Source organism: Heloderma suspectum, chromosome 6, assembly GCF_057233095.1.
Source record: "Heloderma suspectum isolate Gila_16-S chromosome 6, 16-S_ref, whole genome shotgun sequence".
Taxonomy (NCBI): domain Eukaryota; kingdom Metazoa; phylum Chordata; class Lepidosauria; order Squamata; family Helodermatidae; genus Heloderma; species Heloderma suspectum.
In genome coordinates, this window is record NC_139463.1 from 104,824,566 (window position 1) to 105,029,581 (window position 205,016).

The window sequence follows — 205,016 nt, forward strand, 5'->3', positions numbered from 1 at the left end:
CCTCCCTCTGGCTGGAGGGGAAGAATCAGGATAAATCTTCTCCTAGGTCCCCTGGGCCATTCCTGACAGAAAATGTGCCTGGCAACTATGCCATTGTGATGTGGTGTCATTCTGGCTCCCTTAACACTTTGCTGTCCAACCCCTCCCCCCAAACCCACAAAATTATTCTGCATCCCTGGGGAGTCCGTCCCCCCCGCATCATACAGAAGCCCTGCCTTGTCTTTGAGTGACCCCATTTCACTCTCCGACTGCTTGACCTGGGCCTTGAAGTGTACTATTAAGGCGACAGGCAAGAAGGGTTTGGGGGATAAACCACTGGGAGCCCCATACAAGCTGAGAGAAAGCTGGCCGCCAAGATTAAGCTCAAGATTAGCTCTCTAAAACAGGCTCGTGATTTTGAATGAAACCGTTTTGGCAACGCTTTTCTTTTAACTGCACTCCATTGCTGCAGTCCAAGGCCCACATTTCTCCACACACCGGTGGAGCTGAGCACATCTTGTACTAAGGTCCTCCTTTCTTCCACGGGACCCTCGCGGGAAATACACAAGTCACGGCTCGGCCCTCCTTTCCCTGGCCTTGGGTGCAGCTGTGTGAGGTGGGAGTTTGGGCCTCAGGAAACTTTTCCCTCACGGTCCCGGTGGCCGAGCTCCTTTTCTGCTACCTCCCTCTTGCATTTCTTTGGCTGGTGCAGAGCCATGAGCCGTGCAGAGCCCTGATGACCGTCCCCATCTCCTGGCCACTTCCTTCCTGGGATGCAGGGGAAGGAGAGACTCGACTCTCTTCTGCCCTGCTCTCCTTCCTCAGCTCCCTCTTCTCTCCAGCTGACCACAGGCTCTCCGCACCCAGGTTTGGGCTTGCCATCCCCCCTCCCTGGTTCTCCCATTTCCCTCCCCTCCCATTTGCGCACCTGGGCCTCTCCATCTCTTGGGGCCCCTTGAATGGCCCAGCACCAGCCACCCCACCTCAAGTAGGGGTAGCTGCTGCTGTTGCCCAGCGGTGACAGGCAAAGTCGCGAACGTGCGGCAGCCCTGTCCTGCGACATCTCCAAGTGCTTCCACTCGCCTGTCCTATTTCCCGGCCCTGAGCAGGTGCCAGTCCTGGCAGTTCTTCCCAGCATGCGCAGACAGCATGTGCAGAGTGGGGATTTGAACCTGGGTGCCCCTGGACCTTCTTTCCCTTGAGGCAAAAACCTGGGATGCAAAATGCTGGGACAGGACTGTAGTGTCTGTAAGCACCAAAGAAGGAGTTTTAGGAAATATGAAGACTACTGAAGTGGGACAATGTGTAATAACCAACTAGGAGAGAAGCCGGGATGCAACAGAGCGTAATCTGAAACTAAGAAAGTGATGTGATGATGGTCACACAATGAAAATAGATGCAGTAATGTGGTTGTTTTACCTTCATTATTATTATTTTTTTAAGATACATTATTATTCCTATTTTTTCTGGAGCGCTTCGAACTCGGAAAAGTTAAATTAAGAAAGCAGACTTTGGGCATGTGAGAAGTGTACATCCGTATAATGAGATCACTGGGGTTCCAGTAAACGCATTTTTAATAAACAACATTTCTAAAACGAAAAATGTTCTGCCTCATAAATGAAGCCATTGATAGATATAAGGTGCAGGGAAAACATCTTTCTAATTAGGGCTTATTTCAGCCAAATCATGGCAGCAGGGGTAGGGAAAGGAGAGAGCTGGAGGAAGCCTCTTTTTCCCAGATACTCAACATTGTAACAAAGATTTTGGGTGACCTGAAAACATAAAGAAAAGTGTTCTTCACACTTCCAGATGATTTGATCTGGTCCTAATAATCTGGATGCACCAATGCCCCCATCCCAGAGAATGTGGGTCAAAGGGAAGTTCTCTCACCCCCACCCCACTCCAACCCACCCAGAATCAGCAACAGGAGAGGCACAGTAGTACCGCAAGTGAAGGCAGAAGTGAACCCTGAAACAGCTGCACACTTCCAGTAAACTCCCATCACTGAAATACCCAAATGTAGAAATAGGCCTCCCATGAGAAAACAGTAAAAGTTCATGGCAGCCCTACCCAACTTCCTCTTTGTGATGAGTCACTGGGACAAGATATCGTGTATTTATCCACGGGGGGGTGGGGGGTGTTTGTTTCAGGATTGCAGAACTCTGCACTTATAATAGACTTAAGAGTTTTGCAGCATGTGAGTCACAGAGGTGTAGAGAGAAGGTGGGTTTTAAAAAGTATCTGGAAACAGTTTTTAAGGGAAGGGATCTGAGAGGCATCTATTCCCATGGCGTAGAAACTTATGTTTCCTTTATGCCAAAATGTTCCTTCCATGACACCTGGGCAATGAAATTCTTCTCTCATGAGGCTGTTGTCCAAGCAACATCCCATACACCCTTTGAATTCCCATCCCATATACCCTTTGAAGCCACAAGAGTTTATAGACCCCAAAGTATCATATTTCTGTCCCCCTCCTGTAGGGGTGCAGAACCCTTGACCTGTGGACCCTTGGAACCTCTCAGTGATGAATGCAGTGTGGTGTATGGGGGTCTGCCCTTGAAGAGGACGTAAGACATTTGGCTGGCGCAAACGCTGCTGCCCCCTCTTTGGGGAATGTACAGAGAGAGGAGCAACACACCAGCAATTCTGCAGCTTTTGCATCAGGTCCTGATGGCCTCTGGGCTCAAGTCAAGGCTGTGGTTGTAACCTTCATGGGCTGGGACGTCCCTCCCTTTAAGACCATCTGTTCCCATATACGGCCCCAATACCAGTTTAGCTCTGCCTTAGGTGCCTCTCTTCAAGCCACGGGCGCAACTGGGAGCCTGGCTCTGAGGCCAGCTGACTGAGGTTCAATGGTCCAGAGGCAGACAATGTGGTCTGACAGGCAGGTCAGGTTGTGGAGCAGGCAGGGGCAGAAGAGACAAAGATGGGCTGGGGCGTGGTCAGGTTCCGAATCAAGGAGAGGCAAGGGTGGCTCAGGGGGACACGTTGCTCAGACTACGGAGCCAAGCTTCGAATAAGAGTTGTACAGAGCCAGCCAGGTCCCTCTTGATGCCTCAGGGCACCTGGTCCAGCTGGACTGATGAGCAGCAGTGTTTCTCTGGCCATTTTATGGGTGGTGCTACAGCACAGAAAATACCGTTTGACCAGTAAATCCTTTGGCTGGCAAACTGCCCTGGAAGCACAGGGAACAAGGCACTCGGGCCCTGTTGCCTGCATCCCCAGGTTCAAGTCCCCTGGCACTTTACATTGTGGAAGGTTAGACCTGGGGATGTCTCAAACGTTCAACCAGTGTTCTTGCAGAAGTGAGTGTCTTGTGAGCAATGACTCTGTGAGTGTCGCTGGTTCCCCTTTTAGGCCCAGGACATTACCTGGGGCAGGCCAGGGCAAGGTGGTGGCAGCAGCAAGAGCCCGAGTGTCCTTCCAGCCAAGGATGGAGCCGGGACTACCAGGAGGAAAGGATGCTCCACTGGGCCCTGGAGGAGCCTGTTGCCTTCCCCTGCCCTACCTCAGGTGAGTTACTAGGACTTCAGAGGGAGAATTCTGGGTGGGCATGTGGATAGGGGTGATCCAGTAGGCATTGTTTACTTGGACTTTCCAAAGGCTTTGAACAAGCCTTCGTCACGCAGCTTTGGCAATGTCCCTCGTCCAAGACTCTTTAAGCAAACTTAGCAGTCATGGGATAAGAGGGGAGTGCCTCTTATGGATCAGTAACTGGCTAAAGAAGCGAGAGCAGAGAGTAGGAACAGACAGTTCTCGCAGTGGAGGGATGGAAACAGGGGGGACCCCAAGGCTGCTAGGCCTGATGGCGGAATATTACCTCCAGGAGCAGAGGCAGAATGCTTCTAAGTAGTGCTTGCTGGGGAACATGAGCAGGGGGGTGCTGCTCCTGCACTCATGTCCTGCCTGTGGGCTTCCCATAGGCCTGAGTAGGAACGGAATGCGGGGCTAGCGTGGTCCTTCTGATGTTCTCAGAACAGGGTGGGCTACTTGTGGCTCGCCAGACGGTGCTAGGCTGCGATTCCCATCATCCCTCTCCCTTAGCTACGCTGGCTAGGGCTGATGGGAGTGGCAGTCCAACGTCATCCGGAGCGCCACAAGTTGCTCACTGCTGTCTTAGAAGGTCATTTGGGAGCTGAGGTCTCAGTGACTGAATGGTTCGTTGGATGTGTGTTACTGTGTTTTTAAAGGTCTCTTTAATTTTCTGTTAGATACTGCCTCTGTTTTAATCTATGAGCCACCTCCTCGGATGAGACAGCCTATGCATATCTTAAATAAATTGATTTACCCTATTTACCAACATTATTTCATCATAAGCCAATGCGTTAGACCACCCTTCCCCAACCTGGTGCCCGCCTGATGCACTGGACTGAAACCCCCAGAGAGCTTCGGCTATTGGGTGGTATAGAAATGTAATCAAGAAATAAATAAACTCCCATAATTCCCAGCCAGCATGGCCAATAGACATGCTGCCTGGGAATTATGGGGGTTCCAGTCCAACACATCCGGAAGGCACCAGGTTGGGGGAAGGCTGCAGAAGACAGTAAACAATGCAAGCTCATAATCTGAGGTGTCTTCGGACCATTTTTTTATTATCTTCAGAAATGCTTCAGAGAAACTGGGACAGCAGATGAGACAGAAAAACATACACAAATCATAGCAATGCACATTCCTACTATTCCTAAAGGCCAAACTGTACAAATGCAATTCTTTCATTGGTTTGGTACATACCTCAGTACTTAAAAATCTACTCAAAAATGTATCACCACTATTATTTTGATTTACATCCCATCTTTTCTCCAAGGATGGGGCTACCTCTTTTATCCTTGCAACAACCATGTGAGGTAGGTTAGGCCAAGAGAAAGTGAATAGGCCAAGGCTTTCATGGCCTCAGTAGGCTTTGAACCCAGGTCTCCTCAGTCCAAGGGCGTCTCTACACTAGGCTTTTTATCCCACAACTTTACTGGGGCTTCCGCTTCCAGATCCTTTCAGGATTAAGATTGGCCCTTTAAAAGCACTTTCCCCTTTTTTCCCTGAGATTTCCTTTATCTGCTGCCAGGTTCTATATTTCATTACCAGCCACTAGATGATGCTGTGGTATAGCTACTGGTATAGCATAACTCTATAATCACACATTGAGATGAGATGAGATTCAAATCACCATTTTTAAATAGCTCATTATCCCTGTTACAAATGAAGCTGTAGAAATGGTCACAAAGCACAGAAGAGACCTTGGAGGTTGATGACATCATGTAAAGGACCCACAAACGTCTGTGAGTAACCAATCTCAATTGCAAGATAAAAGCCTCGTGTAGAGAAGCCCCAACACTCAACACTACACCACTTAGGTCGTCAGTCATTCTTTCTTTATAAATGAGATAATGATAAACATTGAGGGAGAGAAAAAAAAGGGGCTACAGTGCAAAGAACCCTATTCTGAGTGCACCTTTCACAAGCTGCTTTTGAAATCCAAACTTTAAGCAGCAGCTTGCAATATGATGCAGGGAGAGAAGGAATTTATTCATTCATTCATTCATTCATTTCTATACCTCCCAATAGCCGAAACTCTCTGGGTGGTTCACAAAAATAAGGAAGATCTTTAGAACAGAGAGAGAGAGAGAGAGAGAGAGAGAGAGAGAAGGAAAAGAAGAAGGGGTTCACATTCAGTTGAAGAGGATGGGGAAGGGGATATACTGCTCAGTGTCTGAAAATGTTACTATAAATGGTTTTGACCTCAGCTGCTTGAAGGCACAGCAAAATTTGAAACATCCAGACAGGGACTGAGAGGGAGCAAATGGACCTGTATGTAAATGAACATTTTTCAATGATTAGGGGCCCTTCAAAGGAATCGATTTCAAGAGATTTTTCCCCTGAGTTATCCAAGAAAGGGGTATATACATTGTGAAATATTTAATTTTTACCTTGGAGAAGGAAGGTCCATGTCCCCTCCCCCCTTCAAGCACCCAAGTCCCGCAGGTGTCAGGGGTGTTTCTGAGTGCAGGCAGTGGGATAGTAGTTCAGATTCTGAAGAAGAACCGCCAGACATGGGGGAGGTATTTTCCCAGGCTAGTCCAGACATGACTAGGCAGGCTCCTCAGGTTACAAAGGTCCAGCTAGCGGAGGATGAGGGTCCCTCTTCACACACCCCCCATGAGAGATGGCAAACAGGGGGAGGTGGGGTTTGGGGAGTCTGATTTAATAGATGCCAGGCGCAGACGCAGAGCAAAGAGATAGGAGGCCAGGGTGGAACTTAGACGGTCTACCTGATTGGCCTTGCGTGAAAAGCTGAGCTTAGAAGCCTCACGAGAGAGAGAGACCTCCCCCCACCCCTTAAGTTAGGTTACTGAGACTGCCTTCCTCTTCAAATGGCGGGCAACTTTCATAACTACCTTCTGAACCCCCGGAAGGTATTTCCTTGTAGACTGAGAGTCACTGAGAATTTGCATCTGTATGGCTCTGTGAAGTATGGAATAAAGTGTAGACTGAAGCTTGTTGTCTGTGTTTGTTTCAGCATCTGAAGTTAGTGGGGGCAAAAGGAATCCTGACAGCAGGTACCTTACCAAGGCAGCAATGTGGATGGTCTTCATTGTTTCCCCATTCACTTTTTTCTCAGAGCACATTTGCCAGATGGTTAAATAGTTCCAGAGAATTGGGAGTGAACATTGTAATTGATGATGATACCACTAATGTAATATAAATCATTTTCAGTTTATAAAGTCTTCATTGCTTTTTGTACCTCAATATACTACAACTTGGCCCTAACATGGAACCATATCCTGTTAAGTAAACATGGATAACACCTGGAATTTTCATACAGTAGTCATATACATCTAAGAAGATTGCATGTTTTTCATGAATGCCAAGCTGTGTTTGAAACCTCCATCATTTACTGTCCCTGTTCAAGGCACACAGACTTACTCCATATTATAAGTTTCCTTCAAGGACTCTAGTGCCTTTTCTTTAGTTATATTTTCCCAGTCTTCTGGCAGATCTGCTGGCTTAGCATTATACTGTCTGGCAAAATCATGATTGAACTCTTTAAAAACAAACTTCCAATAATTAGAAGCATTGATACTGGGATCAGGTTGGATGCTCCAGTCAGGGTAGCAGGCACGGTAATCCTTGTACGGATGCCATTCCTGTTTGGTGTCATCGTTTTTGAAATGCAGGCTGGAAGCCACATCAGATGAGCAAATAGAACAACGAAGCACTTGTGTTTCTTCCCATCTGACTCTTCCCAGTCCTTGAGGCCGATGGACTGCTGCAAAATGCTCCTGATGGTCGCTCCCTCCAGCTTCACAGGGGACTTTGCAGAAGGGACACTGCTTCCCACAGCCAAACACCCGCTTGAAGATCTCATCCTGGGGCTTCACGGACAGACGGGAAAGTTTGTATTCAAAATCCAGAGCATCAAACTCAGATAGTATTTGCTTATGCAAATGTGGAAGGAAGTTCTCAACGAAAGTAGAAAACTGGCTAGGATTGGATGCATTCTTAAACCGTATCCCCAATAAACTGTCCTTAGAAATTACCAGCTCTTTCTGCATTTCTCTGCAAAAATTGTCCAAATGTTCAGATATCGTTTCAACATCTTTATGCTTCAAGTTTTGCAGTGTTTCTCTAATTTTCTTTAGCACAGCAGAGATAATGTCTTTCTCCACATTCTTCAGATCCCCACTTTTTGTATAGCGATCACATATTTGTCTCCTGATCCAGCTCTTCACAAACCCTTCATAGGTTGTCATGTATTTTACATAATTATCAAAATTCCAGTCTTCCAACAACTCCTTCTGGATGGTAAACTGGAAGAAGCTCCGACTCACATATGTCCTGGACTGGGCACTGTTGAGAATGTCGTCCACTATTTCTATCCCAAGTCTCTTGTAAATATAATCTACTAGGGCAGGATGGAGACACTGATCACAGAAATCCTTAGCCCTGTTTTGCTGGGCATCTTTTTCCTGATAAAGATCTCTGAATGTGGAGAAAAACTGAGGTTTCAGTTTCTCCAGGCGAACATGGGGATCGTTTTCCTTAATGAATTCTTCATGCATCTGAAGAAACATGTGAGCTGCTTCCCCCAAAATGTGAAGCTTTAGTTCCACTTCAAAACATGCTGTTGTATGAAGGCTTTCAGCTTCTTGAAGTGTCTCGTTGATCATATGCAAAAGTTCCCCACAATAGGTTTCATCATAATCTCCTTTGGAATTGACTTTTTGGCGAATGTAAAACATGCATTTGTCCATTAAGGATGTAACAAGTTCTTCTGCTTTATACATATATTCCTTTTTAGAGAATCTTTCTGTCAGACGTTGCCATACAGATGGGTGTATATACTTATCTTTCATGTGGAAGGTGTTTATCCTGTAGCTTTTGGGATCTTTTCTTTCTCCTACTTCTGTGATGACTGGTCTTCCTCGACGGCTCAAGTCCTTTCTCAGGTACGACTGCACCTCTCCATCTATTTCACGTTTCTCTAAGCGACGGAGTGATATTTCTGACAACGTTTCTCTCCACATCCTTTCAAATTCTCTTTTCAATTCTTCATCTCTTAATCTGCACTCTTTCTTCTTACATTCTTCAAGAAGCCCATCAACCTTTCTTTCAATTATTTTCAAATATTCCGCCTGGAGAGTATCAATCTTGTGCCAACCCTTTTTAATATGAATGGCTTCCTTACATTTGGTAGAAGAATAATGTTCAAGTTCTTTCTTAAGGCTGTTCGCACTCCTGACAAAATCTTCTCTGTACCTTTCTACCAGATGCAGATTTGCTGCTCCACTTTCAAAGTAGTGCTTCAAACTCTGCAATACTGTTTCTTCTCCAACCAATAGTTTTTGTTGAAGCTCATTTTGCAAGCTGCATAGATCAAGTCCCTCAGGAGAAACATTTTGTATTGCAGCTTCCTGCTCAGATACCCAGACATGCATCTCTCGGCGGAAACCCCAATCCCATTCAGAATATTTCATGGAAAGGTGATTATAGGCTTCTGCTGTGAGGCTGTTCCGAAAGCTGAAGATGAAGTTCTCATGTTTTACGGCATTCCACAGACTCTTCACCCACTCAGTGAACTCAGGGATGTCCTTGGGAGCCCTCACAATTGAATGGTCCCTTATGAATTCAAAGAGGTACTTCTTTAACTCAAAGACCTTTTCACTGTACCCCCTGTTGACTGGAGCCATGGGTGGGACTCCTTGCCAGAGACCTGGGATGTACCAATTGTGCATTTCTGGGTCATAGTCCATGATGTCTGAAAACTTGATATCTCTGTCCAGTTTTTCCATTTTTGCTGCAGCCCGGGTCATTACATTAAATTGTTCCAAAAGATGTTTCCTGTCCCTCATATTTTGATCATGTGCAGACACGTCACTGACATTCTGATGAACAAACTGGCAGTTGGGTTTCTGCCCAATCCTCTCCATCCTGAGGAAAGCATGGGTCACGATTTGCAGGATGTCCTTCATTTCAGTGGCATTCTCCATGGACATGTTCACTATTGTGATGTCACTCAGCCCAATCACTAGAGTGGCCAACTCATTGTCGTGTTGATAGCTGTCTTCCAGTTTCGTCAGTTCGGGGGCTTTCAAGCCTTCTGTGTCTATCACCAGGACAAAATCACAGCCAAGCTCCTTAGTCAAGTTTTCTCTGACTTTAAGAAGTGTCATGAAGGCACCTCGTGTACATCGGCCACTGCTGACAGCAAACTGCAGCCCAAACATGGTGTTGAGAAGGGTGGACTTCCCAGTGCTCTGCACCCCTAGCACAGTTATCACCATCATTTTGGATTGACCTCCTAGTTTGCTGTTGAGATTGGTCAGAACATCAGTGATCCACTGCAGGGGGATGTTAGAAGCATCCCCATCAATCAGTTCTAGAGGAAACCCTTCTAGCATCAGATCAGCTGCAATGCTTGGAAAATGGAGGAATTGCCTTTTGTGTTTTGCTATTCTGCCTTCTTTAACCATCAAATATTCCGCCTCATAAAATTGCCCCAACTCACGTATGAAATGCTCAACTCCCAGAGAAGAGCAAGATATCTCTTTATCTATTTTGCTGAGAATCTCACCATTGTCCCCTAAAGTCTTGCATTTCTCTTTGTACTCTGCCCGTAACTTAGCAAGATTCTTTCTCGAAATATGATCCAGGTTGTACTTCATCCATTTTAAGAAGTAGTGCTTCTCTGCGGAATTCAAGTGTTTTACGCCAGCAATGAAATTAGTCACACCAATGGTAAGATCACACTCATTCTGCTGTTTGCGCAGCTTCAAGAATTTGCCTTTCAGTTCAGATCTGTATTTTTCTGAAGGCGTGTTCCCTTGTCTTTCCATTCTGCACAGTTCTTTTTCCACTTTTGCCAGGTCTTTCCAGAGATCACCTTGGAGCTTCAGTGTTTCTTTCTTGTAACTCACTACATCTTTTATTTCTTGTGTGATTTGTTCTGCCCATCTGAGAGCATCCTGACATTCTTGGCAGTCCTCATCCACCTGGATAGAAAGCTCACGCGCCACATCAGCCATCTTTCCTATACTCATACTCTTGGGAGAAGAGTTTATTATTCTTCCAACAGTAGATCGTAGCTTTCCCACAAACTCTGCTTTATTTGTTGTGGCAGCTTTCGGTAGTATGTGTGAATTGTTGAGTTTAAGCACTGGAGCCAATTTTTTTAAGAAAGCCAACGTGTCATTGGATTTTCTACCTTGACATTCCAGGATGAAGTAGTACTGAGTTGATGTTTCCTTCAGTGATGACAACAAGGCATATTCTGTCTCACCGATGTGTTCAGCAAATATAAATATGGCCGAAGAGACCTCGGTTAAAAAGCTAAACTGTACCCAGTGTGATTCAATGTCTCCACGGAGATTTGCAACTGCAACCGGATCTGGGAAGAGATCTGAGCTCTTCTGCCGTCCTGGGAAATACCAGGCAACCTCTACCAGCCCATCAGCAATTTCTAGAGGGAGGTTTCCACACTCCATGTCTCGGTGTATGAAGAAATCATGGTGCTGCTGGGAGGAACTGAGAAACTCATTGAGGAGTTTGGATTTGGAAAAGGTCGAGGACCCCATCCCCACAAAGGAGATGGTTGGCATAGATACAAGTACCAGGCTCTCCTCCCTAAAGCCCTTGCTTTCAGCCATTGAATGGGGACTCCATTTTTTCACAATGTCCCGCATGGCCCAGAGCATCAGGGTGCACTTGGAGGTCTCTAAGGGAGGCAGAAGCAAAGGCAGGGCAAACTGGCACAGGGACATTTTGGAGAGGATCTCCTGTTGGAGGAAACTGTCTGAGGAAAGCAGAACAGCACAAAGGACATCAAGGGGGTTCACAGACACTTTCAGAGGCCTCTCAGAAGTGAAGAAAATAGCATCAGCAATCCCCTTTTCGTCCTCCTTTCCTCTCAACCCTTCATCATCAGGTGCATCCTGCTCAAGGCTTGTGCTCCTGGCAGTCACATTCAGAGCCAGGACCTTTGTCAGAAAATGCCACGGCAAGTCTTCGCATGTATGAGGAATCCATTTGTTTTGACTTTCTGAGCTGATTTCAAGGACGTCTTGCAGGGAGAATTTCCTGTTTTCCTTGAACAGTTTTAATTTTGAGAAAATGTCTTTAAGTGCTTCACTTCTCTCTGTAGAAAGATTTAAATTATTATTATTATTATTATTATTATTGACATCAGTAGAAGCTGTACACCTTCTGAGCCTATCCAACTAGATTGCAACACCTCTGCATCTTCTCTCACCCTCTGCCACCAACATACTCCTGCATCTTTCTCTGCTGTGTACGTAGAGTTGCATGCCTACGAAATATGATGCAGCACACTGGAGCATCAGCACTTAGGGATGGTGGAGAATTCTGCCATGGACTCCAATGAGGCTGGATTCTTTAGAATCCAGCCCCCCAGAGTCCGTGGCGGAACGGACTACTCCCCTACCCCACCCTGCGAAATTTCCCCGGACAGACCCTACCTCCAACCAGCTGGTCCTGTACATCCGCTGCCGTCCACTGCCCTAGTATGTGGCCACAAATGGTATCTGGCGTAGCGGAAGCCATTTGCATCCCTGCTTTAGCCGTGATAAGCTACGTAAATATTTACATAGCCTATCACGGCAAAGAGCAGGGACGCAAATGGTGTCCGCTACACCATTTGCGCGCTACTCTTTTCATGATAGGCTATGTAAATATTTACATAGCCTATCACGACTACAGCAGGGATGCAAATGGCGTCCACTACACCGGATGCCATTTGCAGCGGACAGACGTTCTGGCTGTGGATGGGCCTGGCTGGCGGCTCCATGGAGTCACCGCGGAGTGAAGCCGTCCGAGGAGGATTCTGGGGGAAGGGACAGATTGCCTACCCACACCGCGAACACCCTGAACTGGAATGGTGAGTGGAGTTCGTACACCCCTAATCAGCATGCACTTGGAGTACTAAGTACACTAGAATAATGACAGTCAGCAAGTAGAGCTGGCCTGCCTAACAAGGCGCTAACACTGGCTTAGGCCCAGTATGACCTAAGGGGTGGGTGGCGACTAAGAACAGGGCCTTCTCCATTGTGGTACCCCAGTTGTGGAATGAGCTTCTGGACAGATTTCCCTGGCACCCACATTGTGCTTGTTTCAGCATCAGGTGAAGTCTTTCTATTCTCCCAGGCATTTCAGTTTTTCAGATTGTTTTATATCTGGTACTGTATTTTAAAGTTTGGCGCAGCTACAAGCTTCTGTTTGGTTATTTTTGTTTTTCTATTTTAGTTTTAAATTTGTAAATGTTTATATTGTATTTTACCATCTGTATTTTATTGTCTTGTATTTTATGGTTTGAATAGTTTTAACCACCCAGACAGCTTCGGCTATTGGGCGGTGTAAATAAATAAAGATAAATTTAGTAGCCAAAGCTGTGTATCCTCTGCCACAAATGTCATATTCCACAAACACAGATATCCGTGTTAGCAATCATAATAAAGAACAAAAATTAAGAATATTTCTGAAAACTTAAGCTTGGTTTTTGCATAAATTATTTTGCTCCCCCAATTCAATCATATTGAATGATTCTCAATCATATTGAGTCAATCATATTGGCATTCTCAAGATGACATATTTAAAGTGACCTGTTTTAATGGAATAATAGTTTTCTACTAAATCAGTTTATGCAGTGGGTGTGTTCGCACAACATGCTAACCCATGGCGGGAGAGAATCTATGTACTGGGGGTTGTTTTGCAAACAACCCCCAGTGTGAGGTTGGTGCGCTTGACAGATGATCAGGCGTACCACCCATAGTGGGTAGCTTGTCTCCCCCACTTCCCCTTCAGTCCTCTAGCCAGCTCTGTGTGGCATCCCAGGGGACTTGGTGCCAGAACCTGTCTTGTGTGTCATCAAGACCCCCATCCCCACTTCTATCACGGTAAGAGCCCTCTTTTTTTGGCGCCCCTTTCCCCGTGCCAGCCTTGCACAGTTAACAGGTGCGGAAATCGGTTGTAAGTCACCCCTCTAGCAAGGGTGTCCCCAGGGTTCAATGCATTGCCCTGAGCTTTGGGAGTGCCCTGCTAGGAATCCCCAATTACCCAAGTCCCCTGCACCCGTTTTTAAGGCTGCCCAAGGGCCCTCCCTTTTGACAGCTGTCAGAATTAAACTCAAACTCAAGCTTGGCTAGGGGAAAGGCCAGGGGGGGGGGAATGGGGGGAACGACCGGATCTGCTAGGAAAAGTCTCCCTTTGTCATAGAGAGCCTTTTCAAAGCAGATCCAGTTGTTCCCCCATTCACCCCCGCCTTCCGCCAGTCGAGCTTGAGTCTGATGGCTCGGCTCCTCTGACAGCTGTCAAAATCCCCCCCAGCTAATTAAAAAAAAAAGGTGGAAAAGGGGTGGGATACGCTTTTCTCTGAAAATGGGCTCATGCTGAGTTCAGGTGGGGTGGATTAGAAGGGGGCACTGCCAAGGATAGGGGAGACACTTTAAAAGCTGGGGATCACTCGCTTAGGTGGGTTTAAATCCTGGGGATCTTGAGCACTTTCCCCAGGGTTTAAAGGATTTAAACCAACTTTACCAAGCTACTCCTGTGATTTAAAGTGCTCCCCTTGACGTTTGGGGACACCCTCCTTCTAGTGCACCCCTCCCTGAGTCCTCAGCACCCCATGTTCATATTAAAAAGTGTGCATCACCTCATTTCTCTACCCCAAAGACAGTAACTGCTTCTGCTTTGACAGCTGTCAAAATAGAAGCAGTTACAGCCACCTGGATGGGAAGAGGGGATGGCACCTCGGGCACCCTTAAAAACAGGTGCAGGGGACTTGGGCAAGTGGGGATTCCTATCAGGGCACCTCCAAGGATCAGGGCAATGCATTGAACCCTGGGGACAACCTTGCTAGCAGGGTGATCTGGGCCCCTTTTCCCCACCTCTCAACTGTGGAAGGCTGTCAAAACAGTCTGGCAACAATGTTTCTTTGAACATTCCCTTGTGCGTTTGTTAGACAAGGGAACAGCCAAGGCAAGCCCTGATATTTTGGAATACCTGCCATTGCGAATGTGCGCAACTGCAAACAACCTAAATTAAAGTAAATCGAAAAGTAAAAGGCCCATTTGTGCACATTAAACAGGGCTGGGGAAATGTGAAAAAAATTCTCATCCCCATTTTTGCTCAATTTTTTTTAAGGGCTCTGACCACAGGGATCACGGTCAGGTGGGGATGGGGGCAGCAGACGTGGCATCATGGGCACTTTGGAGGGGCTGCTGCTGGCGAGGTGACAGGGGCACTGGCTTGGCCATAACCATGAAAAGCGATTCCAGCCACGCTCAGGAAGAGCAGCAGGGGTTTCTGCCACTCCTGCGAAGCAGCTTGCTGCCGATGATCTTTACCCATGATGGGTTGGCATCTCCAGGGTCAGATGACACACCAACCCACTGTAGGTAAAACAACCCCCAAAACAGCCCATGGGTTATCAAGGTGGGTTCTTTCTGAAAAACAACCCACCCTGATGGAAGCCATCTGGGTTCGGATGACAGGCTAACCCACTGTGGGCTGTTTCCCACCACAAGCCATCATGGGTTGGTTTGTCATGCAGACCTGGTCAATGCTTCTTTTACATTGTGCTCTCTTGGTTGGTTAGCATACTTTAACGACATCACTCAAATGTGAAATGACTCATTCTCTAGGTAATTAAACTGAACTGAACAAACACACAAACCAAAGCTGATGAGTTGAAGGAAAATGATGTTGTTCCTAAAAGAAGCTACACAGGTCCTAGCAAATACCTGGATGAGAGATTATTTGGGGATGCCGCTCTGAGCAATTTGTAGAAGTGATGGGAAACAACGTTAAGGGAAGCTTTAGATGGGTAACGAAGATATACCTTTTGCAGGGTGTCTTGTTTCTTGCTTTGGTTCTTGCTGAGTTTCATCGTCTTGCTCCTGACCTGAAAAACCTAGAAAGAGAGGCCCCCGTTTAACAGCTAAGAAGCTGCCTCACACCAGGCCATACTATTCATCCATCTTGCCCAATATTGCTGAGCCTGTCTGGCAGTGGCTCTCTAGGGTGTCATGCAAAGGCATTTCACCCGCTACTTGATCCTTTAACTCCCAGGTGGGCCACATGTGGGCCACATGCTGCTCTCGGATGCTGCCCGGGGAGCCTGCACACTCCCATCCCCGGTCATCCTGATGCAGCCAAAATGCTGATGCAGCCAAGGCTTTAACCTCCAGCCCCACTGATGCTGATTGCTGGGGGAGGTTGGTGTGTGTTGTGTGTGAATGGATGTGTGTGTATCAGTGTGTGTTTTTATCTGTGTGTGGGGAAAGGAAGTGTGTGTGTGTGTGTGTGTTTGAGAATGTGTCTGTATCTGAAGGGTGCCTGTGCAAGAAAGGTGGCAGGGGGGCATGTGTGTGTTTGTGTCCCCACCTGGCCTGATCTGTTCCACTGTCAACCCACCTACTCGTGGAGCCCATGAACATGCGCCCCCCACCCCTGAAAAAGGTCACCCACCCCTGCTTTAACTGGTGGCTTCGGTTTGAACTTGGAACTTTTTTTATGCAAAGCATATGCACCACCACTGAGCTCGGGTCCCTCATGGTCTCTGTAGAAAAGCACAGAAGTTTAGGCACTCCTGAAATTTTACTCTTATATTGCAGATTCTTTTTTTAAGGACTTGCATGTTTATTCCAGCAGCTTTCAAAGGGACTAGATAATAGGAAGAGGTTTTAAAACTGTCAGAAATATTTCTTGGAAGTCCTTTATGGATATATCCCAGAGATGCCTGGGTGCTGGCTGGGATAAGAAAAACTGATCCACTTGAAACAGAACAAAAATGAGCAACTATTAGAAGATATTAGCCCAAGAGATCTCCTGCCATTTTTTTTTAGCAGGAGTAGAATTAGCAGGATGCTGGGGGGATGCAAGGATCTCACCATTGCTATTCACATTTTATAAGGAAGAAGTACCAGGAGGCAGGATTTGGGATGTCCCTTTGTGGCTCAGGCTTCCAGAGCTGCCAATCTCTCTTCTTCTCCTCCACAACCCCTCCCATCAAATTTGAGCTTCTTAAACAGTTTAGAAGAAAGGAGCAGACACAGAAACTGGAGCATGGTCACAAGATGTGCAGTCTTCCTTTTACTGTAATGGTCTGGGCCCAATCTACATGTCTGATTTAGTGTAGAGAGAGAGGACATCAGGGTTGTTCATGACAGATGATGCTGTCACTAATTCACAGCAACAACCCAGCTTCCCTCTGGAAAAGGTGCATTTTCAGAAAGTCCTTCTAGTGCATCTTTTTTCCTTAAATGTGGGCTTGCACACAGTTCCGCTGCAGCGTCCTGTCCCCCCACATTAAATCCTGGGTGTGCCTCTGTGACCTGGCTGTAACCTGGCAGTGGTGGTCAAGGGATGGGGCCACCACTTCTTTCTGCTCCATTCCCTGTTTTTCTTCCCCATTCACAATAAGGTCTTTTGGACACAGGCTTTCTTTCCCAGTTAGCATGGCTTTGCGCTGTTTCATCCCTTCACTATATCGCAGTAGTGCTGTTTTTCCATTCATAATATGTAGCCTAGCCTAGTAGCTGCATTACCCATTCACAGTATGCAGCCTGTTTTTCCCGTTCAGTATTGTGCAGTAGGGTAGTTTCAGGCATTCATAATAGTGAAGTAGCTGCTTTATCCATTCACACTTTGTAGCCTGTTTTTCCCATTCAGAATAGCGCAGTATCTTTTAACCTTTCACAATATCTCAATGGTGGATGAGAGGGAAGAGGTGTGAAGTAAACGACAGGCGCTTAATTCAGTGCCTCCAGTAAACTTCCCGGAGCAGGGGAGCATGGACAGGGGCAGGGTTGATGACTCTCTCATTTGCTGAGCAGCACCTACAGGGCTGATGACTCTCAGTTCTACTCCACCCACCCAACCCCTAAGTATGGGGGTTTCAAGTGCTGTGTGACCCATGAAAGTAGGGTTTTAGGTAGTGTTTTCTCTACTTTTCTTCCTTCGCGTGTCCCTGACGGACCAAAGTGATTTCATGAAAATCCAGACACAACCAAAAAGTGCTTCTCATTCCATTTCCATGTAGATGGAGCCCTGGTCTCTCTGTTCTCCCCAACTTCCTTCCAGAGAAGGTAGATAGGAAGGGGATTGAGACCAGGACCCAATATACATGGAAACGGTATGAGAAATGCTTTCTAGTTATATCTGGATTTTCATGAAATCGCTTTGGTCCACCAACGGCACACAAAGCAAGAAAAGTGGAGTACACGTTACATAAAAACCCACTCTCACAGGTCAAACTGCACTTGAAACTGCCTTACTTTGGGGTTGGATGGGCAGAGTCCTGCTAGTAGAATTGATTGTCATCAACTGGGTAGATGCTGCTCAGCGAATGGGAGAGGTTTGTTCCCCACCCCTGTCCATGCTCCCCTGCTCAGTAAGTTTAATGGAAGACATGAATTATGTCCCTTAGTTTACCCCACATCTCTCCCCTCATATCCACCAGTTGTCTTCACAAGTGTGCTCCGCTTCTGGAATGGTTACATGGATAGGAAGCTGTGTGCTGCATAGTACAAAGTAAAAATAAACAGCAGTGGAGTACTGCCCTATATCAAAAGCACACCACTGCGAAGTAGTGAGAGAGTGAAACTGCACTACTGCAAAATAGCGCTACTGCAAAGTAACACACAGTAAAAATAAACAGCTGAGAAGGGAGCTGCAGGAGAAAGCACCACATGGCCTATATCCAAAGCATACCACTGCAGAGTAGTGACAGAGTGAAAACGCTACTGCAACATAGTGCACAATAGAAATAAACAGAGGAGCACCAGTGGTAAAAGAGTGAAATAGTGCTATTGCAAAATAGCGCTACTGAGATTTAGTGCTAACTGGTGGGAAAAGAACCTCGTGTCCCAAAAGGACGCTACTGAGAGCCAGTGTGGTGTAGTGGTGAGAATGTTGGACTGGGAGTCAGGAGATCTGAGTTCTAGTCCCCACTTGGCCATGGAAGCTCACTGGGTGACTTTGGGCCAGTCACAGACTCGCACAGCCCAATCTACCTCACAGGGTTGTTATTGTGAGGATCAAATGGAGAGGAGGAGGATAATGTAAGCCGCCTTGGGTTCCTTGCAAGAGGAAGAAAGGTGAGATATAAAAGCAAGAAAGAAAGAAATAATACTGCCAATGGCAGAAAAAAAAGGAATGGGGGGGAGGGGATTCCCCCCCCCCTTGTCCAGGTCACAGACACACCACTAGGCATGGCAGACATGCAGGATTTAATTTGGGGAAATGGGGCACACTGCAGCAGAATCACGCAGGACCTGGTTTAAAGAAAAAAGACACAGTAAAACAACTTTCCCAAAATGCACCGTTTTCAGGGGGAAACTGCAGGGGGGCTGCGGAGTGGTGACAATGTCATGTGTCACAAATGACCCTGACGAGCTCTTGCTCCTCACTAAATCACCCATGTAGTTTGGGCCCATACTGCCCTTGGGATCTTCCTCCACTTAGGGAAGCCCAAACTGTCCCTTCATGCCTAACCTGCTTCTTGGGAAACAAGCAAGGAAAGGAGAACAAGATCATATTTTAAAGATACTAGTGACATAACAAAATTTGTGGCATCGTGGTTACGAAAGGAAAGATCCTTTGGAAAGATCTTCCTTTGCCTCCTCCAATGCACTTGAGCTCTCCGTTTTCTCTTCTGGAAGCAAACATTTTAGGGAGAAAAATATAAGGAAGTGGGTAAAAGAAGTCATTTGCAAGAATTCAAACGCAAGTTGAAAAAGTCATTTGTTAATGTGGGGATGTGGTAGAAGTAGAATTGTAGTCGCTGTTGGAATGCAAGAATTCTCTGTATGACAGTGTGACAACTGGTAGCCATCGTTGGTCAGTTTGCAGGAGTCTGAATCAGGCTTCATCCATTTTATGGAAGGAGCCATCTTATGACAAGGCTCATGGGTCCAGAGATGGAACTGCACAGGAATCGATTACATAATATGGGTATATTAAGATAAAGCTGGATCTCAACAGCATAATCCTAAACATATCTACTCAAAAGTAAGTCTCACTGAGTTCATTGGCACTTACTCCCAGGAAAATGGTTACATGATTGCAGCCTAAATCACTATCTTACTGAAACTAAAACGTTTCATGAAACCTTTCCTTGGGATATGATTGGTTAATGGCTGTAGGTGGGCAGGAGAAATATCTTAAGAAGTAGTGATTCCCAGTAATGAAGGGCATGCATATAGAAGAGTCCAACCTGGCATGCTCTGGATGTGTTGGACTACAACTTCCATCATCCCCAGGAAGTATGGAGAACTGTGTGAAAGGGAAAATCTGTCACAAACTGTCTTTGTAAAAATGGAGATTTATGGCATGAAAACCCAGGAATGATGTAGATCGGAGGTTACACCATGTGTCATGCCCCTGTGTGAGACACACTAACACCAGAGTAAATCCTCTGGGTAGATCCGGCCAGTGTAAAGTATCCCATACATTCGGATTTATTGCTTATCAGTGAGAACTGTGTCCATAATGGATGATTTAGGTAACACAGTTTGGGTAAAATAGGGTGAAGACTAAAGGCCCTTGTCCCTGGGATGGTGGGATGGGAACTAACCCACACACGGTTGACTCATTCCTTAAGGAAAAGCATTCTTCCAGGAAGCACTGGTGGTTCTGGCCCGAAGGAGGGGGAACTGAAGCAATTATATGGGGTGGAAAAAATTTCCACTGTATTTTTTCACAGAACATTTTCCATTTCCAAAAGTGCATTATTCCACAATGTTATGAAAAGTGCATTGTTTCATAAAGTTAACTAGTAACATAGCATTGAATGTGAAGTTAGCAGGATGGCTTAGTCTGGATCCAACCCTCTATAAATGGATACAGTACTGGTGAACTTGGACAGTTTCACAATTATAATTAACTCTTTTCAGGTGACTGTCCCCTGGAAGTGTGTGTGTGTATGTGTGTGCGTGTGCGCACGCGCATGAACATACACAATATAATCGACTGCTCTTCCGGCACGCAAAAAAAAAAAATATGTTAACAGTTTTCAGAGCCTTCATTTTTTTCTGAAAATTTAAGCAATGTAAGAGAAACGTCTGTCCTGGAGGAGAAGGCTATCAATGGCTGGTAGTCCTGATGGCTCTATGCTACCTCCAGTATCAGAGGCAGAAGTGGCTGAAAGCTTCCATAGGATCAGTAAGGTCACTGTGAGAAAGAATAAGGGTTATGTTAACTGTCCTTGAGGCTTAGGAAGAATGCCAAGACTCACCATGCGTTGAATATCGCAGAACTTGTCTTGAACCTGGATATGCCATTTCTAACCGTTCCAGGAACCGGCAACAGGCCCTTTCCCCCTTTTTCTGTATCACGATCAGCAGTTTTCGGCTTTTCGTCTTGGAATCCTCCTCTGCTTTGTCCAAAGCCTCATGTTCTTCCTCAGTGATGACAGTCTGGGAGACTAAGTCATCTAAGACATCCTCTAGGTCCTTCTCAAGGATTCCAATTAACCGTTTTCTTTGCTTGCATATAATATCACCAGCAGACATCACTGAATCCAATGACCTGTAGCAGATTTTTTTAGGGGAGTTGGGGGAGAAAATTAATAGCTGGTTAGGATATAAGAAACCGTTCTATCCTGAATCAGGCTAACAGTCCATTAATGCTGTACTGCCTACTCCACTGGTGTTGAATGTGTGGGTCAGCATCCCCAACTGGATCCAGCCCTAGCCCAATGTGAGTCACATGAGCAACTCCCAACCACGTCCTTTATTTCACCATCACCCCACCCCATTCTTTTTCCTGGAAAAATATAACGAAAAAGTGGGGAAAGGAGAAGAGAAATACACACATATATGGTAAAACAATTACATGCGTGTCCCATCATTGACGATGGGGCTAAAGGTGGATCCCAGGCCTTAAATGTATTCAAGATTAATCTAAATGATAACTGCTTTTCCAGAATCAAGGCAGAGGCCTTCTTCATACCTGCAACTAGGGGTGTACGGATTACTCACCCCATTCTGGTCCGGGGCGTCCATGGTGGGGGGGAGGCGATCCGTCCATCCCCCAGGAATCCTCCCTGGCCGGCTCCGCTGCGTGGCGAGTCCGTGGAGCCGCTGGCTGGGGCCACCCGCAGCCAGACCTCCATCCGCTGCCAGGCTGTGGCTGCAAATGGTGGCTGCTGTAGCGGCCGCCATTTGCGTCCCTGAATTAGCCATGATAGGCTACATATATATTTACGTAGCCTATCACGAGAAGAGCAGGGACGCAAATGTCGTAGTGGCCGCCATTTGCGTCCCTGCTCTTTGCCGTGATAGGCTATGTAAATACTTACGTAGCCTATCATGGCTAACGTGGGGAGGGAAATGGTGGCAGCCATTCGCAGCTGCAGACCAGGGCAGTGGACAGACTGGACGGCTGACAACAGGTAGGATCCGTCCCAGGGAAGTTTCGCAGGGTGGTGGTGGGGATTGCTCCGTTCCGCCACGGCCTCCTTTAGAATCCGGCCTCACTGGAGTCCGTGGCGGAATTCTCTAACATCCCTACCTGCAACCCAAGATCATTTATCTCAAGAATCTGGGATTGAACTTGCCACTTTCTACACACAAAGGATGTGCTCTAAGCTTCTATAATCATAAGCTGCTTGGCCTTGCAATTGTCTAGAAACATTTCACCCTTAAATAGAATTTTTGTTACACTCCTGTACTGGAACGTTCTACCCATATCCTGCAATTATCTGCCCTATTTATCTACACTCAGGTGTAAACCCTACATGCTCAAATTAATTAGTGGCATATTCAAAGATACTTGAATACACAATCCAAATGTTTAGAAGCTTACCTTTAGCATAAAATCATTACCTTCTACCCCCAATCCCATTCCTCCCACTTCCTTATACATCCTTCTTTGCTCCTGGCTGTAGTCCAACTCCAATCAAAGATCAAGCTCTCACTCTCCTTCACTGTGCCAGTGCTGCTAACCTGTGTTCCATTCTTCCATATTTTACCAAAGATTGCTGCAGCTCCCCGTACTGGATGGGAGGACTAGAGATTTCATGAGCCAGTGGGGGCTTGTAATGTGGAATTGTAGCTTCAGTTGCATAGACTCCATGTGTCCATTCCAGCAAACAGACAAATCCAGGACTTAGGTCCACCACTCTGCCACTGACAACCATTCAGGTTCAAGGTACTGGTGAAGCTACAAGTAACCACAGCATAGGATACCATATCCATATGCATATTGCCTAAATAACACATCTGTTCTGGGCACAGCCCTTAACAGCTATAATTTCCCAGCATTTTGGAGCTTCAGTGAACATGGAAAGCTCTGAACACAAGATGTTAAACTGAATGGTTTTTTGGTTATTGAATTTTACGAAAGACGGCTGCACTCCCCCTACCTAGAATGGGAGGTCTAGAGATCTCACGAGACTCCAGTTAGAGCAGAAATAGGTAACTGGGGTTCAGAGGCACAAGAGCAGGCCAGGCCTTTTTTCTGATCACTTGGCATCCCTCCGGAAACAGTTTGTTCAAGCCTTGTGTGTAGGTTCCCAACACTGCTGTGTCTGTACCGGCAAGCTTTGGCATGCAGTTTAAGCACAGAAGAGACCTTTGGGTAGCTGTTCCTGATGAAGCTCCGGCCTCTGGATCCTCTTTTTTCCCCTCTGAATGGGAAGTTTTTCCAGCTGATGTCGCCCCAGGTATGGTTCTAATGTCCTGAACCTCAGCCAGACCCTTTGTGTCCCTTAAGGAAGATGGCTCTGTTAGAAGAAATGGAAGAAGTGGGTAGAGATAAGTAGCTTTACTTTGTCAAATTGATAGCCTGTCTGTAGACTGATGATGCCAGGGCTGTGTGATGCCTGCACAAAAATAAAAACTAAAATTCAATTTTGCAACGAAGCAATCAAAATTCCATAGTCACAATAAGTTGTGCCAATTAAGCACATACACATAATTCATTGTGTTTCTAAAACTAAAGTGTGTGTGTGTGTGTGTATCCTTGATTCTGTGCTTAAACGTAACACATCCCCCTAAAGAGATTTGCAACCACATGAAATTGCCCACAAAATAATCATGCAGAGTAAATAAAGTAGCAATGCTGTGCTCAAATTTTACACTCCTTTTTTTAAGAGAGGAAAAGTAATGTGCATTCACATTGAGGTGAAAGAAAAAGAGTAAAAAAAGTAAAATTTCTGTCTGTTAAGTAGTTCTTAAAAGCACAGGAATGCTGACAAAGAAAAGAAGTCAAGAACTCTATTTTCTAGGAGCATTGCTAGCTCACCACTTCAGGGGAGGCTGCCAGACGCAACGCGGAACTGCATGGGACTGCGCAGTTCCGCTACCCACCCCCCTCCACGGTTACCTGCTGGGCTTGGGAATGTTGGTCAGCCATATCCCGGCATCCCCGCAGCTGATTTGGGCTGCTGGTGGCCAGTCCATTGCAAATCATGGGTGAGTGACCATAGAGATGGTCCGTGGCAGATACAGCATTACCCCATGGGACAGCTGCCCTAGCCCACGAGCTCTATGGTTTGGGCACAGGACTCCTCCTGGGCTTTGCTTTTGGCCTATGGAGCCCGTCAAACACAACGGTAAGCCACACTAGGGGCCCTTAACCCTAGTGCACCACATGGGTAGTGGACGTGGGTAGTGCAGGGTTAACTGCCACTGCTGCCTGGGGCAAACACTGTCCAGATGCAATGCTAAGCCACTGGGGGTACCCCCCCCACACACACACAGTGGCTTAGCACTGCGTCTGAACAGGCCCAGTATGTGAACCCAGCCATTAGAAAAGGCAAGGATACCCCCCACACACACACACACACACACACACACCTCAATAGTTTTAGAAAACAGAACTCACCAACTTCTAAATATTCAGAAATGGACTGCAGGTTTGGGAAGTTGTGCTTCAAATTTTCCAGGCAGTCTAGGAATTGTTCATGTGTGGAGTCCCCTTTTGTCAACACGGTGTCAATCAAGTTTTCTACGATCTCTTGCGGATCCTTTATTTCACTGAGGGAGAAGAACTCTCCCTGCGAGAGGAGCAGGTGGCTGTCTGCAGCATCTAAAATCAGCTCCCGGTCTATCTGAAGAAGGGCTTCTGTTAACTTCCTTCTGGCCTGCCGTATAATGTCAGAGGGTTTTTCACTAGAAGCCACGACTCTGAAATCGGCAGAGCTGAAAATTTTTTAAAATATAAAAGAATAAACTTTTTTCTCTCTCTTTTAAATGGGTTGCTTGAAAGAGAACACATTGTGCAGTTGTGGTCACAAATACAAAATAAATGAACAATGACTATGTATAAACTTACTCAGCAAGTGCAACAAGCAAGGAATCCTAACTAAGAAATCTATTATGGCACGATGGTTTCCATGGTATTCCATTTCCTATGTTGAAGTGCTTCAGGCTTTCGATCAAGTTCCAACCAAGTACAGTTCCCTATATTTTTTTCTGACTAATGCACACGTACACACAAACTACATACTCACAAATGCTCCTTTTATGTGCTGTATAAATTATATTTTTACTCTTTCCTTGGTTATTGGGCTCCTATGTAGGCCATTTTATTGCAGATGTTCCATAAGCATGTCAGTTATAGACTAAGAATTATAATTAGTGAATTCCTTTGTTTCTTCAGTGATCTTGACTAATTACTATGTATGTTCTTTTTCTTTGTGTTACCTTTATTTTGCTACCTTTATTTCAAAATGAAATAAAAGTTCATGAATAAAATAAAGGAACAGTTCCTCTTGTTGCAAAGAGGAACGTTAGGGAAGTTCAGTAGGAAACAGTAGAGAGCCTGCCGCTATAGGACAGGTAATTACAACCTAGGATGGTGGTCTCTGTGACCCCATAAGGAGCTTCTCTACTCTAGAAAGGGTGAGAGATGCACAGCCAAAGAGAGGCCCAGAGAAACTGTTCTGTGTGACAACAGTGCTGATCTTCTTCCCCAGATATAAGGAAGATTTCCACCTTTTCTTTTAGATCTGTAAACTGTCCCTTCAGGACCATCTAAATGGGAATGGCAGCAAGATACATAACATACACCCTGCACACGGAATCCTTGAGGCTGCAATCCGATACCCACTTACCTCAAAGTAAGCTCCATTGAATTCAAAGGAACCTACGTCTGTGCAGGCATGCATGGGATTGCACTGTTAGACTATTTACAGAAAGACCACCCTACATGCTGCCCTTCAGACCCACCTGGTGATGGGAAAATCCACGTCCACTAGTTAAGGACAGGAACCCTATCTCCACTTCTCAAGGGCTGCTTGGTTTGCCACACTCCCCCCCCCACCCTGATCAGCGTCCAAGATTCAAAACGGGACACCTTCTCCCTGAAAGGTTACCAGCTGCTTTGGAATTCAAGACTTCTTTTCATAACATAGTGTTCTTGTTATGTGTACCCCAGTCCTCTGAGTGGTGAGGTTTCGGGCTTCCAGTGCTTACTCAGGATTCCATTTCCTTGGAATGAAGTTACCAGAGACTGACGGGTGTTTTGCAGCATTTGCATTTATTTACAAATATAAAAGCATAAGGTGGAGGTTCACATCATTAATTCCAACAGATGTTCCAATGTCCACTGCTTCCCCATTAGGAGGAGGTCACAGCTAACCCAAAATGCTATTAGCTTCCAGAGTCTAGGAGCTTTTCTACACAAGGCTGTTAACCCCCATCTACTTTTGGTTTCATCGCAAAATTGAGAACTGAGCACTACACAAAGTGTTTCCTTTCCTGCTTTGCAGCTACATAATCTCTGGGTGGCACTGTGGAACAGCACAAATGCACACCTGAAAAAACGGTTTCTTAAACTCCCACAATTAAAGGATGAAACCAGAACAATTTAGCAGCACAGCTGCATGGAAACCTCCTTGTTATCCAAAAGGACAGGCTGTTTCCTTGCTGCTGCTACTAGAGGAGGGAATTCGGTGGTGGCAAAGGTTGGAGCGCCTAAGCGGGGTGCAGTTCAGGCCTTGGGATGCCGCATGCAATCCCCAGGCCACAGGTACACTTCTGGTCTTGGCTAATGCTGGGTTAAAATGGGTATGCCACTTTTGTGGTCCCATTCATAAGCACAATTTTCTCCCATAATGCCAATTGGAACATCAAGACATAGCTACATTATAACATTCTCGGGCATTCTGCGAAAGAAAACAATGTCAGCCATCAGTTAATAGGAGCCAGGACTTCCAGACACCTCCACCGAGCCCAACCACCTCACTCCTGAATTTCACCTCTACCGTGGAACATGCAAAAGAGACAAAGAAGGAGAAAGGGTGCGATGAACATGTAACACATAAACAGCAAGACCGGGTACCTTGCAACCAGCTAGAACCTCTGAATACCTCTGCCCCATTCAGGAGTGCTTGGTGGGCCTAAGCAGCCATTATGAAAGACCACTCTGTCGTACTTCCCCCCCATCGAAAAGATGGTCTTCATGTCAGTTCTCTGGAACATTCGGGCCAAACTAGATGTGATGGTAAATGTGTCATTACTGCATTTTAACCTGTGCATTTCAAAAATGTAAATACTCAACATGGGTCCCAGTGCTGTTCTGTGGCCTTGTGGTGGCTATTTACATTAAAATGTGCACATTAAATACAATAACGTATTTACATCATATTTAGCTGGCCTTTATTATTTGTTATATTTCATGATTTATTCATTAAATTTTCATTTGCCCAATAACAAACGTTCTGTGGGCAGATTACAAACAGCTAAAATAGTGGAATATAAACAGTTAAAAGAATCAAATACAAAAGAACAACAAGAACCACCACCACCACAGCTAAATAGTTAAATATAAAGATAATATAAAAACAGCCATTAAATCTAAAAGCTACATTTGTAAAACGCCTGGAAGAAAATAAAGGCTTTCACCTGCTGGGAGAAAGATACCACTGTAGGTGCCAGGCAAAGGGCCTCATAGCAGCCCTATCTGGGGCCAATATCCAGCCGAGTGAGGTGGCCGCTCCCCCTCACAGCTTACAGAACGGCTCCAGACAGAGCCACAACTTGCTGCTGTTGCTGCTGCTGCAGGAGTTCATCTCAGTTTCTACTTATATGGACGGCTTCCAGGCGGGCAGCTCCCAGCAGTCTTCATCATTGCTGTCCTACTGTCAGCTACATGCAGAATTGCAATGGATTTTCCACACTGCCGGGGCATTGGGCTCTTTGTGTGTGAACATCCAGCTTCAGGGCAGCAGGCCCTACCATTGGGCAAAGTGAGAGGGGCACTTGAGGCGGCAGATGCTGGGGGGCAGCCGCAAGGGGTCGGAGGAGAGAACTGCTCCTCCTTCAATAGGGCCTCAGAGAAGTTTCCATCCCAGCCAAATCAATAACTATCATGAGATCGTATCCTGCCCTGAGATCTTAATGATATAGGGCAGAATACAAATGTTATAAATAAATAAATAAATAAATAAATATCCCATTTCACAGAATTTGGACAGAAAACAGGGGGGAAAGGCAAGCTAGCTTCAGTTTGGGCTCAGTTTAGGCTCAGGTTTCAGACCTGATAGAGCAGTTCATTAGGTAAACCTCAGAAAAAGATTCATCTCAACTTTGAAACTTCAGCTCTTGTCTAAATACAAAATCGCCATTCCCAGGGGGCCAACTTGACTTACATTCCCACCCACTGAAACCTAGTGTGGACCAGTAACTCACATGCAGCCTCCCTTGCTTTTTAAATGAGGCCCTCCAATTACATTGGCTGCGGTACCAGTTGGGTCTATCTATATTAGGAGGCAGGTTTGTGAGGGAGCCAGCTCTCTGACGGCAAAGAGCCCCAGTGACAAAGCATCTCAGCCCCAGTGACAAAGCGTCTGCAAACAAGTGAGTTAAGCACCTGTGTGAGTTTAGCAACAAGGCAAGGGAGCCAGGGCAGTTGACTTTCCCCTCCCTACTCATAGTAGGTAACTGTAAATAAATAAATATAAATGAATTTATATAATTTCTTGTAGTAACAACTAAACTTTACAGGTAAAATGCATCCCCCCCCCAAAAAAAAACTAATTATGAAGGTAGAAAGCCAGTAGGGGTGTGGGGGCTATCCAGTGTATTCCACTGAGTGCCACAGGCATGACTATCTGCCTTCTGGACAGAAGTCGTGGGTGGGTGCTCGGTGTAATGAGCTCCTGGCTCTCAGGGAACAAGTTTGTTCCTTTGAAGTCAAGGTTGGTGATGTGAAGAAGCTAAGAGAGGCAGAGAGGTTGGTGGATGAGACCTTCAGGGACCTAATAGTGGTGTCCCACTCCATGGGTGACAGCTCCCATGGAGTCATGGGCCAAGGAGGGTGTCATCCTGAGGAAGTGAGGAATGATCCCTTAGAAGGAACCCATTCCTTGGAAGATGAGAATATATCCTCTCAAACTGGGGATGTGCCTCCAGGGAGAAGGGAGCTTGTGGTAGTGGGAGATTCAGTCATTAGACACATAGACAGCTGGGTTTGTGATGGGCGTATGGACCGCATGGTGAAATCCCTACCTGGTGTGAAGGTTGCGAATATCCCTCGCCATCTAGATAGCCTAGTAGATAGTGCCTGGATGGAGTCAGTGGTCATGATCCATGTTGGTGCCAACAATGTGGGGAACTGCGGTTGTGAGGTCCTGGAAGGCAAATTTAGGTTGCTAGGTAGGAAGTTGAAATCCAGGACCACCAAGGTGGCTTTCTGTGAAATCCTACCAATTCCACACACAGGGCCAGATAGACAGGTAAAGCTGAGGAGTCTCAATGCATGGATGAGACAGTGGTGCGGGGAGGAGGTGTTCATATTTGTTAGGCACTGGGCAACATTTTGGGACAAGCCAGGCCTGTACAAGAGGGATGGGCTCCACTTGAACCAAAATGGAACCAGACCGCTGGAGCTAAACATAAAAATCTGGCAGAGTAACTTTTAAACTAAACCCTGGGGAAAAGCCAACAGGAGGTAGAAAGCATGTGGTTTGGGTTAAATCATCCCAAGGGGATGAAGATGAAAATGTTTTCAATTGCCCAAATGGAGAAATAGACCATGAGTATATGATAGAACATGATAGCCAATCAAAGAGTCCTAAGTGCCATAGCAAAACATGCACATGCCAGGGACATCTGGGGAGCGACACTGTGGGTAGGTGTTTCTAGGTAAATGCTAGAAGCCTCCAAGCCAAAATGGGAGAGTTCGAGTGCTTGGTTTTAAAGGAGAACCTAGATATAGCAGGCATTATGGAAACCTGGGGAAACAAAGAGAAACGTGGAATACGGTCATATAAACTCTACAGGAAGGACAGGGAAGGGCGTACTGGGAGACATGTTGCTTTGTACATCTCAGAGGGCATAGTGTTGATCAGACTAAAAGGGGTGGACTCTTCCACAGAAGCTCTGTGGATGACAATACTGGGCTACAAAACTAATCTAATGTTAGGAACGTGCTGTCATCCCCAGAACAGAATGCTCAAGGTGATCTTGAGATGGAAAACGAAATCAGGGAGGCCTCCAAACAAGGAAGTGTTGTAATAATAATGGGTGACTTTGATTACTCCCACATTGACTGGATGAATGCATATTCCAGTCACAACAAAGAGGATAAATTTCTTGATGACCAAATTACTGTGCCCTGGAACAGTTGGTCATGGACCAGACCAGAGGGGAGCAACCCTGTATTTAATCCTAAGTGGTATCACCCAGGGCCTAGTAGGAGATGCAAATGTTGTTGAACCAAATGGAAACAGTGACTACAATGCTGTCAGATTTAATATATATATTTCAGTAGAAAATTGCCCAGAAAGTCCAACACAGTCACATTTGATTTCAAAAGAAGAAAACACTCTAAAAGGGGGGTGCAAAGGAAGTTGAAGCAGGGAGTCAAGAGGGTGAAATCCTTCCAAAATGCTTGGAGGTTACTCAAAACCACTATAATAGAAGTCCACTAAAATATATCCCATAGGTAAGGAAAGGTTGCACCAAGTCAAAGGAGTCACCGGCATGGTTACTGAGCAGTGTCAAGGGAGCTATTAGAGAAAAGAGGGCTTCCTTCAGAAAATAGAAGTCTTGCCCAAGGGAGGAAAACAAAAGGGAGCACAAGCTTGCATAAAGGAGATGCAAGCAGACAATAAGGGATACAAAAAGTGATTTGAAGAGCATATATACCAAGGCCAACAGTAAAGAATTCTTTAAACATATCAGAAGCAGGAAACAAGCGAGGGAGGCAGTTGGACTCTTAGATGACAATGGAGTTGAAGGTGTACTAAGGAAGGACAAGGAGATTGCAGAGAAGCTAAATGAATTCTTTTCATCGGTCTTCACTGCAGAAGATACATAGGACAGAGACCTGTGCCTAAACTGATGCTTTCAGGAAGTGAGTCTGAGGAACTGAAGCAGAGTGGTGACAAAAGATGAAGTTCTCAACCTTATCGACCAATTCAAAGTAAATAAATGACCAGGCCCAGACATTATCCACCCCAGTGTTCTCAAAAAACTCAAATATGAATATGCAACATGTCCCTAAGATTAGAGAGGCTAATCTTAGGGACATGTTGCATATTCATATTTGACCGGGCCCAGACATTATCCACCCCAGTGTTCTCAAAAAACTCAAATATGAATATGCAACATGTCCCTAAGATTATCCTCTCTACCAGAGGACTGGAAGATGGCCAATGTAACACCACGTTTTTAAAAAGGATCTGGGAAATTACAGGACCATTAGTTTAACGTCTGTTCAGGGTAAATTGGTTGAAAGCATTATTAAAGATAAAATTAGTAAGCATATAGATGGACAAGTTCTGCTGAAAAAGAATCAACATGGCTTTCATAAAGGTAAGTCCTGTCTCACTAACCTTTTAGAGGTCATTGAGAGTGTCAATAAACATATAGACAGGGGTGATCCGGTAGACATGGTTTACTTGGACTTCCAAAAGGCTTTTGACAAAGTCCCTCATCAAGGACTCCTGAGCAAACTTAGCAGTCACGGAATAAGAGGAGAGGTCCTCTTATGGAACAGTAACTGCTTAAAGAACAGAAAGCAGAGAGTAGGAATAAATGGTAAATTCTCCCAATGCAGAGAAGTCAATAGTGGGGTCCCAAAGGGATCTGTATTGGGACCAATGCTTTTCAACTTGTTCATGAATGATTTGGAATTAGGAGCAGTGAAGTGGCCAGGTTTGTCAATGACACCAAATTATTTAGGGTGGTTAAAACAAAAAAGGAGCACGAGGAGCTCCAAAAGGATCTCTTCAAACTTTGGAGAATGGGCATCCAAATGGCAAAGGTGGTTCAATGTAAGCAATTGAAAAATGATGCACGTTGGGGCAAAAACTCCCAACTTCAAGTATAACCTGATGGGATCTGAGCTAGTGGTGACCAACCAAGAAAGAGGTCTTGGGGTTGTGGTGGATGGCTTGATGAAAATTAGGGCTGCGCACAGACCCCTGCTTTTCTTCAGATGCTGATTTGGACCTTCCCAAGCAGCCCTGCTTCGCCTTGGACTGATTCGGACCCCACCCGCTTCGGATTCGGATCAGAAGTGAGTTTCGGATATCTGAATTATTCAGATTTGACTTTTCCCATTGACTTGCATTGGAAAACAGAAACGGCCATAACTTTTCAGTTTTCATGATAGATACATGGTATTTGGGGGCCTATTAATCCCCTTGAAGGTGATCCCACCTGCCAAGTTTCAGATGGTTTGTCTCAGTAGTTTTGGTGCTAGGCACAGAGAAAATATGCTGTTCTCAGAAACTCAAACCAAAGGTCATAAAGGGATAATCACAGAAGTTAGGTATTTAAGCAGTGATTAGGAGGAGGTCACTATCCCTAATCTCCGCTGTAGGTTTCTTTGAAGTGCAAATAACCCCTCTCCTCTAGTTGTTGTTCAGTCGTTCAGTCGTGTCCGACTCTTCGTGACCCCATGGACCATAGCACGCCAGGCCTTCCTGTCCTGCGCTCTCTCCCGGAGCGTGCTCAAGTTCATATTCATTGCATCCGTGATGCTATCTAGCCATCTCATCCTCTGCCGTCCCCTTCTCCTTTTGCCTTCAGTCTTTCCCAGCATCAGGGTCTTTTCCAGGGAGTTTTCTCTTCGCATTAGGTGGCCAAAATATTGGAGCTTCAGCTTCATTATCTGTCCTTCCAATGAGCACTCAGGGTTGATTTCCTTTAGGATGGACTGATTGGACCTCCTTGCAGTCCAGGGCACTCGTAAGAGTATTCTCCAGCACCACAGTTCGAAAGCATCAATTCTTCGGCGCTCAGCCTTCCTTATAGTCCAGCTCTCACAGCCATACATTACTACTGGGAAAACCATAGCTTTGATTAGAAGGACCTTTGTCGGCAAGGTGATGTCTCTGCTTCTTACTATGCTGTCTAGGTTTGCCATAGCTTTCCTCCCAAGGAGCAAGCGTCTTTTAATTTCATGGCTACAGTCACCGTCTGCGGTGATCTTGGAGCCCAAGAAAGTAAAATCTGTCACTGCTTCCATTTCTTCCCCTTCTATATGCCAGGAAGTGATGGGGCCAGATGCCATGATCTTCGTTTTTTTAATGTTGAGTTTCAAACCAGCTTTTGCACTCTCCTCTTTCACCCTCAACAAGAGGCTCTTGAGATCCTCTTCGCTTTCTGCCATTAGGGTGGTATCGTCTGCATATCGGAGGTTGTTGATAATTCTCCCAGCAATCTTAATTCCAACCTCTGATTCATCCAACCCGGCATTTCTCATGATGTACTCTGCATATAAGTTAAATAAGCAGGGTGACAATATGCAGCCTTGTCGTACTCCTTTCCCAATTTTGAACCAATCGGTTGTTCCATGTCTGGTTCTTACTGTTGCTTCTTGACCCTCGTACAGGTTTCTCAGGAGACAGGTAAGGTGGTCTGGTACTCCCATCACTTTCAGAATTTGCCACAGTTTGTTGTGATCCACACAATCAAAGGCTTTAGCGTAGTCAATGAAGCAGAAATAGACGTTTTTCTGGAATTCTCTTGCTTTCTCCATGATGCAGCGAATGTTGGCGATTTGATCTCTAGTTCCTCTGCCTCTTCGAAACCCAGCTTGTACTTCCGGTAGTTCTCGGTTCGCATACTGCTGAAGCCTAGCTTGTAGGATTTTGAGCATCACCTTGCTGGCATGTGAAATGAGCGCAATTGTGCGGTACTTTGAACACTCTTTGGCGTTGCCCTTCTTTGGAATTGGAATGTAAACTGACCTTTTCCAGTCTTGTGGCCACTGTTGAGTGTTCCAGATTTGTTAGCATATTGAATGCAGCACTTTAACAGCATCATCTTTTAGGATTTTAAATAGCTCGGCTGGAATACTGTCATCTCCGCTAGCTTTGTTGTTACTAATGCTTCCTAAGGCCCACTTGACTTCACTCTCTAGGATGTCCGGCTCAAGTTCAGTGACCGCACTATCATGGCTATCAGGGACATTCAGATCTTTCCTGTATAGTTCTTCTGTGTATTCTTGCCACCTCTTCTTAATCTCATCTGCTTCTGTTAGGTCCCTGCCTTCTTTGTCCTTTATCATGCCCGTCTTTGCACAAAACGTTCCCTTGAGATCTCCAATTTTCTTGAAGAGATCTCTAGTCTTTCCCATTCTGTTGTTTTCCTCGATTTCTTTGCATTGTTCATTTAAGAAGGCCTTCTTGTCTCTCCTTGCTATTCTCTGGAACTCTGCATTCAGTTGGGTATATCTTCCCCTTTCTCCCTTGCTTTTTGCTTCCCTTCTTTCGTGAGCTACTTGTAAAGCCTCATCAGACAGCCACTTGGCTTTCTTGCATTTCTTTTTCTTTGGGATGGATTTCGTTGCTGCCTCCTGAACAATGTTACGGATCTCCGTCCATAGTTCCTCAGGCACTCTGTCTATCAGGTCTAATCCCTGAAATCTATTCCTCACCTCCACTGTATATTCATCAGGGATATGATTTAGGTCATACCTGAACGGTTTAGTGGTTTTCCCGACGTTCTTCAATTTAAGCCGAAATTTTGCAAGAAGCAGCTCATGATCTGAGCCACAGTCAGCTCCAGGTCTTGTTTTTACTGACTGTATGGAGCTTCTCCATCTTTGGTTGCAAAGGACATAATCAATCTGATTTCGATATTGACCATCTGGTGACGTCCATGTGTAGAGTCGCCTCTTGTGCTGTTGGAAAAGAGTGTTTGCTATGATCAGCATGTTCTCTTGGCAAAACTCTATTAGCTTTTGTCCTGCTTCATTTTGTACACCAAGGCCATGCCTGCCTGTTATCCCGGTGATTTCTTGACTTCCTACTTTAGCATTCCAATCCCCTATGATGAAGAGGACATCTTTTTTTGGTGTTAGTTCTAGAAGGTGTTGTAGGTCTTCATAGAACCGATCAACCTCAGCTTCTTCGGCCTCAGTGGTTGGGGCATAGACTTGAATTACTGTGATGTTGAATGGTTTGCCTTGGATTCGTACTGAGATCATTCTATCATTTTTAAGATTGTACCCCAGTACTGCTTTTCCCACCCTTTTGTTGACTATGAGTGCTACTCCATTTCTTCTAAGGGATTCTTGCCCATAATAGTAGATATGATGGTCACCTGAATTAAATTCGCCCATGCCTGTCCATTTTAGTTCGCTGATTCCCAAGATGTCGATGTTCAATCTTGCCATCTCATGTTTGACCACCTCCAGCTTACCTTGATTCATTGATCTGACATTCCAGGTTCCTAAACAATATTGTTCTTTACAGCATCGGATTTTCTTTTCACCACTAGACACATCCACAGCTGAGTGTCCTTTCGGGTTTGGCCCAGCCGCTTCACTCTTTCTGGCGCTACTTGGAAATACCCTCTGCTCTTCCCCAGTAGCATATTGGACACCTTCCGACCTGAGGGGCTCATCTTCCGGCGTCATCTCTTTTAGCCTTGTGATACGTTCCATGGGGTTTTCTTGGCAAGAATACTGGAGTGGGTTGCCATTTCCTTCTCCAGTGGACCACATTTTTTCAGAACTCTCTGCCATGACCTGTCCGTCTTGGGTGGCCCTGCACGGCATAGCTTATGGCTTCACTGAGTTACGCAAGCCCCTTCGCCACAACAAGGCAGTGATCCATGAAGGGGTCTCCTCTAGTACTACTTTCCTATTCAGCTTCACAGTGGATGACCTCAGGCTCTCTTTGGCTGAATGGAATACATATGACCTGGGAAAACAGGCTGGCAGGCAGGCTGGTGCTTTTTTCAGCAAAAGCTCTCAAAGCAAAGAGCTATAACTTTTCATTGGTTGCACAAAGGTGCATGAAATGTGGACACCTGGCAGCCTCAATGAGGGTCATTCAAGCTGCCAAACCTCAGACAGTCTGGCCCAGTAGTTTTTGTGCTAGTCCCAATGTGCTGTTCTCAGCTCAAACCAAACGTAATAAACTAAAGGGATCAGAGGAGTTAGGTGATTAAGAGGTGATTAGGAGGAGGTCACTATCGCTAATATCTGGTATTGGTAGTATAATATAATATAACCCCTCTCCCCTAGTACTACAGCTTCACCTGGATGACCTCAGGCTGTCCTTGACTGAATGGGAAAACAGGCTGGCAGAGGAGGCAGAGAGGCAGCTATGGGTGCAGCGGGGAGCAAACATGCAATAGGCCCATGCATCAAAGTCACCAAGCCCAGCTATTTCATCCAGGCCTGGGTTATGGGGCAGACAGGGGCAGGCAGAGTCTTGCGGAGAGAGAGACACCCATGGGCGCAGCAGGCTGCAAATATGCAATAGTGGTCCGGACTGAAGTGAGGACGACAATTAAAAAAACAGGCCTGCAAAGTGGGCACATTGATTGAAATACAGACAATGGCGAGTTCTCAGTTGGTCTGGACCGGAGTGAGGGCTGAGACAAACAAACAAGCCCGCTAAGGGCATATTCATTGAAATACGGAAGAGCCTGATTTCTGAGTTGGACTGGGCCAGAAACAAACAACACAAGCCCACACTCTGCTGCCCTACACCAGGACACACTATCCAGACTTGGGAAGAGCCAGCTTGGCTACCAGTGCTGCTATTCCCAGCAGCACCTCGCCCACCTCTGCCCCTGCCAAGACCCCGAAGATGCCTCATATTAGGCTTGCTTTGCCACACAGTGTGTTGTTGTTGCTGTTCAGTCGTTCAGTCGTGTCCGACTCTTCGTGACCCCATGGACCAGAGCACTCCAGGCCTTCCTGTCCTGCGCTCTCTCCCGGCGTGTGCTCAAGTCCATATTCATTGCATCGGTGATGCCATCTAGCCATCTCATCCTCTGCCGTCCCCTTCTCCTTTTGCCTTCAATCTTTCCCAGCATCAGGGTCTTTTCCAGTGACTTTTCTCTTCACAGCCACACAGTGTAGTATTATTTAAATAATAGATGTTATGTGTGAAGTGCTTTGCCACACACTGTTTGCTTGACCACAACACAAGCACACACACACACACACACAAATGAGCAGAAGAAAAGCAACCACAGAACTACAAAGAAAAAGGGTTTTTATTTATTTTTTAGAGAAAAGATATAGAGTTCAAAAGTCTGAAGGGAAGGAATACATGAATTGAGAAGGGGCTGGGGGGCAGGGAGCCAACAACAAGGAAGGGAAAGTATGTATATGTATGTATGTGTGTGTGTGTGTATGTATATGTATGTATATGTATGTATATGTATATATATATATACACATACATACATACATACACACACACATACATACACACATACATACACACACACACACACACACACACACACACATATATAGTCAGGGCCAGAAATACTGGAACAAGGATAACTGTTTTGGCAGTTGGCCTCCGTACACCACCACATTGAAGTTGAAAGGAAACACACCCAGATGGGAGCGAAGTCAGGACTTCCAGCTGTAATTCAAGGGGTTTGACAAAAGTGGGGCACTAACCATTCAGGAAGGACAGCCAGTAGCATACACACATGCCCATCATTGGTGGTTCATAAGTAATGGAACAAACCATCATCATTTCAAACTTAAGGATCACCTTTAATACTTGGATGAAAATCCTTTGCAGTCAATGACTGCCTGAAGTCTGGAACCCATGGACATGACCCAATGCTGAGTTTCCTCCCTCGAGATGCTTCGCCAGGCCTTTACTGCAGCTGCCTTCAGCTGCTGCTTGTTTGTGGGTCTTTCTGCCTTCAGTCTTGTCTTCAGGAAGTGAAAAGCATGCTCTATTGGGTTGAGATCAGGTGACTGACTTGGCCATTGAAGAACATCCCACTTCTTTGCCTTGAGAAACTCTTGGGTAGCTTTTGCTGTATGTTTTAGGTCATTATCCATCTGCAGTATGAAGCGGCATCCTATCAGTTTGACAGCATTCGGCTGAATCTGAGCAGAAAGTATAGCCCTATACACTTCAGAATTCATCCTGCTGCTTTTATCAGCAGTCAGGTCATCAATAAACACCAGTGACCCAGTTCCATTGGCAGCCATACATGCCCATGCCATAACACTGCCTCCACCAAGTTTGACAGATGATGTGGTATGCTTTGGATCATGGGCTGTTCCTTTCCTTCTCCATACACTTCTCTTCTCATCATTCTGGCACAAGTTAATCTTGGTTTCATCAGTCCAAAGAGTCTTATTCCAGAACTGGGCAGGCTTTTTTAGGTGTTTGCTGGCAAAGGCTAATCTGGCCTGTCTGTTCTTGAGCGTTACCAGTGGTTTGCGCCGTGTTGTGAGGCTTCTGTATTTACATTCATAAAGCTGTCTCTTGACTGTAGATGTTGACAATGACATGCCTACCTCCGCAAGAGTGTTCTTGACCTGGCTAGATGGTGTGAAAGGGTTCCTCTTCACCATGAGCAGAAATCTGCGGTCATCCACTTTAGTGGTCTTCCGTGGTCTTCCAGGCCTTTTGCTGTTGCTGAGCTTGCCAGTTAATTGCTTCTTTTTCAGGATGTTCCAAACTGTTGTGTTGGCCACTCCCACTGTTTTTGCTATCTCTCTGATGGATTTATTTTGTTTCCTTGGCCTAATGATGGCCTCCTTCACTCTCATGGACACCTCTTTGGACCTCATGTTGGGAGTCCAAGCGAACAGCTACCAAATGCAAATGTAACATGCAGAACCACCTCCAGGCCTTTTATCTGCTTGATTGGTCATGGGGTACCCAGGAAACAGGCCACACCTGGCCATGCAGCTGCTTGTCAGCCATTTGTTCCATTACTTATGAGCCACCAACGATGGGCGTGTGTGTATGCCACTGGCTGTCCTTCCGGAATGGTTAGTGCCCCACTTTTATCAAACCCCTTGAATTACAGCTGAAAGTCCTGACTTCACTCCAATCTGGGTGTGTTTCCTTTCAACTTCAACGTGGTGGTGTATAGAGGCCAACTGCCAAAACAGTTATCCTTGTTCCAATATTTCTGACCCTGACTGTATGTATGTGTGTATGTATATGTGTGTGTGTGTGTGTGTGTGTGTATGTATATATATATATATATATATATATAGAGAGAGAGAGAGAGAGAGAGAGAGAGAGTTGGGTTTTTTAAAGGATATAGCAAGAAAGACAGGGAAAACTACAAAGAAAGAATTGAATTCAGAACGGGGGGGTAATGAGCGAAAGAACAAGGAAAGGCATTGAAACTAAACTACTTTTTAAATTTTTCTTGGATTTTTAGAAAGAAAGAGAGAGAGAGAGAGAGAGAGAGAGAGAGAAAGAAAGAAAGAAAGAAAGAAAGAAAGAAGGGGAGAACTAATAAAAATGGTTGAATAATTCAAAATGGCAGGGTGGGAGCAAGCCAAAGAACAACACAAGGAAAGGAGGAAACTAAAGTACTTTTTAAATGTTTTTGGTTGTTTACATAAATAATCTAGAAAAGAAAGAATGGGAATAGTTGAATTGAGAAGGGCTGGGTCAGAAAGAAGAATAAGCTGCAGTACAACACTCACACCACTGATCGAGCCTAACAGACTCTAAGCTCTCTAACCAGCACTCTCTCTAGCAATGAAACAAATGCAGGCTTTTCTCCATTATATACAGTATCCGCCCTGCCCCCGCTGCTGCCCTCCTCCACCACTGTCACTGATTGGAGACTGCTGGGTTAAATTCAGCCCTAATTTAGCAACTAGAGTTGCCATTTGCCAAAGCTCCCTCCCTCCTCCTCTCCTCTTCCCCCCTACGTCCCCCTCCTCTACCCCTCCCTGATCTTTCAGAAGTTGTTACATTTAGAGAGGAGCTGTCAGAGCTTCCAAATGTATCAGAATAGCTCCGAGGCAGAACAAAACGCTTCAGTGGTGACCCACTTCACTTCAGACCACCTCGGTGCTGATCTGATTTGCTTTGTATCTCAATAAGGCACCATCAAAGAACCCCGATTCACTTCGGTATTTGGATTCAGCACCGAAGCGATGCACAGCCCAAAAGGAAATGTCCGCCCAGTGTGCAGCCACTGTAAGGAAGGTAGACTTCATGTTAGGCATAATTACAAAAGGAATTCAGAATAGAACTGCCAGTATCATACTGCCTTTATACAAATCTCTGCTGCGACCACACTTAGAATACTCTGTACAGTTGTGGTCCCCACACCTAAAGAAAGATATTGTAGAGCCTGAAAAAGTGCAGAAAACGGCAACTAAGATGAACAAGGGGCTGGAGCATCTCCCCTATGGGGGAAAGTTATAGCAGCTGGGCTTGTTTAGCTTGGGAAAAAGGAGGGTATGGGGAGACATGACAGAGGTCTACAAAATGATGCATGGTGTGGAGAATGTGGACAGGGAGACATTTTTCTCCCTCTCTCATGTTACTAGAACTTGGGGTCATCCCATGAAGCTGATTGGTGGGAGATTCAGGACAGATAAAGTGCGGCCACTTTCCAGTATCAGAGGCAGGATGCCTGTGTGCCCCAGTCGCTGGGGAACACGGGCAGGGGAGTGCTGTCGCACTCGTGTCCTGCTTGTGGGTTCCCAGTCAACAGCTGGTTGACCACTGTCTGAACAGAATGCTGGACTGGATGGGCCCTTGGTCTGATCGAGCAGGGCTCTTCTTCCGTTCTTATGGACTGTGACCCTTTCGTGGCTGACAGCTTTGCACCCTGAGTAAGTGGAATGTCTGGCGCCGTCAGACCAGCTCAAGTAGTGTCTGATGCTTCACTGCCACAAGCGCAGTACAGTGTGGATACTCGGCAATTCCATAGCATTTTCTGAGTTTCCAAGGCCTTTTGCAGCTATTTTCTCAACCATCCTTGCAACAACCCTGTAAGGTAGGTCAAAACTATTATATCGTGCTTGCATGTACGCTCCAAACCTCCTTGTGCGTTAATGAAAAGGTGAGATTTGAACTGGGGAGAGACTTCCTCTTTCACAACTCTGCATTTTAGCTACTATGGTACATCAGGGCCAGCTATAATGATAACGGCCTTGATCCTGCAATATTATAGCAACCAGCTGTCTTTAAAGGGGTAGGGAAGGCAGGGAGATACAACTTTGAAGTATTAACAAACTATAGAGGAGCCTTCCCCAACATGGTGACCTACAGATGTTTTGGACTAAAAGTCCCATCATCCCTGATCATTGGTTATGCTGGCTGGGACTGATGGAAATTCTAGTTCAAAACAACTGGAGGCCATCAGGTTGGAGAAGGCTGTGTGGAGTCAGAAAGGATCCTGGGGTCACATGCTTTGAATATCAGTAGCTGCTGGTATATTCAAGTACATTCCAAAGCTTGAACATGTGTCGGAAACAATTACTAGTCCACTAAAGATAACCTGGAAGCCCACACTTATAGTAAAGCCATTTCACTCCATCAAACAACCCCCAGGAATACACGTAACATGCTTTCTTGCACATCCTTCCTTCTAATTTCTGCCTTACTGCCATTATTGTCCCCCTGCACAAACCTGCATTCCAGTGCTTATTGCGTCACTATGGGTTGCTGCACTGCCCCCTATTGGATAGGCGGTCTAAACTCCACACTTTACAGACCTTTAAAGCAACAAGGAACTGGATTTCTTGTATCGAGCTTTTCTTTATGAGGCTGTTAATCCGCTGTATCTACTTTCAATTTCATCACAGAATTGAGATCCAAGCACTACACTAGGAGACATTCCTTTCCTGCTTTTCCACTACATTACTTCTAGGTGGCACTGTGGTATAGCAGAATAGTGCAAATACATAAGTAAAACAAACATTTTCTTCCACTTTTACAATTAAATGTGGAACTTTCCTTACTCTAAAATAACTTGCGGAAAGTGCTCTTTAGACACAGAAGCGAAACAACAGGGTCACAATATTGTCTAAAGAACCCATAAACAACTGTGAATAGGGAATGACGAGCGCTAAATATATGCCTTGTGTAAAAAAGCACTTACACTAGATGCCCCCCCCGAGCCCTCCAACTCTATGATTCTAACATAGCGCCAAGAAAGATAACTGAGGAAGAAGCCCCATTTAAGCACAGAAATTACCCTGTGGTGGATATTCCTGATGAAAGGTCTTCCTCTGGATCCTCTTTTGTGTCCCCTAAAAGGGACAGATCTCCAGGTAGTGGTTGTCTAGGTATGTTTGTCGTGCTCTCAGTCTTGGCAGAGGACGATGATTCTGTTGCTAAAATGTGAGCACAGATAAACAAATTTCCTTAGTTAAACAAACTTAGTTGTACCCTAGTAATAACGAGGCCTGTGTGTATTTTGCAACAAAGGAGTCCAAATGCTATGAGGAGAAGAAAATTATGGATAATAACCCATATTCTGGCCTCAAAACCACAGTTTTCAAAGGGAGCGGTACTAGTGTGTTTCTCCCACCCCAGACATCTGTGTTAAAAACTACCGTACAAAATACAGTAGGTCCAATTTAAATGTGATTGCAACCAACCCATTTAATTTGGATCTCATGCGTGCGTGTGCCAAACTCAGGGTGATGTCATTAGTGTGATCTTTCATGTAAATAGCAGGCACAGGGCACCTGATCCAGATTGGGACGCTGGTGGAACAATTGGGGGGCTTTAACCCTTTGCCTCCCACTACAACGCTGATCCAGATTCTGGGGGGGGGGGCACACCTGCTATTTGCATTGGGAAGGAAAGCTTCCATTGATGCAAGTTTGTGTGTGTATGAAAAATTAAATGAAATTCAGCATTCTGGTTGCGAATCTCCTCAGGGTCAAACTACACTTGATGGCTGGAGACCCAGGTCTTTAAACCAGGGATTGTCTCTCCGTCTTTTTCATATGTGCACATGTGTGTGCCTAAAAATCCAGCACTTCCCAAGGGATCTTTCCAAAGGTCGAGACTTCCTTGCCTTTCTGCAATTTTTTTACCGTGCCCCCTATCCCAGTTGCATTGTGGAAGGAAAGAACAGTGGGAACGTCTGTATCCCACCAGTTTCGCAAGTACAAACATAGAAAAACCTCTTTATCAACGTTTTCATTGTTTCACTAAGACTGAGTGAATTAAAACACACATTAAAAAAAGCAACAAGGACTCAGGAAACAAACAACTAAAGACTGATGGATAGAAGGAAACAAATTCAGGAAACAATTAAAGGCCTGGTTTGAACAACACCAAGAGTAGCAGGCAGGAAAGCTTGGCTGAGGGAAGGCTGCAATGCTGAGCACACTTCCTAGGGAGGACGTCCCACTGAACCGAGTGTTTTCTTTTGAGGAAACTGACGTCGGATCCTACTGGCGGGCAGCAGGTCAGCAATGCGGTGCCCGTCGCTGCCTTTGCCGTGGGGTCGGGCACTGCCAGCCTGCAGTGGGGACGGAGCACTACGCAAGTTCCGCACGTGACCGGGTACAGGGGCCGTGAGGGGTCCCCTTTGACAGAGGACAGTCCTCTCTGTGAAGGGCTCTCCAGTCCGATTCCGCTTTAAAGGAAAAGAGCCATAAGAACTGTTGCCCATCCACAGGTAGCACCTGGACAGCAGGCAGAACAGGGAGACACACAGGGCACCTGGGGTCATCGACATGAACAGGGAAGGAGAAACGCTTTGGGGTATTCTCCAGAGCATCAAGCCGATGAGAGAGGCTTGCTCCCGCCCCTCTGCATGCTCCCCTGCCCAGGGACGTTTCATGGAGGAGGTGAGAAACGTCCACGAGTTCACCCGACACCTCTCCCCCGCTTGTACATTTGAAAATAAGTTTCAATTACAGAAGCGGCCCTCTCCATGCACCCCCCTCGCGCCCACCGACTGAAGCAGCAGTACCGAAGCCCCGGGACAGACGACGGGCAGGCAGGCAGGAGGCGCCCAGGTCCTGCACGGAGGCAAAGGGCTGGGATTGCCTCCCTCTGCGAGAGCTCTGGAGCCAGAGGCGGCGGTGGCTGCCCGGGCTTCCCCGGCCCCGAACTAAGCCTCCTCCTTCCCCACACATAGGCAGGAAATCTCGCACTGCAGTGGGCACACTGCAGCGGAACCACTGGGGAGCCGCTTTAAGGAAGAAAGACGCACTGAAAGGACTTTCCAAAAATGCACCTTTTCCCAAGGGAAGCTGCAGGATTGCTCCAGATTGGCGCCAATGTGATGTGCTGCAAACGACCCTGAAGTGCCCTCCCTCCACACTAAATCACCCGCGGAGATTGGGCCCTGGTCAATTTTCCACAGTATGGTGAAATGGGCTATATTTTTCTTTAAATTATAGCAATTGTTTCTAAATTTGCATCTTTGCATATAATTTGGCACATGCAAATTTTATGCCAATTGCTGCCCTCTCTTTGGCGATGCATTCCCTCCTTTGGGGCGATTCACAGGGGCCATCCTCGCTAAAGGGCTCCGGTGCAGAAACAGCCTCGGAGGGAATTCAGTGCTGCTGCTGCTCCCTGTGCGACGCTCCCCTCAGACAAACCCCGCCCCCGGCCCCCGAGCTCCGGAAAGCATAACTCACCACCACCTTCTAAGTACTCGGCAATGGGCCGCAGGCTCGGGAAAACTTGGTTTTCCAGACACTGTAGGAACTGCTCGTGTGCCGATTCTCCTTTTCCCAGCACTGTGTCGATCAAGCTTTCCACCAGCTGCGGTGGGTCCTTTATCCGAGTCAGGGAGGAGGCCTCGGCCCGCGTGAGGATCTGGTGGAACTTGGCCACGTTCAAGACCACTTCTGGGGCGGTTAGAAGCGTTTCCGCTAACTTCCCTCTGGCCACCCGCATAACATCGGAGGGTTTCTTCGCAGCAGCCATGGCTTCCGAGGTGGCGCAGCTGAAGACAAGCAAACAATTGGTTCATTTGAAAGACAGCAGCTCTAAGGGCCAAACATAAGGTGACATTATTCACAGAGTTTGGCCTTGTACGGTTAGATTTTTAATTCTTTTTATTTTTTATAAAAAGAACTTATAAGTGGAGGTGGGGAAGATTGTGAGCCGGATCAGGACCATGGCATAGGGCAGTGGTGGGCAACAGGGTGCCCTCCAGACATTTTGGACTACAGTTCCCATTATTCCTGACCCCTGGCCATGCTGGCTGGGGCTTCTGAGAGTTATAGTCCAAAACCTCTGGAGGGCACAGGGTTGCCTGCCTCTTCTATAGGGGAGGGGGCTTTAATCCTTTCCCCCTGCCCCAGTCCCAGTCAGAATCCCCCCCTCCCCTGCACATGCTGTTTCAATAGGAGGAAAGTGCCAATTGGCAAGGATGGGTGCTTTCTTCCCATTGCAAATAACAGGTGCAAGGAGCCAGTATGGATCGGGACTGCAGTGGAGGCAAAGGCGTAAATTTATTTATTTATTTAAAATATTTATTGGCCACCTTTCAGAGCAGAAGCCCTCCCAAGGCGACTTACAGCAATAAAATACATAAAAACAGTTAAGATATTAAAAGTGATAAAAAGGTAAAAACAATAAAAGCAACAATAAATGCCAACAATAAAACCAGCAACAATATTAACAGCACTACCAGCAACAATAGCGGTCATATCTAGGGATGTACAAAAGTTTCGCCACGAATCTCGGGGAGGCTGAATGCCAGCGCATTCGGCCCCCTGAAATCGGTGGCAAAACGGCCCATCCCCCGGGACGGGACTTACCTTGGGAGGATCTTCCTGGCGGCAGCGGCAGCTCTGGAGGAGGTTCGGCGGTGGCGGCGGCCGGTCTTCCGACCAACTGCCACCACCGCCATTTCCAGTTAAAAAAAAAAGGGGGGGGGATAGGCTACGTAAAGATTTATGTAGCCTATCACAACTAGATTTTTTAAAAAGCACCGTGATAGGCTACGTAAATTTTTACGTAGCCTATCACGGCTGATTTTAAATATATATATATATGCGCGTACACAAGTGGTGGTGCCCATGGGCGCCGCCATTTGCATTCCTTATTTTGGCACGTCTTAGTCTACGTAAACATTTACGTAGACTAAGACGGCGAAAATAAGGGGAACGCAAATAGCGTAGACGCTATGCTATTTGCATTCCCCTTATTTTCGCCATCTTAGTCTACATAAATGTTTACGTAGACTAAGACGTGCCAAAATAAGGAACGCAAATGGCGGCGCCCATGGGCGCTGCCACTTGCGTACGCACATATATATATATATTTTAAATCAGCCGTGATAGGCTACGTAAACATTTATGTAGCCTATCACGGCTGACTGCAGGGACGCAAACGGCGGCAGCCACGGCCGCCGCCATTTGCGTCCCTGCTAGCCAGCGGCCGGATGTCCGGCCGCTGGCGGAGCTGGCCGGCAGCTCTGCAGAATCCCTGCGGAGTGGAGCCGGCCGGCCTGCCAAGATTCCGGGGGGGGGGAGGAACGGAGCGCCTCCCCCCCCGGCGAGGATTCCGGGGGGAGGGACGGAACGCCTCCCCCCCAACCATTAGCATAATCCCCAAAAGGTAAGTGATTTTCGTACATCCCTAGTCATATCAAGAGAAGACCAAGGTAAAATCGTACGTTATTTTGAAGCCTCCTCCCCCACAGGCCACAGTCCCAATCTGGCTCGAGGGGGAAAGTGCATGAGGAGCAGTTGTATTTCTATCTGTGGCCTCGTCCTCTCCCGCCCCCCGCCCCCCAAGACACTGCTTGTTCTGGGAATGTTGCAACCTTGTCTGCAAATGTCCTGGAAAGGGGCAGTGTTGCAGTTACTTAATTCGTGGGAATTTTGACCATAGCTAGCCTTAGCATCTCTATCACCTACAATGAGGTTTCCTGTGATTTCTTCCTTTTGCTCCTCCCCTTCCTCCCCCGCCCTCTGACTTACACCATGGCTGGGAGCACATGCGTTTGCTCTTTTGCTCCTGCTGGTGTAATAGAACACAAAATGGACTGAACAAACCCTTTTGAAACTCTGCGCTGTACCTGCATTGTATATGCAAGAATCTTTGTGAGTAAAAGTGTTTTTCTTTCTTTTATTGAAGAAAGGCGTGGTCTCCTTTATTGTTCTAAGATAGTCTGTGGGACTGGTACATGCTCGTTCTGTTTGGCCTTTTGTTTTTTCTCTGCTACTTGCCTTTCTAACAGGAGGCAACATTACGGAACGACCCCACCATCTGGCACCCCAAAAGGGTCTTAATCTTTTGCCAACTTGTGGGCCATCATGCCCTGAGGCTTCATTCACACAAACAGCAGAAAGAGGTGGGAAGCCTCTTTTTGGACTGCATCGCTTCAGACCATAGGTGACCGCTCCCTAGGCTAGAACTCTTCTCCCTGATACTTAGTTTTCTCTGTGCAGAGAATGTTTTTGTATAGAGGGGCATTCCATCACATGACACACATACCCCGGTAGTCTGAAGCCAGACATAGATCTACCACTTTGTCTGCTGTATGTGTGAACCAGACTTGATACCTGTTGACAACATGACAAAGACCTACTGCCACTACAGTATGTTTCTTGCAAACTATGTGCCCCGGTTGATATTGTTTTGTCCTGACAAATGCTCTGGGTTTTTAACATCTGCAGTATAGGAAGAAATTCAACAGGTGTCCCATCCCCCATCATGACCTCCCCAGGCTGGAAAAAACATTAAGCCCCTCAGTATCCTACACAGCAATTTCAGATCGCAGAACAAGTGAAAGAAAACAAAATACAACACTGTCCATTATGTTTCCAAAAGAAACTTGTTCGTATTTTCTTTTTTGCAGTATACTTACTCTTGCTTTTTGATGCCTGCGGAAGCCTCTTATTCCTGAAACATACAGATCTGAAACCAAAGGCAGCTGAGCTAGACTCTAGTATCGCCTTCATAGAAAACATCCACAGCAAGTTGAAGTTTCCTACTTGTAATAAAGGAGAAGTTGTTTCCTGCTAGCAGGCACATTTGAGCCTTTCCAGTAAGAGCTCTGAGAGACTTTCTACACAAGGCTCCTATTGTACCCTCATGACTGCACACTCACGGTAGTTTGCCGGGCCCCAGTGCCAGCTAGTGGCTGTTTAATGGAATATATGGAAAGGCAGAGAAAGAAAATCCTTGGGGCGGGGGGGGGGGGAGGGAAACACATGTAAAGGAACCCATCTTAATCCTGCAAAGAATCAGGAAGTGGATGTCAGGGTGGAAACTGAGCCCATAGAGCCCCAGAGCAGTTCTGGTTCTGAGGAAGAACAGCAATCCGTGGGAGAGGAGCTTGCTCATCTCTCACAAGCACAGCAGCTGGCAGAGATTCCTCCTGCCAGCATTCCTGGGAGAGACAGTGACCCTGGCAGCGAGAGAGCGCCGGAGGGGGGCTTGCTGGACGCTCGGCGCAGATGCGGGGAGTGATGACAGATGGAGGGTGCTGAAAGGAGGCGCTCTGCTCGTTTGGCGCTAAAACAACAGTCGCGTCCCGAGGACCCAAGGGAAAGAGGGAGGATCTCTCCATAGCCCATAGGTTCAGAGTCTTCCCGCGGTTCTCCTTCAAAGGAGGACCAACTGCCTTACCTGGAGCTTAGGCTACTCTGCTATCTTTCCCCAGTGTTGTTCCTTGCTTAGTCGCTAGTGATTAGTATCTGAAAGAGTCATAAAGGAATACAGGAATAAAGCCTTGGAAAGAATCCTTGTTGTCTGTGTCCTGAACTGGCTATCGGAGGGGACTGCAAGAGGCAGCTAGGGCGCTCCTGACAGCGGGTGCCTTGGTAAAGGTGCGGGTTAAAAGCCTCATGTAGAAAAGCCCTGAGGCAAGGTAGGAATGCAGAAGTGAAAGTAGAAGAGACTTTCAGGAGGAAGTTGGTTCACAGGTTGCATAACCAGTTCCTCACCAAAAGTTCCGCAGCAATCCTAAGCAGAGTTCAGTGGTGTGGGTGATTTTAGACCTTGGATATAATGGTCTCATGGGGGGGGAGGTGTGTTACTAGACAACCTTGTGTATTACTTCCTTTGTGGAGCGCACTGCTAACATTTCTCTATCCAACACACACACGCGCACACACGCACACACCATCCCATGCTTTACAACTGCTTCTGCATCCTCGATATGTCAGAATGTTTGCCAAGCTTGATAAGAGAAATACTCTAAGCATGCGTCGTTTTGCATCTCAAGCTCACTGAAATCATAGCACCGTCACAAATACAGGAATGAAATGGAGTTTGCTTCTGCTGCCCAGATGCCTGCTTCATCTGCTGTTCTCTGGCTGGGCATTTGGGGCCCCATGGGCTACGGGGCCATGGCACATGGCCCCAGGGTCAAACCCTAGCTGCGTACCACTGGTAGAACTGGAGGATGGACAGTCCTTCCCTTCCAAAGCCTTCCCAGCTCACTCTGGTCTGGCCAGGATGGAAGGTTGGGGCAGTTTTACTGCCTTAAATCCTCTGGAGTTTTTTTTTTTTATATACCAATTGTTGATACCAATTGTGGGGGGGATTAACCACACTACCTGTAGGCTGATGAAGTAAATGGGCCCTATCCCAGACCAACATCCCTCCCAGATTGCCTTGTTTCAGGGTGGCATTTGCACTCATGGAATTTTCTGTGGACAGATTTTCCAGGACTGATGCTTTGCTCAGCCAGAGGAATTCTGTGTGCATGAGGGACTGGTAAATGCTCCTTCTGTTTTGCCTTCTGTTCTTTCTTTGCTAACTGCCTTTCTAACAGGAGGAGCCATTACTGAATAATGCCATCATCTGGCACCCCACCTAAAGATTACCCCCAAAGGGGTCTTAATCTTCTGACAACTCCTGGGACAGCTTGCTGCATGGCCTGAGGCTACGTTCACACAAACAGCAGAAAGAGGTATTTTATGGACCAGGGGCCGATTAAAGAACAGGAAACGGAGGGGAGGGGTAACAGACAATGGAGTGGAGGAAGCAGCAAGGGCCAGGAAACATTTGTATCCTACGGACTGGTGTCATTTAACTCGTTTGTAGATGATGTGGGGTCAAGGGTGAGCAGTGAAGTGGCTGAATTTGTGGATGGCACCAAATTATTTAAGGTGGTGAAAAAGCTGATTGGAAAGAGCTCTCAAAATGATCTCTCCTAAGAGTGAATGGGCAACAAAATGGCAATTTACTTATTTATTTATTTTATTTATTTATATCCCACCTATCCACCAAAAACGGCTCTCAAGGTAGCTAACAATAATAAAATACAGATTAAAATGACATCTTAATTGAAGCATGACATGAAAATGGATCCATTAAAACACAATTCAGGGTGCAATCCTATGGCTGCTAGACAGCATCTAGATGGCGATAAGTTTTTTTGGTTTATGGGAAAGGAGCTTGGAGCCAGTGCTCTGAGCTCAGTTCCCAGAAACCTGACTCCCCGCCATCTCCCCCAGCACCTCAGAGGTGGCGCAGTTCGTCCCCGGCTCCACGCTCAGATGAGCAGCGTGGATCAGGCAAAAAGGCGTTCCTGGGGGTAGGGAGGGGACCACAGAAGTGCCATTACGATGCTTCTTATGCATCGGCTGGCCTCCCTGCACTGAGGCAGATGGCTAGACAGCTGAAATTGGCTGTCTAGCCACACATGCAGGGCAGTTGGAGTGCATGGGAGAAGGCCCCTTCTGTGCTCCGCCCATCCTGCATTGAAAAGTCGGTTGCCTCTGAATTCCAAGGCAGCCTACTATCCCCATAGGATTGTGCACTAAAAAGACAACGAAAGAAACAGACTGCACCTCTTAAACTCCCCTTATGCAAACATGCCAAAGGCCGACCTCAATAAAAATGTAATTGCCTGCTGGCGGAATGACAGCAGACAGAGAGCCAACCTAGCCTCACTCAGTTAGGAGTTCCACAGTTTGGGAGCAGCCACCAAGAAAGCCCGGTATCTCCACCAGAAATGTCTCAACTACTGGCAGGCTGCAGGAGTAAGAGCAGGGCTGCCCCAAAGTTCTTAAAACCTGAACAGGCTCATATGGGAAAAGTAGGTCTTTCAGGTAGCCCAGTACCCAATCATATAGGGCTTTATAGGTCATAACCAGGAATTTAAATTGAAATACATCTCAACAGAAGTGTAAGATCCTAGCTTCACACTGAACAAGTGGTGCTTAGATGCAACTGAGATAATCAGGGCCCCTGTACCTTTATTTTAGGCCTATGCACGGACTCCCCATCCCACTTCAGCAGCCGATTTTGGCTGCTGAATTCACGCTGACTGGCTTTGCCTGATTAGGACCTGGTCCAACACACTTCAGACTCCAGATCCGAAGCCAGGTTCAGACATCCTAATCCATCCTTCTCCCCCACCCCCCACTCCCATCTGTTTTACAGTCAGGGCCAGAAATAATGGAACAAGGATAACTGTTTTGGCAGTTGGCCTCTGTATACCACCTCACTGAAGTTGAAAGGAAACGCACCCAGATGGGAGCGAAGTCAGGACTTTCAGCTGTCATTCAAGAGGTTTGACAAAAGTGGGGCACTAACCATTCAGGAAGGACAGCCAGTGGCAGGCACACACACCCATCGTTGGTGGCTCATAAGTAATGAAACAAACTATCATCATTTCAAACTTAAAGATCGCCTTTAATACCTGGATGAAAATTCTTTGCAGTCAATGACTGCCTGAAGTCTGGAACCCATGGACATGACCCAATGCTGAGTGTCCTCCCTCGAGATGCTTTGTTAGGCCTTTACTGCAGCTGCCTTCAGCTGCTGCTTGTTTGTGGGTCTTTCTGCCTTCAGTCTTGTCTTCAGGAAGTGAGAAGCATGCTCTATTGGGTGGAGATCAGGTGACTGACTTGGCCATTGAAGAACATCCCACTTCTTTGCCTAGAGAAACTCTTGGGTAGCTTTTGCTGTACGTTTTGGGTCATTATCCATCTGCAATATGAAGTGGCGTCCTATCAGTTTGGCAGCATTCGGCTGAATCTGAGCAGAAAGTATAGCCCTATACACTTCAGAATTCATCCTGCTACTTTTATCAGCAGTCAGGTCATCAATAAACACCAGTGACCCAGTTCCATTGGCAGCTATACATGCCCATGCCATAATACTGCCTCCACTAAGTTTGACAGATGATGTGGTATGCTTTGGATCATGGGCTGTTCCTTTCCTTCTCCATACACTTCTCTTCCCATCATTCTGGTACAAGTTAATCTTGGTTTCATCAGTCCAAAGAATCTTATTCCAGAACTGGGCAGGCTTTTGTAGGTGTTTGCTGGCAAAGGCTAATCTGGCCTTTCTCTTCTTGAGCGTTACCAGTGGTTTGCACCTTGTTGTGAAGCCTCTGTATTTACATTCATAAAGCCGTCTCTTGACTGTAGATGTTGACAATGACATGCCTGCCTCTGCAAGAGCGTTCTTGACCTGGCTAGATGTTATGAAAGGGTTCCTCTTCACCATGAGCAGAATTCCGCGGTCATCCACTTTAGTTGTCTTCCGTGGTCTTCCAGGCCTTTTGCTGCTACTGAGCTTGCCAGTTAATTGCTTCTTTTTCAGGATGTTCCAAACTGTTGTGCTGGCCACTCCCACTGTTTTAGCAATCTCTCTGATGGGTTTATTTTGTTTCCTCAGCCTCATGATGGCCTCCTTCACTCTCATGGACACCTCTTTGGACCTCATGTTGGGAGTCCCAGTGAACAGCTACCAAATGCAAATGTAACACTCAGAACCACCTCCAGGCCTTTTATCTGCTTGATTGGTCATGGGGTACTCAGGAAACAGGCCACACCTGGCTAGGGATGGCGGAGAATTCTGCCACGGATTTCAATGAGGCTGAATGCACTGGCATTCGGGCCCCCCGAAATCCGTGGCAGAACAGCCTGCCACCCCCCTGCCACCCCCTGCGGATCCCCCCCGGGACGGGACTTACCTGGGGCGGATGTTACGGACGGTGGCGGCTCCAGCGGCAGCGACGGCTAGTCTTCTGACCAGCTGCCGTGGCCGCCATTTGCAGTCTGGTCTTTTTTTTTTTTTTTTTTACCCCGACGTGATAGGTTACGTAAAGACTTACACAGCCTATCACATCTGAGTAAAAAAAAAAAAAAAAAAAACGGCGTACGCAAATGGTGGCGGCTACAGCGGCCGCCATTTGCGTTCCTTATTTTTCGCCGTTTTAGTCTACATAAATATTTACGTAGGCTAAAATGGCGAATAAAGAAGGAACGCAAATAGTGCCCACTACGCTATTTGCGTTCCCCTTTTTTTTCGCTGTAATAGTCTACGTAAATATTTACATAGACTAAAATGGCGAAAAATAAGGAACACAAATGGCGGCCGCCGTAGCCACCGCCATTTGCGTACGCATTTTTTTTTTTACTTTGCCGTGATAGGCTACGTAAATATTTATGTAGCCTATCACGGTTAAATAAAGGGACGCAAACGGCGGTGGCTACAGCAGCTGACATTTGCGTCCCTGCTGCCCAGCGGTCGGATGTCCAGCTGCAGGCGGAGCCGGCCGGCAGTTCCGTGGAATCCCCGCGGAGTGGAGCCAGCTGGACAGGACTCCGGGGGGAGGGACGGAGCACCTCCCCGCCCGTTGAGGATTCCAGGGGAAGGGACGGAGTGCCTCCCCCCCACACCGCAAAGCAGATCCGCGAAATGGTAAGTGACTTTTGTACGTCCTTACACCTGGCCATGCAGCTGCTTGTCAGCCATTCGTTCCATTACTTGTGAGCCACCAACGATGGGTGTAGTGTGTATGCCACTGGCTGTCCTTCCTGAATGGTTAGTGCCCCACTTTTGCCAAACCCCTTGAATTACAGCTGAAAGTCCTGACTTCGCTCCCATCTAGGTGTGTTTCCTTTCAACTTCAATGTGGTGATGTACAGAGGCCAACTGCCAAAACAGTTATTCTTGTTCCAATATTTCTGGCCCTGACTGTATGTGCTATCTGTATGTCCTTACCTGAATAGTTTTATGCTTTATATAATGTGTTTTAATTGTTTTTAATTTTTGTGAACAGCCCAGAGAACTTCAGCTATGGGGAGGTATAGAAATATAAGAAATGAAATGAAATGTGTCTTTAAGGTGCCACGAGGCATTGTGGCTGATAGACAATTTTGGACTCCGAATGTGTTCATGGGGAAGAAGCAGGTTTGTAGTATGGCAAATGAGGGCAACTGGGGCAGCTCTAAAGATTTGGGGCACTGCTGAAAAAAGAACTGGGGCCCAAGCCCAGATGGGCCTGTCTTAACACTGCCCATGTGCATGTTCAGAAGCATTTTGCCACTCAGTGCCACTTCCTGGGCCTATTGCCCTCAAGCCCTGCTTGTGAACTTCCTGGAAGTGTCTGCTTGGCCAATGTGTGAAACAGGCGCTGGGCTAAACCAAGGGTGCAAAAACCTTTTTTGGCCTTTAGGACAAGATTGCTACCACCTGGGAAACGTCCTAGGGGATGCCTGCTAGCAGTGGGCATGGCCATCTCACGCTCGCTCTCTCTCTCTCTCTCTCTCTCTCTCTCTCTCTCTCTCTCACACACACACACACACACACACACACACAGTATAGCTCCCTTTTCAGTGCTGCTTCCTTATACTGCAGTCCCCTCTTGTGGCCAATAGTGATTATTCAAGCCTCCCGGTGTCTTTCTCCTTTCATTAGGCTGGTCTCACTTGTGTAAATAAAGGGGACACGGAGCGAGGACTCTCACTTTCCGTGGAGCCCTGGGAATGCTAGTCCTGTGAGGAGACTAGGGCTCTCCAGCAGAAGCCCAATTTCCAGGATGCTTTGGAGGAAGCCATGACAGCTGAAGTGCTAATAAAATTGGTTTCTCCTGGAGATATGCTTATCCTTCTTGCCCTCAAAGGGGGGGGGGGGACTGGGACAGATGGACGTGGGTCTGATGCATCTGTATCCTGAGATAAAGATTGTAAGGCGTCATTGACTTCAAAAGTTCATAATGAACAAGAAAAATATTTTTTCATCAAGGTAAGCAGGGAAACCTAAGCTTTCTAATATAGATGCAGGAAGCTAAAACCTGCTGGCCAAATAACACTTTCCCCACAGGCTCAACTGCCCCGGTGTTGTAAATTGTTGAGAGATATTCTCATTTCCCAGGAAGAAACTGACAGGGGGAAATGTTGACACCTGTTTGCTGCTTTTAAGAGGCTGTAAAATTTCAGTTCAGTTTGGGCAAGGCAGGGATGTTTCTAGATACCTAACAGATCCACGGCTCAGGCCCATAGGTCAAAAAATTGCACAAATTTGCATGTCCTAATTTGCATATTCCATCCTAAAGGAAATCAACCCTGACTGCTCATTGGAAGGACAGACACTGAAGCTGAAGCTCAAATATTTTGGCCACCTAATGCGAAGAGAAAAGTCACTGATGCTGGGAAAGATTGAAGGCAAAAGGAGAAGGGGACGGCAGAGGATGAGATGGCTAAATAGCATCACCGATGCAATGAATATAAACTTGAGCACACTCCGGGAGAGAGCGGAGGACAGGAAGGCCTGGCATGCTATGGTCCATGGGGTCACGAAGAGTCGGACACAACTTAACGACTGAACAACAACAACAATTTGCATATGCAAATACGTGCATAATTAGAAGTTATTACTAAAATTTAAAGGAGGCAAGCTAATTACCCTCTTGCCTGCTTTCAAGACAGAACTGAGCAATGTCCCAAATTGTGCTTGCTTAAAACGTACCCTTGATGTACCCACAATTTTTCCCATAGTTTAAACAACCCAGCATAGCGATGCCATGTCATAGTTGCTTTTTGCTGCTGACAGCAGCATTCCCAACACCCCAGAAATACACATTGACCTTCTTTTTAAAAGATACGTGCTCTTGCTTTTTGCTGCCCCCAGGACCCCCTTCTTTAAAAAAGAAACACATCACTTGGAAATTGAAGGCAGGACTGATCCAGCCTCATAGTTCTGACATCATCCAAAGTATGCGCAAACTCTGCCCATAATGAGTGTTCCTACAATGAGGACAGAGTGCCAGATATGAACAATCCGCAATGATGATGCATGGTCAGCAATCCTAGACTGAATTCAGTGTTAACGTAATGTACACATATATGATACATATCTCAGGTATTAAGGGGTAGATCCTACCTGGCATTCTCCAGTAGGTCAACTGAGGATCCTTTTAGCTTCCGTTAACCAGACATCTGTCTCTGTAAGTCACTTAGGCCCAAGGATAAGTGAGTATCTTGGCTAGGAGGCTGGCTGGCTGAAGACAGAAAGTTGGAGGCCAAAGCCGGGAGGGTGGAGGCCTGTGGCACAGAGAGAGAACCGGCAACAGACTGGAGGAAGGCTCGGGCTCTGGGAGCATTATATCAGCCAATGGCATCAGATAGCCCCTTTTCCACCTCCAAAGGGCAGAGTTCCTGAAGTATGAGCCATATATAAAAATGATAAATGGCTGTAAATCCTATGTTAAATTAAATATTAACATTGGAGAGAACTTTCAGCTCCTGATAAGAACATTCCCGTAAAGGCTGACGGACTAGAGCAAAGGGCATGGAAACCCAAACACTTCCTTGAAGACTCCTTGGCAAACGTGCTGAAGATGGGAGATGGTTTCAGATACAGGTTGGCTTAAACTGCCCTCTTCCCAAACTGATAATCTGTTAAAGGGGTGCTGGAGTGCCCCTTCAGTTAAGGAGAGTCACACACAAAAGGTTCTGCCATTATAAGCCTCAAAATTCTGTTTCTTATAAAAATGGCACCTGTTGAGCTAACAACTTGAGACCTGGTATCCACGATCTAACGGATGAAGTCTACAATTGTGCAGAATATCAGACTGATCCAATACAAATAGCTGTACATAGGTACAGCAAGTCTAAAAGTGCTGAAAATTGACCCATTTGTCCTTTTCACTCCAAGCTGCAATTGGGCATATTTATTTCTTTCAAGTTGTGGAGAAAGCTGCTGATGTGCATTATTCGTGCTTGTGGAGGAAGTGTGCCTTTCAGTGGTTTGGTGACATTCTGAACAGCAGTTCACAAGTTATTAAGGTTTCTTTGCTCCACAAAAGCCTGTGGTGGTGGCACCTGCTGGCTATGGCAGACATGCTTAGTTTCACTTTGAAGCTAGAATGCTGCTAGTACTAGGGATGGCAGAGAAATCTGCCACAGACTCCATTGAGGATGGATTCTTTAGAATCCGGCTCCCCCAGAGTCCGTGGCGGCATGGACTACTCCCCTCCCCCAAATCCTCCCCGGACAGACCCTACCTGCTGCTGGCCTGTTGGGGTCCGTCCACTGCTGCCATCCGTCTGCTGCCCCGGACTGCAGCCGCAAATGGCGTCCGGTGTAGGGGATGCCATTTGCGTCCCTGCTCTTTTCAGTGCATAAATATTTACGTAGCCTATCACCGAAAAGAGCAGGGACGCAAATGGCATCCCCTGTGCCAGATACCATTTGTGGCCACAGACCAGCAGTGGATGGAAGTCTGGCTGCAGATGGGCCCGGCCGGTGGCTCTGTGGACTTGCCATGGAGCGGAGCCAGCCAGGCAGGATTCCAGGGGGAGGGACGGATCGCCTCCCCCCACCCCGCGGATGCCCGGACTGGAACGGGAAGTGGGTTCATACACCCCTAGCCAGTACTGCAGTGTTTTCAGAAGAATTCTATTACAGAGGGCTTCTACATGCAATGCCTTTACCTTTAGTTATGGAATGCGACCTCACAAGGTGAGATTGTGTGTTACTGCACAGATTGGAATCCAAGCATCGGGGGGAGGAGTGTGTGGAAGATATTAAACCTCCCTGACCCCTGCTGTAGTCCCGATCTGGATCCGGCCTATCGTGACTCCAATGTTTATTACCAAAATGGCATCCAGTTTTAAAGCCCCCTACCCACCATTCTACAGGCCTGATTCATATGAGGTCCCATGAGCTTACTTTTGAGTAAAACAAACCAAACAATCATTGCCTAGCTACATCTTTAAAGTAGCATTCAGTTTGATGCTCAGAGAATTTGGGAGTGGTGGGGATGGAATGCACTGATGGGGAGAGCAGAAGGATCAGGACCTCACAACACCTTTCTGAAAGCAGATGTGCAGCACACGGGCCCCAATTCTTGCTCTTACTTTCTATGTGGTGGGAAAAACACATGCAAGGACCATGTCTCACACTAGGTGTATATTCATAAGTTATACTGACTGTGTGTACACACTCTATTATGATCATTGAGATGGTTGTGAGAAACTAGCCCTGTTAAGTCATTAATGTGACACAGTGGTATTTTATTCTATTGTTTAGCTGCATATTTGAATATTTATTCGAATACTCAATGAACTTTGACATATCATTTCTCCTAAAGGCAATGCTATGTTGGAGAGGGGGAGGGGGAGTTAGAAAGTTTAGTTTTGAATGGTTTCTCCTGATTGGTTTAGATTAGACTATTTTTTGATCTCTACATGGTTAGTATGTCAAATTAAAGATTGCAAGATTGACACATTGGTAGTGGCAGATCATGCCTCAGTATGTTTTGAACTGCAATTTTCTGCCACTCCTAGGTCCCCAGTCTTTGGCACTTTAATATTTTTCTTCTCAGTGATGAGAAGTTTAAAATCCAGATGTTAGCTGAACGAACAGAGTATTTTAATACTAATGAGAATATGGCAGGTTCATGTGCCATTGAGTGGGAGGCCAGTAAAGCTTTTATAAGGGGCCAAATTATTTCTTATGCTTATTAAAAAAAAACTTTTGAAAACTCAACAGACTTTTAAAACAAGAAGCTGAAATCTCGTATAACTCAGTTTGCCATTTCCCCCACTGCAGAATGCTGAATATGAGCTGAATAATATTCTTTCACAGCAGACAGAATTTGCTCTGACTTGTCTATGACAGAAATATTGGGGAAATGGTGAACGTCCTAGTAAGATCCTTGGACATCATCTTAAACAGCATCAACATCAAAATGTCATTTCAGCTATTAAGGATGAGAGTGGCCAAGTATATACTTCTCCTATAGATACAAACTCACGATTTTTAAAGTTTTATTCTGATTTTTACAAGATATGGATGCTTTTTTTTCTCAGACCAATCTTCCATGTTTAGATTTTTCACAACAGCTCCTTTTAGCTGATCTGTATTTAGAGGAAATTATTAATGCAATTATGAAAATGAACACTGGGAAATCACCCAGACCAGATGGATTCCCAACTGAGTGGTATAAAACATTCTCCAGTTTTTTTAGTTCCAAAGCTGTACTGCCTCTATAACCATATTTTTGAGGCGGGCTCCCTCTCTTCATCATTAAATGACGCTTATATTACTGTGATTCCTAAGCCTGTCAAGGATCATACCTATTGTGCTATCGACCTATATCATTAGTTAATGTAGATATCAAAATATTAACAGCAATCTTGGCAGATAAATTGCAACAAGTTATGGCCGCATTGGTTAGACTGGACCAGGTGGGATTTATTAAAAATAGACAGAGGGCTGATAATCTTAGATTATTCGTTGAACTAGTCACTTTAAACTCTGAAAGAACTGACCAGGCGGCCATCATTTCCCAGTATGCAGAAAAGGCCTTTGACAAAATTCATTGGAAATTTATTTTTACCACATTGACTAATTTTGGTTTTCCTATAGAACTTTTAAAATGGGTTAACATGTTATATTCAGCTCCAAGAGCAAGAACTAATGGTTCATTTTCAGCTTTTCTTTTCTTTTTTACTTGGGTGGGGCACTAGACAAGGTTGCCCACTTTCCCCATTGATATTCAACTTATGTTTGGAACCCCTTGTCTGTTTGATTAGACAAAATAATAGTATTCATGGATTTGTCAATTTTGGTTTAGAATTTAAAATTAGCCTTTATGCTGAGGATCTTTTGTTGTTTATCTTGAAACTCCAATCATCAGTTCCAGCTTTGATGAAATTAATCCTTTTGGTGAATTGTCTGGCTATTCACCTAATTGATCAAAGTTGGAAATGATGCCAATTGGAGGTAGGGTATATTCTTGTGTACTAGCCAATTGGCAATTTCAACGTTGCCCAGAATCTTATGACTTATTTGGGAATTATCTCTGGAGATATATCTCAAATGATTAGGTGAAATTTAAGTAAGTTGATTAATGATATTTCACAAGATATAGATAGATGGGCATCTTTAAAGTTGAGTTTATGGGCTAAGGTTAATACACTTAAGATGAATACTGTATTGAGAATTATTTATGTTATAGGTGGGATCCCCATACAATATTTTCAAAAACTTAATGCTTTGTTTCAAAAAAATTTATGGGGTTCCTTTCTACCAAGAATATTGTTGAAAAGGATGCAACTTCCAATTAATGAAGGTGGGTTCGGTTTTCCAGATCTTGCTACATATCATTGGGCTTACTTGCGGACCTCTACTAAATTTTGGTCTTTTCCACTCAGATTTGATTTTCTACCTTAGTCAATGTTGGAATCTCCTTGTCTGGTGCCTCTCTCTAAATGTATGGCATTAGGTTTTAGGCATATTAAGGCAGATAGTGCTCCTCCCACAATCATGGCAGTTAGAGATGTGTGGCCTATAATGTCACGCCAATGACAGTTTGACCCATTTTCCCATGCTAAATTGACTTTATGGGGAAATCCAGATTTAAGAATTGGGAAGAAAATGTTTTTGTGGCAGACCTGGACAGATAAAAGGATTTTTACCCTGGATCACTTATTGGGTGTTGATGATGAGTTTTTGTTATTTTCAACTTTGCGAGATAAATTTGATTTGCCTGCTACAGTGGAATGGCAGTATTTGTAATTGAAACATTTGTTAGGATCTAGATTCGGTCCTGCTGCTTTTACTGCCTTGGAGTCTCCTTTGCTATTGGAAACACTTATTGAAGCTGACGAGATATAACGACCGACAATTCATGTTTACAACTATTTATTATGAATAAATATGATACACGTGGTCTACAGCAGGAATGCAACAGGGAATTTGAATGTCCTATTTTGTCTAATCAATGGACCGCCATTTTGGCGTCTGTATTGGATATCTCTATGGATCTTTGGTTACGCCTTATTCAGCAAAAATGTTTGTTTCAGGTCTACTGGACACCACGACGTCTAATATAGGTTTGTCAAACTCAGCTAATTGTTGGAGGTGTAATTCAGTTATCGCTTCTCTTATTCATATGTTTTGGAAATGCCCAATAGTTGCCTCCTTTTGGGAGGAAGTTATTATATGGATAAATTTCGTATTGGAAAGCTCTTTAATATTTACTAATGTAAATGTTCTTTTAAATTACTTACCCACGTTTTGGAATTTAACACATGGTCAGCGTAAATGGATCTTCTGCGCCCTTGTGGTTGTTAAAAGACTGATACTACCCTTCCTTTAGCACAAATGGAAGTTCTTTTTGAACTTTAATTGCCACACTGGGGGCAGGGTTTTTGGGGGGTGGGCTGCAGTTGTACTATGCAAGGAGGGAAGGATTAACCCTTCCCCGCCAGCTTCAAACTCCCCCTAAAAATAACCCACACACACACACAGTAATTAAGTTTAGAAAAAAAAATACCAACTTGCTCTAAGAAGACCATTGGGACATTTGGGCCTCTGGGAAATAGATTCAGGGGTTGAGCTCCGGATCCAGGCTTAGAAACACCCCTGGGCAGCAGGCTTATTGGCCCCACCCTGCTTATGGCTCTGCTGACTTGGTAGTGCACAGGATGTAGAGCCAAAAATGAATGTTTGTGTATTGTGAATCTAAAAAAGGTGTTTTTCAGATTTAAAAAGCCTGCTTCATTCTGGCTTTTAGTGAAGGAACCAATATAGATATTGCTGCACCAGCTGAGATTGGTTGTATATGTTAGGCTGAGTATGTGTTGACTGGAGAGTGTGCCTAAACACTGGCAATTGTACAAAATTCACAGGAAGACACAGAGAATGTTCACACATTCACTGGATTGCTTGTGTTAACATGAAAATAAATTCTTTGGGGTCTTTCACCTAGAGCAGCTGCTATGAACAGCTGATTTTCAAATGAATTTAACCAGCTGTTTTAACAGTTCATATTTATTTTTATTTTATTACATTTTTATACTATCGCATAGCTGAAGGTCTCTGGGCTGTTTACAAAGATTAAAAACATTAAAAATACAATATGCAAAATGTAAAAACATAAAAAACATACAACAGACAGTATACACAGAGACAACATATATCTAAAACAAATTTGACCAATCAGCCAAACCATAAAATGAATCCAGGATCGATTAAAACTCATCACATGCTGCCAAATGCCTAGGAAAAAAGAAAAGCCTTGACCTGGTGCTAAAAATTTATTATTTATTTAATATTTCGTATTTCCTTCATACATCCCATTTGTTTTACACTGCTTCCCCTCTTCTGCTGTTAATATGTTGCACACATACATGTCATGGATGTCCTCTCTTCTTTGCTTTTAGCATTTCCCCACTTCATTTATAATTCTGCTTCTTGGTTATAAGCAATCTATTGGGCTACTGTTAAGGCCTAGCATCTTAACCTGAAGTAAATAGTGTCCGCGCCCCCTTTGCTCTCAGATTCCGTAATATTTTGATCATGAAAACAATGTTGCTTATGCTACATTGGACTGATTATAAATATTTCCCACCTTTTTTAAAAAAAGGGTATATTTATACCCTGTAAAAAACTTCTACATTGATGTTTTTTCCATTTCTAACTGCCTGTGCCTTATTCTATTCCCTTTCTTCTTTCCTTAAACATATTTTCATCAGAAATGTCTTTTGTAATTTTGTTCTCTCCCCTTTTTCTCCATTTATATGATTTTTCATGTTTCCCTCAGGAGTATTGCCTGTCATATCATTTCATTGCTATATCCCCCTGCCCTTCCCAGAAACTGGTCTGAGGTTTTGTCTGTCACAAAATCTACCACACCACAGAACAGTTTAGCACAGTTTCTCAGGTCAACTGTCACCAACCGTCTTCCAACTGCCAACTTCCCCACCACCACCACCACCCTCTTTCATCCCTCTCAGGCCTTCTAACGGTGTCTGATGTTCTCTTCGAAAGAGAACTTTCAGGGGAGATCCTTTTTTCTTCTTCAACATTTTAAAGGAAGGTTGTTCCGCTCTCTGCACTTCTCCAGTAAGACCTTCCAGGGACAAACCCAAGTTTGGTTTCCACTGGAAGCAAATCATTGAAAACTTACAGTATTGTGTAAATTTTGTTTAATATTTACAAATATAAAGTTTGTACATAGGTGGAGGTACAGTTCAACATTCCAGTAGAGAGTCAGATCCCCACATCAGACCTCCAGAGTCCCTCAAGCAACAGGCACTTCCCAGAGGCCTCTTTGCTTCACACACTAAAACAACAAAAAAAGGCAGGTCTGTCTTCCAACACACTTCTATTGTTGCCACCCAGGCAGAGCTTGCCCCCTCCCTCTGGCTGGAGGGGAAGGATCAGGGTAAATCTTCTCCTAGGTCCCCTGCGCCATTCCTGACAGAAAATGTGCCTGGAGACGTTGCCATTATTAAGGACGATGTGGTGTCATTCTGGCTCCCTTAACTCTCTGCTGTCCAACCCCTCCCCCCAAACCCACATTATTCTGCATTCCATACCAATATTATTCTGCATCCCTGGAGAGTCCCCACACACACATTATGCAGAAGCCCTGCCTTGTCTTTGAGTGACCCCGTTTCACTTGACTGCTTGGCCTGGGGCTTGAAGTGTACTATTAAGGAGACAGGCAAGAAGGGTTTGGGGGATAAACCACTGAGAGCCCCATACAAGCAGAGAGAAGGCTGGGCCACCAAGCCTTGAACGAAACCACTTCTGCACCCCTGCCCAAGTGAGGGAAAGCCAGAGAGGAGAGAGGATAAACTGTTGCTACCCAAAAGCTCCAAATCCCTCCAGGTACTTCCAGGAATTTGGACCTCTCTCTTCCTTTACCACAAAACCATACTACACAGGTGTAGTTTGGGACCATGTGAATACTTGGCCCCATATCAGAGCAGAGCCCACCTGTCTGGGCTGCAGCCCACAGTGGATCTAGTGCTCCTGGCGGGCGCCACTGGGCTGCACACTGACCTGGCAGGAATCAAGGCTGAAGGGCCTCAGTGCAGTGGCAAGGAATGTGGGGAGTGGCCGCCAGGGCTATCCAGGGTACATGGGGGCACATACAGAAAAGGCATTTGGGACCCAATGGGAGGAGAAAAACTGGCAAACCGCCCAGAAGAGGTGTGGGCCTCTAGGGTTAACTTCCCAGCCTCAGAGGGGAAACCAGGAGTCAGCCGCCCAAACTAAACAATGGGCTTGATCAAACTTCCTCCTTCGATGAGGAACTGCGTGCTCTCCTCCTCCTCATAGGTTCTACCTGGGAGAGCTGGAAGGACCAGGAGCTGGGCATTGAGGTTTTCCCCTTGACGGTTCACTGCCTCAGTTTCTCTACAATACCTCACCTGATCAAGGCATACTGAGCACAGCAGTTTTACTGCTTCCCATCAGAATAGTCTGTGCATCCACAGAAGAATCCACAGAGAATTGTTGGATATGTTACCGCATTTTTAAAGGTTTCTTTAATTTTCTGTTAGATACTGCCGCTGCTTCAATCTATGAGCCACCTCTTCAGATGAGGCAGCCTATGAATATCTTAAATAAATCAATTTACTCTATTTACCAACATTATTTCATCGTAAGCCAATGCGTTAGACCACCCTTCCCCAACCTGGTGCCCACCTGATGCACTGGACTGAAACCCCCAGAGAGCTTCAGCTATTGGGCGGTATAGAAATGTAATCAAGAAATAAATAAAATCCCATAACTCCCAGCCAGCATGGCCAATAGACATGCTGGCTGAGAATTATGGGAGTTGCAGACTGACACATCCGGAGGGTACCAGGTTGGGGGAAGGCTACAGAAGACAGTAAGCAATGCAAGCTCATAATCTCAAGTGTCTTCTGTCCATTCTTTTATTATCTTCAGAAATGCTTTAGAGAAATTGAGACAGCAGATGAGACAAAAAAACATACACAAATCATATCAATGCACATTCCTACCATTCCTAAAAGCCAGACTGTACAAATGCAATTCTTTCATCGCTCTTGTAAATCTACCAGTACTTAAAAATCTACTCAAAACTGTATTACTATTATTATCCCCATTTACATCCCATCCTTCCTCCAGGGATGGGGCTACCTCTTTTATCCTTGCAACAACCCTGTGAGGTAGGTTAGGCCAAGAGAAAGTGAATGGGCGAAAGTGAATTCTCCTCCGTCCAAGGGCTTCTCTACACCAGGCATTTTATCCCACAACTTCTGCTTCTGGATTCTTTCGGGATTAAGATTGGGCCTTTAAAAGCATTTCCTTCTTTTTTTTTTACCACGGATTTCCTTTATATGCAGGTTCTATGTTTCATTATACAGCCACTAGATGATGCTACTGGTATAGCACAAGGGGTCCATGTTCCCCCTTCAAGCACCCAAGTCCCACAGGTACCCTAACAAGGCAGCAATGTGGATGCTGTTCATTTTTTCCCCATTCACTTTTTTCTCAGAGCACATTTGCCAACAGTTAAATAGTTCCAGAGAATTTGGAGTGAACATTATAATTGATGATGATACCACTAATGTAATATAAATCATTTTCAGTTTATAAACTCTTCAATGCTTTTTGGTATCCTCAGTAACAACTTAGCCATAATATGGAACCATATCCTGTTCAGTAAACATAGATAACACCTGGGATTTTCATACAGTAGTCATACAATAGTCATATACATCTAAGAAGATTGCATGTTTTTCATGAACGCAAAGCTGTGTTTGAAACCTCAGTCATTTACTGTCCTTGTTCATGGCACACAGACTTACTCCATATTATAAGTTTTCTTCAAGGACTCTAGTGCCTTTTCTTTAGTTATATTTTCCCAGTCTTCTGGCAGATCTGCTGGCTTAGCATTATACTGTCTGGCAAAATCATGATTGAACTCTTTAAAAACAAACTTCCAATAATCAGAAGCATCGATACTGGGATCAGGTTGGATGCTCCAGTCAGGGTAGCAGGCATGGTAATCCTTGTATAGATACGATTCCTGTTTGGTGTCATGATTTTTGAAACTCAGGCCAGAAGCCACATCAGAAGAGCAAAGAGAATAATAAAGCTCTTGTGTTCCTTCCCATCTGAATCTTCCCAGTCCTTGAGGCCTATGGACTGCTGCAAAATGCTCCTGATGGTCGCTCCCTCCAGCTTCACAGGGGACTTTGCAGAAGGGACACTGCTTCCCACAGCCAAACACCCGCTTGAAGATCTCATCCTGGGGCTTCACAGACAGACGGGAAAGTTTGTATTCAAAATCCAGAGCATCAAACTCAGATAGTATTTGCTTATACAAATCTGGAAGGAAGTTCTCAACGAAAGTAAAAAACTGGCTAGGATTGGATGCATTCTTAAACTGTATCCCCAATAAACTGTCCTTAGAAATTACCAGCTCTTTCTGCATTTCTCTGCAAAAATTGTCCAAATGTTCAGATATTGTTTCAACATCTTTATGCTTCAAGTTTTGCAGTGTTTCTCTAATTCTCTTTAGCATAGCAGAGATAATGTCTTTTTCCACATTCTTCAGATCCTCAGTTTTTGTATAGTGATCACATATTTGTCTCCTGATCCAGCTCTTCACAAACCCTTCATAGACTGAGATGTATTTTACATATTTATCAAAATTCCAGTCTTCCAACAACTCCTTCTGGATGGTAAACTGGAAGAAGCTCCGACTCCCGTATGTCCTGGACTGGGCACTGTTGAGAATGTCGTCCACTATTTCTATCCCAAGTCTCTTGTAAATATAATCTACTAGGGCAGGATGGAGACACTGATCACAGAAATCCTTAGCCCTGTTTTGCTGGGCATCTTTTTCCTGATAAAGATCTCTGAATGTGGAGAAAAACTGAGGTTTCAGTTTCTCCAGGCGAACATGGGGATCGTTTTCCTTAATGAATTCTTCGTGCATCTGCTGAAACATGTGAGCTGCTTCCCCCAAAATGTGATGCTTTAGGTCCACTTCAAAACATGCTGCTGTATGAAGGCTTTCAGCCTCTTCAAGTGTCTCATTGATCATATGCAAAAGTTCCCCACAATAGGTTTCATCATAATCTCCTTTGGAATTGACTTTTTGGCTAATGTAAAACATGCATTTGTCTGTTAAGGATGTAACAAGTTCTTCTGCTTTATACATATATTCCTTTTTAGAGAATCTTTCTATCAGACTTTGTGATACAGGTGGGTGTATATACTCATCTTTCATGTGGAAGGTGTTTATCCTGTAGCTTTTGGGATCTTTTCTTTCTCCTACTTCCGTGATGACTCGTCTTCCTCAACGGCTCAAGTCCTTTCTCAGGTACGACTGCACCTCTCCATCTATTTCACGTTTCTCTAAGCGACGGAGTGATATTTCTGACAATGTTTCTCTCCACATCCTTTCAAATTCACTTTTCAGTTCTTCATCTCCTAATCTGCACTCTTTCTTCTTACATTCTTCAAGAAGCCCATCAACCTTTCTTCCAATTATTTTCAAATATTCCGCCTGGAGAGTATCAATCTTGTGCCGACCCTTTTTAATATGAATGGCTTCCTTACATTTGGTAGAAGAATAATGTTCAAGTTCTTTCTTAAGGCTGTTCGCACTCCTGACAAAATCTTCTCTGTACCTTTCTACCAGATGCAGATTTGCTGCTCCACTTTCAAAGTAGTGCTTCAAACTCTGCAATACTGTTTCTTCTCCAACCAATAGTTTTTGTTGAAGCTCATTTTGCAAGCTGCATAGATCAAGTCCCTCAGGAGAAACATTTTGTATTGCAGCTTCCTGCTCAGATACCCAGACATGCATCTCTCGGCGGAAACCCCAATCCCATTCGGAATATTTCATGGAAAGGTGATTATGTGCTTCTGCTGTGAGGCTGTTCCGAAAGCTGAAGATGAAGTTCTCATGTTTTACGGCATTCCACAGACTCTTCACCCACTCAGTGAACTCAGGGATGTCCTTGGGAGCCCTCACAATTGAATGATCCCTTATGAATTCAAAAAGGTACTTCTTTAACTCAAAGACCTTTTCACTGTACCCCCTGTTGACTGGAGCCATGGGTGGGACTCCTTGCCATAGACCTGGGATGTACCAGTTGTGCATTTCTGGGTCATAGTCCATGATGTCTGAAAACTTGATATCTCTGTCCAGTTTTTCCATTTTTGCTGCAGCCTTTGTCATTACATTAAACTGTTCCAAAAGATGTTTCCTGTCCCTCATATTTTGATCATGTGCAGACACGTCACTGACATTCTGATGAACAAACTGGCAGTTGGGTTTCTGCCCGATCCTCTCCATCCTGAGGAAAGCATGGGTCACGATTTGCAGGATGTCCTTCATTTCAGTGGCATTCTCCATGGACATGTTCACTATTGTGATGTCACTCAGTCCAATCACTAGAGTGGCCAACTCATTGTCGTGTTGATAGCTGTCTTCCAGTTTCATCAGTTCGGGGGCTTTCAAGCCTTCTGTGTCTATCACCAGGACAAAATCACAGCCAAGCTCCTTAGTCAAGTTTTCTCTGACTTTAAGAAGTGTCATGAAGGCACCTCGCGTACATCGGCCACTGCTGACAGCAAACTGCAGCCCAAACATGGTGTTGAGAAGGGTGGACTTCCCAGTGCTCTGCACCCCCAGCACAGTTATCACCATCATTCTGGACTGACCTCCTAGTTTGCTGTTGAGATTGGTCAGAACATCAGTGATCCACTGCAGGGGGATGTTGGAAGCATCTCCATCAATCAGCTCCAGAGGAAACCCCTCAAGCATCAAGTCAGCTGCAATGCTTGGAAAATGGAGGAATTGCCTTTCGTGTTCTGCTATTCTGCCTTCTTTACCCATCAAATATTCTGCCTCATAAAATTGCCCCAACTCACGTATGAAATGCTCAACTCCCAGAGAAGAGCAAGATATCTCTTTGTCTATTTTGCTGAGAATCTCACCATTGTCCCCTAAAGTCTTGCATTTCTCTTTGTACTCTGCCCGTAACTTCGCAAGGTTCTTTCTCGAAATATGATCCAGGTTGTACTTCATCCATTTTAAGAAGTAGTGCTTCCCTGAGGAATTCAAGTGTTTTATGCCAGTAATGAAATTAGTCACACCATCGGTAAGATCGCACTCATTCTGCTGTTTGCGCAGCTTCAAGAATTTGCCTTTCAGTTCAGATCTGTATTTTTCTGAAGGCGTGTTCCCTTGTCTTTCCATTCTGCACAGTTCTTTTTCCACTTTTGCCAGGTCTTTCCAGAGATCACCTTGGAGCTTCAGTGTTTCTTTCTTGTAACTCACTACATCTTTTATTTCTTGTGTGATTTGTTCTGCCCATCTGAGAGCATCCTGACATTCTTGGCAGTCCTCATCCACCTGGATAGAAAGCTCACGCGCCACATCAGCCATCTTTCCTATACTCATACTCTTGGGAGAAGAGTTTATTATTCTTCCAATATTAGTTCGTAGCTTTCCCACAAACTCTGCTTTATTTGTTGTGGCAGCTTTCGGTAGTATGTGTGAATTGTTGAGTTTAAGCATTGGAGCCAATTTTTTTAAGAAAGCCAATGCGTCATTGGATTGTCTACTCTGACATTCCAGGATGAAGTAGTACTGAGTTGACGTTTCCTTCAGTGATGACAACAAGGTGTATTCTGTCTCACCAATGTGTTCAGCAAATATAAATATGGCCGAAGAGACCTCGGTTAAAAAGCTAAACTGCACCCAGTGTGACTCAACATCTCCACGGAGATTTGCAATTGCAACTGGATCTGGGAAGAGATCTGAGCTCTTCTGCCCTCCTGGGAAATACCAGGCAAACTCTACCAGCCCATCCGCAATTCTGCGAGGGATGTTTCCACACTCCATGTCTCGGTGTATGAAGAAATCATGGTGCTGCTGGGAGGAACTGAGAAACTCATTGAGGAGTTTGGATTTGGAAAGGTTTGAGGACCCCATCCGCACGAAGGAGATCGTTGGCATGGATACCAGCACCAGGCTCTCCTCCTTAAAGCCTTTGCTTTCAGCCATTGAATGGGGACTCCATTTTTTCACAATGTCCCTCATGGCCCAGAGCATCAGGGTACACCTGGGGGTTTCTAAGGGAGGCAGAAGCAAAGGCAGGGCAAACTGGCACAGGGACATTTTGGAAAGGATCTCCTGTTGGAGGAAACTGTCTGAGGAAAGCAGAACAGCACAAAGGACATCGTGGGGGTTCACAGACACCCTCAGAGGCCTCTCAGTAGTGAAGAAAATAGCATCATCAATCCCCTTTTCGTCCTCCTCTCCTCTCAGCCCTTCGTCATCAGGTGCATCCTGCTCAAGGCTTGTGCTTCTGGCAGTCACATTCAGAGCCAGGACCTTCTTCAGAAAATGCCACGGCAGGTCTTCAGATGTATGAGGAATCCATTTGTTTTGACTTTCTGAGCTGATTTCAAGGATGTCTTGCAGGGAGAATTTATTGCTTTTTTGCTTGAGCAGTTTTAATTTTGAGAAAATGTCTTTAAGTGCTTCACTTCTCTCTGTAGAAAGATTTAAATTATTATTATTATTATTATTACTACTACTATAATTGACATCAGTACAAGCTGTAAACCTTCTGACTGCCTGAGCCTGTCCAACTAGCTTGAAGCAACTCTTCCTCTGCTCTTACCCTCTCCCACCAACATACTCCTGCACCTTTTTCTGCTGTGTATGTATAATGGTCACACTTTATGCACTGGGCATGCCTATGAAATATGGTGTAGCACACTGGAGCATCAGCACTTAGGGATGGCGGAGAATTCTGCCATGGACTCCAATGAGGCCGGATTCTTTAGAATCCAGCCCCCCGGAGTCTGTGGCGGAACAGACCACTCCCCCCCCGCAAAATTCTCCCCGGATGGACCCTTCCTGCAACCGGCTGGTCCGGTACGTCCGCTGCCATCCACTGCCCTGGTCTGCGGCCACAAATGGTGTTCGGCGTAGCGGACGCCATTTGCGTCCCTGTTTTAGCCGTGATAGGCTACGTAAATATTTACATAGCCTATCATGGCAAAGAGCAGGGACGCAAATGGTGTCTGCTATGCCATTTGCGCGCTAGTCTTTTCGTGTATCTTTTCTTTTAAAGATAGAAAGATATAATCTTTTCACGGCTAAAGCAGGGATGCAAATGGCGTCCACTACGCCAAACGCCATTTGCGGCCGCAGACCGGCAGCGGACAGAAGTCTGGCTGCGGACGGGCCCGACCGGCGGCTCCACGGAGTCACCGCGGTGCGGAGCCAGCCGGGGAAGATTCCAGGGGAAGGGACAGATCACCTCCCTCCACCGTGGACACCCCGAACTGGAATGGTGAGTGGAGTTCGTACACCCCTAATCAGCATGCACTTGGAGTACTAAGTACACTAGAATAATGACAGTCAGCAAGTAGAGTTAGCCTGCCTAACAAGGAGCTAACACTGGCTTAGGCCCAGTATGACCTAAGGGGTGGGTGGCAACTAAGAAGAGGGCCTTCTCCATTGTGGTACCCCAGTTGTGGAATGAGCTTCTGGACAGATTTCCTTGGCACCCACGTTGTGCTTGTTTCGGCATCCGGTGAAGTCCTTCTATTCTCCCAGACATTTCTGTTTTTCAGTTTATTTAATATCTGGTATTATATTTTAAATTTTGGCACAGCTACTAGCTTCTGTTTGGTTATTTTTGTTTTTATATTGTAGTTTTAAATTTGTAAACATTCATATTGTATTTTACCATCTGTATTTTATTGTCTTGTATTTTATGGTTTGAATTGTTTTAACTGCCCAGAGAGGTTCAGTTATTGGGCAGTATAAAAATGAAATAAATAAATTAAAACATAGTAGCCAAAGCTGTGTATCCTCTGCCACAAATGACATATTCCACAACCACAGAGATCCGTGTTAGCAATCATAATAAAGTACAAAAATTAAGAATATTTCTGAAAACTTAAGCTTGGTTTTGCATAAATTATTTTGCTCCCTCAATTCAATCATATTGGCATTCTCAAGATGGCATATTTATCTTTAAAAGTGACCTGTTTTAATGGAATAATAGTTTTCTACTAAATCAGTTTATGCAATGGGTGTGTTCGCACAACATGCTAACCCATGGTGGGTGAGAATCTGTGTACTGGAGGATGTTTTGCGAACAACCCCCAGTGTGAGGTTGCTGCATTCGACAGGCGATCAGGCACACCACCCACAGTGCGTAGCTTGTCTCCCCCCTTTCCTCTCGGTCCTCCAGCTGGCTCTGCATGGCATCCCAGGGGACTTGGTGGCAGAACCCGTCTTGTATGTTGCCAAGCATCCCATCCCCGCTCCTATCACGGTCAGAGCCCTCTTTTTTTGGCGCCCCTTTCCCCTTGCCAGCCTTGCACAGTTGGCAGGTGAGGAAATGGGGTGTAAGTCACCCCTCTAGCAAGGGTGTCCCCCAGGTTCAATGCGTTGCCCTGCGCTTTGGGAGTGCCCTGCTGCCATTTTGTTGCAAGAGTAGAATTAGCAGGATGCTGGGGGGATGCAAGGATCTCACCATTGCTATTCACACTTTATAAGGAAGAAGTACAAGGAGGCAGGATTTGGGATGTCCCTTTGTTGCTCAGGCTTCCAGAGCTGCCAATCTCTCTTCTTCTCCTCCACAACCCCTCCTCTCAAATTTGATCTTCATACACAGTTCAGAAGAAAGGCGCAGAAACTGGAGCATGGTCACAAGATGTAGAGTCTTTCTTTTACTGTAATGTTCTGGGCCCAATCTACATGTCTGATTTAGTGTGGAACGAGAGGACATCAGGGTCGTTCGCGACAGATGATGCTGTCGCCAATCCACAGCAACGCCCACTTCCCTCTGGAAAAGGCGCATTTTCAGAAAGTCCTTCTAGTGCATCTTTTTTCCTTAAAAAAGGTTCAGCTGCAGTGTGCCCCATCTCCCACATTAAATCCTGGGCATGCCTCTGTGACCTGGTTGTGACCTGGTAGTGATGGTCAAGGGGTGGGGCCGCCCCTTCTTTCCACCTTCTTTCCTCTTTTTCCCCATTCACAGTAGGGGCTTTTGGACACAGGCTTTATTTCCCACGTAGCAATACTTTGCACTGTTTCAGCCTTTCACTATATCGTAGTAGTGCTGTTTTCCCATTCACAATATGTAGCCTGTTTTCCCCATTCATAATAGTGCAGTAGTGCTGTTTCAGGCATTCACAATAGCGCAGTAGCTGCTTTCCCCATTCACAGAATGTAACCTGTATTTCTCATTCAGAATAGTACAGTACCACTGTTTCAGGCATTCACAATAGCAAAGTAACTGCTTTATCCATTCACAGTTTGTAGCCTGTATTTCCCATTCAGAATAGCGCAGTAGGACTATTCAGGCATTCAGAATAGCGATGTAGCTTTTTATCCATTCACAGTTTGTAGCCTGTTTTCCCATTCAGAATAGTGAATTATTCTTTAATCTTTCACAATATCCCAATGGTGGATAAGAGGGGAGAGGTGTGAGGTAAACTACAGGGGCTTAATTCAGTGATTCCAGTAAAATTCCCTAAGCAGGGGAGCTGTGACAGGGGTGGGTAACAAGCCTCTCTCATTTGCTGAGGAGCACCTACAGTGTTAATGACATTCAGTTCTACCCTGCCCAGCCAACCCCAAACTAAAGCGGCTTCAGGTGCAGTTTGACTGTGAGTGTGGGTTTTTAGGTAGTGTATACTCCACCTTTCTTGCTTCATGTGCCCCCGATGGACCAAAATGATTTCATGAAAATCTGGATATAACCAGAAAGCACTTCTCATTCCGTTTCCATTTAGGTCTCTCCTGTTCTCCCTGACTTTCTTCCAGAGAAGCTAGATATGAAAGGGATTGAGATCAGGGCCCAATAATAAGCATTCCCTTATTTTCGCCATAGTCTACGTAAATCTTTATGTGGACTAGATGTGCCAAACTAAGGAACGCAAATGGCGGCGCCCCATGGGCGCCGCCATTTGCGTACGCGCTTTTTTTTCCCCCAGAGTCACCCGTGATAGGCTACGTGATGATTTACGTAGCCTATCACGGCTGACTTTGGAAATCTAGCCATGATAGGCTACGTAAATTGTTACGTAGCCTATCACGGGTGTGTGTTGTTGTTTTTTTACTTTACTTTTTTCTTTCGCGGCCAGGTAGACGGGGCGCTCCTCCCCGGCCTGAATTTCGGCGGCGAGGGATGGGACGCCTCCCCCCTGGCCTGAATTTCGGCCGGGCGAGGCAGGGCACCTCCCCCCCTTGCCTGAACTTCGGGGGGAGAACCGAAGCGCCTCCCCCCCACCGCGAAGCAAGTTGCGGGACCAGGTAAGTCCCTTTCGTCCATCCCTTGTAAAATGACTTTCCGAAAATGCACTGTTTTCAGGGGGAAACTGCAGGGGTGCTGTGGAGTGGCAACAATAGCATGTGTCACAAACAACCCTGATGGGCTCTCGCGCCACACTAAATCACCTACATAGATTGGGTCCATACTGCCCTAGAGATTAGATGAATCTTCCTCCACTTAGCAAAGCTCAAACTGTCCCTGCATGCCTAATCTGCTTCTTGGGAAACCAGCAAGGAAACGAGGAACAAGGTGAAAGTTTAAAGATACTAGTGATGTGACCAAATTTGTGGCCCCGTGGTTACCAACAGAAATACCTTTGGAAAGATCTTCCTTTGCCCCCTCCAGTGCAGTTGGGCTCTCCATTTTCTCTTCTGGAAGTAAATGTTCTAGGGAGAAAAATATAAGTACATTTGAAAGAAGTCATCTGCAAGAATTCAAACACAAGTTGAGAAAGCCATTTGTTAATGTGGGGATGTGGTGGAAGTAGAACTGCAGTCGCGGTTAGAATGCCTGAATTCTCTGTAGGACAGTGTGACAATTGGTAGCCATCACTGGTCTGTTTGCAGGAGTTGGAAGCAGGCTTCAACCATTTTATGGAAGGACAAGGCTCATGCGTCCAGAGATGGAACCGCACAGGAATCCGATTACATAATGTGGGAATAGTAAAATAAAGCTGGATCTCAATAGCATAATCCTATACACATCTACTCAAAAGTAAGTGTGATTGAGTTCATTGGAGCTTACTCCCAGGAAAGTGGCTACATGATTGTAGCCTAAATCACTATCTTACTGAAACTAAAATGTTTTATGAAAACTTTCCTTGGGATATGATTGGTTAATGGCTGTAGGTGGGCAGGAGAAATATCTTAAGAGGTACTGATTTCCAATAATGAAGGGCATACATACAGAACAGCCTTGTCCAACCTGGCATGCTCTGGATGTGTTGGACTACAACTCCCATCATCCCCAGGAAGTATGGCCAGCCATGTGAAAGGGAAAATCTGCCACAAAACATCTTTGTGAAAATGGAGATTTATGGCATGACAACCCAGGATTGTTGCAGATCATGGGTTACATCATGTGTCATGTCCCTGCATGAAGCACACTAGCACTGGAGTAAATCCCCTGGGTAGATCCGGCCACTATTAACTATCCCATACATATGGATTTATTGCTTATCAGTGAGAATTGTGTCCACAATGGATGATTTAGGTAACACAGTTTGGGTAAAATAGGGTGAAGACTGAAGGCCCTTGTCCCTGGGATGGTGGGATGGGAGCTACTAACCCACACATGGTTTACTCCTTCCTTAAGGAAATGCATCCTTCCAGGAAGCACTGCTGGTTCTGGCCCAAAGGAGGGGGAATTGAAGCAATGATATGGGGTGGAAAAATTTCCCACTGTATTTTTTCACAGAACATTTTCCATTTCTAAAAACGCATTGTTCCATAATGTTATGAAAAGTGCATTGTTTCATAAAGTTAATTAATAAGATAGCACTGAATGTGAAAAGTTAGCAGGATGGCTTAGTCTGCATCCAACCCATAATAAATGGATACAGCACTGGTGAAACTGGACAGTTTCACAGTTATAATTAACTCTTTTCAGGTGACTGTCCCCTGGAAGTGTGTGTGTGTGTATGTGTGTGCACGTGCATGACCATACACAATATGCTTTTCAGGTATGCAAAAAAAAAAAAAGCAAGCATGTTAACAGTTTTCAGAGCCTTCATTATTTTCTGAAAATTTAAGCTATGTAAGGGAAATGTCCATCCTGGAGGAGAAGGCTACTAGTCCTGATGGCTATATGCTACCTCCAATATTTGAGGCAGAAGTGACTGAAAGCTTCCATAGGGTCAATAAGGTCACTGTGTGAAAGAATAAGCATTATGTTAACTGTCCTTGAGGCTTAGGAGACATGCCAAGACTCACCATGCATTGAATATCGCAGAACTTGTCTTGAACTTGGACATGCCATTTCTAAACATTCCAGGAACCGGCAACAAGCTCTTTCCCCCTTTTTCTGTATCATGATCAGCAGTTTTCGGCTTTTCTTCTTGGAATCCTCCTCTGCTTTGTCCAAAGCTTCATGTTCTTCCTCAGTGATGACAATATGAGAGACTAAGTCATCTAAGACATCATTTAGGTCCTTCTCAAGGATTTCAATTAACTGTTTTCTTTGCTTGCATATAATATCAGCAGCAGACATCACTGAATCCAATGACCTATAGCAGAAATACTTTTTAAAATTTTATGAATTGGGTGTGGGGGAAGAGAATTAATAGCTGGTTAGCATATAAGAAACTGTTTTATCCTAACAGTCCATTAAAGCTGTACTGCCTACTCCATTGGTGTTGAACTTATGGGTCAGCTAGTGATGTTAGAGAAATCCGCTGCGGATTCAAATGAGGCCAGATTCTTTGGAATCCGGCCTCAGGAATCCACAGCAGATCAGCACCACTTACCTCCGCTCCAGGAGGACTGGAGGTGGAACGGCACTCGGCTGCTTCTTCCACCGGAGCCGTTCGCCTCCTCCACATCGATCACATGGACACATAGGCTTATACACAAGATTCACAGCTCTATTTGCGTATAAGTCTATGGACACATCCTGCCGATCGCCTTTTTTTTTTTTTTTAAGAAATGGCGATCAGCACGGAGGAGGCGAATGGCTCGGGCTGGCAAGGTAAGCGGCCCTATAGTTGGTATGTCTCCATTGAATCCTCACGGAGTGGAGCCGCTTCAGAGGATTCCGGGGGGGGGGGGAATGGATCGCCTCCCCCCTCCACCTGATTGCCCACCAGAACCGACAGTGGGGAATCCGTACATCCCTAGGGTCAGCATCCTCAACTGGATCCAACCCTAGCCTAATGTGAGTCACAAGAGCAACTCCCCACCATGGCCTTTATTCCACCATCACCCCACCCCATTCTTTTTTCCAGGAAAATATAATGAAAAAAGGGTGGGGAAAAGAGAAATACACACACACGGTCACACACACACACACACAAACATGTGGATCTCATCATTCAACTAGAGGGTAAAGGTGGATCCCAGGCCTTAAATGTATTCAAGATGAATCTAAATGATAACTGCTTTTCCAGAACCAAGGCAAAGGCCTTCTTCATACCTGCAACCCAAGATCATTTAACTGAAGATGCTGGGATTGAACTTGGCACCTTCTACCCACAAAGGATGAGCTCTGATTATAAGCTTCTATAAACGTAAGCTGCTTGGTCTTGCAATTGTCTAGAAACCTTTCATTGTTAAGTAGAATTTTTGTTACACTCCTGTACTGGAACATTCTACGCATATCCTGCAATTATCTTCCAACCTATCTGCACTCAGGTGTAAACCCTACATGCTCAAATGAATTCCTGGCATATTCAAAGATGCATGAATACACAATCCAAGTGCGTAGGAGCTTAACCGTACCATAAAATCCTTACCTTCTACCCGCAATCCCATTCCTCCCACTTCCTTATACATCCTTCTTTGCTCCTGGTTGTAGCCCAGCTCCAGTCACAGACCAAGCTCTCACTCTCCTTCACTGTGCCAGTGCTGCTAACCTGTGTTCCATTCTTCTATATTTTACAAAAGATTGTTGTAGGTCCCCCTAGTCCTGGATGGGAGGGCTAGAGATATCATGAGCCAGTGGGTACTTGTAGCATGGAATGGTAGCTTCAGTTATATGACAGCTTCAGGTGCACAGACTCCATGTGTCCATTCCAGCGAACAGACAAATCAGGAACTTATGCCTACCACTCTGCCACTGACAGCCATTCAGGTCCAAGGTAGTGGTGAAGGTAGAACTAATCCCAGCATAGGATACCATACCATAAGCACATTGCCCAAATAACAGCCCTTAACAGCTCTAATTCCCCAGCATTTTGGAGCTTAACATGGAAAACCTTTAACACAACATTTTAAACTGAAAGGGTCTTTTGGTTATTGAATTTTAGAAAATATTCCTGCACTCCTCCTACTGAATGGGAGGTCTCGAGATCTCACAAGACTCCAGTTAGAGCAGAAATAGGTAATTAGGGTTCAGAGGCACAAGAGAAGCCAGGCCATTTTTCTGATCACTTGGCAACCCTCGGGAGTCGAATTGCTGCCCTATTCAAGTGTTGTGTGCCTGTTGCCCAATGGTGGTGTGTCTGTATTTTTTTCCTCTTTTTTCCTTTCTTTTTTACATTTTATTATTTATTTGCATTTTCAACAATAACAAGTACATCAATCCCTCCCTCTCAATCCCCAAATTAAGGGGATTCAATTGAGACCTCTCAATCTCAAACTAAGAAATAATTATAACTGTATGTCAAATACCCTCACACACATACATTGTCAATACACCTGTAAATAATACAATTAAAATACTGTATCTATTGTTAATTGATACGTTTCTATGCCAGATTAGAATCTACTACACCAAAAATCCAACTGATTAGTTGGGGGTTCATCTTCAACATTCAGTTCTAGGAAAAACATTAAGAATAGGTACCAAGTTGCTACGAAGTTTTCTTCCTTTATTTTTCCTCTAGTCAAAGAAAAATGGCTGGTCAATTTCTCCACCAGCAACTGACGATTCTATCAAGGTATCCCAGGAATGAAAGTCCTTGGGCATTTTTCAAAGTTCTAGCAATCCGATTCTCGCAGTTCCTACAAGCACTGCCAACAATCCTTTATAACACAATCCTCCCCCCCCCCCGCCCCAGTAAACAATGAGAAGAGACCGCTAATAAAGTTTCATTTAGAATTAGTGTTTCTCCTGTTAGGTTACTCAGCCACTCTCTTACTTCATGCCAGAACTGTCTGACCTTCGGACAGAGGATCCATATATGTTCAAGTGATCCCGTTAAGCCATAGTTTCTCCAACCCATGTCCGATAACTCAATATTGATTTTATGTAACTTTGTGGGGCACAAATGCCATCTATGGACTGTTTTTAATACCATTTCTTTAGGCATGGCTGATATATAAGGCTGCTGATATACTAATATTTAGGTTAGCTTCTCAAGTCATCCTGGCACCCATGTAATTAACATGAGAACATAAGAAGTGCCATGCTGGATCAGACCAGGGGTCAACCCAGTCCAGTATTCTGTTTGTACAGTGGCCAACCAGCTATCGACCGAGAACGCACAAGCAGGACACGAATGCAACAGCACTCCCCTGCCCGTGTTCCCTAACAACTGGTGTACACAGGCATACTGGAGGTCACACACAGCCATCAGGACTAGTGGCCATTGATAGCCTTCTCCTCCAGGAATTTGTCCAGCCCCCTTTCAAAGCCATCCAAATTGGTGGCCATCAATACATCTTGTGGTAGCAATTCCATCGTTTAACTATGTGCTGTGTGAAGAAGTCCTCCCTTTTATCTGTCCCAGCTGTTGTAATCTTCTCTCATATGGTACCATATTCAACCTCAATAATACCGCACTCTCTCTCTCTCTCTCTCTCTCTATATATATATATATATATATATATGACTGGGACTAATCCTTTTTTTTAATTAAACTCTTCAGTAGTTTTCAAATATAAGTGCTCTTAAAGAATCTGAGATGTTATAAAAGTGAGTTGTAAATTTATTAATTTGCATTCATTGGAACTAACTAGTTCTTATTTGGGCTCTTTTTTTTAATTGTCTCATTGAAATCGGTTTTCCTCTTATGAATAAATCTCTTAAGTCTATAAATCCCAATTTCTTTCCACAATTTGTATTGTGCATATTTATCTAGAAACTTAAAGTTGGGGTGTTCCAAAATGGGACATAATGGGGACATGGGAAAAGCTAACAATTTCATATATTTATGCCATATTTGAATGAGTTCACTAGTGAAAGGGTTGTACATTATAACTTAATTTCTTGGAAATTTAGGTAAATATAATAGGAGGTAGAAAAGTTAGTGTCTTCAGATCCTTCTATCTGAGTCCAGTCATGGGCCCTATTCAACTTTATGAGTTTAACAACTCACATATAACTTACACCCCACACACTGAATCCTTGAGGCTGCAATCTGATACTCACTTACCTTGGAGTAAGCCCTATTGAATTCAATGAGACATGTTTCTGTGAAGGCATGCATGCGATTGCACTGTTTGGCTATTTACAGAAAGACCACCCTACATGCTGTCCTTCAGACCCACCTGGTGATGGGAAAACCCACATCCACTGATTAAGGACAGGAACCCTATCTCCACTTCCACAGGGCTGCTTGGTTTGCCACACTCTCCCCCCCACCCCTGTGCTCAGCGTCCAGGATTCAAAACGGGGCACTTTCTCCCTGAATGGGACACTTTGCCCAATGGTAGGGCCTGCTGCCCTGAAGCTGGATGTTTACACACAAAGAGCCCAATGCCCCGGCAGTGTGGAAAATCCATTGCAATTCTGCATGTAGCTGACAGTAGGACAGCAATGATGAAGACTGCTGGGAGCTGCCCGCCTGGAAGCCGTCCATATAAGTAGAAACTGAGATGAACTCCTGCAGCAGCAGCAGCAGCAAGTTGTGGCTCTGTCTGGAGCCGTTCTGTAAGCTGTGAGGGGGAGCGGCCACCTCACTCGGCTGGATATTGGCCCCAGATAGGGCTGCTATGAGGCCCTTTGCCTGGCACCTACAGTGGTATCTTTCTCCCAGCAGGTGAAAGCCTTTATTTTCTTCCAGGCGTTTTACAAATGTAGCTTTTAGATTTAATGGCTGTTTTACATTTACATTTATATTTATCTATTCCTGTGCTGGTTGTTCTTGATGTTGTTTGTATTTGATTCTTTGAACTGTTTCTATTCCATTATTTTAACTGTTTGTAATCTGCCCACAGAACATTTGTTATTGGGCAAATTAAAATATAATGAATAAATCATGAAATATAACAAACAATAAAGGCCAGCTAAATATGATGTAAATATGTTATTGCGTTTAATGTGCACATTTGAATGAAAATAGCCACCACAAGGCCACAGACAGAACAGCACTGGGACCCATGTTGAGTATTTACATTTTTGAAATGCACAGGTTAAAATGCAGTAATGACACATTTACCATCACATCTAGTTTGGCCCGAATGTTCCAGAGAACTGACATGAAGACCATCTTTTCGATGGGGGGGAAGTACGACAGAGTGGTCTTTCATAATGGCTGCTTAGGCCCACCAAGCACTCCTGAATGGGGCAGAGGTATTCAGAGGTTCTAGCCGGTTGCAAGGTACCCGGTCTTGCTGTTTATGTGTTACATGTTCATCCCACCCTTTCTCCTGCTTTGTCTCTTTTGCATGTTCCTCGGTAGAGGTGAAATTCAGGAGTGAGGTGTGTGTGTGTGGGGGGTGTCTGAAAGTCCTGGCTCCTATTAGCTGATGGCTGGCATTGTTTTCTTTCGCAGAACATTTCTTTCCAGAATGACGTGGCTATGTCACATTGTAGCATTGTTCCAATGGACATTCTGGGAGAAAACTGTGCTTACAAATGTAGGGATGGGCAAAAGCCCCTTACCTGTCCTCGAAGCTTGCTTCACGGTGTGGGGGAGGCGCTTCGCTTCTCCCCCCGAAGTTCATGCGAGGGGGGGAGGCGCCCCGCCTCGCCCGGCCGAAATTCAGCCTCTGGAGTTGGAACTTAGCCATTTTTACTGTTCTTTTGAAGTATTGTTTGGTTTTTAGCTGATAAGCGGTTAGACAGTAGGTCAAAGATAAATGTTAGCATTTTTTTCCTTCTTTCTCCTTTTTTATGTTATATTGTAATAAAGTGCATATTTGTGTGTGTATGTGTGAGTACACATATAAATCTATTTTTTAGATATGATACTACTTAAAATATATAAATGATTTGTTCCTGTTTTTATCTTTCTCTTAAACGTCTCTTTTTTCCCCTTTTCATTAGTATTATTACTATTAATATCACTATGGGGTTATTGTTGTTGCTGTACCTTGCTGGCTAAACCTTTAATGTTTATTAATACGTGTTAACTGAATAGTAATTTATGGCTAATGGAAATGGATTGTTTGCTTCTATTTCTGGGCTATAAGACTGTTTGGATATTTGGTTTGTTCTTATTGAAGTTTAATATAATTCTGATTTTTTCTGTTTTTTTCCTGTTTTTCTCTTCCTTCTTTTCCATCCTAGAGTTCTTAAAGAATTCAAATATGAAATTGTGGATCTTCTAACCAAAATATGCAACATGTCCCTAAGATCAGCCTCTGTAGCACAGCACTGGAAGATGGCCAATGTAACACCACTTTTTTAAAAGGGATCTGGGAAATTACAGGACCATTAGTTTAATGTCTGTTCAGGGTATATTGGTTGAAAGCGTTATTAAAAATAAAATTAGTAAGCATATAGATGGACAAGTCCTGCTGAAAAAGAATCAACATGGCTTTCATAAAGGTAAGTCCTGTCTCACTAACCTTTTAGTGGTCACTGATAGTGTCAATAAACATGTAGACAAGGGTGCTCCCGTAAACATGGTTTACTTGGTCTTCCAAATGGCTTTTGACAAAGTCCCTCACCAAAGACTCCTGAGCAAACTCAGCAGCTATGGAATAAGAGGAGAGGTCCTCTTATGGATCATTAACTGGTTAAATAACAGAAAGCAAAGAGTAGGAATAAATCGTAAATTCTCCCAATGGGGGGGAAGTCAACATTGGAGGGTTACACAGGAATCTGTTTTGGGACCAATGCTTTTCAACTTGTTCATAAATGATCTGGAATTAGGAGTGAGCAATGAAGTGGCCAGGTTTGTCAATGACACCAAATTATTTAGCGAGGATAAAACAAAAAGGGATTGTGAGGAGCTCCAAAAGGATCTCTCCAAACTGGGAGAATATGCATCCAAATGGCAAATGAGGTTCAGCGTAAGCAACTGTAAAGTGATAAACACTGGGGCAAAAAATCCCAACTTCAAGTATAACCTGATGGGATCTGAACTAGTGGTGGCCAACCAAGAAGGAGATCTTGGGGTTGTGGTGGATAGCTTGATGAAAATGTCAGTCCAGCCCAGTCAGAAAATGCAGCCACTATAAGAAAGGTAAATTGCCTTAAGGCATAATTGGAAAAGGAACTGAGAATAAAACTGCCAATATCATACTGCCTTTATACAAATCTGTGGTGCGACCACACTTAGAATACTCCATACAGTTCCGGACACCATACCTAAAGAAATATATTGTAGTGCCGGAAAAAGTGCAGAAAAGGGCAACTATGATGAACAAGGGGCTGCAGCAACTCCACTATGAGGGAAAGTTACAACAGCTGGGTTTGTTTAGCTTGGAAAAGGGAGGGTACGGGGAGACATGATAGAGGACTGCAAAATGATGCATGGTGTGGGGAATGTGGACAGGGAGACATTTTTCTTCCTCTCTCATGTTACTAGAACTTGGGGTCATCCCACGAAGCTGATTGGTGGGAGATTCAGGACAGATAAAAGGAAGTACTTCTTCACACAGCACGTAATTAAACTATGGTATTGCTACCACAAGATGTAGTGATGGCCACCAATTTGGATGGCTTTAAAAGGGGCTTGGACAAATTCCTGGAGGGGAAGGCTATCACTGGCTACTACTCCCGATGGCTATGTGTGACCTCCAGTATCAGAGGCAGGATGCCTGTGTACACCAGTTGCTGGGGAACATGGGCAGGGGAGTGCTGTTGTACTCGTGTCCTGCTTGAGGAGTCCTGGTCGACAGCTGACTGGCCACTGTCTGAACAGAATGCTGGACTGGGTGGGCCTGTGGTCTGATCAAGCAGGGCTCTTCTTACATACTTATGGACTGTGACCCTTTCGTGGCTGACAGCTTTGCTCCCTGAGTAAGTGGAACTTCTGGTGCCGTCAGGCCAGCTCAAGCAGTCTCCGAGGATTCACTGCCATAAGTGCAGTACAGTGTGGATACTTGGCAATTCCATAGCATTTTCTGAGTTTTCAGGGCCTTTTGCAGCTATTATCGCAATCATCCTTACAACAACCCTGTAAGGTAGATAAGAACTATTATATCACTATTGTGTATATGCCCCAAACCTCCTTGTGCATTAATGAAAAGGTGAGATTTGAACTGGGGAGAGACTTCCTCGTTCACAACTCTGCATTTTAGCTACTATGGTACACCAGGGCCAGCTACAATGATAATGGCCTTGGTCCTGCAATATTATAGCAACCAGCCATCTTTAAAGGAGCGGGGAGGGCAGGGGAGATACAACTTTGAAGTAGTAATAAACTATAGAGGAGCCTTCCCCAACATGGTGCCCTCCAGATGTTTTGGACTACAAGTCCCATCATCCCTGACCAGTGGCTATGCTGGCTGGGGCTGATGAGGATTCTAGTTCAAAACATCTGGAGGCCATCAGGTTGGAGAAGGCTGTGTGGAGTTAGAAAGTATCCTGGGGTCACCTGCTCTAAATATCTATAGCTGGTGGTATATTCCAAAGCTTGACTATGTGTTTGAAACAATTACAAGCTGACTAAAGATAACCTGGAAGCCTACACTTATAGTAAAGCCATTCCACTCCATCAAACTACCCCAGGAATACACATAACACACTTACTTGCACATCCTTCCTTCTACTTACTGCTCCCTGCACTTTTTGTCCCCCTTCACAAACCTGCATTCCAGTACTTCTTGCATCACTATGGGTTGCTGCACTGCCCCCTGTTGGATAGGAGGTCTAAACTCTGTGCCACCCTTGACAGATCTTTAAAGCAACGAGGAACTGGATTTCCTGTATCGACCTTTTCTATACGGGGCTGTTAATCCACTGTCTCTACTTTCGATTTCATTGCAGAATTGAGATCCAAGCACTACACAAACAGCCTTTCCTTTCCTGCTTTTCCACTACATTACTTCTAGGTGGCACAGTGGTATAGCAGAATTGCGCAAATACACAAGTAAAAAAAAAGTTCTCTTCTGCTTTTACAATTAAATATAGAACGTTCCCTCCTCCAAAAAACTTGCGGAAAGTGCTCTTTAGACACAGAAGCGAAACTGCAGGGTCACAATATTGTCTAAAGAACACGTAAACAACTGTGAATAGGGAATGACGAGCGCTAAATATATGCCTTGTGTAAAAAAGCACTTACACTAGATGCCCCCCCCCCCCGAGCCCTCTAACTCTATGATTCTAACATAGTGCCAAGAAAGATAACTGAGGAAGAAGCCCCATTTAAGCACAGAAATTACCCTATGGTGGATGTTCCTGATGAAAGGACTTCCTCTGGATCCTCTTTTGTGTCCCCTAAAAGGGATAGATCTCCAGGTAGTGGTTGTCCAGGTATGTTTGTCGTGCTCTGAATCTTGGCAGAGGAAGATGATTCTGTTGCTAAAAAGTGAACACGGATAAACAGATTTCCTTAGTTAAACAAACTTTCTTGTACCTAGTAATAAAGAGGCCTGTGTGTCGTTTGCAACAAAGGAGTCCAAATGAGACAGGGAGAAGAAAATTATGGATAATAACCCATATTCTGGCCTCAAAACCACAGTTTTCAAAGGGAGCAGTACTAGTGTGTTTCTCCCAACCCAGACATCTGTGTTTAAAAACCACCGTACAACATACATCCAAATTAAACGTGACTGCAACCAACCCATTTAATTTGGATGTCATGCGTGCGTGTGCCAAACTCAGGGTGATGTCATTTGTGTGATCTTTAAAGTAAATAGCAAGCACAGGGCACCTGATCCAGACTGGGATGCTGGTGGAACAATTGGGGGGCTTTAACCCTTTGCCTCCCGCTACAACCCTGATCCAGATTCCTGCGGTGGAAGGGGGAGAACCTGCTATTTGCATTGGGAAGGAAAGCTTCCACTGATGCAAGTTTGCATGTGTATGAAATATGAAATTAAATTCAGCATTCTGGTTGCGAATCTCCTTAGGGTGAAACTGTGCTTGATGGCTGGAGACTAGGGATGTATGAATCCCTTACCTTGCTCCGCTGAGGAGCATCCGCGGTGGGGGGAAGGCGCTCTGTCCCTTCCCCTGGAATTCTGCCTGGCTGTCTCCGCTCCGCGGCCAAGCCGCGGAGCCACTGGCCGGCTCCGGCCGCCCGCACCGGACATCCAGCCACTGGGCAGCCCTGCAGGGACGCAAATGGCGGCTGTCATAGCCGCCGCCATTTGCGTCCCTGTATTGAGCCGTGATAGGCTACGTAAATATTTACGTGGCCGATCACGGCAGGGAGAAAAAATAAAATTTCCCCCTGCCGTGATAGGCTACATAAGTACTTATGTAGCCGATCATGGCAGGGGGAAAAAAACCCCAGTGTATGCAAATGGGGTATGCCATTTGCGTACGCTGGGGTTCCCCCCCACCGCCGTGATAGGCTACGTAAATACTTACGTAGCCTATCACAGCCTCCGCAGGGACGCAAATGGCATCCCTGCGTTAGCCGTGATAGGCTATGTAAGTATTTACGTAGCCTATCACGGCTTGAAGAGGAGGAAGCGAATGGTGGCTGCAGGACGGCTGCCATTTGCAAAGCAGCAAGGACAGGAGCAGGTAAGTGCTCCGTTTCGCGCGCCTTTCATGGGGTGGGGGCGGCGGGGACTTCATCCCGCACGCCTTTCGTGGGTTGGGGGGGTGGGGGCTTCGTTCCGCGACGGATTTCGGGGGGGCCAAATGCACTGGCATTCACCGAGATCTGTCGCGGAATTCTCTGGCATCCCTACTGGAGACCCAGGTCTTTAATCCTGGGACTGTCCCTTTGCTTTTTTCGTGCGTGCCTAAAAATCCAGCACTTTCCAAGGGATGCCATTCCCAAGCTCGAGACTTCCTTGCCTTTCTGCAGTTTTTTCACCATGTCCCCACCCCACCCCCAGTTGCATTGTGGAAGGAAAGAACAGCAGGAACATCTGTATCCCACCAGTTTTGCAAGTACAAACACTGAAAAACCTCTTTATCAACGTTTTCATTGTTTCACTAAGACTGAGTGAATTAAAACACACATTAAAAAAAGCAACAAGGACTCAGGAAACAAGCAACTAAAGACTGATGGATAGAAGGAAACAAATTCAGGAAACAATTAAAGGCCTGGTTTGAACAACACCAAGAGTAGCAGGCAGGAAAGCTTGGCTAAGGGAAGGCTGCAATGCTGAGCACACTTCCTAGGGAGGACGTCCCACTGAACCGAGTGTTTTCTTTTGAGGAAACTGACGTCGGATCCTACTGGCGGGCAGCAGGTCAGCAATGCGGTGCCCGTCGCTGCCTTTGCCGTGGGGTCGGGCACTGCCAGCCTGCAGTGGGGACGGAGCACTACGCAAGTTCCGCACGTGACCGGGTACAGGGGCCGTGAGGGGTCCCCTTTGACAGAGGACAGTCCTCTCTGTGAAGGGCTCTCCAGTCCGATTCCGCTTTAAAGGAAAAGAGCCATAAGAACTGTTGCCCATCCAGAGGTAGCACCTGGACAGCAGGCAGAACAGGGAGACACACAGGGCACCTGGGGTCATCGACATGAACAGGGAAGGAGAAACGCTTTGGGGTATTCTCCAGAGCATCAAGCCGATGAGAGAGGCTTGCTCCCGCCCCTCTGCATGCTCCCCTGCCCAGGGACGTTTCATGGAGGAGGTGAGAAATGTCCACGAGTTCACCCGACACCTCTCCCCCTGCTTGTACATTTGAAAATAAGTTTGAATTACAAAAGCGGCCCTCTCCATGCACCCCCCTCGCGCCCACCGACTGAAGCAGCAGTACCGAAGCCCCGGGACAGACGACGGGCAGGCAGGCAGGAGGCGCCCAGGTCCTGCACGGAGGCAAAGGGCTGGCCTGGGATTGCCTCCCTCTGCGAGAGCTCTGGAGCCAGAGGCGGCGGTGGCTGCCTGGGCTGCCCCGGCCCCGAACTAAGCCTCCTCCTTCCCCACACATAGGCAGGAAAATCACACAGTCAGGGGACTCTTCTGAATGGGGAAAGCAAAGGACTGCGGAGGGGAGACACGGGGGACTGCGTGACTGGGAAAGGAGTGCATTACAGGCTTGTGCCTATGAACGGAGGAAGCAAACTAATGGGCCATTCTGCTACGTGGGAAGGAAGTTTGGGTCCAAAAGCGCCCTGGGTGGCCTCACCCCTTGACCAGCTCACTGCCAGGTCACAGAAACACCACGCCCAGGATTTAATGCGGGGGGACCGGGCACACTGCAGCAGAACTACTCGGGAGCCGCTTTAAGGAAGAAAGACGCACTGAAAGGACTTTCCAAAAAGGCACCTTTCCCAGAGGGAAGCTGCAGGGTTGCTGCAGATTGGCCTCAACGTGACGTGCCGCAAACGACCCTGAAGTGCCCTCCCTCCACACTAAATCACCTACGGAGATTGGGCCCTGGTCAGTTTTCCATGCTATGGTGAGACTGACTGTATTTTGTTTAAATTATAGCAATTATTTCTACATTTGCATCTACACATATAGTTTGGCACATGCACATTTTATGCCAATTGCTGCCCTCTCTTTGGCGATGCATTCCCTCCTTTGGGGCGATTCACAGAGGCCATCCTCGCTAAAGGGCTCCGGTGCAGAAACAGCCTCGGAGGGAATTCAGTGCTGCTGCTGCTCCCTGTGCGACGCTCCCCTCAGACAAAACTCCCCGGCCAACGATCCCCGGAAAGCATCACTCACCACCACCTTCTAAGTACTCGGCAATGGGCCGCAGGCTCGGGAAGACTTGGTTTTCCAGACACTGTAGGAACTGCTCGTGCGCCGATTCTCCTTTTCCCAGCACTGTGTCGATCAGGCTTTCTACCAGCTGCGGTGGGTCCTTTATCCGAGTCAGGGAGGAGGCCTCGGCCCGCGTGAGGATCCGGTGGAACTTGGCCACGTTCAAGACCACTTCTGGGGCGGTTAGAAGCGTTTCCGCTAACTTCCCTCTGGCCACCCGCATAAAATCGGAGGGTTTCTTCGCAGCAGCCGTGGCTTCCGGGGTGGCGCAGCTGAAGACAAGCACACAATTGGTTCATTTGAAAGACAGCAGCTCCAAACAAAACATGACACTATTCACAGTGTTTGGCCTCGTATGGTTAGATTTTTTATTCTTATAAAAGGGACATATAAGTGGAGGAGGGAAAGATTGTGAGCCGGATCAGGACCATGGCATAGGGCAGCGGTGGGCAACAGGGTACCCTCCAGACATTTTGGACTACAGTTCCCATAATCTAGACTTTAGATTTAGGTTTAGACTCCTGGCGGCCTTTCCCCTCTGCAAGGGTGGGGGACCTATTAAAATGGTCCGCCCCCGGCGATTAATGGATTCCGATGGATTCCAGAGGGCTCTGGGGGATTTTCCTGCTGGTATGGCTGGTGCTCCTGTCGAAGCCCAGGTCGCTCTGTGGAATGCAGAGATGACTCGGGCGGTTGACACGATCGCGCCCAAGCGCCCTCTCCCTCTGAGCAGAGCCCGGCCAGCTCCTTGGTATACACCTGAGCTGAGAGCAATGAAGCAAGAGGGGAGACGGCTAGAACGCAGGTGGAGGAAAACTTGTGCTGAGTCTGACCGAACACAGGTAAGAGCCCACTATCGAGCCTACTCTGTGGCGGTGAGGGTGGCAAAGAGGCAGTTCTTTTCCACCAGCATTGCATCTTCTCAGTGTCGTCCGGCGGAGCTTTTCCGAGTGGTTCGCAGCCTGTTACATTCTGGGCCAGGGAGAAGACGGTGGAACCCTCGGTAGCACGCTGTGATGAGTTTGCGCGGTACTTTGAGGATAAAGTCGCTCAGATTCGTCATGAATTGGACACCACCATTAATGCAGTTCCATTGGTAGAGGCGTTCAGAGCACCGTCTGGTCCAGTTTTATTGGATGAGTTTCAGTTACTGAGGCCTGAGGATGCGGACAAGGTGCTTGGCCAAGTCCGATCGACCACTTGTGTGCTTGACCCTTGCCCTTCATGGCTTATTAAATCAAACAAGGAGGGGTTGTCCGGCTGGGTCCAGGAGGTTGTAAATTCCTCCTTGAGAGAGGGAGTGGTGCCTGCTGCTTTAAAAGAGGCAGTAATTAGGCCACTCCTGAAAAAGCCTAACCTGGACCCAGAGGATGTTAACAATTATAGGCCAATGGCCAACATCCCCTTCCTGGGCAAGGTGCTTGAGCGGGTGGTTGTAGGACAGCTCCAGGCACTGTTGAATGAAACGGATTATCTAAATCCATTTCAATCGGGCTTCAGGCCTGGTTTTGGAACGGAAACTGCCTTGGTCGCCCTGTGGGATGACCTCTGCCGGGAGAGGGACAGCGGGAGTGCGACCCTGTTGATTCTCCTGGACCTCTCAGCGGCTTTCGACACCATCGACCATGGTATCCTTCTGGATAGGTTGTCTGGGTTGGGAGTTGGAGGCACTGCACTACAGTGGTTCCGCTCCTACTTGGATGGCCGATTCCAGAAGGTGGTGCTGGGGGATTATTGCTCTGTGCCATGGCAATTGTGCCATGGGGTTCCACAGGGCTCTATTTTATCCCCCATGCTGTTTAACATCTACATGAAACCGCTGGGGGAGGTTATCCAGAGGTGTGGGCTGAGGTGCCATCAATATGCGGATGACACGCAGCTCTACCTCTCTTTCTCATCAAAACCAGGTGAGGCAGTGGCTGTTCTGAACCAGTGCCTGGGCACGGTAATGGACTGGATGAGGGCTAATAAACTGAAACTCAATCCAGACAAGACGGAGGAACTGTTAGTGGGTGGTTCGTCTGCCCGGCTAGGTGATATTCAACCTGTTCTGGAGGGGGTTGCACTCCCCCTAAAGGATCAGGTTCGTAGTTTGGGGGTGCTCTTGGATCCAGAACTGTCACTTGAGGCACAGGTGAACTCAGTGGCACGGAGCACTTTTTATCAGCTTAGGCTGGTATACCAACTACGCCCTTATCTGGACAGAGATAGCCTAGCTACAGTTATCCATGCTCTGATAACTTCTCGTCTGGATTACTGCAATGCGTTATACGTGGGGCTGCCTTTGAAAACGGTCCTGAAACTTCAGCTGGTCCAAAATAGGGCAGCAAGATTGTTAACAGGGACTGGCCTGCGAGCTCATATTACGCCAGTACTTTTCCAGCTGCACTAGCTGCCAGTCCATTTCCAGGCCCGATTCAAAGTGCTGGTGTTAACATTCAAAGCCCTTAACGGCTTGGGGCCAGGTTACCTGAAGGATCGCCTCCTCCCATATGTGCCTGCCTGGACCTTAAGATCATCAGCAGCGGCCCTTCTCCGTGAGCCCCTGCCAAAGGAAGTGAGGCGGGTGGCTACTAGGAGGAGGGCTTTTTCTGTTGTGGCACCCCGGCTCTGGAATGAGCTCCCTAGTGAGGTTCGCCTGGCGCCTACACTGTACTCCTTTCGGCGCCAGGTGAAGACCTTTTTATTTTCCCAGGCATTTTAGCTTTCTAAATTTTTATCTTTGCTGTTTTAAATCTGTATTTTAAACTCCTGTACCCAGTAGTAATGTATGGCTGTGAGAGCTGGACTATAAGGAAGGCTGAGCGCCGAAGAATTGATGCTTTCGAACTATGGTGCTGGAGAAGACTCTTACGAGTCCCCTGGACTGCAAGGAGGTCAAATCAGTCCATCCTAAAGGAAATCAACCCTAACTGCTCATTGGAAGGCCAGATACTGAAGCTGAAGCTGCAATATTTTGGCCACCTAATGCGAAGAGAAAACTCCCTGGAAAAGACCCTGATGCTGGGAAAGACTGAAGGCAAAAGGAGAAGGGGACGGCAGAGGATGAGATGGCTAGATAGCATCACGGATGCAATGAATATGAACTTGAGCACGCTCCGGGAGAGAGCGCAGGACAGGAGGGCCTGGCGTGCTATGGTCCATGGGGTCACGAAGAGTCGGACACGACTGAACGACTGAACAACAACAACTGCTGCTAAGAAAGCAAAGTGGCTTTCTGATGAGGCTTTACAAGTAGCTCACGAAAGAAGGGAAGCAAAAAGCAAGGGAGAAAGGGGAAGATATACCCAACTGAATGCAGAGTTCCAGAGAATAGCAAGGAGAGACAAGAAGGCCTTCTTAAATGAACAATGCAAAGAAATCGAGGAAAACAACAGAATGGGAAAGACTAGAGATCTCTTCAAGAAAACTGGAGATCTCAAGGGAACGTTTTGTGCAAAGACGGGCATGATAAAGGACAAAGAAGGCAGGGACCTAACAGAAGCAGATGAGATTAAGAAGAGGTGGCAAGAATACACAGAAGAACTATACAGGAAAGATCTGAATGTCCCTGATAGCCATGATAGTGCGGTCACTGAACTTGAGCCGGACATCCTAGAGAGTGAAGTCAAGTGGGCCTTAGGAAGCATTAGTAACAACAAAGCTAGCGGAGATGACAGTATTCCAGCCGAGCTATTTAAAATCCTAAAAGATGATGCTGTTAAAGTGCTGCATTCAATATGCCAACAAATCTGGAACACTCAACAGTGGCCACAAGACTGGAAAAGGTCAGTTTACATTCCAATTCCAAAGAAGGGCAACACCAAAGAGTGTTCAAAGTACAGCATAATTGCGCTCATTTCACATGCCAGCAAGGTGATGCTCAAAATCCTACAAGCTAGGCTTCAGCAGTATGCAAACCGAGAACTACCAGAAGTACAAGCTGGGTTTCGAAGAGGCAGAGTAACTAGAGATCAAATCGCCAACATTCGCTGCATCATGGAGAAAGCAAGAGAATTCCAGAAAAAGTCTATTTCTGCTTCATTGACTACGCTAAAGCCTTTGATTGTGTGGATCACAACAAACTGTGGCAAATTCTTAAAGTGATGGGAGTACCAGACCACCTTACCTGTCTCCTGAGAAACCTGTACGAGGGTCAAGAAGCAACAGTAAGAACCAGACATGGAACAACCGATTGGTTCAAAATTGGGAAAGGAGTACGACAAGGCTGCATATTGTCACCCTGCTTATTTAACTTATATGCAGAGTACATCATGAGAAACGCCGGGTTGGATGAATCACAGGTCGGAATTAAGATTGCTGGGAGAATTATCAACAGCCTCAGATACGCAGATGATACCACCCTAATGGCAGAAAGCAAAGAGGATCTCAAGAGCCTCTTGTTGAGGGTGAAAGAGGAGAGTGCAAAAGCTGGTTTGAAACTCAACATTAAAAAAACGAAGATCATGGCATCTGGCCCCATCACTTCCTGGCATATGGAAGGGGAAGAAATGGAAGCAGTGACAGATTTTATTTTCTTGGGCTCCAAGATCACCGCAGACGGTGACTGTAGCCATGAAATTAAAAGACGCTTGTTCCTTGGGAGGAAAGCTATGGCAAACCTAGACAGCATAGTAAGAAGCAGAGACATCACCTTGCCGACAAAGGTCCGTCTAATCAAAGCTATGGTTTTCCCAGTAGCAACGTATGGCTGTGAGAGCTGGACTATAAGGAAGGCTGAGCGCCGAAGAATTGATGCTTTCGAACTGTGGTGCTGGAGAAGACTCTTACGAGTCCCCTGGACTGCAAGGAGGTCCAATCAGTCCATCCTAAAGGAAATCAACCCTGAGTGCTCATTGGAAGGACAGATACTGAAGCTGAAGCTCCAATATTTTGGCCACCTAATGCGAAGAGAAAACTCCCTGGAAAAGACCCTGATGCTGGGAAAGACTGAAGGCAAAAGGAGAAGGGGACGGCAGAGGATGAGATGGCTAGATAGCATCACCGATGCAATGAATATGGACTTGAGCACACTCCGGGAGAGAGCGCAGGACAGGAAGGCCTGGCGTGCTATGGTCCATGGGGTCACGAAGAGTTAGACACGACTGAAGGACTGAACAACCAATACCAGAGATTAGCAATAGTGATCTCCTCCTAATCCTCTTAATCACCTAACTCCTCTGATCCCTTTAGTTTATTATGTTTGGTTTGAGCTGAGAACAGTACATTGTGACTAGCACAAAAACTACTCGGCCAAACTGTCTGAGGTTTGGCAGCTTGAATGACCCTCATTGAGGTTGCCAGGTGACCAGATTTCATGTACCTTTGTGCAACCAATGAAAAGTTATAGCTCTTTGCTTTGAGAGCTTTTGCTGAAAAAAGCACCAGCCTGCCTGCCAGCCTGTTTTCCCAGGTCATATGTATTCCATTCAGCCAAAGAGAGCCTGAGGTCATCCACTGTGAAGCTGAATGGGAAAGTAGTACTAGGGGAGAGGGGTTATTTGCACTTCTAAGAAACCTACAGCAGAGATTAGGGATAGTGACCTCCTACTAATCTTTGCTTAAACACCCAACTTCTGTGATTGATTATCCCTTTATGACCTTTGGTTTGCATTTCTGAGAACAGCACATTTTATCTGTGCCTAGCACCAAAACTACTGAGACAAACTGTCTGAAATTTGGCAGATGGGATAATCTCTTTTGGGGCTGATGGGTCCCCAAATTTCATGTATTTTTCATGAAAACTGAAAAGATATGGCCCTTTCTCTTTTCCAATGTAAGTCAATGGGAAAATGTCAAATGTGAATAGATTGGAATTCAGAATCTCACTTGGATCCGAAGTGAAATGGGTTGGGACCGAATTTGTCTGAAGCAAAGCAGGGCTGCTTCAGAAGGTCTGAACTGGCATCCAAAGCAAAGCGGGGGTCTGTGCACAGCCCTAATTTTCATCACAGCCCTAATTTTCATCACAAAAATAATTTTCATCCACCACAACCCCAAGATCTCTTTCGTGGTCAGTCACCACTAGCTCAGATCTCATCAGGTGATACTTAAAGTTGGGATTTTTTGCCCCAACGTGCATCACGTTACAATTGCTTACACTGAACCACATTTGCCATTTGGACTCCCATTCTCCCAGTTTGGAGAGAACCTTTTGGAGCTCCTCACAATCCCTTTTCATTTTAACCACCCTAAATAATTTGGTGTCATTGACAAACATGGCCACTTCATTGCTCACTCCTAATTCCAGATCATTCATGAACAAGCTGGAAAGCATTGGTCCCAATGCAGATCCCTTTGGGACTCCCTGATATTGAGTTTCCTCTATTGGGAGAATTTGCCATTTATTCCTATTCTCTGGTTTCTGTTCTTTAACCAGTTACTGATCCATAAGACGACCTCTCCTCTTATTCCATGACTGCTGAGTGTCTTCAGGAGATTTTAGTGAGGGATTTTGTCAAAAACCTTTTGGAAGTCCAAGTAAACAGTGTTGACCGGATCACCTCTGTCTACATGTTTATTGACACTCTCAATGAACTCTAAAAGGTTCATAAAATAAAGGAAAATACATTTACTCACAAAGATTCTTGCATATAAAATGCAGGTACAGCATAGAGTTTCAAAAGGGTTTTTTCAGTCCATTTTGTGTTCTATTACAATAGCAGGAGCAAAAGAGCAAACGCATATGCTCCCAGCCATGGTGAAAGTTGGGGGCGCGGGGGGGGGTGGAGAAATCGCAGGAAAACTCATTGTAGACAATAGAGATGCTAAGGCTAGCTAAGGTCAAAATTCCCATGAATTAAGTAACTGCAACACTGCCCCCTTCCAGTAACTTGCAGATGAGGTTGCAATATTCCCAATGCCAGAGAACAGGCCTTCAGAAATCTCAGCAGAACAACATCTTGTGGGGAGGGTGGCTGGGTAGAGGACCAGGCCACAGACAGAAATACAGCTGCTTTGCGTGCACTTTCCCCTCGAGCCAGATTGGGATTGTCGCCTCTGGGGGAGGAGGCTTTAACCCTTTGCCTCCACTGCAGTCCCAATCTGTACTGGCTCCTTGCACCTGTTATTTGCAATGGGAAGAAAGCACCCATCCTTGCCAATAGGCACTTTCCTCCCACTAAAACAGCATGTGCAGGGGAGGGGGGATTTTGACTGGGGCTGGGGCAGGGGGAAAGGATTAAAGCCCCCTCCCCCTATAGCAGGGGTAGGCAACCTGGTGCCCTCCAGACATTTTGGACTCCAACTTTCAGAAGCCCCAGCCAGCATGGCCAGGGGTCAGGGATTATTTATTTATTTATTTATTTATTTCTATACCGCCCAATAGCCGAAGCTCTCTGGGCGGTTCACAAAAACTAAAACCAAACAACACACAATAAAACAATTTAAAATATATAGAACATTAAAACCACAATATAACAATTTGTTGTTGTTCAGTCGTTCAGTCGTGTCCGACTCTTCGTGACCCCATGGACCATAGCACGCCAGGCCTTCCTGTCCTGCGCTCTCTCCCGGAGCGTGCTCAAGTTCATATTCATTGCATCCGTGATGCTATCTAGCCATCTCATCCTCTGCCGTCCCCTTCTCCTTTTGCCTTCAGTCTTTCCCAGCATCAGGGTCTTTTCCAGGGAGTTTTCTCTTCGCATTAGGTGGCCAAAATATTGGAGCTTCAGCTTCATTATCTGTCCTTCCAATGAGCACTCAGGGTTGATTTCCTTTAGGATGGACTGATTTGACCTCCTTGCAGTCTTATTTAACTTATATACTCTGATTATATACTCTGCATATAAGTTAAATAAGCAGGGAGACAATATGCAGCCTTGTCGTACTCCTTTCCCAATTTTGAACCAATCGGTTGTTCCATGTCTGGTTCTTACTGTTGCTTCTTGACCCTCGTACAGGTTTCTCAGGAGACAGGTAAGGTGGTCTGGTACCCCCATCTCTTTCAGAATTTGCCAGTTTGTTGTGATCCACACAATCAAAGGCTTTAGCTGGTATTGGTAGTATAATATAATATAATATAATATAATATAATATAATATAATCCCTCTCCCCTAGTACTACAGCTTCAGCTGGATGACCTCAGGCTCTCCTTAGCTGAATGGGAAAGCAGGCTGGCAGAGGAGGCAGAGAGGCAGCTATTGGCAAAGTCGCTGGCACATGGCTGGTGGAGAGAGAGAGAGACACCCATGGATGCAGCAGGCTGCAAATATGCAATAGGCCCATGGCTTCAAAGCCACTAAGCCCAGCTATTTCACCCAGGCACAGGGCACGGGGAACAGGGCAGGCGGGCAAGCAGAGGCTGACAGAGGCAGGCAGGCAGAGAAAGGGAGAGACCCATGGGTGCAGCGGGGTGCAAATACGCAATAGTCGTCCAGACTGAAGTGAGGACGAAAACAAACAAACCAGGCCTGCAAAGTGGGCACACTGACTGAAATATAGATGATGGTGAGTTCTCAGTTGGACTGGACCGGACTGAGGCCAGAGACAAACAAACAAGCCCACTAAGGGCATATTCAACGAAATATGGAAGATCCTAAGTTCTGAGTTGGACTGGGCCAGAAACAAACAACACAAGCCCGCACTCCGCTGCCTTACACCAGGATGCACTATCCGGACTTGAGAGCCAGCTTGGCTACCAGTGCTGCTAGTTGCAACAGCACCTCGCCCACCTCTGCCCCTGCCAAGACCCCGAAGATGCCTCATGCTGGGCTTGCTTTGCCACACAGTGTAGTATTATTTAAATAATAGATGTTATGTGTGTAGTGCTTTGCCCATGGTATTTTGAGATGTGGACTTGTGCGTAGTGCTTTGCCACACACTGTTTGCTTGACCACAACACAAGCACACACACACACACACACGCACACACATGCGCGCAAGCAAAAGAAAAGCAAATACAGAACTATGTAAAGCAAAGAAAAGGTTTTTTTAAAAAAAATGGTGGTGGGGGGGGAGGAATAAAGGAACTGAGAAGGGTGCCGGGAGGGCAGGGCAGGGAGAGAGGCAAAAACAAGGAAAGGAATATATGGGGGCGGGGGATAATGATCTGCCAAGGGCCCAAGGAAGACAGGGAAAACTACAAAGAAAGAGTTGCATTCAGAACGGGGGTGAGGGGTGAGGCAAAGAACAAGGCAAGGCAAGGCAACTAAACTACTTTTTAAATTTTTCTTCTATTTTTATAAAGAATATAGAAGGAAGGAAGGAAGGAAGGAAGGAAGGAAGGAAGGAAAGAAAGAAAGAAAGAAAGAAAGAAAGAAAGAAAGAAAGAAAGAAAGAAAGAAAGAAAGAAAGAAAGAAAGGGCGGGCAGGCAAATAAGAATGGTTGAATAGTTCAGACGGGCAAAGGGAGGGGAACCAAAGAACAAGGCAAGGAAAGGAGGAAACTAAAGTGCTTTTAAAATGTTCTTGGTTTTTTTAAAGAAATAATCTAGAAAACAAAGAAAGGGAATAGTTAACTTGAGAAGGGCTGGGTGGGAAAGAAGAAGCACTACAAAGCGGCAGTACAACGCGCACACACAAACACACACCACAGATCGAGCCAACTAACCAACTCTAAGCTCTCTAACCAACACTCTCTCTAGCAATGAAACAAATGCAGGCTTTTCTCCAATGTATACAATATTCCCTCCCCCGGTCCTGCACCACTGTCACTGATTGAAGACTGCTGGGTTAAGTTCAGCCCTAATTTGGCAACTAGGGTTGCCATTTGCCAAAGCTCACTCCCCCCCCCCTTCTCCCCCTCCCTGATCTTTCACTGGTGGATACATTTGAAGACAGGCTGTCTGGCCTTCAGAAGGCATCAGAATAGCTCTGAATCTCCGAGGCAGACCGAGATGCTTTGGCTGTGACCCGCTTCCTTTTGGACTGCCTCGGTGCTGGTCTCATTTGCTTCAGATCTCACTGAGGCACCACCGAAGCACCTCGATTTGCTTCGGTGTTCAGATGCAGAACCGAAGCAATGCACAGCCCTAATGAAAACGTCAGCCCAGTGTGCAGCTACTGTAAGAAAGGTAAACTTCATGTTAGGCATAATTAGAAAAGGAATTGAAAATCAAACTGCCAGTATCATACTGCCTGTATACAAATCTGTGGTGCGACCACACTTAGAATACTCCGTACAGTTCTGGACACCATACCTAAAGAAATATATTCTAGTGCTGGAAAAAGTGCAGAAAAGGGCAACTAAGATGAACAAGGGGCTGGACCATCTCCCCTATGAGGGAATGTTACAACAGCTGGGCTTGTTTAGCTCGGAAAAAAGGAGGGTAAGGGGAGACATGATAGAGAACTACAAAATGATGCATGCTGTGGGGAATATGGACAGGGAGACATTTTTCTCCCTCTCTCATCTTACTAGAGCGTGTGGTCAACCCATGAAACTGGTTGGTGGGAGATTCAGGACAGATCAAAGGAAGGACATGTTCACACAGCACGTACTTAAACTATGGAATTTGCTACCACAAGATGTGGTGATGGCCACCAATTTGGATGGCTTTAAAAGGGGGCTGGACAAATTCCTAGAGAGGAAGGCTATCAATGGCTACTAGTTGTGATGGCTATGTGCGACCTCCAGTATCAGAGACTGGATGCCTGTGTACACCAGTTGCTGGGGAACATGGGCAGGGGAGTGCTGTTGCACTTCTGCCCTGCTTGTGGGGTCCTGGTCGACAGCCGGTTGGCCACTGTCTGAACAGAATGCTGGATTGGATGGACCCTTGATCTGATCGAGCAGGGCTCTTCTTCCGTTCTTATGGACTGTGACCCTTTCATGGCTGACAGCTTTGCTCCCTGAGAACATCTGGTGCCATCAGACCAGCTAAAGCAGTCTCTGAGGCTTCACTGCCACGAGTGCAGTACAGTGTGGATACTTGGTGATTCCACAGCATTTTCTGAGTTTCCAGGGCCTTTTGCAGCTATTTTCTCAACCATCCTTACAATAACCCTGTAAGAAAGGTCAGTACTATTATATCACTCTTACATGTACGCTCCAAAACTCCTTGTGCATTAATGAAAAGGTGAGATTTGAACTGGGGAGAGACTCCCTCGTTCACAACTCTGCATATTAGCTACTATGGCACACCAGGGCCAGCTATAATGATAATGGCATTGATCCTACAATATTATAGCAACCAGCCATCTTTAAAACGTGGGGGGCAGGGAGATACAACTTTGAAGTATTAACAAACTATAGAGGAGCCTTCTCCAATATGGTGCCCTCCAGATGTTTTGGACTAAAAGTCCCATCATCCCTGACCAATGGCTATGCTGGCTGGGGCTGATGGGAATTCTGGTTCAAAATATCTGGAGGCCATCAGGTTGGGGAAGGCTGCGTGGAGTCAGAAAGGATCCTGGGGTCACCTGCTCTGAATATCTATAGCTGGTGGCATACTCAAGTACATTCCGAAGCTTGAAAATGTGCTGGAAACAATTACGAGCCCACTAAAGATAACCTGGAAGCCCACACTTATAGTAAAGCCATTCCACTCCATCAAACCACCCCAGGAATATCTGTAACACACTTTCTTGCATATCCTTCCTTTTAGCTACTGCCTCACTGCCATTATTGTCCCCCTGCACAAACCTGCATTCCAGTGCTTATTGCGTCACTATGGGCTGCACTGCCCCCTGTTGGATAGGTGGTCTAAACTCTACACCACACTTGACAGATCTTTAAAGCAACAAGGAACTGGATTTCCTGTATAGAGCTTTTCAATATGAGGATGTTAATCCGCTGTATCTACTTTCAGTTTCATCGTAGAATTGAGATCCAAGCACTATACAAACAGCCTTTCCTTTCCTGCTTTTCCACTACATTACCTCTAGGTGGCACTGTGGTATAGCAGAATCATGCACATACACAAGTAAAAAAGCCCCATTTTCTTCCGTGTTTACAATTAAATACAGAACTTTCCCTCCTTAAAAAATAACCTGCGGAACGTACTCTTTAGACACAGAAGCAAACCTGGAAGGTCATGATGTTGTCAAAAGAACTTGTAAACAACCATGACTAGGGAACGACGAGCGCTAAATACACGCCTTGTGTAAAAAAGCACTTAGACTAGATGTCCCCCCTGCCCCCAGAGCCCTTGAACTCTATGATTCTAACATAGCAAGAAAGATAACTGAGGGAAAAGCCCCTTTTAAGCAGAGAAATTACCCAGTGGTGGATGTTCCTGATGAAAGGTCTTCCTCTGGATACTCTTTTGTGTCCCCTAAAAGGGACAGATCTCCAGGAGGTGGGTGTCCCAGCATGTTGGCCGTGCTCTCAATCTTGGCAGAGGACGATGACTCTGTTGCTAAAAAGTGAGCAGAGATAAACAGAGTTCCTTAGTTAAACAAACTTGGTAATAAAGAGGCCTGTGTGTCATTTGCAACAATGGAGTTGAAACGCTACAGGGAAAAGAAAATCATGTAAAAGTGTAGCAGGTGAAACAAAAAATGTTTACAAGCAAGAAGAAGGGAAGTTACTGGAGACACAAATGGAGCACTGGTGGGGGCAACCATGCGCCCCCCTCGCGCCCATGGTCTATGAAGCAGCAGTACCGAAGCCCCGGGACAGACGACGGGCAGGCAGGCAGGAGGCGCCCAGGTCCTGCACAGAGGCAAAGGGCTGGCCTGGAATTGCCTCCCTCTGCGAGAGCTCTGGAGCCAGAGGCGGCGGTGGCTGCCTGGGCTTCCCCGGCCCCGAACTAAGCCTCCTCCTTCCCCACACATAGGCAGGAAATCACACAGTCAGGGGACTCTTCTGAATGGGGAAAGCAAAGGACTGCGGAGGGGAGACACGGGGGACTGCGTGACTGGGAAAGGAGTGCATTACAGGCTTGTGCCTATGAACGGAGGAAGCAAACTAATGGGCCATTCTGCTACGTGGGAAGGAAGTTTGGGTCCAAAAGCGCCCTGGGTGGCCTCACCCCTTGACCAGCTCACTGCCAGGTCACAGAAACACCACGCCCAGGATTTAATGCGGGGGGACCGGGCACACTGCAGCAGAACTACTCGGGAGCCGCTTTAAGGAAGAAAGACGCACTGAAAGGACTTTCCAAAAAGGCACCTTTCCCAGAGGGAAGCTGCAGGGTTGCTGCAGATTGGCCTCAACGTGATGTGCCGCAAACGACCCTGAAGTGCCCTCCCTCCACACTAAATCACCTACGGAGATTGGGCCCTGGTCAGTTTTCCATGCTATGGTGAGACTGACTGTATTTTGTTTAAATTATAGCAATTATTTCTACATTTGCATCTACACATATAGTTTGGCACATGCACATTTTATGCCAATTGCTGCCCTCTCTTTGGCGATGCATTCCCTCCTTTGGGGCGATTCACAGGGGCCATCCTCACTAAAGGGCTCCGGTGCAGAAACAGCCTCGGAGGGAATTCAGTGCCGCTACTGCTCCCTGTGCGACGCTCCCCTCAGACAAAACTCCCCGGCCAACGATCCCCGGAAAGCATCACTCACCACCACCTTCTAAGTACTCGGCAATGGGCCGCAGGCTCGGGAAGACTTGGTTTTCCAGACACTGTAGGAACTGCTCGTGCGCCGATTCTCCTTTTCCCAGCACTGTGTCGATCAGGCTTTCTACCAGCTGCGGTGGGTCCTTTATCCGAGTCAGGGAGGAGGCCTCGGCCCGCGTGAGGATCCGGTGGAACTTGGCCACGTTCAAGACCACTTCTGGGGCGGTTAGAAGTGTTTCTGCTAACTTCCCTCTGGCCACCCGCATAACATCGGAGGGTTTCTTCGCAGCAGCCATGGCTTCCGGGGTGGCGCAGCTGAAGACAAGCACACAATTGGTTCATTTGAAAGACAGCAGCTCCAAACAAAACATGACATTATTCATAGTGTTTGGCCTCGTATGGTTAGATTTTTTATTCTTATAAAAAGGACATATAAGTGCAGGTGGGGAGGATTGTGAGCCGGATCAGGACCATGGCATAGGGCAGGGGCAGGCAACTTGGAGCCCTCCAGAAGTTTTTTACTACAGTTCCCATAATCCCTGACCCCTGGTCATGCTGGCTGGGGCTTCTGAGAGTTGGAGTCCAAAATCTCTGGAGGGTACCAGGTTGTCTACCCCTGCTATAGGGGGAAGGGGCTTTAATCCTTTCCCCCTGCCCCAGTCCCAGTCAAAATTCGCCCTCCGCTGCACATGCTGTTTCAGTGGAAGGAAAGTACCTAGCGGCAACGATGGGCACTTTCCTTCCATTGCAAATAACAGGTGCGAGGCGCCAGTACGGATTGGGACTGCACTGCAGAAGATACATAGGACAGATACCTGTGCCTGAACTGCCACTTTCAGGAAGGGAGTCTGAGGAACTGAGGCAAAGAGTGGTGACAAAAGATGAAGTTCTCAACCTTATTGACCAGTTCAAAGTAAATAAATCACTGGGCCCAGACAGTATCCATCCTGGAGTTCTTAAAGAATTCAAATATGAAATTGCGGATCTTCTAACCAAAATATGCTATTCAAAATGGAAGGGGCAACTTGAGTAGTTGCCTTTTACCTCAGTTCTGCTGTTTGTTTTAACTTTCTTTTAATTTTAGGTGGGTTGCTAATGTTTGTATTTTTATCTCTTATCTTTATTTTTTCCTATCAGAACTGAACTTTGCAGGCAGAACCAACCTTCCATCCCCAACAGCCGCTTCAAAACCACAACGCAACAAGGAATCTCCCCACAGTTCTTATCTGCTTTGGCTGTTTTGTTTGCTTTAGCAGTGCGAGAGTCAGCTGGGGAGTCAGGGGTGTAAGAAGGTAAGAAATATAAAGAACTGAATAAGCCACCCTAATTAAGCCGCACTCTGGTTGGTGGACTGTGCCAAGCAGTATTGACGATAGGGAGCATGGTATTTACAAGAAAGACCTATAAAGATCTAGGACTCATCCCTTGTATACAGAACTGCCCCCTAGAACCTTGGAAAAGACAAGTTAAAATCACACAGTTCTTTAAGCTGGAGGAGGAAGTGGTGAAGCCATGCGAATTGACACGGGATGGTCTCTTGCCTGAACATACATACTATGCTGAATTGGTCAGTGGACCTTAAAAGAGCCCTACAAGAGCCTAGATTTACGAGGCCCTCGAAGGACCTGGCCTCTGAGCTGGCTCTCACCGAGATTTACACCGTAACAAAAGAATCACCGATGGAGGACGAGGCTGAGCCAGCAATTAAAATAGAAGAGGTGGAAGAATTTCTGGAAAGTCAAATGCCCAAGCATACAGCTAATGCCTTAAGGAAGAATCACAATTCAACCTGTATGCAAATGGAAAAAACTGAAGAAGGCGACCACCAAATAGGACAGCTTTTAATGATAGTTAACAAACTAGTCCTCATTAAAAACTTTTTAGCACAACGTAAAGCACTGCTAACAACTCTGAATGATAATTTCAGATTGCAGCAGAGGGGCCAGGGGGAAAAAGAAACGATAACAGCAAAGCCCAAAATGAGCTGTCCGTTGGGACGTTAATTAAATTCCCAAAGAGTCATCTTGAAGCAGATAAAGTGGAGCAAAAAGGGGCCCATAAGAAACAGAAGAAAAGTAAAAATATTAAAAAGTTTAAAAAGCAGGAGAAAAAAGTTTGGTGTTGTCGGAAAAAGGATTTCCAGAAGTTGTTTGATTTGTTGGATACAACTGCAAAAACGGATTCCAGCATGTCATCTCTGAAGGAGGGTGCGAAACAGAAAAAAGAAAAGAAAAAGGAATACTGGGTTGATTAAAGATTGCTCCCATCAGAGGACCGTTGAAATTGATCCAGTTCAGAGCAACGTGACTAGCGTGCAGGACTCAGAACTGAGGCAAGACCCCTGGGAAGATGTTCTCTGCAAGACCTGGGGAAAATTGAAAGATGTCGTCTTTCCCTTCTATTTGGGCACTTCTTCTTACCCCTTAGAGCCTCCGCAAGACTCAAGACTAAGAACCACCTGGAATCTGGTGATGATTCCTCAAAAGCTGGTGTTTGCAAATTATCCCAAACCTAGGGGCTTTCTTGATCAGTCATCCTGTGTTTTATACCTCCTGCAGCTTGTGAATGGGTTCTTCCAAGAATTTTGTATCCTAATGATACTGTGCATATAGAATATTTGTATTGTGATGGAGCAAGAGCTTGTGCACTTGTTACATTTAGAGATCGGGGCATAGTTAGCCTTATTTATAGAGCGAAAGAGGCCTTCTTAGTAAACGATGTAGTTTTAGTAACATTCTTTGAAAATCAGGTACCTCCAGCTTCCTTACATGATGTTACAGATAGGAGACCTAAAGATAATGAGTTGGTAACTGTAGACAATACTGACAATCTTATTGATTTAAACTGGCCCCATATGCCCAATTTACCTTCCACTCAAGCAGGGAATCGGGGATCAACATGGCATAAATTAGCCCCTGTACCTGAATTGCAGCAAACTGAGTCTGAAAGTGCCGGACTGTTCATCCCAGAGGGGAAAGTCCCCCTGAATTCTTTTAGGGCCTTGCCAGGTTTTGCACAGGCAGAGATCTTGGAAAGGCTAGGCTTACTGAGCTATTATTTAAGGGAAATACACTCCTGCAACATAAGTGGTGATGGTGAGAAGGGGAAGTTGTCGTTAGCTGTGGCTGCAGGTAATGGCAGGCAAGCTGGGGCCCCAACAAGTAATTCAAAGAAAAGGAGCCATGATAATATTTTGGTTATGAACCAAACTAAAAGTAAACATACTGCACCCATGCTTAAAAACTACGTTGATTTATGTAGTGCAGACTGGCAAGCAATGAGGTATCTGGATGATGGGGAGCTGGGTTGTGACATGCTGCCCAGTGAGCCAGAACCTCCTAAATCCTATATTATTCATCCAATAAGATCAAATGTAATTTATTAAGTCCACTGAAGGATGAATTGATTTGTCTTGAAGTTGAAGACATTCAATATACTAGCTAGCCAGCAAGGTCAGATAAAATGGGATGACACAGTGACCTCATCGATACCTGGATGGGGGACCTGATGCCTGCCTGCTTCCCTCTGCAAGTGCATTTTAACAGCCATAAGCAGGCTTTTGTTAGTTGGCCAGTTAAATTCCTCTCATGGATTATTGCTGGTTGGAGGGCCTGTCAGCAGGGTGAGGATTTGTTGGAATTCCTATGTAATTTTGACATCATCGCCCTCCAAGGAACATGGCTCACAAATAATGAGAATTTACTCTCAGGCTATACAACCTGGCTTGAACCTGCTCAAAAAATTAAAGAGAAGAGAAGAGCAGTGGGTGGTTTAGTGATACTCATTAAAGAAGATCTGGGTTGGACAGGTGAGCGGTTGTAGAATAATATGGCTCCCCAAAACTATATGACAAGCTAACAACCCCAAGACTAACCCTAATATTAGCGAATACCTACATGCTGCCAGTTAATTCCCAGCACTACCCACATAATGCCTGGACTCTTTTAGAGCACATGATGGAAGAACTAGGCACAAGTTTTCCGAACGCCCTAATTATCATGATGGACAATATTAATGCCAGAATTTATTCTAATCTGGCTCATTCTGCAGAGATGTGGGGACTCCAAGAAGACCTCCAGGAAATGTATTGTTGGTCTTCTAAAGATAAGAAAGCAACTAATGCCAGTCAGTGCCTGATTGAGTTAACATATAAATTTGGGCTCCAGATTTTAGGTCCCAGCGATTCTAGGTTTCCCTATCCATATACATACCTTACACATTCTGCTGCTAGTGTTATAGATTACATCTGTGTATCCAGACAAAATGTTCACCTGTTCCCTGGAATTATGGTGAACATAAGAGAAGAGAGCGATCATCAGCCCATTTCAACACAGTTAATTCTAGACTTCGACCAGAGACCAGTGTCCCAGTCAGATAAGTATGTAGCATGCAGGTCAGAAATAGTAAATGAGAAAAGATTAAGATGGCAACAGGTGGATACCCTGATGTTCAAGTCCTTTTTGGGTTCAACTGAGGGAAGAGTTCTGGGAGACCTGATCTGCACGAATGTCAACTCTATCCTGCACACTTATGACACAATATGTCTATATATTAAACCCTGGTTGTTAACTATGGTTAGCCGTAATGGGCCAAGGAATAAAAAATCTACTTGGTTTGATGCAGAGTGTAGAGAGTTGAGGAAGTGTGCGAGAAAACTAATTAGAATTGTATGAGACTCCCATGACAGCGGAGCGAACAGACTCATGCTTAATCTTAGGCGAAAGTACAAGAAATTAATTGCGACCAAGGAAGTTAACTATTATGCAAAAAGTTGGGCAGAATTAGAGCAGGAGGCCAGAAATAAAAAATCAGCAAGTTTTGGGCAATTGGTTTCAGCTAGACTTAGTGTATCCAACTGCCATGCTGAGATTCCCATTTCTGCCAAAGGGTGGAAAGATTTTTACTTTGAATTATTTAAGGACAAGGCAAAAGAGGAATAAATTATGTGGAAAACATCCCCAAGAATATCGATGCCTTCCTCAAATGGCCTTCAATTGCAATGCAGGAAATAAAGCCCCTTATCCACCCATTAAAGCAAAATAAAGCACCTGAAGAAGCCCTTCTACCACCAGAACTTTTTAAAGATACCGTTGATTGGTGGGCGAATGTTTTAGTGGGCTTGTTTAGTCACATAAGTAATACCAGCCGTATACCCATTGGATGGAAACTCAACATGATAGTTCCCTTATTTAAAAAAGGCGATCGTGGGGATCCCAGGAACTATAGGCCTATTAGCCTAATTGATATCCCTGCAAAATTTTATGCTAAATTCCTTCATCAGAAACTAGAGGATTGGGCAGAACAAAACTCTATTTTAATAGAACAACAAGCTGATTTTAGATAAGGAAGGTCCACGATGGACAACTGCTTCATCCTATCCCATCTGATATCAAAATATGCAACAAAAGGGGACAGCTTTTCACTGCATTCATTGACCTAAGCACTGCCTTTGATTCAACAAACAGAAATCTTCTCTGGGAAAAACTGGCCAAAACAAATATCCGTCAGATACTTCTTTATCTTATAAAGGCTCTCTATATGAACACTAGCTTAAAAGTTAGAACTGGGGTGAATCAAGCTTTAACAAATTAAATCCCCAGAAGCAAAGGAGTTCGACAGGGTTGCATTCTCACTCCTTTCCTTTTTAATGTTTACATCAATGACATAGTCTCAACAGTTCTGTCAGGGTGGACACTGAGCCCATAGAATCCCAGAGTATTTCTGACTCTGAGGAAGAGGAGCCGCTCCTGGGAGAGGAGCGCGCTCATCCTTCCCAGGGCCAACAGCTGACAGAGATTCCTCCCACCGGCATTCCTGGCATAGATAGCAGTCCCGGGAGTGAGAGTGAGCGGGAAGCAGACTTGCTGGACGCGCGACGCCGACGCAGGGAGCAGCGCCAAATGGAGGGCGCAGAAAGGAGGCATAGTGCCTGGTTGGTGCGCAAACAACGGTTGCGCCCAGAGGACCCAAGGGAAAAGAGGAGGGACTCTCCCTAGCCCATAAGTTCAGGGTCTGCCAGTGATTCTCCTTCAAACGGGGACCAACTGTTCCAACGTAGGGCATAGGTACTCTGCTGCTCATATCTAGTTGCTAACAGTAGAGTTGTTAAGTTGTAAAAGAGGAATAAAGCTCTGAAAATAATCCCTTTGTCTGTGTCTAGACTTGGCTACTGGATTAGACTGAGAGAGGCCTCCAAGGAGCCCTTGACAAGTTCATTGTCAAGAGTTTCATATGCCAAAGGTCCTGGACAAATGTGTGAACATTCCTTTATATGCAGACGATATGATTTTGTTATCCACTACACAGGTTGGTCTCCGTAGGTTATTGAGGAAATTTAGCACCTATTGTAGGGATAATGACTTAGAGCGCAATCCTAACTAGATAGGCGGCCGCCTCTGACCTCAGAGGTGACCACCTATCCAAAGCAAGGCAGGAGAGGCGCAGGGGGATTGTTCTCTCCATGCCTCTCCTGCCTTGCTATTTTTCGCTAGACAGATGTTTTCGGCTGTCTGGTGGTGGGGGGGGGGAGGACCAGGAGAGGAAGCTGCCATATGACACATTGGATGTGTCGTACACACAGCTGTGCTCTCCCTGCTCCGGAACGCCCCCCAGCTCCACCCCTTTTCAGTTGCTCCACACTCTTCTTGTGAGTGTGGAGGACGAGGCTTCTCCACACTGCCTCCGAGGCAGCGTGGACGAGAGGGGCGGTCGGTTTTCCAGGAACCAACCTCGGAACGCGGGCTCCAACATTGGTTCCTGGAACTGAGCATATCCTGTGGCAAGCTAGACAGTGTCTAGCGGCCATAGGATTGCTCTCTTAGTAATTCATAGCAAGAAATCAGAAGTGCTAATATTTGCAAGAAAAAGAAACAATATAAGTAGTTTTTGGACTCTAATGAAATTGAATAGGTGGAATCCTATATTTACCTACATTTAGTGTTTACCTCTGCAGGAGCCTGGGCCCTGCACCTAAAGGGAAACAAGCTGAAAGCAACTGCTTGTGCCCAGTCTTTGAATAGGCTCCTGACTATAGACAACCCAGTTCTCTTTTGCCAGTCCTCGATGTGTACAAGGCAAAAGGTCTGCCAGTGTCAACATATGGTGCAGACATTTGGGGATTGTCCAATGGCAAGAAAATAGAAAGGGTCCAAAATTGCTTCCTCTGCCGGATCTTAGGGGTATCATCAGCCTGCCTAGCATACGTGCTCAGAACTGAACTCGGAATCATGGCAGTTTTAGATCAAATACATCTCAGGCTATTTAATTACTGGTTCAAAGTGGGCCTGATGAGTGTAGCCAGGCTTCCAAGGAAGTGTCTTCAAGAGCAGATGGTTAAAACCTTGCAAACTTCATGGCTTCATAACTTCACAAAGATGTTACCAAGCTATGGTTTCAGTTTGAACATTTTAAGTATCCCAAGCACCAGTTTAAGAAATGTAGTCAAGTTAAGGATTTTAGATATTGGAGCCCAGTTGGATATAGCTGCCCTGTCGAACTCAAGGGCAATGAAGTGGTTAGCCATAGCCAAATCTCAATTCAGTGAATAGAAATACCTGTTTTTTGGTCTGAACAGGGACCAGCGTGAAGCCTTTACACATTTACGATGTGAAATTATGGATATAATGATACTACAAGGGAAGATTCAGAGGCATCCCATTGAATGACAGACTATGCATATGTGGTAGCTCTGTAATTGAAGATTCGGCACACTATTTACTTGAATGTCATCTGTACTCAAGTTGAAGGGAACACTATTTAGTCTTATTCCTGACCCACATGAGAAACTGGTCAGTGAAGGATAAATGGTTCATTTACGAGGCTGAAATTTCTTTGTGTCCCAGAGGGTTCCCTTTTTGCAATCAAGGCAGCCAGTATAAGGAAAAAACAATTGGAAAAGTCTGGCTGATAGATTCAAATGAATGTGTGGGCTTTATTTATTGCTGTTTTTATGCCTCGCTAGTTTTTGGGATTTTTTAGTCCTTTTAGTGCTTTTTATTATAATGTTTTAATGTCAATGTAACGATTTGATTTTAATGTAATGTTTAATTCTAATGTAATGTTACTAATTTTAATGTAAAGTCTTCTTTTCAACTCTTCCCTCCTCTATTATTATATTTGACATGGTTAGAAGACTTATTCAATAAAGTAATTAATTAATTCATTCAACCAAAATATGCAACATGTCCCTAAGATCAGCCTCTGTACCAGAGCACTGGAAGATGGCCAATGTAACACCAATTTTTTTTAAGGGATACGGGAAATTACAGGCCGGTTAACTTAACATCTGTTCCAGGGAAATTGGTTGAAGGAATTATTAAATATAAAATCAGTAAGCATATAGAAGGATAAGTCCTGCTGAAAAAGAATCAACATGGCTTTCATAAAGGTAAGTCCTGTCTCACTAACCTTTTAGAGTTCATTGAAAGTGTCAATTAACATGTAGACAGGGGTGATCCAGTAGACATTGTTTACTTGGACTTCCAAAAGGCTTTTGACAAAGTCTCTCACCAAAGACTCCTGAGCAAACTTAGCAGCTATGGAATAAGAGGAGAGGTCCTCTTATGGATCATTAACTGGTTAAATAACAGAAAGCAAAGAGTAGGAATAAATCGTAAATTCTCCCAATGGGGGGGAAGTCAACATTGCAGGGTTACACAGGAATCTGTTTTGGGACCAAAGCTTTTCAACTTGTTCATAAATGATCTGGAATTAGGAGTGAGCAATGAAGTGGCCAGGTTTGTCAATGACACCAAATTATTTAGCGAGGTTAAAACAAAAAGGGATTGTGAGGAGCTCCGAAAGGATCTCTCCAAACTGGGAGAATAGGCATCCAAATGGCAAATGAGGTTCAGCGTAAGCAATTGTAAAGTGATGCACATTGGGGCAAAAAATCTCAACTTCAAAGATAACCTGATGGGGTCTGAACTAGTGGTGATCGACCAAGAAAGAGATCTTGGGGTTGTGGTGGATGGTTTTTTGAAAACGTCAGTCCAGTGTGAAGCCACTGTAAGAAAGGTAAACTGTCTTTAAGCATAATTAGAAAAGGAATTGAGAATAAAACTGCCAATATCATACTGCCTTGATACAAATCTATGGTGCAGCCACATATAGAGTACTCTGTACAGTTCTGGTCACCATACCTAAAGAAATATATTGTAGCACTGGAAAAAGTGAAGAAAAGGGCAGCTAAGATAAACAAGGGAGCTGGGCTTGCTTAGCTTGGAAAAAAGGAGGTTAAAGGAAAGACATGATAGAGTTCTACAGAATTATGCATGGTATGGAGGCTGTAGATAGGGAGACATTTTTCTATCAAAGGCTACGAGTTCTGATAACTATGTGCGACCTCAAGTATCAGAGGCAGTATTCCTATCTACACCAGTTCCTGGGGAACATGGGCGGGGGAGTGCTGTCGCACTGGTGTCCTGCTTGTGGGGTCCTAGTCAACAGCTGGTTGGCCACTGTGTGAACAGAATGCTGGACTGGATGGGCCCTTGGTCTGAGCCAGCAGGGCTCTTCTTCCGTTCTTATGGACTGTGACCCTTTCGTGGCTGACAACTTTGCTCCCTGAGTAAGTGGAACTTCTGGTGCCGTCAGACCAGCTCAGTCTCCAAGGATTCACTGCCGTAAGTGCAGTACGGTGTGGATACTTGGCGATTCCATAGCATTTTCTGAGTTTCCAAAGCCTTTTGCAGCTATTATCGCAATCATCCTTACAACAACCCTGTAAAATAGGTAAGTACTGTTATATCTCTGTTGCGTCTATGCCCCAAACCTCCTTGTGCATTAATGAAAAGGTGAGATTTGAACTGGGGAGACTTCCTCATTCAGAACTCTGCATTTTAGCTACTATGGTACACCAAGACCAGCTACAATGATAATGGCATTGATCCTGCAATATTATAGCAACCAGCCATCTTTAAAGCGTGGGGGGCAGGGAGATACAACTTTGAAGTATTAACAAACTATAGAGGAGCCTTCCCCAACATGGTGCCCTCCAGATGTTTTGGACTACAAGTCCCATGATCCCTGACCAGTGGCTATGCTGGCTAAGGCTGATAGGAATTCTCGTTCAAAACATCTGGAGGGCATCTGGTTGTAGAGGGCTGTGTGGAGTTAGAAAGTATCCTGGGGTCACCTGCTCTGAATATTATAGCTGGTGGCATATTCAAGTACATTCCAAAGCTTGAACATGTGCTGGAAACTACTACGAGCCCACTAAAGATAACCTGGAAGCCCACACTTATAGTAAAGCCATTCCACTCCATCAAACAACCCCAGGAATACCCATAACCCACTTACTTGCACATCCTTCTTTCTACTTACTGCCCCCTGCACTTTTTGTCCCCCTGCATGAACCTGCATTCCAGTGCTTCTTGCATCACTATGGGTTGCTGTACTGCCCCCTGTTGGATAGGAGGTCCAAAGTCTACACTACACTTGACAGATCTTTAAAGCAACAAGGAACTGGATTTCTTGTATCGAGCTTTTCTATACGAGGCTGTTAGTCTGCTGTATCTACATTCGGTTTCATTGCAGAATTCAAATCCAAGCACTATACGAAGCACGTTTCCTTTCCTGCTCTTCTACTAGATCACCTCTACATGGCACTGTGGTAAAGCAGAATCATGCAAATACACAAGTTAAAAAGAACATTTTCTTCCATGTTTACAATTAAATATAGAACTTTTCCTCCTTTAAAAAAACTTGCAGAAAGGGCTCTTTATACACAGAAGCGAAACTGGAGGGTCATGAAGTTGTCTGAAGAACTTGTTAACTGCAGTGAGTAGGGAATGACAAGTGCTACTAAATATATGCCGTGTGTAGAAAAGCACTGAGACTAGATGGCCCCCCAAGAGCCCTCCAACTCGATGATTCTAACATAGCGCCAAGAAAGATAACTGAGGAAGAAGCCCCATTTAAGCACAGAAATTACCCTGTGGTGGATGTTCCTGATGAAAGGACTTCCTCTGGATCCTCTTTTGTGTCCCCTAAAAGGGACAGATCTCCAGATGGTGGTTGTCTAGGTATGTTTGTCGTGCTCTCAGTCGTGGCAGAGGACGATGACTCTGTTGCTAAAATGTGAGCACAGATAAACAGATTTCCTTAGTTAAACAAACTTGGTTGTACCCTAGTAATAATGAGGCCTGTGTGTCGTTTGCAACAAAGGAGGCTAAATGCTACAGGGAGAAGAAAATTATGTAAAATGACTCATATGCTGGCCTCAGGACCAAAGTCTGCAAAGGGAGAGGTACTAGTGTGTTTCTCCCACCTCAGACATCTGTGTTTAGAAATCACCGTACAACATAGGTCCAATTTAAATGTGATTGCAACCAACCCATTTAATTTGGATCTCATGTGTGTATGTGTGTGCCAAACTCAGGGTGATGTCATTTGTGTGATCTTTAACATAAACAGCAGTCACAGGGCAGCTGATCCAGACTGGGACGCTGGTGGAACAATGGGGGGGGGGCTTTAACCCTTTGCCCCCCACTGCAACCCTCATCCAGATTCCTGCAGGGGGGAACACACCTGCTATTTGCATCGGGAAGGAGAGCTTCCACTGATGCAAGTTTGTGTGTGTGTGTGTGTAAAATATGAAATTAAATTCAGCATTCTGGTTTCGAACCTCCTTAGGGTGAAACTACACTTGGTGGCTGGAGACCCAGGTCTTTATGCCTGGGATTGTCTCTCCATCTTTTTCGTGTGTGCATGTGTGTGCCTAAAAATCCAGCACTTCCCAAGGGATGCTATTCCCAAGCTTGAGACTTCCTTGCTTTTCTGCAGTTCTTTTACTGTGCCCCCACCCCACCCCCAGTTGCATCGTGGAGGGAAAGAACAGCAGGAATGTCTGGATCCCACCAGTTTGGCAAGTACAGACAGAAAAACCTCTTTATTAACATTTTCATTGTTTCACTAAGACTCCAGTGAGTAAATTAAAACACACATTTATTTTAAAAGTGACAAGGATTAAGGAAACAAGCAATTAAAGACTGATGGATAGAAGGAAATAAATTCAGGAAACAAAGGTCGCGTTTGAAAAATGCCGAGAGGTGCAGGCACTACTCTTAACCATTCCAAACAGGAAACCTTGGCTAAGGGAAGGCTACAGTTCATAGGGTTTCTTCACATGGAGCTTTTATCCTGCTGTTGAGATGGCTCAGTAACAGAGGTTTGCGGGCTCTTTCGATGATGCCGTGAACCTCCAGGGCATCTCCTGCACTAAATACCCTTTGTTCCATTTCCAGATCACAGATGATGAGCTAGCAAATTATCCTGTTGTGTTCTGCTTGAGTGAATGTCATCAACCCCATAGATGCTGCTCAGCCAATGAGGGAGGTTTGCTCCTGCCCCTCTGCATGCTCCCCTGCTCAGGGAAGTTTCATGGGAGAGGTAAGAAATGTCCACGAGTTCACCCAACACCTCTCCCCCCTCTTGTATATTTGAAAATAAGTTTGAATTACAAAAGTGCCCCTCTTCATTCCCCCCCCTCGCGCCCACCGACTGAAGCAGCAATACTGAAGCCCCGGGACAGACGACGGGCAGGCAGGCAGGAGGCGCCCAGGTCCTGCACGGAGGCAAAGGGCTGGCCTGGAATTGCCTCCCTCTGCAAGAGCTCTGGAGCCAGAGGCGGCAACTGCCTGGGCTTCCCCGGCCCCAGACTAAGCCTCCTCCTTCCCCACACATAGGCAGGAAAATCACACAGTCGGGGGACTCTTCTGAATGGGGAAAGCAAAGGACTGCGGAGGGGAGACACAGGGGACTGCGTGACTGGGAAAGGAGTGCATTACAGGCTTGTGCCTAGGAACGGAGGAAGCAAACTAATGCGCCATTGTGCTACGTGGGAAGGAAGTTTGGGTCCAAAAGCGCCCTGGGTGGCCTCACCCCTTGACCAGCTCACTGCCAGGTCACAGAAGCACCACGCCCAGGATTTAATGCGGGGGGACCGGGCACACTGCAGCAGAACCACTAGGGAGCCGCTTTAAGGAAGAAAGACGCACTGAAAGGACTTCCAGAAAGGCACCTTTTCCCAAGGGAAGCTGCAGGGTTGCTGCAGATTGGCCCCAACATGATGTGCCGCAAACGACCCTGAAGTGCCCTCCCTCCACACTAAATCACCCGCGGAGATTGGGCCCTGGTCAGTTTTCCATGCTATGGTGAGACTGACTGTATTTTGTTTAAATTATAGCAATTATTTCTACATTTGCATCTACACATATAATTTGACACATGCACATTTTATGCCAATTGCTGCCCTCTCTTTGGTGATGCATTCCCTCCTTTGGGGCGATTCACAGGGGCCATCCTCGCTAAAGGGCTCCAGTGCAGAAACAGCCTCGGAGGGAATTCAGTGCTGCTGCTGCTCCCTGTGCGACGCTCCCCTCAGACAAAACTCCTGCGGCCAACGATCCCCGGAAAGCATCACTCACCACCACCTTCTAAGTACTCGGCAATGGGCCGCAGGCTTGGGAAGACTTGGTTTTCCAGACACTGTAGGAACTGCTTGTGCGCCGATTCTCCTTTTCCCAGCACTGTGTCAATCAGGCTTTCTACCAGCTGTGGTGGGTCCTTTATCCGAGTCAGGGAGGAGGCCTCGGCCCGCGTGAGGATCTGGTGGAACTTGGCCACGTTCAAGACCACTTCTGGGGCTTGTAGAAGCATTTCCGCTAACTTCCCTCTGGCCACCCGCATAACATCGGAGGGTTTCTTCGCAGCAGCCATGGCTTCCGAGGTGGCGCAGCTGAAGACAAGCAAACAATTGGTTCATTTGAAAGACAGCAGCTCCAAATAAAACCTGACATTATTCATGGAGTTTGGCCTTGTACAGTTAGATTTTTTCTTTTTTTCTTTTTATAAAAAAAAATATAGGTGGAGGTGGGGGAAGATTGTGAGCGAGATCAGGACCATGGCATAGGACAGTGGTGGGCAACAGGGTGCCCTCCAGACATTTTGGACAACAGTTGGAACCCTGATCATCTCTATTGCCTACAATGAGGTTTCCTGTGATTTCTTCCTTTTGCTCCTTCCCTTCCTCCCCCGCCCTCTGACTTGCACCATGGCTGGGAGCGCATGCGTTTGCTCTTTTGCTCCTGCTGGTGTATCAGAACACAAAATAGACTGAACAAACCCTTTTGAAACTCTACGCTGTACCTGCATTGTATATGCAAGAATCTTTGTGAGTAAAAGTGTTTTTCTTTCTTTTATTGAAGAAAGGCATGGTCTCTTTTATTGTTCTAAGATAGTCTGTGGGACTGGTAAATGCTCATTCTGTTTGGCCTTTTGTTTTTTCTCTGCTACTTGCCTTTCTGACAGGAGGCATCATTACTGAACGACCCCACCATCTGGCACCCCAAAAGGGTCTTAAACTTCTGGCAACTCCTGGGCCAGCATGGCTTGAGGCTTCATTCACACAAACAGCAGAAAGAGGTGGGAAGCCTCTTTTTGGACTGCATCGCTTCAGACCGTGGGTGACGGCTCCCTAGGCTAGAACTCTTCTCCCTGATACTTTGTCTTCTGTGTGCAGAGAATGTTTTTGTATGGAGGGGCATTCCATCACATGACACACACAGCCCGGTAGTCTGAAGTGTGCAGTCAGTCCCCCAGACACAGATCTACCACTTCGTCTGCTGCATGAGTGAACCAGACTTGATACCTGTTGACAACATGGCAAGGTTTTATTCACACAAACAACAGAAACAGGAATTGTATGGACCAGTGGCTGATTAAAGAGCAGGGAAAGGAGTGTAGGGTAACAGCGAATGGAATGGAGGAAGCAGCAGGGGCCAGGAAACACCTGTACCGTAAGGACTGGTGTCATTTAACTTGTTTGTAGATGATGTGGGGTCAAGGGTGAGCAGTGAAGCGGCTGAGTTTGTGGACGGCACCAAATTATATAAGATGGTGAAAAAGCTGACTGCAAAGAGCTCTCAAAACGATCTCTCCAAAGAGAGAATGGGCAACAAAATAGCAATTTATTTATTCATTTATTTATATCCCGCCAATCCACCAACAATGGCTCTCAAGGTGACTAGCAATAATAAAATACAGATTAAAATGACATCTTAATTAAAGCATGACAGAAAAATGGATCCAAGGGTGCAATCCTATGGCCACTAGACAGCATCTAGATGGCCACAGGATTTTTCAGTTTATGGGAACTGAGCTTGGAGCTGGTGCTCTGAGCTTTGTTCCCAGAAACCTGACTCCCCACCACCTCCGCTGCCACCTGAGCAGGCTCATATGGGAAAAGGAGGACTTTCAGGTAGCTCGCTACCCAATCATATTTTATTTTTATTTATTATTTATTATTAAATTTATTAATTGCCCATCTGACTGGTCACCCAGCCACTCTGGGTGATGTACAGCATACAATAAAACAGTTTAAAACAATAAAATTCTACAATAAAAACATTTTCTAAAATACCCTAACCCACCCCAAATGCCTGCCTGAACAAACACGTTTTTAATGCACGACAGAAGCTCATTAAAGAGGGGACATGGCGGAGTTCCCTAGGGAGGGAGTTCCACAGAGTGGGAGCCACCACAGAAAAGGCCCTCTCCCTTGTCCCCACCAGTCTAGCTGTCCTGGCTGATGGGACAGAGAGAAGGCCATCCGAGGCTGATCTTGTTAAGCGGCCTGTCTGGTGCTGCTGGAGGCGCTCCTTAAGATAGGCTGGGCCGGAACCATATAGGGTTTTAAAAGTCAAAACCAACACCTTGAATTTGGCCCGGAAAACAACTGGTAACCAGTGCAACTCCTTCAGCACTGGAGTGATGTGAACTTGCCGGCGGCTGCCTTTAATCAGGCAAGCCGCTGCGTTCTGTACCAGCTGCAGCTTCCGAACCGTCTTCAAGGGTAACCCCATGTAGCGCGCATTACAGTAGTCTAAACGAGAGGAGACCCGAGCATGTACTAGCGATGGGAGCAGATGGTCGGGAAGGAAGGGGCGCAGCCGCCGTATCAGATGGAGTTGATACAGCGCTGTCCGGCTCACAGCTGACACCTGAGCCTCCATGGACAGCTGGGAGTCCAAAATGACCCCCAGGCTGTGGACCTGGTCTTTCAAGGGTAGCCGTACCCCATTCAACACCAGGTCAACATCCCCCAGCCTCCTCTTGTCTCCCACCAAAAGTACCTCGGTCTTGTCAGGGTTCAGCTTCAGCTTATTCCTCCCCATCCAGCCACTCACCGTCTCCAGACATTTGGACAGGGATTCTACGGCCAACCTTGGTGAAGATTTGAATGAGAGGTAGAGCTGCGTGTCATCCGCATATTGATGACACCGCACCCCAAACCTCCTGATGATAGCCCCCAGTGGCTTCACATAGATGTTAAATAGCATCGGGGAGAGGATGGAACCCTGTGGCACCCCACAAGTAAGTGGCCACGGGTCCGAAACCTCCTCTCCCAGTGCTACCCTCTGGTACCTGCCGGAGAGGAAGGACCGGAACCACCGCAATACGGTGTCTCCAATGCCCAACCCCTCCAGGCGGTCCAGGAGGATACCGTGGTCAACGGTATCAGAAGCCGCTGAGAGGTCGAGGAGAACAAGGAAGGAGCATTCACCCCTATCCAGAGCCCTCCTCATATCATCCACCAAGGCGACCAAGGCCGTTTCTGTCCCATGCCCAGGCCTGAAGCCCGACTGAATTGGGTCTAGATAATCAGTTTCTTCCAAGTGTGCCTTCAACTGCACCGCCACCACCCGCTCAATCACCTTGCCCAAAAATGGCAGATTTGAGACTGGGCGAAAGTTGTTCAGAACTTGAGGATCCAAGGAGGGCTTCTTTAAGAGCGGTCTTATCACCGCCTCCTTGAGGGCTGATGGCATCACTCCTTCCTCAAGGGAGGCGTTCACCACCGCCTTGATCCCCTCACCCAGTCTCTCTCTGCAGCTCATAATGAGCCAAGGTGGGCAAGGATCAAGTAAGCAGGTGGTCGGCCTTACAGATGAAAGCACCTTGTCCACTTCATCAGGAGGAAGAAGCTGGAACCGATCCCACAAAACCAGTTTGCCACAGGCCGCCTCTTGCTCACTAACTGTATCCACAGCATGCAGAGTAACACACCTAATCTGATCAATTTTATCTGCAAAGTGCCTTGCCAAGGCCTCACAGGAGGCCTTAGAATGCTCCAGTGGTTCAGAAGCCACAGGACCGACCAGGCTCTGGACCACTTGGAACAGCCTCCTGGGACAGCACTCTGCACACGCGATAGAGGCAGCATAATATTCCTTTTTTGCTGCCTTCACCGCCACGTGATAGGCTGAAGATACAGCTCCAGCCTGTGTCTGATCGTCTTTGGAGCGAGACTTCCGCCACCGGCGCTCTAGCCACCTCACCTCCTGTTTCAGAGCTCATAACCGCGGATTGAACCATGGTGCAGTCCGAGCCCTGTTCAGGGGGAGAGGGCGTTTCAGAGCCACCTGATCTAATGCCCTAGTGATTGCGGCATTCCAGCCACCCACCAGGGTCTCGACAGAGTGGCTGTTGGCGTGCCCCAGAGAATCCCCAAGCGTGTTCAGGAATCCATTTGGATCCATAAGATGCCTGGGGCGGACCATTTTAATGGGTCCTCCACCCCTGCGGAGGGGTTGTGGAACCGAGAAGTCCAACGTCACCAGATAGTGATCTGACCATGACAAGGGGGTGGTGGATATACCCCCAACTTCCAGATCACTCCCCGCTTCTCCAGAAACAAACACAAGGTCTAGTGCATGACCAGCTACATGGGTGGGCCCAGTTAGAATATGGTGCAGCTCCCAGGAGACCATGGTCTCCATGAAGTCCCGAGGTGCTCCTGTGAGGATGGCCTCCGAATGTACGTTGAAGTCCCCCAACACCAATAAGTTAGGGGACTGTACATGCACATCAGAGACCACCTCAAGCACCTCGGCCAGGGAGTCAGTCGTGCAGCGGGGTGGACGGTACACGAGCAGAATCCCCAGACTGCCCTTCGGGCCCAACCTCCAGTACATGCACTCAGCAACCTTGGTCTCCCGGAGAGGGGGTCTGGTGAAGACCAAGGACTCTCGGTAGATAACAGCCACTCCCCCTCCCCGATCCCCAGCCCTCGGCTGCTGTGCATATGAAAATCCGGCTGGACACATGGCTGCAAGGGTTGGAGCAGCAGCCTCGGCCAGCCAGGTCTCCGTAATACATGCCAGGTCTGCACCCTCATCTAGGATCATGTCATGGATGAAGAAGGTTTTCTGGGTAACAGACCTGGCATTGCAGAGCAGCAAACGAAGGCCAGAAGATGGGGTCACGCCTCCCACAGCCATCCTTTGGCTCTGGACAGACCTGGAGCAGGGGACAGACTACACATCTCTCCCTTGTTCCCCTTATCTGGCATGGCCTGCCCCTAGCGCTCCGCCAGCACCTGCCGCCCAGCCTCGGTATGTTCTGGCCCCCAACACTCCCCCCACTGCCTCCATCAGGTGGACACATACCCCCTCACTCCCACCTATCAGGCAGGATACCCACCCCTAACAACACAACAAAATCCCCCAGAAAAGAAAACAACAACAACAACAAAAAACAATTTTAAAAAACAATTAAAAATCCCCTTAAAAATAATGCCAGGCAGGAGTCCACAGGGAAGGCCTGGTGGTGGTGGTGGTGGCAGCGGCAGCGGCGGCAGGCCCGGCAGCAGCAGGCACGCCTCTTCCCTGGTGGTGGTGGTGGTGGTGGTGGTGGTGGTGGTGACTTCTCCTGCAAGCCCTGGCTCTCCCAGGCCACCTCAGCCAGCCAGCTTATGTAGCCCCTCCAGGGAGGGGCAGGTGGAAGCAGCACAGCTGGCTCGGTACCTGCGGGCCTGGTCCTGCAGGGACTGGCAGTCTGCCAGGCAGAAGTCAGCAGGGAAGGCCTGGTGGCGGCAGCGGTGGGCTTTATAGGGCATAACCAGCAATTTAAATTGAAATATGTCTCAACAGAAGTGTAAGATCCTAACTTCACACTGAACCAGTGGTGATTAGATGCGACTGAGATAACCAGAGCCCCTGTACCTTTATTTTAGGGCTGTGCACAGACCCCCCCATCCCACTTTGGTGGCCGATTTTGAGCTTCCAAATTGGGCCTGACTGGCTTTGGCCCGATTTGGACCTGGTCCAATCTGCTTCAGAATCCAGATCCAAAGCCAGGTTCAGACATCCAAATCCCCCCCCCCCAACTATCTGTTTTATGTCCTTACATGAATGGTTTTGTACTTTATATAATGTATTTTAATTGTTTCTATTTTTTGTGAACAGCCCAGAGAGCTTCAGTTATGGGCAGTATAGGAATATAATAAAGGAAATAAAATGAGTCTTTGAGATGCCACAAGGTATTGTGGCTGTTGAACACAAAATAGCAAGAAGCCCCTGTCCTCCTGCCACGTCTATTCACCTTTCGCTAGCCTGATGCAAAGCCCTCATACCAAGGAGGACCATGCACCCACCAGAATCTAGCCACATCGATCATGCAAAAAGCAGGCACACTCAGGAAAGATGATTGCAGAACCAAGGAGCTCCAGTCACACTCAAGTAACCCAGCAAGCCATGCTCTCATACATTACCTTGCCCCAAACCCAGACATTGTTGCTCATTCAAACCCTTCTGGCAAGCAAGCCCACTTTTATTTACCCCCAAGGTAAGGGACCTGGGAGGGAGCAACAAATGAGGAAGGCTTCTGGCACGCCATTTCATATGTGAGTAGCCAAAGTGACTGTTCTTCCTCTTGTTAGGGCTTTGCTGGCTACAATTTCCCAGGTGAAATTGGCTGAGCAGGTCTCTGCAGAGTCAAGCACACTCTGAGAAAGCCGAGTGACAGTGGTGATGATAATGGCAACTGGGGCAATTCTAAAGATTTGGGGGGCACTGCTGAAAAAAGAACTGGGGCCCAAGCCCAGATAGGCCTGCGTTAACACTGCCCATGTGCATGTTCAGAAGCATTTTGCCACTCAGTGCCAGTTCCTGGGCCTATTGCCCTCAAGCCCTGCTTGTGAACTTCCTGGAAGCGTCTGCTTGGCCAATGTGTGAAACAGGTGCTGGGCTAAACCAAGGGTGCAAAAACCTTTTTTGGCCTTTAGGGCCAGATTGCCACGAGGGAAACATCCTAGGGGGTGCCTACTAGCAGTGGGCCTGGCCATCTCTCTCTCTCTTTCTCTCTCTCTCTCGCACGCACGTGCGCACACACACACAGACAGTATAGTTCCCTCTTCAGTGTTGCTTCCTTATACTGCAGTGTATGCAAGCCTCCCAGTGTCTTTCTCCTTTCACTAGGCTGGTCTCACTTGTGTAAATAAAGGGGACATGGAGCGAGGACTCTCACTCTCCGTGGAGCCCTGGGAGTGGTAGTCCTATGAGGAGACTAGGGCTCTCCAGCAGAAACCCAGTTTCCAGGATTCTTTGGAGGAAGCCATGACAGCTGAAGTGCTAATAAAATTGGTTTCTCTTGGAGATATGCTTATCCTTCTTGCCCTCAAAGGTGGCGGCGGGTGGGGGTGGACATGGTCCCGATGCATCTGTATCCTGAGATAAAGATTGTAAGGCATCATTGACATCAAAAGTTCATAATGAACAAGAAAAATATTTTTTCATCAAGGTAAGCAGGGAAACCTAAGCTTTCTAATATAGATGCAGGAAGCTAAAACCTGCTGGCCAAATAACACTTTCCCCACAGGCTCAACTGCCCCGGTGTTGTAAATTGTTGAGAGATATTCTCATTTCCCAGGAAGAAACTGACAGGGGGGAAATGTTGACACCTGTTTGCTGCTTTTAAGAGGCTGTAAAAGTTCAGTTCAGTTTGGGCAAGGCAGGGGTGTTTCTAGATACCTAACAGATCCAGGGCTCAGGCCCATAGGTCAAAAAATTGCACAAATTTGCATATGCTAATCTACATATGCAAATATGTGCATAATTAGAAATTATTACTAAAATTTAAAGGTGGCAAGCTAATTACCCTGTTGCCTGCTTTCAAGACAGAACTGTGCAACATCCGAACTGTGCTGGCTTAAAACGTACCCTCGATGCACCCACACTTTTCCTTGGTCACAAATAACCCATAGTTTAAACAACCCACCATAGCCATGACATGTCATAGTTGCTTTTTGCTGCTGACAGCAGCATTCCCAACACCCCAGAAATACACATTGACCTTCTTTAAAAAAGACACGCGCTGTTGCTTTTGCTGCCCCCAGGACCCCCTTCTTTAAAAAAGAAACACATCACTTGGAAACTGACTGATCCAGCCTCACAGTTCTGACATCATCCCAAGTATGGACAAACTCTGCCCGTACTGAGTGTTCCAACAATGAGGACAGAGTGCCAGATATGAAATCCACAATGATGATGAATGGTCAGCAATCCTAGACTAAATTCAATGTTAACGTAATGTACAAATATATGATACATATCTCAGGCTTTAAGGGGTAGATCCTACCTGGCATTCTCCAGTAGGTCAACTGAGGATCCTTTTAGCTTCCGTTAACCAGACATCTGTCTCTGTAAGTCACTTGGGCCCAAGGATAAGTGAGTATCTTGGCTAGGAGGCTGGCTGGCTGAAGGCAGAAGGCTGGAGGCCAAAGCCAAGAGGGTGAAGTCCTGGCGGCACAGAGGGAGAACAGATGGCCTCTCTCAGCACTGACTTGAGGAAGGCAGGGGCTCTGAGAGAGTTATATCAGCCAATGGCATCAGATAGCCCTTTTTCCACCTCCAAAGGGCAGAGTTCCTGAAGTATGAGCCATATATAAAAATTATGACTGGTGTAAATCCTATGTTAAATTAAATATTAACATTGGAGAGAACTTTCAGCTCCTGATAAGAACTTTGCAATATTCTCGTAAAGGCTGACGGACTAGAGCAAAGGGCATGGAAACCCAAACACTTCCTTGAAGGCTCCTTGGCAAACGTGCTGAAGATGGGAGATGGTTTCAGATACAGATTGCCTTGATCTGCCCTCTCCCCAAGCTAATAATCTGTGCAGATTAAAGGGGTGCTGGAGTGCCCCTTCAGTTAAAGAGAGTCACACACAAAAGGTTCTGCCATTATAAGCCTCAAAATTCTGTTTCTTATAAAAATGGCAGTTGCTGAGCTAACAACTTGAGACCTGGTATCCATGATCTAATGGATGAAGTCTACAATTGTGCAAAATATCAAACTGATCCAATACAAATAGCTGTACATAGGTACAGCAAGTCTAAAAGTGCTGAAAATCAACCCATTTGTCCTTTCTACTCCTAGCTGCAATTCGGCATATATATTTCTTTCAAGTTGTGGAGAAAGCTGCTGATGTGCGTTATTCGTGCTTGTGGAGGAAGTGTGCCTTTCAGCGGTTTGGTGACGTTCTGAACAGCAGATCACAAGTTATTAAGGGTTTTTGCCCCACGAAAGCCTGTGGTGGCACCTGCTGGCTATGGCAGACATGCTTAGTTTCACTTTGAAGCTAGAATGCTGCCAGTACTGCAGTGTTTTCCGATGAATTCTGTTACAGAGGGCTTCTACGTGCAATGCCTTTTCCTTTAGTTATGGAATGTGACTTCACAAGGGGAGATTGTGTTACTGCACAGATTGGAATCCAAGCATCGGGGGAAGGGGTGTGTGGAAGATATTAAACCTCCCTGACCCCTGCTGTAGTTCCGATCTGGATCCGGCCTATCGTGACTCCAATGTTTATTACCAAAAAGGCATCCAGTTTTAAAGCCCCCTACCCACCATTCTACAGGCCTGATTCATATGAGGTCCCATAAGCTTACTTTTGAGTAAAAAAAACCCAAACAAACACTGCCTAGCTACATCTTTAAAGTAGCATTCAGTTTGATTCTCAGAGAATGTGTGGTGGGGATGGAATGCACTGATGGGGAGAGCAGAAGGATCAGGACCTCACACCACCTTTCTGAAAGCAGATGTGCAGCACAAGGGCCCCAATTCTTGCTTTTACTTTCTGCGTGGTGGGAAAAGGACATGCAAGGTCAATGTCTCACACTAGGTTTATATTCACAAGTTACACTGAATGTGTGTACACATTCTGTGTATGTTCATGAAGATGGTTGTGAGAAACTAGCTCTGTTAATTCATTAATGTAACAAAATGGTATTTTATTCTATTGCTTAGCTGAATGCTAAGCAATAGAATGCTTATTTGCATGCTTGATTAAGTTTGACATATCATTTCTCCTAAAGGCAATGGTCAGGTGGACAGGGGTGGGTGGAGTTAAAATATTTAGTTTTGAATGCTTTCTCCTGATTGGGTGGTCCCTTTTCAGTTGGGAGAGGCAGAATAAATAACAGCTGCTTTGTTTTTGAAGTCCGAATCAGCCCTGTTAGTAGCCACAGATGTAGGCAAAGCACCCTTGAGTGGTAGGTTAGGAACAGACTTTACTGGGGATATAACGAGCTTACATCTCGAGGTAAGTTGGCTGGGGGTCAGCCTCACCGTCAGCATCCCTTGCAGGAGGAAGTAGGAAGAAGAATTAGGAGAGTAGGGGGAGGAGACCAAGAAAGGCAATGCGATCTCCCAGAGACCCCTCCCACCTGACTCAGGTACATATTAACCCTTCAAGTCCAGGTTAAGTGACTCATGGCCCGAGTCCCTCCAACACCCCTTCTCAAGGGCAATGGGTCACTGTACTAATCCCATGCCCATCAGGTGGCGCTGGTGCAATTCCCCCAGCAGAGGCTTTGCCAGCACATCTGCCACCATTTCCTCAGTCGGGCAATACTTCAGTTCAATCACCTCTTGCTCTACTAAGTCTCTTATCAGGGGATGCCTCGCGTCAATGTGCTTCGTCCATGGCCTCAGTATCTCACTCAATGCCAGCTTTAGGCACCCCTTGTTGCCTTCATATAGCACTGTGGCTTGCGTGTTCTCTCTTTTTTAATCTATTTTTATTTTATTTTTATAAATGAAATAAACACTACCAACAACATAATCAGAATCTTCAATTTCCAACATTACAGTATTCTGAGGAAAAGAAAAAAGGAAGAATAGCAAAGGAAGGGGGAGAGAGAGAGAGAGAGAGGAAGGAAGGAAGGAAGGATTATATTAAACTTCAATAAGAACAAAGCAAATATCCAAATATAAATCCAATTGCAGATTATACCTATACAGCATTCTTCCAAACATTGCAAGTATTATTAAATCTTCAAGCTGCTACACCACAAACAGTAAACCTTATCTTTCAATATCATAAACTCAGTCTTATAGCGAAGGAATGGGAGAAAACAATCCATTTCCATTGGCCATATATCACCATTCAGTTAACGTGTATTAATAAACATTAAAGGTTTAGCCAACAAGAAATAGTAATAATAACAATGCCATAATGATATTAATAGTAATAGTTGGCTTGCGTGTTCTCCAGTCCCATGTCGGTGAATAATTGTCTAAGCCAAATCACTTCCTGACATGCACTGGCTGCGGCCACGTACTCTGCTTCTGTGGAAGACATGGCCACAACTGCCTGCTTCTTACTGGCCCAACTGATAGTCTCACCATTGTATGTGAACAGGTTTCCTGATGTGGACTTGTGGTCTGATTCATTGCCCACCCAGTCTGCATCCACAAACCCAATCGGCCCAGCGTGTGTGCTGCTGGGTAGTTTGAGCTTTGTATGTGTGGTTCCTTCAAGTAGCGCATCATGCTTCACTCCATTCCAGTCATGTTGAGATGGCCTGGCCACTTTCCTGCTCAGGATGCCCATGGCTGCAGCTGTGTCTGGTCTGGTAACTGTCGTGATGAATAGCAGCTTACCAATCGCCCTTTGCTATTGCTGATTATCCTGCAGTGGGATGTCGTCATCTCGCCCCTTAAGGTGATCTGTGGTCATGGGAGACTTGACCTCTTCCCCTTCTGCCATTCTGAGCTACAGCAGCATCCCTTCGATCTTTTGTCTTTGACTAAGGAGAAAGCTCCCATCATCCCCCTTCTCAACCTATATACTCAAATAGTGCACTATTGGACCCAAGTCCTTGATTTCAAAGTTCTGCTTCAGTCTGAGAATAATTTCCATGCCATTACTTTCCCGCTCAGAGCACAGGATAAAATCGTCCACATATACCAGTATGTATGCCCACCTGCCCCCTTTCTGTCTGGTATAGAGGCAGGAGTCTGCTTTCCCCTTGGTGAAGCCCAGGTTTAATAGGACTCCATTAATTTTCTTGTTCCAGAGCCTGGCGGCCTGCTTACGTCCGTAAATGCTTTTGTGCCATTTGCACACTTTCCTTGCCCCTTCTGGATCTACAAACCCTGGTGGCCGTGTCATGTACAGGTCTTCCTCTATTTCACTGTACAGGAATGCTGCTTTAAAGTCTAGATGCCTAACTTGCATCTCCCTTCTGGCTGCCATGCTCAGCATTGCTTTAATGGTGGTGTGCTTTACCACCGGAGCAAACGTTTCATCGTAGTCCTCCCCATACTTTTGAGAGTATCCCTTAGCTGCTAACCTGGCTTTGTAGCATTCTACTTCACTGTCTGCATTGTGCTTCACTTTGAAAGTCCACTTGCAGCTGATTGCCTTGCGATTGGGGGGAAGTTCAGGCAGGGTCCAACTCCCATTTTGGTGTAATGAGTCCATCTCTTCCTGTGCTGCTTTCTTCCACCTATCTGCCTCGTCCTTGGACAAGGAGGCAATGTCCTCCCAACTCACTGGCTCTTGGATCTGCTGTGCTCTGCCTGCAAAGTAATAGTCCCTGTACCTGGCTGGCAGCATACCTTCGGTGGCCCTCTCTGACCTCCTGGGTTCCTGCTGCTCTGCTGCATTCAGCTTGGGCTCCCCAGTGTCACCGGCCTCACTGTCGGGATTAGGTGTGCCAGCTGCCCCCTTGTCTTCCTCGGGCGCTGTGGGCTCCCCTCCTCCACTCTCAGGCGTGCTCAGGTTCACCTCTATCAGCTCCATAGTTCCAGGCCTTGCAGGCTCATTGAACTGCACAGTTTGGCTGACTATGATGCTGCAGTCTTGGGGAATAAGAATTTTGTAGCCTTTAGGATAGGGACTGTATCCTGCCAGGACCCCTTCGATGGCTCTGTCATCCAGCTTGGTCCTTTTCTGTTTTGGGATGTGAGCATAGGCCTTACACCCAAACACTCTCAGATGGCCCACTTTTGGCTTGGCTCCATGCTGCAGTTCAAAAGGTGTTTCACTAAAGGGCCTGGTTGGCAGCCTGTTCTGTATGTAGGCCACCGTAGACACTGCCTCTCCCCAGTATTTAAATGATAGATTTGCGTCTGACAGCATGCTTCTGTCAAGGGCTCCTTGGAGGCCTCTCTCAGTCTAATCCAGTAGCCAAGTCCAGACACAAAGGGATTCTTTTCAAAGCTTTATTCCTCTTTTACAACTTAACAACTCTACCGTTAGCAACTGGATATGAGCAGCAGAATACCTATGCCCTAAATTGGAACAGTTGGTCCCTGTTTGAAAGGGAATTACTGGCAGACCCCTGAACTTAAGGACTAGGGAGAGTCCCTCCCCTTTTCCCTTGGATCCTCTGGGCGCAGCCGTTGTTTGCGCGCCAACCGGGCACTACGCTTCCTTTCTGCGCCCTCCATTTGGTGCCACTCTCTGTGTCCATCAAGTCTGCTTCCCGCGCTCTGTCACTCCCAGGACTGCTATCTAAGCTAGGAATGCTGGTGGGAGGAATCTCCATCAGCTGTTGGCCCTGGGAAAAAGGAGCGCGCTCCTCTCCCAGGAGCAACTGCTCTTCCTCAGAATCAGAACTACTCTGGGATTCTATGGGCTCAGTGTCCACCCTGACAGCTTCTTACCATGTCCAGGAGTGACCTGTTCTGCCTCTCAGCCACGCCATTCTGTTCCGGCGAGTAGCTGACCATTTTTTGGTGTGCGATGCCTTGGGCCTGGAGGTACACTTCCATCTCTCTTCCAATATACTCTCCTCCATTGTCAGTATGAATGGTGCCCAATCTCTTGCAGAATTTGTTCTTGGTTGCTGCAGCAAACTCCTTCAGCTTGCTCAGTACTTGATCCTTGGGCTTGATGCTGTACACTGTTGTGAACCTGAAATAATCATCGGTGAAAGTGAGGAAGTACTTACTCCCTCCAGCGGTTATCACCTCCAGCGGTCCACAGAAGTCTGAATGGGTGAGCTCCAGTGGTTCTTTAGCTCTGCTCTCACTTGCCTTGGGCAGTGGGGCTCACGTGGACTTGGTCTTGATGCAGCACACACAGCTCATCCTTGACTTGCATGCTGGGATCTGTAAGTCTGCAGTGAGTTCCTTGGTCACCAACTCCTTCACTGCCTTCATGCTTCTGTGCCTCGTGCATCTGTGCCAGAGGTGGATGCAACTGTCGTGGGGTGTGTGGTCTGCCCTCTTGGCCTCTTCTCTGCTGCTAGCAATCTCATGCATAGAGTTCCTTACCCTGGCATTGCCCCACAACCTTCCTTCTCTGGAGATTTGACATTCATCCCTATTGAAAAGTAGGACAAATCCATCTGCTGTAAGCTTTCTTACTGAGAGCAAGTTCACTTCCAGGTTTGGCACAAACAAGACATCTGTTAGCTTTGTTTCCTCACCATGTGGCGGTGCTATACAGTCTATGGTGCCTTTTCCTATTCCAGCTGCTTTTATCTGTTTCCATTTATTCATTCATTTATTTATTTATTTTCTATACCGCCCAATAGCCGAAGCTCTCTGGGCGGTTCACAAAAACTAAAACCAAACAACACACAATAAAACAATTGAAAATATATAGAACATTAAAACCACAATATAACAATACAACCACAATAAAACCTAGCAGCAGTGCAGGAGTTTAAAATACAGATTTAAAACAGCAAAGATAAAAATTTAGAAAGCTAAAATGCTAAAATGCCTGGGAAAATAAAAAGGTCTTCACCTGGCGCCAAAAGGAATACAATGTAGGTGCCAGGCGAACCTCACTAGGGAGCTCATTCCAGAGCTGGGGTGCCACAGCAGAAAAAGCCCTCCTCCTAGTAGCCACCCGCCTCACTTCCTTTGGCAGGGGCTCACGGAGAAGGGCCGCTGACGATGATCTTCAGGTCTAAGCAGCTAAATATGGGAGGAGGAGATCCTTCAGGTAACCTGGCCCCAAGCCATTAAGGGCTTTGAATGTTAACACCAGCACTTTGAATCGGGCCCAGAAATGGACTGGCAGCCAATGCAGCTGGAAAAGTACTGGCGTAATATGAGCTCGCAGGCCAGTCCCTGTTAACAATCTTGCTGCCCTATTTTGGACCAGCTGAAGTTTCCGGACTGTTTTCAAAGGCAGCCCCATGTATAACGCATTGTAGTAATCCAGACGAGAAGCTATCAGAGCATGGATAACTGTAGCTAGGCTATCTCTGTCCAGATAAGGGCATAGTTGGTATACCAGCCTAAGCTGATAGAAAGTGCTCCATGCCACTGAGTTCACCTGTGCTTCAAGTGACAGTTCTGGATCCAAGAGCACCCCCAAACTACGAACCTGATCCTTTAGGGGGAGTGCAACCCCCTTCAGAACAGGTTGAATATCACCTAGCCAGGCAGGCGAACCACCCACTAACAGTACCTCCGTCTTGTCTGGACTGAGCTTCAGTTTATTGGCCCTCATCCAGTCCATTACTGTGCCCGGGCCCTGATTCAGAACAGCCACTGCCTCACCTGGTTTTGATGAGAAAGAGAGGTAGAGCTGCGTGTCATCCGCATATTGACGGCACCTCAGCCCACGCCTCCGTATAACCTCCCCCAGCGGTTTCATGTAGATGTTAAACAGCATGGGGGATAAAATAGAGCCCTGTGGAACCCCATGGCACAATTGCCATGGCACACAGCAATAATCCCCCAGCACCACCTTCTGGAATCGGCCAGTCCAATGTAACCCTGTTTTGGTGATCCAATTCCTCAAAGAATTCCCTCTGGCTAGTCATGTGGCTGCAAGCCCTGAGTCCAGCACCCAAACTAGGTTGTGCCTCTGGCTCTGGTTACTCCAAGGTAAACAGACCAGCAGGCATGGGCCCTTTGTGGCTAGCACTTTATCCTGCTTTGCCCTCTGTTGCTGTTTGGCTCCCTCCTGAGGCTGTTTTCGGGACAGTCTCTCTTGAAATGTGTTCTGCCCCCACACTTGTAGCATTCCTTTGTATTTGCCTTAAGGGCTTGTTCCGAATCCGATTCCCTTGTGGCCTTTGTTTCTGGCCTGGCCTTTGTCCTCTTACATGAGGTGTTGGCCATGTTTTCCATCCTGCGATTCCACTCACTAACCAGCCTGGCCTTTATATAGTCCAATTTTAGCTCTTCTTTGGAGGGCGCTTGTTGAGCCCCTGTTATGAGGGGTTCGTAGGAGTCATCTAGGCTGCACAAAATGATGGCCACAGCCTCCTCCTCTGGGGTCTCTGAGCCAAGTGCCCGCAGCTCCTCAGCAACTTGCAAGACTGCTTTTACATGGTCTGGCAAGCTGGCTTCTTTCTCGAGCCTCATTTTAAACAGCTTCCTCTTCAAGAAGAGCTTTGCATTTATGCTGGTAGGCTGGTGCACCATCTGCAGAGCCTCCCACATTTGCTTACCTGCTCTCTCATTTCTGATGTGAAGCAACTGGTCATTTTGGACTGATAGAGCAATTGTTGCCTTTGCTTTTCTGTCCTTTTTGTCCCAGTCCAGGGGGTTTTCTGTGGGGTGAGCCAATTCCAGAACCTCCCACAAGTCCTCTTTCTCTAGCACCATTTCCATCTTGAACTTCCATATCTGGTAGCTCCTTCTGCCTAGATTTTCCATGGCTGCGTGCACATTTCCTTCAGCCATCATTCCACCCGCTGAGATTTTTCTCCCTTGTCTATCTGATAGACAGTACTCACAAGTTTCCAGGTGATTCCTTGCAAAACCCTTTTTCTTCTTTATTGGCTGCTGGGCCCCATAACCTGAAGTCCGAATCAGCCCCCTGTCAGTAGCCACGGATGTAGACAAAACACACTCAAGTGGTGGGTTAAGAATAGACTTTACTTGAGATACAAGAGGCTTACATCTCGAGGTAAGTTGGCTGAAGTCAGCCTCAGGGTCAGCATCCCTTGCAGGAGGAAGTAGGAAGAAGAATTAGAAGAGTAGGGGGAAGAGACAAAAAAAAGGCAATATGATCTCCCAGAGACCTCTCCCACCTGACTCAGGTACATATCAACCCTTCAAGTTCAGGTCAAGTGACTCATGGCCTTAGTCCCTCCAACAGTTTTCTTGATGGGGGAGGGGGATAAGGACTTGCTTTCAGAGGGATAGGATCAGGGCAATAGGGATCTAGCCGGGGGGGAGGGGTAGATTTCCCTGGGAGGTGGAGGGGGTATATCTGTTTTAGTTTAAAGTATTAAAATTAGAAGGGATTGAGTAGGTAAGGAAATAATACAAATTTGAAACCTCAGTTTAACAGTAAGGAACTCGAGCTGTATTGAAACATCACAAAACTTGTAAATAAAGTTTTATTTTTCCCTGGGTCTTTCAAACCACACCATTCTCAGACCTCAGTCTCATTCTTTACCAACAATGGATTAAATGAAATTACAGAAGAAATAAACCAAGTACTATAAATCTACACCCATACACATAAAGGAATTGAAGGTTCTCTCTCCATACAGAGGAGGGTGGTGTCAGCATCAAAATAAAAGTATGTGAAAGGTACCTTCCACTCACACTCGCTCTAAGATATTACCTCAAGGGGGAGGTGGACTTTGTACCTGGTGGTGTATAAATGTTAAAGACGAATGGTGTTGATAAGATCATCACATGGTGGGAAGGGAGATACTTCACACTAGCCGTCTTAAGTCATTCGCATTCTGTGTAAGCTCTACACATGAGGACAGGAAGCAGGGATTTGCTTACTAGATCCATCCGCTGCCTTGCCATTGTCATCACTTTCTACATGTGGAGGTCTATAATCAGTAGCCACATTTAGATTATCACAGTGGGAGAAGAAGCCACCGTGGCTTCTTTTCCCGCCCTGCACATGCCGCTCACTTGACTGCCATTTCCCTAATTATCCACAGTGTGGGTTAGCCTATCGTCTGACGAGGTGAGGTGTACAGCGCAGGCGGCTTCTAAACCACCCCACAACCCCTGCTGCAACCCATGAGTTGTGAGGTGGTTTAACAGCCACCCCTTCGTGCCCCTCATCAGGTTTCGACGATGTGCTAACCGCATGGTGAGTAATTAGGGAAATGGCAGTCATGCAAGCGGCACACGTGGGGTGGGTAAAAGAAGACACAGGGGCTTCTCTTCCCCCTGTGATAGTCCAAAACTGGCAACTGTGTCACATTTCCAGATTCTGAGACTCTCAATTGCAGATCTGAGGATTCCAAGGTGGTCAGCACAGACAGGGATCCAGCAAAAGGCAAGGTCTCAACAGCCCAGGGCCCAATCAACATGGAAATGGAATAAGAGGCGCTTTCTGGTTACATCCGGATTTTCATGAAATCACATTGGTCCATCAGGCACACACGAAGCAAGAAAAGTGGATTATACACTACCTATAAATCCGCTTTCATTGGTCACACAGCACTTGAAACCCCCATACATTGGGGTTGGGTGGGCAGAGTAGAACTGAATGTCATCAGCCCCAGAGGTGCTGCTCAAGGAATGAGAGAGGCTTGTTCCCCTCCCCTGTCCACGCTCCGCTGCTCAGGGAAGTTTATTGGAAGCACTGAATTAAGCCCCTGTTGTTTCCCCCACACCTTTCCCCTATCATCCACCATTGGGATATTGTGAAAGATTAAAAGATACTGAGCTACTGTGAATGGGAAAAACAGGCTACACACTGTGAATGAATGAAACATTGCAACTGCACTATTCTGAATGGGAAATATGGGGCATATACTGTGAAAGGGGAAGCAGCTACTTCACTATTGTAAATGAATGAAACAGCTCTAGTGTGCTATTCTGAAAGAGAAAAAGAGGCTAGATACTGAGAATGGGAAAGCAGCCATACTGCAAATGTGGAAAAAGAGGGAAGTGGGGGGAAGGGGCAGCCCCACCCCTTGACCAGGTCACTGCTGGGTCACTTCCAGGTCACAGAAATAGGCACACACAGGTTTTTAATGTGGGGGGCACACTGCAGTGGAACCATGTGGGAACCATGTTTATGGGGAAAAGACACACTAAAAGGACTTTCGGAAAATGTGCCTTTTCCACAGGAACCTGCAGGGTTACTCCAGATTGGCAACATTGATTCCAGCAGCTGTCTCACCCTCACACTGCTGTTTTTAAACAGAGGTTGTCAAAGCCACACCCAAGCTGTAAGCTATTAGTGACTGCAGCTGGAAAGGCCCTCCTGACAGCAAGCCCCTTACATGCAAGTAGACTTTTTCTCACAAGGAAGCCTCTGGCTCAGTCTAGCACTCCTTCTGGGTTCCTGTCTTTTCAGGCAGCATCTCTCCCGAGGGCCCAGGGGTTTCTCTGCCTCCACCTCTGAGGCCGAGTCCTTGTCCTCCATGGGTGATGCCCTCATGCTGGTCACCTCTGGGGGCCTGGGCTCCTCCTGGTCTACTGGCAGAGCCTTGGCATGGTGGGCAGTTCCTGGCCCTCCAGCTCCTCTCTCTTCTAGTGGCGGCAGGACACCATGGATATCTGGGGTACCTGAAGAATGACTTGCCCAGATTCACCTTTCAATAGAATAAACACATTTTCTCTTTCTCCTCCAGTTCTCTCTCCCCCTTCCTTTTGTGTTCCTCTTTCTCACTTCTCTGGGGCAATCTACATTACCACTTTAAACTGGTTTCAAACCTGTTTTTAGTGATTACAGCTACCAAATACAGGAATTCTGGGAATTGTAGCTCTAGAAAGAGGGGCTGCTTGGGCAGGGGACAGGGGTCTCTTGCAAAGAATTCTCAGTATCCTCATGAAACTGCAGGATCCCTTTAGATAAACCGGTGTGAAACCAGTTTAAAGTTGTAATGTAGATTGGCTCCCTCTCTGCCTTCCTCTCCCCCGACACAAAATACTGCCTCCTGCATCGCAATCGAGCTTAGAAAAGCAACTTCCATTTGTGTTAATTGAAGTTTTTCTTCCTAAGCTCAGTTGCCCATGGGGGGATTTTTTTAGGGTTGAGAAGGTAAGTTCTTTGCTCTGCAGCCCCCCCCCCCCCACACACACAATAATTAAGCTTAGGGGGGAAATTTAAACTTGCACTAAGGGTGTGAAATATGGATTTCAATTTACCCAGGACCATTCCGTTGATCAGGTTGAAAGGTTTGGGATCTTATGAGGTGGAGAAGAACACATACACAACCAATGTAGATGAAAGAAAAGGAGATATTGAAATAAAAGAAATAAACAAAAGTAGACACACACACCCCCGAGAGTTGCACGCTCTCTGAGGCTTAAGAGGTTGCATGCCTCCTAGGCAAGAGCTTATCACAAAACCATCCTCAAGAAGCTGTGCCCTTCTTGGTCAAGACTTTGTTACCCAAATGTGGTGCATTAAATGACTAAATATACAGTTAGCCCCTGTTTGTTGCTCAGCTCCAGATTGGTGTATAACGCAACTGGTCCACCGAGGTGACAGTGACACAGTGTCAGCCTGGCCCAAGCCTAATCCTGCTGTCTTATAGCCCAAACCCAAACAGTTAAGTATGACAGAACAAAGATAACTGTGCCTTATCTAAGCCCCGGACAGTAAAATCCTTTCCCTGAATTCTACCCAACACATACTCACCACATGCTATCAAGTACTTGGCCAGAGCACTTAATATGTGTCCTGTGGATCGAGGATACTGTTGGTATGTGCACATACAAATGATCCAGATGCAACCACACCCCTCCTGAATAATGGCAGATTCAGGGGTTTTATACCCTTTTCCCTCGTTGGGGCTCATGAGATCAAAGAAGGGTTCACTATGTTCTTTGTTGATAATACATCATGTTCCCAATTTCCAGGATTGACGTTCGTTGAAGACAGACTGGCACCTCCTTCCGACTCCCTAACATTTCTCAACATTGTTTCTGTGATCATAACGTGCTGTCCTCCATTATCAAAACATCTGCAGATACCCCTCTTTTACTGGCCCATTTCCATCTTGGGTAACTGATACTTTGGCAATCTTCAGCACATACCAGAGCACCCCCATTTGGCCTTCCTGCAATAAAGCTAGGGATGAATGGATTCCCCACCGTCCGTTCCAGTGGGGAATCTGCTCGCGGGGGGAGGTGATCCGTTCCTCCCCCTCCCCCGAATCCTCTGGAGTGGCTCCACTCCGTGAGGATTCTGCGGAGCCACCTGGCTTAAGGGCCACTTACCTGGGTGGCCAGAGCCGTTCTCCTCTGTGCCTATTGCCATTAAAAAAAAAAAAAGGTGATCGGCAGGATGTGCCCATAGACTTATACGCAAATAGAGCTGTGAATCTTACATATAAGTCTATGTGTCCATAGGCTTATATGCAAAATTCACGGCTCTATTTTGCGTATAAGTCTATTTTGCGTATAAGTCTTCATAGACTTATATTTATTTTGTTTATTGCATTTATACCCCACCTTTTTCCTCTTGCAAGGAACCCAAGGCGGCTTACATTCTCCTCCTCCTTCCATTTTATCCTCACAACAACAACCCTGTGAGGTGGGTTGGGCTGAGAGTGTGTGACTGGCCCAAAGTCACCCAGTGAGCTTCCATGGCCGAGTGGGGACTAGAACCCGGATCTCCCAGCTCTTAGTCCAACACTCTTATACGCAAGATTCACAGCTCTATTTTACGTATAAGTCTAATTTGTATATAAGTCTACATAGACTTATATACAAGATTCACGGCTCTATTGTGCATATAACTCTATTTTGCATATAACTCTACATAGACTTATACACAAGATTCATGGCTCTATTTTGCATATAAGTCTATGGGCATTTAAAAAAATGGCAATCAGCAGGATGTGCCCATAGACTTATACACAAAATAGAGCCATGAATCGTGCATATAAGCTTATGGACACATAGACTTATACACAAGATTCACGGCTCTATTTGCATATACATCTATGGGCACATCCTGCTGATTGCTTTTTTTTTTTTAATGGCAATCGGCGCGGAAGAGAACAGGTCTGGCTGAGCAAGCAGCCGAATGCCGTCCTATGTGGAATCCTCTCGGAGTGGAGGTAAGTGGGGCCGATTGGCTGCGGATTCCGGAGATTCATTTGAATCTGCGGCGGATTTTATTTATTTATTTATTTATTTATTTATTTATTGCATTTATACCCCGCCTTTCTCCCTCTCGCAAGGAACTCAAGGCGGCTTACATTATCCTCCTCCTCACGGTTGTATCCTCACAACAACAACCCTGTGAGGTAGGTTGGGCTGAGAGTCTGTGACTGGCCCAAAGTCACCCAGTGAGCTTCCATGGCCAAGTGGGGACTAGAACCCGGATCTCCCGGCTCCCAGTCCGTCACTCTCACCACTACACTACACTGGCTCTCATACCCTCTATTTCTCTATTTCCCCTCTGATTTCTCTAACATCCCTAAATAAAGCCATTCATTCTCCATTCACACCTCCCCTTCCTGAGCTGGGCTAGAATATTTCATATGCACATGATATGGAATGGTTAAAAGTTAACTTTTTCACATATCATGATGGACACTTAAATTTTGGGGGTTACAGGGTACATTCAGGATGTTAACCATTCATGTTACATTCAGGGTCAAACGTTGCGTTCTATTTGCTTTACACCGCGTTTGCTACATTTCAAAAGAGGACAAGAGTTCATTGTGGCATCTGAAGTCTGCAGGGTTATCTACTAGGAGCAGGGAGAGACGTCATAGAGGGAAGCCATCTTTATTGACAAAAATCAGCTAAAAGTGGATTTAAGAAATGAGATAAATTAATAAAAGTGATAAAAGATATAAACTTAACTATTGAAGGGAAATATATGTGGATATAAGGAGATATAGGGAAGACAACATGAAAAAATAGGAAAAATAAAATCACACTGTGTCAAGGGGACCATTGGGACATTTGGGCATCTAGGAAATACATTCAGGGGTTGAGCTCCAGATCCAGGCTTAGAAACACCCCTGGGCAGCAGGCTTATTGGCCCCACCCTGGTTATGGCTCTGCTGACTTGGTAGAGCACAGGATGTAGAGCCAAAAATGAATGTTTGTGTATTGGCAAAGGCACTAAGGTCAGAAAGCTGCTTTTCAGATTAAAAAATTGCTTCATTCTGGCTTTTCGTGAAGGAACCAATATAGATATTGTTGCCCCACCTGAGATTCTATATGTTAGGATGAGTACGTGTTGACTTGAGAGTGTGCCTATTATTATTATTATTATTATTATTATTATTATTTACATTTCTATACCACCCAATAGCCAAAGCTCTCTAAACACTGCCTAAACACTGGCAATCATAGAAAATTCACAGGAAGACACAGAGAATCTTCACAAGTTCACTGGATTGCTTGTGTTAACCTGAAAACAATTTCTTTGGGGTCTTTCACCTAAAGTAGCTGCTCTGAACAGCTGATTTTCACGTAGAATTTAACCAGCTATATTAACAGTTAATATTTATTTTTATTTATTACATTGTTATACATAGCTTAGCTGAAGCTCTCTGGGTGGTTTACAAAGATTAAAAATATTAAAAAATACAATGTGCAAAATTTAAAAACATAAAACATGTACAACAGACAGTATACAAAGAGACAACATATATTTAAAAACAACTTTGAGCAATCAGCCAAATCATAAAATGAATCCAGGATCGATTAAAACTCATCGCATGCTGCCAAAGGCCTGGGAAAAGAGAAAAGTCTTGACCTAGTGCCGAAAAGATATTATTTGTCTAATATTTAGTATTTCCTTAATACATCCCATTTGTTTTACAATGCTTCCCCTCTTCTGCTGTTAATATGTTGCACACATACATGTAGTGGATGTCCTTTCTTCTTTGCTTTTGGCATTTCCCCACTTCATTTATAATTCTGCTTCCTGGATATAAGCAATCTATTGGGCTGTTGTTAAGGCCCAGAGTCTTAACTTGAACTAAGTAGTGTCCTCCCCATCCCTGCTTTGCTGTCAGATTCTGCAATATCTTGATCATGAAAACAATTTCTCTTACGCTGCACTGGACTGATGATAAATATTTCCCACCTCTTTTTAAAAAGGGTCTATCTATACCCTGTAAAAACCTTCTATATTGATGTTCTTCCATTCCTAACTGCCTGTGCCTCAGTCTATTCCCTTTCTTCTTTCGTTAAACATGTTTTCATCGGAAATGTCTTCTGTAATTTTGCTCTCTCCCCTTTTTCTCCATTTATATGATTTTTCATGCTTCCCTCAGGAGTATTCCCTGTCATATCATTTCACTGCTACAATCCCCCTCCTTAGAAACTGGTCTGAGGTTTAATCTGTCACAAAATTTACAACACAAAAAGGGCAAAAAGGAGGAACCTGGGAACTACACACCAGTCAGTCTGACATTAATACCTAGGAAAATTCTGGAGCAGATTATAAAGCAATCCATCAGTGAGCACCTTGAAAACAATGCAGTGACTACTTGAATCCAACAGGGATTTGTCAAGAACAAATCCTGCCAGACGAATCTGATCTCATTTTTTGATCAGGTGACCTCCCTTGTGGACTGTGGGAATCCTGTGGACATAATATACCTCGACTTCAGCAAAGCTTTCAACAAAGTGCCCCATGATATCCTGATGAGCAAACTAGCTCAAAGTGGGCTAGATGAAACAACGATCCGGTGGATCCCTAGTTGCCTACAGAATCAGACTCAAAGAGTGCTTATCAATGGGATCTTCTCAAACTGGGGAGAGGTAACGAGCGGGGTATCACAGGGCTCAGTCCTGGGCCCAGCGCTCTTCCACATTTTTATTAATGACTTGGAGGAGGATGTGCAGGGAATGCTTATAAAATTTGCAGATGACACATAATTGGGCAGGATAGCTAATACCTTGGAAGACAAAAACAAAATTCAAACTGATCTTGATAGACTGGAGCACCGGGCAGAAAACAACAGAATGAAATTTAATAGGGATAAATGCCAAGTTCTGTACCTAGGAAAAAGAAACCAAATGCACAGTTACAAGATGGGGGATACTTGGCTCAACAATACTACAAGCGAGAAGGATCTTGGAATTGTTGTAGATCACAAGCTGAATATGAGCCAATAGTGTGATGTGGCTGCAAAAAAGGCAAATACTATTTTGGGCTGCATTAGTAGAAGTGTAGTTTCCAAATCACATGAAGCACTAGTTCCCCTCTACTCAGCACTGGTTACACCTCATCTTGAGTGGTGTGTCCAGTTCTGGGCAACACATCTTAAGAAGGATGCAGACAAACTGGAGAGGGTTCAGAGGAGGGCAATGAAGATGATCAGGGGACTGAAAACAAAGCCCTATGAGGAGAGACTGAAAGAACTGGGCATGTTTAGCCTTGAGAAGGGAAGACTGAGGGGAGATATGATAGCGCTCTTCAAGTACTTGAAAGGTTGTCACAGACAGGAAGGCCAGGATCTCCTCTCCATCATCCCAGAGTGCAGGACACAGAATAACGGGCTCAAGTTACAGGAAGCCAGATTCCGGCTGAACATCAAGAAAAACTTCCTGACTGTTAGAACAATACAGCAATGGAACGCATTCCCTAGGGAGGTAGTGGGCTCTCTCACACTGGAGTCATTCAAAAGGAAGGTGGACAACCATCTGTCAGGGATGTTTGACTTAGATTCCTGCATTGAGCAGGGGATGGACTCGATGGTCTCATAGGCTCCTTCCAACCTTACTATTCTATGATTCTGTGATCCCAGGTTCTAGTATTTTGAGAGAGGGAGAAAAATGTTTCCCTATCCACATTCTCCACACCATGCATCATTTTGTATAGCTCTATCATGTCTCCCCTTACTTGCCTTTTTTCCAAGCTAAACAAACCCAGCTGTTGTAACCTTCTCTTATGGGGGAGATGCTCCAACCCCTTGATCATTTTAGAAGAGTCCTAAAGACTCTTCAGCTTAAAAAAACACACACACACACCCTGTTTTAAATAAGTGAAGCCCATTGGTGTGAGCTGAAGGACAGACTTGCATTAGTAAGACAGATTTATATCCACTATGGTTCAAAGAGAGGGGGATTGGCAGGAAGGAGGTTAACTTGCAGGCAACCAATTTGCTAAGCATTTTCAGTGCATGCACCCCTAAGTGGCTGAGTCATATTCATGCTGGGCAAACATGACAATTTCAGAAGTTCTTAGTCATTCAAAAGATGGAATTATAAAGTGAAAGTAAATTGCAGCATTTACAAGGAGGAACATGAATTCGTTTTTCTCTCAGAAGAAAAGGTTTTGAAATTTGGGGCAGGAAAGATTCAAGAGAACCTTAACTAGAGCTTTGTTGTTGTTGTTCAGTCGTTCAGTCGTGTCCGACTCTTCGTGACCCCATGGACCATAGCACGCCAGGCCTTCCTGTCCTGCGCTCTCTCCCGGAGCGTGCTCAAGTTCATATTCATTGCATCCGTGATGCTATCTAGCCATCTCATCCTCTGCCGTCCCCTTCTCCTTTTGCCTTCAGTCTTTCCCAGCATCAGGGTCTTTTCCAGGGAGTTTTCTCTTCGCATTAGGTGGCCAAAATATTGGAGCTTCAGCTTCATTATCTGTCCTTCCAATGAGCACTCAGGGTTGATTTCCTTTAGGATGGACTGATTTGACCTCCTTGCAGTCCAGGGCACTCGTAAGAGTCTTCTCCAGCACCACAGTTCGAAAGCATCAATTCTTCGGCGCTCAGCCTTCCTTATAGTCCAGCTCTCACAGCCATACATTACTACTGGGAAAACCATAGCTTTGATTAGACGGACCTTTGTCGGCAAGGTGATGTCTCTGCTTCTTACTATGCTGTCTAGGTTGGCCATAGCTTTCCTCCCCAGGAGCAAGCGTCTTTTAATTTCATGGCTACAGTCACCGTCTGCGGTGATCTTGGAGCCCAAGAAAGTAAAATCTGTCACTGCTTCCATTTCTTCCCCTTCTATATGCCAGGAAGTGATGGGGCCAGATGCCATGATCTTCGTTTTTTTAATGTTGAGTTTCAAACCAGCTTTTGCACTCTCCTCTTTCACCCTCAACAAGAGGCTCTTGAGATCCTCTTCGCTTTCTGCCATTAGGGTGGTATCGTCTGCATATCGGAGGTTGTTGATAATTCTCCCAGCAATCTTAATTCCGACCTCTGATTCATCCAACCCGGCATTTCTCATGATGTACTCTGCATATAAGTTAAATAAGCAGGGTGACAATATGCAGCCTTGTCGTACTCCTTTCCCAATTTTGAACCACTCGGTTGTTCCATGTGTGGTTCTTACTGTTGCTTCTTGACCCTCGTACAGGTTTCTCAGGAGACAGGTAAGGTGGTCTGGTACTCCACCTCCTTCCCAGCTGTTCTGGAATATGATGGTTGAAAAGGGCTTAGTTAGAGAGTGGGCACTAGTTTATTTATTTGCTATATTTATATGCTGACTTTCCTCCGAGGAACTCAAGGTGACATATATGGTTCTCTTCCCTCCTTTATCCTCACAACAATTCTATGAGGTAGGTTGGGCTGAGAGATAATCAGGATGTTTGGACGATCACAGGGATAAAAGAAGCCATCGTGTCCTCTCTCCCCGCCCCAGCGTGACCATCACTTGCATAATTACCTGCGATGCAGCGCAGGTTCCTGTGTCATCCAAACCTGGCTTCTTACCCATCCAAAAACCCCTACTGCAAGTTGTTGGTTGTAGGATGGGTAAGAAGCCACTCCCACTGCGCTATGCGCTGAGTTGGGACAACACGGCAACCCGCATTGCATCATGGGTAATTGTGGAAATGACAGTCACACACAGTGGGGAGAAGCCATGATGGCTTCTTTTGCCCCCATGATCATCGGCACCCTACCAATGACCAGGGTTCCCACAATCATGGAGGGAAAATAAGCCATGGTGGCTTATTTTGCCAGTCATGACCCTCTAATTAACATAATTACTCTGTCCTGACTTTCGAACCCGGTGAAGATGGGTGGTGGCTGGGGTGGTTTACAAACCACTCTGAAACCGTAGAACAAGCTATGGGTTTCAGAGTGGTTTGTAACCACCCCAGTCACCCACTCTCACTGGGTTCAGACATCACAACAACTTGCGCCTGGCGAGGGTAATTTTGCTAATGAAGCGGCATGCAAGCAGCACCCATGGGGAGGGAAGATAAGCCACCGTAGTTATTTTCCCTCTGTGATCAAGGAAACCTGCCCAGCTCCAATGTCACTTTCATAGCTGAGAGGGGATTTGAACCTGGGTGCCCCTGGACCTTCTTTCCCTTGAGGTGAAAACCTGGGATGCAAAATGCCGGGGCAGGACTGTAGTGTCTGTAAGCACCAAAGAAGGAGTTTTAGGAAATATGAAGAGTGCTGAAGATGGAGAATGTGTAATCTCTAGCTAGGAGAGAAGCCAGGATGCAACAGAGAGTAAATTGAAACCAAGAAAGTAATGTGATGATGGTCAGACACACATAAAAGAGACACAGCAATGTGGCCGTTTTATCTTCATTATTTATTTTTGAAAATATGTTAGTATTCCTATTTTTTCTGGAGAGCTCCAAACTGGGAAAAGTGAAATTAAGAAAGCAGACTTTGGGCATGTGAGAAGTGCACATCTGTGTAATGAGATCACTGGAGTTCCAGTAAACACATTTTTAATAGACAGCATTTCTGAAAAGAAAAATGTTCTGCATCATAAATGAAATCATTAACAGATATAAGGCATAGGGAAAAAATATTTCTAATTAGGGCTCATTTCAGCCAAATAATGGCAGCAGGGGTAGGGAAAGGAGAGAGCTGGAGGAAGCCTCTTTTTCCCAGATACTCAACATTGTAACAAAGATTTTGGGTGCACCTGAATCACATAAAGAAAAGTCTTCTTCATCCAGTCCCACTTCCAGACAATTTGATCTGGTCCAAATAATCTGGATGCACCAATGCCCCCATCCCAGAGAATGTAGGTCAAAGGGAAGTTCTCTCACCCCACCCCACCCCACCCCACCCAGAATCAGCAACAGGAGAGGCACAGTAGTACCGCAAGGCAGGCAGAAGTGAACCCTGAAACAGCTGCACACTTCCAGTAAACTCCCATTGCTGAAATACCCAAATGTGGAAATAGGCCTCCCATGAGAAAACAGTTAAAGTTCATGGCAGCCCTACCCAACTTCCTCTTTGTGATGAGTCACTGGGACAAGATATAATGTATTTATCCTCGGGCGGGGGGGGTGTTGTTTCAGGATCGCAGAACTGTGCACGTATGTTAGACTTTAAGAGTTATGGAGCATATGAGTCACAGAGGTGTGGAGAGCGGTTTAAAAAAAACACAAAAAAACCTGGAAACCATTTTTAAGAGAAGGGATCTGAGAGGCATCTATTCCCGTGGTATAGAAACTCATGTTTCCTTTTCCCTAAGATGTTGTTTCCATGATACCTGGGCAACCAAATTCTACACCGAAGCAACTCGCAGGAGCATTCTTCTCTCATGAGGCTGTACTCCAAGCAACAGCCCATACACCCTTTGAAGCCACAAGATTTTATAGACTCCAAAGTGTTAGTCTTATTTCTGTCCCCCTCCTGTAGGGGTGCAGAACCCTTGACCTGTGGACCTAGCCTGGTCCACCGGGCTCCCCAGTCCAGCCCACAGAGCCTCCTTGCGTTCCTCCAGAGGACAAGGCTTGGCCTGCACACACCCCCGACCCTGGAATCCCTGCTGTTATCCTCAATCTCGGATGGGAGATTGGCGGGGGGCTCGGCTGGCGCTCGGAAGGACTCTTTCCAGTCCCGGCCAATTGGCCTCCCGTGGTGTGTGCCACCCTCATGGGGATTCCACAGAAAACCAGGGACTTGACCTGTGCTGGGAAGAGCATCCTCTCCTCCCGGCACTGGCCAAGTCCTCCTTGCATCTCTCGTTGCCCCTGATGGGGACAGGAAGAGGTGCGCAAAGCTGGCGCCCAGCTCAGCCAGTGCTGGGAGGAGCTGCTCCTGTCAGGGCCAGCAGAGGGATCTTTTCAGAGAGGGGACAGCCAGAGGCCACGGAGGCGCCCGACTTGGCCCTCACTGGGAGGAGCTCTCCCCCCGGAGCTGGGTGAGTCCCCTTCTCCATGCTCTGTGCCTCTCGGCATGGGGAAAGGGAAAATGGAGTGGGACGATGACGTTGGTGGCCGTGGCAATGCCTACATCATCCGGCCCATGGAGGTCCTGGTGGGGGGCAATTCCGCCCTCGCCTTGAACCACATCTGTACCCCTGCCCTAGTGAGGGAAAGCCAGGGAGGAGACAACATAAAATGTTGCTAACCAGCAGCTCCAAATCCCTCCAAGTACTTCCAGGAATTTGGACCTCTCTCTTCCTTTCCCATAAAACTACACAGGTGTAGTTTGGGACCATGTGAACACTTGGCCCCATATCAGAGCAGAGCCCACCTGTCTGGGCTGCAGCCCACAGTGGATCTAGAGCTCCTGGTGGGCGCCACTGGGCTGCACACTGACCTGGGAGGAATCAAGGCTGAAGGGCCTCAGTGCAGTGGCAAGGAATGTGGGGAGTGGCCAGGGCTTTCCGATTACGTGATGGGCACACACAGGAAAAGCATTTGGGACCCAACAGGAGGAGAACTGGCAAACCGTCCAAAAGAGGCATGGGCAGCCGCCCAAACTAAACAATGGGCTTAATCAAACTTCCTCCTTCAATGAGGAACTGCGTGCTCTCCTCCTCCTCATAGGTTCTTCCTGGGAGAGCTGGAAGGACCAGGAGCTGGGCATCGAGGTTTCCCCCTTGACAGTTCACTCAAGTTTCTCTACAATGCCTCATCTGATCAAGGCATACTGAGCGGTTTTACTGCTTCCCATCGGAATAGTCTGTGCATCCACAGAAGAATCCACAGGGGATCGTATTTTTAAGAACAAGAATGTTCATTTAATAAGAATGCCTTCTATCAATTCCACCTACTAGAGGTAGTGCCCCCGTTCTTGAGAAGAGGGACCTCGCCGTCATCCATCCCTTTGGAACCTCTCAGTGACGAATGCAGTGTGGTGGATGGGGGTCTGCCCTTGAAGAGGACACAAGACATTTGGCTGGCGCAAATGCTGCTGCCCCCTCTTTGGGGAATGTACAGAGAGAGGAGCAACACACTAGCAATTCTGCGGCTTTTGCATCAGGTCCTGATGGCCTCTGGGCTCAAGTCAAGGTTCTGGCTGCAACCTTTAAAGCCCTTCGTGGGCTGGGACCTCCCTCCCTTTGAGACCATCTGTTCCCACATACAGCCCCAACACCAGTTTAGCTCTGCCTTAGATGCCTCTCATCAAGCCACGGGCGCAATTGGGAGCCTGGCTCCGGGGCCAGCTGGCTGAGGTTCAATGTTCCAGAGGCAGACAATGTGGTCTGACAGGCAAGTCAGGTTCTGGAGCAGGCAGGAGAGTCAACGATGGGCTGGGGCGTGGTCAGGTTCCAAATCGAGGAGAGGCAAGGGTGGCTCAGGGGGACACGTTGCTCAGACTACGGAGCCAAGCTTCGAATAAGAGTTGTACAGAGCCAGCCAGGTCCCTATTGATGCCTCAGGGCATCTGGTCCAGCTGGACTGATGAGCAGCAGTGTTTCTCTGGCCATTTTATGGGTGGTGCTGCAGCACAGAAAATACCATTTGACCAGTAAATCCTTTGGCTGGCAAACTGCCCTGGAAGCACAGGGAACAAGGCACTCGGGCCCTGCTGCCTGCATCCCCAGGTTCAAGTCCCCTGGCACTTTACATTGTGGAAGGTTAGACCTGGGGATGTCTCAAACGTTCAACCAGTGATTCTTGCAGAATTAGTGCCCGTTTAAGTGCTTGTGAGCAGTGACTCTGTGAGTGTCGCTGGTTCTCCTTTAGGCCCAGGACATTACCTGGGGCAGGCCAGGGCAAGGTGGTGGCAGCAGCAAGAGCCCGAGTGTCCTTCCAGCCAAGGATGGAGCTGGGACTACCAGGAGGAAAGGATGCTCCACTGGGCCCTGGAGGAGCCTGTTGCCTTCCCCTGCCCTACCTCAGGTGAGTTACTAGGACTTCAGAGGGAGAAGAATTCTGGGTGGGCATGTGGATAGGGGTGATCCAGTAGGCATTGTTTACTTGGACTTTCCAAAGGCTTTGAACAAGCCTTCGTCACACAGCTTTGGCAATGTCCCTCGTCCAAGACGCTTTAAGCGAACTTAGCAGTCATGGGATAAGAGGGGAGCGCCTCTTATGGATCAGTAACTGGCTAAAGAAGCGAGAGCAGAGAGTAGGAACAGACAGTTCTCGCAGTGGAGGGATGGAAACAGGGGGGACCCCAAGGCTGCTAGGCCTGATGGCGGAATATTACCTCCAGGAGCAGAGGCAGAATGCCTCTAAGTAGTGCTTGCTGGGGAACATGAGCAGGGGTGTGCTGCTCCTGCACTCGTGTCCTGCCTGTGGGCTTCCCATAGGCCTGAGTAGGAACGGAATGCGGGGCTAGCGTGGTCCTTCTGATGTTCTCAGAACAGGGTGGGCTACTTGTGACTCGCCAGACGGTGCTAGGCTGCGATTCCCATCATCCCTCTCCCTTAGCTACGCTGGCTAGGGCTGATGGGAGTGGCAGTCCAACGTCATCCGGAGCGCCACAAGTTGCTCACTGCTGTCTTAGAAGGTCATTTGGGAGCTGAGGTCTCAGTGACTGAATGGTTCGTTGGATATGTGTTACTGTGTTTTTAAAGGTCTCTTTAATTTTCTGTTAGATACTGCCTCTGTTTTAATCTGTGAGCCACCTCCCTGGATGAGACAGCCTATGCGTATTTTAAATACATTGATTTATTCTCTTTATCAACACTTCATAGTAAGCTATTGCATTAGACTAAGCTTCCCCAAGCTGGTGCCCACCTGATGCACTGGACTGCAACCCCCAGAGAGCTTTGGCTGTTGGTTGATATAGAAATGTAATCAAGAAATGAATAAACTCCCATAATTCCCAGTCAGCATGGCCAATGGACATGCTGGCTAGGAATTATTGGAGTTGCAGTCCAAGACATCCAGAGGGCACCAGGTTGGGGACGGCTGCAGAAGACAGTAAACAATGCAAGATCATAATCTGAAGTGTCTTCGGACCATTCTTTTATTATCTTCAGAAATGCTTCAGAAAAATTGAGACAGCAGATGAGATAGAAAAGCATACACAAATCATATCAATACATATTCCAACTATTCCTAAAGGCCAAACTGTACAAATGCAATTCTTTCATTGCTCTTGTAAATCCATCAGTACTTAAAAATCTACTCAAAAATGTATTACCATTTACATCCCATCTTTCCTCCAAGGATGGGGATACCTCTTTTATCCTTGCAACAACCCTGTGAGGTAGGTAAGGCCACAAGAAAGTGAATGGGCTGTTGTTGATAATTCTCCTGGCAATCTTAATTCCGACCTGTGATTCATCCAACCCAGCATTTCTCATGATGTACTCTGCATATAAGTTAAATAAGCAGGGTGACAATATGCAGCCTTGTCATACTCCTTTCCCAATTTTGAACCACTCGGTTTTTCCGTGTCTGGTTCTTACTGTTGCTTCTTGACCCTCGTACAGGTTTCTCAGGAGACAGGTAAGGTGGTCTGGTACTCTCCCATCACTTTCAGAATTTGCCACAGTTTGTTGTGATCCACACAATCAAAGGCTTTAGCGTAGTCAATGAAGCAGAAATAGACGTTTTTCTGGAATTTTCTTGCTTTCTCCATGATCCAGCAAACGTTGGCGATTTGATCTCTAGTTCCTCTGCCTCTTCGAAACCCAGCTTGTACTTCCAGAAGTTCTCAGTTCGCATACTGCTGAAGCCTAGCTTGTAGGATTTTGAGCATCACCTTGCTGGCATGTGAAATGAGCGCAATTGTGCGGTAGTTTGAACACTCTTTGGCGTTGCCCTGCTTTGGAATTGGAATGTAAACTGACCTTTTCCAGTCTTGTGGCCATTGTTGAGTGTTCCAAATTTGTTGGCATATTGAATGCAGCACTTTAACAGCATAATCTTTTAGGATTTTAAATAGCTCAGCTGGAATACTGTCATCTCCGCTAGCTTTGTTGTTACTAATGCTTCCTAAGGCCCACTTGACTTCACTCTCTAGGAAGTCCGGCTCAAGTTCAGTGACCGCACTATCATGGCTATCAGGGACATTCAGATCTTTCCTGTATAGTTCTTCTGTGTATTCTTTCCACCTCTTCTTCATCTCATCTGCTTCTGTTAGGTCCCTGCCTTCTTTGTCCTTTATCATGCCCGTCTTTGCACAAAACGTTCCCTTGAGATCTCTGATTTTCTTGAAGAGATCTCTAGTCTTTCCCATTCTGTTGTTTTCCTCGATTTCTTTGCATTGTTCATTTAAGAAGGCCTTCTTGTCTCTCCTTGCTATTCTCTGGAACTCTGCATTCAGTTGGATATATCTTCCCCTTTCTCCCTTGCTTTTTGCTTCCCTTCTTTCCTCAGCTACTTGTAAAGCCTCCTCAGACAGCCACTTGGCTTTCTTGCATTTCTTTTTCTTTGGGATGGATTTCGTTGCTGCCTCCTGAACAATGTTACGGACCTCCGTCCATAGTTCCTCAGGCACTCTGTCTATCAGGTCTAATCCCTTAAATCTATTCCTCACCTCCACTGTATATTCATAAGGGATATGATTTAGGTCATACCTGAATGGTTTAGTGGTTTTCCCTACATTCTTCAATTTAAGCTGAAATTTTGCAACAAGAAGCTCAAGATCTGAGCCACAGTCAGCTCCAGATCTTGTTTTTACTGACTGTATAGAGCTTCTCCATCTTTGGCTGCAAAGGACATAATCAAGTGCCCTTAACAGGAATTTGTAAAGCAGAAATTTGCTTGTGGGCTCTTCCGGGCATGGTGATTGTGAAGGAATGAAACTTTCAGCCATTTACAAACCTGGCATTTAAGGGAAAAAAATGAAACCTAAAACATTTCAGGACAATAAAGAAAGCAAAGAAATTTGGAGAAATGGAAACTTCAGTAGGACTCTGCTTCATCCTGATTGGCCAAAATATTGGGGCGGGGATTGAAAGTAAATATTTATATATGCAAAGCTGGGGAAAAAGAGTTTAGAGATAGAAAAAGACAAGAAGGAAGGAAGGAAGGAAGGAAGGAAGGAAGGAAGGAAGAAAGAAAGAAAGAAGGAAAGAAAGAAAGAAAGAGAAAAAATTTGAAAGGAAGAACAAAAGAATTTGAGAGAGGCAGGACTGAAGTTAGAGCACTGAAATCTGAAGTAAGAAGCCAGAATGGAGAAGCCAGACTGGATCTAGCCAGAACAGAGGACCTAGATGAGGAGTGGGCAACTTGTGCCCCTCCAGATGTTTTGGCCTGCAACTCCCATGATCCCTCACCATCTGACATGCTGACTACGGCTGGCGGGAGTGGAGACAGAGATGCACCAGAGGACAGGCTCATATAACTTTAACAGATGTACAGAAGAGGGCATTTTAGCAGGTGTACCTTGCATGATAAGCTACACCTGCAGGATTATCCCAAAGCTAGCCTGGGGCTGTCAGCTGGTCACACGCCATTTACTGTGACTTTCTTGGGTGGCTACTGGGTGGAGTCCTGTCCAGGTCATCCCTTAAAGAGCCTGTTCCCTCCCTCCCACTCTCACCTTGTTCCGCCCCTTCGGCTTTCTCTGGCCAATGTGTGTGTTAGCACCCCCACCCTCCCCAACCTATGTCCGACCCTCCCCACCCAACTTTTCTTTATTTTCCATCTAAAACCACAATAGCGGCAGGACTAAATGGCCTTGGTCGCCTTGGTGGATGATATGAGGAGGGCTCTGGATAGGGGTGAATGCTCCTTCCTTGTTCTCCTCGACCTCTCAGCGGCTTTTGATACCGTTGACCACGGTATCCTCCTGGACCGCCTGGAGGGGTTGGGCACTGGAGACGCTGTATTGCGGTGGTTCCGGTCCTTCCTCTCCAGCAGGTACCACAGGGTAGCACTGGGAGAGGACGTTTCGGACCCGTGGCCACTCACTTGTGGGGTGCCACAGGATTCCATCCTCTCCCCGATGCTATTTAACATCTATGTGAAGATGCTGGGGGCTATCATCAGGAGGTTTGGGGTGCGGTGTCATCAATATGCGGATGTCACGCAGCTCTACCTCTCGTTCAAATCTTCACCAAGGTTGGCTGTAGAATCCCTGTCCAAATGTCTGGAGATGGCAAGTGGCTGGACGGGGAGGAATAAGCTGAAGCTGAACCCTGGCAAGACCGAGGTACTTTTGGTGGGAGACAAGAGGAGGCTGGCGGATGTTGACCTGGTGTTGAATGGGGTAAAGCTACCCTTGAAAGACCAGGTCCGCAGCCTGGGGGTCATTTTGGACTCCCAGCTGTCCATGTGAGCCGGACAGCGCTGTACCAACTCCATCTGATATGGCGGCTGCGCCCCTTCCTTCCCGACTATCTGCTCCCATCAGTAGTACATGTCCTGGTCTCCTCTCGTTTAGACTACCATAATGCACTCTACATGGGGTTACCCTTGAAGACGGTTTGGAAGCTGCAGCTGGTACAGAACGCGGCGGCTCGCCTGATTAAAGGCAGCCACCAGCGAGATCACATCACTCCAGTGCTGAAGGAGTTGCACTGATAACCAGTTGTTTTCCGGGCCAAATTCAAGGTGTTGGTTTTGATCTTTAAAATCCTATATGGTTCCAGCCCAGCCTATCTTAAGGAGCGCCTCCAGCAACACCAGACAGGTGTTAACAAGATCAGCCTCGGATGGCCTTCTCTCTATCCCATCAGCCAGGACAGCTAAACTGGTGGGGACGAGGGAGAGGGCCGTTTCTGTGGTGGCCCCCACTCTGTCGAACTCCCTCCCTAGGGAACTCCGCCATGCCCCTTCTTTAATGAGCTTCCGCCATGTATTAAAAACGTGGTTGTTCAGGCAGGCATTTGGGGTGGGTTAGGGTATTGTAGAATATGTTTTTATTGTAGAATTTTATTGTTTTAAACTGTTTTATTATATATTCTGTACATCACCCAGAGTGGCTGGGTGACCAGCCAGATGGGCAATTAATAAATTTAATAAATAATTAAATAAACATGCAGCAGCGACCCCTCACATTACTGCATTAGTGGGGACACTGAATCACTCCAGGTAGCCTGCTTTCAATGTTTAATATCCCCCCTTCTATGCATGTTTACTCAGAAGTAAGAAATAAATCTCACTCCCCCGGAAGTGAAAGGGTTAAAGGCTAACTTTGGTAACTTGCCCTAAAGCACTCCTTTGCTTCTCCCTTGCTCTCTTGGACTCTTAGATCCTTATTGCAACTTTGTGCTTCTCTGATGTTCTGTAGTTTCTCTGTTATGTAAAATTACTTCTCCACTTTATCGCTTTAACTTCTCATTGCAAGCAGGGGGAAAATGGGTGGGAAACATGCCTCACTCATTGGTCTCCCCACCTTTTTTACTCTATGTCCACCCACCCCATACCTCAGTTGTGAATCACTCCCCCACCCCCAAGGCTGTGGTTGGTGAAACTGGAGCTCTTACTTTGGGTTCATGATGGAGCGGCAATGCGGTATTTCGACGTTGCGCTTTTAAGGGGATTTTTTTTTTTAAGGTAGGGGCTGCCGAGTAGAGCAAACCTATATTTTTGGGGGGGATGGCTGCCAGAGGTTAGTGGTAGGAAAGGCAAAGTCAATACCATGTGGGAGCTCGCTGTCAAGGGCTCCTTGGAGGCCTCTCTCAGTCTAATCCAGTAGCCAAGTCCAGACACAGACAAAGGAATTCCTTTCAAAGCCTTATTCTTCTTTTACAACTTAACAACTATACTGATTGCAACTAGATCTGAGCAGCACAGTACCTATGCCCTACGTTGGAACAGTTGGTCCCCGTTTGAAAGGGAATTACTGGCAGACCCCTGAACTTAAGGACTAGGGAGAGTCCCTCCCCTTTTCCCTTGGATCCTCTGGGCGCAGCCGTTGTTTGCACGCCAACCTGGCATTATGCTTCCTTTCCGCGCCCTCCATCTGGCGCCGCTCTCTGCGTCTGCGTCGTGCATCCACCAAGTCTGCTATCTGTGCCTGGTCACTCCCTGGACTGCTAACTAAACTAGGAATGCTGGTGGGAGGAATCTCCGTCAGCTGTTGGTACTGGGAAAGAGGAGCGCGCCAGGAGCGACTGCTCTTCCTCAAAATCAGAACTACTCTGGGATTCTATGGGCTCAGTGTCCACCCTGACACTCAGAACTCCTGAACGGCCAACTGCAAAATGGCGGAAACATCAGGGAAACACAGGGAGGGGAAACATTGGGGAAATACCCCTTGACTAGGGTCAGTGAGGTCATGGGCAGGTGAAAGACACACCCCTGGGCAGGGCGATCATGCCAAAGTAAATGCAGAGGGTTCATACACACCTCAACAGAAGCATAGACAAGCCAGGTGAAGGAAAACAACCGGACTAAAAGTAGTCTCAGAAAAACAGGTTTTTCTGCTAAAATCTCTGGGGTGGCTGCAAGATGGCTATGACGTCATGTGCCCCGAACAACCTCCAAATGCAGCCAACCTGCAGCGAACCGCTCATGAAGACACCCCCCACCCCACCCTGACGCAATGCTAAGTCACTGGGGATAGAATTTTTACCCCACCCACAGTGGCTTAGCGTTGCATCTGAACAGGCCCAATATGTGAATTCAGCCTCAGAAAAGTCAAAGAACACCCCCTCACGACACAACCTCAATAGTTTTAGAAAACAAAACTCACCAAGTTCTAAATATTCAGAAATGGACCGCAGGTTTGAGAAGTTGTGCTTCAGTTTTTCCAGGCAGTCTAGGAACCGTTCATGTGTGGAGTCCCCTTTCGCCAGTATGGTGTCAATCAGGCTTTCTATGGTCTCTTGTGGATCCTTTATTTCACTCAGGGAGAAGAACTCTCCCTGCGAGAGGAGCAGGAGGCCGTCTGCTGCGCCTAAAATCAGCTCCGGGTCTATTTGAAGAAGGGCTAACTTCCTTCTGGCCTGCCATATAATGTCAGAGGGTTTTTCACTAGAAGCCATGGCTCTGAAATCGGCAGAGCTGAAAATGTAAAAATATATAAAAGAATAAACTTTATTCTCTCTCTTTTAAATGGGTTGCTTGAGAAGACAGCACATTGTGTGGCTCCAGTCACAAATATAAAATGAAGAAATCTATAATGGCACCATGTTTTTCATGGTATTTCATTTCCTATGTTGAAGCACTTCAGGCTTTCGATCAGATTCCAACCAAGTACAGTTGCCTATATTTTTTCTGACTAATACACACGTACACACAAAATACATACTCACAATACATGCTCCTTTTACGTGCTGTATAAATTGTATTTTTACTTTTTCATTAGTTATTGAGCTCCTACGTAGGTCATTTTACTGTAGATGTTCCATAAGCATGTCCGTTATAAACTAAGAAATATAATTAGTTAATTCCTTTGTTTCTTCAGTGATCTTGATTAATTACTATGTACTTTTTCTTTGTGTTACCTTTATTTTGTTACCTTTATTTCAAAATGAAATAAAATTTCATGAATAAAATAAAGGAACAGTTCCTCTTGTTGCAAAGAAGAACTTTAGGGAAAGTTCAGCAGGAAACAGTAGAGAGCCTGCCGCTATAGGACAGGTAATTACAACCTAGGATGGTGGTCTCTGTGACCCCATAAGGAGCTTCTCTACTCTAGAAAGGGTGAGAGATGCACAGCCAAAGAGAGGCCCAGATAAACTGTTCCGTGTGACAATGGTGCTGAAACTTCTTCCCCAGATATAAGGAAGATTTCTGCCTTCTCCTTTGGATCTGTGAACTATCCCTGCCTAGCACCATCTAAATGGGAATGGCAGCAAGATACATAACATACACCCCACACACGAAATCCTTGAGGCTGCAATCCAGTACCCACTTACCTCAGAGTAAGCCCCATTGAATTCAATGGGGCCTACATCTCTGTAGGCATGCATGGGATTGCACTGTTAGACTATTTACAGAAAGACCACCCTACATGCTGTCCTTCAGACCCACTCGGTGATGGGAAAATCCATGTCCACTGGTTAAGGACAGGAACACTATCTCCACTTCTCAAGGGCTGCTTGATTTGTCAAACTCTCTCCCCCACCCCCCTGCTCAGCATCCAAGATTCAAAATGGGACACTTTCTCCCTGAAAGGTTACCAGCTGCTTTGGAATTCTTTTCATAACATAGTGTTATGTTACATGTACCCCAATCCTCTGAGTGGTGAGGTTCCAGTGCTTACTCAGAATTCAGTTTCCTTGGAATGAAGTTACTAGAGATTGACTGGTGTTTTGAAACATTTGCATTTATTTACAAATATAAAAGCCTAAGGTTCACAGCATTTATTCCAACAGATGTCCCAAAGTCCACTGCTTCCCCATTAGATTTCTAGAAGTACATAGCTAACCCCCAATTGCTATTAGCTTCCAGAGTCTAGGAGCTTTTCTACACAGGGCTGTTAATCCCCTGCATCTACTTTCAGTTTTGTCACAGAATTGAGAACTGAGCACTATACAAAGAGTGTTTCCTTTCCTGCTTTTCTGCTACACAACCTCTAGGTGGCACTGTGGTATAATAGAACAGCCCAAAAAAACGAGTGAAAAAAGTGGTTTCTGTCACTTTCACAATTAAACGCCACAATCCCTTACCTAAACAAGTGCATGGAAACCTCCTTGTTATCCCCAAAGACAGGCTGTTTCCTTGCTGCCGCTATGGGAGGGAATTTGGAGGTGGCAAAGGGTTGGAACTCCTAAGGTGGGCTGCAATTCAAGCCTTGGGATGCCACATGCAATTCCCAGGCCACGGGTACTGCACTCCTGGTCTTGGAATGGGTATGCCACTTTTATGGTCCCATTTGTACACACCATTTCCCCTCAGAATGCCCATTAGAACAATGCTACATTATGACATAGCCACATTGTAGGGCATTCTGTGAAAGAAAACAATGCCAGCCATCAGCTAATAGGAGCCAGGATTTGCAGACACACACACACACCCAACCACCTCACCCCTGAAATTCACCTCTACCCTCCAAAATGCAAAAGAAACGAAGCAGGAGAAAGGGTGGGAGACGCTAGTAATACATAAACAGAAACACTGAGTACCTTGCAACCTACTAGAACTTCTAAACACTTGAGCCCCTAATCAGGAGTGCTTGGTAGGCCTAAGGAGCCATTATGAAAGACCACTCCCTCTCACTTCCTCCCCATCGAAAAGACGGTCTTCATGTCAGTTCTCTGGAACATTCGGGCCAAACTAGATGTGATGGTCAATGTGTTGTTACTGCATTTTAACCTCCCCGTTGTTAAAATGTAAATACTCAACACAGATGCCAGAGCTGCTCAGTGGCCTCGTTGTGACTATTTTCATTAAAACATACACACTAAATGCAATAACATATTTACATCATATTTAGCTGGCCTTTATTATTTGTTTACAATTTATGTATTTTAATTTACCCAGTAAACAAACGTTCTCTGGGCAAATTACAAAGGGTTAAAAGAACAGAATATAAACAGTTAAAAGAATCAAATACGAAACAAAACAGCAAACAGGGCAAGTAGGTGGCACAAGTATAAAGCAGAAACTGCCCGCGTGTGGAGGAAGATGGCTTCCCATCATCCACTCTATTCAACTCAGGCCATCTCTCTGGCTTCAGATCTGTCTATTCTTCTGTAGACACTGTTTATAGGAGGGTCAAGGGGGACAATGCTGCAGCCCTCGCATAAACCGCGCACGACCCTATAGTAAGACTATATGCTGTTAGCCCAGCCTGAGTCCCCTGGTTGCAGAAATCCTATCAGACCACCCTGCATTCCCTGGGGTCCCTGCTGGTGGTGGTGCTGCTGCTAAGATGCCGCCGCCGTGGCCTCTCCTTGCAGAGGTCAGGCAACTCCCTTCTTTCCCTTGCCAATACAGGACTGAAAAGTAACTATGACTCAGAGGGAGGGGAGGACATATGGACGCCAAAACAAGCGGAGATATAAGAGATCGCTGCTGCTGCGCTTCCCTGCCTCTTGCTCAAGATACTGTAAGTAGAAAGGCGGAGGGGATCCTCTACCAAGATAGAAGATTATTCACTTTAAAGCGAACAAGAACTTTTTCTCCCCCGCAAATGGCCTCTCCCTGGATTGCGTACTCAGGATTGAAGACTTCTCTCCAAGAATTAGGATTAGAAACTGAGGGTGCCACAGACTGAGGTTTGTTTTGCCACATGATAATTAAGGCAAGACTAAGATTAAGAAAACCCCTGCTGGATCTGACAGCCCAGTGTCTTGTCGCCATTAGCGGCTGGCCTGAGGTCACTGGAAGTTTATCAGGAAGACTTAAAGGAAGCGCTGCCTCCTCACTCCACCCTGCTATTTGTCCCCCAGTGTCTGGTCTTCACAGATCCATGTAGCTATCATTCCCCATTCCTGCCTTCACTCAAAACATGCACGACCTCTGCTCCCCGGGGGTTGAGTTCCTGAACTATGAACATTGTGAGCAGATCGCAATGCAAAATCAAAGTCAGCATTAATGTAAAATGCACGTGTGATTTCCCTCCGCTATTAAGGAGAAGCCCCGACCTTCTGTCCCCTGTGAGAGGAGCAGAGAGAGCGGCCAGCTCCCGTTACCTCGCTGCACGCACCATTCCCGCAAAGTCACAGAGTCCAGGAAACAGAAATGAAGCTGAAGAGAAACCGAAAGCCCGCTGGAGGCAAACACGGTGCTGCGGTCTCTGATCTATGCCTGCGCGGCTGTGACTTCGGGTCCTTGTGCAAGGGCCAGATAACTTCTTTTTTAAGCAAGAACGGACGCGAGCGTGGACGTATGCAAGAGCCCGACACCCTTTTGTCCTGGTTCAACTGATATGGAATTGGGTTCTCCGTTCCAGACAGCGGCATGCGTAGAATAAGCAGCAAAAATCCGCCTTTGTATCTGTCGCTGTGCTGCGAGCCTTTTCGCAAGAGAAGGCAGCTGTACTCAGCGCGGCGCTCAGCCAGCTTATGTGTTATGTTCTGAATGGTCCCAGCTAGACTCTACAGGAACCCAGGGCGCACGCTCGGCAAACATGAAAAGCAGAAGCTTCCCTAGGGGCAGTTTCTGCCTGCTCTCCAGCAGTTCACGTGCACATGCGTGCAACTCAGTGGTGCCACCAGTGCAGGACTTTGGGGTAGAAGGCCACCACCTCAAAAGCTCAGCTGACTGCGGGGTGGGGGGAGGCACCAAAGGTAGCAAGGTGGCCTGCGGGGGCGGGGGGGGGGCGATGCTAGCCTTTGGGGGAGTGGGGTGAAGCCTGCAATCTCTCTTTCTGAGGGCCAAAACAGACATTACTTTAAGTGCGCATCTAGGGGCTACAGGGTTTTTCTTCTTTTTTTACCCTACCAGTAGGCATTGTGGCCCAATCTGGGGGCATGGTTATCTAAGGCAGCACAATGTCTTGGGCTGGCTCTGTCCTGCTGTGGCATGACATAGACTTGAGGTGGGAAAAGGGAGGGTTCAATTCACCTGAGCAGCACCCACGATTTTTAAATTTTCTTTTACTTGCTTCACTCTTTTCTCCCCTTCAATTTAGCTTCCGTCTCTGCTCCGCCAGACTCTCCACTCCCCTCCTCGCCGTTAGCCCAGCCCAAGGCACCCTCCATATCTCAGGGTGGCTGCTGCAGCTAAGATCTTCCTCCTTGTCCAGAGGACAGGCAACTCCCTTCCCTGCACTGTACAGGGTTGAACTGTAGCAAGGAATCAGAGGGAAGGGAGGACATACGAATCCCAAAGCAAGCAGAGAGATATAGAGACCCCAGCTTCTGCTGCTTCGCTTCCTGCCCTCTTGCTCAAGATACTATAACTAGGATCTGAGAGATGAGCCTCCACCAGGATAGAAAATTATTTAATTTAATGTGACCAAGAAGTTTTTCTCCCTCCAAAAGTGCCTGTCCCTGGAATCTGTGCTCAGGATTAAAGCCTTCTCTCCCAAGACCAGCACTGAAACCAGAAGCAAACTGATTGTCACACCCCATCATTCAGGCTGCTCTCTTCCTCCTGGAATCCGCAGGTCAAATAAATAGAAATCTGAGCTCATTTGAATCCATTGCAAATTTTGCCAACATCCCTAATTAAAAGTATGTTATTTTATTTCTTTGCTCTTTTTCCTGCTAAGAAGTGGCAAGTCAGTTAGCAATGCAACATAAATTAGCAATACAACATCAACAATTACAAAATAAAATAATAATATACAAAACAGCACCAATATATTATTGTATAATAATATACAAAACAGCATCAGTGCCTGTAAAGAGAGCAAATATACAGATTCAGGGGGATAAAACTGCGTTTTCAATTATCATTAAAAGCCTGGTGACAGGATGCTTTTCACCATTTCTCAGAAGGTGGAATGAGAGGAGGCCAGGCACATCTCCCACAGGATTCAAAGCTTTGTTGCCAACACAGAGAAGGTCCTGTCCCTTGTACCAATTAAACTAACCTCAGACCGTGGCAGAATGTGAAGTGGAACCCTCCCTCCAGGTTTTAAGCAGGTGGGCTTGATCACATGGAGACATACGGTCCTTCAAATATCAAGACCAGCATTTTGAATTTGGCATGGAAACATACCAGGAGCCAACATAGCTTAAAAAGTCTAGGAGCAATTTGCTCCAGAAAATTGGCTCCTGACAGTAGCCGGGGAGCTGTCCACCAATATACCTGGATGGCTACTAGTTCAACCACAATATGAGAGGAAGAAAAAAATAATTCGTTGGTATGCTGCATTTTCTAATTTCTACATCACCGGGGGGCAGAATCCAATGCAGCCCTTGTATGCGCGGCCAGCCCCAACGATTTTGTTACACAAGTGGTCGCTACTGGTGATTTAGCACTTCTGGGGTCAAGCCTAAATGAGCGGAAACACTCATTTCTGGAAGGGGCAGATCAGCGGATCAGGCCCAACGACCTGCCCCCTTCCAGAAATGCACATCCCCGCTTGTTTTGGCACTTTCCCCGGGAAGAGCTACCTTTCTGGTCCGCAAGTGGTGGGGGCCGCTTGTGCAACGGAATTGGCAGGTCTTCTGGCCGTGTGCGAACCAGAATCAGCAGCCAGCTCCACTAGCAGATGAGTAGCGTTGGATTCTGCCCTTAGACACACTTTAGGAAGTTCAATCCCTGAAGGTATCCAGGGCACCGTCTATTGTCACAGGACTTTCTGCTTGTATGACCCAAGGATGTAGACAAGGTGCTTGTTTAAGTTAGCCCAAGCACCCTCGCCTTTCGCGGCTTATGACATCCAGAAGGGAGGGGATGACTGGCTTGTTTCGAAAGGTTGTCAGTTCTTCCCTACTGGTAAGAGTGGTGAGACCACTTCTGAAATAAACTTCCTTGAATCCAGCAGATCTGAATAATTATAGGCCAGTAGCTAACATCCCTTTCCTGGGCAAGGTGCTTGAGAGGGTGGTAGCAGATCAAATCCCATCACTTGTGGATGAAACTGATTTTCTGGATCCACCATCAGTCAGGGTTTAGGCCTGGTTTTGGCACAGATAATGCAGTGGTCACCCTGAGCTTTGCTTGGAGAGAAACAAGGGCAGGGTGCAACCCAGTTGATTCTCCTGGATCTCACAGCGGCTTCCGATACCAACAGCCATGGCATCCTTCAGGACAGGCTGTCTGAGTTGCGTGTGAGTGGTACAGCTTTGCAACAGTTCCATTCATACTTGGATGGCCATTTACAGAAGGTGGTGCTGGGGTGTGTGTGCTAAACTCCATGGCATGCGTTGGGGCCCAACAAGGTCCCATCCTGTCCTGCATGCTACTTAATATCCACACTGAAACTGCTGAGAGAGGTCATTAGGAGACTTAGAGTGCAGTGTCATCGGTATGCTGATGGCACGTAACTCCATCTCTCTTTCTCATCTGATCTTGGTGAGGAATTGGATGTGCTTAATCAGTGCCTGGCCAGGGTAATGGACGTAATGAGGGCCAATCAACTGAAGCTCGATCCAGATGAGACAGAGGTACTGCTGGTGGGTGGCTTGACTCTCCAGGTGCATGGTGTGCTACCTGTCTGGGAAGGATTTGCAGTCCCCAAATACTGGGATGAAGTCCATAGCTTGGGGGTGCTTCTAGACCCAACTTTGTCACTAGAGGTACAAGTGCCTTCTGAGGCTCAAGCGCCTTCTACCACCTTGGGCTGATACAACAGCTACAACTCTGCCTGTAAAGTGACATCCTTGCTTCAATGATCCATGCCCTGGTAATCTTGTTAGACTACTGCAACGCATTGTATGTAGGGCTGCTCTTGAATACAATCTGGAAACTTCAGTTAGTACAAAATATGGCAGCTAGGGGACTGGCTGGAACTGGGCATTCCATGCCCAATTCAAGATTCCCACGTAAAAATCTGGAAGATCCATGAGGATCTGGAACTCGGACCCAAACTTTTCACCATAGTTGCACCATGAAGTTCTGGATCAGTGCTTTCTATGGTTCAGTCCCTGGACACATACATGATCTGTGATTTGATGGTGCTTTTGGAGGCATCCCCATAAAAATCCAGGGGAATCATGAGTATCCATGCCTCAGATCCATGTTTGCAGCATGGCAGCACCACAAATCCGTGGATCCAGGATTTTCATATGAAATCCATGGACACAGAAATGATCTGTGATTTGCTGGTTATTTTGGTGGCACCTTCTGTTAAAAAAATCCATAGGATCCATGCCCCAAATCCATGTTTTTATGCCATGGTGGTTCTGTGAAGCAGGGGAGCACGATTGTTATTGATTCATGTTTGTTATATCACGCTCCATGAAGTACAGGATTGATAATTTTAATACTTTGCTCTGTGGCCATGGATGTGATCTGTGATGTAATGATGCATTTGTGGGGATACTGTATAAAAATCCAGAGGACCCATAAGGAACTGCATCTTGAATCCTTTTTTTTTTTCTTGTCATCCTGGATCTGAGAAATATAGGATCCATGCCACTGACATGAATTTGCTTTGTGATTCAGCTATGATTTTGGATGCACTACATAAAAAATCCAGATGATACATCAGGATCCATGCCTCACATAAATGATTCACACCATTTGAGGTGAAGCAGCAGACCTGGGATTCTTAGGGAGCAATCCTATGGCCACTAGTCATAGTCCTGGATATCTTGTTTTCCAGGAACCAACCTCGGAGCCCACGCTCTGAGGTCGGTTCCAGGAGAACCGGCCTACCCCCCTTCCACACTACCTTGTAGGTAGCGATGTCAGAGAATTCTGCCACGGATTCCAGTGACTTGTCCAATGCTGCACAAACCAGCTGGAGCCACTGCCGCATCCGCCCCAGGTAATTTCCATCCCGGGGGGATTCCGCGGGGTGGCGGGGGGAGGCCGTTCCGCCACGGATTCCAGGGGGCCGGATTCTAAAGAATCTCACTGGAGTCCATGGCGGAATTCTCTGACATCCCTAGTTTTCATTAAAATACTCAGAAAGGAGTTATAAAAATTAACCATTCTGATTAATTTTGATTCTCCAGTGAATCACTATAGACTTAACTGCATTGCATTGGAATTGGATGCATTGGCCGCCCGGAATCCGTGGCGGAACGGCCTCCCCCCCCCCCCGCGGAATCCCTCCCGGGGCCGGAACTTACCTGGGGCGGATGCGGCAGCGGCTCCAGCTGGTTTGTGCAGCACATAATTAAGACTTTATTAAGAAAACCCCTGCAAAAATCCATCTTTGTATCTGTCACTGCACTGCGAGCCTTTTCACAAGAGAAGGCAGCTTCATTCAGCCTAAACCTCAGCTAGCTTAACCGTTACGTTCTGGACGGTACCAGCAGGACTCCGCAGGATACCAGAAGGGACAAACTTCAAGCATGAAAAGCAGGAACTTCCCTAGTGGCTGTTTATGCACCTTCTCTGAAAGGCGGACAAACACACGGCGCAGCTCGGTGGTCCCATCAGGGCCAGGCATCGGGGTAGAAGCCCACGCACCCCACCCAGCTCAGCGTCCGGGGTACAAATTGGCAGGTCAAGTGCCACTTACCACGGCGGATCCACGTAGCCGTCACGCCTAAATCCTGCCTTCGCTCAAAACGTGCACAAACTCTGCTTCCTGTGGGTTGTTGTTGTTGTTCAGTCGTTCAGTCGTGTCCGACTCTTCGTGACCCCATGGACCATAGCACGCCAGGCCTTCCTGTCCTGTGCTCTCTCCCGGAGCGTGCTCAAGTTCATATTCATTGCATCCGTGATGCTATCTAGCCATCTCATCCTCTGCCGTCCCCTTCTCCTTTTGCCTTCAGTCTTTCCCAGCATCAGGGTCTTTTCCAGGGAGTTTTCTCTTCGCATTTGGTGGCCAAAATATTGGAGCTTCAGCTTCATTATCTGTCCTTCCAATGAGCAGTCAGGGTTGATTTCCTTTAGGATGGACTGATTTGACCTCCTTGCAGTCCAGGGCACTCGTAAGAGTCTTAGAGCTCCTGAATTATGAAGTCTTTAAAAGTTATGAGCAGATTGCAATCCGAAATCAAAGTCAGTATTAATATAAAAGGCACATGTGATTTCCCTCCACTTTCAAGGAAAAGAACCTACCTTCTATTCCCCGTGAGAGCAGTGGAAAGGCTGTCAGGTCGTTTGAATGAGACGGTGTAAAAGCCCGGAACGGCTTCTGAAACATGGTTTCTGGAGGTCTCGTAGCTTATTATATCAGTCCCATCTAGCAACGTGCGATCGGTGGGTTTGGTTGGCTTGGCTCACTTGGAATGTTCTGGCCATTGTGGGGTTAATAGTAATACAATATTGCAAGGGTTTTAGTCCCAAAATATTGTTCTCAAGTGTCTCGAACATGCCACTATTTTGGGCATTAAAAAAAATAAAAATAAAGGGGCCATTCTGAGCTGTTCCGTTCCGGCTTTTACAGCATCCCCTCCTTAAGGCGCTGTTCGCTTAAAGCGCCCCCAAAGTCGCAGAGCACAGGAAATGAACCTGAAGAGAAACCGAAAGCCCCGTGGAGACAAGCTAGATGCTGCGGTCTCTTATCTTGGTATGCTCGGTTATGAATTTGGGCCCGCCCTGAAAGACGGAGAATTTAAAAACAAAGAACAGATGTTTGTGGATATATGCAAAGAGGTGCCTTTGCGGCCTGGTTTAGCTGATTTGCAATCATGCTCTCCATTGCAGACAGAAGTACGCTTAGAATAAGCAGCAAAAAATCCACCTTTGTATCAGTCACTGTACTACGAGCCTTTCCACAAGGCAGCTGTGCGCAGCGTAGCCTTCGACCAGCTTAACTGTTATGTTCTGGACAAAGCCAGCAGGACTCTACAGGAATTCAGAAGGGACAAACTGCAAACATGAAAGGCAGAAACTTCCGTGGAGGCTGTTTGTGCACCTTTTCTAAAGGTTCAGCGTGGTGCAGCTCAGTGGTGCCATCCGAGCAGGACTTTGGGGTAGAAGTCTGCCCCCTCCCCCTCAGCTCAGCTGAGTGAGGGGGCACCAAACAGAGCAGGGCAGCCTTAGGGGCTCCCCTTGGGGGGGAGCATATAATCTCTCCTTCTAAGGGCCAGACCCACTAATGATGGGTAAAGCATGGAGAAGAAGATACTCTACAGAAGCTCCGTGTCCTTACTGGCAGCTTTGAGCAAAAGACCACATCGGAGGCAGGAGGAACTGGAGACAGTACCATGCAGTTGCATGGTGAGATGCGAGATGACTCGCCAGTTGTACCCTGCATGAGCCACTGATGTGAACACCTCCTGCACAGAGTGCTGCCTCAGCCTGACTCTGGCATTGCCTCTTGATGCCTGCCAGGAAGGACCTCTTTTCCCTTGGTGGCAGTAGCAGTAGCAGCTGAGTACTATGTAGCAGTTATGGGTTTAACTCTACAGTAGGCACAGGGGCTCCAATCTGGATCTGAAAATCCCCCTTCCACATTAGGGTCCCAGTCTGGGTTGGGATCCCTGCACCTACTGTGAAATTTTCAAAAAATGAAGTAAAAAAAGAAGATATGGCTGCTAGGTACAGATTTAAAGTCGAGTCTGTTTTAGCCTGGAGTGACTTACGCTGCAACCCGATACTCAGTTCCATGGGAATAAGTACTATTGGACACATGTTAGATTGAACTGAGGTTGCTTCTGAGTAGACATACCTTGGGTTGCACTGTTCCCACTCAGCAGTGATGAGGGACCTGCGATGCCTGGAACCAGCCTGACTGCACCCGCTGCTGTGGGAGAAGCAACGTGTTTTGTTTTGAGTAGCTACTGCACAGGCGTGACTTGAAAACCCACTTAGTTTCGATTGCCAAGATCTCAGTACTACAGCACAGGAGTTTGCATGGGGTCCCCTTCCCCATAAGGGAGGTCACGAGCTTGCCTTCCAGGAAGTAGGAAAGCGAAGGGCACTTTGGCGGCAGCAGGGGGAGGAAGATATGTAGCTGACAGAGGATTTGCTCTTGCAGTTAACAGCAAAGGAGGAGCAGAATGAACTGCCATGATTTCCTTCCCCAAGGTGTATATTTGCTGAGGAGGCACTCATGAAGGTGAAGCAGCCCCTAGTCCCCACCTGCCTGCCCCCCACCCAGCCATGGCCAAACCAACTGCCTCACTTGTCTGCTGGGAAGAATACAGCCCAGCACAACCACCTTTTTCTCTAGCCCAAAGAGGCAAATGGAGCCCTCCAGCAATACATAGGTTTATTCTAGTATTCATGTTCTGGTGACATCCAGGCTTGACCACTGTAATGCTCAGTGTGTGGGGCTGCCTTTAAAGACGGTTTAGAAACTTCAGTTTGTGCAGAATACAGCCACATGGAAACTGGTGGGGTCTGGGCCATCTGATCATATGACACTGATACTGGACCAGCCGCATTCATTGCCAGTGCATTTCTGAGCCCAAGTTAAAGTGCCGGTTTTAATCTCAAAAGCCTTAGGGCGCAATCCTAAAAAAAGACAGTTATTGAGATTTTTTCCCCTCTCCAATATCAGATATTTACCTTAATGCTTTTTTTTTTTTTTAAGCTGCTAACAGCAAATGTGAGAGGACTAGACCACTGCCCGCCCACCCGCCTCTTCTAAAGGGCAGGCCATGTAGGATTTTTACAAAATCTAAGTGGCACTTAAGGAATGTTTTATTTTTTATTTTTATTTTTTTAAAGACTCTTGAAGGTTTTACTTGCAGCCCTTGTGTTATCTATGTCTAATGATTCTTTCAAAAACGATTCTGACAAAAATAAAATAATAATTTAAAAAGTAAAGGAGGGAATAGTTTTCCCCTATATATAAATATGTAAAGATTAGATTAGAACACTGGTTGTTTTCCCAACACTGAAATTTAGAAACACCCTACTCAAAAAATACATAATGCGGTTTCAGCACCTATGTAATCTACCCCCCCCCCCCAAAATCTGGAGACATGCGGCATGAGCCTGTCAGAACCAGCCCTCTGCCCTGTCTTGGAAGCTAGTGATGATAAAAAGCTGAGTCCTAAAATTTAGTTTAGCAAAACCCTGCCCAAAGCACGTAATGCGGTTTCAGGGCCCATGTAATCTACCCCCATCTGGAGACATGCGGCATGAGCCTTTCGGAACCAGCCCTCTGCCCTGTATTGGAAGCTAGTGATAAAAAGCGGAGTCCTAAAATTTAGCAGCACCCTACCCAAAACACGTAATGGGGTTTCAGGACCCATCTCAAAAATGGGAATTAATGCTACAGAGTCATTTACAGGGGTGAGCATAGTTTTTGGGAAACCTAGCAGCATTTTTAAATGTATCTAGGGTGATGGGTCAATTGCAGGTAAGCTTATAGTAGGTTTTAAACATAAGACATAAGTGCTCTGCAGAAAGAACATAAAACTTTCTAACAACAGAGGGAAACATCGTGGTTGGATCCTGATATTCTGTGGACTCCTTTGCTTGATCTCTGTCTTCTTCATCTCAAAAGTCACTTTACAGGGGTGATCATAGGTTTTTTTTTGGGGGGGGGGAGGCTGGCTAGGGTATTTTTTAGAAAATCTAAGTGGCGTTTAAGGAATGTTTTACTTTTTAAAGGCGTTTGAAGGTTTTACTTGCAGCTCTTGTGATTTCTATGTTTAATTATTCTTTCAAAAATGATTCTGACAAAACAAAAAATACAGCAGTTTTCAAATGAGCCACTTTATTCAGAGTTTTGCTTTACAGATGTAAGAAAATATTTATAGGACCTGTTTCTAATCACTTTCATTACATGATTTAAAAATACATGATCAGTATTTTTCAGGGTTTTATCCAGTAGTTTAAGGGCCTTGTGTGAACGCCCAATTTTAGTCACCAAAATTAAAACTTTATCTTCACAATCTTGTGTTAGCATGAGACAATTTAGACTGTATCCGATTAGAGTAATAATATACAGTATACTTTTAAAACATATTTTCCCACATACAATTCTCAGCTTTCTAGAGATGACATTCTTTGGCCAAGATAAGCATTCATGTGAGGATTGTCCTGGTGCTTGGATTATACATCCAATACATGTATCATGTAGATAGTCAATTAAGCACTGCTTCAGAATTCCAAAAACAGTGGCTCCGACAATGCATTGCATTGCTCTGTGGCACTTTCTGGGTGAGCTGAAGCTTGTTTCATCCACTTCCAGGCCTAAAATACTTTTCAGGATGACATGGCCTGGCTGCTCCGTTGACAGATCAGCACAACCCTAAAAAGAAATTAAGAAAATACTTTTGGTGTCTCCTAAACACACACAGCATGTCTTTAATATCAATGCTACAAATAATCACACGTACCTGTATTTGAAAGTTTCCTATTGAGGCCATCTTCCATAATGCCACCGGCGATGGCCCCTCTGCTTTAATTCCAACAGTTTTTCCAAGGCCTTCTGCACCAACATTATTCACACAGGGGTCCTGGAAAATGGAACACTCTATTATGAAGCTGTATCCTGCCTGTAACCCTTTTGCAAACTTCGGAACCCACCACAAAATATCCCCCCCCCAACCATCCATCCTTACACATAGATAGAAACATTGAAATCTTACCTGTGCTACAAGGTTCTCTAGTGAAATAGCCTCCAGCATGTTCTGCCACATTTGGGAAACCTCGGCCTCCTCCTCGCGTAGAAGTTTAGGTGGTGGAAAAGCAGAGTCATCAGAACTGGTACTAATATACTGTTTTCGGGGGTCACGTTCTGCAGCCGGTGGAGGAATAGCAGATGGCCCCAGAGGGGTGCTTGGCCGCGCCATGATCTCTGTGCAGAAAATGTGTCTGGGCATGATAAAAGGCTGTTTTTCTGGGGGCAAGGCTGTCCCTATTGGTCAATGGGGTTGTGGGGCGTGACCTTACAGGGCTAGGCTCTAAGACCTCTTCCTATTGGTCCATGGCGGTGTGACGAGTTCGTAGAGGGGTCACATGATCCCACAAGACCAATCCGGGCGTGTCTTGGAAATGGCACCACGGGCCATCTCCGCACCCATACCCGCTAGGGTATGTCACCTTCGAAAACAGGGTGTGGATTAGAGTTTGATGCGAACCCCCCTCCTTTACTACTGCCATAGGATTGTTCGGTTTTCGGGAACTGAGCTCAGAAAACCACCTCCCCACCCCTTCCCCTGCCACCTTGTAGGCGGCACGGAGCATCCTCAGCGCTCCCAAGAGCAGCACAGAGTGGGTGGAAAGGGGCGGGGACCTGGGAAATGCTGGTACGAAGCTTCCAGTGCAGCGTCTGGCCTCCCCACCCACACTGCCCCGCAGTCTCCCAGCTAGACAGCCGAATTTGGCCATCTAGCTGGAACGTAAGGCGGCCCAGAGCACGGAGGAGACGATCCCCTCCGCGCTCCACCCGCCCTGCATTGAATAGGCAATCGCCTCCGAGTTCGGAGGCGGACGCCCATCCACATAGGATTGCCCTCTTAGGGTGAGAGAAAACCAGAAAAATTGTAGATCCACCAATCATGGCACAGGCATGGGACCAGATCCACCTGTTTTTGCTAACTTTTCCATAATTCGTAAACCAGGTTTTACTGGTGTAATTTTATAGTGCTTTATAGTATTTTATTGTATATTTATTGCCCTTCAGTATGTTTTTGCATGGTTTTCTTATCCTGTATGCTGCCTTGAGAGGGTTTTACCCTGAGAGGTGGCCTAAAATAGTTTTAAATAAAATAACTATTGCTAATTTTTCATATTGTTGTCTTTTGACATTTTACTCGATATTACTGTATTCTATATGATGATGATGACGTTAGCCATGATGATGTTAACCACTTTGGGCTTCCTTTTGGAGGCAAAAGTGGGATATAAATGAATGATAAATGTGTGTGCCTCATCCCCCTCCCGTCTTCTTAGTTCCTTCTTAAATCTTTATTCACCATTGCCGGGCATATTTTAATCCTTTTCCCCCTTGCATAGCTGTGTCCCATGCCTATGCATGTTTACTCAGATGTAACTCCCACTGGATTCAGTGTTTACCTCCAGGTAAGCATGCAGAGAAATGCAGCCTTAATTTTTATATGCCTTTTTTTCCCTTTCTGTGGATGTCTTTTTAAAAAATTCCTTCCTCTCCCTCCATCTCTTAATTTTGCTTTCCTTCCCCCATCTTTATTGCTCACACTCTTCATTCTCTTCCTTTCTGTCTTTATTTTGGTTTTTCTTACTCCTCCTGCACTGTCTTTTTACTTCTGTTACATCTCAATCCTGTGCATGTTTTCTCAGAAGCAAGTCCTGCTGAGTTAATGTAGACTTACCCTCATATAAGTGTGTATAGGATTTTAACTTTATACTTGCTGTAGACCATCCCTTCTTTTTCTCAAAGGCTCTCTCTCTCTCTCTCTCTCTCTCTCTCTTTCTGCTGCTAATGCAGGGTTCTTTTTACACACCCTGGCGCGGTTCACCCTAACAAGAAGCCAGCATGGGTGAATTTCCCCAGTGGGACTTCTTGTCACAGTGACAACTGCCACTTTGAATATTCAAGGCATGATGTGCAAACCCAGTTAGGGTGCGTTGTTGGGGAAGTTCACAAGCCACCTGCAACCCTAAAACAGCCCAAAGGTTCTGGGTGGCTTGTCAAGCACCCCAATGTCCCACCCTCGTCAGGTTCTCACCTGGCACCCGTGGGTGCTGCAACCCACTATGACTAAAAAGCCATGGTGAAGTGCAGTGATCATGCAAACCAGCTCTCTCTCTCTCTCTCTCTCACGCACACCACTAAATAAGCATAGATAGCACACTGCACTTCTGTAGGAAGGGAAGTCCATACATGGGAGACCACAGTTCATTTCTTTGATTCCTCCACAATACCTGACCCAGTTAACACACAATGAAAGATGTTGGTATATCCCGTAGGAAAGTATGTGCTTCCACAGAAACCCATTTAGCCCTCGGGGAACAACAAAATAGGACTGCTAATTTTTATTCATAATATTATTAATATGTTCTGTATAAGTCATTGTACTACATAAACCACACAATACATGAGGTTGTAGCCTGAAATATTTTCTGCCAATTGTTACCCATTTTAGAAACATTACAGAAAAACTGAAATGTATGAAAATAGACATATTAAAAAATTACATCAATACACTCTTCCATACCGAAATTCTTCTCATGGCGATTCCTGGCAAATGCATCAGTACATAGTGCTACAGATATAAATATTAACTTTATTACTAACAAAGTAAATGATAAGGAAGGGGAAAATGATAAGGAAGCTACAACCTGAAGAACCTAATTAGTAGCATGCATTTTGGGCAAGTGTGTACCACTGCCATTTCAAACTGCTTTTCAAACTCCGAGGGGGTTTTCCACCAGCAATTTATTCCAAGCCAGCCGTGTGCTGAGGTCATTAGGGATACATGATGTCATGGCCATTCAGAAGCCACCCTGGAGCTTATCAGGGAAAAACTGTATTTCCCGAGTCTGCTTAAAGTCCAATTCTTTTCCTTAAGTCGGGTTCTCCCTGGTATAGCTGCTGTGTGCCCCAACCCCCACGTTTAGCTCGGGTATGCTAACCCTGCCCAGGGGTGTGCCTTTCACCATAACCCCGGTCAAGGGGTGTTTCCTCCCATTGTGCTGAATGAGGCTTGCCCTTTGAACCACCCACAGAAATCAGATAACCCTCTCAACTGACATGGCACAGCATGATCTCGAGGCTCTGATTCTCCTTTGTTTGGTTTATTGCCATAACAAGAAACTACTTCCAACCCTTTGTTATAGAGATCCTGTGGGTTAAAATGGGGGCTGGTTTCCATCTTTGTGTTTACTGCTCCCTTTCCAACAACAAACTCTCTAATGTATTGTTTGTGTCTCCTCAGAAGTAACTCCCATTGTGGTCAATGAGATCCTGTGAGTTAAAATGGGGGGTAGTTTCTGTCTTTGTGTTCCTCTCCACTTTCCCAGCAAAAGCCTATGTGCGTCTACTCAGAAGTAACTCCCATTGTGTGCAATTATGCTTGCTCCTGAAATGCAGTTGCATCTGGACTTTCAAGGGAAAGGATAAATCAGGGGAGGGGGGAAGCCTCTCTTATTGGTTGAGCAGCCCCTGCCAGTCAGATGGCATTCACGCCAACCCCCACCAGGAAGTATATTCTGTGAAGCAATTTTTACTGGTCCAGAGAACCTCCTCGTGGAACCCTGCTCACAACAAAGCTGATTCCTTTTTTAAAAATCCGGTACGCCTTCATTAGCTTCTCCTTCTGTTGTCGTGGAAACATGGCCCAAGTTAAACAACAACATTTAATATAATACAGGGGGAAAGAGAATTTCACCATTCAGGGAAAGGCATACATAGCTATACTGTTCACACAGATCTATACTGTTCACACAGAGCAAGGACAGAGAAAGAGAGGGAGAACAGGGTGGGGAATAAACTTCCACATGAAGGGGAAGCAGAGCAAGACATTAGACCACTTCAAAACATTCCTCCGTAAATGACTCAAAATTGAAGGCATATTGGAATGCAAACATCCAGAGAGGTATGGAGATGAAGCAAAATAGGCCCTGTATGCAACTTCATTCTAAAGCTTAGTGTCTTTCAAGGGAATCCAGTTTAAGAATATTTTTCTGTCTTATCCAACAAAGAGTGGCATGTCTTATGTGATGCTTGGAAGAGGACGACGTCATACCCAAATGAGTCTTTAATAAGGAAGGGGGATTCTTTTCTCCTCATCCAATAGTTGCCTGAGCATATACTTGCCAGAGAGTCAAACACTTCCAAACAATTGGGAATTAACACTTTGGCTGCTAGTTAGTTATGCCATTAATTTAGTAAGGCATTTTTTCTTCAGCATAAATACTTGATAGTTTTGCTAACTTAGATATGTAACCTTGTCATAGCTACACCTGAAATTGCTATACAGATATCATGGAAGTTTAATAAAACTGGGTGCATTAATAAATGCCAACCCTCAAACTTGAAACTTCATATACGTGCTACAAGGTACACTCCCTCAAGGTATGGGTGCTTACTTCATATTGTAGGTTTCTTTTAAGGCCTGTAGTGCTTGTTCCTGAGTTATATTTTTCCAGTCTTCTGGAAGATCAGCAGGTTTAGCCTTGTAGTATCTGGCAAAATCATGATTGAATTCTTTAAAAACAAACTTCCAGTAATCAGAAGCATTGATACTGGGATCTGGTTGAATGCACCAGTCTGGATAATAGTCACGATAATCTTTGAATGGATGTTCTTCCCATTTTGTTTCCAAATTTGTGAATGTGCAGTTGGAAACCACATCAGAAGAGCAAAGGGAATATGTAAGAATTTGTGTCGTCCTCCATCTGTACCTTCCCAGTCCTTGAGGTCGATGAACTGCTGCAAAATGCTCCTGATGGGCACTCCCTCCAGCTTCACAGGGGACTCTGCAGAAGGGACACTGCTTCCCACAGCCAAATACCCGTTTGAAGATCTCATCCTGGGGTTTCACTGACAACTTGGAGAGTTTAGATGCAGTATCCAGAACATCAGAATCAGATTGTATCTGTTTTTGCAAATCAAGAAGGAAGTTCGCAACACAAGTAGAAAACTGGAAAGGATCAGACATGTTCTTAAACCGTATCCCCACTAAATTGTCCTTAGAAATGACCAACTCCTTTTGCATTTCTTGGCAAAAATTATCTAAAAATTTTGATAACGTCTCAGTTTCTTCATGCTTTAAGTTTTCTAGTGTTTGCGAAACTTTCTTTACTATTTTCGAAAGGATCTCTTTCTCTAGGTTCTTCAGGCTGTCAGTTTCTCCATAGTGATCCAATATTTGCCCCCAGATCCACTTCTTGACAAATGCTTTGTAGGTCATGATGTAATTCACAAAGTTGTTGACATCTTTCTCCTCCAACAGCTCCTTCAGGACAGTATACTGGAAGAAACTCCGACTGGCATATCCAATAGACTGTGCACTATTGAGAATGTCATTCACTATCTCTATCCCAAGTCTTTTGTTGATATAATCCACTAGGGCAGGATGAAGACACTGATTGCAGAAATCCTTAGCCCTGTTTTGCAGGGCATCTTTTTCCAGATAAAGATCTCTGAATGTGGAGTAATACTGAAGCTTCAGTTTCCCTAAGCACACTTGGGGATCATTTGCCTTAATGAAATCTTCATGCATCTTCTGAAATAAGCCAGTTGCTTCTCCTAAAATGTGAAGTTTTAGGTCCACTTCAAAGCAAGATGTTGTATGAAGTTTTTGGACATCTGCCTGTTGAAGTTTCCCATTGATCATCTGCAAAAGTTCACCACAGTAGGTTTCATCATAATCTCCTTTGGAATTGACCTTTTCATCAATGTATGAACAACATTCAGCCATCAAAGATTTAGCAAATTTTTCAGCTATATACAAACGCTCCTTTTTAGCAAACATGTGCGTCACATTGTACCAAACTGATGACTTTATATATTCAGGTTTCATTTGAAAGGTGTTTATCCTATAGCTTAACAAACATTTTGCTTCTTGTACTTTTAGGTTGATTGAACTTCCTCGATGAGACAACTCCTTTCTCAAATATAGGTCTATTTCTGAATATATATTTCGTTTCTCTATTGGAGTGGGTGATATTTCTGACAATGTTTCTGTCCACATACTTTCAAACTCTTTTTTCAGCTCTTGATCTTCTAATTTATATTCATTATTCCGACATTCTTCAAGAAGTCTGTCAACCTTTCCTTCAAATATTTTCAAGTATTCAGCCTGGAGAGCACCAATCTTGTGCCGAGCCTTTTTAATATTAATAGCTTCTTTACATTTGGAATCAGAATAATTTTCAAGTTCATTTTTGAGGCTCTTGGCACTCCTGAAAAAATCTTCTTTGTACCTTTCTACCAGATGCAGATTTCCTGCTCCACTTTCAAAGTATTGCTTCAAATTCTCCAAAATCTTCTGTTCTCCAGCTGATAGCTTCTGTTGAAGTTCACATTTCAAGTTGGATATATCAAGTTCCGCAGGGGAAACATTCTGTATCACAGTTTCCTGCTCAGATACCCAGAGGTGCATCTCTCTACGGAAACCCCAGTCCCATTCAGAATATATTATAGACAGATGATTATAGGCTTCTGCTATGAGGCTGTTCCGGAAGCTGAAGATGAAGTTCTCATGTTTCACAGCATTCCACAGGCTCTTCACCCATTCAATAAACTGAGGGATGTCCTTTGGAGGCCTTTTACATGAGCGGTTTGCTATGAATTCAAAAATGTACTTCTTTAACTCAAAGACCTTTTCGCTATACCCCCTGTTGACTGGAGCCATAGGAGGGACTCCATGCCACAGACCTGGGATGTACCAGTTGTGCATTTCTGGGTCATAGTCCATAATATCTGAAAACCTGATATCCCTGTTGATTTTTTCCATTTTTGCTGCAGCCTGGGTCATTTCATTGAGCTGCTCCAAAAGGTGTTTCCTGTCCCTCATGTTTTGGTCATGTGCAGAAACATCACTGACATTCTGATGGACAAACTGGCAGTTGGGTTTTTGCCCGATCTTCTCCATCCTGAGGAAGGCATGGGTCACAATTTGCAGGATGTCCTTCATTTCAGTGGCATTCTCCATGGCCATGTTCACTATTGTGATGTCACTCAGTCCAATCACCAGAGTGGCCAACTCATTGTCGTGTTGATAGCTGTCTTCCAATTTGGCCAGCTCAGGGGCTTTCAAGCCTTCTGTATCTATCACCAGGATGAAATTACAGCCGAGCTCATCATAGAAGTTTTCTCTGACCTTAAGGAGTGTCATGAAGGCACCTCGTGTACATCGGCCACTGCTGACAGCAAACTGCAGCCCAAACATGGTGTTGAGAAGGGTGGACTTCCCAGTGCTCTGCACCCCCAGCACAGTTATCACTATCATTCTGGACTGACCTCCTAGTTTGCTGTTGAGATTGGTCAGAACATCAGTGATCCACTGCAGGGGGATGTTGGAAGCATCTCCATCAATCAGCTCCAGAGGAAACCCCTCAAGCATCAAGTCAGCTGCAATGCTTGGGAAATAGACACACTGCCTTTTGGTTTTTGTTATTTTGCCCTCATTAACCATTGAACACTCTGCCTCATAAAACTGCCCCAATTCTCGCATGAAATGCTCAACTCCCAAGGAAGAGGAGGATATCAATTGGTCCACCTCTGTGATTTTCTGCCCAGTGTCTCCCAAAATCTTGCATTTCTCTTTGTAGTCAGCACGTAACTTAGAAAGATTCCCTCTAGCAATACAGTCAAGGTTAAACTTCATCCATTTCAAGAAGTAGTGCTTCTCTGCAGATTTCAAATGTTTTATGCTACCAATGAAATTCATCAAGCCAATTTTGAGATCACACTCATTCTGTTCTGTACGCAGGGCCACCAATCTGCCTTTAAGTTCTGATCTGTATTTTTCTGAAGGTATATCCCCTTGCCTTTCCATTCTGCACATTTCTTTCTCCACTTTTGCCAGATTTTTCCAGAGATCGCCTTGGAGTATCAGTGTTCGTTTCTTGTATATTACTACATCTTTTATGTCTCCTGTGATTGCTAAAGCACTTTGAAGAGCATTCTGACATTCTTTGCTATCTTCATCCACCTGGATTGTAAGTTCATGGGCCACAGCAGGCATCTTCTCTATGTTCATGCTCTTGGGATGAGAATTAATTATTCTTCCAACTGTACATCGCAACATTTCTACAAATTCTGCATTATTTGTCATTGCAGCTTTCACTAGTATATGTGAATTGTTGAGTTTAAGCACTGGAACCAATTTATTTAAAAAATCCAAAGTATAATTGGATTTTCTACCATGATCTTCCAAGATAAAGTAAAACTGAGTTGATGATTCCTTCAGTGATGACAAGAGGGTATATTCTTTTTCACTGATGTATTCAGCAAATATAAACACAGCTGAGGAGACCTGTGTTAAAAAGCTAAACTGCACCCAGTGTGACTCAACTTCTCCACGGAGATTTGCAACCGCAACTGGCTCTGGGAACAGATCTGAGCTCTTTTGCCCGCCTGGAAAATACCAGGCAACCTCTACCAGCCCATCAGCAATCTCTCGAGGAATGTTCCCACACTCCATATCTCGGTGTATGAAGAAATTGTTGTGCTGCTGGGAGGGGCTGAGAAATTCATTGAGGACTTTGGACTTGGAAAGACTCAAGCTCCCCATCCGCACAAAGGAGATGGTGGGCATAGATGTCAGCACCAGGCTCTCCTCCTTAAAGCCTCTGCTTTCGGCAAGGGAATGGGGCCTCCATCTTTTCACAATGTCCCTCATGGCCCAGAGCATCAGGGTGCACTTGGGGGTCTCTAAGGGAGGCAAAAGCAAAGGCAGAGCAAACTGGCACAGGGACATTTTGGAGAGGATCTCCTGTTGGAGGAAGCTGTCCGAACAAAGCAGAACAGCGCAAAGGACATCAAGGGGGTTCACAGAACTGTTTATATCTGTCTTGTTACTGGAGAAGATTTGCTCATCAATCCTCTTTTCGTCCTCCTTAACTCTCGCTCCTTGGACATCACACACACCCTGCTCAAGGCTTGTGTTCCTGGCCGTCACATTCAGAGCCAAGACCTTCCTCAGAAAATGCCAAGGCAAGTCTCCCAAAGTATTTGGAGTCCATTCCTTTAGACTTCCTGAACTGATTTCCAGGATTTGTTGCAGAGCAAGTTTCTTGCTTTTCTGCTTCCGCAACTTTAACTTAGTGAGAATATTCTTAAGTGCTTTTCTTCTCTCTGTAGAATAATTAAAAATGTATATTTATTATTCTTATTGCACTCAGTGGATACTGGGATGCATGAGCTTGTCCCAAAAAATCTTTTAGGCCCAAAAGCATGCACTGGGGGGGAGGGAGGCAACCAGAATCATGGCCATAGCACATTAGGTGTAATCATTTCCTCCTGTGCCAATGGCCCATACCCCCACCGCAACTGTTATTTGTCAGCTGATTGGGCCTCCTAGCACTTGCTGCATGCAAAGGCAATTCAGTCACATGTTTAAGGCACAATCCTATGCATGGCTGGTTTGGGCATGCTGGGAGCTGTATGCCTTTTTTCTGTCTAAACATGCGTAGGATTGCACCATTAGTGTCATTTGTAGTCTGGTCCTTAGCCTCTATACCTTTTCCTTTCCTCCCACATCACCCATGCTCTTGTGCATTTCTCTGTTGCTTACATGGGATCACTGCAGGTTTTGCACTGCACAAATTTATTAGGAAACATGGCAGCTAGGGTTGGGGCACTAGCAGCAACTGAAAGGTGCAAATACATGGAAATGATAATCTCAACTTGGTAGATAAGACAGCAAATAGGACTGGATATAACTGAGTTTACAGTAGCTTGGAACTTTCCATTCAAGAATAAATTAAAGTAATGAGTCATCACACTTTGCTGATGCTAAACATCCTGAGGATGGGAGAGAAAAGAAATGTAGCAGTTCTCTCCAGGTTGCTAGCTGTGAGAGCTGGAAGGAAACCCGCCACCTCAAAGGAGACTGCTCGAATTTAGCAACGAAACAGCAGCAACTTTCCACTGCTTGCATTCCTCAGGTTGAGGGTAGTCATGATTACAAGGACACTGGACACTGGCCAAGAGACCATTTGAAGTCGGCAAGGGGGAGGCAGAGCACAGCACAGCCCAAGGTGGGAGGGAGTGTTGGCTCTGAGAAGACCTTGACTAGTCTAGGAGCCTCCGGCTGGAGTGAGGTGAGGGAGGGATTGCTTAGCTTCAGCGAACCAGGAAGCAGCGACCTGCTGCAGCTCACTGATGAGACAGTCGGCCCCTTACCAACCCCCTCAGTAGCACCACACAAGCCGACAGTGGAGACCTTTGATGCTGATGGGAGGGGGGAGAGCCAGCGAAGCGACACTGCTTTTGTTGAGAGCTGCCGGGGAGCTCAAAAGGCTGCTCCTTCAGTTTTGGTGCAACTGCTGCAGGCTGGACAGAGAGCGCGGAGCCAGAGGCAGTTTGCTGAGCGTGTTACAATCAATGGAGCGGAGCTGGTGGGGTATCGAGACACGGGAGTGAACGTTACTATTGCTGACTGGAAGTACGTGGAAGAAGATTGGCTGTGGGAAAGGCAAACTCTCCCTGCAGCTTCTTGTAACTTCCCAAGTCTGCAAGCTCCTCCTGCTCAAGTGGAAGGCAGTGCCCACAGCCAAGCTGCTGAACTGCTGGAAGGAGTAGGAAGCAGGAGGGAGAAGGAGTGCCCCCCCCCCCGGAGGGGAGTGGGGCTGCTCCCCAAGCAGCGCTGGCTGTGTGGGAAAATATGAAGCAAGAAGTTGGGACTTTGCTAGAGGTGGGGAGGGAGTCAAGGGCTGAGGAGGAAAGAGAGACACTGTCCATAGAGACTGCGCTCAGCCCAACTCCTAACACTGTTCAAGCCTCCGAGGCTACATTGCAGAAGCGCCAAGATGAAGTGGCGTGGGGCGACACAATTGTGCCCCCTGCCCCTCCCGTGCATCCCTTTAGGGCATTGGTACTTCTGATCGAGGATTTGCCTTAGGGGACAGTGGGGCGAAGTAAACTCTGCAGAGACAGTTAGCAGTGCCCCAGGTCCCTCGAGATCAGGCTTGTTGTTTAGCCCAAGAAGTTGCTGGGGGTGGGCAGTTGGGCGCTAATGAGATTCAGTGCTGGGTGGCCAAAGGTTCTCCTCAGCCTCCAGTGGTTATAGCTGGGGAAAGCTTCTGCAAGTACTGTGATGTGTACCGGAACATGGGCTTTATTTGTGATCACTTGGGGCACCATTCTACCCGCTCCCTCTGGTTGAGGTTCCCTCAGAGTGGATAGACACTGACCTGTAGGGTTTTTCTCTAGCCCCTATGACGATGAGGGAAAGACTTGCCCCTCTGTTCTATATTACTGGGATGATGCTGGCTACAACCTTGTTTTTTGTTTGTTCCTGCCTGGGAATGCCCCAGACTAGTGTTTCAAATCAGGGCTCTGGGTTTGTTTTGGGGTTGCTGTTAAAAGGGTGGGTGGGAACCTCCTGCAGTGTCCCCTCTTATTTTTTGGTGGCATGGTTTTGTCAGATGTTGGGCAAGGTAATTCAAGATTGCCTCATCAGGTTTCCTGTCGATAGGGACCCAGCCCTGCAGTTTCTGCTGTTTGCTGATGAAGATGTGCCTCTAGGGAGTTTGAGTCCCGTCCCCCCCTGCCACTCAACTGATGCTGAGGAGGGAGCTTTGGGGCCCATTAGATCTGTTAAGGACCAGTGTTGCTTTCCTCTCCTCACCATCGTTCACTCAGCTGTGCCAGCTATGGGAATTGGCTAAGGGCCATCACGCTGTGTACATTTTGGGCCTGAGCGAGCCTCCTTGGCTCAGCATTCTGTCCTGATCAGGGATCTTATGCTTCTGGGGGGGGCGGGCCTTGTAAACCTCATTTTGTTGCTTGTTAAAGCAAAATGTTTTCTTTGATCCAGAGAAGCTCTAGCTACACCAAGGGAGAGTTTTACTCATAATTGGGGGGGCTTTCCCCTTCCCCTTAGGTTGCTTAAAGAAATAAAATAATTTTTATTAACTAAGAAGGGGATGATTTTAACTAGTGTGTCCATGAAAAACTGTAATGCTAGAGATCTGTATATGCCTTGTACATGTTTTCCATTTTTATGTGGTTTTGTTTTAGTAGTTTTAATTGGCTTAAGTTTGGGGTTGAGCTTATTATTTAGATGAAGATGGAAAACCTGAGGTACGCACCCTGAGATTTCATCTTTCAAAATGGGAGGGTGTCAAGAATGACGGCCTGTTTTCCACCAGGAGATTAGGTCAGGCTGTCACCTCAGATATAACCACCTGGGAATTGTGCGTTATCCTCAGCCCTCTGCTCAAGGCCAGGCACAGTCCCTGCTAATTGGGGAATGATAACAGCTGGAGTTGGTGGGGAGTTCCAGCCTCTTGGAGGAAAGAGCAGGCCACCCAGGGGCTGAGCCAGTGATTGGCTGAAGCAAAATCTGCCCTGGGTTGCCAGGGCTGGGCTTTAAAAGAGGGCTGAGGTCAAGGCATGGGGTCTCCCTTCATCCTGGTGGTCCTGGACCTGCAGACAGCTGGTTGCTATCTGGGGAGAGCCATACTTAGGTATGTAAGGATAGGCCAGGTAGATTTATTATTATGCTTGGAGCTCATGAAGCTCTCTCTTCATAGTTAAGTGATTTGGCTTTGTACTCTCTTGGGTACCTTGCTACTTCCATTCTTCCCTTTCCCTATGCCCCTTTATTTTGATCTTAATAAACCTTTCTCCAACCATTAGTTGGTGGGATCTCCCTGCATAACCTCAGTGCTAATTTCAGTGCCACCTGGCTGAAGAGGGTGGCTACTGGGTATTTGGAGGGACTGAAAGGGCAGGCTTGACCAGTCCTGTTTTTGGGAAGGGGATCCCAGGATCAGGTCCTGAGTGGTCCTCCCTCACAAGGAGGCTGGGGCTGGTCACGACGGCTGGGATCCTCCTTCCCTTTCCTTCACAACATACGATATAGTTCCACGTCTAAAACTAAGCATCTCTTGTCCTGCTGAATCCCTGGATGAGATTTAATCTGGGAACACAACTCCAAATTCCATTGTCGGATGGGCAGAATACAAAATTAAGGGAAAATTGAGGGTGGTAACAGAAATGGAAATACCTTTGGCAGGATGTTTTTCCTCTTGCTCTAGTTCTTCCTCAATTTCTTCTTTCTCCTGACTTGAAGGACCTAGAAACAGACATTTACATTTAACCACCAAATCTGCAATGGTTAGGTATCCCCCCTACACACACACTTTAGTTCCATGTGGCTCAGTCCTATGTGTGTGCCTACTCAGAAGTAAACCTCATGCTGTTCAAAGGAGGCAGTATGCCTGAGTTTTGCAGCCATGAAGTGTCATCCTGTGACTTTTTACTCAGGAGTCCCCTGGACTGCAAGGAGGTCAAATCAGTCCATCCTAAAGGAAATCAACCCTGAGTGCTCATTGGAAGGACAGATACTGAAGCTGAAGCTGGCCACTTAATGCAAAGAGAAAACTCACTGGAAAAGACCCTGATGCTGGGAAAGATTGAAGGCAAAAGGAGAAGGGGACGGCAGAGGATGAGATGGCTAGATAGCATCACCGATGCAATGAATATGAACTTGAGCGTGCTCCGAGAGAGAGCGGAGGCCAGGAAGGCCTGGCGTGCTATGGTCCATGGGGTCACGAAGAGTCGGACACGATTTAACAACTGAATAGCAACAAAGTCCCATTGTATTCAGGGACTTACTCCCTGGGAGGAGCATAGAGGATAGCAGTCTTGCTCTGTCTGCATTCCCTTTCCATGGCTGGAACTTCATATAGCATGAACCTCCCCCCTCCAACTAATTTTCTGTATAGCCTGGGATTGCTGGGCGTGTGTGATGTTGCTTACTCTCATACCAGGATCATATTCGAACTTAACTGACTGGAGGCCGATTGTGGGACGACAAGAAGTGCTGAAAACAAGTTCAGTGGGAGTCCCCCCCAACCCCAATAAGCTGCCTTTCCTGCTTGGCGAGAGGTGTCACTCAGTGAATGAGAGAGGCTTGCTTCCCACCCCTGTCCAGGCTCCACCCTGCTACTGCACTCTGAAATAAGGCTACATACTGTGAATCGCGAAAGCTACTACTGCGCAATTGTGAAGTCTAGAAACAGCACTGTAGCACTTTTATGAACTGGAGAGGCAGGCTAGTTACTCTGACTGGCGAAAGCAACAACTGTACAATAATGAAGGCTAGGAACAGCGCTGCAGCGCTTTCATTAATGGGAAAGGCAGGCCAGTTGCAAAACTGGCAAAAGTAACTACTTCGCTACCCTGACTTCTTGAAAATACGCAACTGCAGTATTCTGAATGGGAAACACAAGCTGCAGACTGTGTGCCCTACTGCCAGTGGGGGAAAACAGTGAATGGGGGGAGGGGTGGCCCCACCCATTCACCACATCACTGCCACGTCACAGAGGCATGCCCAGGATTTAATGCGGGGGGACGGGGCACACTGCAGTGGAACTGCCTGGGAGCCGTTTTAAGTAAAAAATACAGAGTAAAAGGACTTTCCCAAAATGCTGCTTTTCAAGAGGGAAGCTGCTGGTTGGCTGCAGACTGGCGACAGCATCTTCTGTCACAGATGACCCTGACGTGCTCTCCCTCTGCATTAAATCGGCCATGTAGATTGGCTCCAAGTGTCTAATATCCTTGATAGATATATCCAAGAGATTACTTCACAGTATATCAAGCTTCTTCCACTTTACATAGGACATAAAATGGCTGAAGTATTCTATACTATTGGTCTGGCATGGGCTTGCAGGGGGCAGATGTCTCATTGGATCACTGGCCCCACTCATTCCATTTTGCAGAAAGAGTAGCATGAGCACCGGAGAAAGTAGCAGACCTTAAGCATATTTACCACGACATTGTTTAGCCAGAAAGTTTATGAACAGAGTGCCACAAAAGTTTGGAAACATAGGAGCTAGATTTGGGACATGCTACTGGAAGATCTGGAAGGCCAGAGATGCTAATCTCCTCAGGAAAAAAAACAGTGGCACAAATTAATGGTTTCAAACTCATTTCAAAAAACATATTCTTGATCTTGAGAAGGACAAACATTACATTGATAAAGAATACATTTTTCAGTATGCAATGGGAATCACCAATTTGTGAAGTTATCTTATTGTTTCATTCATTCATTCATTCATTCATTCATTCATTCAATTTCTATACCACCTCATAGCCAAAGCTCTCTGATTTCCTTGGTTTCCTTACATCTGTTTGTCACCATCAGTGAATGCAAGGCAAATCCCTCCTCCTTTCAACACTCTGTTTTAAGCTTTTTAATGGCCTTCTCCAACCCGGTGCCCTCCAGGTGTTTTTTACTACAACTCCCAGGATCCCTGACCATTACTGGCTAGGGCTGTTGGGACTTGAAATCGAAAACATCTGGGTCAGAGGAAATCTAGACACCTGAACATAGATGTGACAGTGAGTTGAGGAATTCAGTTTTTCCTGGCATGTGCCTATCGCCCCCACCCTACCCCCACCAACGCCACAACAGGATGGGAGATTGAGATCAAACTGTAGCAGAGAGAAGGGATCTCTGCTATGCATGATGTAGAGAATGTGGATAGGGAGACATTCCTCCCCCTCTCTCATAATACTAGAACCCAGGGTCATCCCATGAAGCTGATTGGTGTGAGATTCAGGACAGATAAAAGGAAGGACTTCTTCACACAGCACACAGTCAAACTATGGAACTCGCTACCACAAGACGTAGTGATGGCCACCAATTTGGATGGCTTTAAAACGGGGTTAGACAAATTCCTGACGAAGGACTATTATCAATGGCTACTAGTCCTGATGCCTCTATGCTACCTCCAGTATCAAATGCAGTAAGCCAAGGTACACTAATTGCTGGGTGCTGTTGCACTCATGGCCTGCTTGTGGGTTTCCCATCGACAGCTGGCCAGCCACTGTGTGAACAGAATGCTGGAGTAGATGGACTCTTGGTCTCATCCAGCAGGGCTCCTCTTATGTTCCTCACTTTAGTACAGCCCCATGTATCCTGTCCTGCCTAGCTTTCTTCTGGGAAGAAGACAACTAAGATGGTGGGTCACCAAGGCCAGATCTACACCTCATGTCATATCAAATACGATCCCATCATGGTGCTGCTATATCCCTCTTGCGCATTTATATCTCTTAGTGCACACAATGACATCTGTTGTGGTATTTTGGATAATACAGAATAGAAAGCAGAAAATAACACTAGAAAAGCGGTATATGGAATGCGTAATGTGCTCCACCAGTTATCAGTGCACTTCAATACCATTAAAAAGCACTAGTGTAGATCTAGCCCAGGATCTATTTTAAAGATAACCACGGCAATGACTTAAAGTTTGCCCCCACCCTGACTGTGAAAGGAAATACCTTTGGAAACTTCTTTTTTTTCCTCCCCCAATGTTCCTGGGCATTCAGCTTTCTCCTCTGGAAACAAATGCTCTAAGGAGAACAAGATACGTTACATTACTGGTGGAAAAAAAAGAATGTTTACAAAAATTCTGAGACAAATCGGGAAAACGTGTTTTTTAACATGTCATTATCCAGGGATACAGATGTAGGATTGCAATGGTTGTCAGAATGCATAAGCTCTCCATCTGACAATGAGACTGGATGAGGCAAAATGGAGTGGAGCAGAAACCCTTATACCTGGAAGGGGAACTAGGCCAAAACCAGACTCCCTCCCCATAGGAAATAAATATTTCCAGGCTGTGTTGATTGTCCTGGCCAGAGGAGTTTGGAATGGGAGGGGAGTGCTTAGGGTACTTCCAGACGGAGGGCTCCTAGTGCTACCAATGAGAAAAGCATTTTCTGTCTTTTTCTCCTCAATGGATTATTTGCCATACGAAAAAAGACAGAAGAAATGGCAGGGAAACACGGGAGGGTTATGACTGGAAGTCGATGGTGTCTTCCGTGAATGAAGCAGGGCAGTGGATGTTAAAAGCCTTGTCTGGAAGCACCCTCAATCAGCCTTTTCCCTGAGCCTTTATCAGGGCACAGTGTAACAGGAAAGACTGCCTCCCTGCAGATCTCACACACTTCTATTATGCTTGTCTTCAGGCTTTTCTAAACAAGGCATTTACCATGCACTTGTCATTCCCTACTCAGGGTTGTTTATGGTTTTTTTAGATGATATCATGAGCCTCCAGTATCACTTCTGTGTTTAATCAGCACTTTGGGGAGAGCAGGAAAATGCAGCATTTAATTGTGAAAGTGAAAGAAAGTGCGATCTCCTCTTGTGTATTTGTGCTATTCCGCTATACCACAGTGCCACCTAGAGGTTATGTAGAGGAAAAGCAAGAAAGGAAAAACTCTTTGTGTGGAGCTCGGATCTCAGTTCTGTGACAAAACCCAAAGTAGGTACAGTAGATTAACAGCCTCGTGCAGAAAACCTCGTCATCCCCCTTTGGCCCTATGCTTTCCACTTGTGTGTTTGCCCCTTCCAACTGCTTCTCCCCCCAGCCTCCAGCTGCCTCACTCCTCTCCCAGCATTCCAGCTGTCTGTGCCACAGCTTCCAACAGTTCCCTTCCTCTCCCAACATTCCAAGCCTCCTCCATTAAATAGTGCACTAACTATTACTGTACTCTAATTTCCCTGCTGGAGCTGGGATGGTGACAAAGGTTTCCCCTGCCTTTGCAGCATGCTGTTGAAACAAAAGACAAAACTGATCAGTAACATCGATGGGTTTCCATTTGCAAATCATCACACCCCTTCCAATAGTGAACTCACTAGCCAAAACAAGGCCACTGAGAAGAAGAGGGGATGTATCAGCATGCTCAAGGGGTAAAAAAGAACAAGGTGGTAACCGCCCCCTCCCCCCAAACAGCTCACTGAGTCCCAAGTATCCTCAGCAGCAGCTACAAAATGTTGAGTGTCAGTTTGTGGGGAAAATGGGAAGCCAAAGTGGGGGATGGGAATTGCTGGTGGGAACCATGAACAGAAGAATTCCTGATAGGAGGTGACGAGCAATATCCTGTTGCAAACCCTGCTTGTGTTTGGTTCTACACCTCAAAACTAGTGGGCCACATTCAAGGACTGAAAACTGTAACTGTAACTGTAACAGTGTTTGCATTTCTTGGTCTGCAGCACTGAGTAGAAGAATTAACAAGAGTTGTATCACCGACAGAGTAAAATCAGGAGCACATCTATGCTATAAAGGTAAGGGCGCAGTCCTATCAATTGCACTGTCAATGATTCAGACACTTCTGATCATCCAATGCAGGGTGGGAGGAGAGTCACAGGTGATCTTCGCCTCCCCATCCTCTCCCCCTGCACGTTTTCCTAGATGGGGTTTTTTGCTCACCTAGTGATGGTGCTCTGGAGGGGGAGGGAAGGAGGCTGCAAGAGGTTCAGGATAGCTCATATCCTGGCTTCTCCCATCTCCTTCCCTCCCCACCCACTGAAACGCACCTCAAGGTCACTTTTCAGACCTTGGGGGGCAGCTGACGTGGTTCTTTCCACGCCAGCTGCGAGGGGACAAGGGAGGGGGGGATCGGATCTCTGACTCTCCCTTCTGACAGTGGAACGCTGTCTCTGGCCTCGGAGGGGGTAATCCCCAGTATCCTATGGCCCCTCAGACAATATCTAGGGGATATAGGATTGCACCCTAAACTGCTTTAATATTTGTTTGTGCACTCATAAGCCATGTTCTTTGGCACAATGACACCAAACGTAATGTACAACAATAAAACTACAGATTCATAATAGGCTTTTACGGGGAGGGAGGATTTGGAAAAGGTTTAATGAAAGCCCTCCCTTACCTTACTGCCCATTTTGCCACCCTGTATTAGGTAATAATTTAATTCTGTATTAGGTAATAATTTAAAGAAGTCAGGAGACACCATATTGGGTAGTTTTGCCTAATAGTTGGAGGTACTACTACTACTAGGTAAAGCTACTGGGTTTGTTGATTTTTAATCTGCTGCTCTTTAATATTTCATTATCGTTTAGCGCAGCCTTGTGCTCTCCAGATGTTTTTGACTATAGTTCCCAGCATTCCTGACCATTGGCTGGGGCTCATGGGAGTTGAAGTCCTGTATTGGCCCCAGGAGCGTAACCAAGTCACCTGTAGTGTTAGAGGGGCCTAGAGATCCATAATGCCTTGCTAAGTTCATTATTAGTGCAAGTCCCTTGCTAGTAAGCCTCTGAGCATGTGAAGATGAGTGAAAGGGCCGATAGCGCAGCCTAGCATATTCCATACTAATGAGTAGAGTATCTAATCAAGATGTGCCTCGGAAGTGAAGTTTGTTTACCTTAAAGCTACAGGTGGCTGTGCTGAGAACCAAGTGTTGTTAGTCTATGCTGGGAATGAAGGCTAGGGGGCGCTTGCTGCTGTCATGCTGCCTCATTGCTAGCATGTATGGTATAAAACCCATTGTACCCCATGGCTCTGGGTTCAGAGAAGCTGTCTGATCCAACCACTGGGTACGCCTGTGTGCTGTAAGTTACTCAATAAAGTACTCCCTGTAAGTAAACCTGGGTCTGATTTATCACTATCTTGGAACCCCTAAATTAAGAGATCAAAGCCCATGGCCGGGGCAATACCAGTCCAAAACATCTGGAAGGCACCACGTTGGAGAAGGCTTATCTAGCAGATTAAACTTGTATAAACAAAAAGGGACACTGAAAAGGTGTCTCTTTTCCCAGAAAACCCTGGGAATTGTAGCTCTATGAGGCGGAACTAGGGGTCTCCAGCAAAGAAAGAAACTATGTTAAAGGTCCTTGAAGCTTAAGAAAAATGCTTGTAGGACTCACCATGTATAGAACATTGCAAAGCCCTATTTGAACCTCGACATACAGTTTCTAGGCATTCTAGGAACTGGGCGCAGGCTGCTTCCCCCCTTTTCTGCATCTGAATCAGCAGTTTCCGAATCTTCTTCTTGGAATTCTCTTCATTTTTATCCAAGGCTTCATATTCTTCCTCAGTGATGACAGACTGGGAGATTAACTCATCTAGAACGAGTTCTAGGTCCTTCTGAATGATTTCAATTAATTGTTTTCTCCCTTTGCGTATCATTTCATTGCCAGATATCATCACTGAACCCATTGACCTGTGACAAAAAGGGGTATTTTATTTAGTATTGAAAGGGGGAAAGTACTATTAGAACCTGATAAGGAGAAGGAATTGCTTTATGTCAGACCAACAGTCTTTTCAGTGCTGTACTGTTTAGTAAGTCATACACTGGCCTAACGTCTGTGAAAGTGATTCTACCACAAAAGAGAAGAAGGTTAGGGGGAAAAAGAGAGAAAGAAAAAAGGAGAAACACAGAAAAAGAGGGAGAAACACAGACATCCATATTTCAGGTTAGGCCTATCAGAGGATCACAGGCTGGAAAACCTTGAAGATGACTCTGCGTGGCAGCTGCTCTTCAGGATCAAAGCCATAGACCATTTCCAGCCTGATATCCTTTGCTACAATCCATTTTGTTCCACCAAATCCTTCAATAAAAAAGCCCATTCCATCCTTTACTTATGCACTCTGCTTCTCTCCTGTTTGCAGCCCCACCCCACTGAATGCCCAGTTTCCTCTAGGAACATGCAAGAGCAAATCTGTGCGCGATATGTGATGAGAAATCCCTTCAGCCCCCTCTATTGGATCAAATGTCTAAAGAATTCAGTAGACTGAAGCAAAGTAACACCTTAAAGTAAGGAGAAATATCTAGGAGCCCAGGCCACAGAAGCTTTTCTAAGTAAAAGGCACTACCCCGATCCCAAGGATCACGCACACATACACTTATGCATGACAGCCACTGTCATCCAACCTCAGCAAGAGTCAAGTGGATTTTTAACATCTCTTCCACAGTGTAAAGAGCAACCTCTCTAAGGGCCAAAACAGATTAAGCATGTTCGGTGGGGGCACAAGAGAAGGCCTTCTCAGGGGGCCACTCCCAGGCTCTGGACAGGCAAAAGCATTTTTATTCAGGTAGGCATTTGGCATGTAAGCTGGTCTGCTGCTGAAGCAGGATCTAACTGGTTGAGTGCTGTTTCTTTTTATTGCTGGTGTTTTTAATTATGTTTTAATTGATCTGTTTCTATGTTGTAAACAAAATTCTGATTTATCTGTATTTTACTGTTGCTAGTCCCCTTAAGTGCTATTTTGGGAGGAAAGAGGGGATATACATTTAATAAATCGGAATTAGGCCAAAAACTCCCTTCCCCACTTCAGGGACATCACAGGCCATTTAACCTTTTCCCTGGGAGCTTTTTGTCTGCTCAAAATCACCCTCTTTTCCATGCTGCTTTTCTTTGTGAGGTGAACACACACACACATGAAATCCTGTATCTTTTCTCTACAGGTGGGAAAGCATTGTGTTATTGGGGGGTGGAACCAGCTAGCAAAGAAAGAGATAAACACTGGGTTCACATGACCGGGCAAGAAAAAGAAGCCCATGTGTGCCAACAAATATCCATAATTACCCTTGCTTTGAACAGGTAGCCATGTCTTCCGATCCTGGTGAGGTGGGCAGCAGGGGTGGCTTCCAAACTACCCCGCAACCCATGACCCATTCTAGGGTTCCAGGGTGGTTTAGAAGCCACTCCTGCTGCCCACCTCACCGGGTTTGGAGGACATGGCTACCCATGCCTGGCAAGGATTATGATGGAAATGAGGCAGCACATGTGGAGTGGGGGAAACCTGGATTGGGAAGGTTTAAACCTTCCTAGCTAGCCATCTCTCCCCCCCAAATTCACCACCACCACCACTAAAAAAAGGGAGGAGCCTCTCCACTGGTACCAGCGGAGTTTCTTATTTTTTCAGCCCCTGCAGTGGGAGGAAAGGCGAATTTTGGGGGAAAGTGGCTGGGGGGGGGGGTGGTTTAAATCTCCCCTAACTGTGCATGGTGATCCCTGACCAGATCAGGCCACCACACACTTTCACTAAGGTAAGCAGAATGGTGAGGATCACATGCACACTTCACATTTAACATACCATGTAGTTTAGCCTGAAGTCCATGGATGGAGCTAATATTGCTGGCTCTTGCGCAGTTGAAAATATGCTCCCCTACTGAAAGCTTCTCTACACAGAGGCTTTTTATCCCACAACTTTACCGGGGCTTCTGCTTCTGTATTCTTTGAGGGATTAAGATCACCCCCGTTCATGCACTTCTGCTTTTTTTCCCCCTGGGGAGTTCCTTTATCTGCAAGCTCTATATGTTTCATTATACAGCCACTAGATGGTGCTGTGTTATACATGAGATGGTGCTCATTTCTCATGGAGAAATTCAACTCGGCATATTGAAATAGCTCATTATCCATGGCCTTTTAAAAAAACTGGGATAAACGTCAGAAAGCACAGGAGAGTCCCTGGAGCTTGACAATATCATGTAAAGGACCCATAAACCTCTATGAGTAACCACCCTCAATTGCGGGATAAAAGCCCCACGTGGAGAAGCCCTAAGGAGTTCCTGACTAGGGCCTTTAAAAGCAATATGGAACAAAACAACACAACAGAACTTGGAAAGAAAAAGATAGCCAACTTTTTAACCAGCCCATGCTCCTTTGCCTTTAAACAACTTGATCTGCGGAAAATTAGCCTGTGATCATGTTTAACGGCATGCCATGCAATATCCATGCTGATCAAGCTGCTATTAAGAGCACAACAGCTGGCCAGGCTGTTTTGTTTCCTAATCAGTCTGCATCCTGAAAGGAGACAGAACAGCAGGTCTATGTATGTGTAGCCTGCAGCTTGCCCAATGGCATTATATCTTTATCAAGATTTGTATTTATAGTTTAAACACAGAAATTACCCTTTGTTGGATGTTCCCAAGGAAGCATCTCCCTCCAGACTCTCTTCTGTCTTCCCTGAATGCAATCTGTTTCCAGCTGGTGTTAATGCAGGTGTCTCTCTTATATTCTGTATCCTGGTAAGATCCTCTGAGGCTTGTAAGGAGGATTGCTTTGTGCCTAGCAATTAAGGAAGTACCAATAAACAGCTTTTACTAGCCCATTCATATGATATATTCGGCTATTGGGCAGTACAGAAAAATAATAAATGAGTATGTAAGTAAATATATCTGTGCAAGATGAATGCATAGAAGGCAGGATCATGCCTAATAGCCCTGTCCCCAACTTCGTATTCATCAGAATTTTTGCACAGAGTCCATACATGTAGAAGCAGTTATGCGCCCAGGTATACATTATAAAAACAAAGTCTGTCTGCACACATATAGGCTCTGTGTGTTCTGATGAATGCACAGAAGTCATGGGCAGGATTAGCAAGTACAGCCCCCGACCCCTTGTTCATTCTCCCTAAGCCATCATCTGTACAAGGCTAACAAGCCCAACAATGGGTTATCTATAGTCAAATAATGCCTTGGCAGTATGTCCTTTGCACCAAGATTTTGCACCAAAAGAATCCAAATTCTGCATTTGGAACAAATCCGGCAGTTTAAGCACATACACATAACTTATTCTGCTTCTGTGACTAAAAAGTGTGTGTGTGAGAATGTGGATGCATGTGTGTGTTTCTCCCCACTCCCCAGATTTCTGTGCCAAGAACAACACTACTAAGGCTTTATAGTCAAGAAGCTGACACTGCACACAAAACAAATCATACAAGGCAGACAGACTTGCTTTTCCAGTGGCTTTTTAAAAGTTATTTTTTCAAAATCACAGCAAAGCTTTGCTAGTAAAAGGCTTTGTTCATTATAACTGGTGCTTTTGCCCGGATAAATTACAGCTCAGAAGTTCATCCCTTCCAGAGCCACTGTTTGAGATCTCGACTCTCCCCCTCCTTACTAAGGCCTCGTTTCTACTCTGCCTGTCAACAACATCCATATTCTTGGCTACCCTTTCTTTCCCCTTTGGCACACAGATTCCAGAGATCTCAGCCCTGTTTCCTTTTCCTGGGGATCTGGCAGAGGTCCAGTTCTTGGTTCCACTTCCTTTTCTAGAGAGGTCAAAGGGGTGTTCATGCTCTCACCTTGCTTCCTACCCCCAGAGATACAGAAATCTTGAGTGTCACCTTTCTTTGGGCATACAGCAGCAGCACCTGGTTTCTCAGCTATGTTTCCACTATCAGAGGCATCCAGATTCTGAACTACATTACTTTTCATAGAGGGGAAACAGGGGTCTAGAAGCATTACAGCAGCATTTTGGCTCTGAGTTTCACTTCCAGCCCCTGAGGACAGAGAAAGATCCAGATTCTCAGCTTCATTTCCTCTCTCTGTGGACACCGCAGCATCCAAGTTTGCAGCTCTGTCTTCCAAGTTCTCCTCTCTTCTTTTTCCTGTTAACACAACAGAGCTGGGGACCTGAGGGTCACACCTGAGGCCTGATAAGAATGAGATGAAAGAAAGAGTTAAGCACAAATGCAGAGCCTAAATTTTCTTATTTTAAAAAGTCATTATTTTCTTCCTTTTACAACTGAATGTAACATTAAGCAAAATCAAGAAGTTGACAGTAGGGGTGTACGAACCCCACTGACCCGAGTCCGCTGGGGGGTCCGCGGGGGGTCCGGTGATCTGTCCCTCCCTGGCCAGCTCCACTCCGCAGTGAGTCCGTGGAGCTGCCAGCCAGGCCCGTCCGCAGCCAGACTTCTGTCCGCTGCTGGTCTGCAGACGCAAATGGCATCCGGCGTAGTGGATGCCATTTGCATCCCTGCTCTTTGCCATGATAGGCTACATAAATATTTATGTAGCCTATCATGGCAAAGAGGAGGGACGCAAATGGCGTCCACTATGCCAGACGCCATTTGCGTCCACAGACCAGGTGAGGACTCAGCGGATGGACCAGGACCTGGCCAGCAGCAGGTAGGATCCGTCCCAGCGGGGTGGCAGAGATGAGTAGTCCATTCCACCATAGACTCCGGGGGGGGGGCGGATTCTTTAGAATCTGGCCTCATTGGAGTCCGTGGCAGAATTCTTCACCATCCCTAGTTGACAGTATCAAAAGCCACTAGAGGTCCAGGGGCTGTCTTCACAAGCGATTTACTGTGAAGTTAAAGCAGTCTGCATTCCTTTGCGACAGATGACGTTGTCACCAATCCACTGCCAACCAGCTGCTCCAGGGCTTTTCACTGCAGGGGAGCAAGATTTGTTTCTTACTTCTGAGTAAAAATGCACGGGGGGGGGGAAATGGGAAAAACTGCTTCAATTGGGGAAGCAAGAGGGAATGGGGTGTTACAGAGGCATGCCCAGGATTTAATGTCGGGGGTAGGGTAGGGCCTGGCACACTGTGGTAAAACTGCCAGGGAGCCGCTTTCAGTACAAAAAAGTCAGAGCAAAAGGAGTTTCAGAAAATGCAGCTTTTCAGGGAATCTTTAACAGATCTCAATGCATACAGAGCCATGGTAAATCACTAAAGCCTTAAAGTGTTTAAAGGGTTGAAGGCTAACTTTAGTAACTTGCCCTAAAGTGCTCTTTTGCTTCTCCATAAAATCACTATCTCGATGCTATGCTTCTTTGATGTTCTGAGAAGTCGCAGTAGTGATCCTTGAAGAGCACGGGAGTTCCACATCTCATTGCAAGCAGGGAGAAGGAGAAAGGGGGGGGGTAGAAAGGAAGCAATAATTCCGTGTCAAGAGTGCTGGAATGGGGAGAAATTGAGGGGCTGGGCTGCTTTTATGGAAAGCCTTCAGATGCTGCACTTCAGATGCTGCGCTCCAGCCTCTCTCATTGGCTGAGCAGCCCCTGCCAGTCTGATGACATTCAATTCTACTCCCCTGCCACCACCCGGAAGTATGGCCCTTTCAAGTGCTGTGTGACCCCTGAAAACCGGATTTTAATGGTACTGTACACTCGGCTTTTCTTGCTTCGTGTGTCCCTGACAGACCAGCTGATTCCATGAAAATCCGGGTAATGCTCCAACACGCTTCCCAATTCCGTTCTTGTGAAGATCCCTCCCAGGAGAATTAAGAGGGTCATACTTTCCTTTGTCTTTCTTCTGGCTAAGATCATCCATCACAGTGACCAACACTGTTTGAGTGTCAAAACTGGGCCAGCAAACAGACTGAAATGGGTCGAGAGAACCACTATCATCTAAGAGCACCTGGAGTTATACAACAACCATCTGCTCAAGCAACTTGCCCAAAAAGGATACGTTTGTAACTGGTCAATAGTTGGAATAATCTTGAAGGTCAAGAGAGACTTTAAGCAATGGCTTGTGACTATGGTTTTCAAGGTGGCTCTTATCACTCCCCTTGTAAACAGCCACATGCAGGACACTCTCCGTACAGGCACAAGGGAACCCAGGGACAGGGAGAAGGAATTCAGAGAAGATGCTGCATGTGTGAACCCAGCCGGTAGAAGCAGCAAAAACAAACACCCACCCTGAGAGTTTTAGAAGTGTCACTCACCATCTTCTAAATATTCAGAAATGGGCTGCAAGTTTGGGAAGATGTGCCTCAGGTTTTCCAGGCAGTCGAGGAATAATTCTTGGGTCGATTTTCCTTTTCCCAGCATCATATCAATCAGGCTTCCTATTAACTCTTGTGGATCCTTGATTTCATTCAGGGAGAAGAACTCCCTCTGTGTGAAGAGCAAGTGAGAATCTGCGACATCCAAGATTAACTCTGGATCTATTTGAAGAAGAGCTTCTGCTAACTTCCTTCTGGCCTTCCGTATAATGTTGGAGGGGTTTTCACCAGAAGCCATGGCTTCCAAACCCACACAGCTGTAAGATGTTTTTAAAGATTGAACAAACATTTTCTTTGCATAAATAGCATTTTCAGAGAGCACTCTAAGTATTTGGTGTAATTGATCCAGAAAATGGTACCCAAACGAATATGAGAGAAATCTTTCTCATTCTGAGCTCTTATTTCTTCAGCAGGATATAAGATTCTAAAGTTGATTGAATGAACTTTCAATTCAAGTTAATTAAGGGCACAATCCTATGCATGTTTAGATAGAAAAAAGGCCTATAACCCCCAGCATGATGGGGGTTGTAGGCCCTTTTCTGTCTAAACATGCACAGGATTGCACCTTAAGTGGATATTCTCACACAGGAGACATTTGCCTGCCCTGTTTTACCTGTCTAGCAATAAAAATGAGCAGTGACAAGGGCCGCAAATAGGGAGATTAGAAGCAGGTTGCCTGCCGCTTTTCTTTCTGGTGCCGATTGTGTCCCTTTATCACTGTGATAGGCAATAATTCAGCAAGTGCTGTTCACCCATCTCAGGAAATGCTGCATCTGTCGATATCTGCCAGTTATGCAGTTGTCCAGGGCACAGAGCCCCCGTCCATTAAAAAAGTGCAACTTTAAAGATGGCAAGAACTAAAACCCCAAATGGCAAAAAAAAAAAACCCACCACCCCACAGACAACAATGGAAGAAATATTTACGTGAAATACAAATTGGACTAGTCTATAATACAAGATATAACATTAATAAATTGGTACCAGAGCTTCATTGTTTTCCTTCTCCTTCTCCTTCCCATCCCATTTTCCTTTTTAGACTATATGCCTGAGGGCCAGGAACATCTTGTTTTTATTGATCTGTAAGCTGCTCTGGGAGCCTCTCTGGCTGTAGAGCAGGGTAGAATCATAGAATAGAAGGGTTGGAAGGGGCCTACAAGGCGATCGAGTCCAACCCCCTGCTCAATGCAAGAATCCAAGTCAGAGCATCCCTGACAGATGGCTGTCCAGCCTCGTCTTGAATGCCTCCAGTGTGGGAGAGCCCACCACCTCCCTAGGTAATTGGTTCCATTGTCGTATTGCTCTAACAGTCAGGAAGTTTCTCCTGATGTTCAGCCGGAATCTGGCTTCAAGTCGGAATCTGGTATAAATGACTTTGATTGATTGACTAATTAAAATCTCTCAGAATTGGCTTTATACAACTCCCCCCTCCCCTATTTCATATCCTACTGTAATGAACTGCTTTCTTAAGTGTGACTGGGTGGGGTGGGAGGAATCCAGTAATAGGTTTAGGAGACAGGGTATCCTCTGTTTTGAAGGTTTCCATGTAGGAAGAAATTCATACATAAACAACACTGCATTTGTAACAAATTCAGCCTGATATTGATCTATCTTTTTAATTCTGTTTATAAATAAGATCTGTTAAATAGTAAATCCTGGTCTGTCTCTCATGAAATCCATGAAGCCAGGTATTCATAGTGAGATCGTGACGTCATCGTCCCATGAAGGAGTTCAAGGTGGTGTACATGGTCCTCCCGCATTTTTATCCACAAAGCAACCCTGTAAGGTAGGTTAGGCTGAGAAGTAGTGACTGCCCAAGGTCATCCACTGAGCTTCAAGACAGAGAGGCTACTTGAACGTGGATCTCCTCAGGCATTGTCCAACACTAACCACTACATCACATTGGCTCACCGCATATTACACATTTTGGATACTGAGTACCTAATGGCTCAATACCTGTCTTCCCCAACTTGGAGCCCTCCAGATGTTGTGGAATTCAACTCCCATCAGCCCCAGCCACCATGGCCAATGGTCAGAAATTCTGGGAGTTGTAGTCCAAAACTTCTGGACAGCACCAGGTTGGGGAATGCTGCTCAATAACATTACTAGCATTAAGAACAAAGGAAAAGCCCTGCTGGATCAGACCAAGGATGACCATGGTGGCGATGATTAAAATGATTTAAAAGATTTATACCCTGTGTCACAAAATTCAAAGGTGCAACATTCTTTTCACCATGTCAGCCAAGGGCACTGTCCTTCCATAAAAGTGAGGTGGTGAAGACACGTAACCAGAGCTTTGCATAAATCCAGAAGCTAGTGGTTTCTCTGGGTTGAGCCCATTTGACAGGAAAAGAAATATCCTGAGTTTACACTTCTTAAGGTTACATCCATGGGATAAAGAAAGTCTTAATTATTGCCCTCCTGCTTATGTGCAGGAGTTGGACCAGTGAGAATCCTATCCAACTGCATCCTTGTTCCCCCACCACCACCCGGCCCTGGGACACCCAACATAAAGCGGAGCACTTTTCTGCGTTCTTCATCTTTGGCTGCCTCGAGAAGCTCTCCCAACCCCACCCCAAGACAACTCCTGCACTTGTCAGGGGCCACAAAACCCTCTGGGGAGCCACATGCAGCTTGCGGGCCACATGTTGCCCACCCCATATCTAGATAATCCATATCAAGATAATCCATATCACTCAGAGGAGCCAGCTCTTTACATTTGCGCAGCTTTCAAGTAAGTGAGTGTTCAAAGCATTTTACATGCATTATCTAGGTGTAATCCTTACATCTCGTCCAGCCTCCTTTTCCCCACAGTAGCGATCCACGTAGCCCTGGAAGCTCCCCAGCAGAGCCAGCATGAAGACAAACGCCCCCCGCTCCCACCGTTTGCTCCAAGCCAGGATCAGGCGTTCCGAGGTAAAGCTCTGTCTTCACAAACAACAGGCACAAATACCACCTATTTTCTCCCCTTCCCGTAAGCAAACTTCCAGGAATATGAGTAGCCCATAAAATTATGAATGGCAATCCTAAATCCAGTTCAGAATTAATGCAAAATCTATATCTGTATTTATCTCCCGTATGAAGGGAAATAACCTACCTTCTGTTCCCTGTGGCAGCAAAAAGCCCTTTCAGCTCCAGCTAATAAGATATTTGTGCTTCTTCTGCAATGGGTCTCCAGAAAGCAGCCGAGGAAACGAAACTGATTGTAGAGCGAGACATGGTGTTCTCCCCGCCGCCCCGCCTCCTCTAAACATGTCTGTGTCCCTCTGTGAGTTCCTTGTATCCGTAGAGCTTTGATTGTTCTGATTTCCATTTCCCCCCTTGCTTTAAGAAGGAAACGAAGGTGCTGCTATAATGAAAACAGAATCATTTTCTTTTTAAAAAGCAACAACGCAACAGTGTGGATATGGCTCCTCCCCAAATAGTTTTTTTTTTAAATACAGTTGCAGCTGCTGAATGTATGTACGCACATTAAATCATCCTTGTTTGCACTCAGTTTATTGATTTTTGTTTAACTGGCTCCAAAATCACAGACACGAACACGGACTTGGACTCTCCTTTCCACATGCAGTTAAAAAGTGGCAAAGCCTGTACCTTTCTATATCCTGTGGCACTGCCACAGTTTGTATTATTAGCAGTATTGAGAAGAAATTCAACATGCCTGTATTTACCAGCATAGGATGTGCCGCCCACCCCCTTCCTAGAGTCTATACAGTTAAGTAGTATTTCAGGTTGGGCAGACTGGTCTCAGAAGATTCAAGAGGTTGGATCCAAATTTACACTGGATCAACTGCACTGGCAGAAGTGGACTTCCCTGCTCCCTCCTTCCCATGTCAGCCCCTCCAGCCTCCTGAAAAAGCTACACAGGAAGCTGGGAGACCCTACTGAATGCAGTGAGCTGTGGCAGGAGGAGGTGGGGATCACCAAAACTCGGGCAGACCTCACAAATGGCCCCTTCCTCTTGCAAAAGACAGATCCTGGATCCAACCAGTGTTTTCATATCTGCAAGGAAAACGTTTAAGTGTAAGTAATAATTCTCAGTACTTTTAACACTCTGATTTGCTATAGCTTTATAGTAACAAACCCATTCCCCATATAAGAAAATACACATATCTTCACAGAACACCAAAGAAATAGCCTAAATGAAAGGTATTATTTATTAAAATTGTTTAAAAGCATCCTATATCTTTGCAGATACCACGGTGATGCGGAGATATGATTAAAATAATGCACAATACAATAAAAACATCAAAACAATATAAAACAGTCTGTTTGGCTCACAGTCCACTGGACTTGATGTTCAGATGGTCCTTTCAAGAAGGCAGAGTTTCCTTTCCTTCACGCTTGCGTCCTGCAGAAAGTGAAGAGCTACAGGCCGTTCCCAACCCATCTTGGGCAGGATCTGAGAGGAAGGGAGCTTCTGCAAAAGGAAGAGCTCTGCTTGCATAATGGTCCTGCCATTTGATTTTGGGGAATCCACCCCACAGCTCATCCCATTCATCAGGGTCTCCCGACGCTTGGGGCCAGTTTGCACTTCATGATAAGCCAAGCTGAAATTAAGCCATGGTGGGTGGGTTGTTTGATTGCTAACCCACATTACTCCCGTCAGGTGATCAGGCACTCTGTGGGCTGTCATGGTTGGTTTCCTCCTTAGTCCTCTCTCCTGCTTTCTGCATGTATCCCAGGGGACTTTGTAGCACAATTCCTCCCTGTGTTAGAGCCCTTTCTAGCATTGGCCCACTGTGTGTTCAAGTCAGGTTTTATGTTTGCTAGCACTCCACCTTCTGCCCTCCCCATCTGATCACTACCTAGAAAGACTTTTCTGAGCAATTATTACATTCATAACATTTTTAAATTTATTTTTTAGTCCTTCACAAGCACACAACTCTGCAGATTCACCTGTCCACTTCTGAAGGTTTGAGGCCTACAGAGGGAAAAGGGAAAAAAGTCAGGCTTAGAGGCCTGGAGTTTTTTGTTGGGAGGGAGGATCCCTGAGAGGAGTAGTTTCATTTCCCCAGTTAAGTTTCATTTCTTCGGGTGTAAAACAGTACTTTCAGTTTTGAGGAAGGAGGGTATGTATAAAAAAAAGAGCAAGAGAGCTAGTAAAAGGAGAGAGTCAGGGAAACCAGAGCCTGAAGAGGGAGCAGGAAGAAGCGGTCCAGAGGAGTCTCAGTACAGCTAGGGTAACGGAACTTGCATTTTGCAGCTGTTATTTTCTTTTAAGGCCTTTTGTATCACTCAGCTCTATTGTCTAAATACCTGTAGTTGTGACTGATTGCTTTAAATTTACCAGTAAACTGTTGTGGCTAAACCCCAAGTGTCTGGGGTGTCAATCAGCCCAGGTCTACAGCCTAAACGCTGTTTTATTGAGAAGGGGAAGTTTAAAAGAGGGATAGTGGGACTCTTAAGGAGGCAAGAGATTCTTAAGGAGTTGCTCAGGGGGTCCAGGTCATAAGGGGAATCCTGACACCACTGTTTATATTCTTCAGTAGTACACTAGCCCAGCATAATGATATCCCCTCTCACTGGGCTGGTTCGCATGTTATGATAAGCCACCCTGAGAACAAGCCACCATGGGTTGCTTATTTGATTGCAGACCCACAGTGGTGCTGACAGCCAATCGTAGTTTGTTTCCTGCTTATTCCTCCAGCGGCTCCCTGCACGTATCCCAGGGGCCTTTGCAGCACAACTCCTCTATACTCCTGCTATGATGAGACTCTTCCCCTGCCCTCGTTCTTCCCTTGTGAAGCACCTGCATTGATATACATATGCTGTATCTTCAGAGTGGAGCAGGGGAGGGGGACTTACCTTACTTGCTAGGATGAGGTGGCTGAGTTTTATTTATTTTCTTTCTTTAACACTTAAAAAAGCCTCCTTAGCTGCTCCTCACAGCCCGTTACTCTTCCTAGCACAGCTTTGCATGTATGCATGATTGACTTATCTCTAGTTAAGCCCGTGTGACCCCAGTTTGGAACCATGGTGATTTGGGAAGGGGGATTTAAGCTCCCCCCTCCTGTTTTCATGCCAAAATTCCCTCCCCCCACCCCTCATGGGGAATGGTTAAAAAAAGGAGACTTTTTCTTTTTTAACCATTCTCTGCTGGGGGGTGGGGGGGGAGGAACTGAGATGGCCATATTTCAAATTACTCCTTGAGGAAATGCCTATATGTAACTATTGTGGTTCTGTACATACGTACTTTGTGTGGCCTCCCTGAGGTAATAGTGTATCTGAGTAGGCTTGAGGCCTTTTCTTTCTGTCAAAGGCCTGTGTATTAGTTGTTGAATGACATTCTGAAGCGGGGGAGAGAGACCATCACTCTGAATATTGTTAGATGGGACCTGGATCAGGTAGATTCAATTCTGATTGGCTGGGGATTCTGGCTAGGTGGAGAAGAACTGTTAGGAAATGACAGTTAAGGTATGACAGTTTAGTCAGGGTTAGTCTGTGGAGAGAGAAGGAGAAGGTCTGCCGGTTGGTGCGTGGCGTTTGAAAAGGACTAGGAGAAAGTTGAGGAGAAAGTTAGTGGTTATTCTTTCTCTGTGGGATAACCTTAGGTGGCTGGTAGGGATGGGTGGAACGCTTACCTGCCGTTCCGGGGGGGAGGCGACGGGGGGGGAGGCGATCCGTTCCCCCCCCCAGAATCCTCTTCGTCCGGCTCCACTCCGTGGCAATTCCGCGGAGCCGCCAGCTGGCGCCGAAGTGCCAGCAATATGGCCGCCATGCCGTATCGCTGGCTGAAGGGGGCTACTGACCGTAAATGGCTGCATTTACCTTAAACTAAGGCCTTTACGGCCGCAAATGGTGTCCCGGACGCCATTTGCATCCGCAGTCAATCCACCCGCAGTCAATCCACCCAGCCAATGGTGGCCGTATCGCTGGCGCTCCGGAGCCGGCCGGCGGGGAGGATCCGGCCGGCGAGGATTCCTCCTGGAGGCGCAGTAGGAGATCAGATTTCTCCAACATCCCTAGTGACTGGTGAAGATGAGGAGTAGGGAGCAGGTGACTGCGTTATGTCAAGAGGTTGCCCTAAGATCTTGTCAGAGGAAGGTTATATAAGCAGGCAGTAAAAATCCAGATAAACTGTCTAAGCAGCCATACAGCAGGAGGAGCTTGGGTGTCAGCTCCTCCTGTGGTATGGCTGGGTCTAGCTGTAACAGTATTTGGCTGGGGTGGAGGTTTAGGGAATTTGGTCTGAGGTAAAATAAGTCATTAGAGACTTGTAACAGCAACACGGTCTCATAAGCCCTAAAGAATTGTCACTATGCAGGCTTTTGAACCCCCAAAGTAAATATTAATAATCCCTTACATAATCCCTTTAATACATTACTTGCTTAATTGTTCAGCTTGTCTCTAGTGTTGGTTCCCAACTCATTCTTAAGCCTTTGTACCAACTGAGAGGTTTTTAAGTATTCTAACAGAATTGGTGGCAGCAAGAAAAGGTCAGCTTGTGGAACTCTTAGGTTATAGCGGCGCAGCATTCCTTAGGCCCAGAAATATAAGCATTTTGCTATAAATAAGAAATCCCATAGGTGGGACTACCCAGTGAAGGAGCAGTTTCCCATCGCTGATGGCAGTAGTGGGGAAGAAGAAATCCCCCATATCCTCATTGGATATAAAATTCTGATTGGTGTGAAAGCTGTGTTTCCAAGGCAGAGGGCTATATTGGCTAGAAAGTGTGAGAGAAAAACAGTGGTTGTGAGTCTGTTGATTACTGATTTACTCTTGCTAAGATAGCAGAGGGGAAATTTACATTTCCTGTAAAAGAAAGAATGGATTATATCTGAACTCCGAAGGGGACGTAAGTCTTGTTTTTAAACAGTCGAGGATTTGGGGTAGTTGCAGAGGTTGTTGCTTTGAGGTTATTTACCTTTGTCCTTCCCATGTCAGAAATAGCACTGGAAAATGTTACCTCACACACAAAAGCAGGAGGAGGAAGGAAAGGCATGGAGTGGGATGCCCTGTGAACTGTTGACTTCAGGCACTGGATCTCTTGGGTTACAGTGGTGGAGCTTCTTTGTGATCCCTAATGAGCCACATGTCATTCATATAAAACTGAATCTTTTGGAGGCACTCAAAGCAAAGCAAACAAACAGTTGGCAGACTCATGGAAAGATGAAGCACCAAGTGAGTTTCAGAACATCAATTTATGTCAAAAATTCCTCATTTCCATTATTTATTGCAAGTCATTTTGAGCCTCTATGAAAAAAGCATATTATTAAGGCAGATATAGAATTAAACCAGGTTCATAGGTAGAGTGAAGCAAATGGGCACCTCACTCCACCTATACATTTTAAGACAGGCTTTTTGATTTGTGACATGAACAAAAGCTTCCATTTAAAGAAAGTAAGTTTGTTTTTTGAATAGGAAGATCTTCTGTAGGGTAGAAAGCTGCCTTATACCATGTTAGGCTATTTTTCCATATTTCCCAGTATTTTTTTACTACTCTAGCTAGGAGTGGTTCTCCATCTTGCCCAGTATTGTTTACTACTCTAGCTGGCAGTGGCTGTCCATCTTCCCCATCACATGCTACCCAAGATCCATTTCAACTAGCGATTCCAAGGATTCTGGGACTTTCCTGCGCTCTACACCACTGAGCTATAGGTCCTCCCCACAACTAAAACAGAGATGGCCACTTCTTCAACCTGGAGTCTGGGTAGTCCCCAGTCAAAATGTTTGGTGGGCAGACCCCTTCAGCGTTGGAGCCATCCATCTCACCTGCATGTTGGCCTGGGCTAAAGGACTCTCACAGTGCCTAACCTAGGGTGTCTCTACATGAGTAATGTATTGCATGTTTGTGATGGGCCACTCATGGATGTTTGAGGGTCCTTTACACAGGGGCGTCAACCTCCAGGACATCTCCCATGCTTTCCCCAGTTTATCCTGCTTTCAAAAAGACTGGAGATAAACTGGATTTATTTATTTTTTTAGTGGGATATCACCAGTGTGTAATGCTGGTATAGTGCTATAATTTGGCCACTAGATGGCGCTATTTCATTGAAAATATAGAAAGCCCCAGTTAGGGATGTCAGAGAATTCCGCCACAAATCTCGGTGAGGCCGAATGCTAGTGCATTCGGCCCCCCGAACTCTGTGGCGGAACGGCCTGCTGTCCCCCCGTGGATCCCCCTGGGATGAGACTTACCTGGGGCAGATGTTCCCGGTGGCGGCGGCTCCAGCTGCGGCGGCTGGTCTTCCGACCGGCTGCTGCCACCACCATTTGCAGTCTTGTCAGGGTGGTGGTGTTTTTTTTTACAAGACGTGATAGGCTCCATAAAGATTTACGTAGCCTATCATGGCTGGGTAAAAACAAAAACAAAAAAAAACCACGTACGGAAATGGCGGTGGCTATGGCCGCCGCCATTTGCGTTCCTTATTTTTGGCCGTCTTAGTCTACGTAAATATTTATGTAGACTGTGACGGCGAAAATAAAGGGGAATGCAAATAGCGTAGCGGGCGCTATTTGCGTCCCTTTTTGATTCGCCGTTTTAGCCTACGTAAATATTTACGTAGGCTAAAGGTGAATCAAAAAGGGACGCAAATAGCGCCTGCTACGCTATTTGCGTTCCCCTTTATTTTCGCTGTCATAGTCTACGTAAATATTTACGTAGACTAGGGCGGCCAAAAATAAGGAATGCAAATGGCGGCGGCCGTAGCCACCACCATTTGCGTACGTGGTTGTTGTTGTTGTTTTACCCAGAACCCTCCATGGCCGGAAATCCGCGGAGCTGCCGTGGAGGATTCCGGGGGGGAGGAACAGATCGCCTCCCCCCGCATCGAGAATTCCGGGGGGGGGGACGGAACGCCTCCCCCCCACCATCAACATAATCCGCGGAAAGGTAAATGACTTTCGTACATCCCTAGCCCCAGTAAGCCTGCCAAGAAAGGGCGTTTTCAGTTCCACATTACGTGGTCATCATCTAAAGGAGTCCATCTTAATTGTGCCATGGAAATGGAAGCAGAAAGCCCTGGTAAGGCTATGGGATTTTTCCATAATGTAGAGAAGCCCCTAGAGGCTTCATGGGCATCCTCTTACTTCACAGGGGCTGCGGGGAACTGTTTGGAAAGAATTAGAGTCTTGTGAGCTGCAAAGTTTCTGTAGAATTCTCTTGTCAAAATGCACAGCATTTTCACCAAGCCAGAAGTGAGACCTCACATGGTACTTTTCAGTACATGAGCACCACTTCATGCAGGAAGCACTTCACACTCTGGTGAGGAGAAACAGGAAGCCCAAGAGCACATAAGCAAAAGTCAGTGCCTCCCTCAGGTTACCCATGCAGTGGATCAGTACTAGGAATGCATAAATCTGAGGTGGGCGGGGAATGAAAAAAATTGTAAAATAAAAACCCTCCATTTTTTTCCAAGGACTTATTTTTTCCTGGGGGGGGGGGAGGTGGGCAGAATGGGGGTTTTCTCTGAATTTTTCTGGGTTGTTTTTCCTGGGCCTTCATGTCTCTAGTCAGCACTCCTCTCACAGATGCAGAGCCTTTTTTTAAAAGTAAAACCAGTCATAAAATTTGCAGTTCTGGGGGAAAAAAGTGTAATTCTAGAACATTGCTGCCATTCAACATTTCAAGTCATGTAAAAGCTGTATTATGTTAGCTGATGTGAGAAGTGACTAATAATAACTACGTGAAAAATAAAGGGTATCGCCCAGGCTCCTCTAGAATCCCAGGTCCTGAGCAAGTGTATTCGTTTCTCCACCCGCTGGCCGCTGCCAAAAACACTCCCTACAGACTGCACTGCTACTCTCCACAGAGCAGCCATGACTATTTCAAAGCTGAAAAAAATAATTCTAGGACATGGGGACCTGGCAAATATAGGACTGCAGCCTCAGTCTGTTAAAATTGTGC

At 46.0% G+C, this 205,016-nt stretch overlaps 3 protein-coding genes, 1 long non-coding RNA gene and 1 pseudogene across 18 annotated transcripts; all 5 read right to left on the reverse strand.

Annotated features, from left to right (window-relative positions):
- Positions 1-4,547: 4,547 nt before the first annotated feature.
- LOC146342255 (interferon-induced very large GTPase 1-like) lies at positions 4,548-55,905 on the reverse strand. 2 transcript variants are annotated; one of them, XM_084805997.1, is made up of 8 exons: positions 55,712-55,905; positions 44,260-44,570; positions 41,847-41,985; positions 24,313-24,629; positions 23,059-23,209; positions 20,720-21,012; positions 15,323-15,394; positions 4,548-11,605 (listed from the first exon to the last, which is right to left on the reverse strand). In XM_084805997.1, the coding sequence occupies exons 2-8, from the start codon at positions 44,549-44,551 to the stop codon at positions 6,894-6,896; spliced, it is 5,976 nt and encodes a 1,991-aa protein (XP_084662123.1). In that variant the 5' UTR covers positions 44,552-44,570; positions 55,712-55,905; the 3' UTR covers positions 4,548-6,893. The 2 variants fall into 2 exon arrangements, with proteins under 2 accessions (XP_084662123.1, XP_084662125.1); XM_084805999.1 differs by lacking the exon at positions 55,712-55,905 and adding an exon at positions 47,448-47,695 and having other exon boundaries at positions 44,260-44,613.
- Positions 55,906-60,897: 4,992 nt separating this feature from the next.
- On the reverse strand, positions 60,898-165,002 carry LOC146342256 (interferon-induced very large GTPase 1-like). Its single transcript, XM_084806006.1, is given in 11 exon segments — positions 60,898-70,119; positions 74,240-74,311; positions 75,857-76,149; positions 85,079-85,217; positions 88,496-88,806; positions 100,674-100,812; positions 101,973-102,283; positions 112,902-113,040; positions 115,396-115,706; positions 153,624-153,934; positions 163,454-165,002. Coding segments are annotated over 9 exon segments (6,411 nt in total). The 5' UTR covers positions 115,688-115,706; positions 153,624-153,934; positions 163,454-165,002; the 3' UTR covers positions 60,898-65,404.
- Positions 126,272-126,643, reverse strand: LOC146342257 (uncharacterized; annotated as a pseudogene).
- Positions 165,003-166,992: 1,990 nt separating the features above from the next.
- On the reverse strand, positions 166,993-167,880 carry LOC146342258 (uncharacterized). The gene is made up of 2 exons (XR_014783935.1): positions 167,635-167,880; positions 166,993-167,546 (listed from the first exon to the last, which is right to left on the reverse strand). It is a non-coding gene; the product is annotated as an uncharacterized LOC146342258 (long non-coding RNA).
- A 2,359-nt stretch (positions 167,881-170,239) lies between these two features.
- Positions 170,240-197,351, reverse strand: LOC146342259 (up-regulator of cell proliferation-like). Of its 14 annotated transcripts, none has more exons than XM_084806008.1 (8): positions 197,265-197,351; positions 194,111-194,282; positions 191,780-192,088; positions 190,563-190,719; positions 187,573-187,868; positions 184,188-184,259; positions 180,907-180,975; positions 170,240-177,026 (listed from the first exon to the last, which is right to left on the reverse strand). In XM_084806008.1, the coding sequence occupies exons 2-8, from the start codon at positions 194,217-194,219 to the stop codon at positions 172,306-172,308; spliced, it is 5,733 nt and encodes a 1,910-aa protein (XP_084662134.1). In that variant the 5' UTR covers positions 194,220-194,282; positions 197,265-197,351; the 3' UTR covers positions 170,240-172,305. The 14 variants fall into 14 exon arrangements, with proteins under 14 accessions (XP_084662134.1, XP_084662133.1, XP_084662139.1 ...); XM_084806007.1 differs by having other exon boundaries at positions 191,738-192,088; XM_084806013.1 differs by having other exon boundaries at positions 194,111-194,427.
- Between the last annotated feature and the right edge of the window lie 7,665 nt (positions 197,352-205,016).

Coding starts and splice junctions, on each gene's coding strand:
- LOC146342255 (XM_084805997.1), bottom strand. CDS start 44,551: ATGGCTGCTGCGAAGAAACCCTCCGATGTTATGCGGGTGGCCAGAGGG. Junction 24,630..41,846: donor TCAGGAATATCCACCACAGG/GTAATTTCTGTG, acceptor AAAAATTTTCAG/CTCTGCCGATTTCAGAGTCG. Junction 11,606..15,322: donor AACAAGACACCCTGCAAAAG/GTATATCTTCGT, acceptor ATCTTTCTACAG/AGAGAAGTGAAGCACTTAAA.
- LOC146342259 (XM_084806010.1), bottom strand. CDS start 194,459: ATGTTTGTTCAATCTTTAAAAACATCTTACAGCTGTGTGGGTTTGGAA. Junction 184,260..187,572: donor TTTGCAATGTTCTATACATG/GTGAGTCCTACA, acceptor TGTTCTCCTTAG/AGCATTTGTTTCCAGAGGAG. Junction 177,027..180,906: donor GGAAAAACATCCTGCCAAAG/GTATTTCCATTT, acceptor ATTATTCTACAG/AGAGAAGAAAAGCACTTAAG.